Here is a 227,937-nt window from a genome sequence, read left to right as displayed (position 1 = left end):
GGACTTATATCGTAGGACAAAGTTTAGCTATTTTGCAACGGACTATAATTACTATTAAGTTTTTGATGGATGGAAGAGGGGAAATTCGACAAAGAAAATATCAGATTTTTTTTTCCTTTTTTATAAAGATAAGGATTTGTTAAAATTTTACTCGTTTCTCTGCTACCCTTATGTTATATTTCAGAAAAAGATTATTAAAGGAGAACCCATTTTGAGTTTATGATGCTTCTTTTCTTCAGCCATACATGTACATACAGTGTCGAGAAAGCAGAAAAAGGACTCCTTTTTTATTGAAGTCTAAGACGCTTTTTTCTTTTTTTCTTTTTTCTTTTCATGGAAATAACTTTAACGTATAATAATAATAATATTTTGTTTGTTTCTTGGAATACCCTTTTGTTTATCAGTAAGCTGCTTTGATTTTAGGGAAACAAAAGAGATTGGATTGAACACCGATTTGATGAGATTTTTTTTTTCTTTTTTAATGGTTTTTTTTTTGCCTGGTTTTTTGTGCAGAGAGAGATGGAAATAAGGAATATGGAGGGACATGCGCAAAAGCTGCCACTGGTGAAAATTTTCGGTCGTCGAGCAGACAAAGATGCAAGTTTCATTGATTCTCATTAAACAAAACAAAAAAATATAAAACAATTGTGATTTTTGAGTCTCATGGATCAAAGTTTTCTCTCACGTATTTGAATGCATTTTTTTAATGGGTTTGCTGTTTTTCAGTAAAGCATGCACTTACTCGTGTCCAAAAAGAATTCGACAAAACAGAATTTACGTTATCTCAAATGGATCACTATTGAAATCTTAGTATGGTTCAACTAATCAAATCAAGAACAAACCTTTCTTCATATTTTGACGAAGATTTGAACCTCAAACCAAGCAAATAGTTTGAAAAAGAAAGTAAATGTGTAGTAGTACAAAATGAATTGAGAGGCAAAATGTGTGATGAGAAGTCAAAGTTGGGGGATTGTCTGAATATGTTGTTGGAGGGTTGTGATTAAAGGAGACTGACAGAGATACTGAGTTGACCAAAAGTTGAAGGTTTGGCCAAAAAGGAAGAAATTTCGGTGTGGGATTTTAAAATGAGAGAGAGAGAGAGAGAGAGAGAGAGAGAGAGAGTGGGAACAGAAGCATAGAGACAACAAAAGGCCACCAATATTGAGAGTTTAGAGAGAGAGAAAGATTAGTGAGGAGCAGCCAAAAGTGGAAGCATATGTTGGATTTTACTTTGTCCTAAAGCCTCTTGTCTCAAAGGACACTTTGTTCTACAAAGTTCAAATTTAAATCAACATACTTTGTCTTGGAGGTCTTGTCATCTCATAATTTTTTATCAAAATTTTAAAATTTGAACCGCTTCTTTCTAATAAACTTAGCTTGCTTTCACACGGTTTGTTGTGTTGTGTCAATTCGTAGTTTATCTGAACTAAACGGCACTGTGATCAGCACAAGACTCGAACACAAGATCTCATGATAGGTGGTACCACAAGAATCCAAAACCTTGCCACTGCGCCATCCCAAAAGCTACAGAAACCTAAATTTTGAATCAAACACACATGCCAAAGAGTTGTTAGGGGCAATGTACTTTCTAAAAGTTGAACTTTGAACTAATTTTTTTCTTTTTTGTATGTTTTGATTTTGGTTTCTGAAAGTAAGATATTGAAATCAATATAATTGTACTTGAAAGAATCATTAATAATTGTAAATGAATAGTCACAAACTCAGATTACAATAAACATACATCAAAGCAACAAAATGTTTAGAAGCTGTGTGTTTTTGTTTTAAAATATATATATATGAAACAAACAGTGATTTTGAAGTACATGAATTCTTTTTATTTTTTTAAAGATGTATAGATAAGAAATTAGGAGAAGATAAAAAACACAGTCTTCCAGAAATTGTAAGGAAAGAGTTGAAAGCAGAGAGGATTGGATTAATGTTTTTGAAAGCTACAAAAAGAATGAACAGACACAGACTGCATTCCAAAAACACACTCATCGCTTTAAGTGCCATTAAATGGTCCTATCTTCTTGTCTACACTACACCATACAAAACCCAAAAAACAAACAAATCGTATAAAATTATAAAAAAAATAAAATAAAAATATCATTTTTCCTAGTTTTTCTTTCACGTGTTTGAAAAGGTAAGGACCTAACAATGGTTTATACTATAAGTGAGTTGATCCTCTCATTATCAATTGATATTGAGATGAAATCCACGAATCTTGATACCCATCATTGAGGTTAATACATTGAAATTCTCGCGCTCATAGAAGAAGAAAAACCATCTTAAGGGTGAGGTTGAGGAGTGATTCATAAAATTAATGGCAATTTGAACATAACTCTAAGGGAAAGGGTAAGATACTGATGTTTCTTATCACCAAGGTTAAAGTTTTTTAATTAAAAGAATTAATATTTAGAAGCACTTTGTTTGCGTTTTTGTCTGATGGGTATTAAAAAAATAGTAATTATTTAGGGGAAGTGAGGTTAGATATCCGACAGTGAAATAGTTAAAGAGTAAATTATGTTAATCAGTGAGATTCGAGAAGCCTTAAGCTGGAAATTAGGCACGCCTCAATACTTAGCCCCACTCCCTACTACTCTATCTTCTCTTTTTTTTTTTTTTTACGGATTTGAAATTTTCCTAGTGTTCTTAAAAAGAAATTTTCATTTTTTAAAATATTCATATACAATCTCTAAAAAACTTGTTTTCTTTCATGCATACCAGTACCAGATTCATTTCTTTATCTTTTAGTATGTAAATGTGAGGATGAAACTTGTTCGTTAAGAAGTTTTTTTTTTGAAGTCACTCAATTATTTTTTATGTAAATTTTCATTATGAGTATGGGAGGAGGAGAAATTTGAACTTACCATCCAAACTTAAAGGATTTTTAGAAAGAAGTAAACTTGAGTGGGGAGTGGAGCACTAAACCCACTAATGATTTTCAATTTCAACACGACAACGTATAATCAGATCAGGAAAAGCTCATTCCTTTTCCTCAATTATTATTTAACTTTAAACCACAATCAACCAATCATCGGACTCCACTTGTCACTTCCCACATCCCAAAACCCTCACACTTGTCTAAAATATTAATATAATATCTACATTCCTAATCTTCATTTTTCATGCCTTACAAATTTAAATCTTTTCGTAACCCTCCATTTACGTATTTGTCAGATTTTGTTTATAAAAATAAAAAGACATGATTAAAGATTTCCTACAGATAATTTAAGGCAGACACATCTCGTCAAATTGTTTTTCCACTGTAGTATATAAATTTTTTAATTAGACTAATTTCGTCTGATGTTTTTATTAAAATATGTATAGCTACAAACAAGTCAGGAGTAATGGTTAAAAATGAGAAAAACAACATTTATCAGTCTCAATGCTTTGATTTTACGCCCCAAATGGGACTCGCCTTTAATGTGAGAAACTGAAAATAAAACGTAAATTATATTATCGTTCTGCTTAAACAATCAATAGTTCTTGGAGGTGAAAGATGAGGGCAGATTTTATGACAACCTAATTAATAAATAGTATGGGGGAAAATTGGGCGTCTAAAAAATATTCCTGATCGTATTGGTGGTACAGCCCTCATCGTTGAAATATGAATTTCTAGACCAAACATTCCACAAAAAACAGTAGTATAAGGAGAATCTAACACCGAACTCGATCAAAAGGGGTGGTTTCAAGAGGGAAGGGGAGCGTTTTACAGCAGAACTAAGTACCCGAATTCTGAGATCTTGGTCAATTACCAAACAAAGAACACGTAAAATCATCGAGCACAGGTTTAAGAAGTTACAGGATTTGAGCAGCCGTATTCAACTTTTCAGCCAAGCTCAGCTGTGTCCTTGTGATACTTGACAAATACAGCAACAGCAAATGGTCCTGTGGGGAACGGTGAAAGTGAAAATAAAGATAAACAGTGAGATGATTTCCATGTATAAATTTTAATTTTAGGTAAACCATAAACAAGTCACCAAGCTCAAATAGTTTAATGTTTAACCAAAATCACAAACTTTATTCGATAGCGTGATATGATATTAAAAAAGCTGATAAAATAATCTTTACCTGCACGTTGTCATTCATCAGCTTATCAAAAGCAGATGGTGACAGTTTTGGAAGAGATGCTACACTGTCGGCTAGAAATCTCCCAATTGTGTTGTCTGGCTCGACATGCCCTTCCTGAGAGAGTTGTAACATAAGGAAATGAAAGGCAATTTGTAACAAAAGAGAAGACCCGAAGGTCACTCACCACAACATTATCAACATATTTGTAAATATCGTCAATTAATGCGAGTAATCTCTCCATTGAAGCTTCCATTCCTTCCAAATCATTTGGCAGTTTATCAACAGAAGTTGTCTTCAGTATATCAACTGTCATCACAAATTCCATCAGCTTTTTGCTACCAGAAGTATGAGAGAACAGGTAAAAATGACTTAAAATAATGTTTCGAAATAGATTACACAGGAATAAGGCACAAAAAAATTGAACAAATTCCGAAAACAATTCAATATACTAATAGCTGCAATGGAGCTTAAGAAAAACTTTTCACAAGCTATGCTCGCTTGATCTAACTCAAGAAACTATAATATGAATCTCAGTTGCAATACATTAATAACTGCAATGGGGCTTAAGAAAAAAGATTCACAAAATATGATCAACGATTGGACTAACTTGGGAAACAATTATATGCATCTCAGTTGCAAATATTAATAACTGCAATGGGGCTTAAGAAAAAAAAATCATATGTGGACACAAATCAGCAAAGCTACAAAAATACAAAAATAGTCATGTTAAAATCCATATCATACCAAGTTATGTTATTCTAACATAAGCTAGGGGTATTCAAAAATTTTAAGATCAAGTTGCTTCAACAAGGCAACATAAACCACTGCCCCACCCAAAACTTTTTGTATGCATTGTGTAAACAAAAAAAGAACAAGGTGTGCGGTAGAGCATGTCTGTGAGACAGAGTACAGCTTTTACCATTCTATTCAATAATGAAAGTAAAACATAAGGCTTAAGTGAATTCGTACATCCAAGTCTCTCAGCTTCAATCATTCGAAGATCCAATGGAATTTCTTGAAACTGAGCAGCAAGTTGTCTATCTCCCAGAGACAAGTTGACAGATACATAGGCTTTTATTGTCCCTTCTCCAGTTCTAAATCCAGTATCAACAGTCAGGTGAATAGGGTTAGCAACTTCTCTAGAATAAAACTCGTGTATCAATGCACTGCCACCCGTAACTCCCATACCAGTTGAGTACCTGTCAGTATTCATGGTGGCATATGATATTATAAGAACATGTGATATGCCACTAAACAATATTTAATACCACAGAAATCTTACATAGATTATGTAGCAACATTAAGAGCAAAAACTCAATTTCAAGCTTACAACCTTGAATTTCTACGAATGTATGGCCTTTAAATTCAACAAACAAAAGTACCAACCAACTTATTTTAACAAGTAACCAATACCATAGGGGAAAATAAGAAATCAACAGAGGACAATGGCCAAATGCGAGCAACACAAGATTCAATTTATTACCACGGCCTAAATTATATCCCTTATTAATGTGCTATCACTTAGAATCTCAAACAAACTGCGGCAATGAACTCAAGTACTTTAACTATAGCTGATGGAGACCAGGAGAATTCAAAGGTTCATCTCCCGGATGATGAAATTTTCAATCTTACAAACTAACTAGAGATCTTTTTATAATCCACTGTTTTTTCTTTCTCTTTTCTCTAAATGCTATTCAGTTTCGTATAAGGGAAAAAAAACTTTAACTATAGCTGATATACTAAAAAAGAAGGATCGTGGCTTTACCATCCAACAATAACTTCCTTTGGATTAACTTTTTGGTGGGAAACCAACATATTGTGATGATAATCAATATCCAACGCAACCTGTGATGTTGAAAAGAATGAATAAGGTGCGAAAGAGTGAAATTGTGCATTTAGAATAAGCGAAATTATTGTAAAACAGTAGAACAATAACCATCACTAGCAAGTCTGGATTTGACAGAGGAGAAACTAGACATCCCTCACGTATTCACTAAAATAATATGCATTCAAATTCAATTAAACAAAGAAGCTACACAAAAACTCAAGGTCCATCTGCAACCATATTTCTAAATTCCCCAATTCCAGCACAAGTTATTAACATACAGATTACAACCTAATCTAGGATACCAAATGGAACAGAAAGAAGACAAGGAACGCAAATTTACAAGGCGGAAAAGAGTATAAGATCAGTTGTCAGTATAACAAATAAGAGCTATGATCCTAATTTATCATATAAAATAAAAATGGAAAAGAAATTCAGTACTGCTCAGTAACCGAAGGCACGGAAAGAGGGGGAAAACGCAAAATACAGGAGTTTGCAAACAATTACATCGAGCAAACACTAGAGATGAGTTCAATACAGAGTAAGGAGGACCTGATCCGAGAACTCATTATGAGGAACAGCATAAGAGTTGCGAATATCGACCGTTCCATCAGGTAAAACCGAGCCAAGGAGAGTACCGATCACTCGTTCAGCCTGGTCCGGCCGCCTCACAAAGCAATCGCAAATGTTGAAGATAACAAGAGGGTGAACCTTCGCAGATAAGGTGGTAGAAGAAGACTGTGAAAATTGCAACACCGTGTTCTCAATCTTCGCCATTGCCTCAACCTTGAATTAGACTAGCTCTGGATGTCGGGGGAGACGACGAAAGCGGATGCTAGGGTTTCCGCAGGAAATTTTTGGAATGAGATATCGAACGGTAATTGGGTTGCCGAATCTATAGTAATGGGCCTACTGGGTTTGTCGAAGCTGGTAAAGAGAAATATATATTATATATTTGAAAACTCTAAACAACCAGCCCGTCTAGCTCAGTTGGTAGAGCGCAAGGCTCTTAACCTTGTGGTCGTGGGTTCGAGCCCCACGGTGGGCGAAATATTTTTTCGTTTAAAAAACGAAAATAATAAACAATATATTTTTCCAAAAACCCTAATATGAGGATCTGAATTTCAAACATAGAAGAATAACATGATGAAATACAATTCTGTGTTTAAAAATGTTTTTACTCACATTTGAGAATTTTTTGATACAACAAAATTCTAAACAATAAAGGTTATTTCATTAAATTAAAAAATCTAACAATGAAATCTAAAATCTCTAAAGAAAATAAAAAAGTATTAATCATAGTGCGCTTCTCCAAATATGACTTAATTTTTTGCATCACTTAAACATGATAGTTCATCTAGTTATCAATATTTAATCAAGTTGTTAGATTGTCGTAACGTATGATTTTTTCACTCCAGTAGATTGCTTCCATTTTAAGCAACTTAAGTTATTTAAATTATTTTTTGAATTTAAATAAGAAAATATAGTAATTTGAACTAGATTTGAAAAGGTAATCAATATATAGATGGTTGAACTTAGACCACACCATTAGTTTTAATAACATTTGTTTATTTGACATCATAAAAGAAAAACAAATCAAATTTAAAGTAAACATGAAACATAATTAACTTTTATTAGGAGTAAAAAATAGTCTTGCTACTGGAGGACAAAGAAAGCTTCTAATATAAGATCTTCCTCAAATAATAAGAGGAATGGTCGACCTTTAAGCTCAATCGCAAATCGTCATCAGTGAACATCAAGTTGAAGCTGTCATCCAACTCAAACCTATGGCACCCGATAGGCCAAATCTTTACCAACATATTTCATGACAGCTAAAAATGCTCAATCAGACACACTTTCTAATCGCCACCCTATGAGTAGGGAGCTTCATTCTGACATCAAGTATCACATTCTAGATCGGTTAAACTTCTTAAGTCGAACTCAAATTGACTTGATCATCAGAGTGTTTGCTTCACTTGTGTAGATATTCCTCATCGAGGGACTCTTAAGCTCGTCTGATCACCTATCTTGGCCTAGTTCCAACCTTGACCAAAAAACTGCACAAACAACTCTCTTCGACTTCGACAGAGTGAATCATTCCTAAGTTCACACTAAGCACATCATTCATAGCTGTTGGAGCCTCCTCCAACCACACTATGATAATATCTTCATTCGTTCCAAGCTTCATCGTTTCGTGAACAACATGGTTGATATCTCTTCAACTGAATGTGAATTCCATTTCTCTTAATTTCTTTGAAAGATTGAGAAGACAATCATACATGATGTAGATCAATCTTCCTCGTTATATTGAATAAGGGAAAGAATACGCATGGAATCTTATTCAATTATCAGCCGAGTGAAACGCATTTCAATTGTTCTAGCTAAATTGTTTCTAATCATCAATGCTTCAGCATCATCCACTTCAAATTATCATGGATAGGATTATGAAAACATGATAGACTTCTCCTTTGCTATCTCTTATAAATGTTCTTAATCATACCGTCCTCCTCATTTCACTAATTATTGCATCTATATTTAGTTTCGACTTGCTGCTCGATAGAGGAAGTTAACATATGTGACACGTGGAATCTCGACAAGGTGCATTTACATTATCTATAACCATGGATTTATAACTTACATCAACAAATTGGCTCATACATATAGACCTTGACCCATTCCCAAATCTTCTCCCTTTCTTGGTACTTGGGAAATTATAAATAATCAGACATAATCTTCAATACTCCCCATTTTACTTGTTTCAAATTATATAAAATATATATTATTTATACGTTGTATGTTTCCGACTTTGAATTGCAGCCCGCATCCCATTGCTTATCCGTCAAACCCAACAACTTCATCTTACAATTAAATGTATAATTTAATCCAAAAATGTTTAATTAATAAACTAAGACAAAACAATTTGACATGTAACTGATACAAATTAATATAACATTTTACATTCTTTTTCTTTTAAAAAATAATTAATTTAATTTGCTGTATTTTCGAATCCTGTGGGTCCAGACCTATATGTGGAAATAAATTGCAGAACCAAAGTCAACGTTTGTTCAGACCGGGTCAACCCAAGTCCTACAGCTTCATCCGGGTCCTTCTATCCGACCCGAAAACTCCATGTATATCTCCGAGAAACGTCTTGGCTGCATCTAAACTCGGAAAATAAGTCGATTCCAAAAATATCTGACTCAGTGAGTCGTCCGAGTTGGAACTCACCACGACTCGGTTCCCCTTCGCCTCCAAGCTTCCCATCACGATAACCAGAACTTGCTTGTAGGAAAAGAAGAACCTCTTGATCCCCGCTTCGATCGCTTGCAGAGCTTGAAGCAGATGAATCTTCTCGAACTCTCGCTTCTCGCTGTACAGCTTCATCGCCGCCTCTTGAATCCTAGGGCCGCCCATCGGATCCACCTCCACCTCCAAGATGAACGGTACCTTGTGCTTCAGATCCTTGCATTGCTTCGTAATCTCCACCAGCGTCGTCGATCTGAAGCAAAACGCTTCTGATTCCTGCAGCGATTTGATCGCGAGTTGATTCTTCAGCTTCAGGAAATCGTCCGGATCCATGAGTAGGTGGAGATCCTCGATCTCCTGCAAAAGCTTCCAGATCCGCTCCAACAAATAGCAATCGCTCGCAGCTCTCGCGAAATCCTTCCTCTCGATTCTCTCTGTGATCCGTTTTAGAAGCTCCTGCGCGGCAAAAATCCACGACTCCAGGATCTGATGCGTGGTGTAAACCGTCTGATTCTCGTAATTTTCGATTTGTTGATCATACGGAGTCTTTCTCAGAGAATGAAGCTCGTTGGGCCTGCAAATTAGGTCGTAATCGAGATTCGGCTTCCCGGCCAAATTTGGCTCCCCTAACCCTAACGTGTACGGACACCTCCTCATCTCGCACTCCACGCAGTACAGAATCATCTGCGCGATGTCCTCAGAGCTCTGCCACGACGCAAGCCGCGGAAGCAAACTCGCCTCACTCGTTCTGCTCACAACAGTAGCTTCTCCGCGAACCTTCCACACCTCCGCCGAACTCCCCTCGCGAGTAATCACGCCGTCGGAAGAGCTCAGATCAACGATCGGGATTCTGCCGCGTGCTTCGCCGTCCTCTTCGTCGTCCTCACAAATCATAGCAATGAGCTGAATCTGAGTGGTGGTGAGAGACTCAAGCTTCCTCTTCCACTCCCGCCGGTTCGCGTACGGCCGCGGATCGGACAAAACCGTCGAAATGAACCGGAACGTAATCTCCAGAGCTTGCAACCCGGGCTTCAAAACTGACTCGCTTCTCCATTCAGGAAAGTCCCTGGAACTCCATAGCTTCCTGAGATCGTTGAGGCGAAGGTAGTGCTCGTAGGCAGAACAAGAGGAAGGGGAAGCAGTGGAGAGCTCGGAAGATCGAAACGAAACGGGAAGAGATAGATTGAGCTGCTTGTTGGAGATCAACTTTGGGGATCTAGTGTTCTTGTCGGAGGATACCATGTTGGCCTTCCAACCCAAATCGACCATGTCTGATCCAAGATCGAGATTAGAATTTTGATAAGAAATTTTGGGTATTCTGGAATTTGGTGGATCGGATCCGATTTGCGAGAAGGAGTGGAGGAAGGAGATGGGTATTTATAGGTGGGCAGTATAAATTTGAACGACACAAAGGCGTGTTTGGAATGGTAAGAGCGCGTGGAACAAGAGGAACCAGATTTGAAAACATTTTTAAAATGAAAAGAAAGAAATGGAAAATAGGGAGGGAATTGTCAATTTGAGGTTGAAGCTTATCCAGAATCCCAGCAAACGGGAGAATTTTAAAATGGAAGGAAATTTCGAGGGGGGGATGAAATTGTACTGTTCGTTGTTTGACTGTTTTTCAGTTCAATGTCCCGCGTGGAACTGCAGATGGAAACGTCCCCACCCACTCGCGTCCCGCCACCTGTCGGTTTCCTATTTGCCCTCGCTTTTTATTTTCCTTTAATTTTACGGTTTATTCCACAAATATGCCATTGCGATTGCCTGCCTCCACGTTAATTCCATAGTCGTCGACTCTAAATTTTAATTTTTAAATGTCTTGCTTTGGAATTGAGGCGGCCGCTCCGATTTTCCTTTTTTTCTTACTTCTTATAATTGGAATTAAATAAATCCCTTTCAAATTATTTCTAATTTAAGTTTAGAGAAAACCCCAAACAAATCAAAATACGGAGGGAAGCAAATTTCAAATCCATTTGTGTTTTCTGAGATATTTCTAATTTTTTCTATCTTGATCTCTAAATTACCATAATCCTATTTTAGTTGCTTAAATTTTAGTTTTATGGCATAATCAAATCAACCTTGACTTTTATATATACACATATTTTAGTATAATATAATAAACTTTCAAAAGGTTTATTTTAGTATAATACGTGGGTGGAGATTCAACCTTATGGTACTTTTTTTACAATATGTGGAAGTGAGAATTCGAACTCACGATCTTTTAGTTGAAAATAGGTGCAGATGGTACTGAAAGATTTTCATGTGTTTGGTTGGTGAATGAAAATCATAATTATATTGCTTTCAGATATATATTTGGTAACAAATTTAAAAATTGAATTTCAAGTTAAAAAATTGTTCAAATATATTTAGAAATATATTTGTAAATTAATAGTAGTTACAACTAAATATTTAATTTAATCTAATAATATCAATTAATTTGTTACCATTTTGTTATAAATTTTGTATAATAATTATTATTTTATAATGTTATATAATCTATAATATATTATATTTTAGATGTTTTAATTTTAAAAAGGTAAAATAAGTTTAAAACCTGAAATAATATATTTATTAATGTTTTTATTTTTTTAATATAATAATGTATTTTAAACTGTCAAATTCAATATAAAACATTATTCTCATCATTTTCACTATTTGGATCATATAATTCGAAAATATTTCTCAAATGACAAATCTGTTACAGAATCTAAATTGTCAACCAAACAATGGAATTAAATAAATACATAAAAAAGTAAACATCCAATTGAAAGGTTCTGGAGATAATTGTATAACGTGTGGGTCAAAAGAGAGAAGCCAAAAAGTAAAACATGACTAAGTCTGCTGATGAGATTTTTCTATTATTTTTAATTTTTTTAATTATTATTTTAGAAATTAGTGTGTATATTTCTAAGGAATGGATGTGGCCAAGGAGTAAGAAGGCATCCGAAGCACATCTTAGAATTGAAATTGGTTGGTCAATTCAATTTCCATCAAATTTTAAATTATTTTAGAATATAATATATCCTCTACTTCGATAAGGTTCCTTTGCTTCGCCGGACTGACTTGTGTTGTGTTTTCTTGTGCTCACCCAAAAAGCCATAATTTTTTTTACCCTTCTTTTTCTTATCTTATCTCTATAATCCAAGCTTTCACTTTTTTTTTTTTTTGGGAGATAAAAGATATACACGTCAATGTACGATTTCGTAAAAATGACTTGACTTGACTTAACTTAACTTATCTATCAAGAATAAAGTTTATTTGACAGACAAATTTAGATTATGTTTGTTGTTTTCAGATTCACCTAGATTTTTTAAATGAAGATAGACATGAAAAACAATTCTATTTTTTATTGAGGTTTTTTGCAAATTTTTAACGAACCTCTGACTATTGGAGAAGAGAATTTGATTTTAAAATCTAATATTCCCAAGTTGTGAGGCTCTTTTTTCCTAGTTTGCCGGAATACCTAATGCACAACCCAACAGTCATGCTTTTTTTTTTTTGGAAGTCTTTTCAAAACAACTTCCCTTTTACAGATGGATGGAAATTAAAAGCATCCATTTTGAAGATATGGATAGGATCAAGTAAGTTTGCATTATCCTCAACGGACTTGACTTTTATATTTTACAAATAATAAATATTAAATAATTAGAAACGTTAGTAAACATGCTAATTAATTTTCTAGAGTAAATAACAAAATTATCAAAAGAACTTCTCTGTTTTTCATTCTTTTTGTTTCTTTTTTAATATTAGTTGAATTCTCAAGGTTTTGGAATATACCTTTGTTGGATTTTCAAAATTTATCTAGAAAATGTTATCACTTGTTAGCAAACTTTGATTTTGATTTGATCCATTACTTGAAATTAAAATGGAATCTATATCTGCAACATCTGTTAAATTCCCTCTAAGAAGTAGCCAAATTAGATGGTGGACTCTATTAGTCTTAATCACAACAGAAAAAGCAGCCACATGATTGAGAATTTCATACCAATTCCTACACTGTTATCCACAGTTTGCCAGTTAAGGCAGGAAAAAAAAAACCCCCTCTTTCAATTATTTTCTTGTTAAACAAAAATTCCTCTTGATAGAAAGGACTTTTAACACAAGCCCCAATATAAATCTCATGTTTAATGGGATGAAAGAAGAAAATGAGATATATAATGCATAATGCATAATCCCACTGGAATTCCGATGGCATAATATTGCATTGACTTAGATACCTATAAATAAGTCTTTTCGATATTGTATATTAATGAAATGTAATAAAAATACAAGCAGTCTATATTCTAAGTTAAAGAAAAATACAATACGAAACTGTAACCCCAAAGATAGAAATAAACATTAATGAAAAAACTGAGTTAAAAATAAACATGAAAGTTAATGAAATCAAAACGAGGTCCAACAAGGAAAAGGTATAATAATATGTCATAGTTAATAGTCAACATAAACCTAACTTCAACGATTGGATGTTAATATTTTTACAAAGTTTATTTCACTTTGGTTGGGTTTATGATTTTGAATAATAGAATGTCGTTGTATCGAAGATAAAGTAATATTTAATTTTAAAAAGTGTATTTTAAAGTGGGAAAAAAGGTACAAATGTTCTCAAACATATCCAATATTGAAAGATGCAAATGGTTTGGAGGAGGAAGTGAAAGAATGGATGATGGGTTCCCACTGAAATGGATAAGCTTTTTTCTCTTCCCATTTTGTCCCCTTCACATTCTCCTATTTAAAAAATAATAATATTATTACTAAAAATTCAAAAAATAAAAATAAAAAAAACCGTTCCAAAACGACGTGCCTTTTTGCGTCTCCATCATCCGCGTTTACCGCTACCTATAATAAACCGGCATCCATTTCACCGCCCACAACACCACGTGTCGCATAACTACTCGCCGTGGCTGCTGACTGGGATACCAGGCGCTCCTTTTATTGGTGTCTGACTCGGACCGGAGATAGGCACTTTTTATTTCTGCCGCCAACTAAGTAATCACGTTCAGAAATCACGCATGTTATGTTTCCGACACGTGGCATGGCGATCACGTGCTCCGCCCACTGATAGTGAAGCCCAGCTGTCGGGTCACACGCGGACACATCAGGCGGCAGCGGCGGTGCCTAACCAGCCACGCGATCCTTCCACGTGGCTGTACAGTTGGATTTATAATGGTATGTTGGCTTACACGTCTGGATATCCAACCAATCAAATTTAATATTGAACCCTGACCTGACCGCCTTTCCTTCGCGTCTACTATTAATTATTTGATTAATTTTCTTTAATTTCCGTAATAATAGCTCACCAACTCATCCCATAAAAGCCTCATTAATCCAAAACAACTATCTAATCACGGACAACCAATCGCATTTCTAGATACTAATCTTTTTTATTATAATAATTTTAATAATGATATATCCTTTCCCCTTGATGACATTGTTTTTTTCGTGGAACCCTGCCTTCGAACGTTTTATTATCATGAATAAAGTAAAGTATTTTATTTAATTTATAAACTTCAAAAGATTTCCATTGCGTCACTTAATTTTAAAACTGTGCTTTTGTGTAATTATTTTTAGTTTAGGAATGGAGATGATCAAGCTTTCGAATTTACAGAAAAAAAAATATATTTTTTAACTATCGAGTTATAATCCACTTGACTTTAGATTTCTAGTCTGTGTTGTTACCATCATTAAAAAATGATGACACAATAAGCATGTTACGAGATGTGCCATAATTTAGCCATCAAAATGAAAATCTAATATGTTGTTTTGAAAAATAAGATAGGTTATATGTACCACTTTGATTTCCATTAACTTTCAAAATTGAAATATATAATTGAAACTTTTTGAATTTTGATAACTCTATAAACACAATCACAAAATTAAAAAAACAAATTTGATGATATAATTCGATTATCAATATTTATGGAAGTCTATCTCAGAATTAATTGGCAACGAGAAGAGTAGTCTATCTATATTGTGAAGTCTTTGAAATTTTCAACATAGATAAATATTATATTTATAAAAAAAAATAAAAGTTTACCACATTTAGAAAAATAAAAGATACCCAAACAAAACTGCTTTTGCTTTTAATGTCACAAATCCTTTTTTATTTTTTTATTTTCATAAGCACGTTTATATTATAATGTTTTAAATTTATTTGGTGCGTATATTATTTTGGGAAAAAGTAGAGAAATAAATGTTGTAAAGGGTTGTGGAACATGCGGCGTGTAGTTTTGTTGACTTTAGAAAACGGGTGGGGATTGCACCGAACTTCGGTGACACCGAAGCACATCTTGCGCCCGAAAATGGGGCATTAATCAACGCATACTAATCAATTTTTTTCTTTTTAATTTTCCATTATCAACTTGATTTTTCTTTTTTCTTTTTCTTTTTCTTTTTCTGTGGGCTTTATTTTATTTTATTTTAGTTTTCATTTTTAATGTTTAAGTGGAATTTGTGATTTACGTGTATGTCACTTGCCCTTTTTTCGTTCACGATGGGAAATGAGAGAGGAAAAAAAAACATCTTTTAGAAAATCATCTTAGAACAGTAACTAACCGGTGAAACTAACGGTGAGATAAAAATTAGCTAATTAATTAATTTATAAAATCAAGTTTTTCTTGATATAACAACCAAAGGGTGAATATTCAAATTCACCCCTTATTAGGTTGTCTTTACCGGTTGATTAAGTTCAGATTGTCAATTTATAAAATTAAATTGGATATGTAATGACAAGTCATCATTCGTACTAAAAAGAAAAAGAAATCATCATTGATGTTTTATTTTCAATTCCATTTAGGTATTAACTTTTTTTTTTCATGTGTTTATGACGAGGAAGTGAGGTAGAAGTGATTTTACTACGAGAAGAAGTAGAAACTCATTTTATTTTTAAATTTTTAAAAGTTATTTTTTTAATTAAATATTCATAAATGAATTAAACCAATCTTTTTTTTTTATACAACATGTAGGGTGGGGATTCGAATTCATGATTTCTTGCTCAAAGATAGGTGCCTTAACAAACCAATCTAAACTTATTCACTTAATCTTCTAGATTCATTATTGGTTTAATTATATTTAATATTTATTTTTAATTTTAATTTTAAAAACAGGTTAAATTTAAACTTTCAGTTTTATTAGGTTGAATATTAAACTTGGGTAAATTGACATATTAAAACTTCCTTACGCAAGTATTAAAATAATTTCTTATTAGACGAATTTACAAACATTTTTTATTGAAAAAAAAAAAGAAAAATAATAATAGTATAATACATTAGCACGCCTGTTCATGATAAGATCTTGAAACAATGCCGACATTCATTAAAATTTCAACCATGTCACATCCCAATATAAAAAGGAAAAGAATGAAAGAAAAAGAAAAGGACTTAGTAAATTAAGAAAAAAGATAAGAGATAAAAAGACCAACGAGAATACTTTGGTTGATTTTGGTTTTTCACATTTTTCGAAAATATATCTAGATTTTTACTCAAATTTTAAAAATAAAAATAAATTCTTTTAAAATTATTTTTTCTTAATTTCTAAAATTTGTTTAGATTTTGGAAATGTTTTTAAAAAATACATAACAAAAAGTCAAAGCGGGCACAACTTAGCAGTAATTGACATATAACTCCAACCAGAGGTTATTAGTTCGAATCTCCTCTCCAACATGTTATACTGAAAAAAATATATATACATAACAAAAAGAAACAATACATAAGGTGAAAGTAAAATAGCGCTTTATATTAGTTTACAAAATCATAAAATTTATAGTTAATAAATTCATATATAAAATATAAGTTCAATAATTTTTTTTAATCAATTTTGTCCCTAAATGTTCAAAATATCTATTTTAGTTCCCAAACTTGTAATAATATCCACTTTAGTCCTTAACTTTCAAAATTTCTATTTGAATCTTAATCTTTTCCTATCTTAATCAAATTTTAAAAGAACTAGTTTTAGTCATTGTTGTTATTTTCCACGTAATATCTACCCAGCCAAATTTCATGGCTCTAATGCATGCCTATGTCGTACGTTATTACACATGTTCAAAACTAAATTTTCGATAATAGCAACAAACAAAAATACATAACAACTATTAGTTTAGATTTAGATGTTAATGTGTTACTACAATAACCACTTTGGATTCGAAATCAAAATGAAATAAACCAAAAACATTGACAAACATTTTAAAAGCCGAAGAGTGTTAAAATTTTAGAGACCGAAACGAAATTGAGGAGTGAATGAGAAGGTGGAATTGCTTTAAAGAAAAACCGCAAATTGGGGGGTGGTTTGGAGTGAAAGAGCATATAGAATGGAATATATACCAATTTATTACTTATGGGTCATGAAAAATGCCCCTTTTTATTATATTCATGGTATTTTTTTAAAAAGAAAGGGAGATAATTAATTAAAGTTTTAAGTAATATAAACTGTAGATTTAGATCAGATTCTGTGTAATCAAATATTCCATTTCATAATGATGTTCAATCCCAATCGCAGCCATAAAGTTTGAGTAAATATTATGCAAAGTTTGCTGTCTGTGCAAATTTGGATACCACAAACTTCCATCCCTAAATTGGTTCCCTGCTTTGGACTTTACTTATTCTCATCTGAATTGCGTCCAAAGTAATTTTAAATTTGGTCTCATGATTTCATTAAATTTTACTAAACATCTTTGTCAATAGGTGGGGAGAAACACTTTTACAGAGAGTAAAAACTTGTTAACAACTTTAATTAATATGTGCTAACTCTTTTAGGCTCGCAAAATTTGCCCACATCTTTTTTTTTTTTTTTCCTTTCTCAGGTGCGAGCTGGTTGAACTCTAATATAATCTTAATATTTACAAGGTTTCATTTAAAAATTAATTGAAAATGAAAGGAATCAGTAGCGGATCCAAAAAATTTATTCATGGAGGCACAATTCGTATAAACATAGTAAAATAATTTACGATAAAATATGTGCACTGAGAAAGAAATTGACGAACAATAACTTTTCGTCATAAAACCAATTTATACACACTAAAAGCCCAAACCTAAAAATTGTGTGTTTAATAATGTTCATGTTTCTCTATTGTTAAATAAATAAAAATAGAATTGTATGACCCTGAACAGTCATGATTCAATAATGATAAAATAATATTTTTATCTATGTTGATGGATGGAAATTGGAACAAGAAATAAAAAAAAATTTATATAATTTTGAAAATGTTTTAAAAAATGAGAAACGAACCATTGTCAAATGATCTGGAGAGAGATAAATGATAAATTGTCATCAAATTAATTGATAAAATGATTAAAATTAAATCGCAAATAGAAAGATAAAGTTTTTGCATTTTATATATAGTAGAGATGTTTTAAAAAAGTATGTTATCATTTTATATGGTTTAGCCTATTAAAACTTAAGTGTTACCCTTAATATTTCTGATGCGTTTGGTAATATTTTTGTTTTCAATTTTATTAAGAAATATAAGTCCTTTTAATTATTTGTCCTTTAATTTTAACCATTTTATCCATTAATTTATGGCAATTCTGTCATTTATTCTCTCTAAATCCTTTGGAATTCTATCAATTAGCCTTCCACTATCTACTGGGATGAGTAAGCCATATATTTATCAATCCTATTAAAATCTTTGATCTTTTTGATGGGATCATTGACACTTTTTATGTCTAATAAATAGCATAAATTGTTTTATGAATTTTGTAAATATTTTTTTTTAATATCGTATGCAGCTTATTGTATACCTCGACTAATTTTATGGGATAACGATTTGATTCTACAATATTTGATTTCAGAAAATACATAATAATTACTAATTCTGATGGTGGATAGCCATTGGATTTAAATTTCTGCAAATACTTAGTTCGTTTTATTTATTTTATTCATGCTCACATTTGGCCACTACATTAACTTTCGCATGATATGCAGGAGACTAAACTAATAGATTTATAAAAATGACGTCACTATTTACACATGTTTTTTTTATATTATTAAAAAATTCAGTAAATTCCGTTAACAAGCGATTCAATTATTTATAATTCGGCACCAATCAACAATTTGGCATTCAAAAAATAAGTTATTTAGTCAAAAATCCAATTGGATTTTCCAGTAATATTCTCAGTACATGGGTTTACTTTAAGCCCAAATAAGCGGCCCAACTCAATTCAACTACTAGCCCGATTAAGCCCATGGAGTTTGTTATTCTTTGTGGAAAAAATCATTTTACATTTTATATCTTGTTAGGGAAATAAAATTATTTCAAAACATACAAAAATATATACACACACACCATATCTACGTGTATTAAATAGAGATATGTTGGAGTAAATTCAAGGTCCAAATGTAAAAAGGTTTCTCTTTAAGATAAAAAATAATTCTTTCTTATATGAGACATTGACTTTGATCAAACACGTCTCTTCCATAAATATTTTCAATTATTTCTTTCACTATTTTTCAAAACATGTTTCGAACGGCTATATTTTTCTATACTTTACCAAAATACCGTTCAATAACATTTGTAACTCTTATTATAAGTATTGAGAATCTATATATTGGAAAGGAAGAAGTGAGTGAGATTACAAATAGCCAAATATTACATAAAATTCTTAAATATTTCGTTTCAAATAAAACTATATTACAGGTGGTAGAAAAAAAATTGTAAAAATGGACGATTAATTTGTTCTCCAAAATATATTTGAAAATAAATCTTACGGAAGTCCAACAATTTCTTAAAACCATATTTATGTCTGCATCGCCATCACCTTCGATAAACCATTTAAATTTTGAAAATAAAATAGAAAACTAATTTTCGACGACCTTATAAATAATTCCTTAAATTAACTCTGCCATAAAAGTCAAGCGGAGAAAAAGTTAAGAAAAAAAAAAAGGTTTGATTTATTTGTACGCAGAAAATATTTTAATGTGCAAAATGCTAATTCGAGATCATTGCGTTTTTCACTTTTTTGGGTGAGAAAAAAGTGGCACATTTGAATTGAAATATTCACGTAACTTCCTCCCATTTGCATCTCATTTTCCCTCCTTTTTTACATATTTAATTTCAAATGTCTGCACAAAGCAAAAATCTAAAAAAAAAAAAAAGTTGGAATTTTCAGATTCAAGATTAGAAGAGATGGTTTTGCATACCAATTTAAATTAATTTTGTTCAGAGACAGAGAATTGAAAACTATTAAACACATAATTTTTGTAAGACTTTTATATACATGTAATATCTGTATTATTTATATTTATTCATGTACTATATATCATTTTTTTAAAAGTGTTGCCCATAAATTAACTTACACAACATTAAAAAAAAACACTATATACTTATTTTATATTATATACTAATTTTTACTATCCAAATCTAAAAAATCTGATGCCAACATGAGCTTAGACAGTATGAATGTTCATTGGGATAAAGCTTCCACGTCCTCGTCCTCACCCCCATTTCATTACCCAATTCCGTGAAATTCCCAACAAAATGATTTGTAGTAATATATATATATATATATATAATAAGATTTTTTAGTATAAATATATAAAGTGAGGCAGGACGGAGAATGCTTTCCCTGTCTCCATCCCAAATTGGATGTGGAACAAACTATATCCATCTCCACCCGGTAAAGAATTGGGGAATTTACCACCTAAACATGAAACTAATACTCATGGGGGAATGAACATCCTTGTTCTGATTAACTAGCATTAACTTACGTCTATTTTTTACTAAGAAATCATCACTTTGCATACTAAAAACAAATCTAAAAGAATGGTACCCAGACTTCTTTTCCAGCCCCATAATTTATTAAGTCGGCGAGCGAACTCAAACTATCAATACTATAGATTTTTTTTTACATATATGACATGGAAGCCGTTTTAACTTTTTACTGTGGATCAGTACGGCGGCTACTTGGAATAATTGAACTAAAAGTCTAAAAGAACCATTCTAAAGACAAATCTTGAATTTTAAAATAGGATTTAGGACTCTGTTATGTGAAAAAGATAAAAGAAAAAACTTTCGTGGAACAGTGTCTTTATTTACTGTGACATCATGATGGTAATAATGAGTTAGTTAATTTATTTAAATTTCACGTCAGTAAATAATTGGTCATAATTACTAGGTTAATTAATGTGAGAAAACTTTTGATTTTTCCAAACTTGATCACACAATCTGGTCCAAATCCAACATCCAATTCCTTCATCGTTAAAATAATAATAACAACAAATTAAAATTAGTTTCCTTTTCATCGGTAGAAAATAAGGGTGTGTTTGATGGGTAATCATAAAATATAAATTTGAAAATTAAAGATTCAATGAAAATTAGAATGGTATTATTGTTCAGTATTTTCAGATATTTGTTTGGTAACAATAATTGAATCTCAATTTAAAAAATTGTTTAATGTGTGTTTAATAATATATTTGTAAACTAGAAATAATTACAAACTAAATATTTAGTTTAATCTAAAATTATATTAATTAATTTATTAATTGGATAGATTTGAGTTAGTTGATGGATGAATCATTTCTATTTGAAATAATGTCAAAATGAAGATGCAAATGTTATCTGACTACGAGGATGGAGTATATTCTTCTGATCCATCTGATCCTTAATCTTGATCTTTTTAACTATTACTCTACGTATTTATTAACTTTTATTTAAAAAAGAAATCAAAGTTTTCTAGAATTAATAACCTAAACTATCAAATAATAGAAGTATTGAGTTTTACATACAAATAGGTAATTTTAAAAGAAGTTATCAATATTTTTTTCAACAAAAAAAAAAAAAAGAAGAAGAAGTTATCAATATTGAATCAATTAATATTTATTCAAAGAATATAGTTATCGATAAATATTTTAATTTCTTATTCTTACCTTTAATTTTTTGTTATTATTTCTTGAGTTTCGTTTATTATTCTTCTTGACCATTTAGTTTTTTTTTTCTTTTTTCATTAATTATTTAAATCAAGCTCAAAAGTTGAATTCACGTCTAGTTTATTGCGTATATAATAAATATCCCTCGGATAATGTTAAATATTCACTAACAATTTGCATTAATAGATTAATATTATATGATTTAATTTAACTAAATAAAAAATAAAATAAACTTTGAATAATTATATTTCTCTTTCCGGCCCGTTCAAGAGATTCCTAGCATTGTGGCAAGAAGACAAAACAAATGCAACTAATAATTCAATGTTGTTGTAATCATTATTGCCATTAAAGACATGATATGAAATCAATTAAATTAAGCAAAGTCATTTATTAGATTGTAATCCAAGAACTCGACGCCACCACAAGTCCTATGTATAATCCAAAACAAAAGCTTCCTGCTTACTCACGAATCATACTTTTTCTCAAGTACAAACAAATTTTTATTAGATTATATTTTCCCATAAAAATTATAATTTTAAATTTATTTTGTCGCTACACAATTAAAATTTAACTTTACGAAAACTTCAACTAGGGCTCCTATATAAAGGAGTGATTAATAAAACTTCAACTAACCTTTTTTGAGTTAGAAGAAGTCTTTACTAACTTGATAGTAGTGTATTAAGTCAGATATTATATCGATGATCACCTAACTCTACAACCTTATCATTTTTTCGTACCATATGGTATCTAATATATTGTATGCAATTTTAAAATGAAATTTAGAAAAAAAGTGATTATGGAAACAATTTTCTAAGAAAAGAAAACGAAGAAAGAATATTTCTTTTGATGGTTGTTTTTTTTCTTTTCTCTTTTACCAGCCTATGGGACCTGTGGCCTGTGGGAGCCTTTATACTCTTTTTAATAAACAATTTAAATAAAGTGATAAAAGAGATTTATTGAAAAACAATCACAAATTTTTTACAAGGCATAAAACACACACATATATAAAAGTACAAAAATAGATACCAATAAGTTAACACCCAAGTATTGTTTAGATTTATTAAAATTTCGAAAAAAAAATGTTAAACTCGTGTAACTTGAACTTAAGTTTAAGATATGAATTTGTTTATCATAAGTAATAAATTTGTTCATCTTACGATATATACTGCTTTTTTATTTATTCAAATTCAATCCTATACTATATGCTAACATAATAATCTATAAACCAACTCAAATTTCTTTAACGAATAACGAATCTTGTTTTTCTTACCTTTTTACTTAAATCTTAATTAGATCCTGAGTTAATATTAATTTTACATTTTTTAGAAGATGGATACACATAATAATATCTTCCATTATTGTTTTTTGAAAAATTTTAGAAAATGGAAAAGATGCCATTTGAAGTCACCAAATCCACATATGGGATGGATTATTTAGACAAACTTTTTGACTGTCAAGAGGGAGTTAGTTCACCAAATTCTTAGAGAATTAGCTGTTTTTGTCAAATCTTAATCACATGACTTCTTTCTTTTCATCTATGGGCCACCAAGATTTTTTATTTTCCTTTCTCTTTTCCATCCTCCATCTCATATAATCTCCTATTTTGCATAACAATTCTCTATCAGATATTTTTTTATTTAATAATTAAATCATAAATTGAATATTGCCCCTGGTGATCGCAATTATTGAACTAAAAAACCCTTAAAAACTTATGAAAATGAAATTAATGCAACAACGTTAGAGGATATTTAACTCAAGCATTTTATAATAAAATTGTGAAGCTTTAAGGTAAGATGACTTAAATTGATTGATACGTGAGTTTATAATTTGTAGTGGTAAGTTTAGGATTAACCCGTTGGCAATGGATGTAAAGGTGATTTGGCACACCTTTTTTTTTTTTTAATAATAATCTCTCAAGTGTTTAAACTACCAGTCAATTGTTTTAAAAGTCACTTATTGGATAATCATCTGTCAAGCATTTCTTCAAAAAAGGATTTTGAAACAATACTACTTGTTACCAAATGCTATAGTTTTTTTAAAGCATTTTTAGTCATCTAAAATCATTTAAAAAACTACAATTAACACACTATAAATTACCGATTCTTTTAAAAGTGTGGGTAGAAAAAATGTCTTTTTGCAAAAACTACTCTTTTCAAAAGTCGTCCAAATGCATTATAAGTATACAAATCCAACTCACGAGTCAAACGCTTTTTGAAATTCGCTTTTAACAAAGGAAGAAGTAGTCTTTTTTGCACAGTATCTGTAACTTGGTGTTAAATTTGAGGAGAGAAAAAAGGGCATGAATAAGGGAGACATCACACATGGATTTAGGGACTGAAAAGAACCCATCACCAAGCAAAACTTGTGTCTTCTCTCCCCTTTTGGATGATACAATTCCTTACACATCGCCATCTCCTCCAACTTTGTTTCTTTGTTACACCAAAAAGTTAAAAAGAAAAAAAAAAAACACGAAATCTCACTCATCACATTGCTTAAACTTTTCTCTTCGGACCCAAGCATAGCTTAAGATGCCGAATCTAAATTTTATTGTACAACTCCATAATTTTCCACGGTACTCTAAACTCACTATCTCTCGTCGTTTTTCTAAACTTAGGCTTCTTAAACTTAGACTACCGTATACAAATTTCTTAAACTACTTATGCTCTTCCCAGCGAGAGTTTGGCTATAGATGTCGAACCTATGTTTTACTTCATGGGTTTGTCGAATTTGAGGTTTGTTGGATAAATCTGTGAATTTCAACAGTACTTTAAGCCCATTCCTTCATATGGTTCTTCCAAACTTGGGCTTCTTAAACTCTATGTTTAAATGTTCGAAATAAGATGTCGAATCTATGCTCTGAACGCCTTTTCTTCGTGCCCATTTCCAATTGAATTTTGACCCTGTGATAATGATCAATAATTTGACATGATTGAAAGGGGAGAGACCTTCACTGGGAAATTAATTGTGCCTCTTACCCACTTTAAAAAGGACTGTTAACAAAGAGAGAGAAACCAAAGAGAGAGGGTAGCAAATAGAAACAGCAACATTAGCAGCTTTTGTTTCCATAGACCCCTCCCCTGCAGCTACAAAAGCAACCCCATTTTCACTCTTTTTTCAGGTACTCACTCTGTTTCTTTTGTTGGATTGGATCTTTATTCTCAAAATCATCTTTCCCTTTTGAGTGAGACATTTTTTTCCCTTCTCTTTTTTGGGTTTGGTTAAATGCAATTGAAAACTGCCCCAAACTGACCCTGCTTCATCTCGATCAAGGTACAGCCGAACTTGGAATTCAAAGACCCTTCAGAAGATTTTCAGTAGGAGTAAATTAATTGCTCTGTTTTTTGTTTTCTCGAGGGAGATGTATTAGTGACACTGCGGCTCCTTCATTCCTCTGATTGAAAAAAGTTCAAAACAGAGACCCATCTCTGTTACGAGGCTACTATACACTTTTCCATTAAAAGGTAACACTTTTATTTTCTTTTTTACCCTTTTTTCAAACTGGGCATTTTCTTTTAATGCTTCATTCTCTTTCCATTTCCCTCTTTGGGTGCTTCAAAGTTCTCTCTTTTACTTCAAACTTTTTTCCTTTCTTTCTTTGTTAGATCCGTAGAGAGAAAATGGTGCCATCGAAACAGGTTGAAGAAGGCAGTTTCTCACAATCAATGAATGAGCCAAATGAGAGGGATGGAGAAGAGAATGAAAATCAATCTCCATTGAGCTTTAAGAGCCTCCTCTGGCATGGAGGCTCTGTTTATGATGCTTGGTTCAGCTGTGCATCAAATCAGGTCCTAAAACTTCAAAACCCACAAAACCCACAAAAACCCACAAAAACCCACAGAAACCCAAAATTTTTTCTCTCTTTTGTGGATTGTAAAGTTGTTTCTTTTACAGGTTGCTCAGGTTCTGTTAACTCTGCCATACTCTTTTTCTCAACTGGGAATGCTCTCAGGGATTATATTTCAAGTGTTTTATGGCATTATTGGAAGCTGGACTGCATATTTGATCAGCATTCTCTATGTTGAGTATAGAACTCGAAAGGAAAAGGAGAATGTCAGCTTCAAGAACCATGTCATTCAGGTTAGATTTTACAGAACAAAAACAAAACTTTAGAACAACCCAATGCCATTTTTGCAATTTTGAAACTTTTTGTTTGTTTGTTTGCAGTGGTTTGAAGTGCTGGATGGGCTTCTGGGTCCATATTGGAAAGCTGTGGGATTGGCTTTCAACTGTACTTTCCTTCTCTTTGGATCTGTCATTCAGCTAATAGCCTGTGCAAGGTCTGTCACTTCACAATCTCTCTTCTTCTTCTTCTCTACTGAAAATCATTCTTGCAAAACTTTGCCAAATCCAAGTTTAATTCCAAGTTATATCCAAATTCTATTTTGACCATTTTTGGGATTGTTTCATTTTAGTCCCTCAAGATATTATGTTTTAGTTTTTGAACAAAGCGTAAAAATTGTTCCAAATCATTGAACTTTAGTCAATTGTATTGCAAAATTCAATTACTTTTTGAAACTTGACTATGAGTTGTTACTATATGGGTTCCAAAACACTTGTTCGTTATCAAAGAAGAGTGATATGGTTGTTGAATAAAAGATGTGGCTATGTCAGAACTTTCTATTAAAAATAACATTAATGACAATGATTGGATTGATTTTTTATGCCATATTCATTGAATATAATAAAATGTTCAAAGACCAAAAAGCTTATGGGTCTTTTTTGGTTCATGTTTCTCATTCGGCATTAGTATTGACTAACCACTCATGTTCACGGTTTTTATTTCATGGAACGTTTTCACAAATTTTAGTCTTTGATTTATATTTTAATTTTTTTAAACATACAAAAAAAAGCATTACTTTGTTTCTTTTTACACATAGACTGCATAATAAATATTATTTTGTCCCTAAGGGTTGAGGTAGGTGTCTACTTGGTCACTGAAGTTTCAAAATGAACACTTTTAGTCCCGGAGGTTGGAGGTAGGTGTCTAATTGGTACTTGAAGTTTCAAAATGAAACTTTTGGTCCTTCAGGTTAAAGTAGGTGTCAACTTTTGATCACTGGAGATTTAAAATGGGCACTTCCGGTTTCTGAAGTTTGATAAATAGTTCTAAATGATCCCTGATTTTTTTACCGTTAATTAACTAATATTTAAATAACGTGATAAATTACAGTTAAATTGTTTATCGTAGTTACTGATGTGACAAATTATATTAATTAAATAATATATGTAATTAAGCTCAACTCATCTTGTGACAATATTTTTCTTTCTTAAACAATATAAAATAAAAAACAAGAAATTGAGACGAACCGCCATTAATGATCGAGAATAGTTGTATTGTAAACCTCAAATAACCCATCCAAACATGGGAGTAAGTTAAAAGAAAGCAAAAGCAAATTAAAGAGAATGAGTTGTAATAATAGTAATACTATACTGCCAGAGCGAGCATAAGCGGTAATTGATATATATTTCCAATCACAAGTTTGTGAGTTGGAATACTCTCCCCTAACATGTTTAAAACAAATCAATGGTAGTAATACTAATATGTGATATGGTTGTAACTTGTGATTTAATTATGGCAGCAACATATATTACATAAATGACAAATTAGACAAGAGGACATGGACATACATATTTGGAGCTTGCTGTGCCACCACTGTGTTTATACCTTCTTTTCACAACTACAGAATTTGGTCTTTCCTTGGCCTTGGAATGACCACTTACACTGCTTGGTACTTGACCATTGCTGCCCTTCTTCATGGCCAGGTACACCTTCTGATTCCTCCTCTCTCTTTTCTGGGTTTTTTTTTTCTCTCTCTCATTTTGATTTTTGAGTTTCATTTTTTCAAGGTTGATGGGGTCCAACATTCTGGCCCAACTAGAATGGTGCTCTACTTCACTGGGGCAACCAACATACTTTACACTTTTGGTGGCCATGCTGTCACTGTGTGAGTCTTCTGATCAACATTTGAAATCTATATGCCATTTCTCAATCATATTCCTTCTGCACTCATTAATGGGGTTTGGATTTTAACTTCAAAGGTGAAATCTTTTTTCTCAATCATAAGACTGTTTGTTTATGAATTGTTGGGTGGAAACTGGACATGTGTGGATCAAATGGTTTGAATTTGATTAAAAAGAAACCAAAATGGTTTGGCGCGGCAGGGAAATAATGCACGCGATGTGGAAGCCTCGAAAATTCAAAGTTATTTATCTCATCGCCACTCTCTACGTCTTCACCTTGACCATCCCCTCAGCCACCGCCGTCTACTGGGCTTTCGGCGATCAACTCCTCACTCACTCCAACGCTTTCTCCCTCCTTCCCCCCAACGGATGGCGTACCACCGCCGTCGTTCTGATGCTCATTCACCAGGTACATTATTCCCTTGCAAATTTCGATTTTCATTCTCTTTTTTTTTCGCTTACGCATTTCCTCGAACGGTTGGTGTGCAGTTCATAACATTCGGGTTTGCTTGCACCCCATTGTATTTCGTGTGGGAGAAAGTGATTGGAATGCATGAAACAAAGAGCATGTGTCTGAGGGCAGTTGCCCGATTACCGGTTGTGATTCCCATATGGTTTTTGGCCATAATTTTCCCCTTCTTTGGACCCATTAACTCTGCGGTGGGGGCGCTTCTGGTTAGCTTCACCGTCTACATCATCCCCTCTTTAGCCCATATGCTCACTTTCAGATCTGCCTCAGCCCGACAGGTAAATGCCCTTGATCTTTCCACTTCATTTCTTCAATTATATTCTACCTAATACGCGTTTATCCAACTGGCATTGTCGAAGTCTCGTCATGGAGCCTAGTATTTGATTGATGCCTTCAACCTTCCCTCACTTCCTGACCATATCATTACTGGGTCCTGCTTTGATTTTGTCTAAATTTCGTTAAATTAGGCAATCTAAGCTGCTAGCTGAATCATTGATAATTTAATGCAGTCTTGAGATCAGGTTTCAGAACATTCTTTGCTTACTCTTGAGCTGTTTTCATCATATGATGTGGTTGAATGTTCTGTTTGGTATCTGTGATTCGTTATTAGGAGCTTTAATACTGAAAATGCAGAAACCAAGTTATATACCCTTCAGCACTTGCTCTGTATATTCTCTTATCATCTTTGTACTTCAAATGGATGAAAACATTTATTTGAAAGTGAAACATTACCAAAGATTGAGTATGCTGGAAACTTTTGTTAAGAATCTGATGACTGTCCTAGAGGGTCTCAATATAGTGTCAGCAAGTACAAGTGTTAAACAGTGAGTGTTCCCTAAAGAGTTGGGCCTTTCAACTGTTATTATTTTCTGGATATGGTTCCAGCTGTATGATTTAAGCTGGAAGTGAGTTCCAACAGACAGCCATTTTTAGCCCCACTGGTTCTTATAATGACTAGCATTTGAAATTTCACGAGACATTTTATTATGGGAGTGGGTAGTGTTTCATTTTCATTCAGTTATGTGCTTTCGTCACAATTCTTCATGCTAGCCACATCTTTGGACTAAGCCCTCCCCTGTAGAATGTTGTACCCTACTTCACAATCACAAGCCTTTTTCCTTCGTACGGCCGAAGGATAGGACCAATATGGTGGCTAATTGAGCGAAATTTTAGGCTTTTCAGTCACTGGACGTGTCAAATCAAAATATTTTGCTGTTGATGCTACTTTTGCTTACTAGTTTGCAGCTTTTTCATCCTAAATGCTGTTGTAGATAAGGTTGCAAACCCAAACTGAAAAATCTAATGGAAATGACTGTAATGAGTTGGTTCAGTCCGTTTAAATTATCATCGTGGGTCATTTTGGCCTCTAAAGTATAGATTTGGACAATAATTGGTTGTTTTAGTTTTAAAAAAATAACTCGATTGATGTCAACATTAGCTTAGTTTAGCGGTAATTGACACGTATCTCTGATAAAGAAGTCATGAGCTTGAATTCCCCACCCCAAATGTTGTACTCAGAAAAAAAAAAAATCAACTCATTTGATGATGGTTTTTATTTCTCTTAAACTGATATGTCAATTCAACGTTAGTTTTAGTCCAAAATCAGTTGTAGCTTATAATTTGTCACATCACTAGGACAACTATTGGTCTTGTTCATTAGTGATACATGCATATCTTCTAGAATTCTAATGAACTGAACCAAGAAGTCCCTATTATAACTGTGCAACAGTTGCAACTCTTGTATTTATGTGAAGTTTCAGTGGAAACCCATGTAGATGATGACAGTTGAAATTTCTTTCACTAGTGTGACATGATAGGAAAATGTACATGTTTTGGCTGCAGAATGCTGCAGAGAAACTTCCAATCTTCCTCCCTAGCTGGGCAGGCATGTATGTGGTGAACAGTTTTATAGTGATCTGGGTCCTGGTGATTGGGTTTGGATTTGGAGGGTGGGCTAGCATGGCCAACTTCATCAAGCAAGTTGACACTTTTGGGCTTTTTGCAAAGTGCTACCAGTGTCTACCACAGAGCCCACCAATGGCCCATCATTGAATTTTCTCCCTCAACCATATACAAGGCATACACAGAGATCATCAAACTTCTCCTCCTACCTTAAGTAAATAGCCATATTAATCAGCCAAATCTTGTCTGTTCAGTCTCTTTATCTAAATATGATGTTTGTTTGTTTCTTTTGTTCTTCTTTCTTATGCAAATATGAGGAATTGGGTAAAGTCCATTCTTAGATGCATATAAACCATCTTCTTCTCTCCCACTATTGTTTTGTTATGTGCTTCTGGAGGAACTGGATACCAATTGCTATCTCTGACTAATTTTAGAATGCAAAAGGAACAGAGTTGGAACTGCACTCTAAATTTTGAATTGACTTGATTCGGTTTGTTTAGAGAATGCTGATAAGAAATAACTCATTTGCTGAATAAAAAATTTAAAGGTTGGATTTTTTTCTGGGAAAAATGTGCAGAATACAAAATTTAAGTTATAAATACTATTTTGATCTCTATATATACTTTATATTTTGGTTTATTTTGACCTTCTTACCCTTAAAAAGTAACTCTTTTAGTCCTTCATTTTTTTAATCTAGTTTATTTGAATTATAATTTTAACATACACTTCACTTACTAATTTTTTTGAAATGTAATCACAAAATTTGTATTAAAGAGTTTTCATTATACATAATATTTGTGTTAAAATTTTACAAACATAGATTAAATTGGATGCTTTTTAAAAGTAAGGACTAAAATAGATGTTTTGAAAGTAGGGCTAAAATGAACAAAAATTGAAAATACAATAATCAAATGAACCAAAGTCGATCAACATTTAACTACATGATTAATTAACATATTATTTGGTTTTTGGACTTAATTTTTTTTTTTTTTACTATTGTTAGAAATAAATAGGAGCATGAAAAAAAATCTACGACAATACCCAAGGACTTCTTGCATTCAAATTGCATATACTAATTAATGAAATATCCAAATTAACAATTTTCCCGAATATAACCAACAGAATGAATTTTCTATCCGATGATGGTATGAAAATTTTTCTATTGGAAATGCGACTGAAGTTTCACATTGACTAAATAAAAAATAATAATAGACATATAAGCATGAGACAACATCGTTATTGGTATAAGATTTTTTTGGTGAAACTAAAAGCAAAATAAGAGGAATATCATGTATATATTTTTTTGAATAAGAATATAATGTATATATAAATATGTGACAACATCTACATTGATACGAAACATTTTGGTTTAAACTTAAAGCAAAGTCTTGAGGGTTACTTTGTGAGCCTAGGAATTATGATTGGTAGTTGAGCTCTATCGGATAAGTAGTGTGCAACTATTTTAGAGAAGATTCGATAATACTTCGTTTAAGGAGATGATTGTTGAGAATGTAATCAAAATTCTATATTGGCTAGATAAAGTAAAGATCAATGGTACATAAGTATAAATCGAAAGCAAAGTCGGGTTATGCTCGTGTTAAAAAAAAAATCAAATTATTATCATATGTAAGTCAAAGTATAACTCAACGGTAATTGACATATACCTTAAATCATGAGGTTGAATCCCTCCCCGGTGTGTTTTACTTAAAAAAAAAAAGAAGAAGAAGAAGAACCTCGAGGAAAAGGAAACCCTTGATTATTGCGCCATGAATAAGAATATAAAATCATGGAATTCGTCTTGCTCTTCCGCGCTCTTGGCCTGCGCTTCACGTTACCAAACAAAAACCGCATGATTTTCCACTGCTTTCATCTTCCTCTCTTCCACTGAAGAAAATCTCTCGCCATTTCTCTTCACATTGTTGCCCACGCCACATTCTTCCGCTGCTCAAGGTACGCTTCTTCTTCAAGCTTTCGATTCTGAGTTTCTTTCAAACCATTATTATTCTCCGTTTTCTTTCTTTTCAGTATGTTTATTGGGGATTGTAGGTGTTGATTGACTTACCGCGGCGTGAGAAGGCATTTTTTCCGAGTTTCCAGCTTGTTTCGACATTTGCTTCCTGAGTTCTGAGGTCTAAAAATGGCTCCCAGAGTGCGAAGTAGAAAGGCATTTTTTCTTTCGCTCTCACTCTTTCGTTTTTTCTTTAACCTTTTTTTTTTCTTTTTTTGCTTCCTTTTCTCATTCCCAACGAGCTTTCTGCTTTTGTTTTCAACTGATTTCTTATAGATACTAATATTGTTTTCTAATTTTATCCTCTTTTGCTCTATTTAATTTAAATTTCAGAGGGGTAACTTAAGAATTGATGCAGCACTCGACGCCATGGCACCTTTCGGATTTTCTCCGAAGTTGGTTCGTGACACGGTGAAGGAGCTCCTCAGTGTAGGTTTTTCTGACTTCCTCTGTTATTGCGTAAAGCACGTACGGGTTTTTGTTTTTGCTTGTTCCTGAAGTCTTCGAACTTCTGTGTGGCTATTAAAAGGTTTGTGGAAATGAAGATGAATTGTTTTTCATGTCACTGTACAGGAAAGCACGCGTATTAATTTACTATTCTTCCTGCATTGAGCTAGGGATTTTGTCGTTATTGCTGCTGGTCGAAAGTGTTTCATTGGTTTCGTTGCTTCATTTTGACTTTCTTGAAAATGTCGTGATATTTTTGTTTTATACTGATCTGGGGGGTGAATTTGCTTTAGGTCTATGGAGGAGACGATGGATGGGTATTCATTGAAGAAGGCTCTTATACTCTCTTGATCGATACCATTCTCGATAAACTGAAAGATGGGGTAATAGTGCAGGTTAATCTTCCAACTATTTTTGTTGAATTTGGCCCTCTACATGCTTCAGTTCTTTACCAAAATTATATGTACGCTTTGTGTCTTAGCCATTAGGATTGAGCTACTTGATGATGTTATTGTTACGCAACAACAGAACCTCTACATTTACTCTCTACATTTCCACAATGCTATGATATTGTCCATTTTGGACATATATCCTCGTGACTTTATTTTTGGTTTCCTTTTATCTAGCTAATTGTGTGACTTTGATTGCATTTGCAACTGATATAGAAATTTAATTATTGGATTTGAAAAAAATGGAATATTATATTTAGGAAAATGGTTTATGGCTACGTCCACTTTGCATTATATTTATGGTTTATGAATGATTCGTGATACCAACAGAGAATGATGTGACAACTCAAATGGAATAGCCATTTTTTTTTTGTTGTGCGTTGGAGATTGATATATTCGTTCTGTAGATTCTTGTAAACTATTATGCATCTCTCTTAAATGAAAAGGCATGCACCAGAGTATTGAAATGTATAGCTCCTAGAGAAACCCCTAATCAAAACTTCAAACTGCCTTCTATCCCCCGATTGGTGTGGCGCGTGCAAGGGAGGAAACGGCACAGCATCTGTTTGTGAGGTGCCCTTTCGCTACAGCTCTTTAGCAAAGGCCTATCAACGGATTGGGATGGTGGCTAGTTCACTCCAGAAGCGTCCCTCATTTCTTGAAATCTACTTTTCTTTTGGCCATCATTCCAAAAAGAATGCCGAAGTTTTACTGGTGAATGCCTCTAGGAATTGTGTGGATGATACTTGAGATCGTAAAGGTTTTATTTCTCTTTATCTTTGTGTACTTGTCGTAGGTTTTTAATCACAATATTTATACCACTAGACAGCATGATTGTGGCCTTGTGGGTCTATTGGCATCTTATATTTCACTTTCCCAATGAATTATCGTGGTTATTGTGTTGAACTGTGCAGAGGATTAATTTTCCCCCGTAAGCCCATTGATCCTATATCTGAAGTCATCAGTGCTAGTTTTAATCTTTATCCTCCTGTTGTGACAAGATTGAGTAATTATCAGAAAAATGCACGCCTTGCATTCTTCCCATTGTTTTATCCCTTCAACTTTGTCACGATTGAATGCCCATTTTCTGAAGGTTCATGAAGAGAATGAAAGAGCTGAAATTCACGAGGAGACCTCCATAGCTGGCTGTTCATCTAATCCAAGGGATGAGCTTACCGTGAAGGAGATTGACGATGTTTTAATTTCTCCATATGAGGACAATGAAGCTTTCAGGATCACGACCCCATTGTCTACAATTGATTCAGGTAATTCATTTCCCATACCTCTAAAGTTTATTTTTTTTGTTGCGGATTTTCAATGTTCTATAACTATTGTTGTCGATTACTTGAAAAATATTTTGGTGAGTTTAGTCGTAAAGTTGATGATTGGTGCCTTAAACTTGAATTCTTGTTCTTAGATACATTCTATTCTAGGCTCCTATCAAACGATACACTCTCTTCTAGGCCAAACTAACACCTAACCAGCTAAACTTTTAAAACTACTATCAATGTGCAGCAGTAATTTTTAAAGGCAAGAATTGATTTCATTTGGTTACTTGGGAAAGAAACTATCGAATGATTGAGTTATTCACACCTTCTGAGTGATTCCACTTACATTGTGGATTATCATGCTGAAGGCATTGAAGAATATTATCTCTGATTGTGTGCAGAAGGAAGATATCGGATAGACGATGCAGGTCCTGGTGATGATGATCATTTTAGGAGTCCTCCAAACCAGTCTGCACCTGCGGCTCATACCCCGAAAATTAGTAGAAGGCCGTATCATGGCTGGATCTCTAGCAACGACAAGAAGGAAGATTTGGTGCACTTACCACCAGATCCGGAGTTTGCCAGGTTACTCATGACTCCAACGCAGAGAAAACGAAAGCAGCGTTGGGATGTGAAGCCTGCAGAATCATAAGGTAATTGGTGATTTGAGGGAAGATAGATGTATGTAAGTACAAATGGTAATTGGTTGTGGGAGAGACAGGCCCCTGCTAACTGTTACTGCTCTGACCGTAGAAGAAGCTGTTAGTTGTGTAATTTAGACACTTTACTTTAGTTCCATCATATTCTGGTTTTTCCCTTAAGAAACAACTCCAAAGCTGAGATATGAATTTCCCATCTCTTATTCTTTAGGGTAACTCCAGTAGTGAGAACTTGAGTGGTTTTAATTTAAAATCCTTTAATATTTTAAAATTATAATTGTTTATGGGGCTCAGCTTTAAAGTGGGTGACGGGCTTAGAGATTAATAGAAAATGAGATTTGGGTAGGATATAAGTTTTCTATATTTAACAAAATAGCATGCCTTTTAGATATTTTCAAGATATAACATTTTTTTGAAAATCGTGATTTTAAGATTTTCAATATTTCCAAATTATTCTTTTCATTATCGCTTTGTTATTATATATCAAACATATATCACATATATATCAGGAGTATATCTGACAACATTAGTATATCATAAGTAAATCAATAGTACGTTAGAAGTCAATCAGTTCTACACAGTTGTGTAATAGTAAATCACTATTTTACCTGCTTTAACCTTTGTCTTGTATTTTTTTTTATCAATTAGAAATTAATAGGTATTGGCATGCATGGAAAATGAGAAAAAAATTTGATTTCATGTGAACGACAATGGTGATTTTCGAAACTTGTACATATATCAATAGTATAATTAAATTTTATTTAAAGTTTTAAATCAAAATGAAATCAGCAACAATGTCATTTTTAAATGTTTTAAATATCATTTTTGGGTATCAACATTAAATCAGCAGCAAAGTCCTACAACCAAAAACTTAAGTTTCATTATTGTATAATCTTTAGGTAAAAGCTTGGGACATCAATCTTCGTTCTTGGTGATTGTCGTGTCTTCGGAGATAATATCTTTGAAGCTTTCCGGACGATGTTTTTTTATTTCATTTTTCGTATTTATACCATTGCTTTTATTTGAAAAAAAGTAGTATATCAGAAAACATATATTAGAGGTAATATGTTCGAAATAATTGGTAGTTATCATAGTTATATCAGAAGTAAATCAATTTCATACCATATGTATATCAAACATATATCACATATATATCAGGATTATATCTGTCAATCATTAGTATATTAGAAGTCAATCAGAACTAATTTATCGTTGGTTTGGGCCTGCATGGTATATTTGTAATTTAGAACGTGGGCCTCCATTTTTTTGCAAAAAAGAAATGCCATATTTGAAAAACTCAAACCTTGTTGTTATTTTGCTTATTTTCCTAACTTTTTTTTTGCCATATCTCAAGTTGCCACTAATAGAAATCGTGTGGATTGCATTTGGTGATTCTTCTATCGTGGTACGTGCTTCTACTTCAAAATACTTTTTATTCCTATAGTTTTAGCTTCAAAATATTTGTTTTAGATTTTTACTTCAAAACGTTTAGTTCTTTGTAGTTTGAAAAAGTGACCGACTTAGTCCTTCATTTTCAATTTTTTTTACTATGATACTTCACTTTTTAAATTTCTTGAAATATGGTCATAAATTTTTATTATAGATTTTGTATATAGGGATTAAAATAGTTACTTTTTTGAAATATTAAAATAGAGAAATTACGAGGAACAAAACATAGTATTTAAACTTCTTAAATTTAGTGCAAGAAATGAAACAAAAATGGGTAATAAATGATTTTTCCCCCAAATATTCCAGTATTTGGAGCATATTCTTTGCATCCTGCTCGTGACATACACTCTCATTTTAAAGCAAACTCCGAACAACAATAAAAGAATTTAAATTATTAAAAATTTATATTTAGAGGTTTGAATTCAAGAAATTTCCTCAATTTATTTATAATTTTGACAAAGTAATAATCTTCAATTGACCTATAAAAATTATTTCTCAAAAAAATTGACCTATAAAAATTAGAACATACTAAAAACATCACCTAATTTAAAGTATTACAATTGTTTTTCTTAAAAGGGTTTCTTTTTCTTCCATAAAATACAAAATTCGGAATTAGCCCCACGAGATTTTTTAATCCACCAACAATAACACGTGCTAAGGAATAATTCGCAGTTCAGATTCGCTTAAATTCATTTTCATCTATTCGCTAATTTCTCAATATAATCCAGTTCTCGTTTATTCGGATAAGATTCTTGAACTCGAAGCGAGATTCTTCTCCATCCCACCCGCTCGTCGAATCAGTAATTATCAGTCATTACCGAAATTTGGAGCTTCAATTCAATCAATGGCGCCCTTTTTTCTACTGGATTAAATTGTTGCTCACCCACTTTCTTAAATGGATTTTCCTGCAACTTTTCGCGGGAATTCCTTCCCCTTGTCTCAGTGCAGCTCTTGCTGTTACATTCGTTTCAATCCCTGTTTAGCTTCGTTTACTGGTTCGAGGGACCAACGGATTCGTCACAGTAGTCTCAAGCTCTACCGGGCTTCCAGGTACTTGCTTAGTTTCGAATTGGAGGCCCGTAATGCGGGGCCTTCAAGATTATTGAATTCATTCTTTTTCTATTTTTCGTGTTGTTACTGATAGCCGCCCGAAGCGAGGGGTTGCTTGTAGAGTGACTGAAACGCAGACTGAACCTGATAGCAATAACGATAAGGTATTTGTAACTTTGCGTTGCAGCCGAATCCTTTTTCCCTTTTCCTATAGTTTTACAATTAAAATTGCTTCGTAGTCGACAATGTCATTTTCTTGTTGGATTGGAGACACTGGGATCAATGGCCTTCTATTAATTTTATATAACTTTGCCTTAAGGTTTAGGCTTTTCTTCCTCTTTCAGATTAGATTCCTTTGGTCCGACTTATGGCACAGAATTTATGGTATGACATGAGTTCTAGAATACGTAATTGGTGTTATTGTCCACTTAATGATAGATCTTGATGACACCTTCATGAAATAGATGCTTATAAGGTCATGTAGAAATTACTTCCAACATTGGCGTTGGATGCTCGAAGGTGGCGTGTTTTTACAATCAGAAATAGATGTTTTACTTGTCTAGTAACACAATAGCTTAATACTTAAACGTCATTCTTGTGAATTTTCTTGGGTTTATGAAACTATATCTCAATTTGTAGGAAGAAAATGGCTCTGAAGATGGAGAAAAGCCATCTTTCTCCGACTCTTTCACAGAAGATAAGTTTCAGGTTGATTCTCAGCCTGTTGATCAAGGAAACAACAATGATGCTGAAAGTAAGGACCAAGGTGACATCCCGGTATGTATTTCTAGCTACTTGCTAACCTTATGCATAATAAAATAGCGTGGTAACCGGTTCTTGATCAGAAAGTGTCATTGGTCTTGAATAGAAACTGAAATCAAAGTTATTGCTTTAAGTTTCACATTTTCTCTTTTTCCAACTGGAGCCTGAAAGACTTTATTGCATGGTGTGCTTGAGTACGTACGAACTCTAACATACAGTAGAATTTACCGACCCTGCAACCGCATGTAATCACGCTGTAGTAATTAATATAACATAAAAGGTTTTATCTTGATCTCACCATCAGAGGCCGGCATATTAAATCACCCCTTCATCTTAACGATCATCTTCGAATTCTACGTTAATCCATTTTAGCCCATCTATGGAGAATATATCTTCTTTGAGTGTCATTCTTGCTTCAACTCTCTTTTCTTATTTTGATTTTTTGTTTACAACTAATCAACCCTGCTGAGAGGGGGTGTGACTGTGTCCTCAATGAATTTGAAGTGTTTTTAAACTTCGAAACAGGATATTGATAATGTAGAAGTTGCTAGTGGATCTCCACTTCCAGGACTAAAGGTACTTATAATTTCTTTTTGTATTTTTCTTGTAGCAGAATAAGAGGCAAATTTTCATGCTTCATACCTCATCTGTTATTTCTTTGATAAAATTTCAAGCAGCCGCAACAACTAGACGAATCATTCCGGATTCCTCCTGAAACAATCGAAATTCTCAAGAACCAAGTGTTTGGATTCGATACTTTCTTTGTGACAAGCCAGGATCCGTATGAGGTGAGTTGTTTATGATTATGTCGCTATTTTTATTAATATTTGGGGGGGGGGGGGGCAAGTTGGAGGAAATTTGATGAATATCAAAGTAGCTTTATTTAGCATTATATAGCTGCTTTAACTGAAAAGTGTAGAATAATAATTAAAACTTATATTTTATTCTTTTATTTGATGTACAAGTGATACAAAATAATCGTAACATTATTGAAACAGAATAGTAATTATTTAATTGTATAAGAAACCATTAATAAACAATTATGAAAGGTTGCTAAATGATGATACTAAAATAAAATCTTTAACATGTGAAAGTTCCATTCACGAATTTAACCTATCATAAAAACTGTAACGAATATCATTAATCTATTGTGTGTATTATTGAATTCAATGTGTATAATTAAAAGGAGGGATATGTATGAAACTACTTAATATAGAGAGTGGACAAAATGACCCGGATATGACTATCCTAGCCTTTTGATATATAAACTTTGTTATATTTATTTGTTACCTCTGCAAGGGTGGAGTGTTGTTTAAAGGCAATTTGCGAGGAGAGGCTGCAAAGAGCTATGAAAAGATAGCACGGAGAATGCAGGTGTCTACTGTCTGCATTTGTTGTTATTTACTGGTTTTTAAATGTTCCTAAGTAATTAATTGCTTACTTAATATCTCGGGAACTGTCACAGGATAAATTTGGGGATGTATATAAGCTTTTTCTTTTAATTAATCCAGAGGATGATAAACCTGTAGCTGTTGTTGTTCCAAGAAAAACCTTACAACCAGAGACTACAGGTGAACATTTTAGTTGGTACTTGATCTAATTACCCTTGTGGAAGTTGAAAATTAGAGAATAATGATGTTCACAATAAAGTTAAAAATTGCAGCTGTCCCAGAATGGTTTGCTGCGGCCGCTTTTGGACTGGTTACTGTATTTACCCTACTTCTCCGAAATGTGCCTGCATTGCAATCCAACTTACTGTATGAAAATTTTCCTTTTTGTCTTATGCATGAATAGATCTTCTCTCCCTTGGCTCAATGAGGATCAAGAATTATTTACACTTCAGTATTGGCTTCTGTTAAATAATTGAAATTTTCAGCCGTTGTAAACTTTTACCATTTCTTTTTATGTAAAGCTGCTGCTTCTATTGTAATTTTCTTCATGTTTCTTTTATAGATAAGTTATATTTTTTTATCTACTTGTGGAGGTCTTTGATTTAACCAAACAACTAGAGTAATATTGAAATATAAAAGTAGAAGAACTTGCAATATAACCCCAAGTATTTGAGGTACTTGGAACCTCCCCTCTCTTGAGATACGAATCAAGCCTAAACCAACTAAATTAATGCCTCCCTTCATCTCTTACCCCTTGCTCTATTTATAACAAATCCATTCGAACCAAATTTCTAACTAATTACAAAAACTATCTTTAATTACCTCATAGCATTCCTATCAGTCTCTGTTGCTGCTTCTTGACCTATTGTTTTCAGTCAGCATTTGCTTTCATATGTAAGATACTCATTAAATTTTTAGATATATTATTTTTGTTGCAGATCGGCTTTTGACAAACCTGAGTTGCTGCAAGATGGCCTACCTGGTGCCTTTGTAACTGCACTTGTTTTAGGAGCACATGAACTCAGCCATATATTAGTTGCAAAAAATGCTGGAGTTAAGTTTGGGATTCCATACTTTGTTCCTAGTTGGCAGGTGAGATACAGTTTTCCCCGAAGTGTTCTTTGATTGTAAAAAATTCGTCCATATTTTGCTGATTACCAAATGATCTATTTCGCCATTCAGCAAGTCAGTCATGAGGCAACCTCGTGACAGGCTTATGGGTGATGTTATTGAATTCTACTTGCATTCGTTTATTTATTTCTGATACCATTTGTGCTTTTTTTGAAACTTTTTTAAAATCTAAATGATTTTATTAGAACTCAGCCTTGTATCAGTTCCGGATTCAAAGGATTAGTAATGAGTTACAAAAAAACCTGATAAGCCATGGTGGTTCAAGAGTCCTGGGCCTTCTTACGAAAGACTCTTCCCTCATGCCTCTCCGCTTAAGCTTCTCTTCACTATTTATAACCACACTCTCCAACCTATGCTACTAGCGGATTTTTTTTGTTTTCTCTCCGTTCAATGCCTATCTACTCAGGAATTCTTTCCAAATATATCTTCAAATCTAATGAACTGTTTTGGTGGCAGATAGGCTCTTTTGGTGCAATCACTCGTATTATAAATATTGTACCCAAGCGTGAAGATCTGCTCAAGGTGGCATTAGCAGGACCATTAGCTGGGTTTTCTGTGGGCTTCCTTCTTTACATTCTAGGTTTCATCTTGCCACCTAGTGATGGCATTGGAGTTATAGTTGATGCTTCTGTGTTTCATGAGTCATTTCTTGCTGGTGGTCTTGGTAATCACAATTTCCCTTATTTAGAGATCTTTAGTAGCGAGTTATGCTTTCATGTCTTCCAAGTCTAAACTATGGGTGGAAAATCTAGCTAAACAGATCATGTGGCTTCTCCAGTATCCCTTTAACCAGTAACCAAACTGGCTGACACTTCCAAAAGCATCACCTGTCTCGGCGATTTAGCTATTACTTGAATGCCTTTTCCTCTGCTCTCTGGTTTTTGCGGTAGACATTTAACATCTATGCTATCCTATCCTTTCCATTTCTCAGCAAAGCTACTCTTGGGCGATGCCCTCAAGGAAGGAACTCCCATATCCGTGAACCCTCTTGTGATATGGGCTTGGGCAGGACTTCTCATAAATGCCATCAACAGCATCCCTGCCGGAGAGCTCGATGGTGGGAGAATTGCCTTCTCAATATGGGGGAGAAAGGTATGTGTGTTGTTTGAAGTTTTGTTGCCGCTTAAATCAAATTCCCCCATAGCCTCCCTTAGACGAAAAAGTTCATGAAATAAATTTATAACTCTAGAAAATGACTCTTGCTGATCAAGTTCTCATTTACAACAGGCATCGGCTCGAATTACAGGCGTCTCAATTGTTCTTCTAGGACTAGCCTCTCTGTTTAGTGATGTAGCATTTTATTGGGTGGCTTTGATATTCTTCTTACAGAGAGGTCCAATTGCTCCACTTTCTGAGGAAATCACTGATCCTGATGACAAGTATGTTGGTCTTGGAATCCTAGTTTTGCTTTTAGGATTGCTGGTCTGCTTACCATTCCCCTTCCCCTTTACAGAAGAAGCCATCACAAATTTTTAATGCTCCAGCCCTTTTTTATATAGTTTCTGGTGTGCACTGGTAGCTTAGCTACTCAAAACTTAGAAGAGTCCCCCCAATTCCATTTTAGTAGACTCCATTTTGCAGTTCAATATGTCTAAAGCCCTTTTTTTGTTTTTATTTTTTCAGTTCTTTTTAGTGTAGTTGATATATAATTTACCTTCGAACGGAAAATGAAAAACCAAAACCAAAAGAGTGTATATTGATGTTCTTTTACAATCCTGAGATGGTTTCTTTTTACCCAGTGTTTTTTTTAATACAACATGTGGGATGGAAGAACGAACTCACAACCTCTTGGTTAGAGATATATGTCAATTAGCTCAACTATGCTCGTTTTGACCTCACATGTAGGTGTTTTCAACCCTAAAAGTGAATTGATTTCAAATTTAGGGTTAATTGTTTTCTTAAAGATGATTTGTTCATAAAATGGATGATTTTGGATAACTTGCTCCTAGTACATGGAGGGTATATGGATGGTTATGGAGAAAGGTGAATTTTCTGAATTCTCAGGCTATGTGCATCCCAATTCTAGAATTTTTGTTCCTCTTTGCAGATGAAATAGTATCTTTTTTTTTTCTTTTTTTGACAACAATAAGTATCTTAGTATTTAGTCGTTGGGTCTTCAAGTTTGATAAAATTATTGTGAATAAGTTGATTTTATTGGTATGATAATGTAATTAATATTTAAGTTGACTGTTGATATATGAAGCTAATTTGATTTATAGAATTTGAGTTAGATTTCTAAAGTAAAATTCTAAATGAATGTTTGGTCAATTCAAGCCTAGTTAAAGTTGATGGTTCATCGTTACATGCTAAACTAATATTTGTTAGATACATCATGAAATAATATAAATTTAATTTATAAATGAAATAAAATGTAGTAATAATGTATTTGAACTTATTAAGTTGCTTCATAAAATAAAATAAAATGATAAAAATAAAAAGATAATTAATTTTTTTTAGTACAACGAATGTAGAGATAGAAGATTAAATTCCAATTTTTAGGAAAAGATAGAGCAAGATGGTTTAATGGATGAGTTATGCTTCGATAAGAAAAAAAGAATTAAGTACCATTCAATCGACAATAAAGGATATCAAAACGTGCTAATTTAATCAAAGTTTCATGATTAATCATTGAAAATAACCAAGGGTATAAATGGTCTAAAGATTATAAATATATTAATCCACTAACTTAACTTTAACTCAATTGATTAAAATATAAATAATAGGCAAATAATCCATTAATTTTTAGCTATTAAATACATGGGCATCTTGGTATCCTGATTCCATTTTGATTCTCTAAAATAAATGGCTTTAGGATTTAGGAACGTTTTTCAATATCATTAATATTTTTTACCAATTAAAATATTCTTCAAAATTTTCAATATGTTTCGACTTTGAATATCTATCAAAACAAAAGAAAAAGAAAAAGTGTTTTCGAGATTTCTTGAAAAATTAAAAGCCCTTTAATATTCTTACGAAAGAAAAATATAGTTTTGACGTCACCCTTTCGACAATCAACATTTAGGAGGGTATGTTTCAATCTATATGGTAAAAAAAAAAGATCTATATGATTTAAATAGTTAATAAGTTATTTAACTTTGAATCTGTATTTAATAGGATTTTGTCATTTATTCATTTATTACTTATACAACATGCTAAGTTTGTACCATTTATAAATCATTTAGCTGACTAACTTTAGATGTTATAAACTTAAATTAATAAAGTTTATGATAAAAACCAAATAGATATAAGTAATTTAGAGTTCAAGATTTTAATACAAAAAACAAAATAGGAACACGTACCAAAGTTTAAAGACCCATGAAAAATTTTCTAAACTTATAGACGAAATAAATCACATCAAAGAATAAACACACAATTTTCTAATATTTATAATTACCCCTATGAAAAATATATATTTATAAATATTTTTTAAAATAATGTTATAGTACTATTTTAGTCATCGTAATTTCAAAATATTTATTTTGATTCATGAATTCTTAATTTTGATTTATTTTATTCTCTATACATTTTGGTTACTTAATTTTTATTTTTAATTTTTTTCTATCACAATTTTAACCTGACATAACACTGTACTCAATATATTCATTAAAGAAATCAAATTAGTCCATAGAAACCAAATAATATTTTAATAGGAAAAAAATTGAGAGAGAGAGAGGAGAGGATACGGACCCTTTGGACTGTGGGGCAGTGCTCAGTGTTTTGGGCGGTTCAACAGAAGAATGAACATCCCTCAAAGTTCGCTAATGGCTAAACAAGCTTTGTCAAGACTTTTCAGTCAGCGGCAGCCACCACCGACGGCTCTCATCTCAGCTACACGGACTTCCCAAATGGTCACTGGCGATGGCCTCACAGAATCGCTGCGCCTACGCTCTTCTCTTCTTCCCCTCTCTCCAAGAATTGGGATATGGAGTGGTCAGTGGGGGTCGTTGAGGAGAAAATTAGAAACCGACCCAAAAACAAAAACTTCACGAGAAATTAATTAAAGAAAAAAGTTACAAGTGGGGAAAAGGGAGACGAAAAGTTGGATTGCATTAGCAATTTAAGCATCCACGTCGCATCGTATCGAGTAAAGAACCAGAGAAACAAAGTGGTATTTATATAATTGGGGAGACCTCGCCAAACTTCTCCGTCCACATTTCTTGTAAATTGCGACTACCCACGATATAGGTGAACTTCCTTTTGATTCCCTTTCCTTCTTTTCCTTCTTTTACTTCAATTTCTCCTTCCCCATTGGATTATTCCTCTTTTTCTTCTTCTATTTGTTGTTCTGATTTCTGGAGCGACCCAATTGCTGATGACCCATTTTTTCTTTCTTCGAATTTTGATGAGATTTCAAAGGCATGGGGAGGCTGTTCGTGGTGAGCCTGGAAGGGAGGATCTATAGCTGCAAGCACTGCCGAACCCATCTTGCTCTTTATGAGGACATCGTTTCCAAGGTTTTGATACTCAATATCTGTTTCCTTTTTTATTTCTGATCGGATTTTTTCCTATGGATTTTCATAACTTCCCTTTACTCTTTTCTGATGCGATTGACAATATTGATTGACCCTTTACTATGGTGAGAAAAATATGGTGTTTACTATTTGGTTGTTGTTGTTGTTGTTATAGAAGGATCAGCCCCCATCCCCATACCTCTTCTCGGGGCTCTACTTAATTTGGTGATCTATAATTGCAATCAGAAATTTGATTATATATGTTGGCTCTTGCCCTCTGAATATTGATTTTCTGACTGAAAGATACTAGAAATGGCATTGGGGAAGAGTTTTCTGACTTCATTTTTTCCTGTGTTTCTATTATTCAGTCTTTCCAAAGCAGACATGGGAAAGCTTACCTCTTCAATAAAGTGTAAGTTTTCCTAGATGATAGTTGTGTAGTTTGACCAATGTTTCCATTAAATAAATCCCTAATGTCCTTGATTTCTTTCCAATAACAAACTAAGAGAGAGGGGGGACGAAGGTCAAATTCTAACTTGTTCAATCTCTCCCCCTTTCTTCTTGTCATTCTGATTCATACATGTCGACTCCTCTTCCTTCACTATTGTTTTGGTTTTGCATAATTTTAGAAGTGAAGGTTCATCAGTGAGAAACTTTAACGAAGTTCCAAACTTATTTATTCGTTTGCTCTTTAAGATTTGAAGTTAATCTTCGTTTTCTTTTACAGAGTGAATGTAACTATGGGAGCGAAAGAAACAAGAATGATGATGACGGGAATGCATACCGTTGCTGATATCTTCTGTGTTGGCTGTGGATCAATTGTGGGATGGACATATGTAAGATATCGTAAAGCACAAAAGCTTAGAAGTTCTATGCTGTTATTTTCTTCTTTATGATGTCTTCTCTTGGTGGTCTTTGATCATTCACTTCAGGAAACTGCTTTTGAAAAGAACCAGAAGTACAAAGAAGGGAAATCAGTACTTGAGCGGTAAGTAAATATACATCAAATGAGACCCAAATAGATTACAGAGAGCTGCTTTGAATCATTACTTTAGGACTTGAATTGAAGCTGCTCAAAGTCCAAAAAGGCACCTCAAATTAATGTTTGGAAAGAACATCTTTCTTAGTTAGTCTAGAAAATGATCTTATTTGGTCCATTTAGTTTAACCCCTCAAGTATAAAAAATGTTTACATGGTTATTTTAACCAGTCTGCCAATAATCATTTAGTCAAAAATATTACATGAGAGATCATGAGACGTGTGTAATAGTTCATGCACTATTTTTTTACAGACATGGTAGACAATAGATTTGCTCTCTCATTAGAGACTAGAGACTAGAAGGAACCTTTTTCCGTAAGAACAGTTCAGATTTTCATTTTTAACATAAAGAAAGTCACTAAAGTCTCTTGATGTTGTTTCAACCATATACTAGTTCCATATCAGACATCTTCAGGAAGATCTCAGTTTTCAACTATAACCGTCCCGACATCGTTCTATTATCACATTGAATATTCATATCTTAGAAGTGTGCAGAGTAGCAATGTTGAATTTGGGAAACATATAAGTTAGTACAAGTTGTATGAACAGGTTCAAGGTGTCAGGCCCTGGTGGAACCAATTACTGGGTCAGTCATGCTCATGAAGCAGCTCATGGTGGAGTAAGTGATGCAGATGAAGCTTGATTAATGGTGATCCATATCATTCCAATTGTACATTCATTCTTCATACTCCCAATGTTCATATTCAACTCCATTGTTGTTCATCTGTCAATTCCTCATTTCAGTAGCTAATCTACTGCCGTTTGTCACAGAACTGGAAACATTTTACTCTGATTCTTCTGTAACTTAATATCACTACTAAATCCCTTTGCAATATGATGAAATGTTCATCAAATCTGTGGTCTCTGCCAATTTGACTCTATTATTTGTCATTTGTCGTTTTCCAATTTGATCTTTAATCTTTTTTTAATCAATTACTTATTGTCACTTGATATTAGGGATGCTAAATCTAATAAATTTGAGGATATGTGGTTAGAGATCTACATGATTAAAACGTTGATCGAAAATTATAAAAGGAAATAGAAGCAAGGGATCTGTTTGCTGCTTTGCTGTTTGATTTCTAAATTTCAATGTTGGAAGTTTGCAACTTTTAGTTAAGTTGAGCTTCAAATGCCTACCCTCTAGATTAGTACACGGATAAAACATAACTCTTCAACTTAAAAACATGTTTCGCTTCAACATGTTACTATAAAAGCGAACACATCCCAAACCCGCTTTGCCCAAATATAAATCTCAAAAGCAGTTCTCAACTGACATGAAAAATGAAAACAGGACTCAAAATGCCTTAGCAGTCTGTAATGTAATTTCAAATATAGTTGTCATAGCAAATGTATAAACAATCAACAGAGAGAGATCTGAAGTAATTCTGAGATAGCTTCAGGAATTGAAGTCTACAGGTCACCGAGGAATATAAACCATTCTTTCCGATAGCTCTTTACCAACCACTCTTCTGTATCTTAGCAACTGATTTTCCAATTTCGTTCTTGCGGAGGGTGAAATGGCTCCTTGTATATCCTTTTAACAAAAAAATATACAATAATAGGTATCAAAAAACAATATGACACAGAACATTTTCAACATCCAAAACCAACAAGAAGATAGTATTCATTTCTTTTGTTTTACCAAATATGGACTTGCAGATGAAGGATTGAAGCACTGACACGAAATCTTAATAACAAAATGACAGTGTATACCTTATATCTCATACGGGAATGGCCTATGCCGATTAATATATTTGTGATATCTCCATCTTCCATTTCAGAGGAGGCCAGACCACTGCTTTCTGATGAGGCCAAATCATCATCGGAACTACTAGAGTAAGACTCAATCATTGCCCCATCCTCATCCATATTAGCCTCATTTGGTTCTTCCAGAAAATCGTCATCATGTTCTAGTTCCATATCATTCGGCGCCTTGAGAACTGGTGATGATTCCCCATTTTGTTGGTGTGAAAAATCTGATAAGACCACATAAGGCTTTTGATCAAGCAATGGCTTCGCAGTCCCAAATGGAATCCACCTGAGGAGAAATACAACTAATGGGTCAAATTTGAAGTGGCTCATCATCAGTCATCATCAGTAGGAACGAGCAACTAATCTAAACTGCATTTGTGTACTTAGCTGCTATAACTACTGGTGTTTTTCCTGTGTGATTGCTGAGAGGAAATAATAAAATCAATTCCCCAGGAAATCATGGAATTAAGTAATTGAAATCACCCTCAATAATTCGACAGTTGCAGAGAAAAACTTACGTGTAACGAAGTGGACAAAGAAGCTCCGATGGGCGATATCCTGCCTTATATCTCATCTTCCCGCAGTTGTGAATATAGTAACCAAGATAATAATATTGAAGGCTGGCACAATGCATTTGATTTTGTTTTACCCATTCAATTTCTTGTAGGGCTGAGTACTTTCCCAGAGATAGGAAAGCATAGTCAGGGTCCCAGAATAAATATTTACTTGATAAACATCTTGGAAGGATGTCTACAACACCAACTGCAACTAACCTCCCGTCAATCACATATTGCTGGTGAAAAGAACCAAACCCACAGGGCGGAACTGTACCATCACCAGTTGGGGGAACAAAGTTGAGGGGGGAGTCAACCAGAAAATTCCTGTATGAGGTTTCAGATATACGACTTGGACTATCATTATGCACAAGAAGCTGATAACGTCTATACAGAGCGTATTCTTCCCGATCAAAACTGGACCTTTTCAGGCGTATCTCAAGCTTTCGTCTCTTCTGAAAAGAACGTTTAGAGTTCTTCTCCATACTGAAACCTTTACTTCTGCCTTTAGCAGATTCTGGAGAAATGGTAGCCTTTTGAGCACTATCCAGGGAGGAAGCTTCTCCCTTATCAGAATAAAAATTAATATGTCCATTGCATGCTTTGATTGAGAAACCAGATAACACTTCAACCTGGCTCAAATAATTTACCAATTTTTCAGCTATTGTTTTAGGGGTAAACCCAGTTTCTGCTGCTTTACACTCTGATGATGGTAAGTTATCATCATTCTTCTCACCAACTTGGGTGCGCTTTATGCTGGCAGACAATTGGAATGCAACGTTGCTGGAGTATTCAAGATCCTTAGATCCTTGAACCGGCCGTTTCCTCTTTGCATTGGAAACCCTTTTGACAGAAGCCTTTGGAAATTGTATATTACAGGGAAGTTCACCGCATTGGGTGCACAAACGTATGGCATCATCGACCTTACCAGACAGATGAAGCATAAAGCGGTCTTCCTCATTTTCTTTATTTATAAAGGACGAGTCCTTCTCTACCGAGTTAGAATCTTCACTGCCTGCATAGCTACATAAGCCCTTGGAAGCACTTGAAACTTCTGTGTGCTTCACTGGTTTATCATGCTCCAAGGTACCATCTAAAAACCTAAAGACAGATAAAAGTTCATCAGATGTTGACAGGACAGATGTTCTCAAAACTAACCTTGAAAGAGAGCTTAAAATTTAGCAATCTGAACTGAGCCAGATGTTATAGATTATTTATAACTTAACGGCTAAAAATGAAACAAGAAGCCATCCAGAATCTAGCATTCTAGAAATGTTAGACAATGTATTTACTCCCAAGTCTGATTCAAAAATCACTGAAATAAGGTAAACAAAGAGCGAGCAAATGGTTTTCCCTTTCTAATGGTCGAGTTTAACAAAAAGGGAGAACATGCTTTCATCTCTGTGACTATAACTTTTTGCTCAAGTGGTCAAATATATTCAATGTGAATAATGCCAACATATCTTCCACCTCAAAATGTTAATGTTAAAGAGAAGGATAGGATGTCAAGAACATGGATATAAAATTAAGCACCAAAATCCTTTAAGATCACACCTTTGAATTCGTCTAGATACTCGGAGTTGTTCTTTAGATGGAACAAAGTCAGATGCCTTCAAACGGATTGTATAAGATGGGCAACATGTCCTTTCCATCTCAGGTTTGTAGAGATAACAGCCCGACCTTCTCCAGCCACGATCAAGAAGATCTGTGAAACAAGTAAAAAATATTAATAAATAGAATTCAAGATCCTTTAAGCTGATCATGTATTAAAGAGAAAATATACAGCCCATAAAACTTAATATCACTATAAACTGCTTCAGGAACCCAATCAAGCATCAATATACTAAAATGTATTGACTTTTTTTTATTAGAAACCGATCTTTCATTGAGAAAAATGAAAAAGTAAACAAGGACATACAAAAAACAGAACGACCAAAGAACACTCCTTGGAGAAAGAGGCTCCAGTCCAAAATAAATACTAAAATATATTGATAAGAATACAAGCAGGATGAATGTTTTGAAGACAGGATTGACAAGGCAAGATGAACTGTGACAACAGAAAGGATGACCTAGAAAGACTGAAAGAAAAGCCAATAACACAAACCTTGGTAGTCATCGACAGAAAGATTGTCTAGTGCCCATAAACCTGCCATGAAAAAGATAACAAAGATAATAAAATCCAACATAAACAAAAATCAGGAATACTACAGTCTGTGGCAACGAGGCCTACAATCATTTTCACTTTCTGAGTTCTCAAACTGCAGCACAGAAATTAAAATACACAGTTCAAAGGATCAAGCACGGGAACCACAGAATGTATCAGCTAATGAGTATCTTGATTGTTCCTGTTTTAAATACATAATGCGGACATTTCCGTTTTCCGTCATCGAAAGCCTACAATTCATACGTGCCATCGGAAAAGATGCAATAATTTAGAGTGTAACAGGTAAGCAATACAGAACCCTTAACAATTGATTTACCGAGTAAACACAAAAGCAGTACCGAATTCTTGAATCTCATCACTCATGGACTTGTAATTCTACCACAGCTCATATTACAAAATAAAAGGGCAGAAATACGCCAAAACAGCACTCAGAACCATAAGAAAACAGAAAAAATTATGCATTCTGTATTAAAGAATAACCCAATAAAAGTCCCAAAATAAAATCAAGAAAGAAAACGAAGACCCAGGAGCAGAAACAGAGGAACAATTCAAGAGATTCAGTAAATTAATCGGACCGTGAGTGATGCTAGTGCGAGCACCAGATTTACAGTAGCCACAAGAGGATTTTTGTCTTCTACAGTCAATCACCACGCTTTCCCCTCTCTCAGCGCCACCACTAGTGCTACTGCTCGCGTCGCTCCTCGTCTTTCCAGCCATTTCCGATTTCCTCCAACTGTATGAAAAGCTCCCGGCGACTCTACGACGTTTTCCGCATCAATCTAAGGCCTGAAAACGAAGACTTCCATGTATTCAAAGTCTGATTCTGTACAAGAATCGTCGTAAACAATTGAAATTGGAATTAAAATAAAAAACATTATTGTGATGACTACACTACACCCACGTTGGTCAAACAAAAAAGTTAGGGGTTTGGTTTTATTTGTAGTTATTTAATTAACTTGTGTTTTGGTGAAGGGTCAGGTGATATATTCCTTGGGATGATCCAGAAAGCGGAATCTTCCTATGAATTTTACTTCACGCCGTATCTATCGTCGTCTTCTTTGCGACTCGATTCGCCGTCCGGGAACTACCATGGAAAAAGAAAAACGGTTACCTTGAAGAAAACCAGATTCGCCGGCGATTAAACTTCAGCAGCTTCACGAAAAACCTAGGCTTATTGTTTGCATAAGCTCCATCAGTGGGCGTGGGAGACGAGCGTACGTCCATTTTGTTTGCTTTCATTCTCCATTGCACTATTGGAATAATTTGAAGAACATTCTTTTTTCTTGGATGAACATAAACTTTATTTTTTATTTTTTTTTTACTTTTGAATACGATGAACATAAACTTTATATTATGAAGTACAGGTGAAATCAGAAAAAGAAAAAATATAATGATGTTTTATGAAATTAAATATTCATATTATACATCTCAAACAAAAAAAAAATATTCATAATATAGTCAAGATTTTAACATATTCTCTCTAAATTCTTTTAATTTACCTAAGTTCTTTTAGACCAATAAATCATTTTTTATGATTTCAAAATTACGTGTCTCCGAACTATGAATTAAATAGTCTAACTAAAGTTTAATCAGCTAAACACTCCATGTCTTGGATGAAAACTGCACCACTAACCATTGAGTAGATTCTACGTTGAGGACTGTAGGTGAGGCCTCGAGATCGACCATTATTTCAAGCATGAGATAATTATGCTTATTAGCTTTTTTTTTTTTATCTCAATCTGTTTTTTGTTTTATCTCTATGCTTATTGGCTTTGTAATCATAAAAAAAAACGACGAAATAGTTATAGGATGAGACCTTAGTATTATGATTTGACCCTTTCATGTTTTGAAGTATTATAATATTATATCAACATTCATGTCATATATCGATTATCGATTCCTTCAATTTTAAAAATATAACAGATTTGGTATGTCAATGGTATATCAACATTCACGTAAAGTATAAAAGGGGTCATTCTGGTTATTGAAGAGTAGTCCGACTGCTCGATAACCGAGAGAGATTTTTACCACTTTCTCTTCTCTCCAACGCTTTCGAACCGATCATCTTACTGCAACAAAACCAGAATTAGGAATATATTTAACCTTTACTTTACTGGGTTAGACCTCCAGATTTTGGTAGTTATACAAAATTGGAAAGTAATTATAAGTTTTACAAAATTATATTGGTTCTTTTGCTACTTTTGCAAGCGTTCCCATATTTTTTTAAAATAAAATTGATAACATTATCCATATCTTACTACATTTAAATAAAAGAATAAGATGTAAAATAAATCTGAAAAAGGTGAGAGAGTTAAAAAGGCGGTTATTGGAGTAGGTCTAATTCAAAATCCCTCCCTTTCAAAGAGATGAGATGTTAAAACTCAAAGCTCAAATATCTTCAGAATCTTGGTCTCAATTACAATTTCCGTAAACACAGAGGGCACAACTGCAAAGGAAAAAGAAACGAGAACAGGGGGCAAAATGGGGATTTATCCAGTATTTATATCGAGCCACCTAAAACTAAAAGGCCCAACACGAAAACGTAGACTTCAAGTGAGAGGAAAGAAAAAAAAGAAAAAAAAAGGAAAAAAAGAAAAAAAAAGGAAGAAGCATGGTGCTTAAGAACACCGGTATTTTCCCCGTTTCGCACTCCATACGGCATCGTTCGACCTGTGAATGTCACCTCTTTCTATTTTCTGAGCTCCATCGACCAACAATGGCGGATTCCGCAACCTCCGGCTCCTGATTATTCTGCTTTGATTTCGCCCACGTCTGCTTACTTCTCTCACTTTGGGACCTCTTTCTTACTGTGTTCTCTCTCTCTCTCTCTCTCTACAACTGCTTGTTGAAGTTTTGGGGCGCTGGAGTGAAGAAGTTTGTATATTCGGAGAAGGAAATTGAGATTTAGATGCGGATTACTCACCTGATAGGTCGTGTTTCGACGTGTTGTGGCCGGGGAGCTTTGTTGCAGATCTAATTGGTTTTGCATTTAGGTGTCGCACTGTTGAGGGATGGTTTGGTATGGGTGTTGTTCTGGGAGCTGACAGCGTAAACGAACAGCGTGGTTTATTTTTTTGTTTTTGGTTTTGAGGTATTCTTGGTGATATACCTGTGATTATCGAGATTTTTTGGGCACGGAACTTGGGGGATTTAGAGATGAATCGTAGTTTTAGGGCTTTGGAATCGCAAATGCAAGCTCCGGTGAGGCAGCGGCAGCAGCAAGTTGGGGGATTAAGGGCGTCGGTGATGAAAGATAAGGAAGAGGAACTCGCGTTGTTCTTGGAAATGAGAAAGCGTGAGAAGGAGAGGAATGATCTTCTCTCTAACAACGCGGAAGAGTTCGATGCGCCTTTAGGTATGGCCTTTGTTTTAAACTTTGGACTTGCACTTCAACTCTGAGGTTTTGCTTTGTGGCATTGTTCTGGAGATTTCTAGAATCCATCCTTAATCGAGAGTTGAAAAGCTTTTGTAGCCCTCGTTTCTTTTGTCTATCAGATGAATACTGATCCAGAAAGGAAAGGAGTAATCCGCTGTTTTCTTTGACGCCTAATTTTGCTTGTTCTACTCATGTTTTATCGAATTCAATTTTCTGTTTTGTGCAGGAACAAAACCAGGAACTTCTCCAATATTTAACATCGCATCAGCAACCCCAGCCCCTACTCGCAAGACTGGTGCTGATGATTTTCTTAATTCTGACAATGATAAAAATGATTATGATTGGTAAAGCTTATCACCTTACAGTTCTCGCTTTAGTTAATAGAATGAATATTCCCTATAGAAAATTGCTGCTTTTATCCTAGATTACACAATCATTCATAAATTGCTGCTCTCTTACACCGTGGACGAACAACATAACTTAAGAGAAGGGAAAAAATAATAATAATAATAATAATACAGGGTACTTAAGACCATTTTAGAAATATGTGTATGCTTTGTAAATTGTACATACCACAAGGGTTTAATTTGCAACCCTTTTTAATGTTGTATATTAGTTGTCGTACTTGTATCATTAGTGGCCTGAGAGAGATATGAATGGACCAAGTTTTTGAACTATGGTGTAAAAGAGTGTGGCTCTGATGAGCTTTAGCTTGGCTCTCATGTTAGTGATGTGAGAGAGATATGAACTGAAGTTGTTGGGGATGTCCATTTTTTGTTATTTTTTCTGCTATGGCACTTATGTTGTGTCTCTTTGTTTCTACTCGATTACTACTTATTTATACTTGTTGAAAAGGAATTTCTTTTATTTAAGGGATGAAATAGGTATTTGGAAGTTTCTGAAGGCGTGGGCAGATAATTTTCTAGAAATCCACTTGTTAACAGAGAACATCTACCCTAGCTTGACTATTATTTAATTGTAAGAACAAAAGCCTACCTAAGATTTCTGGACCATTGAACGTGCATCATGTGCTTTGTGATATGGATAAAAATGTGCTGTGTGGATGAGGTCCATTCCTTTGGCTTTAGCTTTATTGATGAGGATGACAATGGCATGTTTAGACTTGTCAGGGATGGAAAAACTAGAAGGCTCTTCCCTCTCAACTTCTGAATTTTAGAGAGGTCTCAAATTTAATGGAAAAGGTCTCAAAATTTTCCCATGTGATACTGCATGACCTCAAGCACTTCTTTGTAAAAAAAGGTAGAATTCTTAAAATTTATGATCAATTTCACTTCTAGAATAAGCACACCATTAATTAGTGGTCGAAGCGTCAAGCTACTGATTTAGAAGTCTTTGAGGTCATATAAGTTTAAATCGTGGTTGCCCCCTATCTAGGAAATTGGATTATCTATATATTTCCTAACATGAAATGTTGTAAGGTTAGCCCGTTCTCAAATGGGGATTAGTTCAGGACTGTGTGAGCAAGTCTAGCCAAACCACTGCTATAAAGCAACCACACATATTTTGCAAAAATGTTGATTTTGTGGTCGAAATTTTGGACATGATATAATAATATTTGTGGTCGAAACATGATATAATAATATTTGTGGTCGAAAGGAGCTTTCCGTTGGCATCATTTTTGAAGCTATAGTGTCTATGGTTGTTTCTTGGTGTAAATGTTCTCCTATCTTTAAACACTATAGCTTTGTTTCTCTTTTAACCAATTGGAGAGCTTTTTTGTAACTCCCTTGGTTTGGGATCTTCCCCTTTTGCTTCTTTTACCATTTCATTACATTAATGAAATCTGTTTCTTTTCGAAAAAAAAAAAAAAAAAAAAAAAAATACTTGTGTTGAATACCAATTGCCACAGATTATGAGGTTTTGGGTTATTGAAACTTTAACATGGGAGCCCCAGAGCGACTCTGTCTGGTTCCCTAGATTCGGTGTTGTTTGAAACTTTATGTTCATAGGTGGGGAAGGGGATGGGGTTGGTTGGGAGTTGCGGACAAGACTATCAAGAAGTGTCTTTTGCCTCTGTCTAGACATGGCTGTTATCATTCAATGCCAATAGTGAAAAGTATCTTTTTTAAGGAATTGGAATCTCTATTTTAATTATTCTTGTGGGTTTAAAAATGGTTCATACCTAGTGGTTTGACAATTCGTTATAGATCTTACTTTGTGCAAGTTGAAGAATCAGTTAAATTAACCAGAAGTTTACTTGTTATTTTTTTCAGGCTTCTTACTCCTCCTGGAACTCCTCTTTTTCCATCTTTGGAAACGGAGTCAGAAAGGGTCTTAATGAGCCATGCTACTCCAATGGGTCGTCCCAATGTGCTGAAATCTAGAGTAAGTTCTTTCTTAGTTCAATTAGTTGAATAACTTGTTGGTACTTGACTTTGGTTCTAAAAGACATAGATGTCATTGTGGGATTATAAGAGCTTGGGAATCTCACCGGATATGTTAGTAGTAACTTTCAACCTTCCTTGGTGCTTTTCTTTTGGAAAGTCTGTTTCTTGTGAAGTTCAGAAGGAAAAGGCTGGACTTGGCGCTTTGGCCATAATGAAACGACTCTGGTTTTATAAAGCAGAAGGATAGGAAACATAGTATTATTTCTTCCGTTGATAGACAGTAATAGGAAGACCAGTGTTGTAGTTCACACTTCCCAAGTGTGTTTATGCCAACGTCATAGTTTGTTACTTTGTTCATGATCAGAACAAGTTGGATAAATCCTTCATTTATAGGCCAAGTGAAAATCTACCTATCTAAATTCCTTAATTGCTTGGGATTTGACATTTGGGTGGCACTCAATGAATTTGCAATCTTAAGCTCTATATAGAATAATTTATTTTAATATCCCTCAATAATTACAATAGCAGTTACTAATGTTGTGTTATTAATTATCTCTGTTTTTAATCACTTGTTAAGTCATTCTCCTTTTCTGGGTTCAGCTCGCAAATCTCCAGCAAGAGCCTACTACGAGGAGCAGCTTAGTCTCAAAACAATCAGCTTCTTCCCCAGGATTGAACTCTTCAAGTGTGGTGATACGTAGGCCTTCATCATCTGGAGGTCCTGGATCAAGACCTGCTACACCAACCGGGCGTCCTACATTAACCACAACATCTAAAACTTCCAGATCCTCAACACCTACTTCCCGTGCAACTTTGCCTTCAAGTAAAACAACAGTTTCCTCGGCTAAGCTTACAACAGCTTCAAATAAGCTGGCAGCTGCCTCAGCCAAGCCAACAGTTAACATGACTAGGCAGGCTACTGTTTCTTCAACCAGGTCCTCAGTTTCTGCAAGATCTTCTACTCCAACATCAAGAGCAACAGCAAGATCGTCAACACCGACTTCCCGACCTACTGTACCTCCACCTAAGTCCACATCAAGGGCCTCAACTCCAACTCGTCGGCCATCCACACCATCAAGTGCACCAAGTGCACCTGTTTCCTTAGTCAAGTCTTCATCATCAATTTCAAAGCCATCTCCAACTGTGTCAAAGAATCCAGTACCATCAAGAGGTTCTTCCCCAACAGTTAAATCCAGACCATGGAATCCTTCAGACATGCCTGGTTTCTCTCTTGATGCTCCACCCAATTTAAGGACGTCACTTCCTGAAAGGCCACTTTCAGCCACAAGGGGTCGGCCTGGAGCACCCAGTGCACGGTCGTCTTCTGTAGAACCTGTTTCAAATGGTAGGCCAAGACGACAATCATGCTCTCCTTCTAGAGGCCGTGCGCCTAATGGGAATATCCATCTTAGTGGGAGCTCTGTCCCTGCAATAAGCCGTGCGTATTCTAAAGCTAATGCCAACATAAGCCCTGTATTGATGGGGACGAAAATGGTTGAAAGGGTAATAAACATGCGCAAATTGGCCCCTCCAAAGCAAGATGACAAACATTCACCTCATGGAAATCTGTCTGGGAAGTCTTCATCGCCAGATAGCTCGGGCTTTGGGAGAACACTATCTAAGAAGTCTCTTGATATGGCAATAAGACACATGGTATGCATCCAATCTTTTTTCAGGGGATCTTTTTGGTGGAAGGGAATTTCTATCTTTCCTTTCTGACAACGTAATTTTGGAATAAACTTCACATTCTTGTTTAACACTATGCAAACTATTCTTGAACAGGATATAAGGCGAAGCATTCCAGGTAATCTACGCCCATTGATGACAAATATTCCAGCTTCTTCAATGTATAGTGTACGATCTGGGCCATCCCGAAGCAGAACTGTTAGTGTTTCAGATTCACCTCTTGCTACGAGCAGCAATGCTAGTTCCGAAATGAGTGTCAACAATAATGGTCTCTGTTTGGATGCAAGTGAAATGGATGATGAAATTGGCAGTGAGAGAGGAGGTCGATCTCCCCGCATCATGTGCGCTAGGTGAAGAAGCTGATCGCTCATTTGGATTTAAACTGCCATTCTGATCAATCAAATGTTTCATTTTGGACATCAACTTTCATGATGGTACAAAGATGATAATCGTGGAAGTGATAACCAAATCAATCATGTGTCTAGGACTAATGTAAAGTTCATTGAGTCGTTGATTGTTGTATTTATGTAATTCCAGAGCTTTGTATGGCTAGAGGAACAAAGTTATATGCTGAACTATCTTCTTACGCATTTTCTACACGGTTGAGGTATTTCCTAGTTGCTTAAGATATTGAACCTTTGAGACCGTTAACTATTGACAATGTATCGATTCTCCGACCCAGTGCAGATTTTACGCAGTCACTGGAATCTACATGGAGTACTTCAGGATCTCCTAATGACGAGGATACACTTCTAAGTCAGTCAATTGCTTGCCTTAATAGCTTTCCTGGGTATTTTAACATTTAAGAACATAGGCTTCTACTCCGACTGCATCACAAAATTTCGTAGAAAAGGCTGTAGCCTGTAGGTGGTGTGAACTGTGAGATTGTTTAGGCATCCTTGTCTGGATTCTGAAATAGATTTATCAAAGTAAATGGCGGGTCAATGAGGGCGTCTGAGAGTATGCATGTTGTTTATTATTTATGCATATATTTAAGCCTCGAGTAATTGGTTGAATAATCTCTACATTTTCTTCAACTTGTTTTTATTCAAAATGGTAACCTCTACTTCACCATTAAATTGGTTGAACAAGCTCAGCTTCCCTCTTCCACATGCAGATGGGGAAATTCCCTGTACTACACGGCTGATTTCATTTGTGTCCTGAAGGTTAAATTACCATTGTTTGACTTGTTTTAATTTGGTTCTTAATTTTAAACTTTTCATTATAGTCCTAAGATTTGGTTAAAATTCTCAAAATGTTCTTGCCGTCACTAGATGTTGGTAGTTTTCTTACATCACATGTCCATTTTTGGACATAGTAAACAGGTTCTACCGAGCTCGAAATTTAACTATATTAGAGTTCGAATCGGGTAAAAACTCGAAAAGGCAGGTGGGTTTCAGGTAAAGGCAACAACTTGTGCAGAGAAAGGGTAGGCATTGTAGTAGGTCTTCAAAAAGCCATTTTTATCTCTAGCATGTCAAAAATTTGATGGGTTATTTTTTATTTTAGACTATTTAACCGAACTCAAATATAAAAGTTACTGATATGTTAATTTTGACCTATTCTATGGTTATTTGATTGGTTATTTTAATTTAAGTGATAATAGTATTAGAAATTTTTCCATAGACAGGTGGAGAAATTGAAAAATGAAAGAATAAGCTCGTTAAATGAAGTTTGACCATTGACTCATGTAAGATTATAAAACAGAGGCACTGTGGATTGCATTATGTTGATGAATGTTTGATTTTATTCCATATAATTCTATTTTATTTTCTACATGGGATTTTTCTTTTAAAAAATTTAATAAAAGAAATGCTGAAGATAATAAAAATTGTAACAGATCACTTAATTAAGTTATCAACTTTTGCATGTCAGCTTAATTAAAAAAAAAAAAACAAATCATTCCAATCACCAATGTCTATATGTATCTGTTCTATAAAAAAAGTCAATATGTATCAAAAGACTTTTAGATAATTTTTTATATTAAATAAATATCTAAACAAATGATATGTTAAGTTGACCATTCTAAAAAATAATATTGAAGATTTACTATGATATAGAAATAATTGTTTTTAAAAGAAAATGATTTGCTTACATACTTTTTGATTTAGTTTGTAGTTTATTTGTTGAGGTGTTATGTTTAATAAGTGTGATCTAATTGAGAGCCGGTTTAGTATTGTAAATACTATCTGTCATGTATTTAATCGTCCATGTATTTTTAACTTTTATTTTCTTTAAAAAAAAACTTTTATTCATTTTAGTTCTTATATTTTCAAAATACATATTTTTGGTCTAAAAGTGATTATTTTGGCCTATATTTTTAAAATTTTAATACAAAAAATTTATACAAATTTATGATTTGCATCTCAAAAATTTTGATGAGCAACGTGTTATGCAAAATCGTAATAGAAAAAAATGAGATAAAGTGAAATTGAAGGAACCAAAATGATTATTGTTTAAAAATATAAGGACCAAAACGAACATTTTTAAAGTATAAAGACTAAAATGAATCGAGGTTCAAATAGACATTTCGAACGTAAAGGGACTAAAATAGTACTTAAAACTTAAGAGAATATGTTTGAGCAAATTTTGTTTTTTTTTTGAGAAGTGCATCACAATTATGTCCAATGAAATAATCCTAACTTTATACCAATGACACTTACCTATACATCGATAAGTATGATTTTCTACTGACTTTTATGACGTGGTTTATTTCTATTGGTCTATTTCTATACACATCACATTAAAAACTCCCAGTGGCTCTCAACCAATGTATATACATTGCTAACACTAGAAAATGAAATAATCGGGAATCTCGAGTGACTGGCCAAACTGCTAAAGTAGCTAAAGTGGGGATAAACCCCTGTTAGTAAAATGAGTCCTATGAAAAGTCCATGGATTCCCAATCTAGTTAAAAAAAAGAGATCCATTTATAATCCTCAATCAATTGGTTTAATAGATCGTCTAGTTTGAAATGAACAGTCGAGAGGATGAATTCGAATTGTATTGAAAAATATATATAGAGTAAATACATATATGAGGGACAGGATAAACCTCAACAAAATGACATTACTTTACATTCTGACCTGTTCTGTTTTCCCAGCTTATTTATCTTCTCCCTCTTTTGGAAGTCTTCAGATCCAACAGCTGTCCCTTTCACACACGACACGGTTGATGGCGGCGGCTCTAGTTTCCTGCCATCAATTAATCCAATTAAGTCAACCAATATATTGTCTCAACCTGCCACTTCAACACATTATTAAGTCTTCAAACATGATCTGTTTGCCCATATCATCAAAAATAATAATAATAATAAAAATCCAAATCTTTGGCTTGAATTCAACACGATTCTCAAGACCACTGGTTCTTGTTTTCTGATGTTTATAAATAGGAAGCAGAATCAGACAATAATGTCAGAAAGTCCTAATTGAAATTCCTTCCAAGATTTCAAAGCACCAGATTGCTACTGGCTCTGATAAACTGCCATCAGTTTCTTGAACTTCATTCACTGAAGCTTAATCCTTCTTATGGAGTACTGTGGAAGCAATCTCCATTGTTTGAAATGGTGCAAACTGGGGCTGTTTGTTATGTCATTTCTTCTACTTAATCCTTCTTTGGCCTCAGCAGCAGTTGGAGGAAATGACACAGATAGGCTTGAATTGCTTTCTTTCAAGTCTTGGATAACTCTTGACCCATTTCGCCTCTTCACCTCCTGGAATGAATCTGTTCATTTCTGCAACTGGGAAGGGGTTAAATGTAGTTTACAACAGAGGGTCACTGAGTTGAATCTTCCCTCTTATCAATTTGTTGGTCAATTGTCACCTTCTATAGGGAACTTGAGCTTCCTTATGGTATTAAACCTCCATAACAATAGCTTTGGGGGGGAAATTCCACAAGATATTGGCAGATTGAGCAGGCTGCAAATATTGGACTTGGGAAACAACAAATTTGTAGGGGAGATTCCCTTCACCATGTCAAACTGCTCAGAGCTCCAATACATTGGCCTTCTTAGCAACAATCTGACTGGCGAATTGCCGAGCAAACTCGGGCGGTTATCCAAGCTTCAAGTACTTGATTTGACTTCCAACCAACTGTTTGGAGAATTGCCTGAAACACTTGGAAATCTGTCATCTCTCAGGGGCTTTTGGGCAAGTCTGAATAATTTCCATGGAAGCATTCCAAGTAGTTTTGGGCAGTTGAAAAATTTGACAGATCTTTCCATTGGGGCAAACAAACTGACAGGTACTATCCCTTCCTCAATCTACAACCTTTCGTCCATAAGAATCTTATCACTTCCAGTAAACCAGCTTGAGGGTCGCCTTCCCACAGATTTAGGCCTCGTATTCCCAAACCTTCAGGTCCTTAGAATCCACACCAATCAATTCAGTGGACCAATTCCTTCTACACTATCCAATGCCTCAGAACTTGTGATGTTTTCCATCGCAAATAACATGTTTACAGGGAACGTTCCGAGCTTGGCAAGCATGAGGCATCTCGAGAATCTTGGACTCTTTGAGAACAATCTTGGATATAGGGATGTTGATGACTTGAATTTTCTGTCTTCTCTAGTTAACTGCACCAATTTGAGTGCTATATCCATCAGTGACAACAATTTTGGTGGACTGCTTCCAGAATATATAAGCAACTTCTCTACGAAGCTCAGGACTATTGGATTCGGAAGGAATTATATTCATGGAACCATTCCAACTGAAATTGGCAATCTCATTCAATTGGAGGCATTGGGTTTGGAGAGTAACCAACTGACTGGTTCTATACCAAGTTCACTGGGGAAACTAAAAAAACTGAATGATTTGTTTTTGAATATGAACAAACTCTCAGGGACAATCCCCCACTCTTTTGGAAATTTGTCTGCGCTAGGGAGATGTAATCTGAGGTTGAACAACTTGACAGGAGCCATACCATCAAGTCTTGGAGAAAACCAGAATTTGCTGATGCTGGCTCTTTCTCAGAACCATCTAACTGGTACAATACCAAAAGAGTTATTGAGTGTTTCATCTTTATCCATTGCTCTGGATCTTTCTGAGAATTTTTTGACTGGCTCCATTCCCTTGGAAGTGGGGAAATTGGTAAACCTTGGCTATTTGCATATTTCAGACAACTTGTTAACTGGGGCTATTCCATCTACTCTCAGTGGTTGCACAAACTTAGAAGATCTTAACTTGGGTGGGAACTTCCTTCAGGGCTCTATACCTCAGTCTTTGAGTGCTTTGAGAGGTCTTGAAAATCTCGACCTCTCTCGCAACCATTTGTCAGGCCAAATTCCGTCTTACTTGCAGGAGTTAAGATTTCTGAGCTATTTGAATTTATCCTTCAACAATTTGGAAGGTGAGGTTCCCACTCAAGGAGTGTTCAAAAATAGAACTGCTTTGTCAATTATTGGAAATAAGCAACTTTGCGGCGGTATACCTGAATTGAATCTACCAAGATGCAGTTTGAATAATCCCACAAAGGAGAAATTATCCATGACATGGAAGGTAATCATCTCAGTTGCTGGTGGACTGGTGGCAAGTCTTCTGGTCTTATGTTCTCTGCTTTTTTTCTGGTCAAGGAAGAAAAGAAATAAGCTGGATTCAGGTCCATTGCCAAGAGTTTCCTATTTTGTTGTATCTTACAATGACCTTCTTAAAGCCACCAATGAGTTCTCTTCCAACAATCTAATTGGAGTCGGCAGTTACGGGTCCGTTTATAAAGGAACTCTCAGTCAGGATGGAGGAGTTGTTGCAGTTAAAGTGTTCAACCTTCAACATAGAAGAGCATCAAAGAGTTTTCTAGCAGAATGTGAAGCCCTTAGAAACATTAAACACCGAAATCTTGTCAAAATTCTTTCTGCATGTTTGGGTTTCGATTTTCAAGGAAACGATTTCATGGCATTGGTTTATGATTTCATGGTTAATGGGAGCTTAGAGAAGTGGCTACATCCAGTAAACCAGGAAGAGGGCCAAGGATATTTAAATATCACTAAAAGGCTTAGTATTGCCATTGATGTAGCTAGTGCTTTGGATTATCTGCACAATGGCAGCCCCATGCCAATAGCTCACTGTGACTTGAAGCCTAGCAATGTTCTTTTGGATGCTGACATGACTGCTCACATTGGAGATTTTGGATTGGCAAAAATTATGGCTCAAACTTCCTTCCGAAAAGTATCAACCGAAACCGGGTCAATCGGTATTAGAGGCTCCATTGGTTATGCTCCTCCAGGTGACTTTGATTATCTTCTATCTGATATATTATCTTTATCCACACAAACAAAAACCATACTTCAAAGAAAAATAGGAAAACTATGTTCTTTCTAAAAAAATGTGCATATTTTCTGATAAGAAATGGTTTTAAATACTCTTAACTCTTTCTTCAACTGTCCATGAACAAGTGTAGAGTACGGTATGGGAAGCGAGGTTTCGACATACGGCGATGTGTACAGTTATGGCATCCTTTTGTTGGAGATGTTCACTGGAAAGAGGCCAACTGATGATATGTTCAAAGATGGCTTGACCTTGAACAACTATGTTCTTTCAGCTCTACCCGACCGAGTCGAACAAGTAGTGGATCCAACCATGCACCTTCAAGGACTAGAGGGAGTAGATAACAACAATACTATGCTTGAGAAGAACTATGTTCTTATGACTTTACCCAACCTGGTAGAACGAATAGCAGATCCAACAACGAGTGTTCGAAAACCAGAGGGAACAGGCAAAAATAATGCTATGCCTCAGGCTAATCAATCTCTCAGAATTAAAGAGTGCTTGTTTTCCATTTTCAGCATAGGAGTGGCATGTTCTGCCCAAGTACCTAGCCAGAGAATGAATATCAGTGATGCTGTTGCCCAACTACGCCTTGCAAGAGAAATTTTTTCATAGGGATTGGATGTATGAGCACAATGCCTTGGCAAAAACTTAGCAAGCTGTCAAGCCTCACTGATCACTAAAACCGAGTCGTGAGGTTGCATTTTGTTCATGTTTTTTAGTAGATTTTCGTTGTCTCGCTCGAGAAATACTATACATTTGTATCCATTTTGCAAGGAAGATTCAAAGTATGCAAAAAACTTATAATCCTTTTGCAGTTGTGTTGTGAAGTTCAATTTTGTCATATCAGTAAGCTAACAAAACCATGCTTTCTTTTGCGCAGAGAAAGAAATGCTGATATAATGAACAAGCTAAGCTTATTTAGAAACAATTGTTTGAATGATTGTATAGAGGTTGAGATTGGTAGCATAGAAAAATCTATGTTTCAACTCTATTTTTGCTCTCTCTAAACTATCCCATTCATTTTAGTTTAGTAGTTCTTTTTTATTTATTTCTCTAATTGTAGAAATGATGGCACCTACTTTTTTTTATTTCATTTGTTTTTGTTGGGTAAAAATTCACTTATTTATTAAATATAATATAGAAAAGCAATAAAAAGAGGGAGTTACAAGCTTCATAACATTTTAGGCAAAGTATAAAGATCGGGATTTAGAATCTAAATTGACACCTAATGATCCTGACATTCTCCATTGACACGTACATGCACCTAATATTTTGAGTTGCTTTCATGATTGAAAGATTATTCCTCCAAACCAACCTAAGTTCTTTGGCATGTTTTATCCTTAGTTTACTAAAAAAAAAGTCTTACTCGGACATTTACCTAAACCTGCTTCAACTAGCACCACTTACACTATCAAAAAGTAAGGTGTACCTATACCTCGTTAGTTGAATAAAGGTTTAAAAACTTATTTTTTAGGGAACCTACCAGTGAAGGTAAAACACGTTGAAAAGACTCGTGTTAGTTTGTAGGTACAACCTTTAATATTGGGAGTAGCTTGAATACATTACATGGTATGTTCAAATCCTAAGTTTGGAAAGTAGATTTAATACATTAAATGAATAAATGGTATGTTCAACTCAAAAAAGAATGTCAAAGCCATCATTCCAAATATTAGGATTGGGCTGGAAACATAAATATATACTGAATTCAATCTCCTAACGTTATTCACTTTTCTCGCTTGTTTCAACTATAATGACCTACAAGTTGAATCTTGTTGGAGGACAAATTTTCACGATATTTGATTACATAGTTAAAAATAATCTTAAAAATTTTTAAAATATTTTCTAAAAAAACTTTACCAGTGTTTTCCCAAAGAAACAGAAAATGCATATATATATATATATACACAAAAGATAAAATACACTCAAGAATTTGGTCCCTGACCTTTGAAAAATGGTTTTAAAAGATCCTTGAAATTAAACTTTTGTTAATTACCCTAACGAAATACGGCATTGGTGAGTTGTATATTTATTATTTTAAAATTATATGACATTTTTATTTTCCATTTTTCTCTCCTCTTTCTCTCTCTTCCTCTTCTTTCCTCTATCTTCCCAAAAATATATTTTAACCGTGTATGTATATATATATAGAAGAGTTCTCACTATTTGTTTTTCCTATTAAATTGGAATTTATTACTTTTCAATCCAGTGAAAGGTTAATTAATTAGTTTTAACAACTGTTTAAATTTTGAATTAAACACTACCATTTTTTTTTTAAATACTTTTTAGTACTCAAAACACAAACAAGGAAACACCAGTAACTGATACAATATATATATATAAGATGCAACTTCTTATTGATATAAAGCCCATCAAAGATGGCCAAGAAAAGTATGAAAACATATATATTATGGCTTTTTGTTGCATATGAAGCTACTTTATTTACTATCCATTACACCAAAATTCTTTGAGCAATTTGAAGCACAGAAGCTGGAGGTTATCATTTACTAACAAAAGCGGCCTCGGCCAAGGCGATGGCACGAGCAAGAGCAGCAGCTTTGTTCTGGCATTCTTGGTGTTCATCATCAGGACTACTGTCAGCCACTATGCCAGCACCGGCTTGAAGATGAGCGACCCATTCTTGGCGCTGGTTCACGCCCTTGTAAGAGTACATTGTGTCGTAATGAGCTGATGTTGGAAATACAATTGTTCGGAGAGCAAGCGCTATGTCCATATCACCGTTAAACGCCACGGTACCAAAGCCACCGCTATACGGGCCTCGTCTCGTTGTCTCCAGTTCATCAATCAACTCCATAGCCTTCACCTACATAACATTGATAGATAAAGTAATCTCGCAGAACAACTATAACTCGTGGGATGTTAAATTTTAGGTACGGTGAATGACGAAGAAACCTTGGGTGCTCCGCTAACGGTTCCGACAGGTAATGCAGCTTGCAAGGCATCCCAGCTAGTTAGGTGGTCATGTAACTCTCCTGTTACCTGCACAAAGCAACAACAGTTGCATCACTTTAATGTGCAATATGTTGTTCTCCCTTCTCTCATTTATATTGGAAGGTATTTTTACCGTGGAGCTTATGTGCATTACGTGCGAATACCGCTCGATGTTCATAAGCTTTTCGACCTTCACCGAACTATTTTTTGAAACCTGTATCACCATCATCAAAACAGAACTTTATTTGGTTTCTCATTTCATGTTATCTCATTTTGAAGTTAAGCCACAGAAGTTGGCAATAGCACAGATATTATGGATGAAAATTGAGACCTTTCCAACATCATTCCGAGCCAAATCAACCAACATAATATGTTCTGCACACTGTTTTGCATCATCCAGCAACTGCTTCTCCAACATTTCATCTTCGTTTTCTGTCTTCCCTCTTCGAACAGTTCCAGCCAATGGACGATTCACAATCTTATTCTGTTGAAAACATGATCTACTTGTTATAAAAAGTCATGAGCAAACAAGCAAAATGCCACACCTTTTCATACCCAAATAGCTCAAACTCCCATATATTCCTCGTCCTTTGTCTTGTTATCAACATTTTCAAAATCTAAGCAAACTTTAAAAACAGAAAACTAAAAATGAAATAGTTATCAAACGGTCCTAATAAAAAATGGCAATTCCTTACCTTTTCTACACGAGTAAGAATTTCGGGACTAGAGCCAACCAAAGTACAGCCTCTAGCCTGGGGTCAGCAAAACAAAAACAAAGAAAACTAGTTAAGAACTTGTTGGAGTTGAAAATTTTTGAAGTCATAGTCAAAGCAGAGTAAAGATAGCTGGTTTACTGACTTGCAAGTAAGCCATATATGGACTTGGATTGACAATTCTCAATGCTCTGTAAACTTCAAAAGGATTGGCAAAAGTTCGATATTCAAAACGCTGACTTAAAACTATCTGAAAAATGTCCCCTGCAAGAATGTGTTCCTTTGCCCGAAGCACAGCTTGTTTGTAAGACTCACTACTCATGTTCGACTTCGTTAATGAAGGACCAAATTGACGAGTATTCAAGTCGACAAAACCTGGACTCAACTTTGGCCTGGAAATTCAAATTCAAATTCAACTTCAGATTCAAACTTCAATTTCAAATTCATCTTAAATGACAGTACGTTACTCACTCTTCACCATCTTGAAGTTTCTCCACAAGCATGTTTAAACGCTTTACTCCATCTTCGTAAGCACTCTCCACAGACAAATACCCATCAAGCCTCACCCAATGTATTATGTAAACTTTCTAAATTTCAACAAACAACAACTTCAAATCAGCATTCCAAGTAGATGGGGTTTTATGAAATTTGAATTTGAATTCGAATTTGGTACCTTTTCGATATGATCAAACACAAGAACTTCGTCGTAAAGGCCTAGATGGAAGTCGGCAAGGTTTCTATCGTCTGTTGGAGCCTTTGAGAATGGCAGCTTTTTGTTCTCCACGTATCGCATTGTATCGTAGGAGAAATAACCCACCCATCCACCTGCACATTCATTTTCGTCTTTCATGATCTTCAAAGTTTGAATCTAATATTTATACTTTTACTTAACTTTAATTTGGTTAAAATCTCAAGTCTTATTGAAATTTGTTTTACTTACCAAATCTTTCGATATTATTTTATTTCTTAGTCAGCCTTGGACATTATTACACTCTGACTAATATAATTATCCAAATATAAAATTGCTATTATGATAACGACATGAATATGAATGATTTGTGAAATTGGACTAAAGTATATAGACCACATTAAAATTATCTTAAAACTATATTAACCAAATTGAAAATTTTACCACAAAACGTATCTGGAATTCCACCCACTGACTTAGGCTTCCATTGCTCTGAGATTTTGATTGGAACCATGAAGGGATCATCCACAAATTCCTGAGTCAATCGACCTTTTTTGTGATCCAAAATTGTGACTTTATTCTCCTTCGCCACTACCTCCATTGCTGGTTGAGCTCCCACTACACTATAACGACCCTGTCACAAAAAATGTGTCAATGAAATTGAAACTTACACATATTAAAATTATGTCAACATAATTCAAGCTGGAAGTTTGAATTCTCGCACTCGTAACTCTAAAATAAAGATATGAATTACAATAACTTAACTTGAGAATTGGACTCCACCGACTCGAAAATAAAGCTAGGAGACTCCCAATCATTTTCCTTCACCAAATGCCGATAAGCTACGATTGGGTTCAACTGATCAGAAAATAGACACCGAGAAAGCGGGACCAGATTTCCATGCTTCGACGCTTCCATGAATTCTGCAGCATTGACACCTACACAAACAAAAAACAAACACATGTACACAAAATAATTATGACCAAGGTTCGAAATATCGATGTCGATAAAAATGTCGAGGTTTCGATTCTATAGACATGTCAATTGATTTGTTGGTGTCGACGGATATTTTAAGAAAAATCAAAGAAAATGTGAAAATGGATGGAAATTTGTTTGAATTAGTAAATAAAACTTGAATTATAGCTAACTCAGGTATAATCGATCATTTTAACCATTACATGTAAGAATATGAGCAACCTACTTATGAAAACGTCGACGTTGATGAAAATGTCCAAACAGGATAATGTACATGGATGAAAATTATTTGAATAAATAAAGTAGACTCTAATTGTAGCTTAATTCGGATATAATTGATTATTTTAATTGTAGTCCATGAATTGAACTTGGGTTAATTTTTAGTGATTGAGCCAATCCAAACCCAACTCAAATAATACTGAGGCCGGTAAGGCTTGGACTTGGGTCGAGCTCAAACTCAAACTCTAAGCTAAGTTAAAAGTGAATTCATGTTATAAAAGGGACTAAAGAATAGTCTAACTCATCCCAATAGAATAATAGAAACTAAATTCTCAATCTAAATGCCTTTAATTTGTTGCCTTTAATTTGTTTTTGGAGCATATTGATTTTTAAAATCCAATTACAATCAAAACATTAAAATGCAAAGGTTGCATTCAAGCACAACCACGAAGGTTGCACTCAAAGGTATAGAAATTTTTCTCTCGTTCAAAAACCTAAATCAATAAGTACCATGGAAGGAAAATACCTTACTAAGGAAAATACCTTACGGGTTCTAGTCGACATGTACTCAATGTGTCGAACGATTTTTAAAACTCCGATAATGTCATATAATCTTTTTTTTTTTTAACAGAAACGATGAAGATTACCTAACGATTTGGAGCCGGTGCTCGCGAGAGCAGAACACCTCAAGGTTGGAAAACTCTTGAGCGAAGTCGCCGGACATTTCGAAACAGGGCACCGCCGGTGGCCGGAGAGGGCAAAATTGGTCTGAGTCTGAGAAAGCTTAAGAGATTGCATGGCAAACAGAAGAAGAACACGACAACGAAACTGGAACTCGCAAGGAATATGTTTGTGTCTGTAAGTATAGCCGAGGTCTCTAATTTATTGTGCAATGTTTAATCAACGTTAAACCTTCCATGTAAACATGCATGTAACGCCCCCATGCTGGAATTCTGACCGTTTTTTGTTCTCTCTCTGTTTTTTTGTTTTTTTAAGAATTTTGTTTGTGTTTGATGAACCATATCTAGTTTTCTGTTGATTAGCTCCTCAATTTATTGTTTGTGTTATGGGGCTGAATAATTAAAGATACTGTCATAGTTGTCAACGGTTTTTTTGGTAAGAAATTGCCAAACTTCTTCTTTTTCTTTTTGAAGAAAAGTTGCCAAACTATTTATCACTCGTTATTATTATTCACTAAATTAGTTTGTTCCAATAAAAGGAAAAGAAGAAAAACGTGTGTCATAACTACATGTTACATGTGCAAGATTGGCGTAGATTGTGATGGAGATTTATGTGGAAGATGTTGTTACACGTAAGTTAAGTACTGATTGTGGCTATTAGATTGGATTCTCGCTTTTTTTAAACGTCAGTCTCAACATGAAGATTTCGAAATCTCAATTTTATAAAAACATCGATAAAATGTTTGATGTTGGTGGATGTTTTTAAAAATTATAAAAGATTGAATAATTTCTGGTTATTGATATAATTAATGGACAATAAATGAGAACGGTGTAGAATGAATGGTATAGATCGTCCATTTAATAAAATCAAAAGTAAAGCTGATCCAAACTAAAATTTAAAGGGTCTTTCTTTGTAAAATCGAACAACTAGAAACTTAGAGACATGTTCATTCAACTAAATTTTGTCATTTGGTAGCACCCATCTCAAATTTAACTAACTTCTTAAATGTTAATTTTATTCGGCTTTAAAAAGCTCGATAATCTAATTCACATTTCTTATTTCATGAGCCACGCACCTTTTTTATAATTATTTCACAACTCTTCATTCTTTCTCATCTATTAGTGAAATTGAGAACTTTTTAATTAATTGTTTTAATATTTTATTTATTTATTATATTATTATTTATCTAGTTGAACTACATAAGTAAACTTTTTTTTTAGAAGTATAAACTAAATTTGAATCATAATTAAATATACAAGATTACAACTATAGCTTAACTATTAAGTTAACGACTTAATGTGTTAAATAATAATGATCTTGATACAGATGATAACGCAACACATTGAGAAAATATTGAACTCTTTATCGATAAGAATCTATATGGTCATGAGTCATTATCACCAATAAAAATTTGACAGTTCATTGTTTCTAAGAAAAAAAAATATGATTTTTTACTTTTCTCTCGTTGTTGTCAATTGTTTAAGGGGCTTAGAACTATACTATATAAATAGCAGCCAAGTATTATCTATGTACTAATATCATAAAATTTTTCTTCGTATTATATTTCTTCCAGTGCACTCTATACCTTACCTTCAAATATTATATTTATAAAATATGCATTTATCTACCCGTAGATTTCTAGACAATATGTTGTCGACATCTACCTATTGTTGAGCCCTTCGTTGTTACGACAAATCGTCAACGGTTCAACGTTCACTCCATAAATTTACTCAACGGCTTTTCCTTCCAAAAGAATCTTTTTGTACTGTGGGAACCCTTTTTGGCTGCCTGAAAAAACCTGCAAATAAGGCAAAGACATCTTCAGCCTAAAAGTTTCCATTTTATTTGGATTAATTTATAATTTTCCTTAATATTAAATTTAGTATTTTTGAGATTTAGTTTGGTTTCTATAATTTTAAAAATTTCAAAGCATTTGTTATTAGGAGTGTAATTCGGTCGGTTCGGATAGGTGTTTAGGCAAAATCGATCCGAGCCGAAAATAATCGGTTTTTGTTGGATTCGGGTCGAATTTGGGACCAGGTCGGATTTTGGGTTTTTCCCTCAACCCGATAAAAGCTTTTTGCTTTCAATGCCCTTCAAAAAAACCAAGAAAATATCCAAGGAAAAAAAACCCTCAATCGGTTGGAAAAGAAATGTTTTTTTTTTCTTTACTTCTAGTTTCTTAGAAGCCAAACAGAAAAAAATGTTGTTCATTATGAATTTAATTTTTATAATTTAGCTTACTTCGAATTTGGTAGCTATAATTTTAGAGGTTTCACGTCAGTTTAAATTGTGTTTCTATGATTTTAAAGTCTATAGTCATTTTGAATTTAATCTCTATAATTTGAACTTAGTTTCAAATTTGGTTACTTTTAAAAGTTTCAAATTTGGTTTCTTTAATTTTAAAAGTTTCAAGTTAGTAATTACAGTTTTGGTCAAGCCTCGTAAATCTTTCTTAAATTATTTTTTAACCGGTTGAAAATTGATTCATTACATCATAAATTCTAAACTTTTGATTTTGTATTAATATGTTCCTAAATTTTCAATTTTGTGTTTCATCTATTATTAAATATTTTGAAAATTCATTAACTTATTAAAAACGAATTTTGAAAGGTCAAGATTCATTAGACGCAAAATTTCATTTTATAAATTTTAAAAAATGTATGATAGGTCCAAGAAAGCACAAAATTGAAATTCCAAAGACCTATCAGATATTTTTTTAGGTTTAAATCTAATTTTGGATCAAATTTTGAGATTATTCTATTTTTTCTCTAAATTTCAAAAGTGTCTCTTTTTTATTACTGGATTTTAGATTTGTTCTATTTTAATTCATTAACTTTTGAAATGTCTATTTTAATTCTTAAATAAAAAAAGTAATGTTCTTAGGTTTTATTTTGACTTTTAACAAATCAATAACATAAATTTGAACAGGTGAAAACGTCTTAAAACGTGTATTATGTATTCAACTATACAAATAGAAAAATGAGCATGTTATTAAAATAGTCACTTTTTAAAAGTTTAGACTAAAATTAACCCGTTGAAAATTTAATGACCAAAATAATTTTTCTTTAATTTAAAAATTAAAATAGACTTTTCTAAACGTTGAGTGACAAAATGGAACAACCTACAAATTTCGATGTCAAAATAAGATTTAAAACTACTCCTTTAAAGTTTAGACTATACTGATAGTTTAACCTATTAATTTTTTTTCTTCTTTTCTTTAGTACAATAGTTTAATACTCCAACAATAGTGAACATTTATGAGATAAATTGAAACTTTAAAAACTATAGATACAGATTTGAAATAAAGACAAGGGACGAAAATTCTTACAGCTTCAATGTCTATTTGGTAAACTCGAAGCTTCCTTCTCTCTCTGCAACTTGTTCTATACGCCACAGCAAAGTGTCCAAGAGCCAAAATCAGAGAGCAACCAAACAACAAAACCATTTCCGTGGCGCCTCCTGGCTCCACCGCCGGCGCCGGCGCCGACCCACCAAACAAACAATAAGCTTTCACCGAAACAAAAACCAGCGAAATCGAAGAACAACCCATCACCGCCGCTAAGTACGGCCCTCGAGACAGCTTCGCCCCATCGCACAAACTGTACACACCTAAAAAACAAAATTAAAAAAAAAACCATCATTTTCAGCTTCAATTTCGAGTCCTCTGTTTCGCGGTGGCTTACATACAGACGATAATGGCGGATCTGGAGATGGAGATGAGCGGAATGTCGACAATTGAGGAGGCAAAATTGTAGTTTTGGAGATTGGAAGAGAGAGATTTGAAGGAGAGAGAATCGGGGTAGAGGAGAGCAGAGGGGAGAAGGGAATCGACCATGGCGATGAGAATTGGGGCAGAGAAGAAAAGCAGAGATATAAACATGGTGATTAAGAAGAAGAGGGTCTTCAAAGCCCTTAAAATTCTCACTGATTTCTCTTCATTTTGAAAACCCATCTCCGATTTTGGGATTCCCATGTGGGATTTGGATGATGAGGCCAGAAATGGAGGTAGTGAGAGAAAGCTTGGGTAGAGAGAGAAGGGTGTTGCTGTTACAGTGGGTTTGAAATTTGATGGGGCAGGGCAAGGGAAGGAGAAGGCTATGGAATTCGGTGGATGTGGAATAATCAACGGTCTAAATTCTGATGGAAGGGCTCAACATTTGAAAATAAATAATAAATAAAAAAGTTAACGGCTAGACTGAAATGTCTTGGTGGATGATTCTTCAAATTGATGTTTGATATCAGATTTATTAAACTTAATTAAATGGAAAATCTTTCATTAAACAAATCGTTTATTGTTTTCTTTTGCTAATTATAAATAATTTGTCTTTTAAAATAGTGAATACATTAGGGTTTGATTGAATCGGTCAAAATTAGTTAATAAGGTATATGTACTGATAAAATATAATTAAAATATTCATGGACTTAATTCCAAATCATTATTATTTAAATGTAAAATAAATTTGTAGTTCACATATTAGGTCATGTCAAATTATCATTTGTTAATAAATATCCATATCAACATTTGATTAATGGTGTTGATAATAATTTAGTAAATTTAAAACTAATATTTTCATGGACTAAACAAATCCGACATCCAAAATAATCTTGTAATTTCAGATATTACAATTTAGGTGGAATATGTGTCTAATCAATGTAATTTAAATAGTTAATATAGTTAATAGGTATTTGATTAACACAACTCTTCCTAATTTTCTCCTCTTTTTTCCTCTCTTCCTTATTTATATAATTTTTATACATGGTATAATTGATTAAAATCATGTTTACTCGAAGGGAATGAGAATGGATAAATGATAATCAATTTAATTTAAATTGTATTTACGTCCTAGTGAATTATCTATTCTCCCCTACATTCAGATTTTCTAAATTATGATTATTTTTTAATTATAATTAAAGTTACTGAATGAGACCAACAAATTAATGGAACGTCAACTTTAACCCTTAGTAGATCTATAATATTTCAAACAAAAATTTTAATTAAACATTACACGAATTTTAAAATAGACAAAACAAAGATTATATTCTAAAATAAGATGTCCATAGTTAATCTTTTGAACATAGAGAAAATACTAACCATTAATTGGTAGATCCGGTGGTACTATGATATAACATGTACAAATTTATATACAGATAATTCGAAACACATTGATACTAAGTTAGTTAAATGTTATGTTTAATTCTTAAATTATTCATATCTAATAAATCTCTTAAATTTAATTATCTTTAATGAATTTATAACTTTTTGTCTATAGATCATTGAATTTTATTAATAGATTAGTAGAGTAAGGTCTATTAAACATAGAATTATAAATACAAAATCCTAAAAATTCAAAGATCTATTATATACTTTTTGAAATTACAAAATTATCCGTTCGATGTCATCGCTAGTCTAGAAGGTAGTTTTACTTTCACTCTCTAACCCTATCTCTAGTTTAATTATATTGGTATAGTTGTTAAAATAATTATTACGAATTAAATGATATAATTGTCAATATACACAACATAAAATGTATCGCAAACTTAGAAATAGCCATTGGTTTCAAACTATTGGAATCTTCAGGAGACACTTGTATAGCGCATATTGGCCATTAAAACTCTGCAACATCCTCCGACTTTTATTGGCCCTACTAAACACGCTAATTGAAAACTCATATAACCAATAAATAAATGTTCATATTTTCTATCGATATATTTTTTAGAATTAAATTTTTGTTTATTTTGGACATATTGTTTTTTTGTTATCTAAATTTTTTACTTCCCTTTATTAAAATCGAATATTATGTTTACATCAATAATACTTTGTTGATATTTTTTTTATATTTTATCGGATTTTTTTTTTCAAATATTGATTTACTTTTCATATCAATATCGAATCACACAAATATGAAAAATATTGATATTTCGACAAAAATTTAATATATTGGTTGAGAGATAAAAGATAGTAAATTAGAAGAATCAGCCATAGTGCGTACTAATACAATACATATATTTTATTAACCATTCTTGAAACAAAAATTTATTAAAAGATAAAAATTATAATACTTTTTAAAATTAGGTAAATATTGGCAGACTTGTTTTAGGTGCAATTTGATGAAAAAACACCACGCACGATGCGCAAGTTGATCCGCGGACCAAAATTAACGGGTACCGTATTTGAAGATTTTATCGCCAACTAAAAATAGTTTTTCGGAAGACAGTAAATTACCGAATTTCGTTCCGTTGCCCAAACAGAGGGCGTCAAGGTATGGTCGCGAGGTCTCTGTGGCGGGCCGGCGCGAAGGTCGCGATGGCGGCCACCGCAATAGGCGGTGGTGCCGCAGCGGCCTCCATAGCTGCCTCCGACGACCCTTCCATGACTCTTAAGCTCTGCACCGCCGTCCCGCTCCGCCTCGTTCGCCTTTCGTCCACGGTCGCTACTATTGCCTTCGGTATGCATTCCAACGTTTTCACTTGCTTCTAATTTTACGTTTCCGTGGCTTTACTTAAAGAATTATAACTTCGGTGGAATTGATTTCAAGGTTTCCTTCCGCGAACTGGTTTTGAGTTTTTATTCCCAAATTGATGGTTGAGAATTAATTTTATCCTGAGAATGATTGATGGCAACTGGGTTATCGTAATTGAGCTTTATAGTCGCGTATATATGAACTGGACTACTGGAGTCCGCATGTCTGTCAAACCTTGGCATTGATTTCGCGGGACTTGAGTATTTTGTTTAAGGGTTGAATTGCATTATGTTCTGTTTATATAATCGGTTGTATTCAGTAAAATATTATCTTAGTGCATTTAATCGCTCCGAGACATGAAAATTGAGAAGCTGGGTTTATCGTGTTGGTATTCGTAGGTCTCGAGTTTTATGAATGGGCGGTTATTTTATTTACTCGATTTTTTTCGAGAAGTAAATTTTAGATTTTTATGTTCCGAATGATTGAATCCTTGAATTTGGGCTTTGAATTGGCATCATTCTCTCCTATTTCTAGATTATGAATATTCGCTGTGGAGATTGCCTGATGGAAGTAGTGAAAGAGAAAAAGTTAAGCATGAAGTTCACCTTAGATCTGCTCGTAGAATTCAAGAGTTATGCTTTAAAAATGGAGGAATATATATCAAGCTTGGCCAACACATTAGTCAGTTGGTATGCTTTCTATCCACCTCTTGAAGTATACGATAAAAAGAAGATGGGCCTGCAGTCCTTAATTTGCCCCATCTCTCATGCAGGAGTATTTGGTGCCCCAAGAATATGTCCAGACAATGAGAGAATCTATGTTGAACAAATGTCCAGTATCTCCGTACAATCAAGTATGTGAAGTGTTCAAGAGAGAGCTTGGCGAGACACCAGATAAGGTATATTTCCTTGGCCTAACTGATTTGATATAATCAGATTATGCATTCACTCTCTCGATTAGAGATTATCATTGAATTGTGACAGAACTTGGTTATCATAACTGTTACGTATGAGGCACGACTTCCATTTTTCTATATCTGGTTTCTTATTGATATTGTATAAACACCTTTATTTCACTATAAACAATATGTTGGTCTCATGATGCAAGCCTTCTCACGTGCAGATCTTTTCTGAATTTAATCCTGATCCAATAGCAAGTGCATCACTTGCACAAGTGCATGTTGCTCGCACCCATGATGGCCAAAAAGTTGCTGTGAAGGTCTTGTTTTATTTATTAAATTTGAACTTAAATTCACATGCATTTATATTGATTTGATAGTTTCCCTCCCATCATGCGCGAATCTTGTTTACTGATTGTTTCTTTATATTCAGGTGCAGCACACTCATATGACTGATACTGCAGCTGCAGATCATGCTAGTGTTGCACTAATTGTGAACACCCTATATCGAATTTTTCCTTCAGTTGATTATAGGTAATGTTCTTGAACTGCCGATGACCTTTTTAAGGGTTTGTACTAGATAAACTGCATCCTGCCAATAAGAAACACGTTAATTCTTGAATATCCATGCTTATGAGTTATGCATCTGTTTAATCTTACGGAAAAAAAAAGTAATGCATCCGTATAATGTTCTATATTAATAATATTGTTTCATAGACTCTTGGCGATATATGATCTCTTACAATGAAAATAAATTATTTGTTTCTATATAGGTGGTTGGTCGATGAGATGAGTGAGAGTTTGCCAAAGGCAGGTTATCCCTTCTTTGTTTCCTACTCTCTTTTTATGTGTGTGCCTATCTCAAATCTATATTCATGTGCTTCTTGTGAGTATATATACTCAAATGTATTACACATTTTCTTTGGTTATATATACTCTCTTTAATGTTATAAAAAGTTCTCACTCAATAGTTTTTGTTTTTACATGGATGGCAATAAATTTTCCTTCTATTATTTTTTCATGGTTTAGGTTGTTAAACTTTACAACATTTGGCTTTATAGTACTCACGGGATACTCTATATCCTAAGTTGCTAGTTAAGAAAATCATAGGTTGTCCTAGTGGTCATTGGGGCCAATGAAAATGAGTAAAAGGAATAAGAGGGAATGAGTTCAAACCAGGGTGGCTACCTACCTACCATGGATTTAAGAACTTACCAAATGTACTAGTTTCCTTTCTGTTTTGCAAAATATTTAATTTGACATCCCTCTCCTCAATGCTTACTTTATCAAGGAAATTTCAAGGTTAGAAACTTAATTGGAGGTTTTTTTTATTCCGCTAGTAAGCTTTCTGTCAAAGTTGATTCCTAGTTTGTCATTGGAAATATCAAGAGATTGCATAAGAGTATAGAAATGGTATGGATGATCTATGATTTTGTTTAGTTTGGAATGCACAAAAGTTACTTGGACTAGAAGATGGGAGATTTTTTTCTGAAATTTTATGGTATTTCAGTCACCATTTTGCAGTGGTTCATCATCAATGGGTTTTGCATGGGTGAAATTTTGTGATAATGAAATTACATTTTCTTTGTTAGACAACTAATTTATATGTCCGACTCCATATATTTTAGTTTGAACTTTGATGTATGAATCTAGGTCGGAAACTTTACTTAATGATCTTCCATGAATAGCAGTTACAAATGTTTCTATGAATTTAGAAAATGTTCCATATTTCTTTTATCCTCTTTTTTTTACTTTCACATTTTGGCAGTGCCATTATTGTCCCAGTTTTATCTCTTCCTCAGGAACTTGATTTCTTAGGTGAGGCCAGGAACAGCGAGAAATGTTTGGATAACTTTCGTAAGTTGTCTCCTCATATTGCAGACTATGTGTATGCTCCAAAGGTGTATTGGAACTTAAGTACTTCAAAGTTGTTGACCATGGAGTTTATGGATGGTGCTCAAATAAGTGATGTCCGGGCCATTCAGAGGCTTGGGGTTCAACCATCAGAAGTTGCAAAATTAGTAAGATCACGCACTTCACAATTCTGTTTATTCAGGAAAATTAGGTTTATTTATGAGCATCATTTTTATTTTGCCTTTGTTTTTTGAGTGTTCCTTTCCCACTTGGTGATCCTCTATGCTCAAGCATTTTGTAAGCTGCATGTATTTTAACATGTTGCAGCTCAAGTATTTGAAGTCTAACAGTGAATGTTATCTACTGTCTGCCTGTCTGTATATTTGGACATGCAATTTGAATCAGAGTTGGTTTGTACTTTTTTTTTTAAGTTGAAGATGACTAGAATGAAGATTTATAATGGGTTCAGGAACTCAGGCCATTCATTTAGATATTCTTTCTTTAAATGCCTGCTTGACCTTATGATGATACAGTTTTACTTCACTTGCTGAAGAAAATCGATTATTGATATAATTTATATAGGTTAGTCATGCATTTGCTGAGATGATATATAAGCATGGCTTTGTGCACTGTGACCCTCATGCTGCAAACTTGCTCGTCCGTCCCTTGCCTTCCAGCAAAAAGAGCTTCTTCGGTGAGCTTCTTACTAAATGATTGATTATTCTAACGATTGATTTCTCAAACCCGTAGATGAATTGTTAGGGCATTAATGTATCCCATTATTTATGATATAATGGAAGTATTCCAATGATTTATTGGTAACCTACCTACAAGGAGATATCATATTATATCCTAAAATGAGTTTTCGGCTACTAATTCTATATGCACCAATTAAGATGTAATGATTCCTTTGATTCAAAACGAGTGAAAATATTTTGATCCCATTTCTCTGCTTTGGAATGTAATCTGATAGGATTGCTATTAGGATAAGTTGGGGATATTATTAGGGTATTAAGGGTATATTAGTAATTGGGTTAGGGAGTTTGGCTATAAATAAGGTGAGGGGGGAAAGGATGAAGGTAGGCAATTGGTGAGTATGGTTTAGGCTTGAGTAAGAATACTTAAGAGAAGCGAGGTCCAAGTACCTCGAATTACTTGGTAGTTATTATAGTTCTTATATTTTGTTATATTCAATATATTTCTAGTTCGGGTTCTATCATAATCATGCTTTTTTTTTTGTTAAAAAAAATGTAAAGTTGAGCTTTCATCGATTGGAATGTAATATTGCTGCTTCATTGTGTCGGTGTTATTGATTTATGGTATGGTTTAACATATAATTTTGAACCATTTTTGTAAATTTTCATTCTGTTGATACAATACAGGCAAGAGGAAACCACAGTTGGTACTTTTGGACCATGGGCTGTATAAAGATCTCGACTTCAACATCAGATTTAACTATGCTGCCCTTTGGAAGGTATTTCCTTTGTGGTCCATCAAAATGTTCTCCCAATGAATTCTTGTGCCAGCATGTCTCTGATGTATTTTTTTCCCTTATGTTAGGCACTAATATTTTCCGATGCGGAGGCAATAAAGGAGAACAGTAAGAAACTGGGTGCTGGAGAAGATCTTTATGCATTATTTGCTGGAATTCTTACTATGAAACCTTGGAATCAAGTCATTGACCCAGCAGTTGACCATTTAGTCATACAAGGAACTGACAGTGAGCGTTCAGAACTACAGGTAGTCTCTCTTATATGGTACATACCACCCCTACCTCCAAAAATAAAAAAATAAAGAAAAAGAAGAAAAATAGTACTCATGCTCTTGCACATGGACTTCTCCCCCATCAAATTCACATTTCTGATGCTGTTGCTCCCCCTTCATACAGTTTTGGGGTTATAAAATCCATCCTGAAAGCTGAACACCAGTAACTTATTTGAGGATAAGCATTATTCTTCTTATAAAGTTCTAAAGTCTCTTATGCTCAAGTAACTTATTTTGATCGTGAGCATTGCTCTCCTCGAGAAAGTTGAAAAGATTGTAGTTACTTTAATAGACTCTTCAGCTGGATATCTGACGGCATTTGACCTTTCTTTCTCTTCAGATGCATGCTTCAAATTATCTCCCCCAAATTTCAGAGCTCCTTAGGAGATTGCCACGTGTAATTTTGTTGATGCTGAAGACAAATGACTGTTTAAGGGCGGTTAACAGTTCTCTGGTAATATATATCTTCTTTGTAAAAATATTTACTTTTCGAAATCTCTATGAAACATTTTTAATAATGATATTTAACTTTTGCAACTCCAGCAGCCTTAGCATATTGTCAAGATTTTTAGGATACATTCTAGAAATTCATTACTGAAATGGTTTGTGAACAGTTGCAGGGATCTTCACTCGAGACATTCCTCATCATCGGGAAGGTATCATCTGAAGCAGTTATCAAGGCGAGACTATCAGAAAATAAATCCTTAGCATGTTGGTTAAATGTCTGGTTAGATGAAGTAGTGTTGGAAGCTAGAATTTTCACTTTGCAGCTAGCTTTATGGCTTTTACATCTCAAAAAAGCTTTACTCTGGTGAAACTGTGAAATGTAGCAATACATAAAGATCCAGTTTTGTCATCGTTTTGAGGCTTCTTCATTCTTTCTCTCTGTGGTCAAATTCCCCAATCTTTTCTTGCTGTGTTATTTGAACACAGATTGATTATACCGCGAAAGAGTATAAGAATAGTGTCCGAGGGGCAGATTTATACTGTAACACCCCATATGTAGGACTGTATGACGGTTGAAAAAGTATATATACATTCATTGAGGTGAGTTAAATTTACCAATAAAGTGTTGCGAGTTAAACAGCACTTTCTGAGTATTATGGATTTGGAGAGGTTACAATGTAATTTATGAGGCATGATGACTTCATATTTTTTACTTCATGAAGTTTTTATGGGGATGACCCAAGATGAACTATTAACCAACTTGAGCCAATAAATTCAATGTTAAAAATTATTGTGAAATAATGAGTTAGGATGGTATAAGTTCAAGTATTGAAATTTGAAGACAATTGGACTTTTGATTTATAATTGGTCATTTTTTGACGTGATGTTTTTTTATATGGATTCTATTATTTATAATAATTATGGAGAGGTAATCTAGGCTAAATATGCGAAATGGTACTCAATATTTTGGTAAATTCTCAAATTACGTTTGATGTATTCAAAATTTTAAAAGTTAATGTATCATTAAATTATTATTTTGTTAACATATTTAAAAGAAGATGTTACTTTGATGTGCAAGAACTAAAACCTATAAGTGGTGTGTCCAAGTAGCATGCCTATGTCTCAAAATATGTTGACAAACAATAATTTAATGACAAATTAGTTATATGGACATAATTTTAACAAATTAATTTATGGAATAAGGTAAATGAAAAATTTTAACATTGAGGGCATATTTGAGAATTTTAAAAGATTAAAAATTAAATTAAAAAACTTGTAGGGGTGGGTGATCAAACTCACAAACTCTTGGATATATATGTCAATTATCACCGAATTATACTCGATTTGGCAGAATCGATTTATTTAAAATACAAGGAATGATCTATTTGAAACATAATAAAAAGTAATATCATTTTTCCTTTTGAAAATTAGCTAAGATAGCGAATTAAGAAATAAAAGTTTCAAGATTTTACTAATCAACGGTCAAATCTAATCCATTATTAGCTACGCTCATTAAATCATATCCGTTTATTCCAGGTCGACAACTTTCTACGCTAGACCCGGCCGCACCCAATGGAAACCTCCTCTTCCAGATCTCTGTATAAAATTTTTGAGTTTCCCTCCAATTTGAATTTTCCACTTCCACTGAAATTTTGGTTAGATCAATCTTTTGAAAGTCGGCGCCTCAATCTCCTTTCTCAACCTCGCTTCCATTTTTCGACTGCAAATTCACCGTTTTCAGATCTTCTTTCTCATCCCTAATCATCGTCCATACTCAATCCTCCGTTTCCTCCATAGCTTTGGTCTTTGGAATTCAAGAATTCCTGCATGTAGCCGCTCAACAGACTTCCGGAAGGACCTCAATCATTCCCCCTTCCATTTCCAATATTTTTATCTGGTGTAGAATTTAGAAGATACCTGCAAAATCAGATCGACGTTACCGTAATCGAAGGTGTGCCGCTCTCCCCACCGGTTGACGTATTCTTTCTTCCTTAGTTTTTGTTTTGTTATTGATTGTTCTGTGTTTTTGTCTCGTTTATCTGTTTGTATGCAACTGGGTTACTTGATATTGTTTGTGTATTTATGTAAAAAGATCGTATTATGTTTCAATTTTTAATTTGAATGGCTAGATGCAAAAGCTGTTTACATTTTTCTATTGTTGCAATTGTGCTGTGAATTTATTTACCCACTGATTGGTAAAATGAAATAGTTGGTTTTCTTAGCATTCCCACCGAGAAAATATGATTTTGTGATTTGGAGGAAGACCTACTGATCGGTTGAAAGATTTGAATATCTCTACACGATATATATTTAACTGTTTAGTTTTATATATTTGACTGTCTAGTTAAACATAATTTGGCTTTAGTTTTTTGATATCAGAGGAAATATTTTTTAGTTTCTCAATAATTTGACTGTTTTAACTGTCATTACTGTCCTGGCAGTTCCAGCAAAACGTTTAACTGTAGAAGTAGGTGGTGTGAGTTGAAAATATATCACGCTGGAATTTTGGGCATTTTCTTCTAGAGGCATTGAACATTGGAGCAACGTGTTGAATACCCTCAGAAATGACAAATTATTACGATATTGATGACATTTTGGCGGAGGAAGAGGTCAATATCTCCTCTTTTTACCTCATAAGGTCTTATAATCTTGCCATCCCAACATTTTGAGTCTTTTTTTTATCCTCTTGACAGCTTGTTTCTGTTGTGTTCCAAAAGGGAGTTAATGGAGTTGGAATTGATCCCAGTTCGGAAACAGATTCTGTGAGTTCAAGAAATCAATAGTAGATATGATATGGATGTTCAATTACAAACTCATGTTTCCTTATCTGGTGTAATTTCAGGTTGAATCTGGCTCCAAAGTAGAGCTACCCTTCTGGCTTGGGCAAGAGCTACATCTTAGACAAGTGGTGGCTATGGGCTTGCCTGCCTGTTTTAATCAAAGGTAATAACTATTACATTCAGGTTCTTGTACGGTCAATTATTCCCATAAACTTGTAGTGTTCTAGACTTTTTAGGAGTTTAAGAGGATGGGGATCTTATTTACTTCGCCCCCACTTACTCCATAAAAGCTGACCCACAGACAAATTGAATTGTGATTATTTTTCTCCTGAATACTTGATATTTTCATCTGCTAATTATTTTACAAGCAGAAACTTCTGAACTAGAATTCCAAGATTACAGGAACTAGTAAGATTCCATGATGTCATTTTAAGTTAGTGGTATTAATATTTTTTATTTAAGAACTACGCTTTTGGCTTGCTCTTGACTTGCGTCGCGACAAGTGATGGTTATGGAAACCTTCCACTTTCATCGGTCAAAAGTAAGGGCTATTACTCTTGGTTAGTGTGTATGATCTGTTATGGCCATAACATAAAATTATAGTAATCTGAACGACTGAACCTTTTGAGGTGTAGTTAAATAGAATATCATTTAGAATGCTCCCACTTGCTCCGTAGAAGCTGACCCACAAAGAAAATGAACTTTACTCAATTTTCTTTTACTTTGGTGATTGTTTGATGCATGGTTGCCGAGGCTCAATCTTTCCACCTGCTAGTTATTTTATTACCAGCAAAAGCTTCCTGCAGTAAAATTTCATGAGTAAAGGAATTAGTGAGACTTTGATGATGATGTTTTTAGTTTACTAGTGCACATTTTCTATTACCAGAACACGACTGGAAATTCAAGCTGATGCTGCATTTGTTGATCTACGATCTAGATGTCCATACTTCTATGAATTTGGATGCAAGATTGCCCCACTGTGAGTATCTTGAGGCCCAACTCTTTTATGTGGTGAAAACTATATATTGCTGCTTTGTCCATTACTTAAATTGGAGTTATATTTATGTTCACCTGAAAGTGAAAACTGTCTATAAGTGCGCTTTCATTTGAAAGACATTCCCCCCTTGTACTCGAATCAACGTAAATTGTTTTCGCCTCTGACAAAAGTACCATTCTGAAGGCATGACATTCAACAGTTCCTTTTTATAGCAGAATAGTTGGGATATCTAGCCATAGAACTACTTTTCTATTGCCGTCTAGAGAACATATGAAATTATCAATTTAAGCTTGTATATTAACTTACTAAGGACATCCTACTAAGTACTAAGGATCTTGTATTTAGGCTTGAACTCTTGGCAGTGTTCTATAATAATCAAGCAAGTGTATTGTTATCTTAAATTTTGTATCTCAATGCATAATAATCTCATTTTAATTCCATTGTAGAAGTAAACAGATAAATATGCCTACAGATTTTAAACTAACTAGATTACCCCTACCATATATGATCTTGTAAAAAGTTCTCGTCGCCTCGATCATGTGCACGTAGGATGTCCAATTTGTTGGAGTTTGCTCTAGCAAAGCGTTGGTGGTTGTAATATTTGTTAAGCGTACTTAAATGGACGAGAATGCAACAGGTCAAATGCTATTTCTGATTCTTCTTACTCATGTTACAAGAGGTGGAAGATAATGGTTATTCTGGCTTCTCATTACAAACTCAATTTACAGGGTTGGTGATAGAACAATCGGTTCTTGGCTTTTGTCCACGTTCAAAATTAGGTACAAGGAAGTACTTACCAAGGCTCACTCCGCAATATTTGCTGCAAGTTCCAAATACTTAGCACTTCTATCAAAAGAAGAAACTGAAAGTAAAATTCTTGTTCCATCTCTGTATGTCTCTTATTTTCGTATTTCGTGCTTTCTCTTGAAGCTTACATCAACATAATCATTGCTTGCAGTGTATGAGGCAGCTCAATCCTCAATGACAGCCTTTAAGAAATGGAGGATGGGTGGACCCAGATTTCAGAAAGCATCCTTTCTTGGGAGGAAGAGGAAGTCATCTGAATAGGGACTATTCCTAACTTAAATGTATTCTATTTTGACTATTAGTTGCATAATCATAGAAATTAGTGTAGAAGTTTGCATGCCCCTTCCTGGAAAGTAGGTAATTTATTCATAATTCTTTTAATAATCCATGATTGCCATCTTAACGTTTCATCTACATTCTTTTTAGTCATTTCTTTTTCTCATTTATATTTAGGATTTAATATCCTACGAGTTATCTAGACAATCAAATATAGTAGTGTCAGGCAGTTGTAGGAGATTAGTCTAGGCGTGTGCAAGTTGACTCGAACACTCACGGATATAAAAAAAAAAAAAAAATTGTTTTGATGTAATGTTTAGTGATTTAAGAAAATCTTGTTCGATGAGTTTAAAATCTAACAAAAAGGTGGAAGAATTCAATTCATCTGCTGTGAATGCAAGAGTACCTTTCTTCATGGATAAAATGGGAAAATGTTTTAGAATTAATATTATAAATTCTAAGAGTAAGATAGTTCAAGAACCAATTTGAATTTTATTTTTGTTGTAGTTTGATAATATGTAAGAAAATTCAACTTGATTTTAGGAGATTATAGTTCAAAAAGTTGAAATTGTTTCTTGAAGGAATAGTTTTTAACATGTTAATTTTCAATTTAAAAAAATGTTATAAAATTATTTCTTCCAAGAATAATTTCAAAAACAAGTTTTAAATCTCAAGTGTTGTTTCAAATAACTTCATAGAAATACAATACTCATAGCAATTATTTTGAGAAAGTCTAAAATTTAAGTAATATTTACCAATAGTTTGAGTCATGGTCGAATATGTTATAATTTTGAATATAGGGTTCCAGAAAATGTGCAGGCTTGGGGATTATAATAAAAGTGTTGGGGAATATTTTTTTTCGAGTCAAACGTTAACATTGTGGTTATCACTATGTTCTGAGAGCAAAACTTTTTGCTAAAAAAAAAAAGAAAAAAAAAAACTAAGTTTTATAAACTCTCAATATATTCTTGTTGCATATAGTTTTTAAAAAAATTAGGCTTAATATATCTATATTTATAATATATATAAAAGTTTATGTCTCTCTCCCGTTCATCTTACATGCCTCTCCATCCCTCCCCCTAATCTCTTTGTCACCCATACAGTATTTCTAACTTTTTGTCTTTCCCTTTTTTTTCTTAGTTTAATAACTAGAACTTTAAAGTTTACCATTTAAAAATAGTACGTTTTTTTATAATATTATCCCAAAATTTTTATATAATTTCTCATTCATCGTTTTTTTTTGTATATAGAAAAACGCTAACACGGTTGTTAAAATTTTTTTATCTATAATAAATATTAAGTTAATTTCACAACCTACCTAAATAATATTAAATATTTTAGTTAATAAATATGAAAACTCATGACTTAGTCTCTTTTTCACATTTTCACATCTAAAATACATGATAGATTAAAACTATAAAATATTATGTAATATCCCACCTTATAATTTATTTAGATGGAAAAAATGAACTTATAAGATGTGAACGTGCTAAAATACTAATATATACAAAAGTAGAACATAACATCCTACCTCGCCTCCACCACTCATCACCTACGAAATAAAAGGAAGAAAAAAAGGCCTCTTTTTTTTTAATGATTTATTTTTATAAAGAAAGACCGAATATTGGTGACTTAATATTAAATTGGCGGGAGTTGACGAAACAACAAAGAATGTGAACGCAGGGGCGGTGCTAAACGGCGCCACTCTTCAATCGTTTTGAATCTTTGATTAATTAATTAATTAATTACAACTAAAAGACAAATTATTTTAATTAATTTATAAATTTTGTTTCTAAAAGTCGACGCGGCCGAGCGATGCAGCATTAAACTCTCCGGGAAATTGGCTCCAATGGCCAATGGCCAATGCCATTGTTTCCCCTCTCCCCGCTCCCTCCTTCTCTCTCTGAACTCGAGAAATTCGACGTCTGGGATCAGGTTTTCGTTTCTTCCATTTCTCTCCTCCCAGTTTTTTCATAGCTGTTGCAGGAAAACCACCGGAGAAAACGACGAAATGAAGGGGGGACACAACAGCTACAAGGTCCTCTGTTTCAGTAGGAAGTTCAAGATCACTGAGGCCCAACCGCCGCCCGACGTCAGAGATGCCTTCGCTACGTTTTCCGGTGGCGGGGACTACATGACCGCCGATCAACTGCTCCGTTTTCTGGTGGATCAACAAGGAGAGGAGGAAGTTACCCTATCTCAGGCCGAGCAGATTATCGAGCAGGTCTTGCAGAAGCGACGGAGCTCTGACAACAACCCCTCCCAACCCTCCGATCAGGGTTTCACCCTTGATGATTTCTTCCACTATCTCTTCATGGATAGTTTCAATGGTCCCATTAAATCTAAGGTTCGCTCGCTTTCCCTTTCCCATTTTGAACCCTTTTCGATTTGTTTCTTTGTTTAGCTGCAGATGTAGCCTTTCGTTTTGGATAGTGCCTTAAAGGGGAAAGAAGATGGGCATTATTTATAATTTTTTATAATAGTTTAAATTACAATGTGCGTCTATTTAATTCCTATGATTTAAACAGTTTCTATCATCTTTGAATCTTTGAAGTTTCAATTTTGTGTATGATGATTCTTTGTTATCAACTCTGTTCGTTAATATTTTCGCGGGTTTGAATGTATTATTTAAGGATTATTAAAGCGGGAACAATTGTTCTCTATTTCTCTGTGCCATTACAGCTATCAAACCTGAACTTAAAACTAATTAATGTTATTTGTAGGTTATAAGGCTAAGGCAGTGGATTCTATAACTATGATTGAATTTGTGAAAGAACTTTATCATGTCAAGTTACTCAGAGAGAAACCAAACTCATAGCTGCAGTCTGACAATTAATTGAAGATGATTAGATTGTTAAACCATTAGATGCTTGTTGCGGTAATCCGAATCCAATGGAATATCATTTGCTTATAATCAATAATGCTTTTGATAACTGTACTTTTTACAGGTACATCATGATATGAATGCTCCATTGTCACATTATTTCATATATACAGGGCACAACTCTTACCTTACTGGGAATCAACTTAGTAGTGATTGTAGTGATGCTCCCATAATAAAGGCTTTGAAGAGAGGGCTGCGGGTAGTTGAGCTCGATTTATGGCCAAATTCAGCTAAAGATGACGTTCATGTTCTTCATGGAAGGTACTAGCTGATCGTTCAATATCTTCATGTCATCAAATGAAAATATAAACTGATGTTAAACTTTAAAAGAGGAAATCACTGTACAGAACCATTCTGTGGATGACTGTAGGACTTTAACCAGCCCTGTGACTCTCTTGAAGTGTTTGAAGTCTATAAACAAGCATGCTTTTGAGACATCTCCATATCCTGTCATTATTACTCTTGAAGATCATCTTACTCCTGGTCTTCAAGCTAAAGTTGCGGAGGTTAAAGATTATTTTCCTACTCGACATAATTTCTCTCTATAAATATTCTGCTTGAATATGATTAATATGTTGTGTTTCCTTGCAGATGGTAACTGGAATATTTGGAGATACACTGTTCTACCCTCAGGAAGATAGCTTGTCAGAATTCCCTTCTCCAGAATCCCTGAAATATAGAATCATTATTTCAACAAAGCCACCAAAAGAGTACCTAGAATCTAAGAAGAAAAAAGACAAGGTTTTATGTGATGGAAAAGAGTCATCAGAAGAGGAAACATCAGGAAAGGAGACTCCAGACCTTATGACTGTTTTTGAAGTTGAGGAACTGGTGGGTGAAAAATGAAATTTTGGATTATCATTTCTTATTTTGATGCAGGGTGGAGCAAAGAAAGAAGGAGAGAGAGTTTTTCCTAATTTGAAAACTATGTATAAAATACTTAGGCTTTGTAGTTTTTCTCTATTTTGCCCCATTTCAAATTTTCAGAAATTAAAGATTCTATATATATATATATATATACAGAGTTAGCATTTAAAGTTTTTCCCCACTCTAAGAAATTATTTTTCTACCGGTGTTTTAAAGTATATACAACAGCTTGATTGGCTCTTTTAATTGGTGACAGAGTGAAAGTGACCCAGATGATGAAGAAACCAGTGCAGTGGAGAGCAAACCGTTACAGCAAGGTGCACCTGAATACAAACGTCTAATCACAATTCATGCTGGGAAACCAAAAGGTGGCTGCTTAAAGGATGCATTGAAGGTACATGGTGACAAAGTTAGGCGCCTTAGCTTGAGTGAGCAGGCACTTCAAAAGGCCGTAGCCTCTAATGGAACTGATGTTGTAAGGTAATTCTTCAACTTATAATGTGGAAGAGATTCGTTTCTTCATAGCAAACTTCGGTTTTGGCTGGTGATTGATTCTGATACTTGCTGTGATCTTTAGGTTCACACAGACGAATGTTTTGAGAGTTTACCCCAAAGGGACACGGGTCACGTCTTCAAATTTCAGGCCAAATATTGGGTGGATCCATGGAGCTCAGATGGTGGCTTTAAATATGCAGGTGCTTGTTGGAACCTTCATCACGTCCTCCACTTTTTTTACCCTCTTGCCCCTTTACATTCTTTTGCATGACAACTTAAAATATTATGCTGCATGAATAACGGTGGTGGTATGGTATCGTTTACTCGAAGGGGAGAACGGTCCTCTGAATGAGTGGGTAAAATGTTGAATTAAGCTATACAATTGCATACGAATAATGAAATAACGAGGCTATGCAATGCTATTGATGATTTTTTCTACATTACCATGTAATGGTGTTTTCAAATGTCTTACAATTCTATGTTTTCACAACAGAAATATAATAAATTTTTGCTTTCATTCACTATTTGGAGGGATCCAAATGAAGCACCTGGTTTTTTTTCTACAACAGGGCTATGGAAGATCATTGTGGCTGATGCATGGGATGTTTAGAGCCAACGGAGGGTGTGGTTACTTGAAAAAACCCGACTTCCTCTTGCAAAAAGGCCCACAAAATGAGGTCTTTGATCCCAAGAAAGCTTTACCAGTGAAGGAAACGTTAAAAGTAAGCCAATCGTGTTGGGTTATAAATTGTAATTAAATTTGGTTCTTTTGGAATCGGTGTTAACATTCATGTTATTCAAATACAGGTAACCGTATATTTGGGGGATGGATGGAGCTCTGACTTTAGCCAAACGCATTTTGACAACTACTCCCCACCAGACTTCTACACAAAGGTTAGTGGTGACCATTCAGTCCTCCTATCAGGAATACTTTTTCATCATCTTCTGCTGGATTTGATATTGCTAATTCTGGAATAGCATGGAATTTGGCTAAGGTTTATATGTGAATATAACTAGAAAAGCAGATGATGTCAAATATATCTCCATGAGAATTTATCAAGCCTGGGGTTTGTCAGACAAACCAATAAGCTTACTAAACTTGTACCCCAAACACAAGCTTCCTAAAACCTGGCTTAAGATACCGAACCTGCATCCCAAATGGGTCTTAATCTTAACTTAAAATTTTTGTTGTCTCCGAGGCATCCTTCTTAGTGGGGCGTGGGCCATTTGCATGATATAAAGAGTGGGGCGTAGCCTGTTTATTTAAAAATGAAAGAAAGAAGTTATAAACTAAAGCTATAAATATGGGATGAATGGCAGATTCGTATTGTTGGGGTGCCAGCTGATGCAGCGAAGAAGAAGACAAAGACTATTGAGAACAATTGGGTGCCTATTTGGAACGAAGAGTTCAAGTTCCCATTGACAGTTCCAGAGCTTGCTTTGATGCAGCTTGAAGTTCGAGATTTTGACAGGTCGGAGAAAGATGATTTTGGCGGGCAGACATGTTTGCCCATCACAGAGCTCAAGCCTGGGATTCGGGCGGTCCCTCTCTACGACAAGAAGGGAGAGAAATTAAAGTCCGTAAGGCTTCTCATGCGCTTCGAGTTTGTATAAAATAATTCCATTTTCTCCACTGGTTTCTGGAAATTTTCATTAAGCCACTTGGAAGCAACCCACTTCTCTGAACACTGATCCAGATTCTTGCATGTCAAATTCATAAATTTGAGAGTTTGTTGTATTTTCGTGGAATTAACGAAATTAAATTACCAGTATTTAAGCTTTGTTTGTCATTTTTAGTACAACAAAGGGAGGCTCCCTTTCCAGAGTAGATGTTTTAACTGTTGATTTTTTACAAAAATATCATTGTGTTAAAAATTCAGGCCAGATGACAAACAGAATGAGGCTTGAACCTCCTCCTTCGGGTAGATATTTTAACTGTTTGAATAGTTGCAAAAATATCATGTTCTTGAAAATTAATGGTGTGTCAATAATGATGACATATGATTCATTACCGTTTTCCTTCATCATATACCTGAACTCACACCTTTTTAATTAGATGGAAGTGTCTTTGACTAATTGAGTTATACTTTTAATAGATATATTTTAGAATCCAATATAGAAAGGAAAAAAAATCATTTTAGTTTCTACTATTATTCTGGCACATAATATTCATTCATCTATTATTGACCTCAATCAATATTAGCTCCAATAAATGCCCACGTTACACATAATATCTAAAGTTATGTTATCTATATATTAAAAAAATAATAGTAGAATAACCGTAATAATAAAAATAGTATTTTTTAAGTCAATGGATAAAATTAAACTGAATATAACTCAAGTATTTTTTTTAGTAGGGAGATTTGAACCACGATCTCTTAGTCAGAGATATGTGTCAATCATCGGTAAACTAGTTTATTGGTGATTGGTTTAGGCAATAAATTAAAAAGTTTATAATTGAAATAGACATTTAAACTTAAATGACTCCCTCGATGGTAATATTTATTTGATCTAAATTCCATTTTTGCGTCTCAAAGTTAATTGAATATGGAGAAAGGTAGAGAGAAACAAAGGCCAGGCCCATGAATATCAGAAAATGAATAAAGAAAGTCCAGAGTTGATTGATTTGATTGTGGTTTCGGCCTGCAACTTCTTCTTCCCCTCGCCTGAACTTGAAGGATGATCACGACCCACCACCATGGACGGACCATTTCAGACTCCGATTCCAATTCCGATGATGACAACGCCGGATCTGAACCCCTCCGTCATCTTGATCTCTCCGATTCCATTTTCAAAGCCTATTTCGAGTTCACCGGCCGATCTACCACCACCGCCGACCTTTCTAAGATCCAATCCTTCCTCACCTCCTCCTCCTCCGGCGCCTTGTCCTGCTTGATATGCCTCGAGCGCATCAGGCTCTCCGACCCCACTTGGTCCTGTTCTTCACTCTGTTTTGCCGTCTTCCATCTTTTCTGCATTCAGAGTTGGGCTCGTCAGGCTTCGGACTTGGCCGCCGCCCGGGCTGCCACGCGCGCTCTCGTCTCCCCTGATAACCCTGACGAGCACTCTGGGTGGAACTGTCCCAAATGCAGAGGTGAGTATTCCAAATCTTCGATCCCTAAGAGGTACTTCTGTTTTTGTGGGAAATTGGAAAACCCGCCAAGCGATGATCCATGGATTTTACCCCATTCCTGCGGTGAGGTATGCGGAAGGCCATTGAAACACAATTGTGGTCACCATTGCCTGCTCCTGTGCCACCCCGGTCCCTGCCCCTCATGCCCAAAGATAGTACAGGCGAGTTGCTATTGTGGGTCAGTTCAGGACGCGCGACGGTGTGGGTTTAAGAATTTTTCTTGTAACAATGTTTGCTCGAAAGCGTTGGATTGTGGGAGGCACAAGTGCGTGGAAATTTGCCACGACGGTTCTTGTCCCCCGTGTCGCATTCAAGGTGTATTTAAATGTCAATGTGGGAAGACCATGGAGAAGAGGGAATGCTGGGATCGGAATTTTCGTTGTGATAATGAATGCAATAAGTTGCTGGGATGTGGGAAACATTCTTGCAATGAAGGGTGTCACTCTGGAGAGTGTGGGCAGTGTCCGTTTAAGGGGAGAAGAACTTGCCCTTGTGGGAAGAAAGCACATGAAGGAATGCCTTGTGATGTTGCTGTTCCATTGTGTGGGGCCACTTGTGATAAGATGCTTGCTTGTGGCTTCCATAGGTGTCCAGAGCGATGTCACCGCGGCCCATGTATTGGAACTTGCAGAATTGTTGTCTTCAAGTCCTGCAGGTGTGGAAGCTTGAGGAAAGAGGTATTTTTTTTAAAAAAAATATATCTCTGTTTAGTGTTTACTTTTAATGCTGTGGTAATTGGAATGAAAAATTAAAAGAAGTTCAATCATCAGTGAGTTTTGAGATTTTAGAATGTTGTTACTAAGTCTAGAGTAGATTCCTTGCTATCAAGATTTGGCATGTGAGAGGAAATGCCAGAGAATGCGAGACTGTGGACGCCATGCTTGTAGACGCCGCTGCTGTGATGGTGACTGCCCGCCCTGCTCAGAGGTTTCTATTGCTGTCCTTGGATTTTATATTCAGTTCTTCATTCTCTGGAAGATTATTAACTTTTTAAAAAATTTAGATCTGTGGCAGGAGGCTGCGATGTAAGAACCACAAATGTCCCTCCCCATGTCATAGGTACGTTTAAAGTACTAATGTTGTAATGATTTCTGGAACTTCATTCTGATGTTTTATTCCCTTTTTTTTGTCTGAAAGAGTTATGCCCTGTTCATAGGATAACCGACTCTTAGAAATAATTTAGAGATTTATTGTTAAGCTATTTTTGAACGATTCTCCTGCGGCATATTAATCAGATAGAACTATATTTTACTGATCTCAATGAAAATAATCAATTTGTTGGTACTGCAGAGGTCCTTGCGCTCCTTGTCCAGTGATGGTAACAATATCGTGTGCATGTGGCGAGACACACTTTGAGGTGAAACGTTTGTACTTTAATTTTCATACCAAGTGATTTTTGCCTTATGGTATCCTGTTTCATTTTATGTTATGTTATTATCTGCTTGGGCTAATTTCTGTTATATGAAACTTGGAGCTGAAGAAATGAAATTAAAATTTGTTCATAATTTTTCTTTTTCAAATTTCTCTTGAATGAATAAGTGAGACATGTTGTACTTCCGTAAGTTGCAGCCAAAGGATTGTGTATTTATCGCTTGGACTGAAAACATCATCGTGGTCTGGTTTCTCTTGGTTATAGGGTCCGCTAAGGCTTAAGCTCTAGACTTTGGCAAGTAGCGTGGGTCCTATAGTTTTGTGTGCTTGATTTTATATTAACTGTAACATGATAATTAACTTTGATATTATCAGGCTTTACAAAAGATATTTTCGAGAGCTGTACTGTCATATATTTTTTTTAGATCTGTTGCCAATATTTGTGCTTGTAATATTTGTAATCTGAATGGTTCATCCGTATTGCTAATTATATTAGGTTCCTTGCGGCACTGAGATGGATCAAAAGCCTCCAAAATGTCCTAAACGGTGTCTTGTTTCACCTCTATGCAGTCATAGATTAAGTCTAAAGGTAATTTTGTGCTATGAGTTGGTTTCTTGTGATTTATATATATTATTCTGTTGAAATATTATGTGAATATAAATATGTCACAATCCTTCTTCGGAGGATACTTGTATTCCTAATGCTCAAAATAGTTTCTTCCTCTTCTTAAAAATTTACTTGACTTCCATGATTTGGAGCCTGAAACGCATTGCATGGTTGAAGATCTGGTTCCCATTCAAATCCACATGGATGTAATTTTCATTTTTCCTTTGAAAATGACAACTTCTAAAAAAGCATGAATCATCAATTATCGTTTGTATGGTGGCATGGGGTAGGCTATCACAGTCACGCTACACAGTTGATCACACTCATATTCAAAGAGAACTTTTTCTTGACAATTTAAATGTCTGTATTCAGCCACACAAATGCCACTATGGAGCATGTCCCCCATGTCGCAGGATTTGTGAAGAAGAATATCCATGTGGTCATAAATGCCAATTAAGGTTAGTAACCTTTTGATAATTGAATCTTTTCTTAAGACAATGATGGGATTTAAATCTGTTGGAGTATTTCTCTTCTTTTAACTCTTTTGACCTTTTTATCTCCTTTCCTTTATTTAGATGCCATGGTCCTAAGCCTCCTCCAAAACCAGAATATACATTGAAACCAAAGAAAAAGAAGGCATTTCATCCAGAGGAACCCACTCCTGGTTCTCTATGTCCTCCGTGCCCAGAGTTAGTGTGGAGGCCGTGCATTGGTCAACACATCGGTGCTGAGAGAATGGTTAGTTGTAGGTTTCAAGCAGTCCTTGGATTTAAACTTGAAGTATTTCTTGCAAGTTCCCTTTGAGCTGACTTTGGTCATCCAAGGCTTGTTTATCGTCAATATTTGTTCACTTTTTTTTTTTTGTTAAACCTCAGATGGTCTGCTCAAATAGGACACTATTTTCTTGTGATAATTTGTGTGGAAATCCTCTCCCCTGTACCAATCATTATTGTACCAAAATTTGTCACGCGCTCAAGAGCCAACAACATCCATCATCATCCCTACGAGACTTGAGCGAGCCTTGCGAAAAGTGTAATCTTCCTTGTGAAAAGGTTAACATGTTCACCTTTTAACTATTGTGCGATTTTCTGTTCTGCCCTTTTTTCATCTTTGACGTGAACTCAATTCCACTGTAGTTTCTTTTCCGCAGCAGAAAATTTTATGTAACTTTACTCTTCAGCCTGAGAATAATTAGTTTTCTTAAATCTCCGCAATTTATGTTGTCCAGGAGAGGAAGCCAAAATGTGCACATCCATGTCCCTTAAAGTGCCATCCTGGAGATTGTCCCCCTTGCAAAGTGCTTCTGAAACGTTCATGTCACTGCAGTTCAATGGTCCATGTTTTTGAGTGTATGTATTACATTAGTTTGTCCCAGGAGAAGCAAATGGCTGTACGGTCATGCGGTGGACCTTGCCACAGGTAATCAAATATAAATTATTTCTTGTTAGGGATAGTTTTTCTATCAAAAAACAAAGCTTAAACAACATTGGAGGTGCTTGTTGTTGCAGAAAGTTGCCCTACTGCACGCATCTATGCCCAGAAACTTGTCATCCTGGGGAATGCCCAGCACCGGATAACTGTTCAAAGAAGGTACCTACATGTTTATCTTCCATATTTAGTTAAACGCTGATGACGTGGATATGAATATCTTATGATTGTGGATGCACAATGTCATCTACAAACATTTATCCAAATTGCATTTCAAATCTTTTGAAGGTTACTGTTCGTTGCGGATGCCAAACCTTGAAAAAAGAGTGGCTATGTAAGGATGTGCAAGCAGCCTATCGCAAAGCCACTCGTGACCCGAAAGACATACCGAAAACCCAATATGGGTATGGGCTTTTACCTTGTGGTTCTGACTGCAAAAGTAAAGTACAGGCTGTTGAGTCGGAATTATCTCATCGGAAACCTGAAGTCGTTGGGGTAATGTCTTTCGTACTATACTACAAAAATTTGTCTTTTGTATACTATGCTTAATTAAATTTTCAGTTTCCTCTAAAAAAAGTAACATGGAGAAGAAACCGCAGAGTTAACCGTTGAAATAGAAGCTCAATGGTTTTAGACTATATAACGTTGAGTATGAAGGAAATGGAATGGCCTATTACTAATTTTAAATTCATCATGTTCAATTTCTTGGGATAAAGGCGAAGGAGCTGGACACGAAAAAGCAAGTACCAAAGCGAAAAAGAAGGCGTGACTCGGTGCAAGAAGTTGAGCAGATCTCAAGATTACAGGTACTTTCACTTTGGGGTTATTCTGTAAAATATGAGGAACATCCTTGATTCATTTTCTTACTCGGTTCAACTAAAATCCTTGTTAACAGAAATTCTTTGCCGCATTGAAGTATATTCTTCTATTAGTCGTTCTCTTGATCGCCGTCGTCTCGATATCATCATATGGTTACAAGGGCTTGTTATGGCTCAACGACTGGATGAATGAAGCTGAAAAGCAGAGACAGAGGAGGTACCCTCGAATCTAATGTCTCAACTCAATGTTCTTCTTAACTTAGAAGTCTTTCATGAAAATTTATACTCGCTTTGTTTATATCCCGAACTTACATTTTTGAGTTTGTACAAAAGAGGATATTAGCATGATTTCTTCCTCTGTTTTAAACATTCTTTAGCTTTTCTTTGTGGAAAAGCTTGTAGTAGAGCTCTGTAATGAATTGTTTTATGGATAATAATGTAATTTCTGCCCTTTATAATCACATCTCTCCTTTTTAAATACATTTTTTGGTGTTTTATTTTAGAATAAAAAGTAAAAGAATATTGTAAATTAAATATCTAGACCATTTACCAGACTTTGTTCGACTTTGAGTGCATTTTTCTGAATAGTAACTTTCTTTTTGTTAAAAAAAAGAATATTGACATAAATAACATTTAAATAAACGATGAAGACTGATTCCAATTCAAAATTTAATTGCTTTATTAGAAGTGATTTCAGGTTAAAGAATGAATTGCTTTAATTTTCATTCATTTGAGCATCATTTTGAGCGTCCAAATTCATTTCAATATGTAAAGTGACAAATTATATTTGAACTGAGTTTCTATAACTTTCTAGCATGTATAAAGAGAATTTTACCTGGGCAAATCTATGACTATTGAAAAACTTAAAATGATAATTGTTTAACTAAAAATTGGCTAAAACATGAATGTCTCTCCGAACACTCGAAGAAGATCATGTGAAACAAGGAGTTAACAGTCCGAAGGTTTTGTCAGTATGTGATTCAAGAGAATAAAAGCTCTCGAATCAAAATTTGCGTACCTCCTTTCACCTTCTAGGTATTTATTTGAAAGAAAAGATGACCATTAGAATCGTGTGACCATCTTTATAGTTACTTTCAAGATTTTAGGTGAGAGATACGCTAAGATATAGGAGATGCAGTTAAGTGGTTTCTATTCAGTTCAAAGCATTAATGAAATTACTATACCCACCATATTAATGACCTCAAATTTAGAAGAAAACAATGAATTCCATTTTTTAATTTATATTTCCCTAAATTCATCTTTGAAAAACCAGAGGTGTGGTTGCGAGTGGTGAGCTGTTACTAGTCTGAAAAAAAAAGATCCAATAATAGAAGAAGCCACTAATGCTTCTGGAGTGAAAAAAAAAAGAAGCTTTTTATAGTGCTTTGACCTTTTTTTTCCTCATAATGTTCAGAGTCAAAATCCGCCAAACAATAAAATAAAAAAAAAAAAAAAAGACAGAAACCTTTGTGTCTGGTCGCAGTCTTTGGTTCAAAGCAAAATCACATGCAACGTCTCCCTCAGCAGCTCATCTTTCGGCTTTTGCTTCCCACTTAGCACGTGCTAAACCATAATTTCATTTCCAATTAAAGCTCTATTCTGTATCACTAAATTGACAAGTTTCAAACTCATTGAATCAAATCAGTTCCAAAAATTCTTCAGAAATGTACAAAAAAAACAAAAAATTGAAAAAGGGGTTTCCTCCATCTGTACTCGAAAAAGACACAAATATACAAATTCAACAAACCTCCATGCATATACATGTATGAAAAGCAAAACTTGAAGCCAACTCTTTTTCCCTCTTCTTCTTATTACTTTCTTTAATTTATTTGGTGGGTAATGAATCTGCCTTCAAAGAATTTGATGAGAATGGTTATTCGTACGACTGCGAAAGCCATGGATGTGCCAGGGCTTCCTCTGCAGTTAGTCGTCTTTCGGGATTAATTTCGAGTAAGTTTGTAAGAAAATCAATGAACCCGGCATCGGAAACCAGCAGATGATTCTCCAAGGAGGACTCTTCAGGGATGATGAATTCCATTTGTTCAGTCTCCTAAAATTGAAACTCTCAGTCATCATCAAATATCTTGATGGCACAAAAAGTACGTTAATTATGCTTTAAATTCATTCCTAAGGGAATCTGAAACCAAACCTCATTCATATAATAAAGATCATATTCTTTGGTGAAGTATTTGTGTGTATCCTGTCCTTTTAGCAGCATCTCCATGTCAATGGGACCAAACATTCCGATCATACGGGCAAGGATCATAACAACTGCGTCATTTGGAAATAATACCTGAAAACAAATCAAACATATAAACTCGATCGGTTTTGCTAGAAGCAGAGGTTTACGAGGATATCAGTAAGAAAAGCTTACTTCTCCAGAGCATAGCTCAGCCAAGATACAACCAAGAGACCACAAATCAATCTTTGGATCGTACGGGAGGCCGAGAATCACTTCGGGAGCTCTATAGGATCGAGACTGCACGTATAGGCACAAGTTATCCGACTGAAAGCAGCTGCTTCCGAGGTCAATAACCTTAATCTCACATCTTTTGTAACTCTTAATAAGAATGTTTTCTGGCTTTAGATCACAGTGAATGATCCCCAAATGATGCAAGTACTCCAATGCCTCCAAACATTGGCGTGTAATGATCTGTCGAGAGAAAATCGGAAACATTTTTATTAGTCTTAAACTCGAGAAAGCGTAGCGTCTTAGCCTAAATGACCATATATACCTGCAACCTGCGAAATGTAAAATAAGCGTCTCCACCGGATTCTTGATTGAATTTTTGAAATTCGTATAAGTTTGCTCGAAGTAGTTCGCAAACAATAAAGAGATGTTCCTGTCAGATTTTCATTACAAAAAAGAGTGAGTGGACCTTACCAATACTAAGGTCGAATTTTCAAATTGAGCTCGAGGGCAACTGATAAAACAGACCTGATGATAAAAGTAGTCGTAAAGCCGCAAAATGTGGCACTGATCTGCTGGGTCGTGTTTGTTAACAAGCTTTAGAAGTTTGATTTCATCTAAGCTCTGGTCAAAAAAATCTTTGTCATTTTTAATGATCTTCAGGCAAACGTCTATTCCCGTCTGCAGATCGTGTGCTTGAACGACCTTACTAAAAGCGGCCGATCCGAGGTACTCGGTTACATAGTATCTGCCTGCAAGGACTGTATTTAGCACAATAGGCAAATCCTTGCTCTCTTCAAACCCAGTCCTGTAGATTGCATAATACATGAGAACAACTCATTCAACCTGCAATACACAAGCTTTAAAATATCTATCAAAGCAGAGAGTAGAAAGTGAAGACTTTTTGTAACAATTAATTTCTGTTCACTTGTAATGAAGTTCTATAGATACTTAAAAATGTAAAAGCAATCAAATGCCTAATTGTTTAGTTGGACTTTAGCGAAAAAAAATAGCCAACCTGTTCTTTCTATGTATAATTCTCAGATCAAATACTTCGAATTCATCCTCGTTGATATTACACATCAGAAGCTCGTCGGCAGCAACGCCATCTCTGTCTGCAACTGGTTTGGATTCATGTTCTTCATCCTCTACTTCCCCATGACTTCCGACTTTAGTGCTATTGGTTTCCTTAAGTGTAGAACTTTTCTCGAGGACCTTATTTTCGGAGTCGTTCTGATCTTCAAACCCTTCAAGGAAGTTAGATGTAGAATGTATTTCAGTCGAATAATCTCGACAAGGAGCTAAATCACAGTTAGCGGTGATGTCTTTAATGACTTTCAAGTGGAAAACATTGGAATCGGATTCGTTAAAACTTGGATTCAGATAACTACAATCTGCAGACTTCTGGCTATAGAACTCTCCATTGGTATCACAGCATTTGCAGAAAGGGATTGAACAACTATATGCACCACAACCCTGAGACAACCCCTCAAAGCCTCCTTCTAGTTGCTTATATCTATCGACACGATAAGGATGATCCGTGACCTCGATCAAACTTTCATCGCTCGAGGGAGCTCCACGACAGAGAATCGACTTCTCTGGAGCTGACGAGCTACTAAATTGCTCATCTCTCTCAGTTGTCATTATAAACTTATCCTCACTTGGACAGCCAAAGAAATCCTGACCCTCAAAGGAGGGTGTCATGAAATTCACATCCTCTTTCTCATCGTACCAAAGCAGATCATTTCGCAAATCGAATTCGTGGTAATCCCGGGCCGTGTCGAACTGGGAGGCAATATCTGAAGAAGAATCTGATGGAATACCATACGGATTGATGAATTCTGCAACATTGGAAGAGATTATGAACAACCTAGATGCCAATTGCTATACCCAGTTTGAGTTTGCCAAATATAGGATCATGGATTTGCCTAAACATGAAAGAACATTAAAAAAAAAGTGTTCTCTCTCTCTCTCTCTCATCATCTAACAACAGAAGAAATCAAGAGAATACACTAATTTTACTCAATATGATTAAGACAACTTCAAGATACTATTTTGAATTTTTTAACAAGTGAAGAATCTTAAAATTTTACTCAGGACCTTCAACTCTGACCAATTTTGATTAAGATCATTACCAGAAGAGCAAACGTCGGAGGTAGAAGACCTCAAGCTGACAAATTCGTCGTCGGAGGAAACAGAGTTCGATCTAGAATGATGGTCGCCGTCGCCGTCACCGGTGGCAAGAGAGGCCAATTTCCGGGAAGTGGACGGAATTCTGACCGGAGGTGGAGGAGGGACCATGGGGAAGAAGAATTTCTCAAAATCAAAAGAACCCAATTCGGATTTTTCGACCACATCCCTTCTGAGAGCGGACTCTGCCTCTGAAAATCCATTTTTTCTGAGGAATTCGAGCACTGCTTCCACGTCTGATACGGCCATGGACGACAAAGCTCAAACTTTGAGAGAAATTCGTGGTGGGGTGTGAGAGAGACGACGCACAATGGTAATTCAGAAGATTTGTAAGAGTAAAAGTGGAAATTTTTTTGGGTCGACTTGAAGTTTGCATGCTGGAGAGAACTCTCTCTCTCCACTCTCTCTCTCTCTCTCCCCTCCACTCTCTCTTTCTCTCTCCTCTGTTTTTTTTTTTCCTTTTTTTTCCTTTTCAGTGTTCTGTGAAACTGAAGCGAGCGAAGGGAGCCGCTGTCTTACAGAATACCAACTTTGAAAAGTGATTAGCCTTGGGTTTAAGGGGTTTTATTTGGTGGGTCCCACTTCTCTGTGTTTCGTAAGGTTGTCCACGTGGGTGAATCACTGCCTTACACGTGTAATGATTGTTCTTTATTATTATTGTTTGGCGACAAGATTTAGTAGTCGTTGGGGACCAAATTCATTTTAACTTTTCCATTCCCTTTTTTCTTCCTCTTTTTTTGATTCTTCCTCTTTATTAAAAAATATAAATAAATGGTGTTGAATTGTTTATATTTATTTTTCATAGAACCTTCTTTTTTCAACGTCTTTCTAATCTTTTCCACTTTTCTCGTTTGGGTTAAAATTTTCTCCCCCCATAATTATATTCGAGGTAAAAACGCTTTACTTCAATTTTAATATCAAGTTTTATTTTTCTAAAAGTATCACAAATGCAATAATGTGGAAGCATAGAGACTTTAACCATTACGTTGTATAAAAATTTTAATAATATAAATTTATCGCTCTTTTTTTTAGGAGATGGGAGTTTGAACTTCCGACCTTAAAGAAAAAATAAAATATCTTAATTGTGAGCTATATTCATGTTGGCAACATATTGCCACTCACAAATAGTATTAGATATAATGAAAAAATTGATGGTACTCATATTATAAGTGTGATTTGACTGACATAGTATCGATGTGACCAATAATTTTTGTTCCTACCCATATTAATAATAGCTAGTATGGAAAATAATGAATTGAAATAATCGTAAAAGTACGAAAGCGAAAGGTATAATTTAGGTTAAAATATAACCTCTAGTCTCTAAAATTTTAGAGTTGTATTGAGTAAGTGTTTAAAGTTTTAAAGATTCTGTTTAAAAACTCCATGAACTAAAGTATCCAGTAAATTCTTAAAATTTTAATTTTGTGTCTAATAACTCATTTATATTTTTAAATTTTTTTTAGAGTTTAATAGACCTAAAAGTTGAACCACCTAAAACTTTTAATTTAATAAAATATTATAATTTTTTTAAAAAATATATTAAAATGTAAAGGAATTTAATGCTAACAATAAATATGCAAAGGAATTGCATTACAACACAATCATATAATTAAGGTCTAAAAGCCATATGGATGATTTCAGAACAAGGACATCAACTATTCCACTCCCACTAACAAAGACTTATGTGCTTCTTTTACCAACTGAAAATGAAATTACAACTCATCTACCACTATTCTCTAATACCCTTTTTTCTTCCATTTTCGAAATTATGATTCAATATAAATTTCCTTTTCAAACCTATTTAAATTTCAATTACATCCTAAACATTAGATTATTCTCCTATTTAATACATCATTAGATAAAATTCAACTGAAATAATGTGATAGGACAAACAGCTAGACGGATTAATCACGAAAACATAAACTAAATAGAAACATGTTCGAACTAGGCAGTTGAAACATTTTTTTAGTTAAATTATATAAATTTTTAAAATTATGTTTAACAGGAGTCCCTTGAAAAATATCCAATAGAATTTTAGATTTTGTATTTTGTATTTTGTGTCAAGTTCTTGCATTTTAAAAAGTTTTAATTTATGTCTAATACGACTCTTAACTCCCAAGTTTATATTTAATAAGTCTCTAACTTATTAAAGAAATTTTAAATTTATATACGTACAAAATTGAAAACTTAAAAACTTGCTAAAAAAAGATAGGGATATAATACAAAATTGAAAGTTCAAAAATCTATTAAATATTAAGTATAACTTTTTAGGAAAAAAATTAACTTGCGATTTTTCTATTTTTTAGAAAAAAAATTATATATCGGTGGAATTTTAAAAAAAAATAATAATGACATGAATATGAATATGGTACAGTGAATAAATAATAATGAACTGAAAAATAATAATTGAGAGAGGATCGTAGGGGGATAATTTAGCAGGTGCAACCGACTTTTTGGGGGGTGGGTGTGATGAAGCAATTACACCCACCGCTGAGCCTTTTTTATTTTATTTTATTTTAATTTATTTTTTAAATCACTCACAGTCACAGTCACACAAACAGCTTTTTCTTATTTTTCTCACTTTTTAATTTCTTTTTCCATGTGATTATGTATAGGGGATTAATTATTTGGTTCTTTTTTCCTTTTTCTTTTCTTTTTCTTTTTTCTTTTATTTATTTATTTTTTTTTTGTTAATTTGTCATTGGTTTATTTGAATTCTAAAGTTGATTTTGTGTTGGATGGGATGTTTTATCATAATCTTCTTAACTTATATTATATATTTAATCATACCTTGAAATCTTATATTCGTTGTTTTAGTATTGAGAAATTAGATTTGCTAATTAGAGTTAGTTTGATATATGAATTTATGGTTTATAATTTCATAGATTTGGAAGAAGGAATCATTTCAATTATTCTGTAAAATACAAGTCATCAATGAGAACAACTAAAAAGAAATATAACTCCCATGTTGCATAATTTATTATGTGTTATTATTTTAAAAATTATCTTTTTGTTTTATATATTTTAAGTTTATCTAGAATTTATTTGAAGTATAATTCAAGTGCAGTTCTAATTTTCGATTTTTCTTCATAGGTATAAAGATTTAAATTAGAAAAGAGATCAATTTAAAAGATAAAATTAGTTAGTAAACAAATGCTAAATATTTAATTAATATTAATTATTTCACATGGTTTGACTATTACTTTGGTCATAATTTAATAGTCTTCAGTAATGGTTTTCTAATATTCAAATTAAAGTTTACTCATAAATAATATCTCTTTTCCAAGTTAATTAATATCCAACAAATGGACCTCCAAGACTTGGATTCTTTGTCAATTTTTGGATTCATAAGTTAAGTGTGTGTATATATAAAACAAATGGCAACCATTAAGTTGTAATCTTGAAGGCATCTTTTGAGATTAGATATCCATATTTAATTTATATAATCTTTTGAAAGATTGATTATAAAATTAGGCAGTTGGAGATTTCAAACGCTCTAGAAATTGATTAAACTAAAAAAATTAAAATATTGTGATGATGTGTTTTTTTGAGAGAGATAAATGAGTGGTAGAATATTAATTATTTTACATTATATTTTTTTTGTTACCAAACGTTAACATAGCTCGTATCATTTCTCTTGTTAAGGTGGAAGGTTCTAACTCTCATACTCTCAATTTGTTATATTCAAAAAATAATATCTTTTATAATACAACAATATGTGGAGGTTGAGATTCAAATTTAGGACTTCCAACTAAAAAATAGTATTTGAATATTCAATTTAATGTAAAACAAATGCTTGCAAATAAGATATGAACCGAATGTATTTAAAGTCAATGTCTATGATAATAATGCACGATAATTTATTATTTCACACTATAAATAGTATTGTATTTAATGTAAAAATAATTCATGTTTGACTATGACTTTTGAAAATTTGTAGTTCAAATTATTGGACAATAACTTTAAATATTATTTAACAAAATTAATGTATATCAAGTAATATTATATTTTTTATTATAAGAAAAGTAATATTATATGTAAATAATTTATAAATGTGAGGTGGTTTTGAGGAACAACTTCAAACTTTTGAAAGTTGAAATTAAATTTGACTTGGACATGGATGTATATTCTAAATTTGATACTTATTGCTAGTGTTTATTTTATTTGACTATCGTTATTATGCTCTTGAATTTTTATACTTATTTTATCATAATCTTATATTTTGATTGTCAAATTATCATAAAATTTTATTTTCATCTTCTTGTCGGTACATTTAATATAAATTTTAGAATATCCAAATCTGAAAAGTACAAATATTTTATTGTCTTGACAAATATATGACTTAGGTCAATACGAGTATAACTCAACGGATAAAACACATATATTATCATACCTTGAGATTAAAAGTTGAATCTCAAGGTATGATATGAGTTAAACTTAAAACAATATGAGTTAATTACCGAGTGGATAACATTGTATCTAATCAAATGATGTCTTATTTGAGTAGAGTAGAAAAACAATTTATGTAATCTTAAGTTCAAAATGGATAATATTATCATCCTAATACAATTGTCATTTAAATCACGTTCCAAATATTAAATCTTGTTTGATAAAATTTTCAATTTTCATTTTATGCTTTTAAAAATTAGTTGTGCTTGTTTCTCGATAAATTTTTTTCACCATTTTATAAAACACATCTAAATATTTAGCCAAATTTCAAAAACAAAAGTTTTGAAACTATTCGCATAGACTTTTAAAATATTTTTTTAAAAAATAGATAACAAAACAAATGGATGCGTTGAAGTCGTGTTTAATTGTTTATAAGCTTAATTATTTTCAAAAAGACAAGAAAAAAACAAAAACAAAATAGTCTTCAAACCGGTCATTCATATATAATTGAAATCCTCGCATAAATGAAAACATGAGTGAGAGAGCATCTGTTACAACCAAAAATAGTGAACCTCGATCAATCCGACAATGTGATTCGTGGTCGAACGAGAAGAATTAGGGTAGAAGAGAATGAAGTGATGATGGAGAGAGTCACATGGGGAAGTAGAACCCACAGGCCACAACATTACATTACATATGGAGTTCCACCAACAACAGCAACATGAACACACAATGTTCATTATCAGCTAACTTTAATTTGAGCAGTGATTTGACTCTATACCCCATGTGGGTCTCTTAATCATCCTCTCTTCTACTTCTTCCTTCCTTTTTCAATTTTTACACAACAACCATCATAACTGCTTCACCATTCCTTTTTTTCTCTCTCTCTCTCTCTTTTAATGTTGTATTTGATCTTATGGCTTATGCTTTTATTTATTTATTTATTTATTTTCAAAAAGGGAAAAAACCATGCTTTTTGGGTATACATGGAGAAGGGTTTTGGATACCAAGCCCACTATTGGACTTGAGACTCATCCTTGTCAAGTATGGGCTGGGCTCTTCTTCTACAGCCCAAGTTCTTTCTTACTCATCTTTTAGCCTCTATGACCCAAAATTCTAGCTTTCAATTTGAAATTTATGGAAATTTTAGTGCCACCTTGATGATATATATTTTAATTCGTTCAACTATGCTCAAGTTTGACATAATTTTTTTTCTTTTAAGTTTAGTCCATTGACATTATTGTTTTGGGGTGACAATACATGTTTTATCTATTAAATTATGCTTGAATTAGTTTAGTGTTAAAATTATGATTAATTTTAACTTGCTCTTTTAAATTTTTGTTGCCATTATTAAATTTATCTCGAAGATTTTCTTTATTTATTGTTTATATACTTCAAATTTCATATTTACCCTTGGTAATATTTTAAATATTTTCTTCATCACCAATTCCACCAATGTTCTTAAATCAATAAAATTTTGACAAATATAATCTTAGTTCAACTATACGTACTTGTGTTGCTAACCAAAATATAGTTCTTCAGATATTTGTATCTAACCAAGGACTTCGAATCCCCTTTGAATATCCACCTTACAAGTTACACCAAAAAAAAAAAAAAAAAAAAAATAAAAAAGCTAATTCTCCTGCAAGAAGCGTGTGTAGTTAAAAAGAAAGTTGGTAATAAGATAGACGAGTTGTAAATTTTAACTGTACGACCGTATCACTCAAATTGGCTACTATTTCTGTAACCGTTCTTCGTTCCACACAACATAATCAGCTAAAGAAAAATGACAAATGATCGTTACTGACTGAACATATTTGCTTCCTCTAGTGAATTTGTTCCAATCTAGCAGATGATTCCAGCAAACGGGCGATGCAAATTGCTCCAGCAATTTGAATTTGGCAGAACTTTTTGACGATGGAATGGAAACGGAGATGGAAGATGTCAAATTCTGCTATACGAGGAAGCAAGAAGGTTAGTCCGTTTTTGTTTATTTTTCTTAGGGTTATCTAATTGAAGCTTCTGCTGCGTCTTTGATCCTATACCTGTTAACATCGAATGGAATTTTATATGCGAATTTTACTGGAAAATATCTACCCCTGGAATCAGAGGATTTCTTTTCTGTCGAAGTTATTATTTGATTCGTTCTTTGTCCTTTTGTTCTTGTCTCACTTAACCACTTCGAAAGTTGAAAAGAAAGGTTCGATTTATCTCGCATCCGGGACTAAAATGCCATGTTGGAGTGGCCAAACTTTTGAAAACCGAAGAAGAAATCCCTGTAAACAATGGACTCTGAAGTGAAAGTGAAAATCTGTCTAAATCAGGGAAGTTAATGGAGTAAGAACCAGGTTCCCCACTAAGCACAAACGCACAGATTTACTATTTATAGTAAAATCCAAGGCCAAGACAAAGCAGTCCACTCAGACACCCACCAACCCCACCCCAATATCCCCTCTTGTTTCCCTTTTTATTTTATAATCTTTAATTTCTTTTTTCCTTCCCCATTGAAAATTCAACATCTTTATAATTTCTTCTTTACGTGGAAAAAAAAAAACTTTTTCCACAGTTCAGGGATCGCTTCCTGTGCTTGGACAGAGTCATACGCATCTCCTACTGAGTAATAGGCATCCCCACATACATAATCACATAATTGCAATTCCTGTTCTTTTTTCGGGCGGGGGGGGGGATATTATTGATTATTTGCTTGACTTTTGTAGTGATTGCAGCATTATAAAGCATATGGGTCATGGGTGGGGCAAAAAGCAGACTACCAGCATATTTCTGTACAAATTTAGAAAAGAAGATACTAGTGGGGAGAGGTTCTTCCACTGTGTAGAGATTAGGCTAGGCTTTGGTGCGATTAATCAACTTTGGGCTTAAATTACGTGCTTTGTGGAATATACTTTATTAGTTTACTTTTTGTTATTTCTGTCATACCTTTTTTTTTTTTTTGGGGGACGGCGTTTATGTGGTAGAAATTATTTACAATTACAGTAACTAGAAGACAGATATATCCTATGCAGTTTTGGGTAGGGAAAGGGATGGTGTTTGATTGTGATTCAAAAATAATTTTTTTGTTTTCAGAAACATGGAATAGATTGAATAGAGTAAAATGTGTTTGATTGAGGCATTGGAATAGGGAATTGTGGAAAACTATCTCAGATTATATATTAGAAAGTTTGATGAGTTTGGGAAAATTTTATTTTTATAAATTATTGTGTTCTGGAATCTGGATTATTTTATTAAACGAATTTGATAAAGAAAATAGCTTAAGTCTGAACAATATATTAATTGATGAATGTAAATTTAGATACTAAAAGTTAATCTAGTTGTGAAATATAACTTTGTTTTTTTTCTGTTTTCAATATTTTATAAACTTGCTTTTGGATAATGAACCGAACAGGTTCTAGGTGTTGGTTGCCCCCATAGTACTCTGTAAAGAATACTTACGTTGTCATTTAAGACTTTTCAAAGTGGTGAGGAGTATCAATGCTTTTGCCTCGTACAAGGTCTGACCATAACGCCCGTTAATTCTTTGAACACATTCTTTGTATGGGCTAAGTCTTTTTTTTTTATTTAAATGCAATGATCAAGCTTGTTGATGCCATAATGTCGATGCTATTTTTTCCATGACACACATCATTGTCTTTTTATTTTTGAGTTTTTAAGCTTAAATAATTTTGACAAAGGCGTAGTAGCTATCACCACCTTTGGCATTCATATGACTATGTAATGTGATTATGTGCTGGAAATTACTATAGGGTGTAACTAGCACTTTCTTGCCCTTCTTACCAGAAGCTACCAAACTTATTTTTCTCCTAGAAGTATTGTAATGCCATACATATTTTGTTTTTTGGGGTAGATTGTAGCTTGGTTATTATTGCCTAGTGGGTTCTTCTGTTTAAAAGTTCATGAAATTTTTAGTCGTTGGTGTCATGTCATAAATAGAGCATCCATTTATGGCAAAGATGGATTTCTCAACTCTGTTCCTAACGCATTATGAATTAAAACAATTACTATAAAATCCAAGAAATTCTGCAAGTGTCAAAAAATGAAAAGAGAAATGAAAGAGTGAAGTCATATCCACCACCCTTTATGAGACAAGCATGTTAAATCATGGTGCTGAGATTGCATGATTTCAGATGATACTGGTTTGAATATATTTATGGCCACTTTGACTAAAAACTCATAATTACCTGAAAATTATGCAAAAGCTATTGAATAGTTTTGGATTAGTTAATTCATGGACCAAATTTATCTGGCAAGGAAAAGAACAGTATGTATACCAGTTCAACTTGTTTCATTTGTATTGGTTTATACTTACCACGTAGAATAATATTGTGCTTTATAACATAGTTCTGTACAATTATTCCTAAGAACTTCCGTTTCACAAGGCATATCTCCCGGGTCTCTTAATGTACAGACCTTTGGTCATTTTAAATGTCACACCTAATTCCTTGATCCTGAATGTATCATTTCAATATGAAAGGCATTTCGCTATTTCTTTTTTCTCATTATATCATATTCCTATCTTTTTGGTTGATTTAAGCATTGACACCTTTTCCTTCTGCACAAGCACTGTTTTTTATGAATGTGTTGCCACTCAAAGGCTAAACCAGCCAGCCTTTTTTTCGTTTGATACATTTGGACTTTTACTTTCCCTAAAATTAACCTTAGACAATGGAAAAGCACTAGACATGTATGATTAGCACTAACCGTACTGTTCCTTGAACTATTGCCAATTACATTGAGAGGAACTACTATTCTGTTTTATCGAGTATCATTTATAGAAAATTAAGGATCATGAGAAATGAAAGTTGTGATAAGCACGAATAATGGCCTATCCCATTTGCTAATGGTCCATTTACTACAAGAAATGCACCTTATATTACTTTTTAGGTCTCTGTTTCTTTTTTTAATTGACCAATTAGACGATTAGAAATTGGCAGCCTGATTCAACAACATAACAAATTGGAAATTGCCCACTTGGAATTTTTATGAGAAAGCAGATACGTGTGAGAGTGAGGAATAAAATATATCTGCATTAGTGGACGAAAGTCAAATCCCATCATTCTTTATTGGAAAAAGCTTATTCAGTAATGATGTTAAGTAGTTTTCAACTGCAAAAGTGAGAAGAATGTTGAATATCTTCCTAAAATGTTCTGAAGTTCTAATTTATTTTCCTTGTTAATTTATTTTTTTGAGTGGAAACTTATTGAAAAGGAATTTCTGCAGTGTTTCTGGTCCCTTAAAGAAGCAACTAATCCCTCTTTTAATTGTATGGACTTTATTTTCCTCATTTTATTGTCTAGCTCCTAGAGTTCCTTGCTGAAAATGTCATTTGTTCAAATACCAAAAGGAAAAAAGAGAAAATCTGTTATTTGAGATCGGGGTTTGATTTCCAAGTATTTCTGATGTGCTTTCGCTTAAAATCTGAAGGAATTTTGAGATACATCTTCTGCCATATGTTTTAAAATAACATATGAAACAATGTAACCCTATTTTCTTATGATATATACTTGTTTGTTTCTTATAGAAGAGTTATTTGGAAGAATAGCATAACGAAAATAATGTGTATAAAAAGTACATCGATGCATATAAATGGTAGTGAAGTTGAACATTGATATTAGACAATTCATCCAAATGTATCTTTTTGTGGGATTTTCCCCGATCGTTTCAACTTTTTTCTTTCTTATATTATTTATTGATTTATTTTCACAACCCCACTTGATCTCCTTTAACATGGCATTATTGAATATTGTCATGTATGACAGCTACTGCTGCAGATATGCATAGTCCCCCACTCCCCTCCCCCACCACTTTCAGCCTTAAACTTCAATTTAGCACTTCATTCAGTCCTTTCCACTCCACTACTGTTGTCTATAGATAAGCAAAGAATATGGTTTTCGGGGAAATTCACAGCTTTCTATTTCTTTTATGCTAGATTTACTTGTCAGGTTCTTATGAGGTATAGCCTAAGAGACAAATGAGGAATTAAACTAGTAAAACCTTCAAGTTAAATCTACCTGATCAACCTTTTTATTTCTGTTCCGGTGAAATGGACAGTGAGAAATGACCAAACTTTCTAATGAATAACAAAATGTCAGCAACAAGAATCTGGAGCAGATTGCGTAGGTATCGGTGTTGTGAGACCTCACAAAGCTATATATATTTGTCTCTTTCTCTTTATCTTACTTATATGCTTAAAAGTTAGGGTACTGAAGATCTAGTTTGGATTTCTTCTTTTTTTTCTCCTCCTTGTGGGTGTGGTAGATCTGGTTCAGCTGTTCCAAGTATTAACGGCCTTCAATAGGTGCCAGTTCTTTCATCACTCAAATTATTCACAAAGTTTATTTTAAAAAATTGTTCCCTTGACAATATTTGTGGAATACAATGAAACTTGCTCCCTTGTTGGGTTTAGCAAGCAAAAAAGGTTTGTTATTTCAGTTTGCTGCTTTGCCCAAAAATGAGATAGCAAGATTTGCTTGGGTTTAAAAGTAGGTTTTTTCAATTTTTACATGCTTGAACTTTAGTGAAACCGAGCAAATGTTAGTTGTTTGAGTATTTAAGCTAAATAGAGTGATTGGGTTTAATTTCAATTGCACAGGCAGAACCAAACCAACCTTAATTATTGTCACCTGACAGTTATGCACATAAATACAAGGTAGAAGCAAAGCAGAAAAGGGAAGGGAAGAGAAAAAGGAGGGGAAAAAGAAAAAGAAAACAACGTGTAGCTAAAAGCCAAATGCTTTTTTGCAGAAAATAATGCAAAGTCTTGTGGATCCTCTATTCTTAGAATCTCTCTTTTTCCCATCTCTATCGCAGCCTGATTAGTTCCACACACACTTTCTTCTCTCCAATTGCTTTAGTGGGAGCAGGGAACCTATGAATTTCCATTTGGTTAGCTTCTATACAGAATAAATGAACACTGCTTCAAAAGTGGAGAAATACACTTTATACTCTTTGTTATTGCAAATATAATATCGCTAAGATTTGTTTCCCCTTTATGAGATGATCAGATTCTGTAGATTGAGAGTTTAATGATGAGTTGTTGTTGGCACAGAGAGAATTGTTTCGATTGGGCCTACATCTTTAACAACTCAAACATCAATAGGCAAAAGATGCATGTGGATTGCTTGATTGGCTTTTACTTTGTATTTGAAGTTTGAACTATAATTAATTGTTTCTTTTAGATATATATTGCGTAGATATTGTCAATGGGATAAGAATCCGTCCTCTTATGTTTATTTTTTGGTTAAGGGGAGCTTGATTTATATGTCAGCTGTCTTGTTTTGAAAACTTATGTATTGTGATTTATAAGTTGGTGGCATGGAGAATACCTTTATTCAAAAGAATGTTTGGAAATATTCTTTTGACAGTTAAAACTCATCAAAATTGATAAATTTTTCGCTGCTCAAAGCTGTCCTTGACAGTTGGGAGCTGTTGAAGTTTAACAATTCTTGATGTGTAAAAATTTTCGAGGTTTCACAATCTTTGATGAATGAGAAATGTCAAAACTAGATAATACTTTAATGGTGTTCTTAAACGTCGAAGGTAACTTATCCTCGATCTTTTTTACCTGTCAAATGTTCGACAAGAGTTGTTGACAAGTTGTTCTTGAAAGGTATCGACTGTCATGACACACCAAAGTTCTTGAAGTAATCTTTATCATTTACAGTCTTTTGATATCTAGAATGATATTATTCATATTTTCTTGACTGCTAAAATCTACCCAGTTACTGATCATCATTGATGATTTTTAGCCACCAAGAAAAGCCAAACTTCTAGTGGACGATTTTCTAGTATTTGATTGATTTGGTTTGAAAGAAATTATCATTATTTATTATCATTATTATTTTAAAATTCCTACTAGAAGTTATGTGATAGATGTAAATCAAATATTTTGATTTTACCACTCACTGCACAGTTGAAATGTAGTTCTTCCCAATGCTTCAGGGATACATTTTTACAACTGCAAACATAACTGGTTCTTTTCTCTTTCCCTCCTAAAAGCATATATCTACACTTTGCTTTATAATTTTAATTATGGTTATTTTACAAGTAGGGCGACGAAGGCCCTCCTTTCGAAGTGGTCCGAGTCTAGACCCCTTTATTACATGATTTCTTCTTTATATCATTGTAGATATATGGAGCAATTATATGACCTATAAGTTGCATAATGTTTTATTCCTTTACAACTTATGATATATGAAGTGAGATATGAATTGTTCTGATAAATACTTTATTGTATAATTTAGATAAGGGTAGTTGGCTTTTTTGAGGGGATAAGGTTAGGTGTATATTTTAACCTTTAGAAGAACAGCCCATAGAATATATTAAATGTTGATATAGTAAGACATTGCTCTGATACAAAAAATTCAAAGAATGATGTATTTGGTGAGGAAAAATAAATGTAGAATTTGAGTGGTGGAGTCAACTCCATATATTATATTTGAAAAGATGAAGTTGAGAGAGAGAAATGAGGGCTTGGAAGTTGGAAGTTTGGCTGGAAAAGGTTACATTATATCTAAGAAGAGGTTGTTTGGTACATTGAGAGGGAAAAAGAGGAACTGAAAAGGTTTTGGAAAAGTGATAAAAGCAGAGCAGAGGAAAGCATGTAGGAACAAAAAACACATCAAATCAAACACCTTTTTAAGTTTAACCCATCCCTCCCACCCTCTCACTTTCCGTTCTTGTCCTCGTCCTCGTCCTCGTGTTGCTCTCTAATTCTTCGGGCAGTGGAGGAGGGGAGACGATCCTCTCCTCTAAGCAAAGTGGAGAAGGAAGGAAATGAGCAATTATATTCTTTTAAAAAAAATCAAGATTTTAAAGTTTTAGAGAAACTTTAGACCTTGGGTCCTGTGGCCTACCGGTGCTATGCATTCCTTAATATGACAACGACTCTAAAAGAATGAGGGGGAGGGGTCCATATTCCAAAAGGAGGTTTCAATTCAACCTCTCGCAGTATGAATGGTACGTGTATGGTGGTGGTTCGAGTTCTCAGTCTCACTTGTCTTTCTGTCACTCTCTACCTTTTCGATTGAATTCTCCGCTATCTTTCTTTATCTCAGCTTTTTTGAACTCGGACCCATGGACTCGGTTCGGTTACGAACTCACTGACGAAAGGCATCCATGCGTGTGGGGAAAATAATAATAAGAGTGAAAAGGATGGAAAGGGGAAGAGTAGGAAAATGAAAATGGAGTGTTTTGATGTGGGTTGGGGAGTGGGCATAAACACCATCCTACACTACCGAGTTGCCTACATGTCGTTGCTGAGTCAACTCAAGCAACAATAACCCAAAATAATAATCACACACCAAATAACAAAAATATATATATTATAATGACAGCGTAAGCAGACAATGACTGTGACTCACCAATGTTGTGTCGTGGCCCCCACCCCAAGTTGGTGGATACAATACACGACACCATCTTTCAACTTTCAACTTTCAACTTCTCTCTCTAACACTATGATTGATAATCATCACCACCCTCTCTTCGTTTCTAAGCCTCACCCTCACCCTAAATTTTAACCCAGATTTTAAATATCGATCTATGTTGAAATCGCGAAGTCTTAATTTTACAAAAATATTGATCCGTTAATAAATGACGAACTCCGTTAAACGATGTTGGGATAGGGTTAAGGTAGTAATCTTGATAGAGATTAGGGGATGTCGATGGATATTTCTCAAAAAATTATAAAAATAAAAAAATTCAAAACAAAATTTTAATTTAACAAATTAGCATTTGATCATTTTTAAATAAATTAAAAATTAGTAAGGTTAAAGATTATGTTCACATCAGTGATATTTTGTTGATTTTTTGACGATCTTATGGAATGTTGAATCATCCCTCATGTCGGTGTTGAATTCATGGACATGTGAAAATATTGACATAAATTTAATACGTTTGATTTTAACAACATTAAAAAGAAAAACAATTTTACTTTATCGCCATAGAAAATACCATTTTAGTCGGTGTATTTAGAGATTTGTTTTATGTTAGTTATCAGCTTTTAATGTTTTTATTTCGTACCATAGTCCCTAAGCTTCTATACCTATTTGACATTTTTTTCAATTCAATCTTTAATAAATTTTAAAAAATGGTCTACACCAACAACTTTATATTTAATAAATGAATATGTTTTTCAAATTTTGAGATTTTTTCAAAAGTTAATTAGAACTATATTTGAATATATATAGGGACTCATAAAGCATGGGTCCAAGTTTTTGTGCAAAATTCAAGAATTAAAGGAAGAATATTTAAAGTTACAAATACTAAAATGGAATTTAAAATAAAAAGTTCGTAGATGAAAATAGAATTAAAACAATTTCTTAAATTGACAAAAGAAAAGAAGAAAAGAAAGGAACATGTTTCCTCAAAAAAAAAAAAAAAGAACATGGAAAATAAAAGTGAAAGACAGGGAAAGATCTTGCCCTAAGATATCTAGAATCTATGCTATGCTCAACACCTGTTGTTGTTGTAAAAATGCCTTCTGCGGTCTGTGGCCCACACTTATTGCTGGTCCCCACATATCACCACCAATGTCATCCCTCCTGCCACGTCACTCTCTTTTCTTCGTTATATATATATATATTTATATATTATTCTTTATTTATATTTCGAAGTCTCTTATTCTTAGAATTTCATATCATTTTCTCTTTCCTTAACCTTTTTTCCCAATTTTGTGAATTAAAAAAAGACTGTGAGAGAGAGAAGAGATTAGAGAGAGAGATTTTTTTTTTTAAGGAAAAAAAAAAGACAAAAAATCGGCTGGGATTATCGTAAATCTTTTTTTTTTTTTTTTGATATCTTAAATTTTACTTGTTTTTGTTGGCGTCGCATGCTCGCCGGTGATGCCTACGGCGGTAAGTTTGGCGAGGCAATGCTTAGCTCCGGATGCGGCCCACGCGCTGGACGAGGCGGTGGCGGTGGCGCGCCGCCGTGGACACGCTCAGACGACGTCGCTTCACGCCATATCCGCCCTTCTCTCTCTCCCCTCTTCGGCGCTCCGCGACGCCTGTGCACGCGCCCGGAAGACCGCGTACTCGCCTCGCCTCCAATTCAAAGCCCTCGAGCTCTGCCTCAGCGTCTCACTCGACCGAGTTCCCTCCACTCAACTCAGCGATGACCCGCCCGTTTCCAACTCTCTCATGGCCGCCATCAAACGCTCTCAGGCCAACCAGAGAAGACAGCCCGAGAATTTCCATTTGTACCATCAATTATCTCACCAGTCCTCCATTGCCTCCGTCAAGGTCGAGCTCCAGCATTTTCTTCTCTCCATTCTCGATGACCCCGTCGTCAGTAGGGTTTTTGCCGAAGCCGGGTTTCGGAGCTCCGAAATCAAGCTCGCTATTATTCGCCCATTCCCTCAGCTTCTCCGCTACTCCTCTCGCTCCAGAGGCCCCCCTCTGTTCCTCTGCAATTTGATGGACTATTCCGACCCCAATCGTCGCGGGTTCTTGTTTCCCCTCTCCGGCTTTCGAGATGGGGACGAGAACAATCGGAGAATCGGGGAGGTTTTGGGGAGGAACAGGGGCAGGAATCCGCTGCTCGTCGGAGTATCCGCGTACGTCGCGCTCAAGGGCTTCATGGAGGCCATCGAGAAACGAATTGACAATATCTTGCCGGAGGAATTGTCCGGGGTAAGAACTATTTGCCTCGAAAACGATTTCTCTAGGTTCTTGTCGGAAAATTCCGAAACGGGGACTTTGAATATGAGATTCGTGGAAGTCGTTCAGATGGTGGAGCAGTCGCCGGAGCCTGGATTGATAGTGAATTTCGGCGATTTGAAGGCATTTGTTGGTGATAATTCTACTGATGATCGAGCGAGCCATGTGGTCGGGCAGCTGAAAAAGTTGGTCGACGTTCATGGAGAGAAAGTCTGGTTGATCGGAGCAGCGGCGAGCTATGAAACTTACTTGAGATTTGTTACTAAATTTCCTTCGATTGAGAAGGATTGGGATTTGCATCTTCTCCCCATCACTTCTCTCAGGCCTTCTGTGGCTGAATCATATCCCAGGTCCAGGTCAGTCTCCAAATCTTTCTTGGAATTTGCATTAAAATTTTGTTCTGCTCTGTGACATGCTCTGCAAATTTTTATAACATTTTTCCTCCTTCATCAAGTTTGAAGATTATTTTATTTTATTTATTTTATTTTATTGTTCATTCAAACATGATAACACCTGGACTGAAGGATGGTAGTTGCCTCGTATTTTTTATTTTTTTGTATCACTGTCTTTTTCTATAAGACTAGTCTGCCTTACGAGGAAGTTTGATCATTTTCAAATTAGTACTTTTTGTTGTGTAATTTTTCTGTCGTTTAAGATTTCTTTAGGAGCGCCACTCACTTGGGTGAAAACAGGAGTGCTGATAGCAGATAAAAATTAAGTTTTTCTCTCTGAATGTTGATAAATACTAGAGTAACTATTTGATTCTGTTACAAAAAAACGTACTTAATCCTACATCATTTTTGTCTCTTTCATCTACTTTGTATATGTTCTTATTATGAACTTCAACTTTTCAGAACACCTACAATACATGGGAATCTGGTGATAATGCCTTGAAAGATAGTTGACTAGGAAATGGAATAATTTGATCGTAGGGAAGTTTGACAGTAAAATTTCCGTCAACAAGTTCATATTTCTATTTGTTGATATGAGGGGGCAATATCTTTTTTTCAAAATATCATAGTTTATGAAATATCTCAAAATAGTATGAATATGAATATAAGAGGTGTTAAATATTAGTAATTCAAACAATTATGTAAATGGTTACCAAATCAGGGTTCTTTTTTAAAATGGTTAGAGTGTTGTTTCTGCGTTTTTGGGTCAAACCCTCAATTTTTTTGCGTCTTGTCTTGTTTGTAGTTCTTTTATATTCTCAATGAAAGTGGGTTTTCTTTTTTAGAAAGAAACTTTATTTGAACAATTTTTATTAGTTCATGTGATTTTCGTATTTTTTACTATAACATCTATCAACATCAATATCTTATTACTTTTTTTCCATAAAATTTTCTCTAAACTTAAAGACCTCATCGACATCGTCAATCTCTTGCCAATTCTAGGTTTGGAAACTTGTCCTCGGCCAAAGGTTTCTGCTCAATTTGAAATGAATTGTATACCTGTTTAACTTTACATTTCTATGCCGTTTCTCTTCCATACATCTTAAGAAGCCAACTAAGTATTTTTCTTTTTCCTTTTTTTCAATTTCTTTTCCATTTTGCTTTTGGATCTTATGATTATCCTAATATCGCAACAGCTTGATGGGATCATTTGTTCCACTTGGTGGGTTCTTTTCCCCACCTTCTGATGCAAGCATCCCTTTGACTACCTCATGCCAACATCCTTCCCGCTGTAATCAATGTGACAAAAACTGCGAAGAAGAAGTCATTGCTGCTTCAAAGGGTATTTTCGTTCCCTCTCTCTCCGAGCAGCACCAATCTAGCCTGCCTTCTTGGATGCAAATGGCTGAACTTAGCAACTTCGATGGATTTGATGGGAAGGTGAGTGTTTGATTTCAAATTAAACTCTCAATATATATGTCTATGGCAATGCTTTTCATGTGCTAAGATTGTGTTCATTTTAGATAGAAGCTATAAACTTATCTATATACTGTTTATTGCACACTCTTCATGGTGCTTGGATAATCGAGGATTTTGATAACAACCGATTTCTTCTCTTCTTGTGGTCGTGAGAACTGATATGTAGTTTACTTTAGGCTGCATTTTCTTGTGTAAAAGCTAGTTCATACGTCTTCAGTGCAGACCAGAGATGATGGACTGGTACTGAGTGCCAAAATTGCAGGATTCCAAAAGAAATGGGACAACATATGCCAGCGTCTCCATCGCGGTCAACCATTAAAAGAAGCATCCATGTTTCCGACGCTTATGGGCTTCCAAGTCACTGAAGATAAAAGGGGAGATACTGCTGTTAACAACTGCAGCAGCAGCGTATCCGCGGAGTTGAACTCGGGCAGTTTCATGGAGTTACCAAAGATTTCTCTCTCTAGATCAAACACGTTTCCTCTATCTACCAGGGCGAGCAACGAGAATTTCCTATCCAAACTGCAGGAAGAAACATCTAAAACTGAAGATATCGAGTTAGGGGGTCGCAGGTCTCCTCTCAGCCTGTCCATTTCAAGTGCAGATGATGAAAATCGAACATCTTCCCCATCAGCCGGTTCTGTTACAACAGATCTAGGATTGGGAATTGTTTCTTTGCCCACCAGTTATAAGCTGAAGAAATCATTAAATCAGAACAGCACGGATTTTCCATCGGACTTGTTGGGTTGCTGCTCAACGAATGTTGATTTAGTTAATGGGAAGGTCTGTAATGGCTTTACTCCATCGTCATCCTGTTCCAGTCCTGAACAAAGAGGACAGATGAATGCCATGGATGTCAAGATACTTCTTCGATTGCTCAAGGAAAGAGTTTTCTGGCAAGATCAGGCTGTGAGCATCATCGGTCAAACAATATCCCAATGCCAAACGAGAAGTGATAAACACCACGGATCAAATTTGAGGGGTGACATATGGTTCAACTTTGTTGGTCCTGATAAGTTCGGTAAAAAGAAAGTTGCTATTGCACTTGCTGAGATATTGTATGGCAATAAGGATCAGTTCATATGCGTCGATTTGAGTTCCCAAGATGGGATGATCAATTCCGATACACTTCTTGGATGCCCACGTTTGAGACGTTACAACAACGTAGAATTCAGAGGGAAAACTGTTCTGGATTTTGTTGCTGCTGAGTTGAGCAAGCAACCCTTCTCCATTGTTTTGCTTGAAAATGTTGATAAGGCTGATCTTCTTGATCAAAATAGATTATCACAAGCTATTCAAACTGGTAAACTCTCAGATCTCCAAGGAAGAGAAATTAGCATAAAAAATGCGATATTCGTGATGACGTCAACATCCTTGGTTGCTAAACAACGAAAAAATTTCCCGAGAAGCCATTGTCGTCCAAGTATTCTGAAGAAAGGCTCTTGAAGGCTAAAAGTTGGTCATTACAGATAAAAGTTGATTCTAGCATTGGAGATCAAGCGAACCAAAGCAAGACTGTCTCTGATACAGAGAAAAAGAGCATCCCTAACCCCATCTTTATGAACAAAAGGAAGCTCAATGTCATAGATGAATCTTCGGATCAGCACGAAATACCTGAAATGGTGAAACGGAGTAATAAGACATCAAACAAATACCTGGATCTGAACCGTCCTGCAGAAGAAAATGTCCAGCATGATACCGATGACGATTGCCCTGAAAATGACTCCACCTCAGAGATCTCCAAAACATGGTTACAAGATTTCCGTAACTACATCAATCAAGTAGTTGTTTTCAAGCCATTTGATCTTGATGCTCTAGCTGAGAAAATACTGAAGGACATCAAGAAGATCTTCCACAGTGTCTTTGGCTTAGAATACATGCTTGAGATTGACTCGAAGGTGATGGAACAATTGCTTGCTGCTGCTTACATATCATATGGGAATAGAGAAGTAGAGGATTGGATGGAGCAAGTTCTAAGCAGGAAATTCTCAGAAGTCAAAAGAATACACATCCTCTGTGCAAATTCTATCGTCAAACTTTCTACATGTGATCAGGAGCAGCTTCCATTGGAGGAGAAAGCAGCAGAAGTCTGTCTTCCCCGGAGAATCGTTTTAGATCCAAGGTCGAAGTCGTGTTCTAGCTAAGATGTAAAATGCAGTGTCATGTAATCTAGTTAAACCTTGCTTAGGCTGTAAATCCCATAATTTTGTTGGGTTTTCCTTTCTAAGTTATGTTCTGTAAGATATGATATTTAGTTGCGTGATCAAGTTCAGTGAGTTAAGCCATTTGTCATTGTTTTTGCTTGCTTTTTTCTTCAGGCTTGATGTTTGAATTTCTACGGATTCAACGAGGATATGCAGATGCTCATACCATATTTTATGAACTTATGAGGATTTATTGGTATAATAAAACACCACCACATTATAATTTGTTGTTTTAAAATCATTTTTGTTTGGCTTGGATCTGTTCTTTTCAGAGGCTTCATTGGCCATATTGTTTTTGTTAGTTTATTGATGTAGAAGATGACATTGAACTAACAAATCTTTCACATTAGATCAACTATCCAATACCCTTGCCTGAAATACCATTAAATTTTTGGTGTTTGTATTTCATTTTTATTTTTTAAGTTGATTTCTTAAATTGCTATATATCTACAATTATCCCATTACTCTCTATTATCTGGGCTTCTTTGACAGAGGGATATGTTGAGCTTTTGTCGTCTGTGCTTTTCAGGGCCTTCGAGCTGGGCCATTTGTAGTGGGCTTCCTCTAACTTATCAGCCCAACATACCTATACCTACAAATGTTTGGGTTTTCTCATACCAAAACTCTCTCTTTAAACAAATAAATCTTTAAAATAATAATAATAATGTATAAATTTTATTTTTTCCTAAATTTGGGTTTTATTTTATTTGGAACCTTCTAACTTAAAATATCAATTTATTTTTCTAAACCTCAAATTTTCAAAATACCAATTATTAACTCTTAAAGCTTATTATATTTTAGTTTTAGTCGATATGAACTAATTGGCACCTGACTGTGATTAAGAAATGACGACTTCTTAGTTAGAGATATATGTCAATTAAACTCATGTTCGCTTTCATAATAAATATTTTAATTTGTAACTTTTTAAAAAATAATCACATTAATTCCTACTATTTGACGATGAATAAGGATCTAAATTAAAATTGAAGCGTCATTGTAAATAGCCTCTGCCATTACATTAATCAAGAACGAGAAGGCGACATGGTTTCTATTTTACACCGATCGATGAACATGAACATGATGTTCCATACAAATGTTTGGACCATCAGCGGACCGATTTGGTTAAGTTAACTGTTAAGTAGGGTTTGGTGTTGCATCCCAAATGGGAAGCAATTGGAGTAAGAAGAAGGAGCCAGCCTTGGGCTCACCCTCTGGTGTTTCCCAAATCGATTGCAATTTGGCCCCACCTCTCCCTCCGCGTTAGGATACCAAATTTCAACTAAATTGTTGTGGGTTATACAGTTTTTTAAAGTTGAAATTTTGGTCTTTGATTTAGTTTTTATGGTTTGTCATTATGAACCACTAACCATAATATGGAATATGTGGCACGTTTGTTATATATTGTTGTGCCAATGTGTGATTATTTTTTCTTTATTTAGCTAACTATGCTTAGTGTAAATATTTTTTTAATAGTTCGTTCATGTACTCTATCTCTGTATTTTTTAGTTTTGTTCATTGTAGTTGTATTTCTTAAATGTTTGTTTGGATCCTGTACTTTTAAAAAGTAACCATTTTGGTCTCTTAATTTTTATTTTTATCTCATTTATTTCTATCAAAATTTTGGCATATATCACAGTTTACTCACTAAATTTCTTGAAACGTAGTCATAGTTTTGTATAAAATATTTTTCATTTTGTATACACATTAGTGTTACAATTTTGCTAATTGAGACCAAAATGGTAACTTTTTATAATTACAATGAATAAATAGATGTTTTCATAGTACAAGAACTAAAATGAAAAAAAAATATTGGAAGTATATGAAATAAAATGGACGGATCAGCCAAAGCGAACATAACTCAGCAGTAACTATATTTCCAATTAAGAGGCTGTGAATTCGATCTCTCACCCACATGTTGTACTACAAAAAAAAATGGATGGACTAAAATAAATCAAAACCAAAAGTAAATGGATCAAAATAGTATTTAAACGTGTAGGTAAGTTTTGGTGAATAGAAGATTCGTGGGATTAAATCAAACCATAAATTTAAAAACTACCTATCAAATTAAAAAACATCAATCTACAGTGACTAAATTAATAATTTAACACAGCTGGTCAAATATGTTTGTTTTGTTTTTCTTTCTTACAAAAAATGAAAACAAGTAAGAAGAAAATGAAATATGACCAAATCAACCCTTCAAGCAACAATGACAGACTTTTTTTTTTTTTTTGCATAAAATAGAATAACTGATAGAACACCCATCTTTAGCTCTTTGTGTACAACAGATTGAGTCTCTCTTAGTTACACTTAAACAAGTTGATTAATAAATTGTGCTCTTTCAATTTGAACCTTTGTTTATTTCTCATTTATATATTTTGTGTGCTTAGAATTTAGATCGTTGTGTTAAAAGAACGAAAATATTTTTGTTGTCACTTTGTTTTATAAAAAGTAATTATAGTGGGATTTTATCATATTGAGGTCATGTGGATGAATAGATCTATAAGAAATGGGAAGATTAGTAGTAAGGAGTTTGTTAATTAATAAATAAGATAAATTTTTTATTTGATCCAAATGATGGATATTTATGTAAGGAGAAAGATTATTAAAAGACCGAGATTTTTGGAGATAATTACGTACTACAATTTGGTGGAGGAACTTTGGCATAATGCATCTAGTGTCGTAGCTAGTCCAATCAGCTCTAGAAGTATGTGCAGTATGTACAAGCTCGTAACGAGGGATGTGATCTTGCTCGTGAGGGTAATGAAATTATCCATGAGGCTAGTAAATTGAGGGGGCCACGTAAGATCCTCAAATCTACCACGAAAATCATCTTCCCCACCCAGAAAGGATGGGATATCAAAATTACGAGAACCATGTCTTCGTAGATATAAAAAAAATTAGGTTAAATTCTTAATTAAAGTAAAATTTTGTAAGACTATATTCAAATGGGATAATATTATTAGATTTAGAGACCAAATGCTTATTGTAGGGATGAAAAGAAGCGCAACTTTTTATACCAGAAGTAACATAAAAATAAACGACCTCTTTTATTTGACTAAGTTTTTAATTTTAATTCCTAACTATATATTTTATATTATTTTGGCTCACACCCTTGTGGTAGATTAAATATCATTAATTTGGGTAAAGCTCTATTTTGATAATATTTTTGTTTTCCTTTTTACATGTGCACATTGTAATATTCAACTCTACTTCTTGTTTCTTATTTTTATAGAAATATTTTTTAAATTATTTATAATTTTGTGCTTCTTATTTTTTGGTTTGTGTTTCTCATTTGAATAATTAGTTATTTTATTTTCTTGGACTCAAAATGTATTCATAAAAAGCTAAAACGAGGTTTGAATTACTTGTTACTAAAAGAAATTAAAGTGAAATCTACCAAGAAAATTATCCAACATAATTCTATTTGTGTAACAATAAAAGCAATCTTTTTTATTGGATGAGAATGAAGGAAGAAATACAAAAATCGTTCCAATATTGAATCTATAACTTCGATTCTTTCCAAAATTTTTAGAACTTTATAATGCATATAAGATTAACTCGTAGATGGTACCAATCAAATTACTTCTTTTAAAAAATGAAAAATTACTCTCAGAACACTTTTTTGTCCTTCCAAAAAAAACTAAAACAAGAAATTAAAAGTAATACTGTTTACTACTTAACCCAAAACACTTTCTCCCTTGATACATATTTGTCATACAAAACAAAAGTTCTCTAAAAAGACAATTTAACAGTACTAATTAATCAAAACATAAGGAAGCAAATCAAACCAATCAGAAAATTGAGAGAGAATGAAATAAAAAATCAAAGTCAAAACTCAAAACACAAACACAAACAATATTTAACCATTAAAAAAAAAACTGACTTCAATACTAAAGCTCCTTTTATGCAAAAATCAACTCTTTTTTTTTTTTTTTGTTTTCTTGTAACATCAAAATCATCCAACCAAAATGAAAAAGATGAAGAAGAAGAGCTTTTTGGGGGGTCTCATGCAAAAGAAAAGGAATTGGTTATGAATCATGATAGTTCCCACAGAGGCTAATCCAAAGCTGCCTTAGCTTGGAAAAAAAGTGATGTCTCACCCATCAAACTACCTCAATGCTTTGTCAAAAATAAAATAATAATAATAATAATAATAATACAAAAAAAAAAACCCCTTAATATTGCTCTGTCAAACAGAAAGAGAATTAAGTAGGACTCTCCTTTCCTTAGCCTTTACTTTTCTCAGACATAAAGTTTCTAATAATTTTCCAATTAATTTTGTGCTCTAAAATAGTTAATTATGATGTATGAGTCTTAATTGTGCATCAAATGTTCTTTCTGTGGTTGTTGAGGTTAAAAAAAAAAAACACCAAAAACCCAAAAAAAGGAAGGTTCTTTCTTTCTTCTCAATGGGTTTGGAGAGATTTAACCTTCTAATTAATCTAGATGTTTACTTCTACCAACCCCCCTTTTAATTTGTTTGAGCATCATTTACATCTTCCTTCATTAGCCTAATCCTCTTTCATTTCTTTTTTTATTCTAATTATCAACCAATTCCAAGAAAAAAGAGGGAGAATTATTTGGGATGAACAACTGTAGTCTTCTTTTAGACTGTTTTTCAGTTGTTCTCGAAAATGGGGGAAATTTTTCAAACCTATTTTTAGTTAAGAATGACTTTTGGGTATAGCTTGTAAAATTTTAAATTATTATGTTGTTGTGATCACTACATAACTTCATGTACTTTTAGATTTTTTTTTTTTTTGTTGGCTGAATATTAATCTATGTGATTGTTGGTGTTCATGGATTTTGTTTTTTTTTTTTTTTATAATAGAAGTGACTTGTTGACCCTCAGAACTAAATATAGGGGTAATAATAATAAAATTGTGATTTTTTTTTATCATATCACACATAAAGCAATATAAAATGAACTTTAAAAATATATATTACACCAAAATCATTTTGAAATATTTCAAAAATTTTAAATGGCTACAGGACTTTAAAATATAAGAAACTGACTAAATTATTTGTAAAAGCTTAAGTACTACAATAAAAGTATCAATTAGGGGTGAAATTAGTAGACTAATTAAGTGAGGTTGAAGAAGTGATGCGAGGTAAATCATCTAGTCCAAGCTACTCGAGAGTTACCGTAAACCTTATTCTTTGCTACACTCAATTTAATTCATTGTCTAATTTAGATATCAGAGTGTGTTGAGCCTAATATCTTATGTGTTGTTGTTAGCTTATTGCATTTTAATCTGAATTCAATTTCTACACCGCCATGTTCTTATTTTTATTAATATAGAATCTAATTCTAAACATTTTTTTTTTACAGATCTAATTCTGAATCTTGATGGGCTATTATTGGGACGAATTTATAAATTTCTTAGTCCGTTAACCACTCATTTATATCATTGCTTTAAAGATCTTTCATAAACTTTTCACAGACTTGGTCAATTTCAGAAAAAAAATAGACTATCCACTATATTGATTGAGGAAAATAGTGGTTCAAATGGGAGAAATTATATAATTATATTTATGGTAAATAAAAAAAATATCCAAACTCCAAAGTATGTTAAAGGGGATGCCTAATCGCGGTTTATTCGGCTTTTTGTCTCCTTGGGGCTTGGACCAACCCCACATTAAATTTAAAACTTCTTTTAATTGATATTTCCAATACCACTTTTTTTAAATTCTATTTTTATATTATAAATTTTTTTGGGATAGAACAGAATTAGGATTTCATCCACATATATTATTTATTATGTTAATAATAAAAATGAAATGAGAGTTTTTAGAGATCTATAATTCCCCAAGAACTCTTGGCAATGCGATAGATCCTATCCGCACTACGGGGCCCACCCAGATAGAGCCTCGAGCGATTATGAGGTCACGAGACCTGAAAGAATCGGGACCCTCCATCTTTAGGGGCCCACCGGAGATGGGACGCAATCTGGCCGCTAGATTAAATAACAAATTACTTTATTCTTCCATGTTGACTCTTTTAAGGAGACCTCCCTTCCACGCATCCCAACTGTTTTTCCACGGGCATTATTTATTTAAAAGATCAAAACAATATTAACTAATTTACTATATTAAATTTTAAAATCATAATTCAATTAATAATTGTTAAAAAAACAAGACTGGTACCAACTCTAGCATTTCTCAACATTTATCCTCTATCATTAGGGTTTTCATATTAATTTTTTCCTTTCCTCAATTATTCAACAAATCCATTAACTTTTTTAAATCAATTTTAATTATATTTATACTATTTAAAAAGTTTCACTTCTATATTATAGTAGGTAGGTATCTGTTTTACTTATCATCGAAAAAAATTATCTCTCTCTTATACATCCATTTTTCTTAATTCTCAAATGATAGTAAATAGGAGATGAGTACCTACTAATAAATACCTAAATATTATTCTTTACAATAAGGGATGAAAGTTAACATAGTTACTAAGTTGCAAAAAGAGCAGTGACCATTAAAAAAAACAGAGCAAACGACTAATATGAAAAGGGTTTGAAAAGTTACTTAGAGCCCCTTTGGTAAGGTTCCCATTTTTGGTTTCTCGTTTTCAATTTTCTGAATAAATCTAAGCATTATGTAACTAACTATGTTTTTATTTCTTTTTTTTAGACATTTTCAAAATTGTGTAGAAATTTTGAAAACAACTAAACAAGTTTTTCCGTTCAATTTGTTCGAAAACATAAATCAAAACATTGTTTTATAATACTTTGATTCATGGATGTTTGAGTCATGTCATTTACTTTTCTTTATTATAGAAACAGTAAAAGTTACCAAACAAATCCCTAATAGTCATCGATATTCAACCGCATTTTATATTTATAACTTAACAACTATATAAATTTTTATCATTTATTTCAGTGGTAAAATGGATGGATGACATATTTAAATTAATTTTTTAAAATATTCGAAATAAATTTTTGAAAAACAAATCATGAAAGAGCATAGCTCAGAAACTCGAGATGTTGTGTTAAAACAACAATAGTCAATTTAGTGGAGATTTTAAATAATTTAGCCCTTCTTTTTTACCAGCAGACGTAAACCAGTGCCAAAGAGGATCCCATTCCCATATTACACCCCCACCTTATGGTCCATATCACTAACTCAGATTCGAAAACGAACTCAGAACTAACAATCCCTCAAACCAAAAAAAGCTTTGAGATCACTCCTCTCTTTCTCTCTCTCTCTTTCTCTTCTCTCTCTACTGTGACGAATGTTTGGAGATGATGATCAAAAGTAGTTAGCCCCAGGAAGAACAAGAAAATCAAATGAAAAATACAGAGAAAAAGACAGCTCCTCTTCCTACCAGAAGGGGAAGAGATCCAGTTTTCTTTCTCCAAGGACAAATCCATTTCACCCAACCCCAATTACTCTAACAAAAACCTAATTCTCAACGTAAAGTTTCTCTCAATGTCGTCTTCCCCTTCCTTTCTTTCTCTATATTTCCTTCCCTCTCCCCTTCCCCTCATCTCCACTGCTAATCTTCTTCTTCTTCTTCTTCTTCTCGAATGCAGCCATCTCGCCGCAAGCTCTCTCTCTTCTCTTCAGAAATGGCCGCGATGAAGCCTCGGAAAAACAACAATCTCTCCATTTTCGCCGTCGTCCTCTCCGTTTTCCTCTTTGGGGTTTTCATGTACAACGAAGACGTCAAATCCATCGCCGAGTTCCCGTTCTCCAGCCCCAAAACAGAGCACCTCCAAGAACAGGGCCCAAAACAGAGCACCCCTGAAATTGACGTTTCAGTGAGTTCAAGAACCCAACTCGAAACAACTCAAGTGGATAACCAGGAAGAAACCGATCAATCCGAGAATCTCAAATCGATTATTTCCAAAGAGGAAGAAGAACAGAGCAATCAGAAGGTGGAGCAATTGCCTACGGCTGAAGAAGAAGACGACGACGACGTTGAATTGCCCCCTGAAGAGTGCGATTTGTATGATGGGGATTGGGTTTTCGACAACGCTTCTTATCCTCTGTATAAAGAAGACGAATGTGAGTTTCTCACTGCGCAAGTTACTTGCTTGAGAAACGGGCGAAAAGACTCCCTTTATCAGAATTGGAGATGGCAACCCAGAGATTGTTCTTTGCCCAAGTAAGATCAAATTTCAATTCAATCACTTGTTAATTTAAATGGGTTCCCTTCCTTATTTATTTTCTTTATAAATCCAACAAGATTCAAAGCAAGATTACTTCTGGAGAAACTGAGGGGGAAGAGGCTGATGTTCGTGGGCGACTCGCTGAACAGGAACCAGTGGGAATCCATGGTTTGTTTGGTTCAATCAGTGATTCCTCCGGGGAGAAAAAGCTTGAACAAGACTGGTTCCCTCGCCGTCTTCAAAATTGACGTATATAAATTTCTTTATCTGGCTTTTTGTCGGTTTCTTCAAATTAAAGATTCAGTCCAAATATTTAGCATTTAATGATGACGATTAAGGCATGATTTCTTAGTCTAATCGAGAAAGTTTTTGGTCGGTCCGTAATCGTCGCGTGGGCAGAGCTTTTAATGGCGAATCTCGTTTTAAAGCTTTGCGATTGAAAAAATGGCATCTTTTGAGTAATGGGGTTTGGATTGGATGTTTGGTGGACCTCTTCCTTTGGAAATACTCTGTTTTAGAAAATGAAGAAGACTGAGAGGTGAATGATCGTGTGCGTGCAGGACTATAATGCTACGGTGGAATTCTACTGGGCACCGTTCTTGGTGGAGTCAAATTCGGATGATCCGACGATGCACAGCATTTTGAACCGTATCATCATGCCGGAGTCCATCAACAAGCATGGAGAGAATTGGAAAAATGTTGACTATCTAGTCTTCAACACCTACATTTGGTGGATGAATACTTTCACCATGAAAGTTCTGTGAGTACTTTTCTTTTAATTACTACTTTCAATTTATATAATTTCTAATATTCATGAAATTACAATATTTGTCTAGGCGAGGATCGTTTGATGAAGGATCAACGGAGTATGATGAAGTTGATCGACCAGTAGCGTATGGAAGAGTGTTGAACACGTGGATGAGATGGGTTGAAGAAAATGTGGACCCTAATCGTACCACTGTGTTTTTCAGTAGCATGTCTCCTCTTCACATCAAGTAAGTTTTATCAATTTTTCTTTGATATATATATCTCAATACAATATGGGAGAGCAGGATTTCGAACTTACAACTTTTTATCAAAAATAGTTGTGTGGTGATATGTTATTTTAAAAATTAGTTTGCAACAAAGCGGTTGAAAAAGTTAAAAACCTAATACCATTGGGTATATAATTAAATTAATTAGTTGAGTGAAAGAGACTTCATCCGCTTTGACTAACAACTCCACCAAAAAGCTCTAATTTACTTTTTGTGAGAATATGAGTGGATTAGAATAATTGGACCGATATATAATATATACACATTAGAAAAAATAAAACTTTAAACCTTAGTGTGGTATTTTATTTCTATTCTAACCCTCAATTCTTTAAAATTATTCTTTTTTTTCCTTAAATTTTTTGAGGTGTATATTTTAGTTCTTAAAACTTAATAAAAAAAATTAATTCTCATCTAACTTCGTCATAAATTATTTAGCAAGTAGATAATATGACTTTAAATACATGGATCTCAGGTAAAAAACAACATAATAACATTAACCAACATACCTAAGAAGTTATAACATTTAAAAAAGAAGAAAAAAAGCTATAAATTAAATATAGTGTGAATGTTTTAACATAATTGTCTCTGATTGATAAAATAGGAGCTTGGATTGGAATAATCCAGATGGGATAAAGTGTGCAAAAGAGACGATGCCAGTACTAGACACGACAACGCCGTTGGAAGTTGGCACCGATCGCCGCCTATTCTATGCGGCTCTAAATGTAACACAGATGATCAAAGTACCGGTCCACTTCATAAATATTACCGCCCTCTCCGAGTATCGGAAAGACGCCCACACCTCCGTCTATACCATCCGCCAGGGCAAGATGCTGACCACCGACCAACAAGCCGATCCCGCGACATATGCCGATTGCATCCATTGGTGTTTGCCCGGCCTACCCGACACGTGGAACGAGTTCATCTACACACGTATCATCTCGTAGTCATAACAACTCCATACCATTATACACCTCTTTTTCTTCTTCTTTTTTCTCTCCCTCTCTTCACTCTTTCTGAAAGCTTTTGTATAATTTCCTCAGATTTTCCTTTTTCTTCCTTTTTTTTTACGTTTGAGTTCGTGTAATTTTTTTAACGTAAGATTAAAGAAAACGATAAAATTGATATCCCAATAATACATGCGTAAGCTTAGCCCACTTGAAAATTAACGTTTAATTTGAGTAACTTGTTATAAAATCTTACATTTTCAGGTCTTGATTTTCCTGTATCGCCAGTTTGTTAAGTGATTTTACGATTCGTTTAATTATTTTTTCTTTTTTGTTAAGGGAAATTGTTTATATACTGTTGAATTTGAAATGGGAGGTATATCCTCGGGGAACTTTGCCAACTTGGGCCCGAATAATTGGCCCAACAATTGATCTCAGTTCAGTTCTAAGATTGAGATGATTCACCCTACGTCTCTAAACAAAGATAGTTGTAAGATGATCCAAGTTATGAGATTATTTCATCTTACTATCCTGTTCCTGTCCTAATACAAAATTAACCACATTTTTGTGTTTTATGTCTTAGAGTTTTGTAGCAGACCACTTTTTTTCCTTTTTCTTTTTTCATTTTGTCCCTCTCTCTTCTTTGACTTGTTAAGAGGCTCACTGTCTCCTAATTTTCAATCTTCTCTGGACAATATAATATGATATGATAAGGAGGGACAAATCTTAAAAAAAAAAAAAAAGTTTTGCTTAATCATGTTTATATTGGCAAGTAGATGTATAACATGAGTCATAAAGGAATTGGTAGAGAACAATGTTTTCTTGCTCACCGAATCACTATATGCCAGAAATTTATTTGTCCACCACTAAAATTTTGACTTGTGTTTATTTGGTAACAAAAAATCTCTTCTTTCCCCTGCATGTCAAATTACTAGTGGCAGGTAGTAGTAAATTCTTGTTACTTAGCTAGCAAGGAAATAGTGTTCATTGGTAGTCACGCTGTAGTTTGCTCTCAGTAACTCAACCTTTTTTTTAAGCAAATAAAGTCTCAGAGATTAAGTTTCCGTTGACTATTTAACCCCAACGAAAAAGAAGAAGAAAAATGTCCTATAAAATAGAAACTATATCTGATATAAGAATTAAATAGTCGATATGTTAGACCTTCTGTTATATTGGTGTCTCAGATATTTTGCATCTTTTCAACAAATATACGCGTATCATCACTTCCTCTTTTAAATTTTCAACATAGATGCATCAATGTTAATCCCATGTAAATCAAACTATGGAAAGTTCCTTTTATGACTTCCTCACTTGGTAGATAGGTGCTCTATACTAACACGTCCCTCATGTAAAAGTTATAAGTTCAGCCCATCATCACGATGTGGCTGTTCAAATAACAGGCCCAATTTTCAAGATGGTCCTGGGCCATATGTTTCAGCACGGCCCAGTCCGTGGCCCTCAAAAGGATTACAATTCGAGTGCCAGATGCATCACTTCTCTTTTGCCACCGCTGACTAGGACCATATATTGAGTAGTTGAGTTGGAGTGTGACACATCGTCCCATTGTATAAGATTTTTTTCCACTCAAATTTATCAAAACCTTCTCTTTATCAAATCAGTAGGTTTGAGTATCGTTCTCTTTGTTTATAAATAATAATGCAATGTCACGAGAAATTAAACAAAACTTTAGTCAAAGTAAGTATAGTTCAGCGGTAATCAACATATATCTTTAACCAACCATGAGGTTGTGAGTTTGATCTCCATCCCTACGTGTTGTATTAAAAAACTTTATTTATAACAAACAAATCAAACGATTAGATATTGAATTAATTACTTTGGGTTTGCTTGCATGTTTTTTCCGGTTGTTTGAATTTTTAGGATTTTGAATGTTTTAAAGTCATTCCATATTTCAAATAAATTGTTTTGTTGTAGCTGGAAATATAACAATTTTTTTTCAGTACAATTGGGATGAGAGATTCGGACTCATGACGACTTCTTAGTAAGGACCGATGTCAATTATCGCTGAATTAAGTTCCTGTCGGCGAAATATAACAATTTTGAATATTGTTTTTTACCTAAAGAAGACAGTGGGTACTAAAATGATTAAATTTTTTAGGACTTCATACAATAAATTACCAACTTCTTGACACTCTTATATTCTAGTTTATTTACTAATATAAATTAAGAATATAATACTAAACTAGTAACCATTTTATCTTAACTTCCTTTCCAATGCACATCCATTAACATTAAGTTAAATTTCCACGTGTCAAATAATTTTAATTGTGAATGCTATACAAAATTTTATTATTTATATTTTATCGTATTCAAATTACATGATTTAAAATAATTTATTGAACTTTTTTTTCTTTTATCTTAAACCGATGACTGTACGGTTTAGACTATGATATTCATAATAAAAAAAATAACAGTAAATAAAATACCAAATCGTATAAGAGAACATAACAAAAGTATATATTTTCAATATGACAAAACCCAATTATTTCAACATAAAAAAGGAAAAGTAGAAATTAGTTAAAAAAACTGGCGTGGAAAACCAGTAATAAACAATAAATACGAAATGAAATATAGAGAAATAATCCAAATGGTTAATGTGGCAATTGAATCACGTAGTCAATTTTAACACATTTATAGAATAAAAATAGTTAACTGTTTAACTTGATGTAGTTAAGTAGTGAAATTAAAAAGAGGAGAAGAAAGGTAAATTTTAGCATAAATATAACATCTATTTATTATCAATGATTCGATTATTTATTATTACGCTTGTTTAACTAAAAACGACGAATCAAAATAATATGGATACATCTCAAAAATTTTTCAATAAATATTACAATTATTCAAATTTAGCAACAAAATGGGAAATTCACTCCCTATTCTATCCCAAAAACATGATTATTTTTTAAAAACAACTACGGTAGAAATCTCCAAATCCCAATTACAACTTTTTTTCAAAGTAAAAAAAAAAGAGGTTAATTGGTTTGGTTGGAATATGTTCTATCGGTGGGATGGGTTCCAAATCCATGTCGATTGATTTCTGTATCGAAACTCGTACAGAAATGCATACCTGGCATAGTTGCAATCTGTATTTCTATAATTTTTTTATTATTGTGCGTTCAACTTTTAATTTACAAATTTTAATATGTTTATTTGTATATTTTATCACGGCTTTGTGGTTTATTATCATTACATTGAATTTTCCATTTGCCATCCAATTAGAAAAATCAGTCCCTTTTAAGTTTCAGCATAGTTGAGGCAGATTATATATTCCCACTCTCTTCGTCTCTTCGCTCTCTCTCTCCCTCTCTCTTCTCCCTCTTTCTCCCTCTCCCTCTCTTCTGTAGATCTCTCCGCTCCCTCTGTCGTTCCGAGGGTCCGAGGGTTTCGTCGTTGCCTCAGATCTCGCCGTGCCTTCACTTCCGCGTATAGGCGTCCGCTCTCCTTCTCTCTCTGCTGCTGTCTTGTTAGATCCGCGGTTGTTTTTGCTATCGAGCAACCATGGCAGCCGCCAGCGCTCCGATCACCATGAAGGAAGCCATAACGGTATGTTTCCTCTTACTTTTCTTTTCTTGGAAATTTGAATTATGCACTGGCTCAGCTTAATTCCGGATTGTAATTGTGTTCCCATGTAGCCAGGTCTTAGATTGCTCAATTTTGTTTCGAGTTCGCATCCTGTGCTACCTGCTTGATTTGTTAATTTAAGTTGTTTTGACTTTTTACCTCTTATTTCAGTTGGCTCAGATCCGATGCTTGTTCTGTTTAGATCTGTTACTTTGTTGTCTATCTTACATTTGTTTCTTCATTTCTGGCTATTAGTTTGGGTCTATCGAGAGCACCAATTTTTTTTTCCGACAAGATGGATTGTATACTTACTGATCGGGTTGTCTGATCTGATGTAATTTCAGCTTCCGAGCATTGGAATTAATCCGCAATTCATTACATTCACGCACGTGACGATGGAATCAGATAAATATATTTGTGTCCGAGAAACATCACCGCAGAATAGTGTGGTGATTATCGATATGAACATGCCAATGCAGCCGTTGAGGAGGCCTATTACTGCGGACTCGGCACTTATGAATCCCAATTCTAGAATACTGGCTTTGAAAGGTATGATATGATTATTATGAGTTAATATATATATATATATATATATATATATATATATATATATTTGTTTTAAAATATTGTGGTGGTAAAAATGATAATAACGGAAACGTAGCTTTAAAATTTGATATCATTGATTTTGTTTCTAATCCTGTGTTGTTGTGGAAGATTTATGCAAACGACTTTCTACGACTTTGCATTTTTCAATGATGTTTGAGCCAGTGGAATTTAATTTGAGTTCCATCTGCATTGGGTTTGCTTAAGCTACAACTACTGAGAAAATCACTTAAAGTGCTCAAATTTCTAGTTTTTTGAGTTCAACTGTTTTACATTCTTTAAAATGGATTTTCAATATTGACGCGTATGAACGTAATATATGATGGGAAAGAGACACTCTAAAACATAAAGAATCTCTTTTATCTGCAAAGACAGGATTCACATAATCATTTTTAGTTGAAGTTCCGAATGACTTGAAAATATGTACTTAATGTAGTGTCTGTGCTGAACTGAACTCACTTTAATGTGAGCTTTATGTTTTGAAAATAGGAAACCCTTTCTATGGTCCGTGTTGGTTTATTTTTTGGCATAGGATTTATATCTATTATCTGTTTATATTATTATTATTATTGCCTATTTTGAACTATACTTGCCTATTTTGCACCATTTGTGTAGCTCAAGTTCAGGGATCAACTCAAGACCACCTACAAATATTCAACATTGAGATGAAGGCAAAAATGAAATCACATTTGATGCCTGAGCAGGTCGGAACTCTTTTTCTTTTCGGATTGAAACTCTCAGGTTGTTATGGATCATAATTTTCTCAGTGAGATCACATAGCAGTCATTAGTTTGATTTATTTATAGGTTGTCTTTTGGAAATGGATAACCACTAAGACATTGGGATTGGTCACACAAACTGCAGTATATCACTGGTCCATTGAAGGTTGGAAACATTTTCTAGTAACATTTCAAGTAATTATCAGCAGATATTAAATAATTTGTGTTATGGATACACTCACATGTGTATTTGTATTGCTTCAAGCGCAATTTCATTATTCGCCCCTTTATGGTCTTCACTCCCTCTTCTTGTAGGCGAATCTGAACCGGTGAAAGTGTTTGATAGAACAGCCAATCTGGCTAACAATCAGATTATAAACTATCGGTGTGATCCTTCTGAAAAGTGGTTAGTTTTGATTGGGATTGCACCTGGTTCACCTGAGGTATGTTATCATTTTTCTTTAATTCCTCTTCTCCATGAATACAGAACCTTGTTATAAATTTGTACATTCAACAGTTTTATGGATGGTGAAAATGTAAATGGCAAAGTTCTTTTTTTTTTAATAAGAAACATGTATTTCATTGATGATATGAAATATACAAAAGGCTGCATAGGCAAGTTACAAAAACGCAAATGGCAAAGTTCTTTTTACTTCCCCATCCACATGGAGGAAAAATGATTCAGATAGCAATACTATATGCAATACATTGTACTGGTTCTGGTAACGTCTGGTTTTAGTATCAGGAGTGATAAGGTATATAATTAACAGTGTTGTAGTTGATTGGGACTAGAGCACTACCAACTCTAAGTATGGTTCAGGCTTCATCCGTTCATCGTATAATAGTTTCTAAGCCATGTTTCCTTCTTCCTGAAGCAAATTTGAAGACCATTATAAGTGCTTTTAGCCTCTTGGTATTTTAGAACTTAGAATTATTGGGTACCACTCCTTACTGTCCTACTTAGCTGGTTGCCTTATGTCATAGCCTTTTTACCTCCTTGATGAATATACCTCCTTTTCATCTTTTTATCTCCTTCTTGATGAATACAAATTGTTGGTTTTGTAGCTTAATTATTTTTTTGGTATCTTGAAGTTGATGGCGTGCCAAAATTTTATCCATGTTTGCACTTATTGTATTTTGTAGAAGTATTGATGCTTTCACAACTCTAGGGTGGTTGTGGTTCTGATATGCTTTTCCTTATTATACAGAGGCCACAACTTGTGAAAGGGAATATGCAACTTTTCTCTGTGGATCAGCAGAGGAGTCAAGCTCTTGAAGCACATGCTGCATCATTTGCTCAATTTAAAGTATGAGGCGTTTTTTCAGTTCATGCACTTTTGGTGTATTCTTCAAATGTTAGTTTTGCTTTATCTGTTTTTTCTTTTTAAACAGCTTCCTGGGAATGAGAATCCTTCTACTCTTATATCCTTCGCCACTAAGACACTTAATGCTGGACAGATCACTTCCAAGTTACATGTCATTGAACTTGGTGCCCAGCCAGGTTAGCTTGTTTGCTTGCTCTTATATATTATATTTTGTTGTTTTCTGGGGATAAATTTGTTGTGCAGTTTAATGGGTTACTGGGTCAAAGTTACAACTGGTGTAAAATATTAGGTTTGGCTGTTCTCTGACTGCATAGGTCACAATTTTCTGGTGTTGCAATTGGTATCACCGAAATGAATTCATGGCCATCCAGATTGAATCTCCGTCTTCATTATCATAGATGTTTACTCATGCACAATCCCTCTAGAAAATTGATGAGAACTATTTAGATCTTTGAGTGAGGGACTGTAAGAAATCATAAACCAAAAACCTTGAAAGTGTCTGAGGGTAGTACTGGAGACCGAGAACCGAACCAAGACAGGTTGAAGTAGTTTTATGAAGGCTCACACTGTGAAGTGCTAAGACTTCTGTAAACATAGTTGTCATGGTACATTTTCTAAATGTGATTATTCACAGGAAAACCATCATTTACAAAGAAGCAAGCAGATCTATTCTTTCCACCTGATTTTGCTGATGACTTTCCTGTGGCAATGCAGGTATTAGAGAGTTACTACCTTTGCTTGACCAAATCCTAGTAACCCCTTTTGTGTAAATTTTAGTAATGGTTTTTATTTACAGATCTCACACAAATATAGTTTGATCTATGTGATCACCAAGCTCGGCCTGTTATTTGTATATGACTTGGAGACAGCTGCTGCTGTGTATAGAAATAGGATCAGTCCAGATCCTATATTTTTGACAGCAGAGGCTTCTTCGGTGGGAGGTTTTTATGCAATAAACAGGAGGGGCCAGGTGTTACTGGCCACTGTCAATGAACAAACAATTATCTCCTTCGTCAGTTCCCAAGTATGATCATGACCAAATTTCCTTCTCTTTTGGAATTATATATTTTTTTCATTCTGTATTAAAGTGACTCGGACTTTTTAAAACTTTTTGTTGGTTGTGACAGTTGAACAATTTAGAGCTTGCTGTCAATCTTGCTAAAAGAGGAAATCTTCCTGGTGCTGAAAATCTGGTAAGCTTGATTATATAAACGTAGTTCTTTTGATCCCACCATGGGTTGTTCATCCATTGGTCAAATAGGAAAGTTAGGGTCTGTAAAAAAAATCCCCTGGAAAATCCAATAAAACCATACAGGTTGGTTTCAAATAATTGGAACTTGTTTGAAAGAGGTGGGTCAGTTAAAATTAGTTTGAGTTGCAACTCAAGTTCATTAATATAAAAAAAAAACTCCGGATAAAATTTCTTAAGCTGTATTAATTTTACTTGGTGCTCTGCTTCTTTTTATTTATTTATTTATTAATTTTTTTTAATACCAAAATTTGCAAACAATAATTTACTAGATTAGCTTGACTTGTTTTGTCACGTAAAGTCAAATTTTTTTATGAAGTTTGCTTTGTTCTTATTGCTTCAAATTTAGAATCGATGATTATCATTCATGCCACTCTTAGCAATTTTTGGGTGGTTGATACATCCTTTCATAATTTTCACAGGTTGTCCAGCGTTTCCAAGAACTTTTTGCTCAAACAAAGTACAAAGAAGCCGCTGAGTTGGCTGCTGAATCTCCTCAAGGAATCCTCCGTACACCAGATACCGTTGCAAAATTTCAGGTCTTTTTTTCTTTTCCCCTCGTTTCCTCCCAAGTGTTGGTCATTATTTATAACCTTCGTATGTGTCATGTTATGCCATTGCTGTTGCTCTATTTTATTTTTGGATTAGGTCCCCGAGTGTAACTTGCTTGCTTTCTGCACGCAAAAATATATTTGTATATTTGCTTTCTTTGTTTTATATCTTTTTCCATGGGCGATAATATCATTTCTTCTCCTTTTTTGAGGTCTTAAATTGGTAAATAATTACTATATTAATGAATAATTACGAAGTAATGTTGGCTGGAAGACATTATCTCAAGAAAAATTGTATCCTTGATGTTGATTGGATCTTGGGGACACCTTGACGAAGGGGTTTCTTTTTCATTTCTGAATTATTACATGGGTTGATATTAATTAGTATATTTATGAAATGATGCAGAGTGTACCGATGCAAACTGGTCAAACACCGCCTCTACTGCAGTATTTTGGAACTCTATTAACGAGAGGAAAGCTGAATGCATTTGAGTCATTGGAACTATCCCGTCTAGTTGTAAACCAGAACAAGAAGAACCTCTTGGAGAATTGGTTGGCTGATGACAAGTTGGAATGCAGTGAGGAACTAGGGGACCTTGTGAAGGTTTGATTGCCCCCCTGTTGATGTCTCTTTTTTCTAGTTTCATGGGAGAAAATTATGTACTCCCTTATTAATTTAAAATTACGCAATTTGTGTTTTGATATCATTAATTGTGTTTTGTGTAGACTGTGGATAATGACCTTGCCTTGAAAATCTATATAAAAGCCAGAGCAACACCAAAAGTAGTTGCTGCCTTTGCTGAGCGGAGGGAGTTTGATAAGATTCTTATATATTCAAAGCAGGTAAAGGTCTTTGTCTTTTCTCTGCGTGATGTACAGAGTTATCTGATACCAATTTTCAGAGTCCTATTTTGTCATAAAATTAATCCTATTCTGGTTATATCTTCAAGAATTGTTATAGAAGTTTTTCTTGCTATAGGTTGGATACACGCCAGACTATTTATTCCTTTTGCAAACAATTCTCCGAACCGATCCTCAGGTATGCAGATACAAACTCAAAAGGCTTGTTAACTCATATATACAATTGATATCGGAAGACTAAGATTTTTCTTTTCCCTTGATCTATAGGGAGCGGTTAACTTTGCATTGATGATGTCACAAATGGAAGGAGGTTGTCCCGTCGACTACAACACAATAACCGATCTCTTTCTTCAGGTTTGTTATCTTCGTAGTGTTTAAGCTATGAATTTCGGTAATGGTCAATGCTGCTATCATCTTTCTCATCTTGTATTTACTGCATCATCAAAAGATGCAGTGTTTTTTTGCTTTTTCATTTTGTTGCATCACAATAATTTGGGTGAATAGATGGTTAAACATGTGATTATAATATGGTTCCTGCTTTGACCTTTTCCAGAGGAATTTGATTCGTGAGGCTACTGCTTTTCTGTTAGACGTTTTGAAGCCAAATCTACCTGAGCATGGTTTCCTCCAGACAAAGGTATTTTTCCCCCACGTTTCTGAATATAAAAGCTACCTTTGTTTGCTGATGGTATTATTTCAACTTTTTTCTATTGATGTTTTGTAGGTCCTAGAAATCAATCTGGTAACTTTTCCAAATGTTGCCGATGCCATATTGGCTAATGGAATGTTTGGTCATTATGATAGACCTCGAATTGCCCAACTTTGTGAAAAGGCTGGACTTTATGTGCGAGCTTTGCAGGCGAGATTACTTTTAGCAACTATAATCTATTTTCCAATTTTATAATATTTTTATCTCTTTATGGACTCATGCTAGGTTCATTGATTTTTCAACCTACTTGCAGCATTATACAGAGCTACCAGATATTAAACGAGTCATTGTGAACACGCATGCCATTGAACCGCAGGTTTATCTAGTTATTACTTGTATCTTTTATTACCTACTAGGAGTATGTTTATTCGAGATCTTATGCATCGTTATCTGCAGTCACTTGTAGAGTTCTTTGGTACCTTGTCTCGTGAGTGGGCTTTGGAGTGTATGAAGGACCTTTTGCTTGTCAATCTCAGAGGCAACCTCCAGATTATTGTGCAGGTAAACTGACAAACTTTCCATTTTTTAAAAAAAATTGAAAGAGAAGACAAAAACAGCCTAAGGGCCGGGGGAAGAGATAAGAAAAGAAAAATAACGGTTAAGATTATGATGTTTGTTTGTACAGGTTGCAAAGGAATATTGTGAACAGTTGGGGGTTGACGCGTGCATAAAGCTTTTTGAACAATTTAAGTCATATGAGGGCTTGTACTTTTTCTTGGGGTCATATTTGAGTTCAAGGTAATTTTCCTTGTTAGAAAGATTATATTTATTGTAGATAGTTTATTTTTCTCTATAGTTTTTTTAATTTTAATTTTAATTTATTCTTTTAACTTTTTTGGGACAGTGAGGATCCTGACATTCACTTCAAGTACATCGAGTCTGCTGCAAAGACAGGACAGATTAAGGAGGTTGAACGTGTAACAAGAGAATCAAATTTCTATGACCCAGAGAAAACAAAGAACTTTCTAATGGAGGCTAAGCTTCCAGATGCACGTCCTCTAATTAATGTTTGTGACCGGTTTGGATTTGTTCCAGATCTCACACATTACCTTTACACAAATAACATGCTGCGATACATTGAAGGTTATGTTCAAAAGGTATGTAGCTTTGCTAGTTTGGTGCACTTTCCACCTTTCCATCTGCTCAAAATAATTATATGAAGGTTGTTACTATTTAAATCACTTTTGGTGGCATAATTTGGTAGGTGAACCCTGGGAATGCTCCTTTAGTTGTTGGCCAGCTGCTGGATGATGAGTGTCCCGAAGATTTCATTAAAGGTTTGATCCTCTCAGTTCGTTCTTTGCTTCCTGTGGAGCCCCTAGTGGATGAATGTGAAAAGAGGTGCTGTTTCCGATCCGTTCCCTCTCCCCCACTCATTCTTATTTCTTAATTGTTTTCTAACCATATGCTTTATGTATAATGATGAGATCTGTGTTATTTATTTGATGCAGAAACCGGTTACGGTTACTTACTCAATTTTTGGAGCATCTGGTGAGTGAGGGAAGCCAGGATGTACATGTTCATAATGCTCTGGGTAAAATTATTATTGATAGCAACAATAATCCAGAGCACTTCCTCACCACCAATCCATACTATGATTCCCGGGTAGTGGGTAAATATTGTGAAAAACGTGATCCCACTTTAGCTGTTGTGGCCTATCGACGTGGACAATGTGATGATGAGCTTATTAACGTTACAAACAAAAATTCTTTGTTCAAACTGCAAGCAAGGTTAGTGATTTATTAAAATTTTTAATTGTTTAAGTATAATGGAATCACTAGTAGCAATATGGTTTATTCGTAAATATGAACTGTTTTGTAGATATGTGGTTGAGAGGATGGATGGCGATCTCTGGGAGAAAGTTCTTAACCCTGAAAATGAATATAGAAGGCAGCTCATTGATCAAGTTGTGTCTACAGCCTTGCCAGAAAGCAAGAGTCCAGAGCAAGTTTCAGCTGCCGTTAAGGCTTTTATGACAGCAGATCTGCCACATGAATTAATTGAACTTCTTGAGAAGATCGTCCTTCAAAACTCTGCATTTAGTGGAAACTTTAATCTGCAAAATCTGCTCATATTGACAGCCATCAAGGCAGATCCTTCCAGAGTTATGGATTACATTAACAGACTGGATAATTTTGATGGACCTGCAGTTGGTGAGGTGGCTGTGGAGGCACAACTATATGAGGAGGCATTTGCCATTTTCAAGAAGTTCAACTTGAATGTTCAAGCTGTCAATGTCTTGTTGGATAACATTCAAAGTATTGAACGAGCTGTAGAGTTTGCTTTCCGGGTTGAAGAAGATGCGGTTTGGAGCCAGGTGGCAAAGGCTCAACTGAAGGAAGGACTGGTGAGCGATGCTATTGAGTCATTTATCCGTGCAGATGATGCCACTCAATTTCTGGAAGTCATTCGTGCTGCCGAGGATGCAAATGTGTATCATGACCTAGTAAGGTACCTTTTGATGGTTCGGGAGAAGGCAAAAGAACCCAAGGTGGACAGTGAGCTGATATATGCCTATGCTAAAATTGATCGGTTGGCTGAGATCGAAGAATTTATTCTCATGCCTAACGTGGCTAATCTTCAAAATGTTGGCGATCGCTTGTATGATGAAGCCTTGTACGAGGCTGCTAAAATTATATTTGCTTTTATTTCTAACTGGGCCAAGTTGGCTATCACACTTGTAAAGCTGAAACAGTTCCAAGGCGCTGTTGATGCAGCACGAAAAGCAAACAGTGCGAAGACATGGAAGGAAGTGTGCTTTGCTTGTGTTGATGCTGAAGAGTTCCGTTTAGCACAGATATGCGGTCTTAACATTATTATTCAGGTGAATATGACAGTAAAATTCTTCCACTTATTTTTGTCTCTCTCTCTCTCTCTCTCTCTCTCTCTCTCTCTCTCTCTCTCTCTCTCTCTCTCTCTCTCTCTCTCCCCTCCTAGGATGGGGCCTGTGTGGCACAAAGATGCAAACCACTTTAGCTATTATTTTCTCGTGGATAATGTTGGATTTATTAGATTTAGTTCCACATCCACACATCTTCGTTGCAAGGCCAGGTGCCTTGGGATGCTATTTTGTGGACTTAGGCTTCCATCCTACTGTACTATGGTGTGTGATGTGACTTGGTAATTTGTTAATCATCTTCTGGTGTCTCAATGAATAGGTGGATGATCTTGAGGAGGTCAGTGAATATTATCAGAATAGAGGATGCTTCAATGAATTAATCTCTCTAATGGAGAGTGGATTGGGGCTTGAACGGGCTCATATGGGTATCTTCACTGAGTTGGGAGTTTTGTATGCAAGATACCGCTATGAGAAGCTTATGGAGCATATCAAACTGTTCTCAACCAGGCTGAATATTCCTAAGCTTATACGAGCTTGTGATGAACAGCAGCATTGGAAGGAACTCACCTATTTGTATATCCAGTACGATGAATTTGATAATGCTGCAACTACCATCATGAATCATTCTCCAGAAGCATGGGATCACATGCAGTTTAAAGATGTTGCAGTCAAAGTTGCTAATGTGGAATTGTATTACAAGGCCGTTCATTTTTACTTGCAAGAGCATCCTGATCTTATTAACGATCTTCTCAATGTGCTTGCTCTGCGTGTAGACCACACACGAGTTGTTGATATTATGAAGAAGGTAATACTTTGGAGCCATTTTTTTACCCCAACACCTTATTTTAATAGTCCTCTTAATGCTGAGTACATTCCTATCTTGGATATTAGGCTGGTCACTTGCTGCTTGTGAAGCCATACATGATTGCAGTTCAGAGCAACAATGTGTCTGCTGTGAATGAGGCCTTGAATGGAATATATGTTGAAGAGGAAGACTATGATAGATTGCGTGAATCAATTGACCTGCACGATAATTTTGATCAAATAGGCCTTGCACAGAAGGTGAAGTAATGTTATCCATCTGGATGAGTGAAATAAATCTGGTTGCACAAACTTAAATAATGTGTTTTTTTGCAGATTGAGAAGCACGAGTTACTTGAAATGAGACGTGTCGCAGCCTACATATACAAGAAAGCAGGGAGATGGAAGCAATCCATTGCATTGTCAAAGAAAGACAATCTCTACAAGGATGCCATGGAGACAGCATCACAATCTGGCGACCGGGAACTTGCCGAGGAGTTGCTTGTGTACTTCATTGAACAGGTATATTTGATCTTTATGGTTTTTTTTTAACAAAACATGCTCATGCATTTTGATACAAAAGTTTTAGCGATATATTGAATGTTAAATCACTGCAAGTGATGGAGGCACGTGATTTTAACCTAAGATCCAATAATTGGTAATTATGTCGAAGGTCGAAATTGTTGTTTTTAGATGTGGAAAAAGCTCTTTATTTTCTTGTTTGAACTTGGCTCTAGAATTTATTGTCATTTATTGAATGTCAAGTCACTGCAAGTCTGCAAGTTATGGATGTACACAATTCAAATAACTGAAAATCCAACATTTAAAACTGGGTCAATTAGATCAGATGCAAATAAAAGCACTCCTCTCATTTCTTGTGTGAACATGGCTTGCTTGGTGCTTTTGTTTGAGCCTTGATCTCATAGCTAAGGTAATGGGTTGGACGGAGAGATTTACAAAGGCCTCTCATGGTGGATTCTGTGTTTCATCTGGTTTATCAGTGCTTTCAGGAAGCGCCTATGGCATGCTTTACCATTTAACAAGAACAATGAAAAGATTCACTACATATGTTTTCTCGCTGCTTCACTTTGTTATGTATATAGCATATTGTATCGTAACTTGACATTGTGAGAATGAAATTATTTTTAATCTTTTCATAACTGGCTGCTGTTCAGGGAAAGAAGGAATGCTTTGCATCATGCCTCTTTGTTTGCTATGATTTAATTCGGGTTGACGTTGCTCTTGAACTTGCCTGGATCAACAACATGGTCGACTTTGCTTTCCCATACCTGTTGCAGGTGACTTCTCGTCCTTAATGCAATTTTTCTAATAACCCAGTTATTGATAGGACTTTAAATCTGGAGATACTTTGGACTCCACCAAGGTTTCCTAGGAACTCTGGATGTTGGCCTTTGGTTGTGATGAAAACTGTCTTCCAAGTTAGCCCATTAGCTGTCTTCCTCGTGGCATATTTAGAAATTAGAGGTGCTTGGCTCATAGCTTTAGTTTGTGTAACCTAGAGTTAACAACTCGAGTCTATATTTGAGGTGTGGATTGCTGCACATTCTAGATTATGAGTTTCCTAGTTCTGCGGAAAACACAAATTTAAACTATAAAAATCCAGACTTGTGAAATTTAGCTTTTATAATACTTCATGTTAACTTTTACAAATCATAGAACCCACCCGCCAAACTTGTAGGGGTACATAAAACTCAAGTTTCTATATTCTATTATTTCAGAATCTAAACCTAGATGACACTAATTCAGACTTTCCTACCTCAGGCTTCAGAAACCTAGGTTTATTTATTTATTTTAATTTTTGATAATCGAGTTAGGGCTTTGCTCCAGTATACCTGGGGTACTCACGCTAGCACCAAGACTCGAAATCGGGAGACATAAAGAATTTTTTGTATTAAGCTAGACTTGAACTTGAGATCTCTAAACTAATATGACCATTGCCCTTGAGACCGCCACTTGGGGGCCAGAAACTTAGGTTTATTAAAACCATGAACTAAACATTCCCTCGAGGACTATTCAATGCTTGTCACTCAGCCAAGTTCAGTTAGGTCTACCCGCTTCCAAGTTGCCTGTTCTTTTACTTCTGTTTATCTTCATTGTTCCAAAATATGACTGTCCACATAGTATGTGACCTGATAAAAATTCCTTCATATCGCAGTTTATCCGAGAATATACAGGAAAGGTTGATGAACTTGTGAAGGACAAGATTGAGGCTGTCAAAGAGGTCAAGGCTAAAGAGCAGGAAGAGAAGGACGTCATTGCCCAGCAGGTAAATCCCTCAGTTCTTGTATCAATACCTTGTTTGAAGTTTTCGGTCTTTGTTGGTATCCGTGTCCCAGCTGTTCAATATTTCTTCCTGTATTCTAAAATTTGAGCTCCACCTGCAGAACATGTATGCTCAGTTGCTGCCTCTTGCTTTGCCTGCACCGCCTATGCCGGGTATGGGAGGAGGACCAGGTATGGGAGGACCGGGAATGCCAGGTTTTGCACCGCCACCGCCTATGGGTGGAATGGGGATGCCTCCAATGCCACCTTTTGGGATGCCACCCATGGGTAGCAGCTATTAACACATAGAAAGCCTAGCAAAAAAAGCGGGAATCGACTATAGATTCTAGGGAGAGTTAAAACCTTGCATTTAGGGGGGCTTTTCTTACCTTTATTTTATGCTTCTCCCAAGTTCCTCGATGGATGAAAAAAATCTTGAATTTTTGTCTTTCTGTTCCTGTGTTATAGTGTTGTGGACTTACTTGTCTTGTAATATTCTTTTGGTAGCGCAGGCATTTTTTTGGATGTTGGTGCAGCAACCTGAGGGTTCTGTATTTTAAGATTTTTTTTAATCCCCTCCACTGTAGCTTTGGCCTTTCATCAGGAAATGCTGTTTTTAACGACGATAAGAAACCAGATTCATAGATTATCGTTTTTGTTTCGGCACCTTATATTTTATCCGACTTTCATTTTTGTATCCCTTATGGTGTGAATAATTCTTTTGCTCATATTTGTTAGTTTGAGGCTTACATGAGTTTGCAAATTTAATTTTCTTCAAGACTTGTATCTATTTGGTAATTTGATGAGTTATGGTGTATCGTTTTCAATTTTCCTTTGGTTACGTCTTTCTATTTGATTGTAGTTAACATCACTGTGCTTTAGGGCGAGCCTAATGAAGGGACATCTATTGACATACCAAGTAGAAACTCAATAACTTGCGTTTAATCTGAAAGAAAAACTGTGAACTTTATGTAAGTATTTGTGTTCTCTTTCTACCGAGGGGAAAGAATCGAAAGATGGTTAGCAGTGCAGTGAGGAAATTTTGTGCTACGGAAGAAATAATAATGTAGGCAATGTACTTTGCCATGAAATAGATGCACATGGTGGCCACCAGGTGGTACGAATTGATATTTTACAAGTTTGAAACTCCTTTTTCTATTACCCTTGAATAAAAAACAAAATCTGACCATTATATAATTTAGACGATTGTACATTTAGCATGGACCGTATGGTTGAGATGAAATACTATAAAAACAACTAAAATATTTATAAATATAGCATCCAAGTCGTAGTCATTTAGTAATTAATAATCTTTTGAGAGAGAAAAGGGGGTTTACTTGATGAACTTTACACCAATTTCATTGTTTGGATTACCATGTGAAAGGTCCGGATTCGAAGTCACGATTTTTTTTATTTTTTATTTTTTGTAAAAAATAAGAGCCTTGAGAGTTATGCTCTAGCCAAGTTGTAAAAAGTTGCGGCGGATATTGAGGTGAGGCCAATCCAATTATATGGTGGACAGTAACACGTTGGAGCTACATCATTTGTTAACGCAACCTTGTGATTTGGCACATTTTTCTCACATCTCTTGCCGACGAAATTATTTCCCTCAACCCAATCCCTATCCACAAATTTCACTCTCCATTCTCATAGATACCAGAAGTAAATGGCACCCAGAAAAAGAACCCCTCCCCGCACCCATATTTCTCTTCCAAATCTACAGGATCAAAGAGTTAAAAAAGAGTGAGAGTTGTGCAAAAGAGGGGAAATTATGGGCACCACATGATTTGTGGGAGATGGGACTTTTGCAAAATTGAGAAGTTGATCAGAGGTCGTATCAATCTTTAATGCCCTCTTTACATTCAATTACAATGTTTGTGCAAAATGGGTCCCTACATTATGGCCCCCCTCTTCGTATTTTGCAATTCAAGCTTTGTTGTTTGCTTCTGTAAAGAGAGTTGAGTTTCTTTCTGAACAAGCCGCTATGGAGAGGCCCTCTCTCTTTGGGAATCCAACTTTAATTGGTAAAGTTGTTGAGGTTTCAGGGAGGGTTTGTTTTCTTTTCCTCCTTTATCTTTTATAAGATTGTAACTGTTAACACACCCAAAAGCTACATGAAAAGTTGCCTACAAAGGAGCTTGGAAACATGGAGGAGCTGTTGATGTGGAGTGTGATGTGTTGGGTTCCATTTTCAATCTCCATAGTGGAAATATTCAGTATTATGTGTTGAAAACTCACAGTATTGGTACTTCTTTTAAGTTTGGAATTCTGTATGACCTTGTTTTGGAGGAAGAAGAAACAGAAAAATCCTATGTTTAAAGACATGATACTGTGGTTTTTACAGTACTAAATGTTTTGCTGTATAGATTGGATTGAATGTGATAAAAAGGAGGTTTTTTTACACAAACCCATGAAAGAAATTACCTTAAATCCAAGTGGGTGGGAGTTGATTTTGTATGGAGATAAAAAAAATTTCGCTGAAAGTTACTCAAAAATCAAAGATCTTCTAGATCTGCCACTGTTTTCAGGTCAATACGGGATTGGGATCTCATTAGTTTCAACAATTACTCGAGTTTGTTGCTTATGCTTTTGTTTATGGCTACATTGTTTCAGTTTTTATTTTCTTTCTTGACTCAAACAATCATTTAAATTTGGTGGGTAATGGTTTTACATGAGGACAATCTTTAATTGATGAGATCGTGGAGGCTTAGCTTTATCAAAGGGGAAAAACAGAAACTTCAAACTGAAATGACAGGCATATACAGCCAAACATGATTTTCGTTTGACAAATTAAAGGCTATTGGACGTCACACCAATCACCATCAAGATTTGAAGATCACACACACATTATTTTTAGTGCAATCAACAGTAGCTCTCCAGATGCAACCATAAAAACCAGAGTTTGGGTCGGATTTCAGAAGACTGGTCCTTGCCTCTAGTCATGGAAGAGAACTGGGATTGTTCTACAAAGCCTGAGGGGCTAAATTGGGCTCACTGCAATTCCAATTCAAGCCGTGAACCACCTTCTCTGCTTCTCCCATGGATGATTAATCCTCAGCTTTCGAGCTCGACAGAGCTTCAGTTTGATGGGTTCCCTTCATTTTCAACCCCTTCAGAAGGAATTATTGCAGAAGATAGAGGAGCTTCTGCTTCCAAGAGCCATAGCCAAGCAGAGAAGAGGCGTAGGGACAGAATCAATGCCCAGCTTGCAATTTTAAGGAAACTCGTTCCCAAATCTGATAAGGTACTATCTCTCTCTCTCTCTCTCTCTAACTGAATGACCTGAAACACTGAACATAGCAAAAAGTATCCACTTTTCCATTCTCCCAGTAAATAACAGATCCCATGTCAACAGATGGAGATGGTACAAAGGCTGTTCATTTTCCACTCCTTTCCCCTTTATACTTCTTAGTCTCTTATCCATTAAATTTTCTATGGATTATGTTGAACATGGTTAGAAATAGACCTCCTACTTTCTTGTTGCTTTAGGAGATAAGGGATATTAAATTTTGTGTGGATTATGTTGAACATGGTTAAGAAATAGACCTCCTCTTTTCTGGTTGCTTTAGGAGATAAGGGATATAAATTTCAGGTTGTGTTAAAAGTTCGTGAAGTTATTTCATTGTAATTAGACCAAACAAGAATGGAATCCTGAGGACTTGAACCTACGCATCGGGCCTTGGAAACCCATGTTCCACCAAACTGAACTAAGAGAGATTTCTTGTTAAGCTGGATTCAACCATAAAGAAAAGAATTCCTTTTGTACCCATGTGACTGTTTCATATCAATTCTTTTGTTTGTTATTGCAATATATCTAACCTATGACTAACTGTAAATTGTGATTGTAATGGAAGTTGACTCATAAAAATTGTATAGCTCTTCGTGTTCTCTCTTTTAAACTTATTCTTATGCTTCTAAGAGCAGCAAAGATTCAGGACCCATCTTCTTGTTTCCTATGGCAGATGGACAAGGCAGCTCTATTAGGAAGCGCAATTGATCAAGTGAAAGACCTGAAGAGAAAAGCAATTGAAGTCAGCAAGAACATGACGGTTCCAACAGACATGGATGAAGTAACCATCGACTCCGCCATGGTTGAAGACAACCACAGCACGGACAATATTGCGATAAAGGTATCAGTGAGCTGCGACGATCGGCCAGAACTGTTCACAGAGCTCATCCAAGTGATCAAGGGGCTGAGGCTCACAACAATAAGAGCTGATATGGCTAGTGTTGGTGGCCGCATTAAAAGCATACTTGTCCTTTGCAATAAAGATGGTGAAAGAAGTGTCTGCTTAAACACTGTTCAACAGTCTCTAAAATTAGTATTAAGTAGAATGTCATCCTCGTCGACTGCCTCGACCTGTCGTATTAGAAGCAAACGACAGAGGTTTTTCCTCCCTTCTCATTTCTCCAAGTAATTTTTTCCTTTCTGCCTTCAATCTTTTAATTGTGAACATCCAGCACCGGGTTTATCGAGTGCGATGCTAAATTCATAATGGATAGAGCAAAAGATAAGAAGATGAAAAAACCCAGAAGCATTTGAAGCTGTTGCTACAACAAACTGTCTATCCATTTAAAAGGAGAGGTTTGCAATTAGATTGGAAAACGAAGTACAGATTGTGAATTCCATTAAAAGATTCATTACAGTAGCCTCTTCCGAAGTTGAAACATTAGAAGTTCAATGTGGTACTAGCGTAGTAAAAAAAGGCACAACGAAAAGAGATGAAGCAGAGGAGAGCTTGAGATATATCGGCATAAATCAACAGATTTGTAAAAGCCATATGAACTTCTAGTGACGCTCATATGTCTCACTAAGTTGATTTTCCCTCGAAGCAATATGGATAGAGTTGGAAAAAAAAAAAAAACAAGTAACAATACATAACTAAAACGAACCGTCAATGAAAGATGTGTAGTTTAGACAGTTGCTGAAGGAAAAGTAGTACTATTTTCTATTGTTCTTGTAATTTAGAACTTGGTAACGTAACATTTGATTTTGGGACACGGCTCAAAAGTGTACTATCATTTGTACCGAGAACCAACTATTAAGTCAAAAGTTAGGATCAAATTCAGGGCTCCATCGTCATCTGGAAACAGGGGGAAAAGGAGAAATAAGGTGTAGAGCATTAAAACCAAGCATTAATAGCCTCATTTGCCGTTCGATTAAACTATCATATTGGAATTAGGATTGGAATTTTCCTTCATTATGATTAAAAAAAACCAGAACAATAATAGAACTTCAAAACTCGAAAACTAATCAAACAAAATAAGAACATACAGGGAAGCAGAAACGCTGTCGCATGTTGGACAAACAACCGTAGGTGCATAAATTTTAGAACCAATCTCTACTGCAATCTCGCAAACAAACCGGTGCTCGTAAATTTACTCACGCAGTATTGGAGTAAAAAATAGATGAGGTAATTCACAGGAAGAAGAGCAAAGCGTAACTTCAAAATTGATTCTATTTCTGAACTTTCTTTTCTAGATCATTTTTCTAGCTTTTTTTTATTTCTAACATTAAAACCTTGTAGTAGTACGCAAAAAAATTCTGTCAAGTATAAAAACAAAACATATTTCAAGTTCAAACATCGGAATATATGTCAAGCAGATATAAAGAGCGGGTATTGGCTCAAAGCGAAGCTGTTATGCGAGAGCATGAACTAATATGAAACTAATGGAGTTTGATGCTCATTTTATTTGAGATAATATCACAAAAAGCAGCTATTGGCACTATCAGATACCAAGATGGTCGCAAGTAGAATCAAAGATTGAATCCAATCTTAAACGCAATCAATTGAAGTATTTGCATGCTTACACCAATGGATTGACAGAACGGGAGACTGTTATTACATCCATGGAGACATAAGTGAATAATGTTACGGATTCAAATTTTGAGAAAAAAAAAAAAGAAGAAAAGGAATAGAAAGAGTTTTAAAGTTACCAGTAGCAAACAATGTATCATCAATCGAAATTCCAGGAACTCCAGACAGCAAATTTATAAATGTAGATCCCAGTGGGAGTAAGTCAAACAAAATTGCGGATTGAAACTAAAACAACTCGATAAAATCCAACAAAAACACAAGAAATTTAACTATTACTGTTCCTAGATCAGTTGCGACTAAATAATAACGATTCTCTTTTATTTAAAAAAGACAAAAACTACTTGGATCTTTGCCTCATCTTTCGGCGCTTCCTCTTCAATCTCCTCATTCTCTTCTTCTTCCACTGGTTAATCGAAACAAAAAGCAAACCAACAAGGAAAAAATCAACACAGAAACAAAGCATACAAATCAAAAAACTTCATTCGGAAACTTCCAAACTGACCTTAGCCCTCATCTTGAAAACCTGTTAACCGATCTGATATGGAACAACAATGGCCTCACGAACGAAGAAAAGGCGGACAATAGGAATCGATGACGTTCTAAATGCTAGGGCTTCGCAATCATATATAGTGACCAAACCCTAATTTAAAGTCGGCTTCAACCCGGATGGGCCACTTGGGCCTTTTTTGGGCCTGATGACCGACCGAAGCGGCCCAAAGCTAAAAAATTGCATACAAAAGAATTAAATGTATTTCTCAAAACTATTTTTCTTCTTCTTTTATTTCTCTCAAAACTATCCTTTAACATACAATTATAGCATAAAATTAGAAGTACAAAACACCAATTTTTAAAAATTTGTAATTTCAATGAATTTTTATTAAAACTAAGTTAAACCAACCAACACCGTAAATATGAGCCTAACTAAGTAGTAAAGGACATATTCTACTTTTCTTCAGGTCGAAGGTTCAAATCCCTATACCCGCACATTAATTTGTTGTATTCATTGGAAGAAAAAAAAAGACAACTTGCCAAGACTATTACTCTTGTCAAAAGGTTCAAACTCTCAAACCTTGTTGAAGTCTAAATTTTTATTTTATTTTATTATTGTTATTATTATTTACTGCTGCTAGATTTGTTGCTGGAAATTGTGTGATAATGCCTACAGATGGTGTTTATAATGTAGTTTGTCTATGGTAATGTAATTTAAAAAATATTCCAACTTTCGGGCTATAGTTAATTTATTATTAATTTTTCTTTTTCTTTTTCTTTTGTGAATATTAGTTAAACTTTAGTTAAATGAATATTTTCGTCTCTATATATTAGACTTTAAAAAAAAACATATATATATTGGACTTGATTTATAAATTTTAATATTCTCATTTTATATATCAATCCAATTTAAAATAACAAACTTAGATTATCGAACATGTCGTTTAGTTAGATAGCATATTTAGTTCGTACATATTTTTATTATTATTTTGTGTTTGGTTTCTATAATTTTTATAATTTAATATTTAAGAATATATTTAGTTCCGGATTTTGAAAAAAAAAATTATAGAAAATATTGAATTTAAAGATAACTTGGAAAAAAAAAATATATTATTTACCAAGCTACGAACCTAAATATTGACTTTTCAAAACTTAGTTTTCCAATCATAGAAATCTCATAAATACATTTTGGAAAAATATTAAATACTCAAACTGTTTTTTTTTTTTTTTGTACTTAAATATTCAAACTATTAGTAGCTAAAGAATAATGACAAATATAACAAAAAGGAAAATGATAGAACATTCACCCGCTACATCTATGATTATGGTAAATTAATAAATAATTAATTACTGGATAGAAAAAAAATATATTAACTACTAATTATTGAAATCTATAATGGCATATGTTTCTAACCAAAACGTCATTATCTTGGCACCCACAATTTTTTTTAGTAGTAGTTAGGATGAATATAAGTCTTTAGCTAAATATTTTACCTAAAAAAAGAAAAAGATACTAATACATAAGCAAATAGAGATTGAAAAATAGTTTTTTTTTAAATAAATTAAATAGCTCATGATACATATGTATCAACCCAACAATAAATACCTAAATATTATTGAAAGCAATTAGGGCGTAGGGAGTCTCAAATTCTGTAAAATGATTCCAAAAACTCATAATTTATGATTCACTAGAACCATGCTCGCTTTGATAATTTATGATTCAATTTTTTGTAGAGCTTCAAATATTAATCTATAATTGTCATTAATATGAAAAAAATTAAATGTTAGAATGAAGCAAACCATTGATTATGGTCATTAATATGAAAAAAATTAAATGTTAGAATGAAGCAAACCATTGATTAATAACAAAATCGTGGAACGGGTAAAAGTGTATATTATCGACACAATCTTTTGGTCGGAGATAATTATTGCATATTTTTTACTAAAGAAATTGATATATGTTTTTAGTAATTGTTGTTTTTTTTTCATGCTTGAGTCCACAATTTCTTTAAAATAAAACAACTTATAAATGTTTTACAAAGAAATTAACTATTGAGTGCCTTTGACTTCATAAAAATCATTCAATCTCGAAAACTATCAAGTTTATTCTTGCTGGTCCCGACCCGTCCATCAACACATATCAAAATGTATATTTTAGTCTCAAATTTTAAAGTGTTTATTACCACTTAGAATATTGGTCTCCGACATGTGCATTTAAGGTAAATATGGATAAGTGAAAATCATTAAAAAAAAAAGGTTAGGATCAAAATTGTCATGTTCCTAAAATTTAGAAATTAAGATAAACATTGTGGGATTGGACGGGACAAAAAAGAAACAAAGCCCAACCTACACAAATTAAGATTATAAAGTTCAAGAACGAAAAATGAAATAAGTTTAAGATGGTCTAAAATGAGATTTAAACCTTAAAAAAAATTATTTTTAATTAAACTCCCAACCCAGATCTTTCTATATATACACACATGCTACAACTCCCTCGTTTACTTTTATTTCTACCAACTCTCTTGTTTATTATTTCACCAATTTCTCTTTACACAAACTCAACCCTAACATTAATTAACTTCTCTTAGATTCTCTCATCAATTTCTCTTTTTTCACACACTTATCTTAGCAATTGTGATCTCTATATATGCATGCATACAGTCTCTTGCATCAATATTTTCTCACACTTATTTTTTTTTCAAATACTAATTTGATATGTAAAACTCCACTCCATAAATCCCAACTAATTAACACTGCTGTAATTGAATATCAAGTTCATTAACATGGAATTAATAAATTTATATTTTTTAACCTAGCTAATTCAAAACATTTCTAACTCATATATCTAGCTCCCATCCTTTTGTTTGTTCTGATTTTGCATTCTAGAATAATTAGAAACTGTTTACAATCAATTTTTGTTTCTCATCTAACCTTTAAAAAGGATTTTTAACCATAATCTAACTTTTAAAAACCCAAAAAAAATGTTTATTTTTAACCATAATCTAGTTCTTATCAAATGGTGAGCGCTAGAAGATTAATTAGTTCGTTGCATGTTGGATTAGTAAAAAGGCAGAAGTTCCCTATACCCTTTTTTACTTTTTGCAGTCCTTTCTGCAGCCATGCATTGACAAATCAAAACCCTAATATTTTTTAAACCCTAATGAAAAAAATAAAAAACTTCATTCACATAATTTCAAGATTATAATCAATCACTGAAGCAAAGTTCCTGAAGGAGTATATTCACTCCCAAGAAATTAAAACAATTTTAATTTTGAAAAACATCCAAAACCACACCATCTAGCTAGCCGCAAAGACTTGGTCATATCATAATAATAAAAACAAAAAAATAAAACCCCTCTAAACATGATATATAGTTAATAATTAATATTACACATCAAATTTATGGAAACATCTAAAAAACAAACTCATGAAATTGAAAATATCAAGTTTTATTGTCAGCGACTGACACTTCCAACAATGGAGAAAGACACAAGTTTGAATATAAGCGAAGCAAAATCGCCTCTATCTTTTTTACTCCATCAAAATTTCAAAATAAGGACAAGAAAAACAGAACAAAAAAGTAACCCTCGTTCTTGTCCAATTTATAAACCCCCACAAGAAAAAACCCAGAAACACCCAAATTCCATCATCTCATGCAAACATTGATCAATCGTGTAAAACCAATGGAGGGAGATGAATAGAGATGATCATGATCGAATTCCCACAGCCTCAAAAGGGATCAAATAGAATAGAATATATATAATGATGATAATTATAATCATATCATAAAATTAATGGCGATATTACGAACCAGCCGTGGGCGTGAGCAGCGGCGCATGCAAGGCAAGAAGGTGGAGAGATCCATTTCACAAGTCGAAGAAGAAGGGATCCGCGTAGTCCCAGAGAGATGGGATACAATCGTCATCATTGACGTCGAGGGGCCAAGCCGGGGGAGATCCGGGCGGTCCGAGGGGGCCCACAACCAGATCTGGATGAACCGGTGCAATTAGGGCCGGGTTCTGAGGTTGAGGGCCGGCCAGGGCGGGATGAAGATGATTAGGGTTTTGGTGGGAGGCTGTGGCGGTGGCGCTAGTGGTGGTAATTTCAGCGTGCTGGTGGTGGTGGAGTGGATATAGATTGAAGGCGGCGGGAGGAGGGGGGTAGATTGGGAAGGGGGAGGGGAGGGAGGAGGCCATGGAGGAGAAGGAGAAGGCGGAGGCGGCGGGGCGGGGGAGGAGAGGGCGGAGGGCGGAGGAGGAGCGGGAGGAGGAGGAGGAGGAGGAGGAGGAGGAAGAGGAGGAATTATTTGGAGAGGAGTGGAGGTTGAGCTGGGCTCTGGAGCCGTAGAGGATGATGGCGGCGCGGTCGTAGGCACGGGCGGCGTCCTCGGCAGTGGAGAAGGTGCCAAGCCACTTGCGGGTGCGCTTACGTGGCTCGCGGATCTCGGCGACCCATTTGCCCCAGCTGCGCTGACGGACGCCACGGTAGCGGAACTTGTTGTTGTCGGGGCCGCCTTTGCCCTTGCGCTTCCGCCCTCCATTGTCGGAACAAGAAGGAGTAGTCGTACAAGGGTTTTGGTTTTGGTTTAATATTGGTAAATTAGGAGGAGGAGGAGGAGAGGGATGATGAGGGTGAGAGGAGGAAGGTGAGTGGTCGTCCATAAAAGAGAAATGAGCGCCTCGTTCAGTGGGAAGAGAGAGAGAGAGAGAGAGGAGTTGAAAACTTGGGGGTTTGTTTCTGCGTTTTTCTGGTGGATGGGATCTCAGTTAATGGTGGAATAGGGCGGTGCTTTTGAGTGCATTTCCTTATATACCCAAAACCATAATTTTAATAATTAAATAAATAACAAAAGAGAAAGAAGCAGAGACTAGCTACGACTAGTAAATAAAGGAAAATAAATACATGTCGTCAGAGGGACTTTTCTTTCAGCCGATTTCTATGAATAGTGAATACCAATACATCTCCTCTCTCACTTTACTTTTGTGTTTTGTCTGACAAACTCGCAACCCACAACACACATTTAAATAACAAATACACTGTTACTAAACGTACACGCTCTCTCATACTTTCATTTTTACTTCTACGTTGTTAGTTGTTACTGTCTTCTTAGATCTTTTATTCGGTTGTCAATTTTATGTTACAAACGGGAAAACAAAAAAGGTTCAAGTTTGGTACTCTCAGTGTGATGTTCCACAAGCACAAGTACACATACGTAACTGCTACTATGTCAAAATAACCGGAACTCTAAAGTTATGTTTAAAATAATTAACCGCTACTACACCTATCAACAATATGCACAATTTTTTTCGGTGACCCATTAATATAGAAACTTCAAAGTTGAAACCACATCCCTTATAATTTGTTTTAAAATTTACAAGGGATGATGAGGTGAGGGGTGAATTTCAATGTTACCAAACAGTCATGAAATGACCAAAAGTTTATCAATGTCGAAATTTGAAGAGTATCATAAGTAACAAAGTAACCGTCTATTAAAACACCATTAACTACACTACCTGTATATTCTGCACCAAATATCTTGATTAGTAACTATACGATCTCCCAACTTATAACGGTAAGTATTCTATAAATACTAGAGGTAACACATCATTCTCAAGTATGCACGAATTTGATTACAACGATTGAGATTGACTTGGACTTTTGAGTGTTCGTTTCTGTTTTGGAGGTCCTAAATCCATTTATTGCGATTAAAAAATAAATTTCGCTTAAAACAAGGAATATAACATAAAAGAGACATTTTAAGCCTGCATCTAACCTAACTATCGTTGAGAAGAAGCTTGTTGAAATCTGATTGAGGAGAGTGTGCAAATAGCGAGGAGGATTCCCAGGTAGACAAGAACAAGTCATAAAAAAGTACAAGAAAATAATTATTATATGCTCCTTTAAATAGTATATCTTGACATACCACAAAAGAAATAAAAAATATATGTTCCAATAAAATGCATACTCGAGAGGATACGAATGATACATTAATAGGAAAATTCTGTGGAGAAGTTTTCGGTGGGGATATACTTTTTTATATATACAAGTGACAAATATCTTTAGGAGCTTAACTCTTTCAGTGATTCCCATTCAACTTTGACTCTAAATTTGACAGTATCAAACAAAACACAAAAGCCATATAATTTCTTTAGTTTAAATTTCCCTAAAAAAATTTGATAGTATCAATTTTTATTGTAAATTTTTAATTTCATCACACTAGACCTTAAACTTAAGATAATTGTTGAAATAAAATAATATTAATCTATTCTTTTTCGAATAATTAAATATTTAATATAGCCATCGACTTGAACTTAGCTCAACTCATCGCTCCAACTAAAATTCTCACGCAATTACTTTACTTATTTTGAAGAATATTTAATATTGCTGATTTCCATAAGTATGTATTCAAAATATAAAAATATTTAATAGGTAAGACTTTATTTGAGGGGAATTGCGATTGCCTATTGAATGCAACATTACGCCATGTAGAAAAAAGTCACCATATTGAACTTCCACAATTTTCAAGCCGACGATCCAATGGCAATGGAAGAAGTTACAAATTTGAGAGTTGATTGTTTTTATTATTCTTGACTTGGAAATTGAAGTATATTTATGGTTTTTTAGTACAATACGTGGGTGAGTGATCAAATTCACGACTTTTTTATTGGAGATACACGTCAATTACCGCTGAAATATATTTAGATTGAAGTATATTTATGGTTTAACTAATAACAATTTTGGTTTTGAAAAATCATGCTACTTATTAGTAATTTTTGTAAGTAGTTTCTAAAAATATTTTCAAAATTATACACTAGTTTTAAACTTAAGGGTCTGATTTATAATTTTTTTAGATTTATGTTTTAAAATTACATGCTAGTAAAAACCTAGGTAAATTTAAAATAATTATAAAAATCTAATTTTGTTTTTGAAAAGTGATCGATAGTAAAAAATATTTTAAAACGTAGTGACTAAGTAGTGATGCCTCTGTCTAAACGTTACTTGAATCTTGAAAAGTGAAAATCGAACAAAGAAGAACTCGTCTCCATTCAAAATTAACTCTCGAACAATATTATGCAGAAAGAAGTTTAATTCTATATCAAATTCATTATAATCATCTTTTTATATATATATTTGACTTTTTTGAAAAATATCGGTAAAGAAGTTATGTGATGTCGTAAAGAGGCAAATTTCAAAATTTGTATTGTAAACTTGTAAGTAAGATGGTGTAGAAATTGCTGGGTGGAGAAGTAATTATTTATTATCCATTTAAGATAAGACTTGAGAGAGAGAGGTTTGCTGATGCTGCCCTTATTGGGCTCTGTCAACGTCTCGTCTTCATCTCTATCAGTATCAATATTATTATTTTTTAAACTCTATTTTTCGTTGTCTGAATTATTCTTCCCCACGTGTATAATTATCTTATTAAAAATTTAATCACTGTTATTTCAATATGTTTCTTAAAAGAAATATTTTTTCACTTAAAAATAGTTAAAGGGATGTTTCATATCGTTTTGATTTTTGAGAAATTTCAATTCATACCATAAACTTAACATCTATTTTTTTTGAAATGTTACAACTTTTCTTATCTTACAAATATAGCATAATTAACATCTATTTTTTAAATATTTTTTGCATGACATTTAATTTTAGTTTAAACTTGATTTGAGTTATTAAAATTTTAATTATCAGCTATATTTTAAAATACATGTTTGCACCTTCATTCATGTAAATACTTCTTTTTATCATCTTTTTTAATGATTTTTTTAAGAATTAACTACTAATATAGTTTTTAAAATTATCCAAAAGCAAGTATACTTCAATATATCTTCAATCTCTGTAGCTCCCAAAATTTATTTGATTAAATAAAAAAATTACAAATAAATTATTTTAAAACCAAAATTTCTTTCACAATTACATGCGTGTATTAATTATTTACTTTAAATGAATAAATATAATTTCATGGAAGAATAACAAAATAAATAAAATTACAATGGGTAACAGACCCCGCCACATTTACAAATATAGCCACGTAAATTCTTTTTACAAATATGATAACTTTAAAGGGTGAATTTTTATACTTATCTACCAGTGATAAACGATAAATTAATAGACATACTAAATTGAGATATTTCGATGAATTTAAAAAAAAAGGAGTTTGTGTTTGTAAATCCTTTTAGCTCTGCGGTATGTTTTGTTATTATTTTTTCGATTAATATTGAAAATTTGACAACCCGCTATTTTTATATTTTAAAATTCTTTTCTATTAATTGTTAAATATAGGTTATTACTAATTGTAACTTTTAATATTTTCTTATCGTAATTGGTAGAGGCGTAGAAATTGGAGGAATATATCTGGTCTGGATGGCTCTCTCTTTAAATTTGTGGATATTTTTGACCATAAAGCTGTTGTTGACTTCATTTACAATTACTGTTCATATACAGAATGTCGGCGGGTTTTATTCAAAATATTTCGTAAATGTGTAAAAAAAACTACCATTTGACCCAAGTCAAACTTTTTTTCATTTTTGTATGTGATATAATGAATTTAATTAAACAAGTCTCTTCAAAATAGCAAAATATTTAAATTTTAGTTTAATCTAATCATTTAATCTTCCTTTTTTTCTTTACAAATCAATTTTTTCAATTTAGTTATTAATATATATCTGCAAATGGTAAGTGAACGATATTGTGCAATTTAATAATTTATATATGTTTTTTTTAATGAAGTGGTTTAAATTTACCATTTTTAAGAGATTTCAAAGATAGATAATAGTCAAGTATTTTTTTTTTGTTAAAATTGGCAAGTTTTAAGATATTTATTTAATGGTCAAGATAATATACACTGGTTTGCTAGAATTGACGAGGTTCATTAATTTGTTAGAGGTTCATTTTCATTACTATTGGCAAAACTTATAGTATGTTCACTTTCATTTGCTTTGGAATTAGGGGTGAATTTAATTAAAGTCTAAATAAAAGCACAAATTACCGTATTTATTTAAGTTTTTGGTCTAATTTAATAAAATTAGAAATTATTTTAGTACATTAGTATTAAGATAAAAATTTAACCTTCAATTTTTAAAAAAGAAGTAGGTATAGACAATTCACACATTGACATATGTATAATGGGAATATACATCTTTGGATGACGCCAGCATCACGAGTACCATCTGCAGCACTCAAGGGACCTGAACAAGAGCAGGTTACCTTGAAAAAATGGATGATTCGTCTTGATAAACTAATTAAAATTTGAAATATTTTATATTTAATAAAATATATTGAGGACATGGAAATATTAAATATAAAATTATAAATAAAAAACAACTAAGAGAAGTCAATCAAATCCAATAAATAAGATACACATAATTTTTTCTGAGAGGAGATTGAAGGTTTGATATTCTACTAAAACAACGAGATCGGCCAAAATCAATAAGCCATAAGAGCCACAACCTTAAGTTAAGTTAAGTGAAGATTAAAAGTTTGATATTCTACTCAAAAAATGAGATTTGGCCAAAACCAATGAGTCAAAAGAGCCACACTCTTAAGTTTATAATAGCTATGAACTACTCATCTAATTGGCAATTTATTTTGAGATGGAACCTATGAATATTAATAACAAGAAGAAGACAAAAGTGAAGTAACAAAAAGGGGAAAGATAAATAATGTTTGGATTTTTTTTTAGCAACATGTGAAGGTGGAAGTTTGAAGGTATGACATCTTGGTTGGAAATATAATCTTGGTTAAAAAATACATTTGATACTTTAAGATGGTAAGAATTTAGTTCCTATCATTAAACATTCCGTTAATATTCAACAAAAATATTATGTGGCTACCACCTAAGATTTATGTGGATAAATTAAAGGGTTATTTGTACAGTATTTAAATCCTTATTAATTTTAAAATATATTGACTAAATCGTCATTTTTAAAGGTTGAAGGACTAAATCATTACTTTAATAAAAATATAAAATTCTAATTATGTTCGGTAAGAGCATGTGGATGTGAGCTATCAATGGTAATGCTAATGGGGGACACCCTCAGTGCCTCGGTACTCTTAACTTCTCAAAACCCCCTCCCCACTTTAGCCCCACATTTATTTATTTATTTTTTCTTCTTTTTCTTTTTAATTTTGAGAGTTGGAGTAGATGAATTAAAATGAGAGTTAAACCGAGAAAGAAGACTTTTACACTAATAGATTAACCACCGATATTTAATGGAATGAATCCGGAGTTCAAAGTTCTTAATTAAAATTTTGCTAAATTTAGAGATTAACCAACCGACCACTATCATTAAATTTACTAATTTTGTAATTGAACTTTTGTTAATGAAAATATTAGGTTTAGTGTAGAATATTTATTGCATTGTTTTGTTTTGTTGCGGATTTGGATTGTAGTTGGTGTTTATCGTATTTCTTTCTTTATTTCAAATCAGTCTTATCCGATTTCGTGAATGGGAAATAAGGCCTGGTCTTGGAGGGCCCAACAAGATTTCGGGCCCAATGTCATTTTCCTGGCCCAATGGTTTATGGTTTCAGACAACAAGTCTCAATCCTATTGTTTCGACCCCGTTTCGTTACTTGTTGCACTTGATGTTTATTATTTCTACTTTTTTTTAAAAATATTCTCAAAATAATTTATAAATTTTAAAAACAATCAAACAAATTTCTTACTTTTGTTATTGTTTTCAATTTATTCCCAAAACATAAATAAAAATATTGTTTTATCTTTTTTAAATGCATGGGTGCGCAACTATATAATTTTACAATTATAAAGAAATAGAAACGAAAGTAAACAAAGCATATGCTCCTCTTTCAAGTTTCATTGAATCTATTCAATCAGCAAACCCATCCCAATTAAAGCCAAGCCATTTACATCCACCCATTTTCCTTTTCTTTTTCCTAATGATGTTGCAGTTTCACATAAACTATGATGCATTATTGATGAATTCTTCAAGATATGAATTTAAAAGAATCATGGAAGGCTAAGAAATAATGCGAGCATGCGTGAAACAAATAATGATAAAACTTTTTTCTCTACCATTTTACCTAAACTAAGACGAGTTTAGTAAAAGAAAAATATTGTTAGCACCTAGCTTACCCCTACTATTGTTCCCTTTTTTTTTAATCTTGAAAAATAAAAAAAAATTCTCTCTTTTATCAATGTAGTTCAAGTTTTTGTTTTTTTTTTTTGAATTCAAGGGGGAGGGAATTCAATCCAAAGATATATATGTTAGCATGCAAATTCTCTGTTTGATTTCAAGTTAAAATGAATTTTAATCTTAATCGCCAATTTTTTAATATATATATATTTTAAAGACATTTGAAAATTATGAAACAAAATATAATAACCAAAAGCTAAGAAGTTATATATTAAAAAGAAAATTCTCCTCTTTGAGAAGGAAAAGTGAAATAATAGATTATCTTCATAATTGTCAACTCTAATTTTTACTAATGAAAAAAAAGGAACCGAACCGTTGAATTGAACATAAAACAAACATAACATCTCTACATAAATATATTATGTATTGTGAGAGATCTTAAGGCGATCAGAAAAATCATATATCATTTAAAACAACAAGGATTACTGATTAAGTTAATGAAAAGGGAACTGTTTTCATATTCAAAGGTTGCATCCAATTCTAATTCTTCACTTTCTACTGCACTTTAGAATCCACAAGAAAGACACAGATAATTAAATGAAAAGGGAAACTGTAAACTTTCTCATTCTTCACTAGACTTCTTCGTTTCATAGCTGATTCTTCATCCTTCAAATTAGAATTCTCTCAATTATAATATAATAGCCAAATGATTTCAATCACCCATCTATGATATTAAAATCCCACGAATTTTCTAATGTTGTATCGAGTAGAGACTAGGACAACCAAATATAAAAAGGAAAAGAAAAATCTCAATGGGAATTGAGTTGGGATTGAATTCTTTATACAGAAACGAAAAGGCAAAAAGAAACTGATCACAGAAACTGAGAGATGAGAAAGTTCAAGCTTTAAATGGATAGGGAAAATGGGTGAAGTCACATAAATACCCCAATTGGGTGATTTCAGATGAACTCTGACTCTGACCAGCGATGCTGAATCCACCATAAGACATATTAACAACACAATCGTCCAAAACACCCGAGGAAGAACAAGAAGCCGAAGAAGAACAAGAGTTGTTATTAGTATTAGAATTATTAGCATAACGAGCGAGACGAGCTCTGGCGAGGGCCAGATCATGCTGAAGCTCCACCATTTTGGTCTGCAACAGAGCAATGGCGCCTATGCAGCCGTAAACAGGGTCCCTCAGCCGCGCCTCTGCCTCATAAGCCAGCGAGTTCACCGTGTCCTCCCTCTGCTCCTCCGGCACCTCCGTCAGGATCTTGCTCACGTTGCTGGCCCCGAACACTTTGTGAACTTTGGCGAATTTCTTTGGCTCGTCGGACCGGAAATACGGCGCGAATATGCAAGTGGCCGTGCATCGTCTCTTCAGCAATTTGCAGGCTGCACAAGAAGATGAAGAGCGTGTCTCATGGCAACCTCTCATCCCTGCTCTGCTGCTTCTTTCATACTACGTCGACTAAAAATAATGTCATCGTCTTTATATAACGCGGAGTGAAGAAGGAAGGAGAGGGGCAATATGTCTTAAATCTTTCAAAGAAATTATATGAAAGTTTGAAGGTGTGGTCCTATATAAAGTGTGATTCTTTGGGCATTAAGTGAGAGATAAGATGATGGTGTGGTTAAGATTAGAATTTAGAATAATAAGGGGGAGATGGGGCCGGAAATGGAATGGAAAATGGGGTTTGAAGAGTAGAGGGGGAGTGAGTAAGTGCAGAATTTAAAGGTTGAAAGAGACAATTCAGAGGGAAAAAGAGGAAACACTTTTAATTGTTTTTCAGAAGTGGGAATTGAAGAACATGGGGTAGCATTATTTGTGTTCCTAAGTTAGGATGAGACATCATGTTTGATACATAAAGTAAGATATAGATGATCTGTCTGAAGAAAGTTTAAAAAAGGGAAAAAAATCCAATGAAAAATAATGTAAAAGAGAGAAAAGAAAAAAAAAACCCCATTCAACCAGAAAGTTGGTTTTCAACTTAATGGTGTGATTTGTGAAAATGATGGTTTCGGAATCTGCAAAGAGAAAAAATGCCCTACCCCTTTAGTACTCTCTAAGTTTTCTTTTGTACATCTCTCATAAAAACCTCTCTCTATTCTCCCTTCATTATTTTTGGTGAAACAACATATTCATATGGTTAATTTCATGTGGGCTTTCTTGAAAGTTAAGGTATTTCCCCACCCAAAAGGCAAGAAGAAGAAGAAGAAGAAGAAGAAGAAGAAGAAGAAGAAGAAGAGTATCAGCTTGATCTGCCATTCTCAATGAAGATAATGAAAAGCTTTCACATTGGTTATAAGGGGATAAAATGAAAACAGCAAGGCTGAAGGAAAAGAACAAGAAAAAGGAAATGAAAGATCAAAAACCATAATTCAACAAGGGGTAATTATGAAGGGATAAAAACAGTCGCATCAAACAAAATGTTGGGGTGGGGATTGGGAAAGAGACAAAGATGATAATGGTATTCACAGAACCCACTTGCTTAAAAATGGTCGTCGTTTTCCTCAAAGCAGAGTTTGAAGAGAGAGAGATAGAGAAGGGGTTTTGTTGCAGTTTAGGCAATGGAAAAAGAGGGAATTTGGAGAAATGATTTTGATTGGCGGAGCTTGGAAAGATGGGCCGGCCCAATAATTATTGAAGATGATAATTTCTCTCTTTTTCTCTCTTCACTCTCAAGTCTCTAACCTTTTATTAAGGTTGAAATTTTGTTGCTCACTTGGTTGGGGATGTTGGACTGTGGTCTCTGTCTTGGAGTAGTTTACTGTAACTCTTCTTTATGGTGCCTTACTCCCCTCCACTAATTTCCAATTCGATCATTAAAGTAGGCCCCATTGTTTGGATTGCATTTGTACGGCTCACAATTCTGTAGGGTCCTTAATAATTAATAATGGAGAGAGAGAGAGAGAGAGCAGTGAAATTGTGCTTCACATGGGCCTGAGTTTATCAATATTGGGCTGGTTGTGACAGATCTGACCCTAATAGTAAGCAATTGGGCTTTTCTCATGAAGCCCACATTGAGAATAGTCAACCCACTTGCATATAGATCCAGGGAGAAGTTCCAGTCTAGTGGCTAGAAAGGTTTGATTCAGTAGTGACTTTTCTTTTTTCCAATGAGAGAGAACTTGTACCCTTTTAGAAGAACCAAAAGCTAAAGAGGTAACATGAGCAAATCATAATTATTTTCATTATTCAATCTCGTAGAAAAATATAACTAAGAAAAAGGCATGTTTGCCAATGTTCCTGACCTTGACAAAAATCAAAGGAATGATCAGTAATATGTCTTATTTATCAAGAGAAGTAAGCAATGGCCATCAAAATCAGCACTGCATATGGGGAAATGGTAAAAAAAACCAGTGATGACCATTCAGAACAAGCAAGAGAAAAATGGAAGCAATTTGAATTGTTAATTGCAGTCATGCTTTGGACTATATATCTGAAATTCCAAATAGATTATAAAAAAAGGGGCTGACCCATTTTTTTGTTCTTAGAAAATGACCATCGTTTGGGGATCTTATGAGCTAAGTTTTCAATACTCCCTATTAAGAAACTTCCAAAAACACAGAGTTGAATATTTGCAAGACGACTTTGAGAGGAGACTGCCCACAAAGTTTGACGAGGTTAACTTGATGCAACTGTTGCATAGGCTTCAAATATAAAATTAATTTGGGATCTGACTATTTTGAGGAGGCAGGAGATTGCTCCAAGTGGCAGCAACCCAGAAGTTCTCCTATTGTCCATACTCTGCCAGACAAACAGAAACTGCCAAAACCCCCCCCTTCCAATTGGTATTGTATCTTTTCTCTTTCCCAATGAAATCAGATTGAAATTTTTCAAATGAATATTTTATTTTTCACGTTTGAAGGAGTTTTGAAGTTTTCCTCCTAGTAATCTATGTCTGACATGATGTAGTGTTGATAAAAACTATGAACAGAGTCTATCCATGGAGTGAGAATGGCCATGGATGTTGCTCTTTCCCCAGTGATGGCAGCTTCAGGCTTTTTGCCTTCTGGGTCTCTGCTGCAATCACTGATTCTCCTATCCAATGAAGTTGCTTCTGAGGAGAAGGCTCCTTTTGTACAGGCTAGGATTCTCTCAACCATGAGAAGAAGAATCAAGCTTCTTGCTTTCTTATTTGAAGAGGTTCAGGAATCAAATTGTCAACTTCCTCCATCTTCCATTCTCTGTCTCACTGAACTCTTTTCGGTAATCCGAAGAGTTAAGATTCTGACACAAGACTGTGAGGAAGGAAGCTGTCTGTGGAGCTTACTACAGACTCAGTTCATTTCCAATCAGTTCTATCTGCTAGTGAAGGAGATTGGGAGGGTACTTGATATATTACCTCTCAGCTTGCTTAAATTAACAGATGATACAAGAGAACAGGTGGAGCTTCTTCACAGTCAAGCTAAGCGATTGGAGTTTTCAGCCGATCCACGAGAGCTTCGGAGAAGAGAAGAGCTTCTTCAACTAATGAACAACAAGGACAGAAACTACAAGAACAAAGGTTTGGCAGAAGTGGGAAAAGTCAAGGAGATTTTCAATAGTGTTGGGCTGAGAAGCCTAGTGGACTGTGATGAAGAAATTTCAAAACTAGAGGCAGAAGCTCTGAAGCAAGCAGGAACAGGTGGATTAATTGTGGTTTCAAATATAAATAATATCATTTCCCTAGTTATGCATGCCAAATCAGTGATCTTCAGTACGAAAGAAAATGAGAATGCTGGAGAAAAATTCAACTTACAGTTTCAACACTCACACAAGCATTTAGATCAGTCATCTTCTTCCCAATCGTTGGTTCCAATTCCAGACGATTTTCGATGCCCCATTTCACTAGATTTGATGAGAGACCCTGTAATTGTATCATCGGGTCATACTTATGATCGTAATTCGATAGCCCAATGGATTGACTCAGGGCATCATGTATGTCCCAAGAGTAACCAGAGGCTAATTCATATGGCCCTCATACCAAATTATGCACTCAAAAGTTTGATGCAACAGTGGTGCCATGAAAACAACGTTAATTTGAATGAATCAACAAAACCATTTTCTTACTCTGATCTGGAAAGAAGCAACAGCAAAAGATACCTTTCAGAGGAGCCGGTCGATCACATTTCCGTGTCCAAAGCAGCTTCCGACGCCGTCAAAATGACAGCCGAGTTTCTGGTGGGAAAACTTGCAACTGGGTCACCAGAAATTCAAAGACAAGCGGCGTATGAACTCCGGTTACTAGCAAAAACAGGAATGGATAACCGACGGATAATTGCAGAGGCAGGAGCGATACCATTTCTAGTGACATTGTTGAAATCCGGCGATCCAAGGATCGAAGAAAATGCTGTGACTGCATTGTTCAACCTCGCAATCTTCAACAACAACAAGATCCTGATAGTGGCAGCGGGGGCAATAGACAACATAACACACATCTTAGAATCGGGGAAAACAATGGAAGCAAGAGAAAATGCGGCAGCAACAATATTTAGCCTAACCATGGTGGATGAGTTTAAAGTAACAATAGGAGCGAGTCCGAAAGCCATACCAGCACTGGTGAGGCTACTGAAAGAAGGCAATTCAGCTGGGAAACGAGACGCCGCCACCGCACTTTGCAATCTAGGCCTTTACAATGCGAACAAAGCCAGTATTGTAGTCGCTGGGGCAGTGCCATTACTGATCAACTTGCTGACGGATGACAAGGCAGGCATCACAGATGACGCCTTGCAGGCGCTCTCTCTGGTTTTGGGTTGCTCTGAAGGGCTGCAGGAGATAAGAAAGAGCAGAGTTTTGGTGCCCCTGCTCATTGATCTTTTAAGATTTGGATCTCCAAAAGGGAAAGAGAGTTCAATTACACTCTTATTGGGGCTCTGCAAAGATGGAGGAGAGGAAGTTGCGAGGCGTCTGTTGATAAATCCTCGAAGTATCCCTTCTCTGCAGAGCTTGGCAGCAGATGGATCACTGAAGGCTCGAAGGAAAGCTGATGCATTGCTTAGACTGCTTAACAGATGCTGCTTTCAATCTCAGCCATGTTGAATGGGACAATGTAGATAAAATACTGCAGAAGTAAATATTTGTGCAAACTCTAAAGATGAATTTACAGGTTTTTTTGGTTTGTTGATTGAAAGATTGACCTCACCAATAAATCTTCTTTTTACCTCTCCTTTTTTCACCTCCTTCCATTGAGAAGGTTGCGAACAAATTTTGTTAGCTTTCTTTCTTTACTCCGTGTTTCAGCCCATGATCTTCTCATCAAGTTGTGGACCACTTTCTAGCTACTTTTAGAAACCATGGGTGTTCTTTTAGCTGGTTCCTCGTGAAGCTCCGTTTTCAACTGCTGTTTTCTCTACGATGAAAAATGAAAGTGTAACGCAAGATTTCCATAAATTTGGGGGAAGAGACGAGATGAGGAGAAAGGATAAGCAGCAGCTTAACAAGAACTTATAATTGAACACGCCTGGACTAAGAGAAGAGGCCACATTATGAGTTTCTTAATGAACTACATATACTTTTGAAGTATGTTAGCAGATAATTGCAAGTTCAACACAAATACTTGAATAATTCATGAAGAATGGAGCTTTCAATTTCATCATGGAATCCGATGCAAACAACTTCATTACTCAACATCTATATCTTTACATTTAATTTACAGGAATATACAAAAAAAATTGGAGATTTTTTTGGGGGTGGGGGTGTGGAAGAATGAAAGTGGTTAACTTCTGTTTAACCAAACCAATCTGCACAGCTTGATTATTCTGAAGACCATCTGTGAACAAGCATTCACAAAGGGCATAGTGAAGTTATTTCATCGGCAACCTATAGCTCCACATAATCCAGCTTGATATGAGAATCCTGTATTTTGTAGTTCCAGCACCAAGTTCCGGTATCCACCTTATCAAGCTCAATGGGATCTAACTGAGCTTCAAAACCTGAATAGTTGGAAAAATCAAGAATGAGCATGATATTGCGTACCCAACTTATGAAAAAGGTGACATCTAATGCATCTCTTTCGCTTTATTCTTAAGAGTGAAAAAACAGCTATTTGCGAAAAATTACAAAGCTAATAGAATCCACCTGAAGTTCCTGGTGCTATTTTCAGTTTGTAGCCATCTGGAACTTCAAATACATGATTACCCTGCAGAACATGAACATGAAAATTCAAAATGTGCTTGGTATTTAACTTCAACCACTCTGGTTCATTTTAAATGATCCGATATTCACGTTTGACAGTCACTAAAGTAGACGGCTGGATTATTCAATCTATAGAAAGTTCTCTGAATCTTGTATGGGTTTGTAATCAGGTCTTAGTAAACGCCCAGTTCCTCCAATAAGTAATTTTGTCAGTTCTACAGTTTATGAGAATGAAATGTTGTAATTCATATAGAACCAAACCTGTAAAACAACATTCATGGCCTCAAATTCAGCATTTCCATGCAAAATGATCTTGCATCCCTCAGACCGCTGCACCTCGAGCTTCCAGTAAATATTGTCTTCAGCATTCCAGACAATTCCTTTATTCAGCACCTTGACATTCTCCAATTTACATCTTCCACACCTAACCAGATGAACACGCTCAGAACCAAAACAATAATTGTCAAACAAAATAAATTTTAGTGCAAAAAGCATAAAGACCTTTGTCCATAGTGGATTAATGATTCACCGTTTTCATCAATCTTCAATGAGCCCATGACATTTTCAGCCAGTACAATCAGACTCCCATCAAGCTGGAACCGGAGGAACTAGATCAGCTTCATTAATTCACTTCGCAAGTGCATGTTCTTGGTGTGCAAGAACATATGTTAGACTTGTGTAGGGACAATCCGTCCCCAGCTAGATTTGAGTATCATACCTGAACATTCCTCCACAGGAACTCCGCAACCTCAACTTGCAATTCAGAGCCCTCTGATATTGAACCTCCAGAGAACTGAGACATGATATATCGTATAATGGTTACAACTACCTGTGAAATATGCAACTGAAAACTATATCTACCCAAACCAGGTAAGATCATTTACATATCTCAATAGTACTATAATTTCACAAACATAAAACTACACTTAGAACTGCAGGTAAACCTCAAAATTACAGTTGAGGGCAAAGTATAAGTAGGCGATATCATTACAGGGAGAGAGTAGGGATACACTCATAGACAATGATGTTAGTAATAATCGAAAACTGGAAACATACCTTCTGTCTAGCAACCTCCCAAAGTGGGCCAAGTGCAGGATGTAGAAGGATGAGATATGGTGGCCCAGAATCAACATATTTGTTGTTACCTTCAACCTGCAATAAGAAAATTAGTTAATCAAGAACAGAAATAGGAGAAGGTATTCAAACCTTGCAAGCAGAAAGAAAGAGTAACGAAATTTTAGGGTATATTTAGAAGACATGTTTAAAAGTAGTGACAATTTTTTTTTATGGAGAGAACTTGATAAAATTTACTGTTATTATTAATTATTTTTTTCTAAACTAATAAATGAAAACACAAGAGAAAAAGATATCTTTCTTAATCATTTTTAAAAGTAGAAAACAGTTTTTAAAGGTTAATCTACAAAATTAAGAGTACATCCTAATACCCACAGTAAAATACTGTTCGCTAGTTTGAAATTAATATGACATACCACAGGAAGTTCAATATTACATGGTGATAGAAGATCACGTGCATTTCTCAAGATATCCAAAAGCGAACCATCTGGAGTCTGCACAAATTAAAAAATTCAGCATGTGAATTATAGAGAGAGAGCGAACATCAGGTTCAATCATTTATCTCTTAGGAAATTTCAAACATATTTCATGCCACTCTCCCCCAGGAATATTCAGAACTTGGTTACACAGATTAGGATATCAAGAGTTGTCCAGGTACACACTATTGCATGAAGAGTTAATCATCTAGCAGGAAACTTTCAATCTAATCTCAATGTTAAAAAGATCATCACATAAACAACCAACTAATTTTTTTTTTTTGGATAAGAAACTTTCATTACCTGGTGTAGAAATGAAAGTTTTTTGGATAAACAACCAACTAGAAAGTATTACCTGGTGTAGGGACGCACTGTCCTGCTTTCTTTTCCTTTTAGCCGAGGATGTGACCCTTCTTCGCTCATTGTACACAATGAAAGTCCCCAGTATGTCTGGTGATATATGCCCATATCATGAATGAAAATGACAGACGATAGATAATGATGTTTACATTTACAATCAAACAAAAAGGTAGCATCAATACCTTCTACATCGTTATAACATCGAGATGAACTTGTTTTAAAGAAGCTATCAGCAATGTTTTGCATTGTGCATTCTAGTCGACCTCCAGGAACACTATTACGGTGCACAAAAGAGAAATGAGTTTATCATGAAGATGGAATGATGCAATCATTGCATAAAGTAATTCTGACATTAAAACTTTGCAGTTTACATTTGATCAAGTAAAATATGTCAAGTAACAACTTAAGAACCAACAATTCGTTGAATCACATACCTATGCTTTCTTCCAAAATGGTCAAGATATGTAACAGGCTTTTTTAAATTTAGCACCATTCCTGGCAAACTCTTTTCACTATTAGTTGACACCACAGACTCCACAGAATGTAAATCCACGTATAAGATGTTTGTATTGGCAGGGAATGGCTCCTGCAGACTAGAACAAATAAACAAGGTTAGCTTATTCTGACCTATACATTATTTCGTTAAGAGATAACCAAAGAACTAATATCAAGCGCAAGCTCCAATGTAGAACAATGGCCACCAAAATGTTGACATCATGGGTGCATCATTGAGGACTTCCAAATTGATAATTAATAATATCTTTGAGACTTAAAAGAAATTGAGAATATGACACACTGCCAGAGGGTGTTGAAATTATTCACTTGGTGACCAATTCTTTGCAGTAAATTCTTTAAAATTTCCAAAGAATTATATACTTACACACAAGGATTGTAGTCTTCTGCTCAGTTACCCCTCCCCCATAAAAATGTTAAATTAATAAAATTGAATTAGACTAAAAGATCAAAAAGATTTGAACAGATAGAAGATATCCACCTGACTGTGGAACTAGGTCCTTCTGTGATCCCATACTTGTCAAACTCAGTGTACTCAATGCATGACAAACCGTATTCCCACATCCCATCAAGATTCTTCTTCTCAATCAGAACATTGATTCCTTCTGTAGCGCCTGCAGTCCTCTTACAAGATGCAAAGCCTAGTTTCTGCAACCCATAAAATTTTGATGATCAGGATATGAAGAAATGGACCAGGTCTCAATTCCATATAAGTTCAATCTAATGAAGGGTACAATTTTCCAAGAAGTTAATAATCAATAAGTTTGGGGAGAAAAAAAATATTCAGGTTTATAAAACAATGTTCGAGAAGATATTAGGAGACGTAAATTTCATTCTTTCTCAGCACTGTAGATTAATGATAATTGATAACCATACATTATCTTAGAGATAACTGATTGTGCATTATGCATAATGTCATATATAGTTAAAAGACAGTTAAAGAATTCCAACATTTATGAGTATGATAACTAGACAATTCAAAGAATTAGCACTTAGAATTGCAGAACTAAAATCACGTTTGAGATGCGTTAATGCAAGTCTATAGATATCAAACTTATATACAGAATCCAACGGTGCAAATTCATGCACCATATTGTGCATACAACTTATGCTATGAGGTGACATCAAAAGCCATCCACAGGCTTTAATAGGCCAACAGAGTAGCACCACCTTGCATAGAAATGAAGTTTTGAGCGAAAAGTTGAGGCTAATCCTCTAGCAAGTATCTTATTAGGACATGATCGTAAGCTCCACATCAAACACAGTTGACTACCACTCGCAAAACTGGAATGAGAAGTATATTTGTTGTTCTAGCTTCAAGCTTACCTTTTTGTTCCGCAATCCAATTCCAGACAAGGCCAATAGGGTCAGATCTGTAGCTGCCACGACATTACTACAAGGTCATTAGAGTCTACATCAAGTATAAGGCACCAGTTATACATAATTAAGTAATTTAACTCACAATAACTATATCTTACCTTACTTGCCTAACCGTAGCACCTTTTCTTCCATGATCATAAAACCACTTGAAGATACCTTTATCACGTGCAAGCTTCCATATAACACCATGACCACCAGGCTTGCATATAGGAGCAAAAGGTTTTGTAACTAACCATAATCCATCATCTGCACCAATGGCAGGAACCAGAGGCTGCAAACATGCAGTAAACAAGAAATGTAAGAGTTAACGACCTTTAGAATTTCAAAAATAAAAGGAAATTAAAAGTGAGAAATTTGATCTTTCCACATTAGAATTAGTATGACTTTTATCTGAAAATTTCTCATAAATAAACCTGTTCAAAGAGTTGGAAATTTGACCGACCCCTTCCAAACCATCCAAGTCTTTCACAAAGAGACATGATCCTTTTGTGGTTATTCTTTGCTGAACTTGTCATGATTGCGACAGGTGTAATACATTGCTTCCCATAGATCTTGTTGTACAAGAATTCTCTAGCCTTGGATAAAAAAGTTGAAAAATTAAATGCATATGAATCCGATCATTTCCAATCAATCATTAAATGCCTATTAATTATTTGAATCAATCAGACCAGATACCTGAAGATCTCTTATAAGACCTTCCAATAAAGTCCTACCACAATAAGAAAGCATTGCAGCAGGAAGACACTCTCCTGTTTCAGGATCTACCAAACCAAGCCTATCAGCAGCACCTCCCAAAGGATAAATCTCACCCAACTCGGGTAAACTCTGAAAAGGAATAAAATCTTATAAAATACAGTTCAATATATTTCGTTTATTATTTTTGTCTTAAAAACTATTGCCCCAGCTGTTAACCTCAATTCCCCACAATGCTGCTTGAGATGCATAATCTATATTTTGAGAAAGATCAGGTCCATTGGGTGAATGAATCTCCAAAAATTCACATTCCATTGCTTGATTTTTTTGTCCAGACCAATTCTTTGGATATCTTTCAGGTTTTGAACAGGTAAGAAGCTCTAGAACTTTAATCTGATACCTGCATAAGAGCATTCATTTCAAAATAGTGATTTATATCTGCCAAGTTATTTTGACATTGCAACAGTATTAGAAATTCTTCCCTGGCTAATGCGCATTCAATTTCTCCCAATATTTTTCAGCAATAACTAAAGGTTTAGCTCCAACATTGTGATGAGTACATCTTTAATGAGCTCCAATATTGAAAATTCAAGAAGAACAAACCATTTAAAAGATATTTATTCTTATCTAGGCCTGAACACCATTTTTTTTTCTTTTAATGAAAGATCACTATTTGAACAGGACTATTAATGAATGGAAGAAAGGCAAACCACCAGTTCCGTGATTTCAATCTAATTGACACGAGTCTAAAAAGAACTGCAATTTTAATCCATCCTTCATGAACCGGTGACGGCCAAAACTTGGAATGATAAAATGTAAATTTCACATGTAAAGCAGAAAAAATCGGTAGGCTTGACGAGCATATATTGGAACAGGACAGCTGTAGTTGAAGTAAATTAGGCCATAATTGAGAACTCACCCGATGATTCCTCCAATGCAATCGTAAAATTTTTCGATTTCTCCTAAATCCATCAAGAGCTTCTTCAAGTCCCTAAACTCTTCCTCCTCCATAACCGTTTCCCCCTTCCCATAGCTCTCACCACCACCATTGCCATTTACATCCAACTTCTCAATCATGTCCACCAAAGAATAAAGCGCATGCTTCACCACACCCCTCGCCGTCTCAAATTCACCCTCCACAGACTCAATCCCTAAACTAAGCACGTGTTCTTGCCCCGCCGCAACCAAACATTTGAGCAAGAAACACTCGTAGAGTTCCAAATTGAGCGCAGGAAAAACCCTATAGAACCAGTTTCGGCGGGAATTGAAGAATTGTTTCACTCTGGAATCACGGTCAATCACTTTCAACTTCTCCTTGACGCTCTTCCGAGCAGAGAGCTTAGCACAAAGAGTTCTCAGCCGAAGAATCTCCTGTTGGAAACCATATTCCGGAGCTGGTGGCGCGTACTCAAGCGGAGCTGTGGAGACCCGAGGTATATGCAGGGAACGAGAAGAGGAAGAAGCAGCAGCATAGGAAGAAGACGAAGAGAAGTGAGAGGAAGGGAGAGAGAGGAGAGGTCTAGTGAGGCAAGGTGGAAAATACAAGGTTTTGGAAGTGAAGGAGAGAGGGAAATGGTGGTTATGGTGAAGCACAGGCGTCGCCTGCGCCATTGTTGACAGCAGAGAGAGGGAGTGTGAGAATTTTGCAGAGGGAACTGAAATTAAAATTGAAAATGGAGAAGGGATAAGAAAAAGATGCGAGAGGCATATGCTTGGGTTGAAGGAGATGGGAGAAAAAGGGGAGAGAAGCTGTAACCGCCAACAATATCTGGTTGGGGTTGAGGAGTGAAGAAGAGCAACTGAGGTGGCGCCAAACAATGGACCTACTTGTCAATGTGCTCTCTCTAGATCCGTCCGTCCACATATATGGGATCTTTTAGGAAACAAAATGTAACACGTTTTTTACATACCCTAATCCGTGTAGTTCATTAATTTTTTTTTTATTATTTTTTTTAAATGTTTCATTTAGTCAATATTAAGGATGGCAGAAAAAAATCCGTGGAATCCAATCTCCACGGATACCCAACCCAATCACGGTCAAACCAAGTATTCTTAGTTGGACTTGGGATCTCTATTTACTGCCATCGAGTAGGGGTTTTTAAAAATATTTATAAACTTTCTAAAAAATATTAAAAATAAAAAAATAAAAATAAATATATATCAAGGACGAGGAACCCATCCTTGATTAGGGAATCCCGTCCGGTCCTCGCCCCAAGAATTTCGGGGACGAGAAGGGGGATGAGGGAAAAAATCCACAACGGAACGGGGATGGGGATGGCCCCCCCGATCCCACCTCACTCCGTTGCCATCTCTAGTCAATATAACTTAGAAAATATTCCGGTTAATTATTGTACTTTTGAAATATTTGTTTGGATGTTTATGTTTATACCTCTAAAAAGTGATCCCATAACTCATATTATCGGGTATTCTCGTTATCGCTTTTCCTCTAAGATTCTCTCTCTTTCATTACATCATTAATTCAATCTATAACTACTTTTTTCTCCTACTATTGTTGTCTTTTTTTTTTCATTTTTATTGTTAATCTCTCTACTTTTTAGATAGACCTAAATTATTAAATGTACCATAACTTATTCGTTTAAGTTTTTGGGTTAATTGATGGTTTATCATAAAAAAAATTATTTATTACTTGGATCTAATTTTCAGCTTGAGGAATTGACATAACGAATGTCTTTATCCCCTTAATTGATAATTATATCTATCTGAAGGTGAATATCTTTTTCCCTATCTCTCTCCTCTTGAGTCAGCAGAAAAATATTCTTTATACATAAAATAATAATTTGAATAAAATTAATACTAATTAAATGCATCTTCATTTGGGGGTTGGGATTAAATGCATCTTCTTACCCATCTATTTAATTTTTGAAGGTCACATAAACTTTTGTAATATCTTGAATACTATTGGTGATCTACATAATTAGTTCTTTTAAAGAAAGGGATTTAGCATTTTATATGATGGTTCTTAATGCCCTGTTTTTATTTTTCATACTTCTGTTTCAATTTGTTATATATCTAATTTGAAATAAATGATAATTGAAGCAACAATATAAAACTAATACTATTCACTCTATAACCGTTTATTTAATTTTTAATATTTTAATTTTTTTTATATATGTATATATATATATATATATATATATTTTTACAGAAATCAAAAGCATTTAATTACTTTAGATAGTATATAATCAATATTATCATTCATTGTGCACCCAATAATTATGATTGTGAATTATAGTTCTTCATTTGCATTTTCATTTATTTCTTCGTCTATTTAGAATTTTTATAAAGACGAGTTTCATACGACATTAAAATTAAAGGAAGTAAATCATTTAATTACATAAACATGCATTAAAATTTTAAAATGAGTGGAAATACATAGAATAAAGTAATGCGAATAAAATTCCCATCATCTTTTAGCCTTTTACAAATTTCTTGAACAACTATTTCCTCTACCCTCTTCCAACGGAGACTAATTTCATATCTATCAGCTCCAAGATAAGAACTTCCACCTCATATAATATTACTTGAAAGTGATGGCACATGTATACTTTGAGGGAAATTAAAGTGTTACCTCATCAGTAAATATAAATCTTGAAAGTTATTGATTAGTTTGTGGTTCGCTTAATCTTTAATACAGAAAAGTAAAAAAAGCAAAATACCTACCATTATCAAACCAAGAATAATTGGCTGATACCACATTAAACTTAAAAAAGGAATAATAGAAACTTCGAGTAAAATTAATTAAGTTTATACTTTGATGACTTTGGTAGCCTTATCTTCTCAACATTTTTCCTTTAAAATTTTATCTCTCTCCACACTTTTGACCATGGATTTCCCTTTTTGTTCGTCTTCGTGACCCAAAATCCAATTGGAAGGATTCTTGAACTTCACTAGCCGTCACTACCCTTTGCTTTTTGCTTATAACTTGTTGTAGACTTAGAAGGAAAAAAAAAAAACATACGGTACTAATAAATTAAACGCCATTTCTAAGTGTATTGGAAGCTGCGTTGTAGATTTTATACACTGAAGAAGAACCTGAAAAATCTGTAAATTACAAAAAAGCATTCTTCATTCTTAACAATTTAACAGTATGTGTGTGTGATAAAATCTTTTTTTTTTTTTTTCTTGTGGCAAAAATCTTGCACAATCTACCAAGATCTTCACCGTATCCAATTTCTTTTGTATCTAAAGATCATCAAAACCCTAAATTGGTAGCTATGCAAATCTTTTTTCAATCCTTTCTTCCCTAATTCGTGTATTTTCAAATTGCAGGTTTTATAAAGCGTTGGTTCTCTTTTCATTTTTTTTACACACTTCTTTTCGAAGAATTCCTTGTCTCTCTCATAAAATTGCATATTCCATTTTTGGGTTTCTTCTTCTGCTTGTTTTTATTGTACAGAAAATTTTGATGCATGCAAGAGAAAGTTTTATAAGATTGTGAATCAGACTGATTCTCTCCTCTTTAATAATATTTTGTTGAGCCCAACGGTCACTTTCCTCCCCTCATTCAATTACCTATCATTTTAATTGAATCCTTTTCTTTATCGCATGTTTAATTTGTCTCTGTATCTTGCTGCCTTTTCTCTACCCCTGCTTTTGATTTGATTTTGTTTTCTTTTCTCCATACCCATTTTGTTGTACGCCACTCTTTATAAAAAATATTTTGTTTTACACTCTCTAATATCCTATTTTTATTTTTTATATTATTTGAATTACAACATTTGAGATTATATTAGTATAAATACATAAATGAAGCTTTAGTTCTGTATTTTCTTTCTTCTAAAATTAACGGTTATATACCTGAAATCAATTAGATGGTGTAGCAAGAATATGCATAATAATAATCTACTCTCAATTGAAGCTTAATTATAATTAAGACAATAATATTTGAGCGTGTCTACTTTGCATATAACTTGTTTAGAAATCGATATACTAAATTGGATAGAGATATCAAAACCATTCCGTGTGGGAGGGAAAGGGTCGGAACCCACAGTTTCGGTCCGGACTGTAACGATGGAAGAGGCGACCCGAAAAGAACTCGTCGTCAGAAGTCCTTTGATTAGTGTTTAAACGACCAGCAATTAGGTGTATCTGCCTTCAACTATCTCCGATTCGGTATACCCACTGCCAAACTACAACAACAATATTCCCAAACTTACAAGTAAGAGACTGCACTCTAATACTAAGTACCGATCTTGCTACCAAATCAAATTCAAAACTAATTTGAGCATTGGAGTGTTTGCTCCCTTGTGTAGGAATTCTCGTACTAGATTGACTCAAGACGTCGACCGATTCCTTGGACTCGGCCAACTACCGAGTTGGATCAAAACACACAATTTGTTGCAAAAAACATATACAAACAAAAAGATAAAAAGCAAAAGAGGCCTGAATTTCAAAAGAGAAAAAAAAAGCCAAGATGTGTGTGGGATGATTAATGATGAAACGCCATTTTCTACCATTTAAGCTGCATTCTGCATTTCATGCCAAGAAAATTAAGAATATCACTGAAAAAACTGTGAAAAAAGAAAGCATTTTATTTTCCTGTTGTTTTTCACCATTTTTCTGCTGCAGTAAAATAATAATATAGTTGTACGTTCACTCGTCACCTTTTTGTTTTTCTCTTCAACCTACCAATTTTATTTGTCTATATAAAGAGGGGTGTTTTCTACATTTCATCCACTCTCGACTCTACACTTCTTCCCTTCGCCTAGATTTTTTTCTCAAGAAATTTGCCCTTCTTTTCCACCCAAGGTTTTTCACTAAAAAATGGACCGAATTGTCTCTATATTACTTGTTTTTTTTATCAAACCTGAATTTTTGTTTGTTGCAAGCTTTTGTTTTAATTTTAAATCCACCACTTTGTGGCTATGCACTTCAATGATTACAATGCACCCACTTCGACACTTGTTTTACTCTTTGTATTAGCCCTTTTTTTTTTATTTATGGTAGAATATCAATTTTGGGTTATAAATTAGGGGCACTCATGGATAATGATAGTTGCAGTTAGATTTCTTTTATTTATATTATCAAAATTAAAAGCTCACCAGTTAGATTATTGGTTAGTATCATTTCATTTGTTAGTGTCTTTTTTTTCCTTTCTAACCACTTTATATCAATCCTCTATGATCTTGAGAGTGCTTTTACTATAAACAATAATTTAATAACTAGTAATAAATTAATATGTGATATTATAGTGGTAAGTTTTGGTTTTATTTTTATTTTGTTTATATATAATTTTTTAAAAATAAAATATTATCTGAAAAATTCACATCCTAAGAGTAAACCCCTATCATGTACGCGATGATTTAATTCCGTCGTCTTCATCCATCTTCCATCTTCCGTCCTCCCTTCTATCTTCTCTATTCCTATTCATATTCCATTTTCCTTCGTGGATGCACCAAGAGTAGCTGATGAGGCTGTCAAAGTATAGGCGGAGGCAAGATTACGAAATCAGAAAAAGAAAGAGAGACAAGTTAGAGAGGGCGGATTAAAAAAATCATAAGATTTGATGAAACTTGAGGATAGAGAGTGGGCAAGAGATTAGGGCTGACGGAGGTGAGAGATAAGGCGAGGCGGAGGTGAAAGAGAAGGTTGAGACCGAGGCTTAGAGAAGACGGAGACGGAGAGGTGAGAGCGAGGGCCGAGGTCAGGGCGAGAGAGAAAGAGGTTGAGCAACGTAGGCAAATAATGATTTTGAGTTTTAGTTGAAAAATAAAGTATAAGTACATTAAAATATTGTTCAAACTATATATTATTATATTACGCCAAAACAAAGTTTTAGTATGTAAATTTTTTTTTGGATGTTTCAGTTTGTGTGGGGCATTGTTGAAATTTTTCTGATGTGGTGAAATTTCTAGACAAATAGAAGGATGAGTTATTCTAGTTATTTTAATATTATTGTTGTAAATGAGAAAATTAGACCTCTAACTTCTTAAAGGAAATCTTGGAGGTAAGTTTTGATTAGTTAGTCGAACTCTCTAGGCAGGAGAATGAAATCTCTTTGTATTAGTAATCTTTTGAATGATGGTAAAGACTTTCCCTATACTCTTATAAGTTAACGTTAATGCAGTAATAATTTGTAATTTTTGGTTTGAGAGTTTATTTCTGTACGTTGATGATTTTAGTTTGTTCTTTGGTTTATTTACTTGGTTAATACATTAAAATCATGTATAAATAAATAATCAAATTATTAAAAATCTTTTGAGTTATACAACTAAACACTTGGTTAAGAAGCTGAACATAAAGCTGCCTCATACATTTGGGGAGAAAGCAGATTCTGATTTTCTCACGGTTAGTTTCCAAACGCTGGGCCAACACGACTATTTCATAACACCATACTAATAAGATATGATTGGAATTTACTTGTGTCCGTATTTAACATTCATTTAATTTGTTTTTTTTTTTCTGGTTGAAATACAACACTAACTATCTAGAAGTTTCTACACATTTCTCTTATGGGTAATAACTAGTTCTTTCTAGATTGTTCTTGACAATTCTTAGACTTTTTTTTTAGGTTCCACAGGATTCTAGAGAAATCTTTTGGATAAGAATAGATAATGAAAGATCTAGAATATTAAGATTTGAAAGCAGCATAGAAAGTTCTTTTTGTATAAGTGAATCAACAAGTGAATAGAGAAAACTTAGAAAATGTGAGAGAGTCTTCCATCAAAGAGTGTCCATATTCATTCTTTCTAAATAAAAGTTTTTTTCATCTATTTCCTTTTGTGCTAATTCATTCAACACCACGTGACCGGTTAGGAGATCGAACTCATAATCTCTTAATTAGAGAGCTATACCGCAGAGCTATGCTTACTTTGACTAATGATATACATGTTACCTTAACATATTCTAGATATTAAAATATTTCAAGAATTCATATTTTTTCAAAAGTTGGCTTAACCTTACAATAATTAAATTGGTCAAAATTAATATGAAATAAATAGACAGAAAAGAAAAGAGGGAGTGAGAAAGCTAAAGCTCCATATAAATCTTCAATATCCAATCATGAAATTTGGCTTGGATCCGGATACATCTTCAATATCAAATCACGAATCTAGATACCCATATAAATCTTCTCCCATAATGAAGCTAAGATTATGAATCAAATCAGTAAGATCTCCTCTGAAAAAAAAAATTTAAATAATAATAAAATCTTCCATCTCCAAATTTGGTTTGGATCTCCAAAAATATACCTTCAATCTCAAATCCATGAATCTTGGTTAGATCTCCATGTTTAAGCTTGATGACATTAAACTCATATAAATTTGTAACATAACTCAGATAATGTTTTCCAAGGGATCATCAATCTCATACATATCATCAATATGTAGAAGATGAAAGCGAAATGAAAAATGAATCCCAAAATCAAAGTAACTCCATGTTGGGAAATTGTTCGCAAGGTGGGTTCCACTATAATTGAGATTAGATACAGAACACTCAAATATCTCACCTCGATATTGTCTCCCTCTAGACGTCCTAACAAAAGCCCCCACACATATCATCGTCTCCGACGCCATGGCGCTACGGATGGAAATAATTCAAATAATATAAGAGTTTTCCTTTCCTCATTATTGTTTGTATTCGTATTGTTTGTAACTGGCCACTTGATTTGGTTCTCATTAATGTCTATCTTTGTAGATGAACTACATATGAAAATTTTCCTATTTTCCTATACAAAATCAAGGAATTAGTAATACTTCTCTTTGGGATACCTACCCAATTATAGTAAATTTTTGGAGTCAAAATCATGACATGAAACTAGTTAAAAACTCCACGAATGCACTAGTAAATCACCCTGTTCTAGGAACGACTTACTGTATTTGGCCCTCCTGGCCTGCAACTTCCCGTTTCACCTGTTTTCATCCCTGCTTTTCGTCCCGACGTATCCCGGCTTGATCCCAATTCTTCCTTCGCTTATTCCGACATCGTTTTGGCTCCACCAATCCAACACTCCAATCCACTTTTTTGAATCCCACTGAAAAATATGTCTAAGAATAGGATAAATAGTCATCCTTGAGAGCTCATAAAGTGAAGATAACTATTATGTTGGAGGGAGGCCAATTGTCTGGCTACTACACTAAGAAAATCAGTTTCACATAAAAGGAATTTTGCTAATGCAAAAATGAATACACTTATCACACCATGAAAAATGTTGGCTTGGGTTAATCTCGGCCATATTTAGGAAGTTGCAGACTTTGTATCGAAGAGAAGAGGAAGAAGATAAATGCAGCTACCAAAAATTTTCTAATTGTGGTTTAAGTATTTATAATTTAGAAATATATCAGATATAAAAATAATTTTCTAAAATTTAAATTTGGAATGCAGTTTGGATAATATGCGAATAATAAACATTTGAAATTTTAAGCTCGTTTTAGCAATTATCCATATACTTAATATAACTTGAATGTAATATTTTAAAATTAAATGCTTCTTCCTTACCTGTGTTTTTAATGTTTTCCTTTGTAATATCTTGAATACACAGTTAGTCTACATTATTCTTTTAAAAAAAAAAAAATCAAGTATTTTATACATGACGGTTCCTGTTTTTATTTTTCATAGTACTTTTGTTTCAATTTGTTATATATCTAATTTGAAATAAATTAAAATTGAAGCAACAATATGCATAATCTCTACTCAAAGTGAATCTTAAAATCAAGACAAACTATCGTATTAAACACAAGATAATTGCAATTTAATTTCATTTTTAGTGGATATTTAAACTTTCGATCTTAATTAATCAAGGAAGAAACAAATGTCTTTATTTATTTTTTTTACAGATATCACAAACATTTAATTATTTTATTTAAAAAGCATGATACTCAATATTATTATTATCATTGTGCACTTAATAATTATATATGACAGTCTCATTTTGATATTGAGTATATCATGAATTCTGCACTTGCATAGATTTCTTCTACTTAAAATTTTTATAAAGATTAATTTCACTCAAAATTAAATAAATTAAAACATAAACTTAAACCGTATGCATTAAAATAAAAATAAGTGCAAATAATACCTTTTTATAAGAAAATTCTTTATTAGAGAGTTTTTTTACTCCAGTGGAAGATTGAAATTTATAACCTTTTATATAGATGTCAATAACTGCTGAACTAAATTCGTGTTGACCATTAAAGAGATTTAAGGATTGATAGTGCGGGCTACCAAAGATACAACATCATCTTCCACCCTCTCAATAAGATAGAGGTGAAAATCATGAGTCGGGATAACACATGAAAGGATAAATCAAATACATTAATAGAAGTAATGCGAATACAATTTCCATCACTTATTTTTACAAATTTCTTCGGGCTAACCATTTGCTGAAATGGGAAAGTCGCTACCTGCTCCAAGAGAAGAATAAGTATTGTGTTGCCATGATAATTGTTTGTAATATAAAATCCTACCCACCCAATACCTACGCTTAATAGGACATCAACTCTACTTTTGGAGTGACTTAAAAGGTGGATGAAAATAGGTTTATTTTAATAGGCCAGCCAATGAGATATGTATTGACCAATAAGTTTCCAGATGTGGTTGTGCAGTATTTTACAAACTTATGGCATGGTGAACAAGTGGACATGAATTATCAAATACCCACAAAAGAAAGAGGAAGTCTGCACTAAGACTATTCAAGGACTCAAATGACAGAGAGAGACATTCCTCTGTTGAAGGTTGAAAAGTAGTATATGTGGCTGAGAAAAAACTATTCAAGGACCAAAATGACAGAGAGATCTTCCCTTTGTTCGAAGGTTGAAAAGCAGTATATGTGGCTGAGGAAAGCATAAAACTGCTACATTAATTAGAAGAAAAATGGTAATGCATATCTTTTTTTAACCAGAAATTGCGTGGCTCCACGAAAGGAAAAAAAATAAAAAAACTTTTTGACTGCATCTATGACTATAGTTATGGTGCCAATGTAATTTGAAATCATTTTCAGAATTTTCATATAGGCTTAAAAAGAAAAAATTTTAAATTAGTCTGCCAAAACAATGATCGGATTACAGTAAGCAACTTCTGAAGCATAAATTTTGGTTTGACAGCAACAAAATTTGTATGGATGCCAGTAATCTTAGGGTCTATTTTTAGGAAAGCCTAGCTGTTCTTTTTTTTTTTTTTTAATTTTGTATTAGAATTGTAAATCATTTTGTATTTTATTTTTGGGTTTCTTCGATCTGCTTGTTTTTATTGTACAGAAGATTTAGATGCATGCAGAGAAAGTTTTACAGGATCATGAATCATACTGAGAATTTATTCTTCTTTCTCTTTAATAATATTTTGTTGTCCCTCCTCCCCAGTTATCATTTTCATTAAATCTCCATTTTGTATGTAACTTGTTAAAGATCCTACGTTGAAAAAAAGAGAGATGGAACTCCTTGATATAACTGATCCAAAGAGAGATGGAACTCCTTGATATAACTGATCTAATGGAACCTATGAATATTGATATATCTGATCCTAACTAGTTTAGAAATAGGTATAGAAGGCCTGAATTTCAAAAGAGGAAAAAAAAGGAAGCAGAGATGTGTGGGATGAACGCCATTTTCTACCATTTTCACGCCAAAAATTTAAGAATATTACACTGAAAAAGAAACTGGAAAAACTGTGAAAAAAGAAAGCATTCTTGATTCTCATAAAATCTACCAGCAGAGCAGCATACAATTAATATAGCAGCATCTACCACCTCAGTTTGGTCCCTTTCTCCCTCAGACCTCAAATTAGCCCAACTTAACTTATTCTATTTAAATATAAAATATAGGTTCAAAAACACATTTTTTCATTAATAAAGTAACGATTTCATTAAAGCAAGTTTTCATTTTTTATTCTCTCTTTCTGTATTTCTTGTTCCTGTCAGCGAGCTGTAATCCTTAACATCCCTTTCCTCTATCATGTTGTTTCAATTTTGTAAAACTTATTGTGGGTCCAAACCTCTATTTCTCAATGTTGTTATACTAAAAAATAAAATAAAGTTTTGATAAATTAAAAAAAATGGATTTATTATATATTTTTAAAAAGTTACAATTTTTTGTTTTACTGTATTTTATATTATACATATAGATTTTTGAGTTTAATTTACATACAGATTATAAATTTCAAATTTTATGGCCAAATCGAACATAGCTCAAATGGTTAAGACACCTATCTCTGACCAAACAGTCATGAGTTCAAACCCCCACAAACAGAATGATGTATTTCTTGCAGTTATTTTAGTAGTATTGTTCTAAATGAGGAAATTAGACATCTAACTCGTCCTCTCCACAGGTAACAGTATCATAGTTAGTTTACTTTGATTATTAAGTTGAAACTTTTCTAAGCTTGGTTAAGTATTTATAATCTCGAAATTTGAGAGATATATAAATATATATATATACATACAAATAATCTTCAAATTTAATTTTGGAATTCAGTTTGGACGTGGAAATAAGCATTTGAAATAATTTTTCTTTACAGAAATCAAAAGCATTTAATTAAATATTTTTGTTTTAGTGTAATAGCATGAGATAGTATATAATCAGTATTATTATTGTTTTCTTATTTTGACATTGAGTCTATGCATTATTGTTGGAATAAATTCCTTCATTTGCATCTGCATACATATTCTTCTTCTATTTAAAATTTTTATAAAGATTAATTCCATACAAAATTAAAATTAAATGAAGTAAAACATTTACTTAGATAAATATGCATTAAAATTAAAATAAGTGCTGGAAATACATTGAGAGAGAAGTAAGGTAAATAAAATGATTTTAAAAATTTCTAGGACAACTATTGGCTCTTGAGATGGGAAGGTGACTACCCTCTTCAGGAAACCAATTCCTTGCTCTAGAAATAGGGAGGTCTCTACCAGCTTCAAGAGAAGAACTCCCACCTTCTGTAATATTACTTGACGTTGATGGTACACGTGCTTCTTCTGGACGGGAAGTGTTCCCTCCATGACTTGAAGGTTCTTGATCAGTTTGTGGTTCTCTAGTTCGTGAACTTTGAGAGTTGTTGATTTTCAAAAGATAATTTTGAACACAGAAAAGTACAAAAGTAAAACCACCTACTAACACACCAAGAGTAATTCGTGCGACCCATTTTAAACTTAAAAATAAAGTAACAGAAAGTCCGATACAAATAATTGAAGGAGTAAAATCAAGTTTATACTCCGATATAATAGTGACAAAGAAAAAAAAAGATTGAATATGATAATGAAAAAAGCAAAAGTAGTGGATCGTCGTGATAATTGTTAGTTATATAAAAACCTAACCACCCAATACCTAAAGTTAAAATAGTATCAACTACACTTTTGAAAATGAACCATTGTTCCCATTTATCCAAAAAATCTGAAATAGGTTTGGATAAAAAATAAACAAATAATCCGAACAGTAGGTTGAATAGAAAAAAAAACCTACAATAGGACCAATAACATTCTTCCAATCATGTTCAGTAAGATGGAAATGAGATGGATGTTTTTTGTGAGAATTTAAATCTGCCATCAAGTATACAAAAAGAAGAGCGGTAGTTACAACGAGTGAAATCAGACAAGACAACACCTTGAATATATGGCTACGAAGGCAAGTAAAAAGGGAAGCCATAGCCAAAAGTGTCGATAGAGAGAAATTGCAAAAGAAAAATGCTACCAATGTGAAGTAAGCTAGGAAGCAGGATGCTTGTGAATGCAAAAGCAAAATGAAGGATATATATATAGAGGTTTGATCAGCTCAAAAAAAAAAAACTTAATATTTATAAACGGCATTTCTGAGGGTATTGGAAGCTGCGTTCCACATTTTCATGCAAGAAATACAAGAAAATTACACTGAAGAGGAAACTGAAAAAAACTGTAAACAAAAAAGCATTCTGTATTCTCACAATCTACAACTTCATATGTGAATCACGTGGAAGGGAAGGAAAGGGATTTATCTTTATTATTATTATTATTTTTTTTTTTTTTGCAAAAATCTTGTAGGCTGAAACCAAATGTTTTACCCTATTTTTTTTTTATTTTTTTAGAACAAAAACCCAAACTCTTTATCTGTTGATTCATATCATTTTTTTAAGCAGAAACTGTGTCCTCCGCAACAACAACAAAAAAAAAACAAAAACACAAAAACAGCAAAAAAAAAAAAAAAGGAGGCATTAGATAAAAGCACTCTAATTCAAAGAAAATTCATCATCTCAACTATTGTAAAAACCAAAATCGGAAGAAATAAAAACAAAAAAGTGTATTTTATTTCACATTTGGGGTTTGAAAACAAAAATGCATGATCATTGATCTTCTTACGGTATAATATATTGCAAATCAAGTTCAGTTTATGTGTAATTTCTACTTTAGGCTAAAATTGATTTCTTTCGAACAAAATTTTTTCTTTTTTTGATAAAAAACAATTTCATTCATACATGAGAGGGGACTTAACAATGGTTTATAATAGACATTGATTACTCCTCTTGGAATACCATGAATATTAATAGTTTTCTCTTTCTGCACTTGTGATTAATTTTCTTGCACCATTTTTATTTTAGTAATTATACCAAGCAGGGCATAATAAGGGTTTGATATTTTTCTATTTTCTTCGCTTAGTACGTTAAATTTTGTAAAATTGATTTTCTCTTGGTACATAAAATTTTGAGAAATTTGTAGCATCAATTTAATATGTATTAAAATATATTAAAACTTTTCAATTATTTTTTCAAATATAGTATACTTTTTGTATTTTATATTATACTTTTCTTTTTGGAAAAACAAATTCATTGAAGTATGTGAAAAATATACACAAAAAAAGGAGGATTAAAAGAAAGTACTACAATTTAGAGAAATGATGGTGGCATCATAATTACAAAAATGAGGGAATTTAGAGAGTATTTTATATTATATTTGTATCTGAGTTTCACTTAAATAATTATGTTATTTTGGTACCCGTTATAATTTTATGTTATTTAAATAAATAATGAAAAGATGAATTTTGTCTTATTCTATATTTCAATATTTTGTGAGTAGGTGGAGAAAGGATTCTGTGGACTTCCTCTCTAAAAAATATACCATAACGTGATAAATAAATAAAAAAGAGGTTAAGTGAAATATTAAAAAGATTTTAAATTTCAAAATTGATGAGATATAAGTCAGATATGGCGCAAAAAAGCATTTGAAATATGTCACACTATTGCATTGTAATAATAATTTATATTGCAAACACCAAATAATTATAATACAGTTATTTGATATCGATTAGATAGATCGAAAGTTATTCTACAATTGTATAGATTTGTTTTTCTATTTAAAATTTAAAATTCGTATACAGATTAAAATCCATACAAAATTTGCTAAAAATTTTACTTGAAAGAAGAAACATACAAATTTTAACCAAAATCTACCTATTCTACAAAGGTCTGCAAGAGTCAACCGATTTTACAAAGACTTGTACTTATAAATATATCTTTTGGGATCGATTATTTAGTTATACTCATTTAGAAATTTCAAAGTAATATTTAAAAATTTTTAAAATGATTTAAAAAAAAAACCCCATATTAGATCTGAGTGATGATGCATATTTCGTATTAAAATGTGTACTTTAACATATTTAAAAGATCAAAATAATTCAATAATTCATATCGTTGAAGTTGGCTATTTGGAATAAGTGTCTTAGGACAATTAAATTGATAATAATATTTTTGATAAAATAATTAACTTCAAATTGAGGCGATTCAAAATTGATCAACTAAACAAATGAATAGTACAAACAATACATAAATTAAACCAACATTAAAATGTGAAACTTAAAAAATAAAAAAAAAACTGAAAAATAAGCTTGATTGAGACTCATAAATCAACAAATATAAATAAATAGGCAATACATATAAATAATACAAAAAATAGAGATTTTATTGTTAAAAAATGATAAAATCCTATACGACCTTACATGATTTGACACAAAGCTAGATCTCCATATAAATCTTCAATATCCAATCATGAAATTGGGGTTGAATATTACGACGATCTTCAATCTCAAATCATGAAACTTGGCTAGATCAACATGTAAATCTTCAATTTCCCATCATGAAGCCTTGTTGACACTAAAGGCAAAGAAATTTTTAACATGATTCAGACAATGTTTTCAAAGGGATCATCAATTTCAAGAATACGGTCCCAAGAAAGATTACCAATCAAAATAGTAATATGAAATAAGATGAAAGTATACAAAATTTCTGGGCCATTTGCATTAAGATTAATGTAAAGAGTGATATGGATGCATAACAATGTAAACAATTGGCTGTGAAGTTTAGTATAAACAAGCCCTTGAAAGCACATTGTAGATGGGATAATTAAAACTAGAAGAAATGGACCAATATAACTCGACGAATCTTTGGTGTAGAGGTAAGATAACATCCCACTTGAAGCTTCAATCTCATACATATCATTCATATTTAACAACTCGAAAGTCAAATGAAGAATGAAGGTCAATATCAAAGTAACTCCGATCAACCTTTTGGAATCCCAACGAAAATGTAGAAAAATAGGAGAAATAATCATTCTTGAAAGCTCATATGTGGAGATTGCTATTAGGTTGTGAGGTTGGCCAATTGTCTGGGCACTAACACTCAGAAAATCAGTATCACAGACAAGGAATTTTGCTAATACAAGAATAAACACACTTATCACACCACGAAAAATAGAGCATCCCAAGACAAGATTTGGATTATTGGAGTTCATATCTTCATTGGAAAATGAAGAAAGATGTTGGGTTGGATTAGCCATGTTAATTAGCAAGTTTCAGACTTTAATTTGTACAGAAGATGAAGATCAGGAAGAAACATCAATACCAATTAAATCCTTGGTTTAAGTATTTATAATTAAGAAATTTCACATATATATATTTAAATAATTTTGAATTTTAAATTTGGAATTCAGTTTGGATACTATATCATCGGATTCGCTATCTTGTATCGAAAACCCTAAAATGGTACGTGTTAATGCATATCTTTATTTTAACCCGAAACTGTATCCTCCCCAAAAGAAAAAAAAAAACAAAGAACTTTTTGATCACTACATCTATAATTATGCTGCCATTATAATTTGAAAACACTTTCAGAAATTTCACTATTTATTATAGAATTCAAAAACAATTTAAAAAAATGGATCTGCCAAAACAACAATCGGATTACAGTAAGCAACTTCTGAAGCATAAATTTTGGTTTGACTGCAACAAAATTTGTATGGATGTCAGCAATCATTTTGTATTTTATTTGTGGTCTATTTTAAGGAAAGTCTAGCTGTCCTTTTTTTTTTTTTTAAATTTTGTATTAGAATTGCAAATCATTTTGTATTTTATTTGTGGGTTTCTTCGATCTGCTTGTTTTTATTGTACAGAACATTTAGATGCATGCAGAGAAAGTTTTATAGGATCATAAATCATACTGAGAATCTTGTCTTCTTTGTCTTTAATAATATTTTGTTGTCTCTCCTCTCGCTATCATTTTAATTGAATCTCTGTCTCTTTTCTGTATGTTACTAATCCAACTAGTTTAGAAATAGGTATAAAAACTCCATTTTCTACCATTTCTGCTACACTCTGCATTTTAATGCCAAAAATTTAAGAAAATTACCCTGAAAAACTGTGAAGAAAAAGACCGCGGGCACTTCTTTAATTAATTGTATTTTTTTTTAATTAAACAATTTGTTTTCTTCCTGAATTATATATATATAACTGTCCATTGATTAAACAGAGGAAGAGAGTAATTAAATAAGAATGAGAAAAAGAAGGAGAGTAGGTAGTACAATATCATATCAGATTATATTGAAAATTTCAAAGATATCATATAACTGTCTGGATCTCATTTTGAATTTTAGTAAAATTTTCATATCTTAAACTTCTAATTAAGTATTTAAACAACCACTAATCTTCTCTTTTGGTTGCGCTTCTCCTTCATCATTAACTCATGCTCCTTAATTATGGCTGGAATTGATCCAAGTCTAGAAAATTCATCATCCCAACTCCGCCATACCCTTGAATTGAGGTTACCAATCCATATCTAATGGGAGACATTATTTTTCGTGCTATAGCAAGTGTGTTTACTTTTTCGTTCGCAAAAATTCTCTTTTGTGATACCGATTTTCCCGGAGTTAGTTTCCAAACGTTAGGTCAATATGACAATTTAATTACAATTTTTACTTACGAGCTTATAAGATCTTTTATTTATAATCCACTTCGACATTTTGGATGGAATTTACAAAAGCTTATTGGAATTTACTTGATGCCCCTATTTATTATTCATTGGCTTTTCATCCCTCTATCTGTCAATGATATGTATATGACAACGGATAGTGCAAGACTAACTGACTTTACCAAAGAAGGCTCACAAGAGCATGGTGCACTTTTAATTTTTCTCGTAATGAGGGGTTGTTGGACACCTTATGCGATACTTAATTACAATAAATCTAATGTTTATGTAATGTGTATGATCTTGATTAGTATGACAGCTTATATTAATCTTAATGCAAAAGAATAACTTCAGTATGATTTTATTTTATTCTATATCTCCGACTTGATTGCTCATCTATCTTGGGACTACATTGTTGAGATTGATGATTGACAAGAACGTTCTTGGAATCGGGATTGGATTGGAATAAAGTTTCACTCTTGAAGATCGAAAGATAGTTAAGCAGAGAGTCTCCCCTATGATATGGTATGGGTTGGTTTTCTATAGGCAATCTGTAACTTCATTTTATTTCATCATCTATTTATTTGTAGTAAACTTTGTAACTTGTAAGATTAATTTTCATTTTTAAGTATTTTCAACCGTCATTCTATTATTGACATTAGGTTTCTTGTTTCCGAGGATATTTGTTTCACTTTTGCAAAAAATAAAAATCCAAACCCTGAAGGTAAAATAAAATGGAGATAAATTGGTATAAAATTGGACAAAGACAGAAAGAGGGAACAAAAAAAAAAAACAAATAACTCGGGAGAGGTTTCTTCGAACTCGCCCAAGTTTTGCATGATTCTCGGGCGTCGGACCGTGCTCGAGGGTGCCATGGACGCTCGGTATGAGCCTCGTTGGGCGTGGGATGTTGCTGTGTCTCTTCGAAGTTTTCTTTATACTCGCCCGAGTTTTACATGAATCTCGGACATGTTTTCTTTGAACTTGTCCAAGTTTTGCCTAAATCCTGGGCGAATTTTCTTTGCACGAGTCTCGGGCGAAATTCAAACTCGATATTAATGGTCATAACCCAAATTTAAAAAAATCAAGAGGCCAATACAATAGGGAAGTATGATATTTATGTCCATTCTAATTTCAACACACCCAAATAAAAAAGAAAATGATTCTGAGAGTAGAGCAAAAAAGAAAACCATTCAAGAATAGAGCTAAATAGCAGGTTAGAAAAATAAATTTTGAAAGATTTCATTTCAGCAAAGTTAAAACATTTTTAGGTTATTTGTGTCAATTTCCAAAAAAAAAATGATAATATTTTATGGAAGTTGTAAAGTTTTTTTTGGAGTAGAAGTCTTCAAGCAGGTACAAGTTCATCAACTTCGCTGTATCCACGAAGATGAAGCATTTTTCTTTTCATTTGGAGGCAACTTTTGAAATTTGAAGCATAAATTTTAGTTGGCAACAAAATTTTTATCGATGGTTCTCTTTAAGGAAAGCCTAGCTGCCTTTAAAAAAAATGGCATTAGAATTATAAATAATTTTGTATATTTTGTTTTAGGGTATTTTCTTCTGCTTGTTTTTATTGTACACAAAATTTTGTTGCATGCAGAGAAAGTTTTATAGGATCATGAAAATGAATCATAGCATACTGATAGAATGATAGTGCAGAGAGCAGCTCAGTTTTGTCGTTTCTGTCTTTAATTATTAGTATATATAAGTTTGCGATGAATATTTGTATTTATTCATTCTTGAAAGGAACCTGTCTCTATCCTTTTTAACTTGGTTGAGATACTCGTAAATGAATCTATGAGTTAAGTTTTTGAATTGAGTGGTGGTCCATTTACTATGATTTTCACTTGTTGGTCTTCTTACAAATGTTTTAATATCGATGTCGAGGTCTCAATTTAAAATATCATGGATATTTCTGTAAAAGTTAGAAAAATTTTAAAAATAGTAAAAATTATTTAAATTAACTCATAAATATTTTCTTATTTCTAAATTAGTTAAAAATAATTAATATTAATATCATGTATATATTAGCGACAGTTTGTTAATATTTTTCTTACTTTGTTGATTTTCTTGTACTATGATGTAAATGTTGATTTATCTCATATCGAGCCGATGGAAACATAGATATGTGTCGTCGGATATTTAAAACTATGCTTCTTAGTATCTATTGGCCCTCTAACTCCTCCTCTTAGTGGTGCTTAGTAGTATAGTTAGTTTACTTTTATTAGTAAGTTGAAATCTTCTCTAAGCTTAGCAATCTTACATGATATCCATGTTAGTTCCTTAAGGCAGTAAAGGAAATCTCTTTGTATTAGCAATCTTTTATATAGTAAACACTTTTTTCATATTCTCATAGGTTGTGAAATAGTTTTGTAACTTTTACTATGGTTGAAATCAAACCCAGAAAGGTAAAGAATGTAACCACTGTATACAAGAATTAGATTAGGAAAATCAACTAAATAATAAAAGGTAGGGTCTGTAAACGTGGGAGGTGGCCTGAGGAAATAAACTTACCTTGAAAGTGTAAATTTGTTGAGAAGAAATAATTGAGCTGCTCTGCAGAGTGGACGTAGGCCACTTTAAAAACCTGTGTGTACTTTTTCTCTTCTCTCTTTGGTTTTGGTTATTGCCTTTACCCATCATATTTTTCTAACAAGTTTCTTAAAATAAACTGTTTTTTAAATCTTCAAGTCGTTTATAATTTTTTTTTTAAAGTGTTTTTAGTGTTTTCAAGATGGCCTTTGACTTTGTAATATATCTCAAGTATAATTAGTCTGCATTAATTAAAACCACAGAATCAAGTATTTTGTAATATACGGTTTTCTAATACCCTATTTTTACTTTTACTCTAATTTGTTTTGTACTTGAAATCAAATAAATTAAAGAAGAAACTGATATTAGACTATTTGGTTTTCTAATAACCTATTTTTTACTTTTCATCCCTTTCTAGACACACATATTGCAAGCTCTCTACCATCTATGAAAATTTTGATGCAGTCAAGTTTTACATTCAAAGCTTTAAGATGTATCAAGAGTTTCCTCACCCTACTCATTATATATGAAGTTTTTACCATCATTTTGTTATCTTTGTGTAATATTTACTTCTTTAAATTATTGTATTTTTTTAATTAAACAATGTGTTTTCTTCCTGAATTATATATATAACTGTCCATTGATTAAACAGAGGAAGAGAGAATAATTGAATAAGAATGAGAAAAAGAAGGAGAGTAGGTAGTACAATATCAGATCCGAGATTACATTGAAAATTTCAAAGATATCATATAACTGTCTGAATCTAATTTTGAGTTTTAGTAAAATTTTCATATCTTAAACTTCTAATTAAGTATTTAAACAACCACTAATCTTCTCTTTGGGTTGCGCTTCTCCTTCATCATTAACTCAGCTCCTTATTATGGCTGGAATTGATCCAAGTCTAGAAAATTCATCATCCCAACTCCGCCATACCCTTGAAAATGAGGTTACCAATCCATATCCAATGAGACACATTATTTTTCGTGCTACAGCGAGTGCGTCTACATTTTTGTTAGCAAAAATTCTCTTTTGTGATACCGATTTTCTTGGAGTTAGTTTCCAAACATTAGGTCAATATGACAATTTAATTACAATTTCTACTTATGAGTTTATGAGATCTTTCATTTATGATCTACTCCGACGTTTTGGATGGAATTTACAAAAGTTGATTGGACTTTACTTGATGCCCGTATTTGTTATTCATTTGCTTTTCATTCCTCTATCTGTCAATGATATGTATATGATAACAGATAGTGCAAGACTAATTGACTATTCCAAAGTACGCTCACAAGCTTGTGGTGCATTTTTGTTTCTTCTCGTAATGGGCAGTTGGTCACCTCGTATCGTATTTAATTACCATAAATCTAATATTTATGTAATGTGTCTGATCTTTATCAGTATGACACTTTATATTAATTTTAATGCAAGAGAAGAACTTCGGTATGCTTTTATTTTATTCTATTATCTTCGACTTGATTGCTCATCTACCCTGGGACCACATGGATCGAAAGATAATTGAGTTGAGAGAGTCCACACGATATGAGATAGGTAGGTTTTGTCATTTTGAATAATGCAATTTTATTTTATAGGCAATCTGTAACTTCATTTGATTTGATTATTCATTTAATTGTTGTAAACTTTGTAACTTGTAAGCCTGATTTTCATTTTTTAAGTATGAATTATTTTCAACCGTTATTCTGTCCTAGATTTCTTGTTTCTGGGAATATTTTTCACTTTTGCAAAAAATAAAAATCCAACCCTGAAGGTAAAATACAATGGAGATGAATTGGTATAAAATTGGACAAAGGACAGGAAAAATATTAAAAAATAAAAACCCAAATAAAAACTAAGAGTAGCACAATTCTCTAAATAGTTTTGAAAAAGTGCTACAATTTTCCGATATTTTTCAAAATTTGTCCTCGTGTTGCCAAAATTCTCTATGTGGGGTTGCATATTTAAAAAATATATATATATAGAAAAATTTTCTAATTAATTAATTAATTTTCTAGCACAAGAGCTTAGCTTACCATTTTGTTATAACAATAATTTTTCTAAGCAACGTGCTTACTTTTTCTTTCTTTTCATTATACATTGAATATAATTAGGTCAAATAAGGATTCAATATTTACAGTGGTAGCCTCTCATACCTGATGAAATGGTTCCCGATATTTTTCAGAAAAGGATTATTTGATGTTTTTCTATTTTCAGTGCAAGGACTAATTAAAAAAGATGAGATAATTTAGATTATCAACCTTCACAAGAAAAAAAGATAATATATATATGGAAGTTGTAAAGTTTTTGGAGTACAAGTCTTTAAGCAGATAAAAGTTTGATGAAGCATTTTTCCTTAACTTTTGAAGCATAAATTTTGGTTGGTCCGCAACAAAATTTTTATGGATGGTTATCTCTTCGGAAGGTCTAGCTGTCCTCTTTTTTTTTTTTTTTTATAATTATTTTGTATTAGAATTGTGAATCATTTTGTACTTTGTTTTAGGGGTATTTTCTTCTGCTTGTTTTTATTTTACAGAAAATTTTGATCCATGCAGAGAAAGTTTTATAGGATCATGAATCATAGCATTTGAGAATCATATACTGCAGAGCAAGCAGAGAATTTTGTCGTACGTTTCTGTCTTTAATTATTAGTGTATTTATGTTATATATATATGTTTGTGATGAATATTGTATTTATTCATCCTTAATAATTCTCCAAAGAAACTTAGTCTCTCTCTTTAACTCTAATTATTCCTTATTACTATTGTAATTCTGTCCAATTTAGAGAGAAGAAAAAATAGGTAAAATAACCAATACTTTCTTGAATTTAGATTTCAGGGGTTGCTTACAACAGATAAGAACTCTCATTCGTGATCTCTCTCTCACTGAAAGTAAACTACTCTAACACAGAGAGTTAATACAAATAAGAAGTGTAAAAATACTATAATAACCCCCAAAAATATGATAAGGTGCACCTCACAAAATCAAATAAATTTAGATACCTAAATTAAGTCATAATTGGATACCTAATAAAAAAAGAAAATCAATACTAAAATAATTCAAAACATATTAGATTCCAATTGGAATGATGCTGATGCTTGATATGTCTAAAGTTTAATGTTTGTTTTCCCCAACTTTAACAATGTAGAGATCTCCCCTTGTATTTTAAATCTATTTGGTTTGCAAAATTATCAGCCTTTATAACTTTTTCTCCTCTATGGCAAAAATCTTATGGTCAGTCGCCCTAGGATTCTTGAACCAAACCAAAACGATGATGTGGTTTCATCGGTTTGGAAATATTCCATTCGGTTCTGGTTTGAAATTTAAAGTGAAAATTTGAAAAATTTGAAAATAAAAAAAGTGCATTTTATTTTCACATTTGGTCTAGAAAAATAAAAAAGAGAAAAAGCATGGTTATTGATCTTCTTGCTATCTATTAGACAAGCAAGCTCAGTTTATGTGTAATTTCTTTATGCTAAAATTCATTTCTTTCTCACCTGTTTACTTAATTGATTTTTTCATTTTCAAAAAAAAAATGTTTTTGATTTTTTTCATTTTTAACATAAAAATGGTGTGTTTTCTCTTTCTGGCTTCTGCACTGTGATTGATTCTCTTGCACTGCCATTTTTATTTTAGTAATTATCCTAAGAATTTCTTGATATTTTTCTATTTTGTTCTCGTAGTACATAAAATTAGCATATGTATTAGACTATATTACAACTTTTCTTTTTCTTTTTTTCTGTAATCATAGTAGGTAGCAAAAAAATTTATATATTATAAAATATGTCACATGTTTTTAAAATTTTTAAATATAACAAAAAAATTTCACTTAGTATATCACATACATATTGCATAGACACTTATATTAATAATATATTTGATATATATATATGACAACATATTAGTAGTTCGATATATTACAATCGTTTGGGTAAAGTTATCATTTTAAAATTAGAATTCCATTTTATTTTGTTAAAGTGCTATATTTGAAAAAAAAAAATTAGATGTAGTTGCTATTTTGCTATTTTTTTTTGACATATTTGCAAGTCTCCTTTCTCTCTTGTTCAACCTACCAATTTTATTTATCTATATAAAGAGCTGTGTTTTTTGAACATTTCACCCACTCTGCACTTCTATCTTCAGCTAGCTAGCTTTTCTCTCCAGAGATTTTCCCTTCTTTTCCTCTCAAGTTTTTCACTAAAAAATGGACCGACTTGGCTCTGTTACTTGTTTTATCATCAAACCTATGTTTTCATTTGCTGCAAGCTGGGTTTTTAATATCATGTCCACCACTTTCTTGTTACTGCACTACGATCATTATTACCATGCACACCTTTCGACACACGCTATACTCCCTGCATTGCTCTTCGTTATATTTGCTGGAGTTTCAATTTTGTGTTATAAATTTGGGCCATTCGGGTCTATTGAAGACTCGCAGTGCGTAAGATTTTTCTTGTGCTTAGCTAATGGGATATCTATATTTTTAATTGGATATCTTTTGGCTTTAATATCGGAAAAAAAAAGCTAACCAGTTAGATTATTGGTTAGTCTTATTTCATTTATCATGTGCTTACTACTTTTACTTTTTAACTATTTATACCAATCCTTTATTTGGTTTTTCCGTTAGCTTTACATTCGTGGACAATGCTTATACTATAAGCAATTTAATGAAGAAAAATAAATTATTATGCATTATTTGAGTGATAAGTTTTGGTTCTATTCTTATATTACTTATATATAATTTTGGAAAAATGAAATATTATTGGGAGCGCTGTCGTCCTACCCTACCGAGAGTTCAAAATCGTGCTGACACGACAACCACTACTGGAGATGCTGATCAAAGGATACAACCTACGTTATCTCGACGCACAGGAGTTGAATTGTCAGGAATTTCAATAGAACCTGGACCCTCTCGTTTAGAGAGCGAAGGTGGTGAAATTTCTAGACAAATAGAAAGATCATCTGGTTCTTCCAGTTATTTTAGTGGTATTGTTCCAAATGAGGAGGAAGATAGACCTCTAACTCCTTCTCGTGGTGGAGTACCTCGGGAAACCAGTGAAACAGGAGCAACAAGTGAAGCACGAGAAACAAGGGCTGAAACTAGAGAATGGTGGTGCTCAGTGGTATAGTTAGTTTATTTTATTAGTAAGTTAAATCTTCTCTGAGGAATGAGTCGAATGACAGTAAATTACCTTTTTCATATTCTCATGGGTAATTATGTAATAGTTTCGTAATTTTCGGTTTCAAGAGTTTATTTCTGTACATTAATGATTTTAGTTTGTTCATTTGGTTAATACATTGAAATCATCTATGAATAAATAATTAAATCACTTATATTAGCAATGTTTTGAGTTATACAACTAAACAGAGTATTTTTGGTTAATAAGCTGAAGGTGAAGCTGCCTCAATTAATTTTAGGAGAACAGTATAACTTAAAACAAACTGTTTTTTATATCTTAAGTCATTTCTAATTTTTTTTATCAATTTTTTAAAGTGTTTTTAGTGTTTTCAAGATGGCCTTTGACTTTGTAATATATGTCTGAGTATAATTAGTCTACATTATTTAAAAACACAGAATCAAATATGTTGTAATATACGGTTTTCTAATATCCTATTTTTACTTTTCATACTCTGTTTTACTTGTAGTCTAATTTGTTTTGTACTTGAAATTAAATAAATTAAAGAAGAAACTGATATTAGACCATTTGGTTGGCAATCAGCATTTATATTATAATCTCCTCAAAACAACTTCAATTATTTTACAAAAATGGTTATCACCAAAACTAACCTACAAATTTTTTAAAATTCTTTAATGGAGTTTGGACATTTTTCTCACAGTGTCCACGAAAAAACTCTCACCGTCGAACACTCTCTGTAAAATGAGAGGAAAAACACACACGAAAAATGGGGGCTGCACACAAATTAATAAAATTGAAGAGTTGGCTGGAAACTTAATTAAGAAGAAAAAAATAATGGATCCAAGTTTAGAACATTCATCCTCCAAATTCAACCATTTTTCTACAGTTGAACATGAAGCTATGGGACATTTTATTTGTTTTTCATCCTTCCTTCAATGATATTCATATGATAGATAGTGCAAGAGTAATTAAGTTACTACACCAAGATACCCTCACAAGCTTGGGATGTACTTTACTTTTTTCAAATAATAGTTTTATGTCATCTCTTATAATAATTAGGCGCAATAAATCTCCTGTTTATGTAATGTGTATGACACTATTAGTATGAGATTTTACATTGGTTTAACATCTTAATTATTAATTATTTGTCATCGACTTGATGGATTCATCTTTCTTGGAATCACATATTTTAGATTGATGAGCGGTGATCGATGCCATAAAGCTCTCCTCCATTTATAAAAATTTTGATGCAATCAAGTTCTACATTCGAAGGTTGAAAATGTATGGAGAGTTGCCTCGAGTCATGTGAAGGTTTATCATCTTTGAATATTCTAATTTTATTTTATCTGTGTAATGAATTGATAATTACTTCTTTTCATTTATATTATCAATTAATTAATCGTTGTAAGCTTCCAAAAAGATGTCTGTATAACTGTCATCAAAATCTCTTCTAATAATTCATTACTTTTTAATTGCAAATCATTCCAAATCCGACCTATTTGGAATGAAAATTTTTTGAAATAGAAACGAGATTTTAGATCGCTCTTGATTTAAAATTCCTTCCTTTTCTTTTCGAAAACCAAACAGTGAAATGATTAAAAAATCATTCCTTGCAAATCAGAGGGTTCTAAAATTCACAGGTAAAGAATTTTAAATTATTTATCAAATTTCAAATCATGAATTTTAAAATTATTTAACTTTCCTAACCCAAAGAGAAGGTAAAACTATGTTTTCCCTCACAAAAATTTTGTTTTATGATTTACATTTGAAAGACATTTCTAAATTTCTGCTTGATTCATGTGTATGATAGTATTTTCTGTTTGATTGCATTTTTTAAAAAAATGGAGAATATATATAAATCAAATAGAAAGTTTTAAAACTATAGGAACTCAATTGAAACTAAACTTTAATTGTAGTGGTTGATTTAAAATTAAGCTAAAAAAAAATCTTTTTTTTTAGTGCTACATTGAGTGTTTTGTTAAGTGTTTTTTAAATTCTAACCATGTGTAAGTTTCAATGCTTTGACTAGTTGATTTTTTATTTTTTTTTATTTGAAAATGACTAGTTAATTTTGTTATGCAAATGTTTGGTTTAGTTTTAATAAAGTATTAAATATGCCAAAGCGAATATAATTTAACGATAATTGGCATATATATGCAATCAAAAGGTTGTGAATTCGATGTTGTACTAAAAAAATAATTAAATGCAATATTTATTATAATGAAAATTTTATATGTAATTTGCATAAAATAAAATAAACATGGTGTTTTTAATATTCAATTCCTTAGACATCCAAAAATATATTATAATATATTTATACATAAGAGACAAAAAAAGAAGACGTATATGGATTTACATTTTTACCTCCTGAATGCTCAAAACCTTCCCAAATAGATAAGGAGGAAAAGGAAAAAGGGCACAAAGTTTCCAGGAATTTCAGAAAGCCCTTACAGTTGCTAAACATCAAAGCTACCATTAAAAATAAAATAAAATACTACGCCTGAATGCAAGTTAAAGTCGGTTTCTTCCCACCAAAAAAAAAGTTTAGCGTTTGAATATCCACAGTATGCCTAAAATGGTATAGATAATAAAAAAAATTAATTGTTTTTCGTTTCTGTTTTTGCAATGCTCTCTGATAATCGAGCCAGCGACTGTAAATTGCACCGCAAAATGGTATTTACGAACACGCACGTCTCCTCTTTCGTGTTTCCCGGCGGCACGTCCACCATGTACGACTCCACCACCACCGTTCCGCCGCCACTCGGCGACACGTGGACGCTCGTCATCGACCGGTAATTCTTCAGCCTGTGGTCCCCACCCACGACGCTGAAGCTAATCACGTGATTTTCGTCGTCCATAATCTCCAACCGCTCTCTACTCCACAGCGCCGGCAAACCGGACACCACGTTCACCTCACGGACCGTCCCGACGGTAGCGCCGTCGCCGTCGACGATCCGGCAGCTCTTGAGGAAGCGCTTGTAGGCTTGGGGGTTGTCAAATCGGCGGACCAACGACCAAACGACGGCGACCGGAGCGTCGATGGTCTGGACGACGACGGAGGTGCACTGGTCGGAAGCCACTGCATGCTTGTTGTCGACAGCCGCGCACGGCGGCGGAAGGAAGTGGGTCTTCGGGTTAACGGCGGCGGCGGGGAAGCGGTAGAATTGAATCGACGACGGCATATTTTTCCGTGAGGAAAGGGAAGAATTAAGGAAACGATTTGAGTTAGAAATATATAACTATGCAGAACACAGAGTCGGTATATATGGGGTTTGGTTTGAACGTGAAGGCAATTTAAATGTTGATTAATTTGAGCTTTTTTTTTTTAATTGGAAAAAATGAAATCCACTTGGGAACATATTTGCTGTTAATAGAACCTACTTTTTGGGTCTTGGCGTTGCCTAAAATTGCAAGTGGGATCAGCAAGTTGCGAATGGCCTTGTTTGGACTCGGTATAAATATTAAATTCAACCTTACTTCTGATTCAAACTTCAACTTTGCCACTGCCAAGTGCCACCAAATATTTTATGCATTATTGACGTTTAACGAACTTTCTAGAAACAAAGCCCACCATGCTTTACATTGGCAAATAAAATTACTTTTCATATAATTTGGACAATATTTATTATTTTTCAAAGCATGTCAATATTTGTTAATTGATTAATAGGAGATCAATCTATATTTCTAATTGTACTCTATATATATACGGATTTCAATGTTTATACGAATATTAACCTTTTAAGATTTTAACATGGTCTCACACTATTATCTCTTATACTCTTTTATATTTTAATTTTATTGAAGGTGATAAATGTATACTAATTTTATTTTTTACTCGATTGACATTCATTTCATTTGTAAATTTAAACAATTCTACATAGATTTATTTTAATTTTTGCAATTTTTTTCTAATTAACTTTTTTATTAAAAATTTTAAATATATGCTTTTTTTTTACAGGATGTAGATGCTTTTTAGAATATAAATTTAAGTTATTATTTCCATTGATATTAATATTTTCTTGGACTTTAGTTAATGTTATTGTTCTATGAGTACTTCATTAAACAGCTAGATCAACGTAATTTGTAAATAATTACACCATGTTTACTTTGAGATTAATTACTCATTAATCATAAACAATAAATCAACAATGATAATACTCCTATAAAAAGTCAGCTGACAAAAAATGTATATATAACTAATTAAATGAAAGAAAATATTATTACATTGCAAAGCAAAATAAACATTTCTGTTTTGTAAGAAAATGTTTCAATTTTTTCAATTATGTCACAAATTGAATTCAAATCAAATATGTTATTTTATTAATATTTTTCTATAATCGGGAGTCGAAAAAACACATTAGGGGCATTTATATCCGTCCCAAACTCGAACTTGAGGGACTGTTAAGGATCTTAACTAGGTAAAATATATTTTTTTTAGTACAATATTATAGGGGTGGGGGTTCGAACTCATGATCTTTTGGTTAGAGATGCCTTAACCATTTGAGTTATGTTCGATTTGACGGTAAGAAAATATTTTAATCTGCCTTTGTAAAAAAAAATAATAATAACAATAAATAAATAACTTCAATTAATAAATCTCTCTCCCACACTCATCTCTCATCATTCGATACTATTTTCCAATTTATAATTAAATGAGCAAATTAATTAATAAAGAAACGCAGGCGCTATTATTAAGGGTTTGCCGTATTCATACTCTCTCTTTTTCTTTTTTCTTTTTTTAATATTTTTTTTAATGTTCCAGCTTAAAAAGAAAAAATACGCATACAAAATTGGAAAATTGGACTTAAATTAATCAATAATCAGCAACTAATTTTAATAAATTCCATATATTCTATAAAGAGAAAGCAAGTGGATCTTATATATGGACTATGGGGGATACCATTTGTTTTTTCTATTAATCATAGGATATTTTTCTTCATAAATTCATAATATAATATTATAATTCACTGGATAAAATCGAAAGTTATCTAAGATAATAAAACTTATCGAAATTTGAGGTGATAAATGATTTATTTGATAATTAAAAGTTCATTGGATAACTATTTCACTTTTAATTTTTGACTTCTAGTTTTTATTTTTTAAAAAACAGATTTGTTTGGTGTTTTTGGTTTTTCAAAAAATGTTTTTTTATTTTCAAAATCTCATTTCAACTTTTTTTTTCTCATATTTATTTCTAAAAATTTTATTTTTTACTTTAATTTTTTTATTTATAAATTTCTCTCTACAAACTTTATTTATCTCTCTAAAATTTTCATATTTTGAATATTTATTATTATTTGTGTCTCTAAATTTTTTCTATATTTTTTTTCTAACAAATCAGTTTCATTTCCCTCTCTAGAAATTTAATATTTTTCTTAATTTTTTTCTCTCTAAAATTTCATCTTTTATAACTTTTATTTCTCTTCGTAATCTATTTTTTCCTTTGAAAATTATATTTTATTTTCCTGTTCAATTTTCTTGTAATTTTTATTTGTCTTTGTATTTATCTATTTTCTTTAAAAATTATATTTTAAATCTTTCTTTTATCTCTAAATTTGTTTCCACTCTAATTTTTCTCTTTCTTTTTTTAATTTCTTTTTTTCTTTAACGTATCTTTTCCTCTCGATTTTATTTTTTTTCTCTACAATTTTTCTCTTTTTGTCTTTAACTTTTCTTTGACTATTTTTTTCTAAATCTTTTTATTTATCTCTCTAAAATTTATCTTCCAAAAGTTTATTTACACATATCTCTAAACTTGTATTTTAATGTCTCTACAATAGGGGAAGACAAAAATTTCCGAGGATCGGGTCCCAAAAATAAGAAATGCATGTCTCGTCCCCGTATCCGATTATATTTTTAAATAATTAATATATATTTATTACATTTTTTTATACTTAAATTATAAAAATAATTAAAAACAATTATAAAATCGATAATTTTTCTCGAGAACATCTCTCGGCCCAAGAATGAGGTGGAGACGGAGATTAAGAATTTTCACGAGCACGAGAATGGGGGAGAGCATCCTCATTCGCATTCACACCATTGTCAAACATAAAATTTTCTCCCTCTAATATGTATTTTCAATTTTCTAACTTTTTAAAAACTAAAAACTTAAAACTGTTAACAAACATGTTTTGGTTTTTCTTTTTTAGAAACAAAAAATCAAAAACCAAAAACTATAAAGAAGGAAAACCAATAACAAAAAACAAAAATGGTTATCAAAGAGGTTCTGAGGCGTTTATTTTTTTATTATAAAAAAACATATATAATTTTTTACTCAAATTGGTTTGTTTTCTAATGTATGCTTCCTGAAGTAATTTAAGTTGGATTTGATTATTGTTCTTAAAATAGAAATTTAAAAATAAAAACTTTTATGTTTTTTTGAGAAACAAAACATTTTTGGTAACTAATGTAACAGATATGTATCTAAATATTGGTATCGAGAGATATAATCGACTCTTTTTCTATCTCAGAGTCCACTAAAAGGTGTAGTAATGTAGTGAATTATTGAGTGTACAAAACTATAATTATTAAGAAAAATGAGGTAGCTGCTAATCCTCCAGAATCGTCCTTCACCTAACAATCACCAACATGTATATATAATAATTTTCCACGTCCCTTCATTTGAACAAATTAAAAACCTCAACCTCCAATCAAAATGTCTCCAATGAAATAAATATTCATTTCTTTACCACTGTTGTATTTTTATGAAGAAAAAAAAAACAATGGAAACAAATAGCCGCTATGATACGTTTAAAGTTGTTATGAAAGTTTAATTAGAGGAGAGTGGGATTAGGAAAAGTTCCATGAGGCTGGCAAGTTGGTTGCCTAAAGTCGAGGCTAAAAGCGAAAATTTATGGCCAAAATAATCTAAGGTTTGGAAAAATCCTGCTTTCTTTCTGTCCAACTTGCCTGACAATGTCAATTCATTATATGTTTTGGCTAAACTTTAATTCGAACCCCACAAAAATAAAATTACAAAACCCACCTCATCAAATACGACCACACCCTTGACATAATTGATAAAATTCGACCTTGTATTATTCAGTTCTATGTAAAGATTGTTACAATTAAACTTTTTATTCGAGGATTTTATTTTTAAAATATTCTTTATAAAATTTGAAAACTAAAAACTTTAGTTTTCACACCAACGTCTCGATTTATGAAAATAAAAATTGATATGAAAAAATCAAGTTTGATTATAACACGATTTTTTGAATGTTTGATTTAGTAACAATATTTGCGGTTCAAATTGTTAATTCTTTTGAAAGTTCAAAAAATAATGTACTATTAGCACTTTTTAGACAATGTATAGGTATGCCCCTGTATGGTGATGTTTCATAAATTTCAATAAAATCGCTATAAACTTTAGTAGTTTTGGATTGATATATGAGATTACTCTTACTATGCTATTTTCATATATTATATTTAAATAGTAATGTTTAATTGTACTAATGTTAAATGTGTCTTATTAATTATCAACTGGGATTATTTCCAGAAAGAATAAAAAAAAAAATCAACTAGGATTATATAAGACCGTCATGTATTTTCGATAATGTGATTTGTCTTTCAAGCCCATAGACAATTGATTAGGTACTGAAAAACAATTGCGTGCGATGGATAACAATGGATTTTTATTTATTCATTTATTTTTTCCAAGGGGATAACAATGTTCTTGACAACAATTGGAAATTTTGTTTTTACCCTTCACATTTTTCATCTTCCATACTTAAATATATATATATATATATATATATATATATATATATATATTTTATTTGGTCTTGTTTATGCATAAAATCTGTTTATGCAAGGATGTGCACAACAGTGTGTTTCAGATTGCAGCTCGAACTCGGCCTCCGGACCGATCTGAATACTTGGGCGGACCTGCACAGAAAGGTGAGCACTCCGACGATCAAGTCAGTACAGGTCGGATTCCCAGTTTTAGTTCGAGGTCAGAAAGCATGGTACCTGATCGTGGAGTGAAGTCCTCTACTTATGGGTGGTAGTCCCGCTAATCTCGCGACGGTTACACCCGGTAATCTCGGGATCGTCAGTTACACCCGGTAATCTCGGGACCGACGGTTATACCCGATAATCACGCCGCTGACAGTAGCTCACATCGGCCCCCACCGAGCTTCCCGGTAGGTCGGACCTCGGCCAGGTTCACCTCGGCCCTTATACTTAGCATCTGTCAACGCTAGTGGTGGTGATCTCGGCGGTCCGAACTGGGCATGACTCATGAGTCATCTTGGAGCACCAATAGGGGTCCTCCATGTGTCCAGGGTATTCCCTTCCCCAAACAAAATCCAATAAAGGTTAGCTCGGAGTTAATAAGCTCGAGATAGAATGTGATATCTGATATTCTTTTTGATAAAATATTAATCAAATGATTAGGGAATTCTGATATCTATAAGATAAACTAACCTCTTGTTGTTAAAAATAATTATAGAATTTAATTTGAAATAATGAAATATTTCAAATAATAATTTTAAAAATTTAGGGACAAAAATCTTATTCACAAAAATCGAAATAAAATGATAAAAATACATACAATAATCGATTATTGTTGAAGGACAATAGGTTGGATATGTTCAAACTGTGGGTCGGATCTAGATGCTGGGATAGTTCCCATTATGCCAACTCAGAATCATCCGAGGTAGTCTAATTTTCCAGACATGTCCAAGTGGACCTCTCTTTGTTCGGCCTTCGATCCTTGAAGTGGTGACATGATTTTCATCCCAAACACTCACTTGACCTTGCCCATAGTTTTGATCACTAAATTTGATTTTTTTGGTATGAAAATGAGAATCTAAAATCCAACAAAGAAACAAGTATGTCGTAAGAGTACCATCAATAATTTAAAATAACACTATAAAGTTAAAGCATGATAACCACCCTAACAGCATCGTCAATAATTTAAAATAATATGTAAAATTTGAGAGGAACCAATCAAGAAGAGAGGTACCTTGTCTTCATTCTCTGAAGATCAGAGTAGTTGAAGAATTCACATTAAAATCTCAAAACAAAATAAAAGTCGGAGAGTTCAAAAGTTAGAATCAAAATTGAAATTAAAAATCTAAGGACCAAGAGAACATCTAGAACAACATATAACTTACAAAAATAAACACAATTTATTCCAATCCTTGGAATCCAGAAGTGCCATGCAGGCGCATTTTATTAAACGTATTGAAAGAACTTTGTTAGATCTAAATAAAGGAAACTGTACATAACTCGGTATCTGATTCACAGATCAGAAAAAAGCATCCCATATTCTCCAAACTAAAACCTATGGAGAATTCGTCAGCTCCAATACTTATCGTAGTTTACAAAACACAACTACAGAAGTCAGCAACTTCAGAAACCCAAATCGCCCGTCTCATAATTCAAGTATCTTACATAATCATCTGCTGCAGCATTCATATCCTCCTCCCTCCCCTGCTTCAAGAAATCGAATCCACCGTCGAAATCAGCCGGAGTTTGCTCCGTGTGTTGGAGACTTCCGAGCAGCTTTGCGTCTGGATTTTGGAACTGATATAACAAGTTTGATGGCTTCTCAAACCCAACATTGCCAACTTGGGAAGGCATCATGTTATTAGAACCATTCGCATTGCCCTCCAAAATGCTTGGATCATACAAGGGATCGCTGTTTATCAGGCCTAGCAGCTCCTCCACATCAAACACTTCATCCATTTGAAAGTTCTGTAACTCATCCCAACTAGGAATCCCAATTCCTGAAATGAATGATTGTTCATTGCTGCTTTGGTCACCATTTTTAGCATCAGCATCTTCGTGCTTCACTTGCTTCTCTAAAATCATTGGCGTTGCAATGTGATCGGCCCGATCACTGGTTCTCAACTCGCCTTCTCCATCTTCAGTCTTAATGTTTGAGCAGACAAGTTGCGGCCTTAATGTAAACTCCTCAGGTACGCAAACCTCAGATTGGTTCGATGTCGTCGTTGTCGATTCAGAACATGTCGAAGTAGCAGTTGAAGAATCTGAGGTTCGCAGCCTCAAATAATCCTCTAAAAGAATCCCTTTGAGCTGCCCTCTGTTAGTAATGTTGGGAAGGTTAAGGCGAGCAGACGGGCCATACATCGCCCGGGCAGCCTCGTCATAGGCTAGAGCGGCTTCAATGGCCGTGGGGAAGGTACCGAGCCACAGCCTGCTTCCCCTGTTCGGTTCACGAATCTCCGCAACCCATTTTCCCCATGTCCTCTGCCTCACACCTCTGTAATTGCAATGTGAATTTAAGGGCCCTCCCTTGCCTTTCATACATCCCTTCTTAGACCCTTTTGCAGGAGCTTTACGAATTGGCTTGCCCCCATCGTTACAAGACTCAGAAAATTCATTATAAGCTTTCCACTTAGCAAGAGTCTCAGCCACGGTCGATCGGTCTCGTCTACTCCGTGACTTCCTCTTCCTGATAGAATCAAGAGGTAAAGAAACGGCCTCAGAATATTGATGACAAAGACTCATTCTATTGACAATTTTGAACCCAAATCGAAGAAATCCGAAAAAGGGAATGTCGATTGCTTTGAACTGAAAATATGAGTGCGCCCCCAAATAAACAAGTAGTTGTTACTTGCTGAGGAAGGCGAAAAAAGTAGAACGGTTCGTGTGATTAAAACCCACAGATTTCTTGGGCCCCAAGTACTGAAAGAATAATAAAATAAGGAAAGTAAATGGAAAAATCCTTCTCCACTACAAAAATCGTAGAATAAATATTTTCTATTAATAGTCATAATAATCCTATCACGCCTATCCAGCACACAGAAGGAGAAGGAAAGAAACTTCCAGAAAAAGCTGGAAACCTAATTCTAGGGCACTCCGCGTACAAATTAACAAATCCCAAAATAACCTCAAGGACTCAAAAATGTTCAAATTAAATTCGAATTAGCAATTCAAAGATGAAAAAAGTAACAAGGCAATCATCAATTTTCCAATCGCAGACTTACTGAACTTAGAAAAAACAGAGTGAAGACGAGTAGAAAGGAAATTTCAGGAAACCAACCTCTCAATCGTTTGCGATGTCATACGAGAAGAAAAACCCCTATCGAGGTATGCGGTTTCTTCTTTCAGATCCAAAGCGCGAGCAAATTTTTCCTCCTGCAATTTCTCTGAAGCTTTTTTCTTCACTCCGTTGTTGTTCGAAATGGTTTCTGTCGTTGAAACTAGAAAGATCTTTTGGTTTTCTGTCTCCAAGTAGTAGAATCGGCTCGTGAAAGTAGAAGGTGATAGATATTTATATCCTTCTCTAGAGATTTCTGATACATATCCATTTCTAAAAAAATAACAAAATATAACCACGTGGCAATTTCCTAGTCGCTTCTCGACCTTTGAAAATCTTAATCATTGGCACGTGGCACCCGAAGTTTCCCGACCTCAAGGGTCGCTTTCTTATAAATCTTAACGGGTACTTTAAAAATAAAAAAGAAATAGAATTTTGAGAAAATCAAGAAAATTAGCGTGTTGGTCAAGAGAGCGGGACCAAAACGAGTCGTTTTGTATTAAATGAATTATGAAAATGGAATTAATTAAAATTTTGGCTTTCCCATGTACTGGGCATATGCCCTGATATTTCTGGGGCACGTAGGGTGGTACGTGTATGTCATGGCCTCCATGTAACACTAGAATATGATGCTCTAAATTTCGCGGTGTGTTGTTTGTTTGTGCCACGTTGCGTTTAAATATTGGGCCACGTTGACTGGTTCGTTTCGTGCCACGTCGAGGTGTTACATGGCACTGATGAAGGTTGACGCGTAAAAGTAGCATTTGCGTTATGTCATCGGTCGTTGGTGACATGGCAAATCGTACTACGTTTATAAAGCGTCACTGCTAACGCCATTTCGGCCCTCGCATTAATTAGAAATTAAGAGAATGTATCAGACTTTAAATCAGTGTCTAATTTTATTAATGTGAAAGAAAAAAGTTTCAAATATATTATATATGTATACATTGAATATTGAAATTAACTTTTAAACCATCGATTCCCGTCCTAAATAAATAACACTAATCAATGTCAATTTTTAATTTCTTGAATTCAAGCCATTTTTACAAGTCTTTTCACCAACGAAAAATTTTAATTTTCTACCTTCCCATAAGCTAGGGCAGTCTCGCCGCATATGATTTGTAATTTTAACACTTTTTAAAATCTTATATTGCTAATGTCTATACAAATTAGATAATAGAATTTTTAGGTATAATCATGAAAGCTTAAGTCTAAAATAGACAATATCTTACCATGGTAGAGATGTTGGTAGAGATGTAGAGAATGTATTGTGGTGTTGAGAGTCTCTTGGTCTATCATAATTTTTGAAGGGTAAATAAATTTTTTTAATCCCATGCTGCCTTTTATCCATTTTAGTAATTATTTTCATTCATGAAATAACTAGTTGATACTACCTGATTTAAAATTTGTTGTTGAGCCATTATTCTCTTGATCTCACACTGAAAAATCATTTTCCTTTACAACATACACAACTTGAAATAGTGAAAATGAGTTGATCTAGAACTTAAAAAGGATTGTATGATTAACTCTATACATGTGTGTCTTCGAAAGGGTAATACGAGAATACATTTAGTAAAATTGGAAAAGGATGTGCATTAAGCAAAAGCCATGGAGGCTTGAGATTTTGGGATATCTCAAGTAAAGTTTGGGGAGATGCAATTTTTTCTGAAGAATTCGCATGCGAGATTCAAAATCTAGTCCTAGAGAGCATGGAGGTTCTGAGATATTTTGAAATCCTAACGCCTATTAACAAAAAATTTTTAAGGGAAATATTTTAAGACACAGAACACTAGCTAAAAGCAAAGCCTAGATCGATCAAATCCTTTCATGGTTTGATCTAGAATTCTCTAGGGACAAGAACTATTTGCAAAAGACATCAATAGCGTGGCTACAGTGTAGAAGCTGACTCCAACCCCTGATACTGAAAGAAGAGCATTGCAATCCAATCTTTGTGGCAAGCCCTCTAAGAGGAAAGAACGTAGCCTACCAATGGAGAGTGTGAAAAAGGGACAGAATTCAGGAAAAACTTAGATGTGCAGTATCCTCATGCTATCAAATATCCATCGATATATCGACTCTCAATACGGTTCTAAGGGAAGTAATTTACTTATTTTGATCGTGGAGAACATACCATTCGACAGGGAGATTCTAAAATTGCAGAAGCTTGATTCAATCAAGTTGCTGAATATTGGAAACAAGCTATAGCACTTACTCCCGATAATTATATTGAAGCACAAGATTGGTTTAAGATCAAAAGGCATTCTAAATAAGAAAACTCCGTCGTTCATGGTTCAACATCAATGTGAAGAGTAAATTGACATTTTAATAATATTACAAAAATATCAACAAAATTTCATTAATACAGACATAATATTAATTTTAATCAATTTATAGGGGAACAATTATTTGTTAATTGAAATATTTTTTTAAGGTTTTTCATTTTATAACTTTTTTAGAAATATATATCAACATTAATATTTTATCGATATTTTCATTGACATTGTCATGCAATTGAGAACTCAACATTTCCATCGCCATCGATGTTTAAAATCTTGAAATGTCAAAATATAGAAATACATCCAAGAAATAGACCAGAAGGAATAGAAACTTCACATTAGTGAGATTGGATCGAACCTCATTTTCCTCACTGCCTGGCTGACGAGTTTTTTCTAAATCGCTTTTCTTTGCTTATTATGTTTTTGTTTTACTTCAAAAAAAAAAAAAAAAGATTAGTTGATTTAAGAAAGACTCATCTTAAAATCTTTTTCCTTTGAGGGGAAGACTCATCTTAAATTCAACCAATCAAACTGGTTTAAGAAACAAACAAATGGGGATATGTAGTTGCACCCACATTGACCAATCTTGAGCACTTTAAATGGGGCATGAAAATTCATCTGAATTCTCATTTGGAAAACCTAAAAGTAGGTGTTCTAAATTTTGACTCATGTTGGTGCCCAAATTTTCAGTTTTATTTCGCCTTAAGTTATTCAATTTTACACTTTTTTTTCATCACTAGAATAGACGTTCCATATAAAAAAAAAAATTAATTGGAATTTCAGTTCTACGTTACATAAAAGAGATCTATGGAATGGAGAAACAAGAATCTGTTTGGTAGTCGTAATTATCGCATTATAAATCAAAAGGAAAGAGAACAATAATGAAACAGAGCATACTCTATGCCCCCAATGCAGGGGAAACAATACCAAAAAGAAAAAAGAAAAAAAAAACTCACAAACTAATTCGAATTTAAAAGCTAAAAAAACAGGGGAACCCTTTTGAATGGGCTTTTATATATATATGAATTTCAAATGTCACTGCTATTTAATTTGTTTTCGTGATCTTAGCATATCGGAAGATCCGCCGGCGGAGCCTCTATGGACTGCAATTGTCCGACGCCATTATCTACCAGAAACACCATCGCCAGCCCCCACGTGATATGCACGTCCAAGTGACAGTGCATTATCCAAGCACCTGATACATCATAAAATTATTAGAGTTTTAATCTTTTTAATTAGGTTAAACTAAATTGAAAATTTGAAAATAAGAAATTAGATAGGATTAAATTTATTAATTAAATTTTGGGATTTATTACCTGGGTTATCGGCGACGAATCGGATGACAGCCCAGCCATTGACGGGCACGGCCACCGTGTTTCTGAGAGGTGGGTCAACGAGGTTGAACTTTTTAGTATCAGTTTTCGGGTTAAAGTTTCCAAATCCCTCGGCAACGATGTAGAAATCGTATCCATGGAGATGAATCGGGTGATTTTCCGGCGTCACAATGCTCGTGTCCTGCAACACAACCTGAACTCTCGATCCGTATTTCAATCGGTAGCCTTTAGTACCGGGAACCGGTTGGAAAAGCGATCGGCTGACGTTGCCGGTATAATCGAATTTCACCGGCGGGTTGGCCGGAAAATCAGGGGTGATGACGCCGGGAATTCTCTGCTGGAAGGCCTGAAGAATCGAGATGTTGGAAGGAAGCACGAAGGAGACGTTGTTCATACTAGCCGTGAAGCGAGTTCCGTTGGGGCCTTGGCATTGGCTCGATTTGAAATTACGCGGGCAGTTGTTGAGTCCTAAACCGATCGTGACAAATAGATTCTCGTCGATCTCGGTCGGAACCTCCACCGGTCTCGGGCTGCGGAAGCTCCGGCTGAAGGCGGTGACGGTGGCGGTGTCATTGTAGGCCGGCAGAGACGGCATGATTGGTCTGATCGACGCGCCGCCTTTCTTGGCGGGGCAGGGGGCGGATTTGTACTCGAGAATGGCGGTGGTGGTGGTGTTGTCAAACGGTGCGTTCTGAGCGCTTTGATACGCACGTGCGGCTATGTAGTACCGTGTGGGCACCTGGTTGCCGGAGATCAAAACGTCGGTGGTCTGGCCAGGGCCGAGCATCAGAACAGAGGTGGTGAACGGCTTGGTGTATGAGGCGTCGGCTCCGACCACCGTCAGCTTGTGGTTCGCCACCGTGAAAAACAGAGCATTGTTCAGGGCAGAGTTCACCACTCGGAGAAGGTTCGTCTCGCCGGAATCTATCGGGACGATTACGGTATCTGCATAATTAATCACACAAAACAAATGTCATCCCATAATTACAATATTTGTTTTTCTAATTTTCATAATTCCCATTTGTGGCGCAAATTTTTATTTACCTTTGCTAGAACACTTGTAAAGGTCACCCGGTTGACCATTGAATGTGTATGCATCAGAGATATTGGGAGCCGCTCCTGTTCTAGTGGCCTCCCTCACAACGTCAATAGGATTCGCATCCCACCATTCGCCTAATAATTACCAAAAAAAAATAATAATAATAATTAAAACTTGTAATAATGTTTGTATTTTTAGTGTGTGATTATTAATCGTATAATGTAATGTGATTTTATTATTATTATGATTACCCATAAGAAGTGTTGTTTCGCGGTTTGGTTTGGTGAAAGGGTAGGAATCTCCCTCTCTGGGGCGGATGATTAAGGCACCGTAAACCGTGGCTCGAAGCCATGAGCTGTGAGCATGCCACCACAAAGTTCCTTCTTGTCCTTGCACAGTAAATCTGCATTACAAATTTATTAAAAATATTAAATTTTCTATAATCTTATAGACTTAATTAAATATTATTAGATTAAGTTTTAGAATTTAATGGTAAATTATCTACCGGTAAGTATAGCTTCCTCCCGGTCTGATTGGGCATTGAGTCACAAACTCGGGTCCATCAGCCCACCCGGTTCTAAACTGCCTGATTCCATGCCTGCAAGTCCAATAAGAAATAACACTCTTTTATCTTAGAAAAATATAATCAACATTCAAATCACAAATAAAAGGGAAAAAAAAAGAGTCTAAATATTAGAAATGTTAATTAATTACCAGTGAATTGTGACGTTGTACTTGGCCTTGTTAATGACAGTGACTGTGAGAGTGTCGCCATTGCTGATCTCCAAGGTCGGCCCGGGGAACTGCCCGTTGACCGTAATGGCATTGTGGGTTTTGCACAGCCTCTTCACTGGCGTAGCTTGAATCTGCAGTTAGTTCCATTTTGAATGCAATCAACCCATTAATAAAAGAAAACTAGCAAATTAAAATTAGCCAATAATATTTATAAAAAAAAAAAAAAACATACAACAAACTGATGGCGGTGAGTTTGTGGGTGGGCCAAGCACACAGCCGAAGCAAACAGAAGCAAAACGCCAAACAAGTAAAGAGATAGAGTGGCACTGAAAGACGCCGTTGACATGGCTGATTAGCGAAACAATATTGTTTTTGTTTAAACTTTGAGGAATTATGTAAAACAATAAGGCAGCGATGGATACGAAGAGAAGCTTGAGGAGTTGAGTTTATATAGGAAAAAAATATAGAGGAGAAGAAAGAGAGAGAGTTGTTTGAGTTTGGCAGATTAGGTATTGATATATTGGACAAAAAGAAAAAAAGAAAAAAAAAGGGTCAGATTAAGGAGGATGGGGAAAATACTTAGTTCAACATAATTGAAAGTTGTTACACCCACTGGCCTATTGAATTAAAAACTTTGTGTGTTTGAGAGCATGATTTCATATTGAAACGCTTGTTTCACAAGTCTTGGGTTTTGCGGTTGAATTTCAACAAACATAATCAATAATTATGGGAGATTTTGGCATTCAATTTATTCAAAAATAGGCCAGTGTGCTTTTTTTTTCCTTTTTTTCTGATGTCGTTTTGCGTTTTTTTGGCACTAATTGTATGTCTAAAGTGCAAATTTTTAAAAGAAAAGGGGGCAAGCATAATATTGAGAGGGTTGAATTCTTTATTTTCCATCATCACAAACTGAAATGAATGCTATGTACATATATCTGGCTGATCTAGTCAGAAAAATGAATTTTTGACCATTAATTATTACACATTCATCTTTTTAATCCACCGATACGTACATTGGTAAAAAAAAAAAAAAAAACAACATCTAATCACTAAATGTTGAGCTACCACTAATCCGTCAGTTTTAACTAGGCTTAAGTGGTATCAATAATAAATTGGAGAAAGAAATGATATTGCGAGATTTGAATACAAACTTAATTTGAGTATATAGTTGAACTTGTTGAGATAATAAATTTTTAAGGTTAAAACTTTGAAGGTAGCTTCTGCTCTTTTTTTTTTTTGAACAGTCTATTTTTTTAAATTATCTACATTAAAAAAAAATGAATACAAAATATATTCTAATTTTTATTAATATATCATGTTAAACTATTACTAAACTCAAAAAGTATAATTGATGAGCTATGATATATTTAACTTTTTTTAATATATTCGTAGCATTATGTTCTAATATGATCAATTTAGATATCGTACTATTGATTAAGACATTTTTTTTAGTGCAACGTGTGAGGATGGGGGATGAACTCACAATCTTATGTGGAGATATATGTCTATCGTCATTAAGCTATGATCGCTTTGACAATTGATTAAGACATTAATAATTTCTCCTTTTATTTATTTTTTTTTAACAAACGACATATATACAATTAATATATTTGGAGTAAAATTGAAACACACACATGACACATACACATGTAGACTAGAGATGATTGGAAAATTGAATTGAACCTAAAAGATGAAAGGAAAAAAAATCATATAATATAAAGAGAAATTGATGTTGGATGGACAAGAGCACTCCATGCCCATCAATACAACCACGTCTCATTCATTTTAACCTCTGCCTTTGTTGACATTATGTTGGAAGGTAAAATTTCATGCGTGCCCTCCCCCTACTTTTTGGTTTAATAATAGTGTTTGTATAGTTTCAATATAAAATAATAATAATAATAATATTCTGTACAACCATCCTATTGAACTTTGTTGATCCGTCTATAATCGACATTTCTATCGTATTACAAAAAAATCAAGATGTCACTAATATATACATAATATTAGTATTAATCATTTTTAATTTATTTAAAAATAGAAAAATATTTATTTATTAATTTAAATATTTTTTACGATTTCTCTAAATTTTACAGAAATATGTATAAACATCGTCGATATTTACATGAAATTGAGATCTTGACATTTGTATAGACATTAAAATTTTGAATTTTTGTGTACAACTTGAATTAGTCTGCAAACCTTTTTTTTTTTTTTTCTTTATGAGATTCGAGAACATGCATGAATAGTATGTAACGGAAAACAACAAACGCCACAGGGAAAAGAGAGAGAAAAAGAAAATGTAAACTTTGGGTTTAAACTTTAAAAGTCGATATTACTTTTTTCTTTTATTATTTTATAAAGTTGCAATTCGTATCGGGAAATACATGATTTGGATGGGGGCCGTTTTCTTCTAGATTTCATATTTTTTCAGACGCGTTTTAATTATATTTCTAAGATCCCACCATCCCCATATATATGATCACAAAACATATGCCTTTTTTAATCTATTAAAACCTCCCCTCTTACTTTTACTCATGGGACCTTCTTCTACCAACTTCAAATCTTTTCCTCTGTAATTTTTAAACTAGCGGGACCCCATTTCATTCTCCATCGCCACAAGAGTTGCCAATAAATTTTGCTAGTTCAAAGATAGACATAGGGCATCGAGTTTCTCACGAAAAATTATTTACTGCTTTGTTATTGTTTTCTAAGAAATTTCCAATTATATGTTAATTCTTTATAGAATTTCATTTTAATATTTAAATTCTTATTAAGATTCCCTGAAAATCTCTTAAATTTTCTAAGAATATATCTTATTATTTATAAACGCAAAACATAACATCACAATAATATCTCGTAAATTTCACATGCATAAAAATTTAGAGCATTTTTTTAAATATAATGATCAATAACAAATAAATAAATAGACAGAGAGGGGAGGGACAGGGCCGGGACAAAGTGGAAACATATTCCTCGTCACCATCTCCATTTAGGTCACAAGAAAAATTTTTCCACGAGACACTTATAAATTGAGGTTTTCTCCTTTTGAAGCAAGTCCCTCAACAAAGTAACAGCCTACTCAGATAGCAAGGTAGAGATAAATACCATATCCATTTAAATCAAGTAACGTAGTGAATTCACCAGCTATATTAGTTGGCCCATGGGACCCAAACAATAATATTAGTGATTTGGTTTATGATCAAACTGCAGTATGAGAGAAATTATTTAGATTGCTAAGGGATTGAGTGAGCATATAACTAATCATCAATTATCAATTGGGCAATCCAAATTCGTTTGAAGTTTAAAAGAATAATCTTAAAAAAATGTGAATGCACAATGCATAATATATACATAATAGGCCATAAGCTCATGATTCAGACAAAATATTTGAAATATAAATTTAATATTTAGTTGCCTCAACATTTACCTACAATTGGATTGTCATTGACTTGAGTTGCTTTTGCTGGGAAGAATCAAGACTATTCTTATAGACATGTTTTGTGCTTACCACATGCTTCTTAAGAAAATTGAGGTCATCTAATTTAAGGTTTTCCAAGTCAAGTACGCTTAACTTTGAAATTCTTTGTGATTGAACTATAAAAAATAAGGTCCACATGTTGGTATAAATAGTTACTATTAATTATTTTAAATCTTCTTTTAACCATGATCTCAAGTCCTCTCTCATTGGGATATGGTGTCAGGTCATTCATGTAGTACTTCTCCTCTAGTTGGATGACCCGAATTAATTAATGATGAATTATCACGTAAACTTTATCTTCGTTTATTATTATTAGGAAGATGACGCTTATTATTTATTTATTATTACTTTGGTAAGAAAATTCAGAATTAGCTACCTTTCTAAATAAACCCTTCTGATTAATGGATGCAGTTTTCAATTTGGATTCAAGGACCGTCCACCAGGAAAAAGAAATTAAAAAAAGATCATATATTATTCTTTTCGTTTTCAAACAATTGAAAAATAATTGCATCAAACATTTTAAAAGAAAGAAAGAAAAAAACAACTGTCTCGAATTAGGTAACCAAGAAGTGCCCGGAACAGATGAAGGAATTGAATTTGTTCAAGATAGCGAATGATAGTAACATATATTTGACATCAATGCCTATTATATTATATGTGGTATTTCATTTTCAATGTGTCATTTTATCTAAATGTAGGAAATAAAATTAGGACAAAATACACTTTTCTTAATTGAAGTTTGAGACTAACATCTGCTTAATCCCCTGTCAAGAAAAAAAAAATCTATTTAATCCTTAAAGAAAAGTTATACTTTTAGTCCATAAAATTTAAAAGTTGATTGTACATCGACAAAATTCGTCGGAAGAACCATGTAAGAAAGGTGAGAAAGAAGAGGGAGGAAAGAGATTTCAAGACAACTATTGCACTAGTCAGGACTACGGCACGGGCACAACGGTTGTAGTAGGAAGAAAAGAATAAAGGAATAAGAAAAGAATAAAGAGAAAGAGAAAGAAGATGTCAACTCGTACGATCACCAAAATAATATATCCCATATTATTTTTTTCATATTAATTAATAATAAAATGATTTTATCTCCATTTAAAACTATTTTTTAAATGAGTAAAATATAAACCAACTAACTTGAGAACCCAAATAGGCGCTAAAATTAACAAACTTTTTCCGAGAGAGAAAAAAAGAAGCCAATGAGATTAATAGCCTATTTTGTAAGGCATATCTTAAGGAATGGCACCATCAATATTTTCAAAAGTCAAATTACTTTAACGAACCCGGGCGTAGCCTTTCCTGAACAGCCCAGTGTGCAATTATATCTTTTGTGTCAACATCAAATAGCAACACTTGATTTTCCAACATTTTTCATTTTCGTTTAGAAATATTTAGGATTTTTTCTTACAATTTAAGGGAAAATTAATTTTGCTTTTTGACTTTCATGCACTAAAATAATCTGTTTCCCATCAGCTAATGCTTTTCTGAAATTGATAATCCAACCCCCACGTTTCAATTTCGTCCAAAAAAGAAAATAAAAAGCAGGAAAAAGAAGAGATTCTGAGTTTTTTTTGAAAGAAAAATCATATATATTTGATAATATGTAAAATTAACCCACAAATTCATGCCAGCCATTTCGTTTTTAATTTTATATTCTTATAAATTAAGTTTAGAAGTATTACTTTCAAATATGTGTTTATTCATTTTGTTATATAGTATACCTTTTTCAAAATCAAGTTTCAAAAATATTTTTTATTTTTCAAATTTACTAAAAATTCAAATATATTTTTAAGAGATAAAAAATTCTACTAATAAAATTTGAAAAAACAAACACAATTTTTAAAAACAAGAAAACGAAATGGATATCAATGGTCTCGGAGGACTCTTTTGACTTATTTTTTCTTTAAATAAATATTTTATATAAAAAAAGTTGAATTTTTTTTTTTTTTTTGGGTTGGGAATTTTGAGGCATTGTGATGGGGTGAATGGAATGACAACCGTTAGAGTCTTTGAAAGGAAGCAAGTCAAAGGGGTGATGAAACAGGAAGGTTGAGAAATGGATTGGCGAACGACAATCGGATTAACCAAAGTTTGGTAAAGTTTGTTACTGACTTTGAAAAATTAAAAAATAGATTAATTGTTAAGCACATCGACAAGTCGTTAAAGGATTGGAAATGGACAAACCCAACTTCCCAAGTTACTTGTTGAAATTGCCTCCTGCCTTTTTGTGTTCCAAATCAACTTCACTTTCTTCTTCCTTCTTCCTTTTCTTTTTCTCACTTTTTTTAAAAATTATTTTACTCCACGTTTTTTGATTTTGTGATTGTACAAAGCTTCATTTTCGTTGGTTGTTATGGTTAGTTGAGAACCCCACTGCTTTAAATCTCTAATTTTCTCTTTGATGATTATTTTGGTTTGTTTTATCTCTAAAATGTCCTCAATCTTACACCATATCTAAGAAAACGTTGGCCTTGCAAAGCCAGCTCCTCTCTTTGGAATAATATCATCCTAAGAGTTTACAAGTTTACTTTCTAATGAAGGGTTGGAGTCAACCTGAGGTTAGCTTAGCGGGTTAAAGTACATATATACAATCAAAAACCGTGAGTTCAAATCTCTCGCCCCAGATATTGTACTAAAATAACAATAAAAATAAAGGGATTGGAGATCACTTAGTTTGTATTGTTAAACCATGTTTGGGGTTGCTTTTTAGTCACATAATTTTGTTCAATGGCCAACTATATTGTTAATTCCAACATAGTTATGTAGACAAGACATTTATTATCCATCCTAGTATCTGATGATTTAATCTCCTATTTCAAAATAGTTACAGTAATGTATTATGCTCGAAATGATATATAAAAGTTGACTACGCTTTAAGTTTTATTAATCCCAATTGGAAACATTTAATTGAGTATATATGTTGTTCTAATTTTAATTTTGTGAGTGGTATAAAGCTTTGAAAGAGTTTTATTTTTTTATTTTTATTTTTTTTTTGTAATTGAGGTAGGGAGTGAATTTTGTGTGATTGTAATATGTTCATAGGGTGGATTTTCCTTCTTGGGTTTGATTTTTATTTCGGATTGAAGTTTCCCAGGTAAATTAATTATTGTTGTTATCTTTTTTAAAAAAAAATTCTCAGTTGTTTGCTAGGTGGAAGGTTTTTCCCAACATATATTAATAATATAATGATATATAGAAACTAGAAAAAAAAAATCATTTCCTCACAAGTTGATCTCCACATTCTGCAAATATCTACCTTTGCTGAACATTCTTCATCTCCAAGCATCTAGGCTCTCTTTGGACTCATCGTGGCTACAAATTAACTAATGAATTTCATTTCCTTTACTGCCTACTAATGATGACACAATTGGCAAGCTTTAGTTGGATTTTAGATTTTCAATTTCAATTTGATCTCCAAAATTCTATATCCCATCATAGTTATAGTTTTGTCCCAAAAGGAAAAGGGAAACGAGGGCATTCACTTTGGAATTGGATATGTGTTTGTAATGGTCAAGCTTGAAAAGAATCCCATGTTTCGAACATCATGTTGCCAAGGAGATCAGCAGAAGTCCTCAAATCACAAATGAGATGCATTTGGCAAGCACTTTGAGGGAAAGACGTGTGCAAAACCCCAATCTACTCTTAATTGATAAATTATAACCATTCAAACTAATATAATAATGAGGTTCACATCATGCTCGAAAAGTGAACTCTCTTGGTTTTGACCCCTTTTGATGATCCTTTTAGAAACAAAAGGTCCATGGCAGACAAGCTTATCTTTTCGGCTAAAATACAATACACCACTAAATTTTTTAGAAATATATTGAAAATGGTAAACAAATATCCAACAACTTCTAGAAATTTTTAGCCCTTAATACTATTTTTTAGACGGAAGAATTCAAAGAAAATCTTTGACTCCAAAAAAAAATCTAAAAGGGTTACCACCAATAGTTGTGGTACAGTAGATTTGTGGTTGAGTGGGGATACCCTCCCTGATTCAAGTCTTTGCGGGGTACGTAGTCAAAGCTTTCCCCTACTCCACTCGGAGACAAGTCTCGTAATGTGGTGGGTGGCTGTAGATATCTCGATTATAGAAAACTTCTTACGTAAACTACGCGACATCAATTTTGAATTATAAAAAAGAATTCTGAAAATTCTATAAGAGAAAGATTTAT

The 227,937-nt window shown here is 33.8% G+C and overlaps 26 protein-coding genes, 1 long non-coding RNA gene, 1 other non-coding gene and 1 pseudogene across 35 annotated transcripts; 17 read left to right on the top strand and 12 right to left on the bottom strand.

Moving 5' to 3' along the window:
• Positions 1 to 3,559: 3,559 nt before the first annotated feature.
• EIF2 (eukaryotic translation initiation factor 2) lies at positions 3,560 to 6,771 on the bottom strand. Its single transcript, XM_022278667.2, has 6 exons — positions 6,452 to 6,771; positions 5,840 to 5,919; positions 5,044 to 5,273; positions 4,259 to 4,380; positions 4,075 to 4,188; positions 3,560 to 3,891 (listed from the first exon to the last, which is right to left on the bottom strand). The coding sequence occupies exons 1-6, from the start codon at positions 6,674 to 6,676 to the stop codon at positions 3,802 to 3,804; spliced, it is 861 nt and encodes a 286-aa protein (XP_022134359.1). The 5' UTR covers positions 6,677 to 6,771; the 3' UTR covers positions 3,560 to 3,801.
• Positions 6,772 to 6,874: 103 nt separating this feature from the next.
• TRNAK-CUU (transfer RNA lysine (anticodon CUU)) lies at positions 6,875 to 6,947 on the top strand. Its single transcript has one exon. It is a non-coding gene; the product is annotated as a tRNA-Lys (tRNA).
• A 1,811-nt stretch (positions 6,948 to 8,758) lies between these two features.
• HSPRO2 (Hs1pro-1_N and Hs1pro-1_C domain-containing protein) lies at positions 8,759 to 10,853 on the bottom strand. The gene has a single exon (XM_022278814.2). It carries the CDS (start codon positions 10,412 to 10,414, stop codon positions 8,987 to 8,989), a length of 1,428 nt encoding a protein of 475 aa, XP_022134506.1. The 5' UTR covers positions 10,415 to 10,853; the 3' UTR covers positions 8,759 to 8,986.
• A 14,276-nt stretch (positions 10,854 to 25,129) lies between these two features.
• On the top strand, positions 25,130 to 30,809 carry LOC111006695 (auxin transporter-like protein 2). Its single transcript, XM_022278760.2, has 9 exons — positions 25,130 to 25,461; positions 25,603 to 25,785; positions 25,892 to 26,077; positions 26,165 to 26,277; positions 27,580 to 27,763; positions 27,848 to 27,945; positions 28,163 to 28,370; positions 28,451 to 28,708; positions 30,273 to 30,809. Exons 2-9 carry the CDS (start codon positions 25,618 to 25,620, stop codon positions 30,480 to 30,482), a joined length of 1,425 nt encoding a protein of 474 aa, XP_022134452.1. The 5' UTR covers positions 25,130 to 25,461; positions 25,603 to 25,617; the 3' UTR covers positions 30,483 to 30,809.
• A 1,257-nt stretch (positions 30,810 to 32,066) lies between these two features.
• On the top strand, positions 32,067 to 35,394 carry LOC111006514 (Nucleolar histone methyltransferase-related protein). 2 transcript variants are annotated; one of them, XM_022278503.2, is made up of 6 exons: positions 32,067 to 32,282; positions 32,379 to 32,496; positions 32,674 to 32,769; positions 33,081 to 33,170; positions 34,330 to 34,501; positions 34,906 to 35,394. In XM_022278503.2, the coding sequence occupies exons 2-6, from the start codon at positions 32,470 to 32,472 to the stop codon at positions 35,154 to 35,156; spliced, it is 636 nt and encodes a 211-aa protein (XP_022134195.1). In that variant the 5' UTR covers positions 32,067 to 32,282; positions 32,379 to 32,469; the 3' UTR covers positions 35,157 to 35,394. The 2 variants fall into 2 exon arrangements, with proteins under 2 accessions (XP_022134195.1, XP_022134194.1); XM_022278502.2 differs by having other exon boundaries at positions 33,081 to 33,182.
• A 1,940-nt stretch (positions 35,395 to 37,334) lies between these two features.
• On the top strand, positions 37,335 to 42,680 carry EGY2 (ethylene-dependent gravitropism-deficient and yellow-green-like 2). Its single transcript, XM_022278621.2, has 12 exons — positions 37,335 to 37,662; positions 37,757 to 37,826; positions 38,302 to 38,439; positions 38,950 to 39,000; positions 39,102 to 39,212; positions 39,724 to 39,798; positions 39,890 to 39,995; positions 40,088 to 40,181; positions 40,754 to 40,907; positions 41,403 to 41,610; positions 41,878 to 42,038; positions 42,174 to 42,680. The coding sequence occupies exons 1-12, from the start codon at positions 37,508 to 37,510 to the stop codon at positions 42,420 to 42,422; spliced, it is 1,572 nt and encodes a 523-aa protein (XP_022134313.1). The 5' UTR covers positions 37,335 to 37,507; the 3' UTR covers positions 42,423 to 42,680.
• A 2,044-nt stretch (positions 42,681 to 44,724) lies between these two features.
• LOC111006236 (protein yippee-like) lies at positions 44,725 to 47,289 on the top strand. The gene is made up of 6 exons (XM_022278027.2): positions 44,725 to 45,131; positions 45,303 to 45,400; positions 45,766 to 45,809; positions 46,125 to 46,233; positions 46,330 to 46,385; positions 46,985 to 47,289. The coding sequence occupies exons 2-6, from the start codon at positions 45,305 to 45,307 to the stop codon at positions 47,076 to 47,078; spliced, it is 399 nt and encodes a 132-aa protein (XP_022133719.1). The 5' UTR covers positions 44,725 to 45,131; positions 45,303 to 45,304; the 3' UTR covers positions 47,079 to 47,289.
• Positions 47,290 to 47,681: 392 nt separating this feature from the next.
• Positions 47,682 to 52,181, bottom strand: LOC111006235 (arginine-tRNA protein transferase 1). Its single transcript, XM_022278026.2, has 7 exons — positions 52,017 to 52,181; positions 51,481 to 51,691; positions 50,846 to 50,887; positions 50,296 to 50,446; positions 48,706 to 49,842; positions 48,149 to 48,473; positions 47,682 to 47,969 (listed from the first exon to the last, which is right to left on the bottom strand). Exons 2-7 carry the CDS (start codon positions 51,620 to 51,622, stop codon positions 47,853 to 47,855), a joined length of 1,914 nt encoding a protein of 637 aa, XP_022133718.1. The 5' UTR covers positions 51,623 to 51,691; positions 52,017 to 52,181; the 3' UTR covers positions 47,682 to 47,852.
• Positions 52,182 to 53,426: 1,245 nt separating this feature from the next.
• Positions 53,427 to 58,941, top strand: LOC111006344 (flocculation FLO11-like protein). Its single transcript, XM_022278222.2, has 5 exons — positions 53,427 to 54,260; positions 54,508 to 54,625; positions 56,516 to 56,627; positions 57,230 to 58,282; positions 58,412 to 58,941. Exons 1-5 carry the CDS (start codon positions 54,062 to 54,064, stop codon positions 58,667 to 58,669), a joined length of 1,740 nt encoding a protein of 579 aa, XP_022133914.1. The 5' UTR covers positions 53,427 to 54,061; the 3' UTR covers positions 58,670 to 58,941.
• Positions 58,942 to 61,404: 2,463 nt separating this feature from the next.
• Positions 61,405 to 65,538, top strand: LOC111006202 (receptor kinase-like protein Xa21). Its single transcript, XM_022277983.2, has 2 exons — positions 61,405 to 64,534; positions 64,709 to 65,538. Exons 1-2 carry the CDS (start codon positions 61,843 to 61,845, stop codon positions 65,188 to 65,190), a joined length of 3,174 nt encoding a protein of 1,057 aa, XP_022133675.1. The 5' UTR covers positions 61,405 to 61,842; the 3' UTR covers positions 65,191 to 65,538.
• A 1,371-nt stretch (positions 65,539 to 66,909) lies between these two features.
• On the bottom strand, positions 66,910 to 71,157 carry LOC111006033 (anthranilate synthase alpha subunit 1, chloroplastic). Its single transcript, XM_022277770.2, has 11 exons — positions 70,770 to 71,157; positions 69,694 to 69,866; positions 69,373 to 69,562; positions 68,914 to 69,065; positions 68,712 to 68,827; positions 68,386 to 68,632; positions 68,223 to 68,279; positions 67,859 to 68,011; positions 67,661 to 67,741; positions 67,489 to 67,575; positions 66,910 to 67,399 (listed from the first exon to the last, which is right to left on the bottom strand). Exons 1-11 carry the CDS (start codon positions 70,918 to 70,920, stop codon positions 67,076 to 67,078), a joined length of 1,731 nt encoding a protein of 576 aa, XP_022133462.1. The 5' UTR covers positions 70,921 to 71,157; the 3' UTR covers positions 66,910 to 67,075.
• Positions 71,158 to 72,169: 1,012 nt separating this feature from the next.
• Positions 72,170 to 74,956, bottom strand: LOC111006459 (uncharacterized). 2 transcript variants are annotated; one of them, XM_022278412.2, is made up of 3 exons: positions 74,494 to 74,937; positions 74,135 to 74,415; positions 72,170 to 72,601 (listed from the first exon to the last, which is right to left on the bottom strand). In XM_022278412.2, exons 1-3 carry the CDS (start codon positions 74,777 to 74,779, stop codon positions 72,530 to 72,532), a joined length of 639 nt encoding a protein of 212 aa, XP_022134104.1. In that variant the 5' UTR covers positions 74,780 to 74,937; the 3' UTR covers positions 72,170 to 72,529. The 2 variants fall into 2 exon arrangements, with proteins under 2 accessions (XP_022134104.1, XP_087979285.1); XM_088123159.1 differs by lacking the exon at positions 72,170 to 72,601 and having other exon boundaries at positions 73,984 to 74,415; positions 74,494 to 74,956.
• A 2,043-nt stretch (positions 74,957 to 76,999) lies between these two features.
• Positions 77,000 to 82,641, top strand: ATH9 (ABC2 homolog 9). Of its 3 annotated transcripts, none has more exons than XR_015790514.1 (12): positions 77,000 to 77,252; positions 77,802 to 77,956; positions 78,040 to 78,165; positions 78,390 to 78,485; positions 78,599 to 78,699; positions 78,939 to 78,975; positions 79,968 to 80,186; positions 80,602 to 80,713; positions 81,402 to 81,493; positions 81,580 to 81,759; positions 81,908 to 82,007; positions 82,124 to 82,237. XR_015790514.1 is itself a non-coding variant. In XM_022278504.2 (12 exons), the coding sequence occupies exons 1-12, from the start codon at positions 77,069 to 77,071 to the stop codon at positions 82,596 to 82,598; spliced, it is 1,617 nt and encodes a 538-aa protein (XP_022134196.1). In that variant the 5' UTR covers positions 77,001 to 77,068; the 3' UTR covers positions 82,599 to 82,641. The 3 variants fall into 3 exon arrangements, 1 of the variants encoding a protein (XP_022134196.1); XR_015790513.1 differs by having other exon boundaries at positions 81,908 to 82,023; XM_022278504.2 differs by lacking the exon at positions 81,908 to 82,007 and adding an exon at positions 82,398 to 82,641 and having other exon boundaries at positions 77,001 to 77,252.
• Positions 82,642 to 83,856: 1,215 nt separating this feature from the next.
• Positions 83,857 to 87,224, top strand: LOC111006426 (DNA replication complex GINS protein PSF3). Its single transcript, XM_022278370.2, has 7 exons — positions 83,857 to 84,181; positions 84,672 to 84,839; positions 84,924 to 84,992; positions 85,073 to 85,173; positions 85,897 to 85,989; positions 86,736 to 86,875; positions 86,966 to 87,224. The coding sequence occupies exons 2-7, from the start codon at positions 84,795 to 84,797 to the stop codon at positions 87,073 to 87,075; spliced, it is 558 nt and encodes a 185-aa protein (XP_022134062.1). The 5' UTR covers positions 83,857 to 84,181; positions 84,672 to 84,794; the 3' UTR covers positions 87,076 to 87,224.
• A 1,669-nt stretch (positions 87,225 to 88,893) lies between these two features.
• Positions 88,894 to 93,126, top strand: LOC111006425 (Phosphoinositide-specific phospholipase C family protein). Its single transcript, XM_022278367.2, has 9 exons — positions 88,894 to 89,437; positions 90,039 to 90,235; positions 90,345 to 90,480; positions 90,566 to 90,805; positions 91,098 to 91,321; positions 91,419 to 91,536; positions 91,906 to 92,058; positions 92,144 to 92,230; positions 92,657 to 93,126. Exons 1-9 carry the CDS (start codon positions 88,940 to 88,942, stop codon positions 92,948 to 92,950), a joined length of 1,947 nt encoding a protein of 648 aa, XP_022134059.1. The 5' UTR covers positions 88,894 to 88,939; the 3' UTR covers positions 92,951 to 93,126.
• A 755-nt stretch (positions 93,127 to 93,881) lies between these two features.
• On the top strand, positions 93,882 to 99,173 carry NFXL2 (NF-X1-type zinc finger protein NFXL2). Of its 2 annotated transcripts, none has more exons than XM_088123472.1 (13): positions 93,882 to 95,146; positions 95,299 to 95,396; positions 95,484 to 95,528; positions 95,760 to 95,826; positions 96,337 to 96,429; positions 96,820 to 96,905; positions 97,023 to 97,185; positions 97,323 to 97,499; positions 97,676 to 97,866; positions 97,956 to 98,037; positions 98,164 to 98,370; positions 98,592 to 98,681; positions 98,771 to 99,173. In XM_088123472.1, the coding sequence occupies exons 1-13, from the start codon at positions 94,016 to 94,018 to the stop codon at positions 98,924 to 98,926; spliced, it is 2,586 nt and encodes an 861-aa protein (XP_087979598.1). In that variant the 5' UTR covers positions 93,882 to 94,015; the 3' UTR covers positions 98,927 to 99,173. The 2 variants fall into 2 exon arrangements, with proteins under 2 accessions (XP_087979598.1, XP_022134192.1); XM_022278500.2 differs by having other exon boundaries at positions 93,883 to 95,146; positions 95,283 to 95,396; positions 95,473 to 95,528.
• Positions 99,174 to 100,254: 1,081 nt separating this feature from the next.
• LOC111006402 (Protein kinase superfamily protein) lies at positions 100,255 to 103,809 on the bottom strand. Its single transcript, XM_022278335.2, has 7 exons — positions 103,239 to 103,809; positions 102,122 to 102,944; positions 101,632 to 101,911; positions 101,429 to 101,536; positions 101,068 to 101,346; positions 100,843 to 100,986; positions 100,255 to 100,743 (listed from the first exon to the last, which is right to left on the bottom strand). Exons 1-7 carry the CDS (start codon positions 103,540 to 103,542, stop codon positions 100,567 to 100,569), a joined length of 2,115 nt encoding a protein of 704 aa, XP_022134027.1. The 5' UTR covers positions 103,543 to 103,809; the 3' UTR covers positions 100,255 to 100,566.
• A 5,170-nt stretch (positions 103,810 to 108,979) lies between these two features.
• Positions 108,980 to 110,848, top strand: LOC111006764 (uncharacterized). The gene is made up of 2 exons (XR_015790231.1): positions 108,980 to 109,656; positions 110,400 to 110,848. It is a non-coding gene; the product is annotated as an uncharacterized LOC111006764 (long non-coding RNA).
• A 7,453-nt stretch (positions 110,849 to 118,301) lies between these two features.
• LOC111006303 (Double Clp-N motif-containing P-loop nucleoside triphosphate hydrolases superfamily protein) lies at positions 118,302 to 123,510 on the top strand. Its single transcript, XM_022278159.2, is given in 4 exon segments — positions 118,302 to 119,710; positions 120,943 to 121,186; positions 121,448 to 122,638; positions 122,641 to 123,510. Coding segments are annotated over 4 exon segments (3,336 nt in total). The 5' UTR covers positions 118,302 to 118,538; the 3' UTR covers positions 123,370 to 123,510.
• Positions 123,511 to 130,518: 7,008 nt separating this feature from the next.
• Positions 130,519 to 133,749, top strand: LOC111006252 (xylan O-acetyltransferase 1). 2 transcript variants are annotated; one of them, XM_022278050.2, is made up of 6 exons: positions 130,520 to 130,851; positions 130,971 to 131,545; positions 131,627 to 131,798; positions 132,110 to 132,309; positions 132,386 to 132,544; positions 133,185 to 133,749. In XM_022278050.2, the coding sequence occupies exons 2-6, from the start codon at positions 131,007 to 131,009 to the stop codon at positions 133,525 to 133,527; spliced, it is 1,413 nt and encodes a 470-aa protein (XP_022133742.1). In that variant the 5' UTR covers positions 130,520 to 130,851; positions 130,971 to 131,006; the 3' UTR covers positions 133,528 to 133,749. The 2 variants fall into 2 exon arrangements, with proteins under 2 accessions (XP_022133741.1, XP_022133742.1); XM_022278049.2 differs by having other exon boundaries at positions 130,519 to 131,545.
• A 3,066-nt stretch (positions 133,750 to 136,815) lies between these two features.
• Positions 136,816 to 149,743, top strand: LOC111006251 (clathrin heavy chain 1). The gene is made up of 30 exons (XM_088123347.1): positions 136,816 to 137,088; positions 137,451 to 137,655; positions 138,325 to 138,413; positions 138,516 to 138,594; positions 138,744 to 138,871; positions 139,637 to 139,735; positions 139,821 to 139,929; positions 140,388 to 140,467; positions 140,550 to 140,777; positions 140,881 to 140,946; positions 141,425 to 141,541; positions 141,960 to 142,157; positions 142,280 to 142,396; positions 142,533 to 142,592; positions 142,682 to 142,768; positions 142,968 to 143,051; positions 143,139 to 143,273; positions 143,377 to 143,439; positions 143,520 to 143,624; positions 143,749 to 143,861; positions 143,968 to 144,220; positions 144,328 to 144,464; positions 144,575 to 144,853; positions 144,945 to 145,947; positions 146,282 to 146,767; positions 146,854 to 147,024; positions 147,100 to 147,285; positions 147,939 to 148,061; positions 148,940 to 149,050; positions 149,169 to 149,743. Exons 1-30 carry the CDS (start codon positions 137,044 to 137,046, stop codon positions 149,346 to 149,348), a joined length of 5,136 nt encoding a protein of 1,711 aa, XP_087979473.1. The 5' UTR covers positions 136,816 to 137,043; the 3' UTR covers positions 149,349 to 149,743.
• Positions 149,744 to 151,593: 1,850 nt separating this feature from the next.
• On the top strand, positions 151,594 to 153,914 carry LOC111006626 (basic helix-loop-helix (bHLH) DNA-binding superfamily protein). The gene is made up of 2 exons (XM_022278654.2): positions 151,594 to 152,290; positions 153,009 to 153,914. Exons 1-2 carry the CDS (start codon positions 151,988 to 151,990, stop codon positions 153,462 to 153,464), a joined length of 759 nt encoding a protein of 252 aa, XP_022134346.1. The 5' UTR covers positions 151,594 to 151,987; the 3' UTR covers positions 153,465 to 153,914.
• Positions 153,915 to 155,004: 1,090 nt separating this feature from the next.
• Positions 155,005 to 160,119, bottom strand: ABI4 (Integrase-type DNA-binding superfamily protein). The gene is made up of 3 exons (XM_088123122.1): positions 159,166 to 160,119; positions 155,368 to 155,584; positions 155,005 to 155,268 (listed from the first exon to the last, which is right to left on the bottom strand). Exon 1 carries the CDS (start codon positions 160,013 to 160,015, stop codon positions 159,221 to 159,223), a length of 795 nt encoding a protein of 264 aa, XP_087979248.1. The 5' UTR covers positions 160,016 to 160,119; the 3' UTR covers positions 155,005 to 155,268; positions 155,368 to 155,584; positions 159,166 to 159,220.
• Positions 160,120 to 167,154: 7,035 nt separating this feature from the next.
• LOC111006205 (LOB domain-containing protein 21) lies at positions 167,155 to 169,727 on the bottom strand. The gene has a single exon (XM_088123123.1). The coding sequence runs from the start codon at positions 167,886 to 167,888 to the stop codon at positions 167,346 to 167,348; it is 543 nt and encodes a 180-aa protein (XP_087979249.1). The 5' UTR covers positions 167,889 to 169,727; the 3' UTR covers positions 167,155 to 167,345.
• An 18-nt stretch (positions 169,728 to 169,745) lies between these two features.
• Positions 169,746 to 172,498, top strand: LOC111006204 (U-box domain-containing protein 1-like). Its single transcript, XM_022277987.2, has one exon. It carries the CDS (start codon positions 170,412 to 170,414, stop codon positions 172,473 to 172,475), a length of 2,064 nt encoding a protein of 687 aa, XP_022133679.1. The 5' UTR covers positions 169,746 to 170,411; the 3' UTR covers positions 172,476 to 172,498.
• Positions 172,499 to 172,992: 494 nt separating this feature from the next.
• UGP3 (UDP-glucose pyrophosphorylase 3) lies at positions 172,993 to 179,878 on the bottom strand. Of its 2 annotated transcripts, none has more exons than XM_088123121.1 (17): positions 178,986 to 179,878; positions 178,286 to 178,466; positions 178,049 to 178,198; positions 177,787 to 177,948; positions 177,472 to 177,644; positions 177,320 to 177,386; positions 176,475 to 176,641; positions 175,915 to 176,073; positions 175,663 to 175,754; positions 175,476 to 175,570; positions 175,061 to 175,138; positions 174,627 to 174,722; positions 174,289 to 174,363; positions 174,072 to 174,178; positions 173,832 to 173,994; positions 173,514 to 173,574; positions 172,993 to 173,368 (listed from the first exon to the last, which is right to left on the bottom strand). In XM_088123121.1, exons 1-17 carry the CDS (start codon positions 179,675 to 179,677, stop codon positions 173,256 to 173,258), a joined length of 2,631 nt encoding a protein of 876 aa, XP_087979247.1. In that variant the 5' UTR covers positions 179,678 to 179,878; the 3' UTR covers positions 172,993 to 173,255. The 2 variants fall into 2 exon arrangements, with proteins under 2 accessions (XP_087979247.1, XP_022133677.1); XM_022277985.2 differs by having other exon boundaries at positions 174,072 to 174,163; positions 178,986 to 179,876.
• A 26,296-nt stretch (positions 179,879 to 206,174) lies between these two features.
• On the bottom strand, positions 206,175 to 207,170 carry LOC111006531 (abscisic acid receptor PYL4 pseudogene; annotated as a pseudogene).
• Positions 207,171 to 213,029: 5,859 nt separating this feature from the next.
• On the bottom strand, positions 213,030 to 215,112 carry LOC111006753 (dehydration-responsive element-binding protein 2C). Its single transcript, XM_022278842.2, has 2 exons — positions 214,898 to 215,112; positions 213,030 to 214,306 (listed from the first exon to the last, which is right to left on the bottom strand). The coding sequence occupies exons 1-2, from the start codon at positions 214,918 to 214,920 to the stop codon at positions 213,241 to 213,243; spliced, it is 1,089 nt and encodes a 362-aa protein (XP_022134534.1). The 5' UTR covers positions 214,921 to 215,112; the 3' UTR covers positions 213,030 to 213,240.
• A 2,871-nt stretch (positions 215,113 to 217,983) lies between these two features.
• LAC12 (laccase 12) lies at positions 217,984 to 220,719 on the bottom strand. The gene is made up of 7 exons (XM_088123530.1): positions 220,511 to 220,719; positions 220,258 to 220,409; positions 220,049 to 220,141; positions 219,795 to 219,946; positions 219,549 to 219,677; positions 218,487 to 219,449; positions 217,984 to 218,365 (listed from the first exon to the last, which is right to left on the bottom strand). The coding sequence occupies exons 1-7, from the start codon at positions 220,622 to 220,624 to the stop codon at positions 218,235 to 218,237; spliced, it is 1,734 nt and encodes a 577-aa protein (XP_087979656.1). The 5' UTR covers positions 220,625 to 220,719; the 3' UTR covers positions 217,984 to 218,234.
• Between the last annotated feature and the right edge of the window lie 7,218 nt (positions 220,720 to 227,937).

This window comes from Momordica charantia (assembly GCF_013281855.1).
Source record: "Momordica charantia cultivar OHB3-1 chromosome 4 unlocalized genomic scaffold, Mcharantia_2.0 BLBB01000004.1, whole genome shotgun sequence".
In the NCBI taxonomy this organism is placed as follows: Eukaryota; Viridiplantae; Streptophyta; class Magnoliopsida; order Cucurbitales; family Cucurbitaceae; genus Momordica; species Momordica charantia.
Note: the sequence above shows the minus strand (reverse complement) of the source record. Positions and strands in the feature narration are given on the sequence as shown.

Excerpts from the sequence above, each read along its gene's own strand:
- EIF2 (XM_022278667.2), bottom strand. The coding sequence starts at position 6,676 with ATGGCGAAGATTGAGAACACGGTGTTGCAATTTTCACAGTCTTCTTCT. Across the intron at positions 5,920-6,451 it reads ATAATGAGTTCTCGGATCAG|GTTGCGTTGGATATTGATTA; the intron begins GTCCTCCTTACT and ends TCAACATCACAG. Across the intron at positions 5,274-5,839 it reads AAGGAAGTTATTGTTGGATG|GTACTCAACTGGTATGGGAG; the intron begins GTAAAGCCACGA and ends GAATACTGACAG.
- HSPRO2 (XM_022278814.2), bottom strand. The coding sequence starts at position 10,414 with ATGGTCGATTTGGGTTGGAAGGCCAACATGGTATCCTCCGACAAGAAC.
- LOC111006695 (XM_022278760.2), top strand. The coding sequence starts at position 25,618 with ATGGTGCCATCGAAACAGGTTGAAGAAGGCAGTTTCTCACAATCAATG. Across the intron at positions 25,786-25,891 it reads TCAGCTGTGCATCAAATCAG|GTTGCTCAGGTTCTGTTAAC; the intron begins GTCCTAAAACTT and ends TTTCTTTTACAG. Across the intron at positions 26,278-27,579 it reads CAGCTAATAGCCTGTGCAAG|CAACATATATTACATAAATG; the intron begins GTCTGTCACTTC and ends TAATTATGGCAG.
- LOC111006514 (XM_022278502.2), top strand. The coding sequence starts at position 32,470 with ATGGCTCCCAGAGTGCGAAGTAGAAAG. Across the intron at positions 33,183-34,329 it reads AAGATGGGGTAATAGTGCAG|GTTCATGAAGAGAATGAAAG; the intron begins GTTAATCTTCCA and ends CATTTTCTGAAG. Across the intron at positions 34,502-34,905 it reads ATTGTCTACAATTGATTCAG|AAGGAAGATATCGGATAGAC; the intron begins GTAATTCATTTC and ends GATTGTGTGCAG.
- EGY2 (XM_022278621.2), top strand. The coding sequence starts at position 37,508 with ATGGATTTTCCTGCAACTTTTCGCGGGAATTCCTTCCCCTTGTCTCAG. Across the intron at positions 39,799-39,889 it reads AGATAGCACGGAGAATGCAG|GATAAATTTGGGGATGTATA; the intron begins GTGTCTACTGTC and ends GAACTGTCACAG. Across the intron at positions 42,039-42,173 it reads TCTCAATATGGGGGAGAAAG|GCATCGGCTCGAATTACAGG; the intron begins GTATGTGTGTTG and ends CATTTACAACAG.
- LOC111006236 (XM_022278027.2), top strand. The coding sequence starts at position 45,305 with ATGGGGAGGCTGTTCGTGGTGAGCCTGGAAGGGAGGATCTATAGCTGC. Across the intron at positions 45,810-46,124 it reads GCTTACCTCTTCAATAAAGT|AGTGAATGTAACTATGGGAG; the intron begins GTAAGTTTTCCT and ends TTTCTTTTACAG. Across the intron at positions 46,386-46,984 it reads GGGAAATCAGTACTTGAGCG|GTTCAAGGTGTCAGGCCCTG; the intron begins GTAAGTAAATAT and ends TTGTATGAACAG.
- LOC111006235 (XM_022278026.2), bottom strand. The coding sequence starts at position 51,622 with ATGGCTGGAAAGACGAGGAGCGACGCGAGCAGTAGCACTAGTGGTGGC. Across the intron at positions 50,888-51,480 it reads TCGCACTAGCATCACTCACG|GTTTATGGGCACTAGACAAT; the intron begins GTCCGATTAATT and ends TTTTCATGGCAG. Across the intron at positions 48,474-48,705 it reads CTTTGTCCACTTCGTTACAC|GTGGATTCCATTTGGGACTG; the intron begins GTAAGTTTTTCT and ends ATTTCTCCTCAG.
- LOC111006344 (XM_022278222.2), top strand. The coding sequence starts at position 54,062 with ATGAATCGTAGTTTTAGGGCTTTGGAATCGCAAATGCAAGCTCCGGTG. Across the intron at positions 54,626-56,515 it reads GATAAAAATGATTATGATTG|GCTTCTTACTCCTCCTGGAA; the intron begins GTAAAGCTTATC and ends TATTTTTTTCAG. Across the intron at positions 56,628-57,229 it reads CCAATGTGCTGAAATCTAGA|CTCGCAAATCTCCAGCAAGA; the intron begins GTAAGTTCTTTC and ends TTCTGGGTTCAG.
- LOC111006202 (XM_022277983.2), top strand. The coding sequence starts at position 61,843 with ATGGAGTACTGTGGAAGCAATCTCCATTGTTTGAAATGGTGCAAACTG. Across the intron at positions 64,535-64,708 it reads CATTGGTTATGCTCCTCCAG|AGTACGGTATGGGAAGCGAG; the intron begins GTGACTTTGATT and ends GAACAAGTGTAG.
- LOC111006033 (XM_022277770.2), bottom strand. The coding sequence starts at position 70,920 with ATGCAATCTCTTAAGCTTTCTCAGACTCAGACCAATTTTGCCCTCTCC. Across the intron at positions 67,742-67,858 it reads CTCGGAATGATGTTGGAAAG|GTTTCAAAAAATAGTTCGGT; the intron begins GTCTCAATTTTC and ends ATGGTGATACAG. Across the intron at positions 67,576-67,660 it reads TAATGCACATAAGCTCCACG|GTAACAGGAGAGTTACATGA; the intron begins GTAAAAATACCT and ends TGCTTTGTGCAG.
- LOC111006459 (XM_088123159.1), bottom strand. The coding sequence starts at position 74,779 with ATGGGAATCCCAAAATCGGAGATGGGTTTTCAAAATGAAGAGAAATCA. Across the intron at positions 74,416-74,493 it reads CAGATCCGCCATTATCGTCT|GTGTGTACAGTTTGTGCGAT; the intron begins GTATGTAAGCCA and ends TTTGTTTTTTAG.
- ATH9 (XM_022278504.2), top strand. The coding sequence starts at position 77,069 with ATGGTCGCGAGGTCTCTGTGGCGGGCCGGCGCGAAGGTCGCGATGGCG. Across the intron at positions 78,166-78,389 it reads TTGGCGAGACACCAGATAAG|ATCTTTTCTGAATTTAATCC; the intron begins GTATATTTCCTT and ends TCTCACGTGCAG. Across the intron at positions 81,760-82,123 it reads GTGAGCGTTCAGAACTACAG|ATGCATGCTTCAAATTATCT; the intron begins GTAGTCTCTCTT and ends CTTTCTCTTCAG.
- LOC111006426 (XM_022278370.2), top strand. The coding sequence starts at position 84,795 with ATGACAAATTATTACGATATTGATGACATTTTGGCGGAGGAAGAG. Across the intron at positions 85,990-86,735 it reads GGATGCAAGATTGCCCCACT|GGTTGGTGATAGAACAATCG; the intron begins GTGAGTATCTTG and ends CTCAATTTACAG. Across the intron at positions 86,876-86,965 it reads ATCAAAAGAAGAAACTGAAA|TGTATGAGGCAGCTCAATCC; the intron begins GTAAAATTCTTG and ends CATTGCTTGCAG.
- LOC111006425 (XM_022278367.2), top strand. The coding sequence starts at position 88,940 with ATGGCCAATGGCCAATGCCATTGTTTCCCCTCTCCCCGCTCCCTCCTT. Across the intron at positions 90,481-90,565 it reads TTCAAGCTAAAGTTGCGGAG|ATGGTAACTGGAATATTTGG; the intron begins GTTAAAGATTAT and ends GTTTCCTTGCAG. Across the intron at positions 92,059-92,143 it reads CAGTGAAGGAAACGTTAAAA|GTAACCGTATATTTGGGGGA; the intron begins GTAAGCCAATCG and ends ATTCAAATACAG.
- NFXL2 (XM_022278500.2), top strand. The coding sequence starts at position 94,016 with ATGATCACGACCCACCACCATGGACGGACCATTTCAGACTCCGATTCC. Across the intron at positions 95,147-95,282 it reads GTGGAAGCTTGAGGAAAGAG|ATTCCTTGCTATCAAGATTT; the intron begins GTATTTTTTTTA and ends AGTCTAGAGTAG. Across the intron at positions 95,529-95,759 it reads TGTCCCTCCCCATGTCATAG|AGGTCCTTGCGCTCCTTGTC; the intron begins GTACGTTTAAAG and ends TTGGTACTGCAG.
- LOC111006402 (XM_022278335.2), bottom strand. The coding sequence starts at position 103,542 with ATGGCCGTATCAGACGTGGAAGCAGTGCTCGAATTCCTCAGAAAAAAT. Across the intron at positions 101,912-102,121 it reads ATTATACATAGAAAGAACAG|GACTGGGTTTGAAGAGAGCA; the intron begins GTTGGCTATTTT and ends TGCAATCTACAG. Across the intron at positions 100,987-101,067 it reads CTGAGCTATGCTCTGGAGAA|GTATTATTTCCAAATGACGC; the intron begins GTAAGCTTTTCT and ends ATTTGTTTTCAG.
- LOC111006252 (XM_022278049.2), top strand. The coding sequence starts at position 130,965 with ATGCAGCCATCTCGCCGCAAGCTCTCTCTCTTCTCTTCAGAAATGGCC. Across the intron at positions 131,546-131,626 it reads AGAGATTGTTCTTTGCCCAA|ATTCAAAGCAAGATTACTTC; the intron begins GTAAGATCAAAT and ends AAATCCAACAAG. Across the intron at positions 132,310-132,385 it reads ACTTTCACCATGAAAGTTCT|GCGAGGATCGTTTGATGAAG; the intron begins GTGAGTACTTTT and ends ATATTTGTCTAG.
- LOC111006251 (XM_088123347.1), top strand. The coding sequence starts at position 137,044 with ATGGCAGCCGCCAGCGCTCCGATCACCATGAAGGAAGCCATAACG. Across the intron at positions 143,862-143,967 it reads GGGTCATATTTGAGTTCAAG|TGAGGATCCTGACATTCACT; the intron begins GTAATTTTCCTT and ends TTTTTGGGACAG. Across the intron at positions 147,025-147,099 it reads AAATAGGCCTTGCACAGAAG|ATTGAGAAGCACGAGTTACT; the intron begins GTGAAGTAATGT and ends GTTTTTTTGCAG.
- LOC111006626 (XM_022278654.2), top strand. The coding sequence starts at position 151,988 with ATGGAAGAGAACTGGGATTGTTCTACAAAGCCTGAGGGGCTAAATTGG. Across the intron at positions 152,291-153,008 it reads TCGTTCCCAAATCTGATAAG|ATGGACAAGGCAGCTCTATT; the intron begins GTACTATCTCTC and ends TTCCTATGGCAG.
- ABI4 (XM_088123122.1), bottom strand. The coding sequence starts at position 160,015 with ATGGACGACCACTCACCTTCCTCCTCTCACCCTCATCATCCCTCTCCT.
- LOC111006205 (XM_088123123.1), bottom strand. The coding sequence starts at position 167,888 with ATGAGAGGTTGCCATGAGACACGCTCTTCATCTTCTTGTGCAGCCTGC.
- LOC111006204 (XM_022277987.2), top strand. The coding sequence starts at position 170,412 with ATGGCCATGGATGTTGCTCTTTCCCCAGTGATGGCAGCTTCAGGCTTT.
- UGP3 (XM_088123121.1), bottom strand. The coding sequence starts at position 179,677 with ATGGCGCAGGCGACGCCTGTGCTTCACCATAACCACCATTTCCCTCTC. Across the intron at positions 177,949-178,048 it reads GTCTTATAAGAGATCTTCAG|GCTAGAGAATTCTTGTACAA; the intron begins GTATCTGGTCTG and ends TTTTTATCCAAG. Across the intron at positions 177,387-177,471 it reads GCTACGGTTAGGCAAGTAAG|TAATGTCGTGGCAGCTACAG; the intron begins GTAAGATATAGT and ends ATGACCTTGTAG.
- LOC111006753 (XM_022278842.2), bottom strand. The coding sequence starts at position 214,920 with ATGACATCGCAAACGATTGAGAG. Across the intron at positions 214,307-214,897 it reads ACATCGCAAACGATTGAGAG|GAAGAGGAAGTCACGGAGTA; the intron begins GTTGGTTTCCTG and ends TGATTCTATCAG.
- LAC12 (XM_088123530.1), bottom strand. The coding sequence starts at position 220,624 with ATGTCAACGGCGTCTTTCAGTGCCACTCTATCTCTTTACTTGTTTGGC. Across the intron at positions 220,142-220,257 it reads TACAACGTCACAATTCACTG|GCATGGAATCAGGCAGTTTA; the intron begins GTAATTAATTAA and ends TTGGACTTGCAG. Across the intron at positions 219,678-219,794 it reads CGAAACAACACTTCTTATGG|GCGAATGGTGGGATGCGAAT; the intron begins GTAATCATAATA and ends GGTAATTATTAG.